This window comes from Heterodontus francisci, chromosome 11, assembly GCF_036365525.1.
Source record: "Heterodontus francisci isolate sHetFra1 chromosome 11, sHetFra1.hap1, whole genome shotgun sequence".
NCBI classification, from domain to species: Eukaryota; Metazoa; Chordata; class Chondrichthyes; order Heterodontiformes; family Heterodontidae; genus Heterodontus; species Heterodontus francisci.
Genome location: NC_090381.1, coordinates 69,453,793 through 69,742,150, shown reverse-complemented (window position 1 = coordinate 69,742,150; position 288,358 = coordinate 69,453,793). Strand labels below are relative to the sequence as shown.

General features: G+C 43.4%; 2 protein-coding genes across 3 annotated transcripts in view; one reads left to right on the top strand and one right to left on the bottom strand.

The window, feature by feature from the left end:
* pex5la (peroxisomal biogenesis factor 5-like a) overlaps positions 1–105,266 on the top strand; it is a 132,112-nt gene extending 26,846 nt beyond the window's left edge. The window contains exons 2-13 of the mRNA XM_068041475.1: positions 6,213–6,324; positions 17,517–17,726; positions 23,773–23,896; positions 32,816–32,915; positions 37,414–37,509; positions 50,610–50,726; positions 51,299–51,442; positions 65,275–65,345; positions 73,382–73,579; positions 73,767–73,932; positions 76,279–76,436; positions 105,068–105,266. Of these exons, the coding sequence (XP_067897576.1) occupies positions 6,213–6,324; positions 17,517–17,726; positions 23,773–23,896; positions 32,816–32,915; positions 37,414–37,509; positions 50,610–50,726; positions 51,299–51,442; positions 65,275–65,345; positions 73,382–73,579; positions 73,767–73,932; positions 76,279–76,436; positions 105,068–105,266 (1,695 nt within the window). The remainder of the gene's footprint in view (positions 1–6,212; positions 6,325–17,516; positions 17,727–23,772; positions 23,897–32,815; positions 32,916–37,413; positions 37,510–50,609; positions 50,727–51,298; positions 51,443–65,274; positions 65,346–73,381; positions 73,580–73,766; positions 73,933–76,278; positions 76,437–105,067) is intronic.
* A 14,862-nt stretch (positions 105,267–120,128) lies between these two features.
* On the bottom strand, positions 120,129–237,762 carry usp13 (ubiquitin specific peptidase 13). Of its 2 annotated transcripts, XM_068041472.1 has the most exons (21): positions 237,651–237,762; positions 229,453–229,578; positions 215,963–216,023; positions 202,330–202,451; positions 182,336–182,478; positions 180,269–180,453; positions 177,615–177,709; positions 174,380–174,567; positions 170,377–170,448; positions 168,072–168,165; positions 158,961–159,086; positions 156,738–156,891; positions 144,317–144,491; positions 140,780–140,868; positions 138,903–139,025; positions 133,966–133,992; positions 129,137–129,280; positions 128,381–128,550; positions 123,099–123,252; positions 120,871–120,955; positions 120,129–120,316 (listed from the first exon to the last, which is right to left on the bottom strand). In XM_068041472.1, exons 1-21 carry the CDS (start codon positions 237,759–237,761, stop codon positions 120,223–120,225), a joined length of 2,538 nt encoding a protein of 845 aa, XP_067897573.1. In that variant the 5' UTR covers position 237,762; the 3' UTR covers positions 120,129–120,222. The 2 variants fall into 2 exon arrangements, with proteins under 2 accessions (XP_067897573.1, XP_067897575.1); XM_068041474.1 differs by lacking the exons at positions 133,966–133,992; positions 229,453–229,578 and having other exon boundaries at positions 174,380–174,563; positions 177,608–177,709; positions 202,318–202,451; positions 215,963–216,010; positions 237,635–237,762.
* Between the last annotated feature and the right edge of the window lie 50,596 nt (positions 237,763–288,358).

The following is a 288,358-nucleotide window of genomic DNA, read 5'->3' as shown; positions in this document are numbered from 1 at the left end:
ATTCTGATTAACTTTACAATGAATAAATATGCATAAGCCAGTATAGCTATAGAAAAGGCTAACTGCTGTTGAACTCTAAAAGGAATATTATATATAATACTAAGACTTGGAAAAACGTAACAGAGAAGAATGGTATTACAAATCATGGTGTCCTCAATCAGAGAATCAGAGATCGTCAGAAAAATAAGGCAAAGTCATGGATTCTTTTGCATAGGTCAATAACCAGAACAGATTTGCTTTTCATTGATTCAACTTTAATTGCCAATCACATATTATATAGAGTTCCATGTACAAGTATATATGTGATTTTAAAAATTCATTTGCCAAACAATTATGCACATAAAAACATTTATTTTTGTAAAGGGACACCATATAAGAAATAGTAAATTTCAACTATAGTTCTTTTTAAAATAAAAGGGGATTGTTTAAAAAGGATGTATACCATGGTGATACCAGTGAAATGTATAGTGTGATATGTATACATACCTATAAATGGTATATATATCTATTTATATATATATATATATATACACAAATGGCATGGACACGATGGGCCGAAGGGCCTGTTTCAGTGCATGACTCTATGACTCTATGACCCGAACAGGCACAGGATTGAAATGTCAAGTCACTGCACTTCAGCAGAAAATTCTGGAACTTAAACACCTCAATACAAATGACCCAGAATTTCTTCAAACTTAGCTTACAATCAAAATGAGATTATATCCAGAATTGTTATATGTCCAACCAGGAAGGATGCAGTCCAAATATGATTCTAAGTAATGAAGCAGGACAAGGAAACTAAAGGTAGGAAAAGTTTAGGAAACAGTGACCATGCCAGTTGGATTCAGTTGGTAGTGTCTGGTTCAAGCCTCACTCCAGGACTTGAGTAAATAGAACAAAGAACAAAGAAAATTACAGCACAGGAACAGGCCCTCCAAGCCTGCGCCGATCCAGATCCTCTATCTAAACATCACGCCTATTTTCTAAGGGTCTGTATCTCTTTACTTCCTGCCCATTCATGTATCTGTCTAGATACATCTTAAAAGACGCTATTGTGCCCGCGTCTACCACCTCCGCTGGCAACGCGTTCCAGGCACCCACCACCCTCTGTGTAAAGAACTTTCCACGCATATCCCCCCTAAACTTTTCCCCTCTCACTTTGAACTCGTGACCCCTAGTAATTGAATCCCCCACTCTGGGAAAAAGCTTCTTGCTATCCAACCTGTCTATACCTCTCATGATTTTGTACACCTCAATCAGGTCCCCCCTCAACCTCCGTTTTTCTAATGAAAATAATCCTAATCTACTCAACCTCTCTTCATAGCTAGCGCCCTCCATACCAGGCAACATCCTGGTGAACCTCCTCTGCACCCTCTCCAAAGCATCCACATCCTTTTGGTAATGTGGCGACCAGAACTGCACGCAGTATTCCAAATGTGGCCGAACCAAAGTCCTATACAACTGTAACATGACCTGCCAACTCTTGTACTCAATACCCCGTCCGATGAAGGAAAGCATGCCGTATGCCTTCTTGACCACTCTATTGACCTGCATTGCCACCTTCAGGGAACAATGGACCTGAACACCCAAATCTCTCTGTACATCAATTTTCCCCAGGACTAGGCTGGAAGTTCAGTGCATTTCTGAGGAAGTGTTGCACTGTTGAAGGTGTCCTTGTGACATTAAATCAAAGCTTTGTCTGTCTCTTCCAGTGGTTCAAGTGGAAATTATAGATCCCATGACACTTTTCAAAGCAGAGCTGTGAATTTAACTGGTGTCAAAGAACAAAGAACAAAGATAATTACAGCACAGGAACAGGCCCTTCGGCCCTCCAAGCCTGCGCCGATCCAGATCCTCTCTCTAAACATGTCGCCTATTTTCTAAGGGTCTGTATCTCTTTGCTTCCTGCCCATTCATGTATCTGTCTAGATACATCTTAAAAGACGCCATCGTGCCCGCATCTACCACCTCCGCTGGCAACGCGTTCCAGGCACCCACCACCCTCTGCGTAAAGAACTTTCCACGCATATCCCCCCTAAACTTTTCCCCTTTCACTTTGAACTCGTGTCCTCTAGTAATTGAATCCCCCACTCTGGGAAAAAGCCTCTTGCTATCCACCCTGTCTATACCTCTCATGATTTTGTACACCTCAATCAGGTCCCCCCTCAACCTCCGTCTTTCTAATGAAAATAATCCTAATCTACTCAACCTCTCTTCATAGCTAGCGCCCTCCATACCAGGCAACATCCTGGTGAACCTCCTCTGCACCCTCTCCAAAGCATCCACATCCTTTTGGTAATGTGGCGACCAGAACTGTACGCAGTATTCCAAATGTGGCCGAACCAAAGTCCTATACAACTGTAACATGACCTGTCAACTCTTGTACTCAATACCCCGTCCGATGAAGGAAAGCATGCCGTATGCCTTCTTGACCACTCTATTTACCTGCGTTGCCACCTTCAGGGAACAGTGGACCTGAACACCCAAATCTCTCTGGACATCAATTTTCCCCAGGACTTTTCCATTTACTGTCTGGTCCAGGCTTTCATTCCTTTTGCAGCCACTGTCACTAAAACAAATTAGCAGTTGTTCAATTCACTAGGTGCTTATAAAATTGACTTTGACATTGCCACTAGGGTTGTAGTGTAAATGCACCCTGAATGGAATAATTTGGGAAAATAAATAATGATTAATAATAGGATAGAAATAGGTTTATTAGTGCAAGGTATTACATGCAAATTGACAACCATTTTGCCTAGGAAACAACAGTGACTACAGTTCAAAAATAACCTATTGGATGTGAAGTGATTTGGACAGGCTGAGGATCTGATCAGGTGCTATACAAATGCAAATTCTTTGTTTCTTCTTTTCACATTTGGTGATACCCTACCCTATAACTGTCACCTTGGTTTCTCGATATAAAAACATCTTACCTTGCCATGGTTAAAAGCCTTTGCTTCATCTTCAAGACTCTTCTCATAGCAATGGCAGTGCAAAAAAAAGCCATTCTGTTGCAGGGACATTTTCATAATCATCAAAGGGATATTTACAGCAGGGAATGGAACACTTTTCCACTTTGGGTACCTACTGCCATCTACAGGTCAAGCAAAAAAATGAGTTGCAGAATAAAGCTTTCTGAATTCTGCTGACCAACAACGTGGTCTAGACTTTCCTCATAATTCCTGCTCATACAACAGCGGAATTGAGGTGGAGTGAAATTAAACGGTGCTAAAAATTGTGAAATTTTAAGCGCAAGTGAATTGTGCCCATAACTACTTTATGCTTGAGTGTCTGCAATCTTTTACACAAGTTTATCTCAATTGCAGAGCAGTGTCTGCTGCAATGTGAATTTTTCAACTTCCTGCATCAGCCACCCTGTAACTTTCTAACCAGTAATGCTATTTTTTGATGAATTATAGACAGTTTTGTGCTGAGAACATAAAGACAAAATGACAATGCACTAACCCGCTATTTAGTTTGTTCTATCCTTTATTCTTCTCATTGGTTACATGTTTTCCATCTTTAGCATAGACTTTCCACATGGAATTGCACAACATGCCTCATAACTTAGAATCATACTGCATAGAAGAAGGCCATTTGGCCCATCATGCCCTGTGCTGGCTCTATGAAAGAGCTATCCAATTCATTCCACTCCCCTGTTCTTTTCCCTTGGCCTGCAATTTTTTTCTTTTTTAACTATATATCTAATTCCTTTTTGAAAGTTACTGTTGAATCTGTTTCCACCATCCTTTCCAGTAATGCAGTCCAGATCCTAACAACTTGCTGAGTAAAGAAAAAGTCTTATTTTCCACTTAGCTTTATTTTTAACCAATTATCTCCGGTTACCCATTTTCAGTTTTCAAGTACCACATGGGTGGAGTGTGCATGCTAGGTGCTAGGCATGGCCTAACCAGTGGTCCTAAAAGGGGCCATTTGCACGCTGTTCAAAAACAGGTGTAAAAGTGTGTCTTGATTTTGAATGTTCTACCAGGTCCCAAAAAACCTTCATATTTCAAAGAAGAACTGGATGTTCAGAAGCGCTATAGGGAGTTAGAGAATGAAGAAGAGAACACAGCTTCTTAGAGAAGAGAAGGTCAAGAGGAGATTTGATAGAGGAAACTAGACAGAGCAGATAGAGAGAAACTGTTCCCATTGGCAGAAGAGTTGAGAACCAGAGGACACAGATTTAAAGTGGTTAACAAATAGGGAAAGCTTTTTACTCAGTGAGTGGTTAGGATCTGGAATTCCCTGCCTGAATGAGTGGTGGAGGTAGATTCAATCGTGATTTTCAAAAGGGAATTTCATAAGCACCCGAAGGGGAAAAAAACTGCAGGGCTATGGGGAAAGTATGGCAGAGTTGGACTAGCTAAATTGCTCTTGCAGAGAGCTGGTACAGGCTCAATGGGCCAAATAGCTTCCTTCTATGCTGTAACCATTCTGTGATTCTATTCTGTGAAGGAGGTATCACCATACCTGTTTGAGGAAATATCTGAAGCCACCCCATCTACCAAGCAAATATTTTATTCCTTTCCCACTGCTGACCATTCCTCCTCTGCTAAGAAAAGTATCACCCTCTCCAACTAACGCAAGAATCAGACATCTGCCATGAAGGCACAAATCACGATCCCCTGCTATTCCAACCCACCCCTGGCAACTCCCCAACTTCTGAGACAAAAATCTGATGCTGCTACCCCCATAGTCCCATGCTGAGGTAAAACTCTCAATGGGTTAACGCCATCCCCTTCCCACCACCACCCCCACCCACAATCTCCATAGATGACACTGAAATCACAGATCCCACCACTGACACAAGTAATCACACTCTCGCAGATAAAATTCGATCACTGGCGTATGTTTGTTTCAAGCTCCTTTCTTCCTCTTTCCTGAACTTCACTCCTTCTCTCTCATATTCTCTCTCTGTTTCCCTATCTCTTACAATGGCCTGAAGCTCCTCACTGGACTCCATCAACATCTTAAACTTCAGCGCACCCTTACCCAATATTTCACTGCCCAGCCTGCCTAGCTAAGGCCTAATAACCTGAAACAAAACACTGCATTGCAAGTCCCCAGAAGCACCACACAGCACAACCTACTTCAAAGAACACAGTGAAGCCAATATAACATAACCAAGCAACCTGACTACAACTCCCAGAAAATACTGCATGGCCTCAAGTCCCACCCTCCTTTTCAACTCTCAGAATCCCTAAGCCACACATTTTGCTACTTGCTTGATCATGACCTGACTGCCACCCATTGACAACCCCACTTTCTTGATTTACAGGCCCCACTCGATCACTCTCACTAATGCCATTTTCCCTCCCAATTTGAATCCTTTACCTCCAGATTCCCTGCTATCCTTTAAGGCACTATCTTTGCCTTAGACCAGGCTGAGCTGGGTTGCAGTCCCAGCAGTGGTCACCACTCCCAGTGGCACTGCTGGGACTAAGAGCTGCCAGCCCGCTGATTGGCCTCCACGGGTATTTTACCCATGGCAAGCGGGTGGGCTGGGGACGTGAAAGGCCGCCCGGTGATAGCTGCTGGCCTTTCCGCGCCCCGGTGGGGGGACATGGCAGTGGGGCACAAGGTGCCCGATCGAGGGCCGCCCCCACCTCCCAACCCATCCACAGGACCCAAAACACCCCACTCCCCCCAAACGACCAGTCCAGCCTCACCAGGGAAGGACTGATCCCCCTGGTGAGGCATGCCCCTACTTACCTTCCCTCCTCGATCCATGGCGTTGGCTGGGCTGCAGTCCCAGCAGTGGCCACCGCTGCCAGCCTGCTGATTGGCCAGCAGCTCACAAAGGCGGGACCTCCTCCCTCAAGTGGGTGGAAGTCCCGCCTCGGGACAATTAAAGCCTGGGACCCGTAAAATATGGGACAGATCCCCAGGCTAGGCGGAAGCGGGTTCACCACCGACTTTCACGTCAGAGTCCAGCTCCCATCCATCCACTGTAAAATTCCGGCCATAGAATCATAAGAACGTTTAAGGCACAGAAAGCGGCAACTTAGCCCATCGTGTTCATGCCAGAAATATAAAACCTATTCCATTTGTAGTTAGACATTTCTAAAGGTAGCACAAACCAGATCCCCAGTTCAAATTGGCTGTCTTGAACTATTGATTTAACATTTTCATTGAAAGCATTTTTTTTATAATTAAGCCCTCCCCTGCATCCTCCTCTGTATGACTGCTTCTGTTATTTCTATTTTTAGCTGGTGAATGAACAACAGGAGAGTCGACCCCTCCTGAGCCCCTCGATTGATGATTTTCTACTTGAAGCAAAAGCCGACAGAGTTTCACGTACACCAACATCAAACACAGCAGGTGACCATTAACCTGAGTATATCCAAAAAAAGAGACTTATCTTAATAATTATTTTAAAATATTCTCCCAGTAACAATCCGGTGATTTATTTGGGATTAATATGCAACAGAATTAGTTGCTATTTATGGAAATTGGAATCAAATTTTATGAAAATTAGGAAGTATCTGTAGTATTATATAACAACTTATTGTGATTTTTATATCATTAATGCTCAATTATTGAAAGTTTGTGTCTTTAATTAGAATGCAATTTGACAGCAGAATAGAATATTTTAAAAATAAAATTATTTAGAAATTGCTAACAGAAACAGGCCATTCAGCCTAATCACCGTCTTGGTATTTATCCTCCACAGGTAAAGCAATCACAATCTCATGTGCCCACTCTGTTCCAATATCCTTTTATTCCTCATTTCTTTCAGTCACTGATCTGACCTATTCTTAACTGTTGGTGCGGTCTCTGCTTCAGTTGTTAATTCTGTTAGTGCATTTCACAGCTTCACCTCCCTCTATGTAAAAACAAAATGTCTCTTACTCTCTGTCCTAAATCTCTCATAATTAATGTTATATTGGTGTCCCTATGAGGTACAATTTCAGCCTTACAACCCACTGTGTGTAAAAAAAGGTTTCTCTGCTGCTTTCTGCCCTTGCATTAAATCTTATATCTCTACCTTCATTCTAAAGCCTTCAATCACTGAAAACAGTCTGGGGGTGAAATTCAACTAGGGCGGGGGCGCAAAACAGGAGTAGTGGATCAGCTGCCCGTTATACGACATGCCCAATTTTTCTTTCCATTTGCTCTGAAAATATAAAGCACATAAACAATATACTCGAAAGCCATTTTTGTGCATTTTACAACTATGTAATAATACATAATGTAAAGATACACACACTTTCTTACATGTGGTCCATATAAACCTTCTGAGCTATGTATTTAAACTGAGATATATTTAATCATGCTGAGCTGTTACAAAAAGGATACAGTTGCATAAACCATGCATGAGTGTCAGAAAGTATGAGAAGTGACATTAATAGGCCATCTACTTTAAACATGAATATCAACATCGGGTTTCTTTCATGAATAATTAAGGTGTTAGCTTCCAGCAGACTTTCTCCATTGGTTTGTTGTTTGCTGTGCAGTTTCCTTTAAGTTTTATGTGAAGCAGTACAGTACAGGTCATTTATTCACTCCATGAACAAAAGTATTGAAGGTTGTATCATCTGGTCTCATTAATGCTTCAATTTCATCAGTAAATTGCTTATTCACTTACATATGCTATAGGCTAGAATGCCTGCCAAAAACACATGAAATGTTGGCTCAGTAACCTCTGCTTTAGTGTTTTCTTTAGATTCGTTCATGGGATGTGAGCATCGCTGGCTAAGCCAGCATTTATTGCCCATCCCTAATTGCCCTTGAGAAGGTGGTGGTGAGCTGCCTTCTCGAACCCCTGCAGTCCTTGGGGTGTAGATACACTAACAGTGCTGTTGGGAAGAGAGTTCCAGGATTTTGCTCCAGCAACAGTGAAGGAACGACGGTATAGTTCCAAATCAGGATGGTGTGTGGCTTGGAGGGGAACTTGCAGGTGACGGTGTTCCCAAGCATGAGCTGCCCTTGTCGTTCTAGTTGGTAGAGGTTGCAGTTTTGGAAGGTGCTGTCGAAGGAGTCTTGGTGAGTTGCTGCAGTGCATCTTGTAGATGGTACACACTGTTGCCACTGTGCGTTGATAGTGAAGGGAGTGAATGTTGCAGTTGGTAGTTGGGGTGCCAATCAAGTGGGCTGCTTTGTCCTGGATGGTGTTGAGCTCCTTGAGTGTTGTTGGAACTGCACCCATCCAGGCAAGTGTAGAGTATTCCATCACACTAGTGCCTTGTAGATGTTGGACAGGCATTAGGGAGACAGGAGGTGATTTACTCGCTGCAGAATTCCAAGTCTCTGACCTGCTCTAGTAGCCACAGTATTTATGTGGCTGGTCCAGTTCAGTTTCTGTTCAATGGTAAGCCCCATGATGTTGATAGTGGGGGATTCAGCGATAGTAATGCCATTGAACATCAAAGGGGGATGGTTAGATTCTCTCTTGTTTGAGATGGTTGTGTGGCATGAATATTACTTGCCACTTATCAGCCCAAGCCTGAATGTTGTCCAGGTCTTGCTGCATATGGACACGGGCTGCTTCAGTATCTGAGGAGTTGCAAATGGTACTGAACATTGTGCAATCATCAGCGAACAGCCCCACTTCTGACCTTATGATAGAGGGAAGGTCATTGATGAAACAGCTGAAGATGGTTGGGCCTAGGACACTACCCTGAGGAACTCCTGCAGTGATGCCCTGGAACTGAGATGATTGACCTCCAACAACCACGACCATATTCTTTTGTGCTAGGTATGACTTCAATCAGTGGAGAGTTTTCCCCTGATTCCCATTGACTCCAGTTTTGATAGGGCTCCTAGATGCCGTAACCAGACAAATGCTGCCTTGATGTCAAGGGCAGTCACTCTCACTTCACCTCTGCAGTTCAGCTCTTTTGTCCATGTTTGGACCAAGGCTGTAATGAGGTCAGGAGCTGAGTGACCCCAAACTGGGCGTCAGTGAGCAGGTTATTGCTGAGAAAATGCCGCTTGATAGCGCTGTCGACGACCCCTTCCAACACTTGATGATTGAGAGGAGACTGATCGGGCGGTAATTGGCTGGTTTGGATTTGTCCTGATTTTTGTGGACAGGCCATACCTGGGCTATTTTGCACATTGCCGGGTAGATGCCAGTTTTGTAGCTGTACTGGAACAGCTTTGTTAGGGGTGCGGCTAGTTCTAGAGCACAAGTCTTCAGTACTATTGCCGAAATGTCATCAGGGCCCATAGCAGTATCCAGTGCCTTCAGCCCTTTCTTGATATCACGTGCAGCGAATCGGATTGGCTGAAGACTGGCATCTGTGATGCTGGGGACCTCAGGAGGAAGCCGAGAGGGATCATCCAATCGGCACTTCTGACTGAAGATGAATGTAACTGCTTCAGCCTTGTCTTTTGCACTAATGTGCTAGTTTCCCTCATCGTTGAGGATGGGGATATTTGTGGAGCCTCCTCCTCCTGTTAGTTGTTTAATTGTTCACCACCATTCATGACTAGATGTGGCAGGACTGCAGAGCTTAGATCTGATCTGTTGGTTGTGAGATCACTTAGCCCTGTCTATCTGAGAAAAAAAAAGAACACCTCTGTTTTACGTAATCATTAAGTAGTTGCAAAAGTCCTTTTAAGTGCCAGTTAGAAATGTGCACTTAACCAGTATAGGTGTCTGGCTGATATAGCAGCGTATGAATGTTTACATGCACATATGGTGAGAAACTGGATCCTATATATGTCTGTTCATGTGTTTCATATGTATTATATATTGTGCATATTTTTAAAACATACATGCACATTATTATTTTATGGCACTGAGCATGTGGAGTTAGAGGATCTGCTGTTTTAAAACATTTCGAGGGTTACCATCAAAGCTTGACAGGGAATCTGTTACAGAAAGTAAATGTGGCAATAAATGCAAAACTTTTAATATATTACTAGCCATCTCCCATTAGGAGGCAAGACCCAGTGTAGTCTTCAAACAAAGCAGGGTTGGAGGGACTGCCTTAATTGGACCAGGACACACAGAGGCCATGTGTTCCCCATTTTAAAGTCAAATAGTCTATCCTTACTTTCATTAATATTCTGATTTTATATGATGATGGCAGCAATTTGGGAAGCAGGGAAGTAGCACAGGAGGTTTTCTACAGTGCACGTTAAGAAGCAGGGAGATTATCCAACAAGTTTACATAGGCAGTTCCTAATATAAATGTGGAAATAGAAATTTATAATAGAAGAAAAGTTGACACAAAATTGTAACAATAACATGACATCAGGAAGTAAAGTTTTGTACACAGGTGATGCACACAATCCTAAGTTTTTAATAAATGATAGTCATACACATGGTATAAACAGATGTGCAAAACAGTGCTCTGAGTAGGTTTCAAATGAAGAAACACCCCATTTTCTTTTTAAGAAAATGAGACAGAGTGGTGCTGGCTTTTTGGCAATCAGAGTGGGAGTAGAAGTAAGGGAAGCTAAAGAAATTGTTAAAAGAGGAACAATATGGGAGTGAACCTGGCCAACCAGAGAGACTTGTCAGGACAGGAGTGGCATCACAGCAATCAAAGAGAGTCTTTAGGACAAGAGGGAGCAGGAGATGCCTGAGACAAAGCTGGATCTGGCAAGTCTTTGAGGTAAACCAAACTAGTACTTTATGAAGCTGTTGCATTTAACTGGATCCATTTACTTTTGAATTTAACATGGTCTATATTCATATAAATAGTGTAAGCACCCACTCTTAAACCAATTTTCAAAACCAGTATGGTTAGCCTTACCATGCCCTATCACTTAGGCTTATTAACCTCTCAGGTCGGCGATGACTAGTTCTGATCAATTTGCATTAAACAATTTGAAATAATTTACTACTTTGGGACAGTGGGCTAAATAAGTGAGAATTTGTGAATGAATGGTGAGCTAATGGGAAAATAATCCAGATTGTTTTAAAAAGTGTGTGTTTAACTGATATGTGCACTTAAATGGGTTTTGCTGTATTACCATAAGCTGAATGGCCCCAAAAACCTTATATGACCATTTATTGAACAATTCATTGCACATTTATGAAATACAGACATCTGTTGGCATTCTAGGTTGCCAAGAAGTTGCCTGAGTGTGTTTTAGGTTTTTGGATGGTGGGACATGTTACGTGATGTGTTCACATTGTTGGGCACCACCACAAAATCTCTTCCACCCCTTCCACCATATCAGAAATTATAACACGAAACTTGTATTGGTCATAAGGCCCTTAGATATTGAACCAATCATATGTGATCCATTGCATCCAAAAGCGAAACTTTTTTTTTGAGGAACATTCAATTACAACCAACCACCTTCCACAAAATGTCATAAAAAAAAGCATGTCAGCTTTAGGAGTTTATGCTGAATGCTACTGTGAAGCAGTTCATGAGTCCAAAGGTGATTAGTTAAACTATGTGACTGACAAGAACACAAAGTGGGTAGTTTTAACTTAACCTATCTGACAGGTAACTGATAGGATCAGACCCACTGCCTGGTTTACACTCAGCCTGATTTTACTTCAATGGAAAGTAGAATCAGGCGGGTGTAAAAGGGAGACCAATTCAATCTCATCAGTTTCTCGTCAGTTAGGTTAGGATAAAATTAACCACTTCTAACAGTTTAAATCTATCAAAGGGCATCAAATATTTACCAGCCTAACCTGAATATTTTGATTGTAAAATTAGGCTTCGTAGGGGGCGATGCTACGGAAGCCAGAGGGCCTCAAAATGGCGGGCGCAGCACTTCTGATATGGCCCTTGCAGCACCCCATGCTTGGAAGGACCCAAGCATTGGTGTGCTGTGCATGCACCGGAAGCATACAGAGTGGGCAGTGATGTCAAACAGCCTCTCAAGTTGATTTGACACAGGTTCTGCAAACCTGGACTGCGTAGGTCCTGTTAACGCCCTCTCCTAATCACTCACAGCCCGACATGCATTCAGCTGCACGAGGGCACCTCCCCCCCACCACATACCCCCCCCCCCCCCACCCTCCCCCCAGTCATCCAACTTTCAGGTGAGGTGCTTTTGACTTATTTCTGCTCTTGCAAGGTTTGTGGAAGTACTGTGGTGTGTTCTTGAAGGAGTTTTGGTGGCTTCCTGGTTTTGGAAAGGATTGTTGCTGCATTCTGATAGGGAGGTCAGAGGGGATTTGTGACCTGTCCACAGAAGGGCTGCTACAGTTAGAAAGGCTGTAGTTAGAATCTCTCTTGGTCTGCAATATGACAGGGAATTCAAGCTGAGGCTATAGAGTGGGAAATGTGTGCAGAGTGAGTAGGAGGAAGAGAGCTCTCCACAGAAGGTTCTACCCACCAAGGGTCTTGAGGAAGCACTTTTCCTATCTTCACCTCAGCCAGGAGCAATGCCTGAGGCGACTGCAATTCACCAAGAAGGTGGTCACTGAACTGTGCCACCACCTTAGCGCCTGCAGCCTCGCAGCAGGGCAAGGAAGGTGCTGCCAGTGGCTGTCAAGGTCACCATCGCTCTCAACTTCTACACAGCCGGATCCTTCCAGGTGGGAGCCTTCTATCCTGGCAGCAGCCACAATGCTTTCATCCTGAGGCAGCCTGCCGTTCCTGTCATCTTCATGCCACCATGAAGAACCAGAGGCTGCTTGCTTGGAGACACAGGATACCCACTACACACATGGCTCATGATTCCCCTCCACTGCCCGAACACACAAGGACAACGTGCTTATGATGAGAGCCGCTTTGCCACCAAGAACATCATAGAGCACACCATCGGTGTTTTCAAGCAAAGGTTCCACTAGGGGGAGCCATACAATACTCACCAAAACAGGTCTCCAAATTCATGGTGGTCTGCTGTGTCCGCCACAATTTCACTATTATGAGGGCACAGCCCTTGCCACCAGGCTTGTGTAGGCCACCTTGGGAGGAGGAAGAGGAGGCACCCGGGATCCTTTTGCTCTGGAAAAGCTGCCCATGAGCGCCGACTGAAACTCCAGTTCCCTTAGGATGTCATTCCATCACCATCATTGTTCAACACTTTGCCACATCACCATATATCTGCTACGTCCCATCATAGTAGCATCCTCTTGGCCAAAATCCTGCATTAAAGACCAATGACAAAAAACCTTTCCATAACAGTTTATCGAATAACACATCCAATAGTATATACAAAACTGAGTTAGTCAGCCTTACTGTCTGTCTTGCCGGTGCTCTTGCTTATTCTAGTGCTCCTACACAATGCTACCCCAGTGACTGAAGCACAACTTTCACTGAGGGAGACTGCAGATAGCCTTTCAGAATGTCCTTGAGCAGCTTTGGGTCTTGAGAGCTCAGTTTTGGACTGCACCCCCTCAGCGTGGGTGGCAACAGTCTGGGCTGGCTGGCTCAGAGGCGATAGTGGAATGGCTGTGGTGGGAGCAGAAATGCTGTCATCCTGAGAGAGGGCAGCAGGTTCGTGCTGCACAGAGCCCAGGCACTTCCTGGAGATGGCACCTCAGCAATCTTCGTCATCATTTGGAGGATAGATTGCTGGGCTGCTGTGTGAGCCTACATGCCTCTTTGAGCACTGAGATCCACAGCCATGATGGCAGCAGTCTGAGTCTGCATGGTAGCAAGCAAGGATCTCATGTCCTCCATCTGAACTTCCATTGAAGTGCTGAGACGTAGGGTGGCTTCCACCTGTACTGCAATGGACGTTGAGACCTCAGCCATCAGACACTACATCATGGAGGCCAGTTTGAAATGTTGTCATGGAGTTGATCACCGCTTCCACGCTGGAAAGGATGGACTCTAAGCTCTTCAGGAAGCGCTGTGCCAAGTTGGAGCCAAACTCCTCCATGCTCCTTGACAGTGACAACAAGCTGTCTGGCAGGTATGCCAATGCACCAAGCATCTCAGTCTGCATTCTCAACAGCATTCTCCTGCATGCTGCTCCTTTGTAGTCCTCCTGGGTCCCTTGTAGCAGAACTCATTTGTGAACCACCCCCCCCCCACCCCGACACCCCACCCGGGGAGCTGACAAATGAGCTGTCCTATGCCCCAGCCTGGCTGCAATGCATTCATACCCGCTGACTCAACACATACAGATCTCAATTCTATACTACCCTGTAAGGTTCATGCACTGCCAGTATCTGAGCTGAAGGGCTGTGAGTGTCAGATGAAGTGATGTTGCTTCTTCCTCGGAGGTGTGGTGCAGCTCTCGCCCTTTCTCGTGAGGTTTCAGTGACTGACCAGGTGGCAATTCATGGGTATCTGAAAGCAGAAATACGGAAGGGGCGGTTCGGGGTGAGGAAAGGACAGGTGGAATGGAAATCAAGAAGTCCATGGTGACACGATCTGTAGCTTGTACTTCATGCTAGATGGCAGGATGAGGGTGAGGTGGGATTTGAGAAGCGCCATAAGGCAGGAAAATACCATCATCTTGAATGTTCCTGGCGGCACCGGATACAACAGCTTCTGTCACCGTTGACTCCTTAATGCTGAGCAGTCTCCTCCAAATGGTAATGCAGATGCACCTGTCTGCCTCTAGTTCTGCCTTGCTCCTTCCAGTTATGTGCCACCTTGTCCTGCAGGAGAGAGGGAAGAATGTCAGTGAGTGTGTTGCAATGTGTTTGAGTGATATGCCTGCCATAGCTGAATAGTTGGAGGTATGTGAAGGCTGCGAGAGGTGGTGTGAGACTGGCATTATTGCTGGGTGTGTGAGGATGAGGTGGAGTATCTGGATGTTAGGCCTGAGCCCTGATTGCTGATGGGTGAGTGATGAAGGTGTGGTGCATTGAGCAGTGTGAAAGGTTGGTGGCATGATGGGAAGGAAATGTCATGTGAAAATGCACTCACTGACCTTGACCACCCGCATAAGTTCATTGAACGTCTCCCGGCACTGTTTTCGGGTCCTCGGGGCCAGAGTGCAGGAATTGACCTCCCTGGCCAAGTGCTTCCATTCCCTTTTGAGGGTGTCCTGGCCCCCTGCGGAAACATAGCCTCTCTCCTGCTGTCGACTTCTTGGACTAAGGCCTCCGACACCACATCTGAGAACCCAGGAGTGCTTTCTTTTGCCCTGTTGCTCCTTTTGATCTCCTTCTCCTTACAGCCACGTGCACTGCAAGCAGTCAGCAGTAGCTTCTGTGTAATGAGTGTAACACCCTTTTAAGAAGGCAGCTAGAACATGTTATAAAAGCAAAATACTGCGGATGCTGGAAATCTGAAATAAAAACAGAACGTGCTGAAGAAGGGTCACTGACCTTTTATTTAGAGATACAGCACTAAAACAGGCCCTTCGGCCCACTGAGTCTGTGCCGACCAACAACCACCCATTTATATTAATCCTACATTAACGAGTCGAAGAGACTTAGCAGTTGGCAGGAAAAAAGACAGAAGCGCAAGGGGAGAGCCAACTGTGTAACAGCCCCAACAAACAATTTTTTCTGCAGCACCTGTGGAAGAGACTGTCACTCTAGAATTGGCCTTTATAGCCACTCCAGGCGCTGCTCCACAAACCACTGACCACCTCCAGGCGCTTACTCATTGTCTCTCGAGACAAGGAGGCCAAAGAGAAGAGAGACATTAACCCCATATTCTCGACCACATTCCCACCATTCTCCTACCACCTACCTACACTAGGGGCAATTTACAATGGCCAATTTACCTATCAACCTGCAAGTCTTTGGCTGTGGGAGGAAACAGTAGCACCCGGCGGAAACCCACGCAGACACAGGGAGAACTTGCAAACTCTGCACAGGCAGTACCCAGAACGGAACCCAGGTCGCTGGAGCTTTGAGGCTGCAGTGCTAACCACTGCGCCACTGTGCCGACCTGAAATGTTAACTCTGCTTCTCTCTCCACAGATGCTGCAAGACCTGCTGAGTTTTTCCAGCACTTTCTGTTTTTATTTCAGCTGGAATATGTGCTAGCCACATGCCATGATGGATGCTGCTCGGCACTCTGATGAGCATTTGCCAGTCAGTACCACGTGTCACGTCTCAGCTGAACATTACATTCATTCAAACAAGGAGGCAGCCCTGAAGTTTGTAGGCTGCATGCCTCATTGGGACCAGGTGCAGGCGAATCATAAATCACAAGCATTGTGCCCAAAAACAGGAGCAATCCAGTTTTTAGCCCTTTGCCTCAAAAAAACAGACAGGACTGGGGGAAAAGGTAAAGAATCAGTCGATAACATGTTACTGGGGATATTTCGATAACCACTATAATTGTATTCTAGATTTGCAATGAATACAAGTTGCAATTGAGGTAAGAACAGTGGATGGAAGTTTACTGGGAGTGAGCTGGGAGGCAGGGGGTGGGGGGTGTGTGTTAAATCGTGTGGGAGGTAGGGGATGCCTTGTCCATCTCCTACCCGCCCCCTCTGCTATTTTACCAGTGGCAGGGAGGTGGCAAACAGTCCACCCTTCCCAGGCCAATTAAGGCTCTTAATTGCCACTTAAGGATCTCCTCCCCCTGCTGGTATTTTACCAGCGGAGGACGGGCAGTTCAGCACCTGAGGAGTCCACCCGGTAATACCTGGCGGCTTCCTTGCGGGCTGGGGGGGATGCCCTCCTGATCAGGCACCTTGTGCCCCACGGAGGGCCCCCCCCCAGCAGCATGGGCCACCTCTGCTAAAACTACCCTCCCGCCCTGCTCTCCGACCCACCACCCCCCTCACCGAGGCCTAGCCAGTTGTTCCCGGTAAGGCCAGATCCCCACTTACCTGCTCCGAGGCCAGCATCCATCATGGCTCCTCTCGCTGGGTGCAGTCCCTCTGGAGGCGGGACTTCCTGCCTCAGGGAGGATGGACGTCCTGACCGAGTGATCAATTGTCGGCCTGGGCCACACAAAATAGCAGCCACCGCCTTAATGTTAAATTCTGGCCAGTGTCGTTGTAGTTAAGACTATATTGCATGATAAAAGCAGAGATTAGTAAGCATGAAATTATATTTTATGCATTCATTCCTGTAACCAATCAGAAGAACAACTTAAAGTAAGACATTTATTTTTTTTAAGATGCATTTTGTTTTCTTATGAGGAGCAATTCTATGATCTGGGAAGTAATTGCAGGAAGCATAGGTTAAGGAATTAAAATTGCAAAGTTGTTGCCTTTTCTCTGTCCCACAACCCTTCTGAGCACAGCTTCCCCACTGGGTGAGTGGTACCATAGAATTACCACTATAATATATTATTGAATCTAATTATGTGTGACCTGCTTATATGCAGAATTTTAAAATAACAGTAATTTATCCTAATTTTTGTATAAGAATCCCTGATAATTGGTACTGTTCCTACTTCGTGCTGCTGTCACAGAGCCTCATCCACAAGCAATTCATATCAGAAAGTCAGATGCAACTGTATACAATTTTCTAGATATTTCAAATAATGGGTGTAAAATTGTGCACAAAATGTGCCTGAAATTATAATATGCCTTGCTGATGGGTAAAGATCCCTACTGGCAGTGCAAAGTCATAAAATTACTCCAAGAAAGTAATCTTTCAGAAAAATTGACTCTAATGCTGTCATCAAAATGTTTCCACAAGAAAACCAATGTAAATCAAGTTTACTAAGGTTACCTTACTGTCCATTTATTTCTAATGACACCATTTAATATTACAGTTCTGTCACCAGCTTTGGATCTCTTGGACCTTACAGAGCCAGCTATGACAAGCAGTAGTAAGACAAAGAAATCTGATGTTGCCTCAAGAAATGAAGCAGCTAAACCTGCCTCCTTTAGACAAGAGCAAGATGACACCGATCTAATCAAAGTTGAAATTGGGCAAAATATTCAGAACGACAAAGCCCCACATAGACCATCCCTGGATGCTGGTATGAACTGAATGAATCCTGAATTATTTGATTTTATTCTGCAGACATTAGCATTATTTTCAGTTTTCCTGCCATTCAGCCCATATAGTGAAATTTTAACAAAATTTGCATTTTAAACAAAGTGAGTAAGCATTAGTAAAAAAAACTTGTCAACCTACAAGGGCACCAAAGTTTTAGTTTCAAATATAGCCCACCTGAAATGTTAACTTCTCTGTTCTCTACAGATGCTGACTGACCTGTTGAGTGTTCCAACATTTTCTGATTTTGTTTCAGATTTCCATTTGCAGGTTTTTAGGCCAGAATTTTTTGTTGGGCAGAGGCCCCATCCATCAGCCGAAAAGTTGGTGGCGAGCCCGTCTCCGCCAATCCTGGGGAGCCAGACTGGGATTTTTCGCTCTTCAGGCCTTTACTTGGTCTTGGGTGAGACATCCACCTCCTTGAGGCAGGACGTCCTGCCTAATGGAACTGCTGGCCAATCAGCGGGCCGGCAGCTCATAGTCCCAGCGGCGCCACCAGGAGCGATGGCCTCTGCTGGGACTACACCTAGCCATCGGAAGAAGATGAAGGATGACCCCAGAAAAAATGGTAAGTTTTTAGGGCCTCACCAGGGACAATAAGTCGGGCCCCGGCAAGGCAAGGGTGTTCGGTTAGGCGGGCAGGGGGAGTGTTGTGTATTGGGGGTGGTTAGGGCTTTGGGGGCAGCCCTCCGTGGAGCACAGTTTGCCCGAGCAGGAGGGTACCCCACCCCGCCGCCCACAAGAAGGCTGCCTGGTTTCATCAGGCGGGCCTTTTGAGGCCTCAGCTGCCCACCAGCCAAGAGTAAAATACCCGTGTTGGTGGGCGGAGGCCCTTAAGTGCCAGTTAATTGGCTACGTAAAGGCCTTGATTGGCCTGGGACGGACGGGTGGTTTCCCCCCACCGCCGCCCACGTAAATTAGCAATGGGTACCGGAGGAGGTCGGGAATGCCCCCTCAACTCCCACTCAATTTTAGGCCCCCCACCCCCGCTCCCGCCACCAGCCTCTCGATTGTGGAGCGTAAAATTCCGGCTTTAGTTTTTGGTATTTTTTAAACCAAGTTTTAATCAATAAATTTAATATTCAAATATAAAGAAAAATATCAAATCATTTTTGTCCATAAAATAAATAGTATTGAGTTTTTTTTTGCATTCATGAGGATATTCATAAGCAGCTTTTATTTTATGATTAATATACCATCACATTTCTGAAATTAACTTAGTAATACAGAAGACAATGTTCTGTATTTCATGCATTCTTGTTTAAATATCCTGACAAAATTACAGCTTTACAATACAAATGATTAATTATATTTAACTCAGGAATTTATTTTTACTGGAACAAATAAATAGTGGAATGAATAAGTGAAATTAGAGTAGAGTAAAAAAGCAAAATACCGGAAATCTGAAATAAAAACAGAAAATGCTGGAAATACGCAACAGGGCAGGCAGCATCTGTGGAAAGAGAAATAGTGTTAATGGTTCAGTTCGATGACGTTTCATCAGAACTGCCAGTTATGATGTAAGCCCATTGACCTGAAATGTTAACTCTGTTTTTCTCTCTACAGATGCTGCCTGACCTGTTGTGTATTTCCAGCATTTTCTGTTTTATTACTAAAATTAGAGTAACTAATTCAAACCATACATACACTGCTGTGTATTTCCTATACATGTAATCATTGCATATTTTATGAGAAGCAATATATTATTGGACAGCAATGAGTAATTGACATCTACAACATTCTGTATAAAATTTATTAGATATTTACAATTTTCTTGCAAAAACTGAATGTGGATTTTTAGACTGCTCCTATCATCATTTCAAACTATATTTTATTATCCCTCGTTATCATTTTGCTTTTCCTAGAAATTCAGTTTCCCCATTTGTGTATGTTCAAAGTTGATATTTGTTCATCCTCATTGAAATTTCTAATGCATTTCTGACCCCAACATTGGTGTCAGCACGGAAAAGAAAGCTCCATGTATGCAATGTATAATGCTTTCAGCTACTTTAAAATATCTGTCTGCCATTCCCCTTCATGATGAATCCTTTTCAATTTGGCAAGATTGATATGGACACCCCTACACCTTACACTACCATGGGAAGTGGGTTCTGTGCAGTGGCGCTGATGGATTGTTAATATTTCCTCATTCCATCGATGTTATTAATTTCACCAACCACAAAATCAATATTTCATGCTATTTTATTATGGAAAATGTGGAAAAGGTCTCAGTAACCTCACATTGAAATGAAATATGTGAGCCACCTCCTGTAAAGCAGATCTGTGGCCACCATCAGTCTGAATTAGATGGGAATTCAAGTCAACATAAAATAGAATAAAAAGAAAGCCAGAGAAATTAGCATTATCTCAAATATCAATGGAAAACCCATTACACATTGTTAGATGTGTGTAAAACCAACCTAGACCAGGTTTAAAATATGCATGTTATGTTGGAATATGAAACATAAGTTGAGTGGAAGGTATTAAATATAAATTATTATTCTCTATTTTCTCAGCTTATTTGAAGACCAGCATTCCAGCAACAGAGTTATACTTATGACCCCTAGTGGAATACCAGTACCCAAATTTGCATAAATGGATTTATTTATAGAGAACAAGCTTTGAGCCTGATTTCAAGAAAAATGGAAGTTCTAGGATAGATAAGCAGGTCATCCATTGATGCAATGGGAAATCATATGAAGATATCAAATGTGTCATTGTATCAGTGAGTGATGTATTATGTGGCATACAATCTAGTAATTGGATAGGTTTTTTTTATTTGTTCGTGAGATGTGGGTGTTGCTCGCTAGGCCAGCATTTATTGCCCATCCCTAATTGCTCTTGAGAAGGTGGTGGTGAGCTGCCTTCTTGAACCGCTGAAGTCCTTGGGGTGCAGGTATACCAACAGTGCTGTGAGGAAGGGAGTTCCTGGATTTTGATCCAGTGATAGTGAAAGAATGGCGATATAGTTCCAAGTCAGGATGGTGTGTGGCTTGGAGGGAAACTTGCAGGTGGTGATGTTCCCATACATCTGCTGTCCTTGTCCTTCTAGGTGGTAGAGGTCACGGGATTGGAAGGTGCTGTGGAAGGAGCCTTGGTGAGTTGCTGCAGTGCATCTTGTAGATGGTACACACTGCTGCCACTGTGCGTCGGTGGTGGAGGGAGTGAACGTTGAAGGTGGTGGATGGGATGCTAATCAAGCGGGCTGCTTTGTCTTGGATGGTGTCGAGCTTCTTGAGGCTGTAATGAGGTCAGGAGCTGACTGGCCTTGGTGGAAACCAAACTGAGCATCAGTAAGCAGGTTATTGCTGAGCAAGTGCCGCTTGATAGCACTGTCGACCACCCCTTTGCTGATGTTCGGGAGTAGACTGATAGGGTGGAAATTGGCTGGGTCGGATTTGTCCTGCTTTTTTGTACAGGACAGACCTGGGCAATTTTCCATATTGCTGGGTAGATGCCAGTGTTGTAGCTATACTGGAACAGGTTGGCTAGGGGTGCGACTAGTTCTGGAGCACAAGTCTTCAGTACTATTGCCGAAATATCATCAGGGCCCATAGCCTTTGCAGTATCCAGTGTCTTCAGCCGTTGGAGTGAATTGGATTGGCTGAAGATTGTCATCTGTGATGCTGGAGACTTCAGGAGGAGGCCAAGAGGGATCATCCACTTGGCAATTCCGGCTGAAGATGAATGCAAATGCTTCAGCCTTCTCTTTTGCACTGATGTGCTGGGCTCCCCCATCTTTGAGAATTGGGATGTTTCTGGAGCCTCTTCCTCCTGTCAATTGTTTAATTGTCCACCACCATTCACGACTGGATGTAGCAGGACTGCAGAACTTACATTTGATTCATTGGTTGTGGGATCACTTAGCGCTGTCTATTGCATGCTGCTTCTACTGTTTGGAATGCAAGTGGTCCTGTGTTGTAGCTTCAGCAGGCTGACACCTCATTTTTAGGTATGCCAGGTGCTGCTCCTGGCATGCCCTCCTGCACTCTTCATTGAACAACATTGACACTGCAGCCTGAGATATTTAATCAGTATATTTCATTTTTCATCTCGCTGAAAGTTAAAAGCCAAAAGATTAACCTTATGAACAAAGAGCTATTTCTGTTGTGGTTTTACTTTGAGGTTAGCTCCTTTTTGAGTCATTCAAGTTTTATATGGGGCTGAATTTTCAGGCTTCCGATCGAAAGGAAACAAGGATATATCAACCTGAAATTGAATTTTAGAACTTAACGTCCTGTTGCCACAGTCATGGTGGTTACCCCCCGTTTTGCTTGGGTCCTCAGAGTAGGCGGGCTGAGTGCCCAGCTGATTAAAATGATCTCTATGACATCAAAACCCCAATCCCATTTCTGGCTGAACTGAGTGTAGAATGTACCATGCCAAAATTAAGCCTTGGGCCTCACTAACATTTATGTGCTAGCTGCTGGAGCCCATCACACCACCACGGGTATCTCACATATTGCATATAGTGAGACACTTGCCTCACTGGCAGGGGACAATGGGGAGGGGATGGGGTGGTTGGTCCCACTGTGTAGTCAGGAAAGGAGGCAAGGGCCGCTGAAGAATTCTGAGTCGGACTGGCTCCTGCTCAGCACATCATACAAAAATATGATAGAGAGCCCCTTCAACAGCCTTAAGGCCCCTAATTAGCATATATATGGCCACTCGGAATGCCTGGAAAGTCACTATACAGCTCTGATTAGGCATAGGGTGTGATGTCCTAAAATTGATCTTTTTCACCCCTGTTTTCTATCTGGAAAACAGGTGTAATAGGACCTGTTTCTACCCCATTACTAATCAATTTGAGTTTGTTTAGACTTTTTAGATAGTTCCATTAAATACCGGCTGTTTCCTTTTCATTTTGTTCTCTAATAAATATTTCACCTTTGTCAGCGTTTGCTTCTTAGTTACACTGCATATGAAGCATTACAACACTGAGAATAACGAAAGGTACAAAGTGACCTTTTCAACATAATCATTAAAAAGTCTTATTCAGTATGAATTGGTGAATGCTCTGCCACATGGATTTTTTTACATAATGGTCTTTTTCTATGAAAATATTATGCTATATTTAAGTTTTTATTAAGAATCTGTAAATGAGGGAGGTGATTAACCTACATTTTGCAGCATTACCCATTCTTACTGCAAGGTTATTTTGATTCTAATTTTTGTGATTTTCTAAACAATTAGTACAATACGCCAGTATTAATAAATTGCTCTTATCTCATGAAAAATGCATTGCAGGACTAACCCTAAATTTAATTAAATTAAGATGATTGGTCAACCATTTGCCTATAAAATGACAGCAGCAACATTTCAAAGGTAATTAATTGGTGGTGAAGCATTTTGAGACATCTTGAGCCTGTGAAAGAATCTCTCAAATAGAGATTTTTGTTGTTCTTTCATTGTTTCTGTACTGCTGTACAATGCATGATCTAGAGGACTAGCCAAGAACAGGGAATACATCTGATGAGGACAACTATGCTGGCATGTTAGGATTATGCTACCAATTTGATGATCTGGTTGTGTAGCCTTTTTATTTACCACAATACTATAAGGCTATCTATTATAATTTTGACAATTTCTACCATAGTAAATTCTAAGCAGTTTTCTATCGAAGAACATATGAATGTAACACAATTAATTGATTATTAACAACATTTATTCTGGTTGCCTAATGAAATGATAGAAAGGAAGTTCCAGAGGTTCTGGACACAACTTTAAAGGGGAAAGAAAATATACCAATTTCAAAAGCCTTATTGATGACTACAATTTCTGACACTAATAACTGTTTGGTAGACAGCAAATAAATTATAATGGTAACTAACCTTTCACCTCATCTGTAATCAGAAGAAAAAGCATTTCTTTTCAAACAGAAAAAGTTTCAACTACTGTACATAAGGTTTAAGATCTGAGTTGCCTACTGTCTGAAGAATTTCTCCTTCATTGGCAACCAGCAGCAGAATAAAAGCTAAATACTTTCTTTTTCCTCAGTAATGACAATATTTCTTCTCAACTGTGTTTAGTCAGTATGCCTCAACAATTAGAGAAATGGGAAGAAGTGAATCTGCAAAGTGCAAAAACTCCTGAGGATCAATGGGTCACAGAAAGGAAACGTTCCAACCGAGCTGCCTCACAGGAGTTCTTATGGTAAATAGGATCTTTTATACTTAACAGTCTTACACTTCAAAAATATAATGCAAGATGGTGTCTCAGTGGTGCTTCATAAACTTTTAAAACACAAGATTTTTTTAACCTGTGTTTATTAAGGCTATTTTAATTTCAACTATAAGCAGGTTTAAGAAAAAAATACATATCTCATCCTGGTATTTTATTTTTGTTCATTTTCATTGGGTAAATTCAGAAACTGGGTTAAGCTGTCCAGAAATGTACTACCTGAAGCTAGGGTGCGTGTTATAATCTGGGCTTTCCCCAACACTTGTTATTGCTTTCATGGAGAAACAGCAGTGTCCAGAACCAGGCTGAACCCACTCTGATCTGAAAGCTTCATTGTTATTCTCTGCTATTTACAAATTAGGGCACACAGGTTTTTAACAAAATGCATGAGTTATTGACCACATTCTCCAAACACATTTGAAGGTAGAAAATAATATGTCACCAAGCCATTACATACTTGGTTAAATGTATTTGCAGGTGAAACAATTTACAGAGGCAAGACAGAGCAAGATATTAAAAAGAGTACTGTGTCCAAACTTACACAATATGGGCTGGATTTTACTGGGCCCCCGATGTCGGTTTTCGTGGCAGAGGGAGGCCGGAAGATCATTCCGGCAGAGGCCCACCACGGAGCCCGACGCTAGAAGGGCCGAGCCCGATCCTCCTAGCAGCAGCGAGGACGACGGGACCTGCATTTAAATATTTAAATGAATACATTTAAATAAACTTGCCTAGGATCTAACAGGCCCGCCGTGATCTTTGGAGTGGCGGCCAGCACTCCTGCACTTTCACTTCCCATCTGGGGAAAGCAGGTGTGACACTGGTGGGGGGTGGGAATGGGGTGGGAGTTAAGATTTCTAGTGCAGGTGGGAGGAACGGGGTCAAATACTCGTCATGAATGTAGGGGATGGTGGGAATGGGTGAACTTTAAACTTTGTACAGATTGGGGGAGGGAAGGTCATATACCAAAGGTAAGTGTTTTGTTGGGGGAAGGGCAAAGACTTAATTTAATTGTTATTGGGGGGTGGGAAAGGGGTGTTAGAATTTTATTCGGTACATTTTGGGGGGGGGTGGTTCTTCAAATATTTAACCAGCAGGGCTGACTGCCCTTTAAAAATGGTGCAAGCGCCTGCACACAAGCAGCTGACGCCATTGCCGGCATTGGACAGCCCGCTCCCTCCACATGATTGGGGGCGGGGGCAAACCGGGTATGCACGGGCCACCATTTTTTTCGCCCGCCGCTGCTCTCTAGACCTTTATGTGAACCGTTATAAAACAAAAAAGGTCTGAAATTTTTGCAGTTCTGTTCAGCAAGTTTTTACCAACAATCTCTGAATGTTAATCACAGGAGAAGATCGTTCCCAGAGTTTCTATTCCATCTAAAGACTAACATAGAATTCTTGGCACCATTATGCTATCCCCATTTCTTTGACAATTGTCCTTAACACAAAACACCATTAATGATCTGAGAAACAAGTCTCATCCCTAAGTTATTTATTCTGTCCTTCCCTCTTGTAATAGTTCTCGATTCCTGGCAGCAGTTGTAAAGCACAATAATGATCGAAATGGAATCAGCATATGAAATATCCCTTACCCTACAATTCGATTAATTTGGAATCACAGGCAGTTTGAACATAAGAACAAGAGGAGACCATTAAGACTCTCAAGCATATTTCACCTCTCAATCAGATAATAGCTGACCGATTCCATTTACCAACCTTTTCTCCATATCCCTTGATACCCTTACCCAATAAAAATCTATCAAAGTCTTGAAAATTGCAATAGACCCAGTATCCACAGCCTTTTGGGAGAGAGTGCCAGATTTCCACTACACTTTGTGGGGGAAAAATGCTTCTTGATTTCACTTTTAAAACGCCTGGCTCTAATTTTAAGTTTGTGTCCTCCTTGTTCTGAATTCCCCAACAGTGGAAATCATTTATCTATCTACCTCGTCGAAGTCTTTTATCATTTTAAATATCACAATTTCATCATCCATCATCCTTCTAAACTCAATGAAATACTACAAGTCAAGTTTATGAAATCTGCCCTCAGAATCCAACCCTTTAAGCTCCATTATCGTTCTGGTGAATCTGCACTGTTATACCTCCAAAGCCAGAGTATTCTTCCTGAAGTGCAGTGCCCAAAACTGAAGGCAGTGCTCCAGATGGGGTCCATCAATGGCTCTGTAGAACTGAAGCATGACTTCCTCCTCTTTGAAATTCACTTTACTTAAGTTTAAATCCATGGTTTGTCACTCTTCCTTCTGCACTTAAATCTAATATCAAATTCAATCATATTGCCCTGACTTATTTTTATTCTTATATGGGATGTGGGCATCGCTGGCAAGGCCAGCATTTATTACCCATCCCTAATTACCCTTGAGAAGGTGGTGGTGAGCCGCCTTCTTGAACCGCTGCAGTCCATCTGGTGCGGGTACACCCACGGTGCTGTTAGGGAGGGAGTTCCAGGATTTTGATCAGCGACGGTGAAGGAAAGGCAATAAACGTCCAAGTGTGTGGCTTGGAGGGGAACTTGCAGGTGATGGTGTTCCCATGCATCTGTTACCCTTGTCCTTCTAGGGGGTAGAGGAGGTTTGGAAGATGCTGTGGAAGGAGCCTTGGTGAGTTGTTGCAGTGTATCTTGTATAGGGTACACACTACTGCAACTGTCCATCAGTGGTGGAAGGAGTGCATGTGTAAGTTGGTGGATGGGGTACCGATCAAGCGGACTGCTTTGTCCTGGGTGGTGTAGAACTTCTTGAGTGTTGTTGGAGCTGCACCCATCCAGGCAAGTGAAGAATATTCCATCACACTCCTGACTTGTGCCTTGTAGATGGTGGACAGGCTTTGGGGAGTCAGGAGGTGAGTTACTCGCCTCAGAATTTTCAGTCTCTGACCTGCTCTTATAGCCACGGTATTTATGTGGCTGGTCCAGTTCAGCTTCTGGTCAATGGTAACACCTCAGGATGTTGATAGTGGGGAATTCAGTGATAGTAATGCCATTGAATATCAAGGGGTGATGGTTAGATTCTCTCCTGTTGGAGATGGTCATTGCCTGGCACTTGTGTGGCACGAATGTTACTTGCCACTTACCAGCCCAAGCTGAAATGTTGTCCAGGTCTTTGTGCATATAGACCTGGATTGCTTCAGTATCTGAGGAGTTGTGAATGGTACTGAATATTGTGCAATTATCAGTGAACATCTGCTGATGATCAAGGGGAGGCTGATGGGGTGATAAAAGTAACTGAGGCTATTAGCGCTCACCATTATTAAACAGCAAATCAGCCACCAACTTCCAAGAACCACACAGATGCAGTTAAATGCGGAAATTAGGAAGTTGCTATTCACATTGGACAGCTCTTCCAGAATTTGCACTATACTGGTATCTTTCCAAGAGACTGCGCATGGAAACAAATTTAAAGGCATGAAGCTGCTGTACTTACGTGATATATAGCCATTAAACACACTAGAAAAAGTTAAGGCTTGTCCATTCCAGTTTAAGTATATTTTTATTGGTGTGATAGATTTTTAATTACTACTAAACAATCTCGCTGGCACTGAAAATTAACTTTTACAAGTGTGGCGTTTCCTTCCTTCAGATTTTATCATTGTTGGAGATTTAATTTTAAAAAGTCAAATAATTTTTCTTAATCTGTTCTCTATCTCTTTTATCTCTCTTCCTCTCTTAATCCCGTCTTTCTTTTCTTCTCTGTTTTGCTTTGCTTACATGATTTGACATTGAATTAAATGTTCTAACTTACATTTCCTGGTTCAGACTCTGCATCGTTCATTGAGAATTATTCAATCTGATTGATTAATGAGTTACACAGCTGATTGCCTTGTGCACACAGCTCCAGATACCCTGCAGATGGTACTAGGCTGTTTTAGTTCTCTAATTACAGTAAATCCAATCCAATGAAGATACGCATAGAATGTATATGGGGTAAGTGTAACTGGAATGAATGGTTGCCTGCTGACTGCAAAATCTGAGCCATTATGGTCACTGTTGGCAAGATGTTAACTAATCCTGATTTGTTACTCCTCAATAAATTCCTTGTTGGTTCTAGAACACAAATAAAAAAAATGTTCTTCCAGAAAACTGTTGAAAATCCATTGTGGAAATTTGTTTCTTTTACTATTTGAGCTGTTCTGCTTCTCCCAGTCGATGTGAAAATTAAAATCCTCCATTATAACCAAATTGTTTCTGTTACATGCTTCCCTGATCTATGTATTATTTATATATATATGTATTAACATTAATACCAGGAGGTCTGTTGATAACTTCCACTAATGTCTTGGTTTTTTTTAATCCTTTCATGGGATGTGGGCATCACTGACAAGGCCAGCATTTGTTGCCCATCCCTAATTGCCCTTGACAACTAAGCGACTTGCTAGGCCATTTCAGAGGGCAGTTAAGAGTCAACCACATTGCTATAGGTCTGGAGTCTCATGTAGGCCAGACTGGGTAAGGATGGCAAATTTCCTTCCCTAAAGGGCATTAGTGAACCAGATGTTTTTTTTTAATGACAATCAGTGATAGTTTCATGGCACCATTCCTGAGACTAGCTTTCAATCCCAAATTTTTTTATTAATTAATTGAATTTAAATTCCACCAGCTGCTGTGGTGAGATTTGAATCCTTGTCTTCAGGGCAACAGCCTCGGCCTCTGCTTTACCTGTTCAGTGACATTACCATTACCAATATGCCACCATCTCCCCATAACTTATGCTGTTTCTCAGTTCTACCTATTGTGTTTCTACTGCCAGATCATCCTTACTGAAATCCTTTCTTTTCACTGTTGTAACTGTGTATTTTATCCATATTGTTGCTCCTCCTCCTTTTCCAATTTTCCTGTCCTTCCAAAAGATCCTATAGCCTGGAACCTTTAGTTCCAAGTCATGCCCAGCTTGAAATTTTAACTTGGCTGTTCTCTGTAAGGATGTTGACTGACCTGTTTAGTTTTTGCAGCATTTTAAATTTTTCTTTTCTTATGAAATTAATTCATTTTCAAAGATTAAAAGAGCATTTTTTTTTGTAGCCCACTAACCTCAGGCTGATTCTCATTTCCAAGGTCAAGAGAAATGGCAAAAGACTAAATTGTTATACATGCTACTAAGAGTAAATTTAATTAAAGTGGAATCCAATCTACCTCTACAATGAAAAAACATTAATTATATTTGTTAGGTGAATGACATTATGTGCAAGAAAATGAAACAGGACGACATAAATATATATAATGCTGATGCATACAAACACACAATCAATGATGGACATGTAAAAACCCTCAGGTACATCCATACTCTCCCATACAATTATGATAACTTGTCTATCACAGTATATACACTCTACACTTCACCTGAAACCATATGATCTCCTGGGGAAGGTGAAAAAACAGATAAAAATCTAGCCCAATTTGGGGGGGTTGGGGGGGGTGGAAATCTGGGAAATTTCTCTTTGACCCATTTAGCCGATCGAAACGAATCCAGGAGCTCACTCTGCCTTGAATTCCCTGAAGACCCTACCTTTTGTAAGAGGTGATGTTCACCTCAACTAGAAACATTTTCTAACTGAATCAACATCCACTACAGGAAATGGCAGCCTGTTTCATAAATTCTCTGGGGAAAGAACCACCTCCTGACATCGAACCTGGACCTGGTCTAACCCCTGGTCCTCCCTAACCTATTTAATTGGGACAAACTGTCAACTGGAACACAATCTATTATTTTCATCATCTAATAAACCTGAATCAAATCACCTCTAAGTCCACACTTCTCTAAAGTATAGAATACAAACTCTATTAGCCTATCTTGATAACTTAGATGCTTTATTCTGAGAATTAGTCTAGTGGCCCTCCTGTGCACCCTTTCCATAGCCTCATTATCACCCATCATGTGAGCAGATAAAAACTGCACACAGTAGGCTGGATTTTACTAGCACGCCGCAAATCGTCTGGGCGCGCTTTGAAGTAGGCGGTCCACCCAAGTGGAGCGGCCACCGCTGATCCCAAGCAATATTTCATGCAGGGGTTCATTTAAGTTGAGGGGGCGGAATGGCCACCCCCAATGATATAGAGGCGGCGGCCGCTCCATACCTGGCAATGGCATCTGGCACCACCGCGCAGGCGCCGGCGCCATTTTTAAAGAGCTGCAAGCCCTTACCAGCAATTTAAATTTTTAAAGGGAGTATTAATTTTAAATAAAAACAGTAAAGTACATATCAAAGCCCCTCTTCCACCTCCCACCCCCCCACAATCATCAACCAGTAAATTTATTTTCCTCTCCCCCAGCATCCCCCCCAAAAAATTATTTTTGCTGGTCCCAACCTTTCACCCACAAGCTTTATGATCTTTGCCCTTCAATTTATTCCCACCATCCCCTCAGACAATGGAATAGGTTTTCTCCATTCCCTCCCACCCCAACCTGAAAATTAAACTCCTCCCCACTCCCCACCAGTGTGTCACCTTGATTCCCCAAACGGGGATTGGAAAGCACAGAACTTCCGGCCACCGGCCGGAATATCGATGTGGGACGGCCACGCAGTCCAGGTGAGTTAATTAACATGTATTTGCATTAATTTTATTAGGCAAATGAAGGCCCCGCTGCCGAGCGATGGGGGGACTGCACCGAGGCCTCGCCGGTAAAATGCGGCCATACCTTCTCGGCATCGAGGGTCGTGGTGGACCTCACCTGGAAGAACTTTCTGGGCCCCCCCGCCACGACCCCCAACACCAGAGGGCTAGTAAAATTCAGCCCAGTATTTCAAGTGAGGCCTGAACAGGATATTGTACAAGCATAAAATTATAGGCCTCGTCTCATAATCAATTGTTTCATGAATGTACCCTTAAAACCCATTTGCTCTGGATATCAGTTCACGACATTGCTCATGTACCTTTAGAGATCGATGCAGTAGAGCACCTAGATTGCTTTTTTCCCCATCTTCTTTAATGCTTCTCCCTGAAGTGTACATGAATATTGAACATTTGCCTTGCCAACAGCTGTCATTACTCCTCTGAAATGAATAGCAACTTCTGGACTCCACACACATGCAGTAAATGTGGAAATCCAGAAGTTGTCAACGATTCATAGGGTGTACAGTTGAAATCCCCCTTAGACTGTAATAAATAGAAAGCAGTGAACTGATGAGAATATGCTATTTTATGCTATTAGTCTCACTGTAAAAACCCTTGGAAAAAGTTGCATCTTCTTGAATCAGATGTAACTGGGATTTTAGTGGTGTATTAAGTTCCTAATTACTACTGAACACCCTCACTGGCCCTGAAAAAACGAAATTTATATTTGTGGAATGTCAAATTTTTCCATTATGATAAAAAAGCACATTTTTTAAAAAAAATTTAAGTTTGTTTCAGCTGCTACCTCAATCCCAATGTCCCAATTATTTATTTTGCTCGGTAAAATTTTATTACAAGTGGAAACTTCAGCTATTTACTTCTTGGTTTGCTGTCTGTGAGAATATATCATTGTGATTGGTTGCTTACCATACTTGATGTCATCACTGTTGCTGGACGCTTGGAAATCCCATTGACTTGGTGCCAGATTCAAGCTGACAATGGGAAAAGGGAAATCTATCCTGCGGGCAGCTTTCTTCGAAATCAACAGAGAGCACTTCTGCTTCGCACTGACAGTGAATTCTGGGGCATTAAGATAAGCCTAAAGCAGTAGAGCATTGTCTGCAGTCTTATTACAGGCTTGGGCAAATAAGTAGCAAGTAACATTCACACCACACAACTGCCAGGCAGTGACTATCGCTAACAAGAGAGTCTAATCACCTCCACTTGACATTAAGTGGCATTGCCATCATCAAATCTCCCACTGCCAACATCTGGGAGCCACCATTGACAAGAAACTTAACTTAACCAGTCACATAAATACTGTGGCTCAGAAGTTGGGTTCTGCAGTGAGTGATTCACCTCCTAACTCCCCAGAGCCTTTCCACCATCTACAAGGCACAAGTCAGGAGTATGATGGAATACTCTCCACTTGCAACTCCAACTACTCTCAAGAAGCTTGACACCATCCAGAACAAAGCAGCCTACTTGTTTGGCACCCCATCCACCACCTTAAACATTCACTCTCCTCAGCACTGGCTGCAGTGAGTACCATATACAAGATGCACTGCAGCAACTCACCAAGCCTCCTTCGACAGCACCTCCAAAACCTGTGATTTCTACCATTGAGAAGAACAAGGGCAGTAAGTGCAAGGGAACAGCAACATTTCCAAATTTTCCTCCAAGTCTCAGAACATCCTGATTTGGAATTTATCACCGTTCCTTCTTCGTCACTGGGTCAAAATCCTGGAAATCCCTCCCGAACAGCACTTTGGATATACCTTCACCAGACAGTCTGCAGTGGTTCAAGAAGGTGGCTCACCACCACCTTCTCAGGGGCAATTAGAGATGAGCAATAAATGCTGGCTTTGCCAGCGATACCCACCTCCCATAAATGAATTTAAAAAACCTCACACAAATCTTAGTATCATCTGTAAATTTGCAAATTATGCCACGAACAGTGGTCCCAACACCGATCTCTGCAAGTTGCCACTGATGACCAGTCTCCAAATAGATCCAAATCCATCTAATAACTGGTTTCTGTCTCAGTCCTTTGTAACCAGTCCTTGAACATCCTTCAGTGGTCCAATACTGTCTTTGACAGTTCTGCCGCTTCACATAACAGAAAGAGCTTTTCCCATTACTTTCACAATTGTCTGTGATCATCTTTTCAATTAGTCTTTTAGCTGATCTAATAGCATCTGTCTGATGGAAAAGCTGAACCAATTTATGATCACAGATAACTTATTGCCTTATTTAATTGTATAATACTGTATGTGCTAAATTATACAATTGTGGATATGAAAATAATATTTTTATCCCATTCAGGTCTACGGAAAATAGGATTCCGTCTGAACTTGCGTCTGGCAAAAATGCTTTGGAACTACATTCAGTGTCAACAGAACTGGAACCAGTGCCAACAGCACAGGTAGAATGTATTACTGTGACTTAAGAGAAGTAAATTACTAAAATACATTACAATGCTGAAATATCTGGTTTGTAAAACAAATTGTACAATGATGCTTTCAGGACTTCTGGTCAGAAGAATATAATGCCTTTGACATTTCCATGTTAAGAAAAAAAAAGGACCAGTTTTAATTCCTAGTGGGAGTCATGCTGGCAGGGATCAAGGTGGGCCATAAACCATTCAACTCCATGCAGCATGAGGCCCGAGAGATTTTAACTGTCCTGTTAGTCCCCTGCATGAACCTATCAGGAAATATTAGCTGATTAGTGGACAGAGGTAGGGTTTGGGGCAACAGGAGAACTAATTGTGAAAAGTACCTTTCGATGTTCCTCTGTCTCTCTTATGAGCTCACAGGACAACAGTCTTGCTTGTACTATGTCTTTATGGAACTGCCTTGTGATAGCTGAGTGCCTCATGGTAGAGGTCACATGACTATGCCAGGACACACATTAGTACACTATTGCATTTCTATCCCAAACATCCCCCTTTTCATACAAAAAATGGTATGAAAGTGCTTCCATTTTTGTTAAATATTTTTTGAGGACTCATATTTAAATGGCGTAAATGGATTCATTTTGGAAGGCTGAAGATTTAATAGATGCTGGACTTTGTTTTTTGTTGAAAGTTCACTGAAAGGACACTGAGAGGTCTTGTTTGAAAACAAAACTTTACTGGATATCACATGCCTTAAGCTCAATAAACAACAGAAACCTTGGTGACTTGGAGAAGATGTTTACAGAGAAATTACATGTCAAGCTTTATGAGGGTCAGGAATTGGTTTCGATTCTGAGATATTGTTTTGGTTCAGTTGGGGTGTGGACAGTGTTGAAAAGATTGGAAAAGAAACCCCCTATCTCTCTAAGATACCCAGAGAAATTCAGTGTGTCAGCTTCTCTTTCTCTACCTCTTTGAAAAAATCCTGCGAATCCAGAGTGTGATAACTGAAACTCCTGATGCCACATTTCTCCTGGAAAGCCTACCAGACTAATTCAGAATGAACTGCTTCTGAAAAGATCCCAGTAACCCGTCTTCATGTACCCGGACACAGAAAGGACAACTGACACCCTTATATATCTTCTCTTTTTCTCTTCAAGAATTAGCAAGTATTTGGCCTAAGTATTCTTTTGTTTTGTCTTTTTTTTTTGTAAAAGGCCACTGCAGAGAGAATTTCTTTATTTTTTTCTGTGTACGTGTATGTGTGTATGAGAGTTTGCATATGGGTTATTCAAAAAGGGAAATTTCATATTTCAATCTGTGTGTTAATGCTTTGCTTCGATACTGGATAAGTTTTGTTTTTGTAATAAACTGATAATTTTGTTGCTTATTAAAGAAACCTGGTTTGTGCATTTTATTCTGGGATAAAGAGTAGAGTATATGATTGACCGTATTGGTAACTGGGTAAACATTTAAAATATATGTTGTGACCAGTGGAGAATTGGAACTAGAAAAGACAGTGCACTCCTCCCGCCTCAGTCGTAATATAAAAAAATTGCATGCATTATCATTTACACTGTGAGTTGTCCAAGTCACCCACGATGCACACAACTGTTCTCATGCATTAGCAGTTCGTTATTCTCATCAGTCTCTGCACATGCATTGTACATATCGTCTTTAAATCGTGCCGGTCTCTTGATGGTGCACAAGCACATTTTCGTTGGCATGATTTTCCTTCTCTGGGGAGTATCATTCCTGTTTCACTTGTTGCTGCCGCGGTAACTGCTGTTGTTCCATTTCCGTTGTTGGGGTGCTGTGGACCTCTGGAACTGATGATTGATTTGCGGTCTGTGCAGATGGTGAGTTCACATCCTCCTGATTGGCCGCCTGCAGTGAAGGAACAGCTTCTCCAGTTGTGCGTATGTGCCTGCGGTTGCCACAGTATATCTAGTCGTTCACTTCCAACGCATACAATCGAGGTGACAGGTCTACACAGATCCCAAGTTGCCGCTTGGGCTGACTCTTGTTGAGAGCGTTGAAGATTTGTACCCTGACTGGCTCTCCAAAGCTCAATTCTGGCAATGGTTTGGCAGTTTTGTCAAAATGAAATTTGGCTTTCTGCCGTTTCACCTTGAATTTATCACTCAAGCCTGTTACTACTTCTGGATTCAGTAGCTTTTCTGCTGTTGGAAGAGTAGTTTAGGTGTGGCGTGACATTAGTCTTTGTACTGGACTACTTTCCATGCATTCAGTAGGTGTTCTTCTTCACTCGAGGATTGACTTGTATACATCTGTGCAGGATTTGGTCGCTTTCTTTATTATTCCTTTGGTGATTTTCACTGCCGCCTCAGCCTTTCCATTTGACTGGGGGTAGTGTGGAGATGATGTATGTTGTTGAATTTCGCAATCCTTTATGTAGTGGCTGAATTCTTCACTCATGAACTGAGGGCCATCGTTGCTCATCGCAATGTCTGGGATGCAATAACAACCGAAGTGTGCTTTCAGGCATTCCACAATAGCACCGGTAGTCATTGAGGTCAGCTGGTCTACCTCCTAGTAGACATAATAGTAGTCTACGGTGACAAGATAATCAGTTCATATGAGAGTGTAGAGGTCTACTCCCAGCTTCATCCATGATCTGTCTGGGATGTCATGTGTTATCAGCGGCTCTTTAGCTTGGTTAGCTTGGTACTCGTTATACGCACTGCACTGGCTGATGTGGTGCTCATGTTTGGCCAGTAGAGCACTTCTCTTACCTGCCTCAGGCTCAACTCAATTACTCGGTGGCTTGCATAGATGCTGTTTAGCATCTCTCCTCTCAAAGAGGAATGCCCCTTACCCGGACAGAGCGAAGCAGGTCATTGAGGCACTTGCGGCACTGGATCCCTGTCCGCCTTACAATGCCATGGCTGCTGACCTCCTCCGCGTCATCCAGACAGGCCCTCTTGGTCACTTGGGAGGGTCGCCTTTTACCATCTGGATTGAAGAGGATCTCACGCCTCACCTCAACTGCCTGAAGGAGGACCTGCAATGAATTATCCAAAAATTGGGGGGCTGAGCGAATGCTTCTCCCCTCCATCACTTCTTGTACTTCTCCTGTACTCTCCCAGTCCTTCTCTCCTTGCAGGTGTCGAGCCTTTTAATCCACCAGACCTAATGCCACTGATGTCTTAATGTCGAGCCAAGTAAGAACTAACTGTTCAATTTCATTGCAGTAAACCTTTTTCAAGGGCTTACATCAGCCTTTTCCGTATGTGGCCCTGCCCCCAATGCTGATTATCATCCCGCCCGCACGCGACCTTTCATTTCACAGATACGCCGTGGGGCCGCTAATTGGCTGCCCCATGCTTGATGCCAGTGGCCAGGAGACGCGGAGCGGGATCGGAGCCCTCATCTGCTTCGGGCGCATCTGCCCCGGAGCCACAGATAATGGTAAAATTCCAGCCAGTGAGTGGGCTAGAACATGGCAAATGGAATATAATGTGGAAAAATGTGAGGTTATCCACTTTGGTCGGAGGAATAGATGTGCAGTGTATTTCTTAAATGGTAAGAGGTTAGAAAGTGCACAAAGGGACCTGGGTGTCCTTGTCAATAAGTCACTGAAAGTTAACATGCAGGTGCAGCAAGCAATTAGGAAGGCTAATGGTATGTTCGCCTTTATCACAAGACGATTTGATTACAGGAGTAGTGAAGTCTTGCTTCAATTGTATAGAACCTTGGTTAGACTGCACCTGGAGTAGTGTGTGCAGTTTTGGTCCCCTTACCTTAGGAAGGATATTATTGCCATAGAGAGAGTGCAACGAAGGTTCACCAGATTTGTTCCCAGGATGGCAGGACTGTCCTATGAAGAGAGATTGGGGAAACTAGGCCTGTATTGTCTAGAGTTTCAAAGAATGAAAGGTAATCGCATTGAAACCTACAAAATACTTAAAGGGATATAAAGGTAGATGCAAGTAAGATGTTTCCCCTGGTTGGGGAATCTAGAACCAGGGGACACAATTTCAAGACAAGGGGCAAGCCACTTCGTGCCGAGATGAGGAGAAATTTATTTACTCAGAGGGTTGTAAATCTTTGGAATTCTCTATCCCAAAGGGCTGTGGAAGCTCAGTCATTGAGTATGTTTAAAGCAGAGATTAACAGATTTCTAAATATCAATGACATAAAGGGATATGGGGATAGTGTGGGAAGAAGACATTGAAGTGGATGATCAGCCAGGATCGTATTAAATGGCAGAGCAGGCTTGATGGGCTGAATGGCCTACTCTGTTCCTATGTTCCTATGTTGAGTCTATTATTGTTCCCAGATCTCTTTGAACTTCATCCCTAGCCAGTTGACACCATTCATCAAGTACGTCCAACACTTTCTTCCAATGCATAAAAATTTGCAATTCTGTATTGAATTTCATCTGACAAAGCAGCAGTCCATTTAAATGGAGGCAATTTGAAAAAAAATAAAATTCTCATAAGTCCTTTTATTTAAGTCATTTTCATTGTAATATAAATGATGTTTCTCTGTTACTTTCCAGACTCGGATGACCAAGGAACAGCGCTGGGGAAGTATGTCACTGACCCGGAACCACTCAACCGAGGAAGAGTTTGAAAGAGCAAAGGCAGCAGTTGAGGTTTCTGCATTTTTTCACTCTCTTTTCCTGAGATTAGAATATGGAACATGACTGGACAGATTTTTCCAGCTTGTACATTAAAAATACTATATCCCTTGCTGTTGGGTTCTACAGAATGTGTTTCGAAACCACAATCCATATAGACTTGCAATGTGCAGTACTCTTTTAAATAATTTCCATTAGATATTGTCCTTACATCTACTTTAACTCTTACTTCTAAGCTCCAAATATGACATCCTGCATATTCTTCCTTCTTCTGAGATCATGATTCATCACAGTCTTTGACATTAACTCAGTCTTTCCCAGAACCTCAAAACTGTAAATACCCTTACCTCATTCTTTTCTTCCTCTTTTTCACTTTATTAACTGCAGATTATGTAATCACCTTATGAATAGAATTTGAATCCATATCATATTCTGATTTACTTGCCAAAGACTTGCAGGTTAGGTTAATTGGCCATTATAAATTGCCCCTAGTATAGTTAGGTGGTAGGGAAATATATAGTGACAGGTGGGGATGTGGTAGGAATATGGGATTAGTGTAGGATTAGTATAAATGGGTGGTTGATGGTCGGCACAGACTCGGTGGGCCGAAGGGCCTGTTTCAGTGCTGTATCTCTAAACTAAACTAAACTTCATCTACCATACTATACCAGAGGTATAGACAGGGTGGATCGCAAGAAGCTTTTTCCCAGAGTGGAGGATTCAATTACTAGGGGTCACGAGTTCAAAGTGAGAGGGGAAAAGTTTAGGGGGGATATGCGTGGAAAGTTCTTTACGCAGAGGGTGGTGGGTGCCTGGAACGCGTTGCCAGCGGAGGTGGTAGACGCGGGCACGATAGCGTCTTTTAGGATGTATCTAGACAGATACATGAATGGGCAGGAAGCAAAGAGATACAGACCCTTAGAAAATAGGCGACAGGTTTAGATAGAGGATCTGGATCGGCGCAGGCTTGGAGGGCCGAAGGGCCTGTTCCTGTGCTGTAATTTTCTTTGTTCTTTGTTCATCTCTTTTATTCTTTGCAACCTCAAAGATGGCCTACAATTACAGGCCTTAGCCTTCACATTTGTTTCTCAATAAACATCTGCATTAGTGTTGATTGAAAAGAGTCTAAACAATGTAGCATAGTTTCCTTTCATACTATAAATGGTAATGAATGGATAAGACTGCTTGGTCTTTTTCAATTGAAAACCATGTCAATAATTAGTTGCCATTCCTGTCACCTTCCCACCGCTGCTGCATCTTTACGAACGACAGAGGTGGTGATAAACTGCCCGCCCGCCCCAGACCAATTAAGGTCCCTAAGTGGCCAATTAACTGTCGCTTGAGGGACTCCATCCACCTTGGGATATTAACAGCGGTGAACGGGCGACTCAGCACCTCAGAAGGCTATCCACTAAAACCTGATGGCCTCTTGCGGGCTGGTGGAGGGCTCTCCTGATCGGACCCCTGCTGGGACACATCCCCACCCCCTCCCCACTACCCCCCCCAACCTGGCCAGGGCCGAGCCGATTGTCCCCGGCGCAGCCCCACACACTGACCTTAATTCTGGGGCTTTCTCCATTGTTGCTCCTCTTGCTGGGTGCAGTTCCAGCAGTGGCCACCGCTCCCAGTGACATTAGATTAGATTAGAGATACAGCACTGAAACAGGCCCTTCGGCCCACCGAGTCTGTGCCGACCATCAACCACCCATTTATACTCATCCTACACTAATCCCATATTCCTACCAAACATCCCCACCTGTCCCTATATTTCCCTACCACCTACCTATACTAGTGACAATTTATAATGGCCAATTTACCTACAGTCCCATTGCTGGGACTGAAGAGCTGCTGGCCCACTGATTGGCTGGCAACACTTGGAGGCGGGACTTTCTGCCTCAGAGGGGCAGAAGTCCCGCCCGAGGCCAGTTAAGGACCTGGGCCACATAACATCACCGCATGGCTTCCAGGCCTGGTGGAGGCAGGCTCACCCCTGACATTTTGACTGGTGGGCAGGGCCTCCGCCCCGACATAAAATTCTGGCCACAGTGTCATCTTGTCACTTACTACAAGCATGCAATTGCTTGGTATTACGTAGAACTATATAGAATTTACGACATGGAACCAGACCATTCAATCCAATGAGTCCAAGTTGAAGCTTACTGTCCACACAAGCACTGGTCCTTATACACGGCCTAGACCACTCTGGAGGAACTCTGCAGAACTCTTCAGAGCATGTCCCATGATTCATTGTGATGTTCTGCATCCTGCACAACCTTGCCATCATGAAGGCACAGCCATTGCCACCAGGTATACAGTGACCAGCTATGGAAGAAGGGAGGAGGCAACCAACACATCAGCTTTCAGCTGAGTTGTTGATGATCGGCTCATCCGATTGCAGTACCAGAGAATACAACCCAATTGCCCAATCAACAACATTCCTACATGTTACCTTCCCTCCCTTAGTGACCATCACACCATCTTCTTGCCACAATGCTGAAATAAAAGCCACCACAAGACAAACATTCCAAAAACATTATAAATAAAACCATCAAATATTCCATACAAAAGTCAACTAACCACACTTGTGCATTCCCTTCGTGCCTGTCTTCCATGTGCCTTTGCCTGCCCTAGCTCTCCTATGCAGTGCTATTCCAATAGCTACAGCATGGCTGGCAGAAGGCTGCTGATTTTCAGTTGAAGAGAATGCAGATGGACTTGCAGGACAAGTTCTGGACCTTGTGGGTCCAGCTTCAGATTGCCCAATCTTGGCATGAGTGGCAGTAGTCTGGGCTGGCTGACTGACAAGCAACAGCAAGGGCACTGGTGGAGTGGCAGTGATGGGAGGACGAATGCTGTCACCTTGAGAAAGGACAGCAGGTTCATGCTTCACGGAGCCATTGCCACAAACCCAGTGCAGTACCTCAGCAAACCTAGCAATGCATTGGAGCAAAGATTGCTGGACTGCTGTGACACCCTGCAAGCCCCTTTGAACACTGGCATCTGCAGCCATGATGGCAGCAGTCTGAACTTGCATGGCAACAAGCTGAGTTTGCAGGAATTCAGTCTGAACTTTCACTGCAGCACTCAAACATTGGGTTGTTTCTGCTTGTGCTGCAATGGAAGCAGAGACATTGGCAATCTATTATCATGGTTGGGTCCACAAGTGTGATCAGGGAGTTGGTCACTTCATGCTGGAAAGGATGGGCTGCAAGCTCTGCACAAAGCCATGTATAAGGTTGGTGCTGGACTCCTTCTTTCTTGACAGTGATCACAGGCTTTCTGGCACACCTCTGACCTCCTGCGGTCTTTCTTTCACTACCGGGTGGGGGGCTACCACCTTCACCCCCGCCAGATCGTTACCTAGGAGCAGGTCAACCCCGTCCACATGCAAACTAGGGACAATGCTTACGGTCACCAGTCCCGAAACTAGGTCGCACTCCAGGTGCACCCGGTGTACAGGTACAGGCATATGCTACCCTCCAATACCATTCACCACCATTTTGGTGTTCACTGCACTCTCTGGGGGAAAGGTCAGGCCTTTTCCCAGTAAAAGGGATCTAGTGGCCCCGGTGTCCCTAAGAATCACTATGGGCATACTTGCCCCACTCGAGGGGTATGGGGTTACTTTCCCTTCAGACACAAAACCCTGTTAACCTTCAGGAATCTTATTAAATGTTCTTGCACTTGCAGTGGTAGACTTCCTGGGTTACACTCTTACTGCAGTTAAAGCCACAGCTTGTTCTGTTGTACTTTCCATCAGGTTCGCTTCTTCCCTGAGCGGGTGTGCCCTGATTAACCCTACAGGTTTTCCCTTTAGTTTCCAGCAGTCAGCTCTTAACTGCCCTGCTTTATTACAATGGAAGCACACAGGTCTCCAGGTCTCACTCTTGCTCACAGCATATTCCTTTTTGGCTATAGGAGGGACCCCTGTGTCTCCTGCTTTCCTTTCACTCCCAGGACTGCTTGGGCTCCTATCACCTTCCCACTCTTTGTCCCTTTCGGATTTGTGGGTATGACTAGGAAAAGTTCTCTCCTGGGAACTGCCTTATAAATTAAAGCAAGCTCATCGGCCAGGACGGCCACTTGTCGGGCTCTTTGGACCCATTGCTCTTCTACATGGGTCTTTATGCAGAGTGGGAGAAAGTGTTTAAATTCCTCTAACAGAATTACTTCTCCGAGATTCTCATAGCTGAACTGTACTTTAAGAGCCCTCAGCCACTGGTCAAAAGCTAGCTGTTTACTTCTTTCAAACTCCAAATAAGTTTGATTAGCTTGCTTCTTGAGGGTTCTCAACTTTTGGCAATAGGCTTTGGGTACTAATTCATATGCCCTGAGGATAGCATTTTTGGTCAGTTCATAATTTGATGAACTCTCATCTGGCGACAGGGAATAAACCTCATGGGCTTTTCCAGTTAGCTTGCTTTGTGGTAAAAGAGGCCAGGTCTCAGCTGGCCATTTTAGCTGCCTTGCCAGTTTCTCAAAGGACACAAAAAATCCTTCTATATCCTCCTCATTGAATTTTGAAATTAGTTGAGCTAGTTTTAACAATTTTGTACCCAGCCCTGAATTATGCTCCTCCGTATTGGCCACTGGGGTTACTCCGTCACCCCCTAGTTAACTCAAGCTGCTTCAACTCTCTCTCTCTTCACATTCCTTCTGGAATATTCTTCCTCTCTCCCTCTCCTCAAATTCAAGCTTCCTCTGTTACAATTGTATCTTTGCTAACAATACCCTATCGGAGTCTGCTTCTAACCTGTTTTTGCTTCTTCCAATTCAAGGGAAAAATGGTTGGCCACTAGCCTTAGGAGTTCAGACTTCCTAGCCTTGCCACATACAGTGATCCCACACTGCTCAGCTATTTTCCTCAACTCCTCCATCGACAGTGCTTTTTCCCAAGTTACATCACCCTGGCTTGGAGAGCTACTAGCTTCAGTTGCAAACATGTTAGTATTCTAGCACACACAACCACAAGAAAACCTGCATTGAAATCTTGCTCTTTTTTGATTGGGAATAATTTGGCATCCCATTTCCAATTTCTCTCATTTGTCTGTGGGTCAAATCCGGATGGTAGCCCCCAAATTTCTGTTACGACCAGGTGAGAAAGAGGTCTCAGGTTCCCTTTCAGCCTTCACCTGGTCTTACTGTAACAGGGTTTAATTTTAAACACATCGTGTTTTTAGCTCCCCCTTGGTGAATCCTTGTTCATCACTTTCCAATTATAAAGCAAAGAAATCAGTACAAACAGGCTTTCTTAGGTTTAAAGATGAAAAGTTGAAATTTATTCAACTTAAACTTAAACTCTAATTCGGTTGACGCTTACATAACACGCCCACACTAGCATGCATACGCGAAACACACATGCAAATAGAGACAGAATAGAACAGAACAAATAAAGTAGAAAAGTTTGAGGCAATATCTAAAGAGGGTTTTTGTTATGGTTCTTCGAGCTCACTGTAGAGTCCTTGCTTGTAGGTAGATCTTGCTTTTCATTGGGGCCAAGTATTCTTCTTAAACCTTGTTTGCTGGAGAACACTTTTCTCTCTTGGGGTTCTGTGTCTTCAGTGGATTCAGAGGCTTGTGAGAAAGAGATGGGAGCAGACAGGAGAGAGATCTTCTCAGTCCAGGAGCAAACAGCTTTCTGCCCAAACTGTTTGTACAAATTCAAAAAACTCAAGTTACCCAGCAGCTAAGTCATGTGACTAGCTGGTTTGACCATGTCCATTTGTGTATTCAGCCATCTTAGCAGTCAACCTGGAATGCAAGCTCCCCCACCTTCAATGTCTGGTGATCAAAAGTCCATTGTTGGTTGAATGTCAGGGAATGGCTACTTTGTCCTTCCAAACACTGTCTGTTAATATGCAAATGTCTTTTCCAGCCACGGCTGATCTGTTTAATAAGGCTTCTTCACTCCACTAACAGTTTATAAGCAATGTTTATGACAAAATTAATGTGCCTCATTCTTGGCATGTGGGGGCCTAGCATGACACGACTTTAAGAAAGCCTTTGACAAAGTAACACATCAAAGGCTGGTTATCGGTGCACGGAATAGGAGGATCAGTGTCCAATTGGATAAAAAAAATTGGCTTAAGGACAGAAAACAGCGAGTCGTGGTAAATGGTTGTTTTTCAGACTGGAGGATGATAGACAGTGTGTTCCCCAAGGGTCAGTACTAGGACTACTGTTTTTTTTTGCTATGTGTGTGTATATATATATATATATATATATACATGACTTGGATCTTGCAAAACAGAGTGGTATTTCAAAATCTGCTGGTATAATAAATCTGGAGGAGTGGCAAACAGTGAGGATGATACGAACCGCCTGCAACAAGACATAGATAGGCTAGCAGAATGGGCAGATGGAATTGAATACAGACAAGTATGATGTATTTTGGCAGAAGGATAGGGTGAGGCAATATAGATTTAATGGCACAGTTCTAAAGAGTGTGCAGTGACAGAGGGACCAGGGAGTGCATGTGCAGCGATCTTTGCAGGTGGAAGGACATATTGAGATAAGGGTTAGTAAAGCATATCGGTTCTTGGGCTTCATAATAGATGCATTGAGTACAAAAGCAGGGAAGTTATGCTGAACCTTTATAAAGCTCTGGTTAGGCCCCAACTAGAGTATTGTGTCCAGATCCAGTCAACACGCTTTAGGAGGATGTGAGGGTCCTTGAGTGGGTGCAGATGAGATTTACCAGAATGGTTCCATGGATGAGGGATTTTCATTACAAGGTTAGGTTGGAAAAGCTAGGTTTGTTCTCCCTGGAGCAAAGGAGATTGAGGGGAGATTTGAAAAGCTTAGATAAGTTAAACAAGGAAAACCTATTCCCATTAACTGATGGTACAAGGACTAGGGTCACAAATAGATGGTTTTGGGCAAGAGATTCAGGGGGATGTGAGAAAGAACTTTATTACGCAGCGAGTGGTAATGACCTAGAACTCGCTGCCCACGTGGGTGGTAGAAGCGGAGACAATCAATGATTTCAAAAGGAAATTGGTTGGAAACTTGAGGGGAATAAACTTGCAAGGCTACAGGGATTGAGCGAGGGAGTGGGACTGGCTGGATTGCACTGCAGAGAGCCGGCATGGACTTGATGGGCCGAATGGCCTCCTGTTATGCCATAAATGACTCTATGACTATGAGAGAGAGAGAGACTGGGGTGTGAAAGGGAGGGAGAGAGAGGGATTGTAGAGGGATTAAGAAAGAGGGCGAGACAGAGAGAGAGAAGGAGGCTGGGGGCCAGAGGGAGAGAGAGAGAGACTGGGGGGGTGAAAGAGACTGAGAGAGAGAGACTGGGCAATAGATAGAGAGATACTGGTGGAGAGAGAGAGATAGTGGGGGAGAAAGAGAAGCTGGGGCAAGAGACAGAGAGACTACAGGGCGAAGAGAGAGAGAGAGACTTGGGGCAGAAAGCGAGGGAGATTGAAAGCTAGAGACTGGGTGAACAGAGAGAGATAGTGGGGGAGAGAGAGAAGCTGAGGTGAGAGACAGAAAGACTACTGGACGGAGAGAGAGAGAGATGGGGCAGAGAGAGAGAGCGCTACAGACCGGGTGAATAGAGAGAGAGACTGGGGAAGGGGAAGGCATAGAGACTGCAGGGTTAGAAAGAGAGACTGGGGAGGAGAGAGAGAGAAAGACTGGGGAGAAAGAGAGACTGGGGGACGGGGAGGCAGAAAGACCAGGGGTAGAGAGAGACTGGGTGGGGGAGAGAGAGAGAGACTGGGGAGAGAGGGAGAGAGACTGGTGGGACAGAGAAAAAGACTTGGGAGAGAGAGAGAGACAGGGACTGGAAGAGACCGTGAGATAGAGACTGGGAGAGAAAGAGAGGGAGCAGGACTGACTGGATTGCTCCACGGAGAGCCGGCATGGACTTGATGGGCCAAATGGCCTCCTTCTATGCCATAAATGACTCAATGACTCTATGGGGGGAATTTTATGGCCCGGCAAGAGCAGCATTGGTGGCGTGTAGGGTGATTTAATCGGACATGAGGTTTTTTCAGATTTCTGACAGCAGGTTTTTTTTATCACAATTAGATCAGTGACGTGTTTGTGGCTGTCCGAGCTTTGCCCTGCACAGTTGCGGATTGCAGCTTTGCATGCATTTCCATACCATGAATACTCATTACCCTACACTTCATTCAAATTAAGTCCTACCTGTCAGATTAAGTTAGTGGCAAGCGGTATTCCTGAGCTACCCAGTTCATATTTGTTTAAATATGGCATACACTAGTCGACTTTGTGCAATTGTATCTAAAATCAATGGTTCCAAGTCTTGCACTCATTGCACAAGGAAAGCCAACATTGGAATGGATGTTTGGCTTCAGGCTTGGCACCAAAAAGGGCAAATTTTCTCAGATGATAGTGGGAAAGGCATTAGGGTGGGGGTGCATGAAGGAGTGGGGAGGGTAGCCAGTGAAGACAGGATGGAGTCTCTGGTAGATGGAGCAGCAGAGAGGGAGGAGGGCAGTGGTCAGGGTATGTAGTGGTTGTTATTGATGCTGAAACTGGCTGTGGGCAGTTACAGGGGGTGGTAGGTTGATGGGTGCCTGACAGGAAACAGATGATCATGAGGGACTTAAAGGGAGAGGTTAGTGCTGTCAATGTCAGGGACCTATGGGGAAAGATCAAGGTACTGGCTGGCAGAGGGAACAGTAACAAGCAAAAAAATATTATGAGGGGGAGGCAGTGCTTGGGTGCAACCTGACAATGGAGGTCAACCAGGAATAAGCTTATTCTGTGGCTGCAATCAGCTTGTGCTCCCGAAGGCTGGGGATTCTTGTGGCTTGTAACACAGAATTATTTATTGGCTTGTGGCTCATGGTATTTCATAGAGTGATGGCGGGTTCCACCAGTGAAAGTCCATCCCTGCTGCATGATTGCATGTGTTTCCCATTCGCATCACCGCACCTTTAATTTGCATGTAAAATTGCATGCGAAATGGGAAAAAAGGGCAGAAGTGGAAGTTCCGCCAACTTCTGGTTCTGCCATCAGAAACGCCACAGTTCTCATAAAATTCAAGCCTATGACTCCTGTTAGCCTCTCAAGATTTTGCACGTTATGTTCAGGCATGCGGCCAATCAACAGTGCGCTTAACGCTAGTTGCATGCGACAATCATGTAAATGAACATGTAGCGTGAAGAGTGTGCTGCCTACATCAGAAGGAACAGACATGGGTTTATCACATTTTGCAACCCCTATGCCTGTTTTCGGGGACTATCTAATTTTGCCTCCTTTGTTTCTACAAACTCTGTTCCATCCCTTCTTCATTCTTAATTTATCTTTATTTAACTACCCCTTAACCTCCTCTGTTCTAACAAAAGTAAACAATATTTTTCGATTTTCTCCTGATATTGTATTTCCTCATATGGCAGCATCCTAATGGATCTTCACTATACCCTCTCTATTGCTTTACCATCTTTCCTATAGTGTGGAGTCCATGTGGCACTGCATTACAAGGTCAGAAATACACATTTCCAACAGAAACCAATGGGGCTGCATCAAGTTATTGCAATGTCGATACATTTGCCCCAGATTGCTCATAAAGTATGGGGTCTTTCAATAAGTCTTTAATTTAGTGCTGATTCTGTAGACAAAATATGAAGGTATTAAAGCCTGCATGAAATTGCTGAATTGAAGCCTTTATCGTCATCTTGATATCAGGTGATTATTTTCTCCTGCAATACTAAAAACCAGGCAAAAATATCAGCAACAAATAAAATAAATAAGCATCAACGGCTATAATTGAAATCAAGTGGCCCTAAAGACTTAATCAATTAATGGTATCATGCACTGTAGCTATATACTGCTGCTTAGGGTTATGAAAAGGACAACTTGAATGCTTAATCAGTACTTGACAAAAGTGAATTATTCAGTATTCAGTTCAACGTGAGTATGCATAGTGGAATGTGTACAATTAACACAAAAAAACTAGCATACATCAGATTGCATTGTCACTCAAAGAAAATCTTTGAAACTAATCTTGAAAAAAGCTTCTAAAGAACCATATATTGTGTGAGCTAAAGTAGGCTTATCCTTTCTATTTCTTCTTAAGCATCCACACTCAAACTCAATCTCATCTGGCAAGTATCTAAATGTGCTGTGACTTATCGAAAACATCAGCTTAATTGGACATTTGACACTTAATGAATTGCTGCCGAGTATATCTGGATAGCTGCCAGATGGCCAAGAAGGTCAGGGCAGGTCGTGCAGGAGTCCCTGGAGGGCATCCCACTTTCTAACCAGTATTCAGTTATGAGTACCGATGGGAAGGAGGGTTCCTCTGTAGAGTGCAGTGAGAGTCATGACATCATGAGTGACTCAGCTGTGCTGCGAGGGAGGAAAAAGGGCAAGACAGCAATAGTGGTATGGGATGGTTAGAGGAACAGAAAGGCGTTTTTGATGTCACAGACACGATTCCAGGATGGTATGTTGCCTCCCTGGTGCAAGGGTCATGGATATCACTGAGCGGCTACAGAGCATTCTGGAGGCTGAGGGTGCACAGCCAGAGGTCGTGGTCCACATTGGTACCACCAATATAGAAAGAAAAAAGGATAAGGTCCTGCAGGCTAGGTTTAGGGAGTTGGGAAAGAGATTAGCAAGCAGGACAACAAGGGTAATAATCTCCAGATTACTCCCAATGCCACGTGCTTGTGAGTTTAGTAATAGATGATACACCAGATGAATGTGTGGCTGGAGAGATGTGCAGGAGGAAGGGCTTCAGATTTCTGGGGCATTGGGACCAGTTCTGGGGTAGGTGGGACCTGTATAAGCTGGATGGACTGCATCTGAACAGGACTGGGACAAATATCCTTGCAGGAAGGTTTGTTAGTGCTGTTGGGGATGGTTTAAACTAGATTGGCAGGAGGTTAGGAACCTGAGTGCAATCTTAGATAGGAAAATTTAAGGGCAGGGAACAGGACGCAGAAAATTAGCAAAATTGGCGAGTGACACGAAAAGACAGAAGAAGAAAAGGTTAAAAAGTGTGCAACACAGGAATTTGGCAGTATTAAAGTGTATTTATTTAAATGCAAGGAGTATAGTAAATAAAGCAGCTGAGTTGAGATCATAGATAGACACATAGCAACACGATATTGTTGCTTTAATGAAAATTTGGCTTAAGGAGGGGCAAGAATGGAAGCTCAACCTCCCTGAATTTAGAGTATTCAGGCGTGATAGAGAGGGAGATAAAAAAGGGGGCGTGTAGCATTATTAGTCACAGAATCAATAACAGCTTTGAGGAGGGATGATATGCTAAGTGAATCATCAAACGAGGCCATATGGGTGGAGCTCAGAAATAAAAAAGGGGCAGACACATTAGTGTACTGTAGACCCCCAAATAGAGAGAGGGAGATAGAGGAACAAATATGTAGGCAAATTTCTGAGTGCAATAACTTTAGGGCAGTGATGGTTGGGGATTTCAACTACCCTAATATCGACTGGGATACAAACAGTGTGAAGGGCACAGAAGAGACAAAATTCTTGAACTGTATTCAAGAGAACTTTTTTAGCCAGCACATAACAAGCCCAACGAGAGGGGGCGCAATTCTAGATTTAGTTTTCGGTAATGAAGCTGGGCAATAAAGCTGGAGGTCTGTGAACGTTGTACCATTGTTTAAAAAGGGTGCGAGGGATAAGCCAGGTAATTATAGGCCAGTCAGCCTGACCTCAGTAGTGGGTAAATTGTTAGAATCTATTCTGAGGGACAGGATAAACTGTCACTTAGAATGGCACGGATTAATCAGGGATAGTCAGGATGGATTTGTTAAGGGAAAGTCATGTCTTACTAACTTGATTGAGTTTCTGGAGGAAGTGACAAGGAGGATCGATGAGGGTAGTGCAGTGGATGTGGTTTACATGGATTTTAGTAAGGCATTTGACAAGGTCCCACATGGCAGGCTGGTCAATACAATGAAAGCCCATGGGTTACAGGGGAAGGTGGCAGGTTGGATCCAGATTTGTCTCAGTAACAGGAAACAAAGGGTAGTTGTTGACGGATGTTTTTGTGAATGGAAAGCAGTTTCCAGTGGTGTTCCACAGGGCTCAGTGTTGGGTCCCTTGCTGTTTGTGGTATATATTAATGATTTGAACTTAAATGTGGGAGGCATGATTGGGAAATTTGCTGATGACACAAAAATTGACCGTGTAGTTAATAGTGAGGAGGAGAGTTGTGGACTCCAGAATGATATCAATGGTTTGGTTGAGTGGGTGGAAAAGTGGCAAATGGAATTCAATCCTGAGAAGTGTGAGATAATAAATTTGGGGAGGGCAGATAAAGCGAGGGAATATACAACAAACGGGAGGATATTTAGAGGGGTAGAAGAAGTGAGACACCTTGGGAGTGCATGTCCACAGGTCCCTGAAGGTGGCAGGACAGGTAGATAGAGTGGTGAAGAAGGCATATGGATTGCTTTCCTTTATTGGCTGAGGTATAGAGTACAAAAGCAGGGATGTAATGCTGGATCTGTATAGAGCAATGGTTAGGCCGTAGCTGGAGTACTACATGCCGTTCTGTTCACCACTTTACAGAAAGGACATAATTGCTCTGGAGAGAGTGCAGAGGAGATTTACAAGAATGTTGCCAGGGCTTGAAGGTTGCAGCTATGAGGAAAGATTGGATAGATTGGGGTTGTTTTCCCTGGAATTGAGGAGGCTGAGGGGTGACTTAATTGAGGTGTACAAAATTATGAGGGGCCTAGATAGAGTGGACAGAAAGGACCTGTTGTCCCTGGCGGGGAGGTTGGTTACCAGGGCACACAGATTTAAGGTGAATGGGAGAAAAATTAGAGGGGACATGAGGAGAAACTTTTTCACCCAGACCGTGTCTGGAATTCACTGCCAGGATCGGTGGTGGAGGCAGAGACCCTCAATTCTTTTAAAAGGTACCTGGACATGTACCTAAGGTGCTGTAACATGCGGGGCTATAGACCAGGTGCTGGAAGATGGGATTAGTTTGGATGGATAGCTTATTCGGCCAGCGTGGACTCGATGGGCTGAATGGACTCCTTCTGTGCTATATTTTGTTCTATGTTCTGTTCTATCCTCTGTGGTTTTTAAATTGGACTTAACTTGCGATTGAAGTACTTTAGCTTTTGTATTTTACTGTTTTCTTCCAGTCGGACACAGAATTCTGGGATAAAATGCAAGATGAATGGGAGGAAATGGCACGGAGGAATTGGATTGCAGGAAGTGAACAGCCACCGACAAATACAACTGTCTCCCCCCATGAGAAGGTAACCTTAAAAATACGTTGCCCTATAATTAAGCTTTGCGACTAGTAAATGCTCGGTTATTTGATTTATCTCATTTATATTCAAAATCTACCCGGAAATGATGACAAAGAATTCGTGTGGTACAACGCTGAGAGTTAATCCATTGTAAAATACAGAAATGAGGAAAATACAGCAGAAAAAGTACAAAATATAATATATTATCTCATTCTTTACACAAGATGAATTCTGACCTTCTACCTCAAATTAAACCAGAACCCAAGTAGTAAATAGCAGATTTGATGTAACTATAGTACTAACCAATTAAAACAGCAAATAAGTGAGAGGTCCACCTCTCAAGTCAAACAAAGTCAAACAAATGTTGAATGGATAATGTTGTTAATTATTAATGAAGCAATTTGATTGCTGTAATCCAATAATGACGAATAGCAAAGGAATAGTGAATAAATTATATGCATTAAAATGTCTTTAAGCAGATAACTGTCAGTAAGCAGAACAATTTAATTCTGGAAAGTTAGATAAACAATACAACTTTTTTACGAGATGTTATTCACTTCAATTGACCTTTGCTACAGGGCTATTATTTTCACACTGACAATCCCTTCAAAGACTGGCCCAATGCATTCGAGGAAGCAATAAAAAAGCACAAAGAAGGAGATCTTCCTAATGCTGTCTTACTGTTGGAATCAGCGATTTTGCAGGACCCCTATGATGCAGAGGTAGGCTGACGATGTTTATCAATCGTAAGTATAGAAAAAAGTAAAATATGTCAATAATCATATTAATTTAAATAAGGTATAACTCACATTGCTTTGTTTTTCCAAGTATGAGATGCATTTTGGTTGTTCTCAGAATAGTATTATATATGCAAACATTATATTTCCTATATATATAGACCTATTATTAACTCATAGTGTTCACTCTATTTCAATGTACTTCTTGTTAATTATGTGTTATATCAATGTGTGTGGAGGGAGAGGGGTCTGTTGGAGAAGTGTTGTTCAATAAAATACACCTCACTTTACTGTTACAAGCAGAAATTAAATAGATTATATGTTAAAGACTGATTATAATTCTACAGCACTTGGGGCTTTTAGATGCAAACCTGAACTCTGAAATATTATCAATGGGGCTATGCCTAATGATGTAAAACAGTTTATAATGCTCTTTCACCACCAATTTTTGGAACCTACCATGAAGTTTGAAATTGATACAGACCTATTACAACAACAACTCGCATTTTTATAGTGTCTTTAACATAATAAAACATCCCAAGGTTCTTGCGTCTAATAATCTAAATACAAAGTCTCTTCACATGGCCGTTCATTAATGGCATTCTAGATCAGAAAGCAGGAAGTGTTTGAGCGTCACCAAGGTACACCTCTTCCTTAGATTTGCCCTGGATTATTCCCTCTCTATCCAAGGAACATTTTTGCTAATTTTAGCACAACGCACTGACAATCATATTTTTGGAGGTATGGTCAGTGTGTCAATGTTTTCTGACAAAAATCAGAATAGAACTATCCTATGAATGTCCTGTTGTTAGTAGGATTCATTCATGCCATGGCATACTGTAGGCTGAAGTTCTCAAAAGTTTCTGCTTACAATATGCAGCACAGTCATGATTTCCATCATTATCCACCCCTCCAGATTCCTCCTGCTCTACAAATTACCAGATGCTACATCCTCACTTACATTATCTCATTTTCCCTTAAGTGAAAGTATCAGAGGTGGTGCATGGAATGAACAAGAAAGTGAGAGAAGTGATGAGACAGAGGGGATTGCAACAGAGGAACGCTGGGCAGGATTTGGGTCCAGGATGGGATTCCTTTCCCACATCTTCATTATTCTCCTCATCTTTGTCATCATCATAGTCAACATGGAAGAAGTCCAATTTCTCCTTCTCTTTATCATATTGCCTTCCTCCTGTTACTATGGTGAATCTACAGAAAAGGAGGGTACAAGCTAAGAGTGGGTAATCATATCCCTTTTAGGATTAGGGAGAGAGAGAAGGTGTTTCACAGAAATGCCACGGTGACTGTGTAGGTATACACAAACCTGCTGCCAGTATTCTGGCCTTAATCTCCTTCCTATCGGCTACATAGCATGCTCCTCACAGGGAGTATCTCTTGATGTTGGGGATGCTCTTTCTGATGCCCTGACTCCCATGGGCATTGCATGCAAGTTTATCCTTTAATTCAATTTGAGTGAATTTGGTCGAGGGTAGCAATTGGAAACTATTTTGCAGCTGTCATTGGACAGCTGATGTATGTAATTGGGTGGTATTACCTTGTTAAAGTAGAGAAAAAAGTTTGAGGATTGTACATGCAGTAATTGTCATTTAGGGAGGTAGTTACATCCGGTAAGATCCCTAGGTAATGCCCTTTTTAGCCAGACTGCGGTGTGAAGGTTTAGTTATGTGGCTCTTAATTTTAGAGGGTAAAGAGTTCCAAAGGAAAAAAGAGGAGACAGGCCAGTGCATTATCTGGCCTGCCCTGGTCTGATCATTGAACTGGTTAAACACTGTAACTTAGGTGCTGAGAATTGTTACCGAATTGCACTCTTCCTCTACATAGAATCATATAATAGAATGTTACAGCAAAGAAGGAGGCCGTTTGGCCCATTGTGTGTGCTGGCTCTTTATAAGAACTATCCAATTAGTCCCAGCCCCCTGCAAATTTTTGCCATACAAGTAGTAAACCAATTCTTTTTCAGAAGTTATCAAATCTGTTTCCACCACCCTTTCAGGCAATGCATTCCAGATCATAACAACTCATTGTGTATATTCTCCTTATGTCACCTCTGCTTCTTTTGCCAATTACCTTTAAATCTGTGCCCTTTGGTTACCAATCCTTCTGCCACTGGACACAGTTTCTCCTTACTTTCTCTTTCAAAACCTTTCCTGATTTTGAACACCTGTATTAAATCTCCTTTTAACCTTCTCTGCTCTAAGGACAACTGCCTGTTTCTCTAGTCGCTCCACTTAACATGGCGCACAATACATTTGTTTGAGTCTTCCTTTAATGCAGATCCACTAGTCTCTCTCTCTCATTCCTGTTTCCATCTTCTTAAGGAAGGCTTGAAGTTTAGTCTCCATAACAACAACTTGCATTTGTATAGTGAAAATAACATAGTAAAACATTACAAGGCACTTCACAAGAGCGTTATCAAATAGATTTTGACACTGAGTCACATAAGGAGATATTAGAACAGATGACCAAAAACATGGTCAAAGAGGTAGGTTTTAAGGAAGAGATACATAGAGGTTCCAGGAAGGAATTCCAAATCTTGGGGCTTAGGAAACCTAAGGCATGGGTACCAATGGTGGAAGCATTTAAAATCGGGGAAATGCAAGAAGTCAGAATAGGTGGAGCTCTTAGATTCGTCTTTGCCTTGCCTTTGCCCCTTTTCTGGCTGTCAGTGCCAGGTACGTCAATGAAAAGTGCGATAAAGTCACATGTGAGGCATCCAGTGCATCTGCCTGACTGAACTTAATAATCCAAATGCCAACCTGCTTATCTGCTGCTGCCCCAGTCAATTGCTGCAATCTGCAGTTAGTCTTGGCTTTTTTAAAGGCTAATTTCCTAGCACCCCAGCATATTACTTCAATTTCACATGAATTTATGCTGGAGATCCTCCACTGGCTATGCAAATAGATTGACACACACAAATCGTGGCAGGCACAGCTCTATAGAACAGAAGCAGGTCCTACCCTAGACACATTGGTCAGGATTTTACCGGCCCCAGGGCAACGAACTAGGAGGCTCCACAACATAGTTATGTTGCAGGGGAACTTTCCCAGCAGGAATGGGTGCAGTTCAGCTGTCTACTGACCAGAGGAGGACAGCCAATTTGAATAATATAGGCCCATTTTCCCAGGCTGCTGGCATTTTGCCGTGGCGGTGCACACCCCTTCCCCGCATCGGCTCTGTGGGGAGGCCACCAGCTGCATGGGGGCAGTCTCCGAGTGGGTTCCCGGGGGGGTGGGGGGGGACTTTGGAGCCGGAAGCTCCATGCCCTGAAGAGGGAGCCGCAGCCAGGAAAGGCTGCCTCTGCGATCCTAAAGGCACATCCGGAGGGATGTCCGCTCTGATTGGTGAAGCCTACTGCCCTCGGTTGCCTAATATTTTCTTTAATTTAAATTACCTTCTTGAGGGAGCCTCCCTGTTAAGGTGCCCTCATATTCTCTGGCCTGCCTCAGCAGTGCCTATCTCTGCCGGTGGGGCTGGTGAGACTCCAGAGCTGCCGGTAGCATCAGCAGCCCACCTGACACCCTTAATTGAACAGTGGGCCCAACAGTGGCCAATCAAGAGGTCGCCTCTAGGAAAATTATCGACATGGTCCTGCTGCCTGCTCGTTCAAGCTTGGGACCCACATATGGTCCCGATGTCAGGATATACTCCCTCTTCCAGTAGAATTCCTCCCATTGGCTCAAATCGAGCACAGCTCACAAAGTGGTATTTCAGGACTTCTGTGTATTTTCAGCAAATGGTAAAAAAAAAATCAGTATTAAATTTTGCATTGCTATTGTATCTGCTGGTTTAACTTTCTTCTGTGTTTATTTCTTTCTTGCAATTAATCAGTCACCACTTTAGTCTGAAACACTTGATTTGTCAGTATAGCTCTTTTCTGCCAATTGGAGAGTACAGGAGTATACAGTGGGCATATCATACTAATTTCCAATGTATTCTAGCCATATAAAAAGTAGATTACTAGTCCAGAAACATGCTACATGCCATTCACTACATGCAAAAGATTAAGTTTTTCTTCATAGGCACCACAATACATTATGGAACAAAAACAGAAAATGCTGGAAATATTCAGCAGGTCTGGCAGCATCTGTGGAGAGAGAAACAGAGTTATTGTTTCAGGTCGATTACCTTTAACCAGGAAGTTGTTTGTTGCAGCAAATAAGAGTAGCAAGTTGGGCAACAGGCCAATTTGGAACAGGTTAGACCTGCTAGGAGCATGGGTTGAAGAATTCGCACTACAGTGTTGAAACTCTGTCTCCAATCCATACTCCTTTAAGATTGTAACTCCCTGTGGAGGACAGGACTAGTGAATTTACTCTGTATAGTCTAAAGACCCACAAAAGAAGTCTCTTCTCCCTGTCAAATGTCATACTGTGAATGTAATTTATTTACATGCCTGCAATTTGCATGGTCCCTTCAGTTAAATCATCTCGAGTTTCTCTCTCTTTTGAGACTAATTTAATTTATTTCATTATATAATATTTGCTTGGCGTTCTGTTCATGTGTAGAATTAATCTTGGCCATTTTCCATCTGTATTTGCATGAATTTCATTCTTCCTGCTTCACTTGCATTTATATAACACCTTTAACTTAGTAAAATATCCCAAGGCACATCACAGGAATAATTCATAGAATCGCAGCACAGGAAGATTTATTCAGTCCATCATGCCTGTGCCAGTTCTTTGAAAAAGAGTTATCTCATTCATTCCACTCTCCCTTTCTTTCCCAATAGTCCTGCAATTTTTTCCCTTTCAAATATTTATCTAATTCCCTTTTGGAAGTTATTATTGAATCTGCTTCCAGCGCTTTCTCAGGCACTGCGTTTCAGATTATAACAACTGTATAAAAATATTTTCCTCATATTGCCTTTGGTTCTTTTCCAATTACCTTAAATCTGTGACCTCTAGTTACTGAACTTTCTGCCACTGGGAAGAGTTTCTCCTTATTTACTTTATCAAAACCCTTCATGATTTTGAACATCTTTCAACTCTTCCTTAACCTTCTTTGCTCAAAGGAGAACAACCCCAGTTTCTTTAGTCTGTCCATGTAATTGCAGTCCCTCGTTCCTGGTACCATTCTGGTTAATCTCTTCAGCACCTCCTCTAAAGCTTTGACAGCGCTCATAAAGTGCGGTGCCCAGAACTGGCCACAATACTCCAGCTGGAACCAAACCAGTATTTTATAAAGTTTAGCAAAATTTTCTGGCTTTTGTACTCTATATATTTCTATTTATTAAATCAAGGGTCCCGTACATCTTTTTAACAGTCTTTGCAACTGGTCCTGTTACCTTCAGAGGTTTTTTGTGCCTGCATCCCCTTTTAAAATTGTACCATTCAGCTTATATTGCCTCTCTTCATTTCTCCTACCAAAATGAATCACTTCATACTTTGTGTTAACTTTCATCTACCATATGCTGTCTATTTCACCAGCCTATGTCTTCCAAAATCTGTTGCTATCCTGCTTACTTTTTAATACATTTCCAAGTTTTGTGTCATCTACAAACTTTTAAATTAAGCTCCATATGCCGAAGTTCAGATCATCAATATTTGTCAAAGGTCCCAACACTGACCCCTGGGGGACACCATTGCACAGTTCCCTGCAGTCAGAAAAACATCCGTTCACCACGCACTCTGCTTTGTGTCTCTGAGCAATTTCTTTTATCCATACAGCCATTGCCCCTTTAAGTCCATGGACTTATTTTTACGAGCATGTCTATTATCAAATGCCTTTGAAAAGTACATATACACAAAGGATTACCAGACAAAATTTGACACCAAACCATATAAGGATATATTGGGACAAGTGACCAAATGCTTAATCAGAGGGCAGTTTTAAGGGGCAAGGAGTCTAGAGATGTGAAGTGATTTCGGGAGGGAATTCTGAGAAATTGGTGCCTAGGCAGCTGAAGGCACAGCTTCCAATGATGGAGCAATTAAAATTGGGATGTGCAGGAGGCCAGAATTGGAGTACAGAGATCTTAGAGTTGTAGTGCTGCAAGAGTTTAGAGGCAGGCAGGGGCAAGACAGGGGAGGGATTTGGAAACAAGGATGAGAATGGATATTATGTAACTATTAAATTACAGACAAAGTAAGAATATGCTGAGAACAATAGGTTTGCCTCATTTGTAAGTAACATTTGCTGGGTATGTGATAAAAGCTGAGCTGTCCATAGTCAAATCCTCATTGCATGCTAAAATCCGAGGCCTGAAATTGCTCGGGAGTTCTAGGAATCTTTCACCATAATTCTAGCAGCAACTGGTGGAAACTCTAGGGCAACAATGGAGATGGTATGCTGTGGCTCTGCCATTTCTGGAATTTCCTGAGTGCCTTGTAAGGGATGGAACTTCCATTTTCCCCTTACAAAGCAGATGACAGGACAGAGACTCCCCAGTTGAGAGTTTCTACACCTGAAACTGAAAAGGGTCTTGATATCATAGTGGTGTCCCTTAAGTCTAGTAAAGGGCAGGCGGTCACGTAGTGGTAATGTCACTGGACTAGTAACCCAGAAACCCAGGGTATTTCTCTGGGGACATGGATTCGAATCCCACCATAGCAGAAGGTGGAACTTGAATTCAATTAATAAATCTGGAATTAAAAGCTAGTCTAATGATGGCCATGAAACCATTGTCGATTGTTGTAAAAACCCATCTGATTCACTAATGTCCTTTAGTGAAGGAAATCTGCTATCCTTACCTGGTTTGGCCTACATCTGACTCCAGACCCACAGCAATGTGGTTGACTCTTAAATGCCCTCTGAAATGGCCTAGCAAGCCACTCAGTTGTATCTAACTGGTACGAAGTCAGTAAAAGAGAATGAAACCAGACGGACCACACCGCATCGACCTAGGCACCGGCAACAACAACGGCAAACCCAGCCCTATCGACCCTGCAAGTCCTCCTTACTAACATCTGGGGGCTTGTGCCAAAGTTGGGAGAGCTGTGTCACAGACTAGTCCAGCAGAACAGACCCAGCAGACATGGCAGTACAGTGGTATACAGTTGGAGGGAGTTGCCCTGGGAGTCCTCAACATCGACTCCAGACCTCATGAAGTCTCATGGCATCAGGTCAAACATGGGCAAGGTAACCTCCTACTGATTACCACCTACTGCCCTTCCTCAGCTGATGAATCAGTACTCCTCCATGTTGATCACCAATTCGAGGAAGCACTGAGAACGGCAAGGGTGCAGAATGTGTTCTGGGTGGGGGACTTCAATGTCCATCACCAAGAGTGGCTCAGTAGCACCACCACTGTCTTAGCAGGCCGAGTCCTAAAGGACATAGGTGCTAGATTGGGTATGCGGCAGGTGTGAGGGAACCAACAAGAGGGAAAAACATACTTGACCTCGTCCTCACCAATCTGCCTGCTGCAGATGCATCTGTCCATGACAGTACTGGTAGGAGTGACCACCGCACAGTCCTTGTAGAGACGAAGTCCCACCTTCACATTGAGGATACCCGCCATTGTATTGTGTGGTACTACCACCGTGCTAAATGGGATAGATTTCAAACAGATCTAGCAATGCAAAACTGGGCATCCTTGAGGCACTGTGGCCCATCAGCAGCAACAGAATTGTACTCAACCACAATCTGTAACCTCATGGAACGGCATATTTCCCACTCTACCATTACCATCAAGCTGGGGGACCAACCCTGGTGCGATGAAGAGTGCAGTAGGGCATGCCAGGAGCAGCACCAGGCATACCTCAAAATGAGGTGTCAACCTGGTGAAGCTACAACACAGGACTACTTGCATGCCAAACTGGGTAAGCAGCATATGATAGACAGAGCTAAGCGATCCCATAACCAACGATCAGATCTAAGCTCTGCAGTCCTGCCACATCCAGCTGTGAATGGTGGTGGACAATTAAACAACTAACTGGAGGAGGTGGCTCCACAAATATCCCCATCCTCAATGATAGGGGAGCCCAGCACACATCAGTGCGAAAGATAAGGCTGAAGCATTTGCAACAATCTTCAGCCAGAAGTGCCGAGTGGATGATCATCTCGGTCTCCTCCTGAAGTCCCCAGCATCACAGATGCTAGACTTCAGCCAAGTCGACTCACTCCGCTTGGTATCAAGAAATGACTGAAGGCACTGGATACTGCAAAGGCTATGGGCCCTGACAACATACCGGCAATAGTACTGAAGACATGTGCTCCAGAACTTGCCGTGCCCCTAGCCAAGCTGTTTCAGTACAGCTACGACACTGGCATCTACCCTGCAATGTGGAAAATTGCCCAGGTATGTCCTGTACACAAAAAGCAGGACAAGTTCAACCCGGCGAATTACCGCCCCATCAGTCTACTCTCAATCATCAGGAAAGTGATGGAAGGTGTCATCGACAGTGTTATCAAGCGGCACTTGCTTAGCAATAACCTGCTTAGTGATGCTCAGTTTGGGTTCCGAAAGGGTCACTCAGCTCCTGACCTCATTACAGCCTTGGTTCAAACATGGACAAAAGAGCTGAACTCAAGAGGTGAGGTGAGAGTGACTGCCCCTGACATGAAGGCAGCATTTGACTAAGTATGACATCAAGGAGCCCTAGCAAACTGATGTTAATGGGAATCAGGGGAAAGCTCCCCACTGGTTGGAGTCATACCTAGCTCAAAGGAAAATAGTTGTGGTTGTTGGAGGTTAATCATCTGAGCTCCAAGACATCACTGCAGGAGTTCCTCAGGATAGTGTCCTCGGCCCAACCATCTTCAGCTTCTTCATCAATGACCTTCCTTCAATTATAAGGACAGAAGTGGGGATGTTCGCTGATGATTGCACAATGTTCAGCACCATTCGCAATTCCTCAGATACTGAAGCAGTCCGTGTAGAAATAGAAATGCAGCAAAACCTGGACAATATCCAGGCATAGGCTGATAAGTGGTAAGTAACACTTGCGCCACACAAGTGCCAGGCAAAGATCATCTCCAACAAGAGAGAATCTAACCATCTCCCCTTGACATTCAATGGCATTACCATTGCTGAATCCTCCACTATCAACATCCTAGGGGTTATCATTGACCAGAAACTGAACTGGAGTAGCCATATAAATACTGTGGCTACAAGAGCAGGTCAGAGGCTAGGAATCCTGCAGCGAGTAACTCACCTCCTGACTCCCCAAAGCCTGTCCACCATGTACAAGGCACAAGTCAGGAGTGTGATGGAATACTCTCCACTTGCCTGGATGGGTGCAGCTCCAACAACACTCAAGAAGCTCAACACCATCCAGGACAAAGCAGCCTGCTTGATTGTCACCCCCATCCACAAGCATTCACTCCCTCCAGCACTGACGCACAGTGGCAGCAGTGTGTACCATTTACAAGATGCACTGTAGCGACACACTATGGCTCCTTAGACAGCACCTTCCAAACCCACAACCTCTACCAACTAGAAGGACAAGGGCAGCAAATGCATGGGAACACCACCACCTGCAAGTTCCTCTCCAAGTCACACACCATCCTGACTTGGAACTATATTGTCGTTCCTTCAATGCCGCTGGGTTAAAATCCTGGAACTCCCTTCATAATAGCACCTACCTCACATGGACTGCAGCGGTTCAAGAAGACAGCTCACCACCACCTTCTTAAAGGCAATTAGTGTTGGGCAATAAATGCTGGCCTAGCCAGCGACGTCCACATCCCATGAATGAATGACACGAAACATGAAGCATACCAGTCTCTACAATGGCACATACGAGCCCCAGCATTGAATGTTAGCCAGGCAATAAGCCTGGACCCCAAAGAATTTGGATCAGCCTCTTCCTCAGGGCCGAATGCAGCACATTCAGGATTGGGAAGACTGTCTGGGCATGAGAAATGTATTCCAAGTGCCACTTGCACCCACCTGCCTTTTGTCAATGCCATGCTTTCCCTCTGACCCAACAGACTTAAGTTAATATCATGCCTTTCACAGCCTTACAATGTCCCCAAGCGCTTTACAGCCCATGAAGTATTTCTGAAGATTAGTCACTGTTGTAATGTAGGGAAATGCAGCAGTCAGTTTGCACATAGCAAGATCACACAAACAGCAATAAAGTAATGACCAGTTTTTTTTTGTGATGTTGGCTGATGGATAGATATTGTCCAGAACACCAGAGAGAACGCCACTGCTCCTTGAATTGTGCAATGAGTTCTTTGATGTCCATCTGAAAGGGCAGATAGGGCCTCAGTTTAACATTGCATCCAATATCTTTGAGACAAAAGTGCTACCACTGAGCCAAGGCTGACAGTAGCTATTGCTATAGAAACTCCACAAGATGGCATATTGACGTGACTCTGAATTCTAATCTACCCATCATGGAGTATTTCTTTGTGGACAGGTGACAAATGTAAATTGGGCACTTCCTCACAGCAAAGGAGATGAAAGGCATCCAAGGTTATTCCTACACACCCCTTTATTGCCATCTATACAGAAGAATTGACAGAGGCTTGAGACCAGACCTCTAGCCTGTCCTCCATCTCAGATACATGAGGACGAGGGAATAAATGTAATCCATTTCTAAAGAGAAGATTTTAGACAAAAGCTTTCAAATATTGCAAATGGTTTTACAGTGTATTTTCTTTATAAGAAGTTCCACCTGCCCGAGATCACAGCAGAATTCTACAATGTGTAACATTTATTTCTTTTTTTTAAACTATAAACAAATGCTGGTGCAGTCTTTAAGATGCACTATATTGGCATTGTTGGCCTGCAGTGAGAACAGGAATAAGAAATGATCAACTACAACCTTATTCTTAGCAAAAAATATTCAATTTTAAAGTCTCTCCTGGTCCCACAATATTTAAAATTAAAAGTTCTTATCCTAGTGATTAAATCACTCCATGGTGTTGAAGAGGCAGGCTGCATTTTATTCTTCCACGGGCAGCATCGGGAACAGCACCCCCTGCCACTTTGCTTGCCCCCGCCCCCCCCCCCCCCCCCCCAACTCCGTGCCCAACTCCAAGGGCAGAAATAAATTTTCCCCAGAGAGTAATGTACCTAAATTTGCTGACTATACAAAGTTAGGTGGAATGTAAGCTGTGAAGAAGACACAAAGAGGCAAAGATATATATATATATATATATATATATATATATATATATATAAAATATAATAATATATTAGGTTGAGTGAGTGGGCAACAAGGTGACAGATGGAGAATAATGTGGGAAAGTATGAGGTTATTCACTTTAGCAATAAGAATAGAAAAGTAGGATATTTGTTTTAAAAGGCATAAAACTTGTAAATGTTAATGTTCAAAGGGACTTGGGTATGTTTTTGGAAGGAAAGCTAGCATGCAGGCACAGCAAGCAATTGGGAAGGCAAATGGCATGTTGGCTTTTATTGCAAGGATATTGGGGTACAAGAATAAGAAAGTCTTGCTATAATATACAAGGCTTTGGTGAGACCATACCTGGAGTACTGTGTGCAGTTTTGGTCTCCATATTCAAGGAAGGATATACTTGTCGTGGAGATGGTACAGCGAAGGTTCACTACATTATTGCCTAGGATGAAAGGGTTGTCCTATGAAGAGAGGCTGAGTAATTTGGCTCTATACTCTCTAAAGTTGTGAAGAGTGAGAGCTGAAACATACAAAATTCTGAAGGAGCTTGATAGGGTAGATGCTGATATTGTTTCCCCTGACTGGGGAATCTAGAGGGGACACAGTCTCAAGGTAAGGAGCCGATCATTTAGGACTGAGATGAGGAGAAATCTCTTCACTCAAAGGGTTGTGAATCTTTGGAATTCTGTACCCCAGAGGGGTATGGATGCTCCATCATCGAATATATTTAAGGCTGAGATAGACAGATTTTTGCTCTCTTGGGGAATCAAGGGATATGGGGAGCGGGCAGGAAAGTGGAGTTGAGGCCAAGGATTAGCCATGAACATATTGAATGGCAGAGCAGGCTCAAGGGGCCGTATGGTCTACTCCTGTTCCTATTTCTTATATTCTTATGTCTCACCCCTTCTTATCACTGTATCCTTATCCAGCTTCACAGCCTCACTCAAACTCTCAATTCCCCTGATTATGGATCTCCTTCCACTTCATGCCACTATTGGCGACCATGCCTTTCATTACCTAGATCTTCCCTAAACCTCTTTGTCTCTACATTTCCCTCACCTCTTTTTCACACCCTCCTTAAGAACACTTCTTTGACCAAGTATATGATCATGGCTACTAATATCTCTTTCTTTGACTCAATATAATTTTCTTCTTTTATCCTATTGTGAAGCACCTTGGGATGCTTTTTCTACAAAGGCCAGGGGATGTACAATATAGATTATTAGTGATTGTCCACCACTGACGCACAGTGGCAGAAGGGTGTACCATAAACAAGATGCACTGCAGCAACTCACCAACATTCCTTCGACAGCACCTTCCAAACCCGTGACCTCTACCACTTAGAAGGACAAGGGCAGCAGATGCATGGGAATACCATCACCTGCAAGTTCCCCTCCAAGCCACACACCACCCTGACTTGGAACTATATCACCATTACTTCACGGACACGGGGTCAAAATCCTAGAACTCCCTTCCTAACAGCACTGTTGGTGTACCTACATCCCAAGGACTGCAGCAGTTCAAGAAGGCACCACCTTCTCAAGTGATGGGCAACAAATGCTGGCCTAGCCAGTGACACCCACATCCCATGAACGAATAAAAAAAAGCACCCATTCCAAATGGTCACTAAGTGGCTATTGCTCAACTGCATAGCAGGGTGGCTGCCTAATCTAAATTAAGATTAGGAGCCTAATAAATCTAATGCACAACTTGCATGTAAACTTCCTGCCCCTTAATGTACTCATCAGCCACAATGGGGTATGCTGGCCTGATAATACATGAAACAGGTGCCTGATGCATTTCACCACATTTACGTGCCTTTCATTGGTTTTTCACCCCAAAATGTCAAAGGCCACGCTTTCCATGAATTGAAACGACCTTTTTGAAGTATCTAAGAATTATAATCCCTTACATTACTGGGATATGCATGAGAAATTTAAGTTTTCTCCAAAACCACACAGACAACCATATTGCTCAGACTAAAACCATTTGTTGTTTGAAGCAACATTTTATACAAGAGCAGGAATAAAACATCAAATTAGATAATAATATATTACTTGACTTTCACCAGTTTTCTCAGCCCATTCAGCATAAAAATTGGTTATTGTGATTTAAAGTGTTTTTTATATCTGTTAGAAATACAGAATCATTGGCATTTAAGGCTCCTTGGGAGTCTTACCTCACTCCAGATTGTTTGGACATGCAATAAAAGAGCCTGATGATTCTAAAGAATCAGCAAAAGCTCAATACTAATGCCTGGATAGGAGCAGTTTCCAGTTATAGACCTGTCAGTCAGAACAAAGGCATAATGGTAGCATGGCATGTTAATGAGTAATGACACCTAGCCTTGTGATACTCAGGAAGTGCTCATGCTGGCACGCTGTGCATTTTCCCCATCATACAAACAGTTTGTTTTAAATCTAATCAATTGCCAAATCAAAACTGCTTTCTTGTGAACAGCTTGGGCCCCATTCTCAGCTGGTGTTTGAGATAAAGGGCAACTTTCATTTTGTCACTTTTTCAGTGGTTTTCAAACAGGCTTGAAAAAAAAATTCACCTACTCCTTATGTAATTAAAGAATAAAAATACATATGAAATTGTGTTATTTGAAACAGGATGGAACTGCCACTGTTGAACAAAAATTGTATTTTATCTATTAAAGATTGTGTTCTTTTTCTGTAAATATTAGGGTTGTATTGTATTTTTTGTGAATATAATTATCATTACTGTTGCTTCTTTGTATTAATATTGTTGGTATGTCCACAGGCCTGGCAATACTTGGGTACCACACAAGCAGATAATGAAAATGAGCAGGCTGCAATTGTCGCTCTCCAGAGGTAAACCCTAACAAGCATAAAGTGTCTATAGTATTTTCTTAATCAGTAAGTGGGAGTGATAATATGTAGTTTCCTCTGCAGCACATAGCTTGGTCCATGGATTAATGTGTTAATTTTTTTTTAGCTATCATACAAAATTCAGATAATGAAAATGGGTTTAGTAGGGAGGAATTTGCTATGAGTATTTATAAGTGCAGGAATATATGCTCCATGAACCACAGGGAAAAATCATGGCCAGAATTGCAACAAACAAGATATTCCCCTCATCAAATTGCTTTAACAAATATTTGCCTTCATTTGGCATCCTTTTCTTAATATAATTAAAGGTAGCTGAAAAATTGTTACACGAGTATGCACATGACATTTTTAGGCCCCATTTTACTATTTTGGGAAAAAAGAATCTAGTTGAAGGTGAGAAAGTGGGGGTGCTTTTGGTTGTTTAATTTATACTATTTTACCCATCTGCTGCTGCCTTTGGATACAATAGCTCTCTCTGGAATCAAACCACAATTCCCCCATCCTTGTCCTCCAATGGATCCTTGCTAAATGATTTAAACCATACACCTCAATATTGCAGCAAGTATAAAACAATGGTTTTGGTACATGACTAGCAATCCAGAGGTGGAAAGTTTAAATCCAACCAACCTGTGAAATTTAATTCAATAAATCTGGTACTTTTGATAGACCAGTACCCAAAGTCCTTCAAGGAGGGGGACCTGCCACTCCTACTCAGTCTGGCTGAAATACGGTTCCAGTCCCAAAATATGTTGCTGATTCTCAATAGCCTAGCTCACTACTCAGTTCTAAAACAGTTGTCACAGAGCATCATCGTATCAGACAAATCTATCCACAATGACCCAGGTGTCATCAGATCAAGACAAGCCTTATACAATCCCAGTCCAGTTGATCATGTGGAGACTTCCTCGGTAGCTTTTGAGGACTGGTGCACAAGTTGGGAGAGCTGCCCGACCACTCTGTCAAGTACAGCATAACATACAACTCCTAGTAATATCTATTGTCAGCATCCCAGATTCTGCCATCACCATCCCTGGGTATATCCCGTCCGACTGACAGTATCCACCATTCAGAGGTTGGAGCACAAAGTATGCTTGCCACTGAATTTGATGCCAGACCACTTGGCTTCAGGTCAAACAAGAATTCTGATCAGCAGCTATCACACCTTAGTACATTTCAAAGTTGAACACCACTTGGAGGAAAGACAGAGGAAATAGGCAACTTTTTGAGCAGGCAGTGGTGTTTGGGTAGGCAGTGGCGTAGTGGTATTATCACTGGACTAGTAACCCAGAGACCCAGGGTATTTCTCTGGGGACATGGGTTCGAATCCCACCACAGCAGAAGGTGGAATTTGAACTTAATTAATAAATCTGGAATTAAAAGCTAGTCTAATGATGGCCATGAAACCATTGTCGATTGTTGCAAAAACCCATCTGGTTCACTAATGTCCTTGAGGGAAGGAAATCTGCTGTCCTTACCTGGTCTGGCCTACATGTGACTGCAGACCCACAGCAATGTGGTTAACTCTTAAATGCCCTCTGAAATGGCCTAGCAAGCCACTCAGTTGTACCTAACCGCTACAAAGTCAATAAAAAGGAATGAAACCAGACGGACCACCCGGCATCGACCTAGACACCAGAAACGACAACGCCAAACCCAGCCCTGTCGACCCTGCAAAGTCCTCCATACTAACATCTGGGGGCTTGTGCTAAAGTTGGGAGAGCTGACCCACAGACTAGTGAAGCAACAGCCTGGCATAGTCATACTCACGGAATCATACCTTACAGACAATGTCCCAGACACTGCCATCACCATCCCTGGATATGTCTCCCACCGGCAGGACAGACCCACCAGTGGTGGTAGCACAGTAGGGAGGGAGTTTATTTTTTTTTTAGAAATTAGAACATTACAGCGCAGTACAGGCCCATCGGCCCTCGATGTTGCGCCGACCTGTGAAACCATCTGACCTACACTATTCCATTTTCATCCATATGTCTATCCAATGACCACTTAAATGCCCTTAAAGTTGGCGAGTCTACTACTGTTGCAGGCAGGGCGTTCCACGCCCCCACTACTCTGAGTAAAGTTGCCCTGGGAGTCCTCAACATTGACTCCAGACCCCATGAAGACTCATGGCATCAGGTCAAACATGGGCAAGGTAACCTCCTACTGATTACCACCTACCGCCCTCCCTCAGCTGATGACTCAGTACTCCTCCAAGTTGAACACCATTTGGAGGAAGCACTCAGGGTGGCAAGGGCACAGAATGTACTCTGGGTGGGGGACTTCAATGTTCATCACCAAGAGTGGCTCGGTAGCACCACTGCTGACCGAGCTGGCCGAGTCCGAAAGGACATAACTGCGAGACTGGGTATGCGGCAGGTGGTGAGGGAACCAACATGAGAGAGAAACATACATGACCTCGTCCTCACCAATCTGCCTGCCGCAGATGCTTCTGTCCATGACAATATTGGTAGGAGTGACCACCGCACAGTCCCTGTGGAGACGAAGTCCCGCCTTCACATTGAGGATACCGTCCATCATGTTGTGTGGCACTATCACCGTGCTAAATGGGATAGATTTCAAACAGATCTAGCAATGCAAAAGTGGGCATCCATGAGGCGCTGTGGGTCATCAGCAGCAGCAGAATTGTACTCAACCACAATCTGTAACCTCATGGCCCGGCATATCCCCACTCTACCATTACCATCAAGCCAGGAGACAAACCCTGGTTCAATGAAGAATGCAGGAGGGCATGCCAGGAGCAGCACCAGGCATACTTCAAAATGGGGTGTCAACCTGGTAAAGCTACAACACAGGACTATCTGCATGCCAAACTGCGTAAGCAGCATGCGATAGACAGAGCTAAGTGATCCCATAACCAACGGATCAGATCCAAGCTCTGCAGTCCTGCCACATCCAGCCGTGACTGGTGGTGGACAATTAAACAGCTAACTGGAGGAGGTGGCTCCACAAATATCCCCATCCTCAATGATGGGGGAGCCCAGCACATTAGTGCGAAAGATAAGGCTGAAGCATTTGCAACAAACTTCAGCCAGAAGTGCCGAGTTGATGATCCATCTCAGCCTCCTCCTGAAGTCCCCAGCATCACAGATGCCAGACTTCAGCCAATTCGATTCACTCCGCATGATATCAAGAAACGACTGAAGGCACTGGATACTGCAAAAGCTATGGGCCCTGACAATATTCCGGCAATAGTACTGAAGACCTGTGCTCCAGAACATGCCGCGTCCCTAGCCAAGCTGTTCCGGTACAGCTACAACACTGGCATCTACCCTGCAATGTGGAAAATTGCCCAGGTATGTCCTGTACACAAAAAGCAGGACAAGTCCAACCCGGCCAATTACTGCCCCATCAGCCTATTCTCAATCATCAGTAAAGTGATGGAAGGTGTCATCAACAGTGCCATCAAGTGGCACTTGCTTAGCAATAACCTGCTGAGTGACACTCAGTTTGGGTTCCGCCAGGGCCACTCAGCTCCTGACCTCATTACAGCCTTGGTTCAAACATGGACAAAAGAGCTGAACTCAAGAGGTGAGGTGAGAGTGACTGCCCTTGACATCAAGGCTGCATTTGACCGAGTATGGCATCAAGGAGCCCGAGCAAAACTGAGGTCAATGGGAATCAGGGGGAAAACCCTCCGCTGGCTGGAGTCATACCTAGCGCAAAGGAAAATAGTTGTGGTTGTTGAACATCAATCATCTGAGCTCCAGGACATCACTGCAGGAGTTCCTCAGGGTAGTGTCCTAGGCCCAACCATCTTCAGCTGCTTCATCAATGACCTTCCTTCAATCATAAGGTCAGAAGTGGGGATGTTCGCTGATGATTGCACAATGTTCAGCACCATTCGTGACTCCTCAGATACTGAAGCAGTCCATGTAGAAATGCAGCAAGACCTGGACAATATCCAGGCTTGGGCTGATAATAATTGGCAAGTAACATTCACGACACACGAGTGCCAGGCAATGACCATCTCCAACAAGAGAGAATCTAACCATCTCCCCTTGACATTCAACAGCATTACCATCACTGAATCCCCCACTATCAACATCCTAGGGACCACCATTGACCAGAAACTGAACTGGAATAGCCATATAAATACCGTGGCTACAAGAGCAGGTCAGAGCCTGGGCGTGGAACTCACCTCCTGACTCCCCAAAGCCTGTCCATCATCTACAAGACACAAGACAGGAGTGTGATGGAATACTCTCCACTTGCCTGGATGGGTGCAGCTCCAACAACACTCAAGAAGCTCGACACCATCCAGGACAAAGCAGCCCGCTTGATTGGCACCCCATCTGCAAACATTCACTCTCTCCACCACTGACGCACAGTGGCAGCAGTATGTACCATCTACAAAATACACTGCAGCAATGCACCAAGGCTCCTTAGACAGCACCTTCCAAACCCACGACCTCTACCAACTAGAAGGACAAAGGCAGCAAATGCATGGGAACACAACCACCTGCAAGTTCCCCTCCAAGTCACACACCATCATGACTTGGAACTATACCGCCGTTCCTTCACTGTCGCTGGGTCAAAATCCTGGAACTCCCTTCCTACCAGCACTGTGGGTGTACCTACCTCACATGGACTGCAGCAGTTCAAGAAGGCAGCTCACCACTACCTTCTCAAGGGCAATTAGTGATGGGAAATAAATGCTGGTGGCATTGAACCCAGATCCTGTGTTACCGTTGCTCCCCAGGACCAACATGCAGGAAATGGTGATGAGTCCTGGTAAATAACAGCTCTGAATCCCCCAATGGAGGGAGAAGGTCTTGTAATGGTTTCACCATGCCTACTGTGACATTCTCACTAACCTTCATGAGTAGGCTTTTGCCAATTCCCTGATCTTTGGGGCTTCTTCATAGTCTTGATCCAGAATGGACACAAGCTGAATGGGCATGAGCTGAATGGCAGAGAAGAGTTGCGAGTAACTGCCCATGACGTAAAGCAACAATCAACTAAGTGTGGCACCAAGGAGGCTTAGAAAAATGTCCTTGGCCAGCTATCTCCACAGCTTCATCAATGATATTCTCACCAACATACGAGTCAGGAGTGAGTCTATTCACTGACAAATCTGGAGTGTTCTCCATGCACAGCTTTTCCAGTAATGAAGTAGCCCATACCATCCTAAAGTGGGGCTTGGGTTGAAAAGTAACAAGTAATATTTGCAGCACTTGATCATCTCCAACAAGAAAAGGTTTAACCACTTCCTTTGACATTCAACAGTAACACCATTGCCAAGTTTCTCACCATCAAGATGCAAAGGGTTATCACTGACTAGAAGCTTAACAGGAACAGCCATATCAACTTTGCTACAAGGAGCGGGCAGAGGCTGTGTAGTCTGCGACGACTGGCTCGGCTTCTGACTCCTCAAATTCTCTCTGCCATCTACAAGGCTCATGACAAGGCTATGATGGAACACTTGTTATTTATTTAGATGGGTTCCACTGCATTCAAGAAGCTAAACACCATCCAGTGCAGAGCAGACCACTTTATCAGCACGCCTGCCACTGGACTCTATCTGCTGCTTGTGCAATGTAGCTACAGGATGCACTGCAGCAACTCCCCAAGCTTAGTTTGGCAGCTCCTTCTACCTTTGGAACCACTACCATCAAGAAGCACGTGAACAGCAAATTCAATGGAAAACCATCACCAGTTGCAATTTCTTCGACCTTTATTGGCTTTCGTAGAATGAAACAGCACAGAAGGCGGCCATTTGACCCATTGTGATTGTGCTAGTTCTTTGAAAGAGCTATCCAATTAGTCCCACTCCCTGCTCTTCTCCACAGCCCTGCAGATTTTTCCACTCTTTGAAAGTTATTATTGATATTGCTCCCATCAAATTTTTAAGCAATGCATTCCAGATCATCATAATTCACTTTAAATTGTTTTCCTCATGAACCTCTGATTCTTAATCTGTGTCCTCTAGTTACCAACCCTTCTGCCACTGGAAATAGTTTCTCCTTATTTACTCTATCAAAACCAGTTATTAAACTATTATTTGTATTGAAGACGATCAACAACAGGCCACATGTCTCCTAAACAGACTGTTGCAATTTGGTGCTGGGTCAGAATCTTGGAATTCCAAACCAATGCCAATGTGTGGTCATCAGTAATGCAAAAGACTGCAGTAATTCAAGAAATGACCCACTAGGGATGGGCAACAAATGTGGTTTTGCCATGTGCAGTATGAAAGGTGAGGAACTGAGAGTAAAAGCAAAAGCACAGGGTCAAAACCAAGGGAAAAAAATGCAAAACAATGCAATACCCTGAAATTGCACCATAGAACTCTAACCTAATAGGAATGCTTACCGCATTCCATTGCGATTCATCTTGCCACTAAGTTAAACTGTCAACATGCTGAACACCCAAATGCTAACATTGCACTGTGTAATTTCACAGCTAATGTAATAGATTAAGTGTGAAGGAAATATAACTGTAAGGAAAAGAACAAAGACAAAAACAAAATTATGGTGAATTAGAACATCCCAGAGTGTTTGAACTAATTGATTGTCATCTTTGCTTCCTAATTTTATCGAAACCAGTGTTGTCCAATAAGTTAGCCAATAGCCACATGTGACTAATTGGGAATCCAGATGTGGATAACTGCATTTCTGCTTAGTAAATAAGAGATGAGTAACACACCCCATTGTTGGGCATGTGATCTCAATACTCCAATTCGCACTGGGTATGCCACATGTACTTTAATTTTTGTGCCCTTGTTTTTACAATGGTAGATGATAAACAGTGTGCAAGTATTTTTTGATCATAATAATTAATTCCTTGGTTACTGATAAGTGGTAGATGTTCCATTTGCCTGTACTTTGTGTTCACAAGGGACTAGATTTTACCAGCTCCCTCGACATGGGGGTGGTGGGGGCGGGGTGGGGGGGGGGGGGGGGGTCACAGCGACGGGAACCTCATTTCAATATAGAAATAAATGATAATGAATGAATTAATACTTACCCCATCGCAACGGCCATCCTGCTCCGATATTCCGGCTGATTGTCCCGCGCCTTCAGATCTCTGTTTGGGGATCCGAGGCAGAACACCGGTGGGGAGGGGAAAGGAGTTAAGTTTTCAGGGCGGGCAGGGGAAAGCGGGGAAATCTCTTGTGATTGGTGGAGGGGATGGTGGGAAGGGGTTGAAGGTGAAAGTGAATAAAGTTCGGCGGGTGAAGGTCGGGATCGGAAGATAAGTTTTTTTCGGGAGAGAGGACAATCAATAAAGTCTGTAGTCATTGAGGGGGAGAGGGGCTTTAATCATTTATTACATTTTTGTAAATCAACTGGAAGGGTTGAAGGCCCTTTAAAAATGACACTGGCGCCTGCGCAGTGGCGCCGTATGCTGTTGCTGGGGACAGAGCGCCTGCCCCCTCCACGTCATTTGGGGTGACTGTTCCATCCCTCCATATAAGTGAGCCACTGCTCTAAATAGCGCAGCGGCTCCACAGAACAAATCCCACTCGTCTGTACCGCCACTTTTGAAGGCGGCGAGTGGGAAAACTTCCGGCCAAGGTGTTTTCTGCAAAAGTAATGCATGTGGCAAGTCAGCAATTTCTTTTTAAGAACTAAACACAACCTTTTCAACTTTGCACCTTCAGTTCTTTAAGGCAATGCTTTAGAGACCGCTTTAAAAAAATTCTAAACACACTATGTTAGACACAATTCACCTAAATTGATCAGTTAACCAACCCAGCTACATCTCCCAGCATATCTTGCAGGCAATTATCTTCTGATACTATATATTGGATTATATGTTGAATGAATAATATCATTTAATGCAGTACATGGTTGGAATTAATATATAATTACCTAAGTTGTTCAAATTGATATTTCCCAAGCTGTTTCAATTTTATCATGGAAATTATGTAACTTTATCTTTCTGGTCTCCTGATCTTAAAGCAATTTTCAAAGCATTGAATATGATGTAGAATGAAAACTTTTGTGCCACACCAGTCTTTAGAACATCTGCCTATCCATTTTTCCTTCTAGATGTCTAGAACTGCAGTCTTGCAACTTGGTTGCTCTTATGGCATTGGCAGTAAGCCTCACCAACACAGGTCTACAACAGGAGGCCAGTGAAGCCCTAAAAAACTGGATTAGACATAACCCCAAATACAAGTATCTAATAAGGGGGAAAACTGGGTCTCCAGCTCTTGGAAAAAGGGAATGCAAAGAAACGGCTGGCAGGTAAATCCAAATCTGTGTTTTAGGCAATGGTGAAGAATTTGTTTTGCAAACATAATTACTGCTATCGCCAAAAGAAAGTAAACTTTCATACAATCTATTTTTAACTGTACTATTTAGTTAATTCATCTACTTGTAAATGGAGAGCTCCCTTAGCTATTTGATACTCAATTACCATAAACCTTTTTAGTTTATTCCTTGCAGAAGTGAAAGATTTGTTTTTGAAAGCAGCCCAGAAGAATTCTGATGCAATAGATCCAGACCTGCAGACTGGACTAGGTGTACTTTTTAACCTCAGTGGAGAATACGATAAAGCTGTTGAAGCATTCAATGCTGCCCTTACAATTAGACCGCAGGTAAAATCTCACTGTTTTGAATGATTGCATATTTTTACTATAAATCATTCTCATAAGATTTCAGTTTTAACTAGGATTTTTCACCACAAAATGAGAGAGAGACTGTGACAATGAAAATTGTATATATTCTGTTAGCAGGATGTGGGAATAATATGTTTAGTATCTTTTTTTTCTTTGTTTGACATTCTATTTTGGCTTCATTTTTTTTTTTTGCCATACAATCCAATATACCTAGATACAAGAATCACATATGAAATGGACAGTAAAAAGTCATTATTATACAGGGACATTTTTATCTGAGATGTCACACAAGGCAAACTTTGGTGCTCAACATTATCTCATTAAACAATAGTGAGATCCAGTGGTCTGACAGGCAACACATGCTGCTCTATTTCAACCCACTAGAATGTTTGTGATTTCATAGACCAGCTTTAAACCAAAAAGCAGTTTATTTAAATATAGAATAGGTAAATGAATAATAGTTAGTGCAAAACAATATTGGGCAGATTTTTTGATCAATAGCAAATGAATGGCACCAGCCATTTGTTATACTTGCCCATAGATGTTCTATAGGCTTTTGCACTGGGAGTTCCTGCTAGCCAACTACCCAAAAAGCGTAGTGCCCTCTAGAGAGCATCTGGGACCTATATGAACAGCAAGCAACTGTGTGCCCCCTTAACAAATCAGACTGAAGAACCATTAATGAGCAGTAAGAGTCTGAACCAGGAAGTGTTAGTTAGATCAGTGAATTCAATGTCAAATCAGGTCCAAAAAGCAAAATAGAGAGTAGATTAGGACAGCAAAAGTTCAATAAATTATTATATTTTCTCCAAAAATAATTAAAATCTGAAATGAAATGCCATACCTGTTTTAAAAAATTAATTTTCAGTGCTAAAGGGGTTCTTTGGCAGTAATTAAGACTTAACACACTAAAACATATATTTTGGAAAGGATAAGCCCTAAAATCTGATACATTTCGTTGTATTTATCAGGCAAGTACAGCAACTTCATGCTGTTCCATGTACTTCAAAGCCAAGTCTCTTGATGAGATACTGTTGTCGTACAGTTTTTGGAGAAGCAAGGCATCTCTGACAGCAACTTTCTGATTTCTATGTTTAACTGTGCATGTGCAGTCACCAGAAATTGCTGTCCAATTTCCATATAAATAATAGTGAGAACTGTTCGCCTCACTAGTATTTCTACTGTAAAAGCAGGCCCAATGTATTCATGCCAGTTTACTAACTTTTCTTGATACATTAAAACAAGAAGGACTTTGTCTAGGCTATCTCTCAATATGCACTAGATCCTGAAAAAGGATGTTCACTTGTATAGCGAAATGTTACCTGAGGCAACATAACACAGTCTGTTTCCTGGTATCGGACTGACTTCTGAGGTAAAACTAGCTAGAGTAATGTTATTTCAAAGCCTTTGAAAGTGTACTGTAACAAGCCTTTTTTTTAAAAAAGTGCATTCCCTTAATCACATTATATGGTCTACCATTCTTGTCAACTACATAGGATATTTGTTCACCAGTTTGAATGATCTGTGATAGCTGAACAGTGGATCATTAAATTATAGTTAAGGATAGTGCTCAACAAATTGACACCACTGACAGGACACTCAACACACACTAACATATTAAACTGCCTTTTGTTCTGTAGGAAGCCGGAGACTTGCTGATAGCTACGTAGGTCGTCTATATAGGTTTTGAGCTGTAGTTTGTTCAAAAGGACAAAGGACTTTCCGTGTGAACTTGTTTGTAAAATTCTTGTGCTTTTGGTAGAAATTAACCTTCCAAATTAATAACGTAACACAAGATAAAAATGTCTCAGGTTTGCCACACTTTTCGTCAAGATAACACATCGCTTTTTTTTAAAAATTGTAATTGTGATGCAGCTCAAATAATTTTTAAAAATCCAATTCCACATCAACGCCTAACATTTAAAACTTAACACTTTCTATTTTAATGTTGCTGGAATGCCACAAAACCAAGAACTATTAGGGTAGAATTTCTGAACAAATAATTTCACAGTCATGTTTCTGTATGCATAATGATGAAGCAGTAGTCACCACATTTTAAAGTTATTGGGTTAACAAACAATAGAAGATAAAACACACAGAAAAGCATTAAATATTCATGCGAATTTTACCAATTGGAATTTCTCTGACATAAATAAAATCAAAATACTGCAGATGCTGTAAATCTGAAATAAAAACAGAAAGTGCTGGAAATACTCAGCGGGTCTGGCAGCATCTGTGGAGAGAGAAACAGTTACTGTTTGAGGTCTGTGACCTTTCATCAGAACTGGCAATAGCTTTAAAAATACATACATATATATTTCCAAGGATTACTTATTGTGGAATCGCCTCGGAGCCACCTTAGCAAATGGAAATCGGAGTGAAGAAGCTGTTGAGGCTTACCAAAGGGCTTTGGAAATTCAGCCTGGCTTCATCCGATCAAGGTACAATCTGGGAATCAGTTGCATAAACCTGGGAGCTTACAGGTAAGGGCTAAATTCAGTCTTTCTTGAAATTTGTATTTATAATTTTGTCTTTGTGTTTTTGAAGAGAGGGGTTCAGTCCGGGGATTTGAGCATTTTTTTTCCTTCTTGAACATCTATTGTTCGCATAAAGCACTCCAAAATGATGCACAGCATTTCTGCTCCAGCTTTAAAACAATGGGACAAGATTTCCTCTGGTTGCTCTGTGTTCACAAAATTGCAATGCAGCAGAAAGATTTCCTGTTATTGCTAATTATAGTGAATTTGTAAACCTGTTCTTTCAGAATGCTTTTATGATTTCAAACATAGGAAATGTTCCCACTATGGTTGCAATGTTGCTAACAGCATGGTGATAGCAAGAAATCTTCTTAAAGTATCTTGATCTGTCTTGCTATATAGATAATGAAAGTATTAGAAAGATTTTTTAAATTTGATTTATTTTAGTTTAGAGATACAGCACTGAAACAGGCCCTTCGGCCCACCGAGTCTGTGCCGACCATCAACCACCCATTTATACTCATCCTACACTAATCCCATATTCCTACCACATCCCCACCTGTCCCTATATTTCCCTACCACCTACCTACACTAGGGGCAATTTATAATGGCCAATTAACCTATCAACCTGCAAGTCTTTGGCATGTGGGAGGAAACCGGAGCACCCGGAGGAAACCCACGCAGACACAGGGAGAACTTGCAAACTCCACACAGGCAGTACCCAGAATTGAACCCGGGTCGCTGGAGCTGTGAGGCTGCGGTGCTAACCACTGCGCCACTGTGCCGCCCCATAATTATGTGGCTGTTCAGACACAAATATCCTTCAATCTATGATAGGAAGTTGCATTTATATAGTACTTTTCATAACCTCAAGTTGTCTCAAAGTGCATTCGGGCTAATAAAGTATTTTTTGAAGTGTAGTCACCGTTGTAATGTAGGAAATGTAGCATCCGCTTTACGCACAAGACCCACAAACAGCAAAGAGCTAATGACCAGATAATCCGTTTTAGAGATTTTAGTTTAGGGATAAATATTGGCCAGAAGATCAGAGAGAACTCCACTGCTTTTCGAACAGTACCATGGGATCTTTTACATCCACCTGAGAAGGCACACTTGGCCTCAGTTTCATGTCTCATTTGAAAGATGGCAACTCCCTCTGTATTGCACTGAAATGCCAGCCTAGATTATGTGCATATGTCTCCAGAGTGGGGCTGGAGTCCCAGAGCTCAATTCCAAGTTGAAAGATCTAGCACTGAGCCAAGAATGAAACCTGATGGTGAACTAAATGACTAGAACTACAAAGAAACAGAAAAACCTATTGCGACCCTGGAGCCAGAACTTTACCCGCCATATTATCTAACCCAGTCATCAGACATTCCCTTTACTGAAATCCTCTGAAGAACTGGATAAGCACCTGAAGAGAAAAATAATTGCAGGGCTATGGAGAAAAGTTGGGGGAATATGAGTTGCTCTTGCAGTGAGCTGGCATGGATGTGATAGCCAAGTGGCTTCTTTCTGTGCTATAACCATTTTATTATTCTATATAACACTCTCAAACTGTGTGCCAGCACACAGTTAGTAATTACAGTAACAACACTTAAAGCAGCTTTGGGTCTGAGACCAAAGCAGACATCTCAGGCTCAGGATGGGGCAAGGTATTGATGGTGGCCAGGGGATGGGGAGTGGAAATCCAATGGCCAGGATTGGTCTGGTCACCTTTCCATGGGCTGCAGCCTGTCACCCACTCATTTATCAGTGATGCCATACACTGGATCCTCTGTGTCCCCACTGACAGACAATACCTTACTAGATTATTGCCAAATCACACACCTGCTCCTCCTAGTAAAGCCAGGTGATCATCTTTTCTAATACTTCAGTGCGGCACCCTCTGCAGCACTGCCATACCCAAAAATACATCTCAAGCTACCAAAGCCCTACAAACTCCATAAATGCTACCCCAACACCACAATTTTCCCTCCCCAAATGCCTGCCTGCTACATATTATCTACTGTTTCTATGGATATTCTAGATTTAACTAAAGGTAAGAGATAAATATTCAATTGCATAAATAAAACAAGATTACTATGATAGTTAAGGCTGCTAATTTGTGGATTTCGCAGATTAATTTGAGTTGCGGAATTGAATCACCAAAATAGTGGTTTTAAGAATTGCAGGATACCATGTAATGAAAATAGAATTTGACTTAAATCACTATAAAATAATTCCCCTGATACTACCTTGAGCATTATGCAGCATAACATCCTATTGTTATAAAACAGCATATCCTGTAACTCATTTATAGCAACACGATGAAAGATGTTAGTCATATTGTAAAAACAGTGCATGTAGCACGCATCTCTTGTCTGTCATATTTATTTATACCACAGCAAAGAAAAATATAAAGGAACTATCGAAAAATGGTCTGAGGATTCTTCATTGGTTTATATTAACTTGAATTTGAAATGTTTACTTCACAGCAATTAGATTTTCTAGCCTTAAAGGAACACACATTTTCTGGGAATATGCAGTTTGCCTTTAAGGCTTGCAAAGGATCAGTATTGCTTTAAGAACCAGCAAGCTTCAGGAGTTATAGGAAGGGACGTTTTCGTTGCCTTAGAAACAGCCATTTGGAGACTGCGATTCAAAGGGTGCATTCTCGTTACCATGGATACAGCCACTGGGAGTGTGTAGCAAGCGATACATTTGTTATAATTCAATTTTGAACTGGCTTTTAGTTGAAGACAGTTTGTTCTAACAGAACACAGACACAGAGAACACAGATAGCTGTGGTCATTCACACACCTGAAAAACAGCTCTCAACCATTTAAACTGAAGGAATAGGAATTTAATCTGTTTAATTATTATCTCTCAAAATTCTAAAGAGTCAAGCCATAACAGAGATCGCTGGTAATTTAAATTGAAGAAAGGGAAGTTAGACTGTGACAATCTTGTATCCCTCAAAAACTCTGAAGTCAGCTTGAATCCATTGAAAGAGTTTGCAAGTCGTTAATTGTTGAAATTTGCTGGAGAAGGAAAGCATCACCTACTGCTGAAGTTAGACTACAGACTGTTCTACTGTGGAAGAACCTTTTTTCCTGCATCGGACGAGTGTGAGGACTTCAAGCAACATTCTGTGAGAACTTCAAGCAACATTCTGTAAAGGACTTCAAGCACCATTGGAATGTAAATTTGCAAGGACTCTAATTTTTTCTATTTTAAATGTTGTTTATATCTTCATAGTGTTTAAGAATTTAGTTCTTCTATTTAAAGAGTTAACTTGTTGATTTAAAGACACCTGCTTTGGTTAGCCTCATTCGGGGGTTAATAGATGGTATAATTTGGCTGGGCATTTCTGTAATTTGGAAAGTTTTAAATGATATGTCAGCCGATCTGTGGAGCGACGGGATTGAATTAACAGTGCATTGGTGCCACCACAATCAGAATCGTATATTTTGATTGGGGCTTTGACAGGAGCGGTTGGTCGTAACAATATTCGCAAAGATGTTAACAGAAATGAGGAATTACTATTATATGAAGAGACACTGAGAACTTGAGGCTTTTTTACAAAAGCAAAGTCAAGGGCTGACCTGATTAAGATCTCTAAAGATTACAAAGGATTATGATTTGGTAAATAGTAGATTATTTCCACTAGTCAGTGTAACAGTCACAATGGGGCACAAAGTCGCAAAAGAAATAAGGGAAAGGTTAGAAAAAAATCCCTTTACATATGTGATTGGAATGTAAAATTCTCTGTCATAGACTGTTGCTGAAGTAGGATCCATAGTTGCTTAAAAAGTAGTGCCTGGCAGAAAAAAAGGAATTTTAAAAGATATCAGAGAAAACAAGGGAGTGGGATTCCTGGGAAGAAAAACATTAGCACAACCATGATAGGCTAAATAGACTGTTTCTTTGCTGTAATATTCTATTTCTAATATTAAGATTTTATGCATACATAACTATCCATTAGAAAAGGGAATAGTGCCAGAACAAGCTAATGTTTCACCTATATTTTTAAAAATAGGATAGAACAAGTCCGCAGAACTAAACAGTTTAACATTGGCAGTAGGATAGATAATGGAATCTTTATTCAAATCTATTATAGAGAAACATATGCCACAAAATTTGAATCCGTAGTGCCCAGTTTTTTGGTGGTATGAGGGCTGTTTTGCCTCCAAAATGGCGTCCACAGCCACAGGCTAGCCATGTTGGATTCCATTCTGGTGAGGGTGTGTAATGCTGATTTGGTGTCAGCGCTGCCACTTTGGAACTTAATGATTCAGCTAACACCCTCCCTGAACCTCGTGCAGCCAAACGTATGTCCACTCGCAAGAAGGACCCACACCCCACCTCCTGCCAGTGCTATTTAAAGGGATCATCAGTTAATTTCAGGTGAGTTACTGATTGACTTATACTGACTCTTGCTGCAATTGTAGAAGTGTTTGGTGGGTTACCTAAAGTTGGTAAAGTCTGAAGGGAGTAATGCGGCACATGTTGAAGGACTTTGTCTTGGCTTCAAGGATTCTACCCAAACCACTTGCTGTCAGACATGGATACAATTTTGCATCACACTTGGCCTACCGCATGACAGGGAGAATGCACAGAGGTGACACAGAGCAGGACAAGTTGCTGGAGGATGGGGAGAAGAGCTCTCAACAGGAGGTCATATCCACCCAGGGTGTTCAGGGAGTAATTTTCCTACATGAACATCAGAAAAGAAGTTTCAGACATCTCAGCTTCACTAAGGACCTCCTTATTGAAATCTGTCACAATTGCAGCATCAGAACAGGGCATTGCCAGTGGCTGTGAACATGATGACTGTGGTCATGAACTTTTATGCTTCTGGCCTCTTCTTGAAGCAGGTGATATTTGCAACATCTCCCAGTTTGCCATCCATTGTTCTATAAGGATGCTTTGTTCCACGACCGTTGAATACATTTCATTCTCTTTTTACCAGAGAGAAAAAAACAGAGTGAGCACATGGCTTCGTGAGGATTGCAGGCTTCTCTATGAGGCAGGGTTCCATTGAATGCACACGTCACTTTGTGGGTGCTGCATATTGACTCTGCAATGTACTGCAATCAAAGAGATTCCATTACCTCATCATCCAGCTGGTATGCGACCAACTGCAGCATATGTTGCAGGTCAATGCCAGGTATCTTGGAAGCAGTCATGATGCTTTCATTCTGCGGCAGTCTGCTGTGCCATCTACTTGACACCTCATCAAACCAAAGGGTGGTTACTGGGCAACAAGGGCTACCCTTCGACAACATGGCTCATGACTGGTGCGCAAACCATGCACATGTGTGCAACATGCATAGAATGAAAGCCATGCTACCGCATAAATTACAGATTAGTGATTACAGCAGACCATTGGGATGCTTAAACAATGTTTCCACTGCCTGAACCCCTCTGGAGGAGCCGTGCAGTACTTGGCAGAATGTGTGTCAAAATTTGTGTTGGTCTGCTGAATGCTGCACAACCTCTCCATCATAAGGGAACAGCCCTTACCACCAGGTAAGGCAACAAACTGAGGGGGAGGAGACAGCCTGGGTTGTCCATGATCAGCCCATCCAACTGCGATACCAGTAAGCACAACCCCAATTCCCTTTTCAGCACCAGCCCCAAACCTTGCCTTATCTATGTTACCGACCATCATATCATCTGCTTGGCCACAACGTGAAAGATGAAAGTCGTCACAAAAATAATCCTCCCGAACAAAATTTATAAATCAAACCATGTCATATTGCATTCCCTTAGTGCATGTCTTCCCTGAGCCTCTGTCTGTCCTATTGCTGTTATGTAGTGCCACCCTGGTGGCTGCACTGCGGCTGGTAGAAGGCTGCTGACTTTCATCAGGGGAGACTGCAGACAGTCATGCAGGATAACCTCAAGCAGCTCTGGGCCTAGAAGGCCCATCTTCAGACTGCACCATTGCAGCATGAGCAGTAGCTGTCTGTGCTGGCAGGCTGATGGGCAACAAAAAGGGCACTGGTGGAGTGACTTTTGTGGCAGAACAAATACTGTCTTCCTGAGTGAGGGCAGCAAGTTCATGTTCGGTAAAGTCACTGCCACTGCCCCAGGCAGCACCTCAGCAATCCTAGTAATGCATGGAGGATAAATTACTAGACTGCTGTGAGACCCTACAAGCTCCTTTGAATACTGGCATCCACAGCCATGATGACAGGAGTCTGAACTTGCATGACAACAAGCTGAACTTGCTTGAATTTAGTCTGGAGGTTGGGTGGCCTGCTTGTGCTGCAATGGAAGTGGAGACATCGACTATCGGACTTGCATCATGGTTGGGTCCACAAATGATGATGGAGTTGGCCACCAGTTAAACACTGAAAAGGATGGGCTCCATGGTCTGTGCAAAGCCCTTTGTCAAGTTAGTGCTGACTCTGCCATGCTCCTTGGCATTTCCCGTAGGCTCTCTGACAGGCCTGCCAATGCACCAAGCATTTCATTTTGTATATCCATCAGCTTTCTGTATGCCCGCCCCATCGAAATGCTCATGAGTCCTCTGCCGCAGAACTCGTCTATGTCCTTGCCCTCTGTCAAGCTGGCACCTATGCTACCATTGTCCCCTGCTCTGGTTGCAGGCCACTCATGCCCAGTGTCTCACCAATGCAGCTCCCATCTCTCAGCTATCCTTGAAAATATGCAGTAACAGTAGCTGAGCTGGTGGCTGCAGGTGTGAGAGCGAGTGACAATGATGCTTCTTCTTCTTCACTGTCTTCCTGCTGTTCCACTGTTGATTGGCCAGTTTGCAGTTTTTGGGTATCTGAAAAGGAGAAAAGGCACACGGGTAAGGTTGTGGTGAGGGTTGGTTGGGGGAGGCAGAGGGATGAATGATGTGTCTGCTTATACCATCTGCAATTTGTAAGTCAAAAGATTGTGTGGGATGTGAGAAGGAGGATTAGGTATGAACATATCATCATCATCAATGGTTTCAGCTCTGTCCCTTCCTAGTTAGGTGTTGCTGCCTCTGGTTATGCGCCACTTTGCCCTGCAAGAGAGAGGGAAGTGTGTCAGTGAATATGCTATATATGTGAGGGTGCAGTGAAGCTGTGAATGTTAGGTATGAGTCATGATTGGTGGAGATTGTTCGTAGGTGAGTAATTGGAGAAGGTCTGGTATATTAGGGTCATAGAGTCAAAGAGGCAGAGAGTCACAGGGTTATACAGCACAGAAACAGGCCCTTCAGCCCATCATGTCTGTGCCAGCCATCAATCACCAAACTATTCTAATACCATTTTTCAGCACCTGGCCCGTAGCCTTGTATGCTACACCGTTTCATCTAAATACTTCTTAAATGTTGTGAGGGTTCCTGCCTCTACCATCTCTTCAGGCAGTGTGTTCCAGATTCCAACCACCCTCTGGGTGAAAAAACTTTTCCTCAAATCAACTCTAAACCTCCTGCATCTTGCCTTAAATCTATACCCCCTGGTTATTGACCCCTTCACTAAGGGAAAAAGTTTCTTCCTATCTAACCTATCAATGCCCTTCATAATTTTGTATACCTCAATCATATCTCCCCTCAGCCTTCTCTGCTCTAAGGAAAACAACCCTAGCCTTTTCAGTCTCTCTTCATAGCTGAAATGCTCCAGCCCAGGCAACATCCTGGTGAATCTTCTCTGCACCCTCTCCAGTGCAATCATATCCTTTCTATAGTGTGGTGCCCAGAACTGGACACAGTACTCCAGCTGTGGCCTAACTAGCGTTTTAGACAGCTCCATCATAACTTCACTGCTCTTATATTCTATGCCTCAGCTAATAAAGGCAGGTATCCCATATGCTTTCCTAACCACCTTATGTACCAGTGCTGCTGCCTTCAGTGATCTATGGACAAGTACACCAAGGTCCCTCTGACACTCGGTACTTTCTAAGGTCCTACCATCCATTGTATATTCCCTTGCCTTGTTGGTCCTCCCAAAATGCATCACTTCACACTTCTCAGGATTAAATTCCATTTGCCACAGCTCCGCCCATCTTACCAGCCCATCTATATCGTCCTGTAATCTAAGACTTTCCTCCTCACTATTTACGACACCACGAATTTTCATGTCATCTGTGAACTTACTGGTCATACCTTCTATATTCACGTCTAAGTCATTACTGTACACTACAAACAGCAAGTGGCCCAGCACCGATCCCTGCGGTGCACCACTGGTTAAAGGCTTCCACTCGCAAAAACAACCCTTGACCATTACCCTCTGCCTCCTGCCACTAAGTCAATTTTGGATCCAATTTGCCAAATTGCCTTGGATCCCATGGGCTCTTATCTTCTTAACCAATCTCCCATGCGGGACCTTATCAAAAGCCTTACTGAAGTCCCTATAGACTACATCAACAGCTTTACCCTCATCTACACATTTCGTCACCGCCTCAAAAAATTCAATCAAGTTAGTCAGACACGATCTCCCCCTGACAAAGCCATGCTGACTATCCCTGATTAATCCCTGCCTCTCCAAGTGGAGATTAATCCTGTCCCTCAGAATTTTTTCCAATAGTTTCTCTACCACTGATGTTAGACTCACAGGCCTGTAATTACCTGGTTTATCCCTGCTCCCTTCTTAAATAATGGTGCCACATTCGCTGTCCCCCAATCCTCTGGTACCTCTCCTGTGGCCAGACAGGATTTGAAAATTTGTGTCAGAGCCCCTGCAATCTCCTCCCTTGCCTCATATAACAGCCTGGGATACATCTCATCTAGGTCTGGTGATTTATCCACTTTTAAGCCCGCTAAAACAGCTAATACTTCCTCCCTTTCAATGCTAATATGTTAAAGTACATCACAATCACCCTCCCTGATCTCTACAACTACATCGTCCTTCTCCACAGTGAACACAGATGAAAAGTAATCGTTTAAAACCTCACCTATGTCCTCCGGCTCCACACACAGTTTGGTCACTTTGGTCCCTGATGGGCCCTACTCTTTCCCTGGTTATCGTCTTGCCCTTAATATACTTATGAAATGCCTTAGGATTTTCCTTTATCTTGCCCGACAATGTTTTTTCATGTTCCCTCTTCACTCTCCTAATTACCTTTTTAAGTACCCCCCCCCCACCCCCCACTACACTTTCTATACTCCTCTAGTGCCTCTACTGTTTTCAGCACTCTGAATCTGCCATAAGCCTCCTTTTTTTACTGATCCAATCCTCTATATCCCTTGACATCCAGGGTTCCCTAGACTTGTTGGTCCTACCCTTCATCTTAATGGGTACATATTGGCTCCGAACTCTCACTATTTCCTCTTTGAATGCCTCCCACTGATCTGATGTTGACCTTCCTACAAGTAGCTGCTCCCAGTCCACTTTGGCCAGATCCTGTTTTATCATCCTAAAATCGGCCTTCCCCAATTCAGTACCTTTATTTTCGGTCCATCTTTGTCCTTTTCCATAACTACCTTAAATCTTACAGAGTTATGGTCACTATCCCCGATATGTACCCCCACTGACACTTCTACCATTTGTCCGGCTTCATTCGCTAGGATTAGGTCCAGTACTGCCCCTTCTCTTGTAGGACTATCTACATACTGGCTCAAAAAGCTCTCCTGTATGCATTTTAAGAATTCCACCCCCTTTAAGTCTTTGGAATAAGACTATCCCAGTTAATATTGGGGAAGTTGTTGTCCCTACTATTATTACCCTATTATTTTTACACCTCTCTGAGATTTGCCTACATATCTGCTCCTCTATCTCTCCCTGACTGTTTGGGGCCTGTAGTACACTCCCAGCCAAGTTTTTGCCCCCTTTTTGTTTTTAAGTTCTACCCATATGGCCTCATTTGAGGAACCTTCTAAGATATCATTCATCCTTACTGCAGTAATTGACTCCTTGATCAACAGTGCAATACCACCTCCTCTTTTACCCCCTCCCCTGTCATGCCTGAAGATTCTATACCCTGGAATATTGAGCTGCCAGTCCTGTCCCTCCTTCAACCATGTCTCTGTGATAGCAATAAAATCATAATGCCATGAGCTAATCAATGCCCTCAATTCATCTGCCTTACCAGTAAGACTCGTTGCATTAAAATAGATGTAATCCAGCTTTGCATTTTTCACTTGTGCCTTAACAGGTCTATATTTGCTCTGCCTTCCAGACTGACTCAGTTTCTCTTCTATATTTGACTGTACATCACCCCCTACCGTACCTCCACTCTGTATCCCATCCCTCTGACATATTGAGCTCGTGCTATATTGAGCTAGTGGTGCAGTTGGTGGAATATGGCATTTGAAGATACTTTGACCACTCATGTGAGGTCTTTGAACTTTTTGCAGCACTGCTGGTCCTCAGGATAAGACATAGCCATCTCGTCCCACTGCCTTCACAAAGTTTGCCTGGAGGGCCTCCTGGTTCCTTGTGGATAGATATCGTCTCTCTTCCTTTCCACCTAATGCAAAACGGCCTCCAGTGCAGTGTCAGAAGAACTCGGAACCTGCTCACTGCCATATTTTGCCATTCCTGTGTCTTTCCTGAGTCAAAATCAGTTGTAGAATTACTTCCAACAGCTGCTCAAGCCAAAATGCATGGTAGCTTTAACTCATGCTAGCCTCTCATGATTTTGTTTCCCCTGCTCAGACATGCAGCAGTGCAGTTAGCACTCACTGCACACTACAATCATTTAAATTAGCAGGCTAAATGAAGTTTGCATGCTGTCTGCATTGGAAGCAATGTGCTTGGGTTAATCACACATCATAGTCCTCCATGTCCGTTTTGCAGGGGTTATCAAATTTCAGGCCATAGAAACCAAAAACAAAGAGTGGTCAGTACATATTTCCAAAGGAAAGATCATGCTTGACCACCCTTTATTGAATTATTTGAAGAAGTAATAAACAGTAGACAAGAGTAATGCAGAGGTAATATTTTTGAATTTTCACAATGAGCTTCCATGAAATACCACATAGGTCACGAGTCTACTAAAATCAGAGTTTGTGGAGTCAGGAGATAGATAGCAAGCTGGCTACTAAACAGCGTAGGAATTAAGAGCAGATACTCAGAGTGGCAAAACCTGGGAAGTTGTGTTGCACAGAAATTGGTGCTGGGACCACTGTTGTTCAGAGTCTACTTTTAACGATTTGGACTCAAGAATCCAAAGTACAATTTCTAAATTTGTGAGTGACAACAAATTGGGTGGTATAGTTTAACACAGAGGAATATTGCAACAAAATACAAGACAACTTGCAGAATGGGTGTTTAACTGGCGATGAATTTCAAAATAGACTAAAGTGAAGAGGTGCATTTTGGTAGGAAGAATAAGGAGGCTGCATAATACTTGGATAATAGTCTAACTGGGGTGGAGAAACAAAGAGATCTAAGGGTAAAGATACACAAATCACTAAAAGTAACAAAGCAACTTAATAAAGCTATTTAAAAAAAAGCAAACTAAGACCTGCGGTATATTTCTAGAGGGTTAGGATTGAAAAGCAGGAAATCTTACTAAACTTGTGTAGAATGTTGTTTAGACCACACTTGGAGTACTGTGCACAATTCTGGTCTGCATATTATAAAATGGATATAGAGGCACTAGAGAAGGTGCAAAAAAGAATCACAAGGATGATACCAGCACTCAGAGATTACACCGGTTAGGAAAGAGTGAGCAGGCTGAAGGTCTATTCCCCAGCAAAGAGAAGGCTGCGTTGTGACCTGATGGCTTCAAAATGATGAATGGGTTCAATAGGATAGTCATAAAGAAGATGTTTCCACTTGGAGGCGATTCAAAACTAGAGTCCATCCATACAAAAGAGAATTCAGGAGAAACTTCTTTACCCAAAGAATGATTATAATGTGAATGCACTATCAGAAGGAGCTGCGGCAAATCAGAAGCTGCGGCAAATCAGAAGCTGCGGCAAATAACATAGATGCATTTAAGGTGTAGCCAGACAAGCATGAGGGAGAAAACAGCAGGGTATGCTGATAGGGTTAGATAATGCAAGGTGGAAGGAGGCTCACGTGGAGCATAACTGGTTGAAATGGGTTGTTTCTGTGCTGTAGACTCAATGGGGGGAGAAGGCCCACCAAATTTAGTGCCAATCAGGCACTTAACTGGACAGCGGCAGGCCTTCCATAGGATTTAGGATCCCATCACCAGAAGTCCCAGCCTTGCAGAGTTGCCGGCCAATCAGAGGCCGGCAGCTGCAGCGCCTCTGTGGTGGCAATGGCTGTTGCTGCTGTAGCTGCAGTGACCAGACACAGTGGAGCGGTGCTGGAACCAGGCTCACGGTAGGTCAGGATGGGAGGAGTCTCGCGGGGTGGGGGTCTCGGGAGATACAGCAAGGGCGGGGGGGGGGGGGGTGGCCCTCATTGGGGACCCCCCTATTTGATGCCATGTCCTTTGTTCAGGCACCAAGTGCCTTTGAACGAGGGAAATCCCCCCCCCACCACCCTCCCCCAGAACTGGAAAGCAGCCTGCGTGGTTTTTCATGCCGTGCTTCCCATTGCAGTGACAGGGTTGCCAACTCATGGGTAATTGCGGCTGCAGCAGGAAAAGACCCTTAATTGGGGGTTAATTACACAGTTAAATGCCTCAATTTGTGGCCTCCAAACCCGCTGCGGGGACAGCATAGAATTCCATCCTTTGAGGAGAATTTTGGCACACGCAAATGGGTGGGTGGAGGCAGGCGGTGTGGTAGTGAAAACTTAAAAAGTATGAATCCTGACTCCAACCCACCCACTTTAGGAGATTATGGAGGTGGGATAAACAGCAGGCAGCCTCTGATTTAACCTGCTTTGCAGGTTGTACAGTGGTTGGCTGAGTTTCCCAGGCCTTAGGAAAGCTGCCAGCTGAAGTGAGGTGAGGACACCTTCAGGATGAAGTTAAGTGTCTTCACAGCACTGCTTGTGGGCCATGAGGAGCAACAGTGCTCCCCTGATCAGATTCCCCAACCTCCTGCCTCCCAATATAGTGACACCCAGGATCAGACAATGACCCCCAGGATTGGACACTCCCCTCTGGGGTTGTAGATTGAATCTATCTGGTCCTGAGGTCTGCTCCAGAGCACTCTGTCCAGCTGGAAGCCAATCAGGCTGACTTCTTGCTGGGAAACATGTCAGAGCCCAAAGATGCAACTCCACCACCCCCTAATCAATGTAATCTGCCCCCGATTAATATACAAGAATTTGTAACTTTGATTCTACACTTTGAGGAACTTGCAGTCACCTTGTGTATTATCATTGATTGACAAGTAGGTAATTAAAAGCTGCAGCAAAATTATTGCTTATTCTGTGAGAAGTGCTGTCAGTTACTGCCAGCTTCTTTGCATGTCTTATCTGTGTCTAACAATTATAATTAACTGCTTTTCCAAATATAATGTTTGTTTAATTTTACTGCTATAATGATGGTTAACCTTTCCTCAATAATCTTCACGCAGATCTTTCCTATGCCACTTGTTCAGGGTGCAATCTAAACTAATTTAAAATATTCACGGTCACGCACGCAAACAGCAATTTGCCTTGAAGGTATTGTGTTTTCAGTAACTGGCATTGTTCTCTGGTAAATCAGTAGCGTAATTGGTGTGATGTTGTCATCACGTGAGTGATCCTTTTTGCCTTTTTTAGAAAAGGTAATGATTGTACTTTCATGTTGGCCAAGTTAAGAAAAGCAAATGTTTAGGCAATTTACTGGCACGTTTATCTGTACTATTACAAAAACAAAATACTGGAGATGCTGGAAATCTGAAATATAAACAAAATGTGCTGGAAATACTCATCAGTTCAGGGTGGTAAAAGAAACTGAGTTAATGGGGGGAGTTTTATGCAGTCCGCCACGGTGGATTGATGGCGTGCGGGGTGATATAATTAGGTGGGAGGTGTTCTTTGGGATTTCCAATGGCAGGATATTTTAGAGGAATTAATTCACCAGCGGGTTTGTGGTGTTCCAGGGTTCATCCAGCACGGCGGATTGCAGCTTTTCATTCTTTTACAGGCCATGAATACGCATTACCCTATGCATAGTTAGGATTTAGTTCTAACTACCAGATTAACTGAACGGCAAGTGATATTCCTGTGCCATCTGGTTCACGAATGTTTCAACATGGTGGGCAGCAGTCGCATTTGTGCAGTTAGGTCTCAGCATTGTGCTCTTCTCTCTGTCATTCAGCCACTAAACTGATGGCAGCATTGATATGGATGTTTACCTCCAGACTCAGCACCAGCAAGGGCGAATCATCTCAGGGGATGATGGCGGCAGTATGGGTGGGAGCAACATGGAGGAGCAGGGGAGGGTAATTGGGTAGGGTGGGGTCTCAGGTGAATGGAAGAGCAGGGGAGGGAGGAGGGCAGCATCTAGGCTGTATAATGACTGATTTTGATGATAAGGCTGTCTGTGTGCGGTTGCAGGGGGTGGTGGGCTTATATGTTCCTGTCAGTAAATTGATGGTCATGAGATGCCTACAAGGAGGGAGGATCGCTGTCGTCATCGGAGTCCTGTGTGTCTATATCAGGGTTCTGATTGACAGAAGGCACGGTCACAGTCACAGGGGGCAATTGTATTTGGTGGGGGGTGGGAGGGGGGGAGGAAAGTCGAGACTTAGGGTTGGATATTCGAACCATCATAAGGAGGCTATTGTGAATTTGTAACTATATCAAGGTGGATCCTTGGAGTTTCAAAGGTGAGAGTTGGCAGTTGGATGGTGAAGGGAGTAGGGATGGATGTATAAATTGATGATGAGCGATCCACGATAATGGGGGGGGGAGGTTTTATGATAGGGGATTTTCTGGAAGAAGAATGCAAACCACATGTCCAATCAAGGAATGCAAGGCGATTGGAAGGAGACAAATGATGGTGGGTGGAATCTCCTGCTCCATGCAAATTTAAGGCACATAACAGCGATCTGCTCATCACTTTCATGGTTCTGCTGAATGACAGAAGAAGGACGGTTTTACAACACTCTTATCTCAACAGTTGAAAAGCTGCAAAGACATGAGTCTCATACATGCAGTTTGTCTTCTTAGACGTGAACAATTACAGAGGGATCTCTCTGGGACCAGCCTGCTGTCTTGGTTAATCGCAAAGGCTTCCACCCTTTAAACGTTCAACTGGTCTGTGACCACGTACGAACATATGAATTAGGAGTAGAAGTAGGCCATTCAGCCTTTTGAGCCTGCTTCGCTATTCAATAAGATCATGGCTGATCTGTTTGTGTTTCAAATTCCACACTCCCATCTACCCCCAAAAGCCCTTGATTCCCTTGCCTAACAAGAATTTATCTACCTCCACCTTAAAAGTATTCAATGACCCGGCCTCCACCACCTTCTGAGGTAGAGAGTTCCAAAGACGCACAACCCTCAGAGAAAAAATTTCTCCTCATCTCTGTCCTAAAAGGGCGACCCATAATTTTAAAACAGTGCCCCCTAGTTCTGGACTCACCCACAAGAGGAAACATCCTCTCCACACCCATCTTGTCTAGATCGTTCAGGGTCTTATAAACTTCAACCTGGTCTCCCCTCACTCTTCTAAACTCCAGTGAAAACAAGCCCAGTCTGTCCAACCTTTCCTCATAAGACAACCCACTCATTCCAGGCATCAATCTAGTAAACCTCCTCTGAACTGCCTCCAGCGCATTTACATCCTTCCTTAAATAAAGAGACCAAAACTGCACACAGTATTCGAGATGTGGTCTCACCAATTCCCTGTATAACTGAAGCATAACATCCTTACTTTTATTTTCAATTCCTCTCAGAATAAAGCATAGCATTCCATTAGCCTTCTTTATTATCTGCATACTAAGTTTTTGTGACTCCTGCACTAGAATAGCTAGATCCCTCTGCACTTTGTTCTCTGTTTAAGTAATACTCTGCTTTTTTATTCTTCTTGCCAAAGTGAACAATTTCCCACATTATACTCCATCTGCCAGAATTTTGCCCACTCATTCAACCTATCTATATAGGTCTGCAACCTCATGTCCTCTTCACAACATACTTTCCTACCTATCTTTTTGTGAGCTGCAAATTTAGCTACCATGCCATCGCTCCCCTCAGCTAAGTCATTGATATAAATTGTAAAAAGTTGAGGCCCCAGCACAGACCCCTGCGGGACTCCACTCGTCACATCCCGCCAATCAGAAAAGGACCCATTTATGCACACACTCTGCTTACTGCCAGCCAATCTTCTATCCATGCTAATATGTTACCCCCTACACATGAGCTTTGCGCAATAACCTTTTATGTGGCACCTTGTCAAATGCATTCTGGAAATTCAAATACAGTACGTCAACAGGCTCCCCTTTATCCACAGCACATGTCACTCCTTCAAAGAACTCCAACAAATTGGTTAAACATGATTTCCCTTTCACAATACCATGCTGACTATTCCCAATTACCTTGAGTTTTTCTAAGTACCCAGCTACAACCTCCTGAATGATCGATTCTACCACCTTCCCCACGATAGACGTCAAGCTAACTGGCCTATAGTTACCTGTTTTTTGCCTCCCCTCCCTTCTTGAATGGAGAGGTTATATTTGCTACTTTCCAGTCTGATGGAACCTTCTCAGGATCTAGTGAATTTTGAAAAATTAACACAAACGTATCTACTACCTCATTAGCCACCTCTTTTAAGACCCTAGAATGAAGTCCATCAGGACCCGGGGACTTGTCAGCATGCAGTTCCATCAGTTTGGCTAGTAAAGCTTCCCTGGTGATTGCAATTTCACTAAATTCCTCTCTTCCTTCCACCTCTTGATTTACAGCTATTATTGCAAAGCTTTATAGATCCTCTATAGTGAAGACAGAAGCAAAATATTTGTTCATTGCATCTGCCATGTCCTTATTATCTGCTAATAACTCCCCATTCTCACTCTCTAGAGGATCAGCACTCATTTTACTTACTCTTTTCCTTTTTAAATACCTGTAGAAACTCTTGCTATCCGTTTTTACATTTCGAGCTGGCTTCCTCTCGTACTCTAATTTCTTTCTCCTGATTAACCTTTTAATCATTCTCTGCCGTTCTTTATATTCATACCAATCATCTGGACGTCCACTCATTTTTGCACAATTATATGCCTTTTCCTTAAGTTTGATACTTTCCTTAACTTCTTGAATGTCACATACCCCTCAATATTTAGGACCCAATCCTTGTCATTCTGCAGCCATGTCTCCGTAATGGCTATCAGATCATATTTATTTACTTCAATATGTGCTATCAGTTCATCTACTTTGTTATGAATGCTACGTGCATTCAAATACAGAGCCTTTAGTTTTGTCTTTTTGTTTTATTTTATTTATTTATTTAGAGATACAGCACTGAAACAGGCCCTTCGGCCCACCGAGTCTGTGCCAATCAACAACCACCCATTTATACTAACCCTACAGGAATCCCATATTCCCTATCACCTACCTCCACGAGGGGCAATTTACGACGGCCAATTTACCTATCACCTGCAAGTCTTTGGCTGTGGGAGGAAACCTGAGCACCCGGGGAAATCCCATGCCATTACATGGAGAACTTGCAAACTCCACACAGGCAGTACCCAGAATCGAACCCGGGTCCTTGGAGCTGTGAGGCAGCGGTGCTAACCACTGTGCCACTGTGCCACCCTTGTTATCTTTGTAACATCTAGTCTCTATTGTTGATATGTTCTTAGCTTTTTTCTCTCTGTCCCTTCCTGCCATTCTCTGACCTTCATTTCCCATATTACTATTCTGCTCTCCTGCCTTGACTCTACCCCTTGATTTGCTACATCTACTCAAGCTTGATCTCTCAACCCCCTTGTTTAGTTTAAAGCCCTCTCTACTTCTCTAGTTATACAGTTTGCTAGGACACTGGTCCCAGCACGATTCAGGTGCAGACCGTCCCAAAGGTACAGCCCCCACTTTTCTCAATACTGGTGCCAGTGCCCCACGAATCGAAACCCACCTCCCACCCCAATCTTTGAGTCACATATTCATTTCACTAATCTTATGTGCCCTCTGTGTATTGGCACGTGGTTTAGATAATAATCTAGAGATTATTACCCTTGAGGCTCTCCTCTTGAATTTGGTGCCTAGCTCCTCATAGTGTCTAAGCAGAATTGCTTTCCTAGTCCTATCTATGTCGTTGATACCTACATGGACCACAAAGACTGGATCCTCCCCCTCCCACTCCAACTTCCTGTCCAGGCCTGAGCAGATGTCCCGAGCCCTTGCACCGGGTAGGCAACACAACCTTCTGGACTCACGCTCTCGGCTGCACAAAACAGTGTCAATCCCCCTCACTATACAATTCCCTAACACCATGACATTCCTTTTTGCTCCCCTCACTTGAATGGCTTCCTGTACCACAGTGCCATGGCCAGTCTGCTCATCAACCTTGCAGACCTCACTTGCGTCCACACAGGTTGAGAGCACCTCAAACTTGTTTGACAATTGCAAAGTCTGAGGCTCCTCCACTACTGTCTGCTCGGTCGCATTACCTGCCTCATTCATGGTCGCATCCTCCTGTCCCTCACTGCTGACCAGAACAGATGACCCTGTTCTAAGAGGTGTGACTGTCTTCCGGAACAAAAAGTGTCCAGGTATTTCTCCCTCCCTCCCTTATATTGTGCAGTGTTTGCAGTTCAGCTTCCAGATCAATAATCTCAATCCGGAATTCCTCTAGCTGCTGACACTTTCTGCAGACGTGTTTGTCCTGGATTGCCTTGGCATCCAAAAGCTCGCACATACCAAAGCTGCAACATAACACCTGTCCTGCCATTGTTACTTATGCTATTAGTCAATTTACTTTAATTACTTAATTAACTTAGAATAATTCCTATGTATAGTAGAATTTTCTGGGCTTATTAAATGCTAGTACCATCTACAACTAAAGTTTTTTTTTATTCATTCATGGGATGTGGGTGTCGCTGGCCATGCCAGCATTTATTACCCATCCCTAATTGCCCTTGAGAAGGTGGTGGTGAGCTGCCTTCTTGAACTGCTGCAGTCCATGTGGGGTAGGTACACCCACAGTGCTGTTAGGAAGGGAGTTCCAGGATCTTGACCCAGCGACAGTGAAGGAACGGCAATATAGTTCCAAGTCGGGATGGTGTGTGACTTGGAGGGGAACTTGCAGGTGGTGGTGTTCCCATGTATTTGCTGCCCTTGTCCTTCTAGTTGGTAGAGGTCACGGGTTTGGAAGGTGCTGTCTGAGGACCCTTGGTGCATTGCTGCAGTGCATCTTGTAGATGGTACACACTGCTGCCACTGTGCATCGGTGGTGGAGAGAGTGAATGTTTGTAGATGGGGTGCCAATCAAACGGGCTGCTTTGTCCTGGATGGTGTCGAGCTTCTTGCGTGTTGTTGGAGCTGCACCCATCCAGGCAAGTGGAGAGTATTCCATCACACTCCTGACTTGTGCTGTTAGGAAGGGAGTTCCAGGATTTTGACCCAGCGACAGTGACGGTGGACAGGCTTTGGGGAGTCAGGAGGTGAGTTACTCGCCTCAGGATTCCTAGCCTCTGACCTGCTCTTGTAGCCATGGTATTTATGTGGCTACTCCAGTTCAGTTTCTGGTCAATGGTAGCCCCTAGGATGTTGATAGTGGGGGATTCAGCGATGGTAATGCTGTTGAATGTCAAGGGGAGATGGTTAGATTCTCTCTTGTTGGAGATGGTCATTGCCTGGCACTTGTGTGGCGCGAATGTTACTTGCCACTTATCAGCCAAGCCTGGATATTGTCCAGGTCTTGCTGCATTTCTACACGGACCGCTTCAGTATCTGAGGAGTCATGAATGGTGCTGAACATTGTGCAATCATCAGCGAACATCCCCACTTCTGACCTTATGATTGAAGGAAGGTCATTGATGAAGCAGCTGAAGATGGTTGGGCCTAGGACACTACCCTGAGGAACTCCTGCAGTGATGTCCTGGAGCTCAGATGATTGACCTCCAACAACCACAACCATCTTCCTTTGTGCTAGGTACGACTCCAGCCAGCGGAGGGTTTTTCCCCTAATTCCCATTGACCTCAGTTTTCTGAGGGCTCCTTGATGCCATACTCGGTCAAATGCTGCCTTGATGTCAAGGGCAGTCACTCTCACCTCACCGCTTGAGTTCAGTTCTTTTATCTATGTTTGAACCAAGGCTGTAATGAGGTCAGGAGCTGAGTGGCCCTGGCAGAACCCAAACTGAGCGTCACTGAGCAGGTTGTTGCTAAACAAGTGCCGCTTGATGGCACTGTTGATGACACCTTCCATCATAAAGTTATACTTTTCTTAATGATACAGATACAGATATGTGTTTTAGGTATTTATTTGAATTATTTTATCTTTTCTTTATTTTATATTTTATTTATTTTATTTTCAAGTGTTAGTTCTTTTTATAGACCTACCCTAACTCTGCTGCCCAGAACTCGCAATTCACACATAGTCGCTTACACAAAGCACATACCGGCCACTCAACTTACTAGTTTCCTGTGATGTCACAGTTGTTTTTTCACACACTTTCTCCAGCAGCTGAAATGGCTCCGGGCCCCGGGCTCCCGACTTCCTCTGCTCCTGGTAGGAAAGGCCGCACTCCGATCACCAGGCTGTATTTATGAGCTCCGGGCTCCCGACTGCCTCTGCTCTGCTCCAGGTAAGTAAGGCCACGTTCCGATCCCCGGGCTGTATTTATGGGCTCCCGGCTCCCTCTGCTCCGCTCCAGGTAGGTAAGGCCGTGTTCCGATCCCCAGGCTGTATTTATAGCTGGCCTAAAGGAACTGCTGATAGCAGAGGGCCTTCGAAAACTCAGGACATTGATGGTTCCATATGCTTATCAGTGCTGTGCATTTATTAGCTGTGATTCCTATCAAGCTGTAAATATTGAAGGCATCAAAAATCAGGAAGCAAGCATTCCTCCATCAGAAAGGACTGGCCAGAGTATTGATGATGAGATTAAAAAAGAAAAGATTCAGCCCATGATGTATTCCATCACCAGGTGCATTCAAACCATGCCAACATTTGCTGGGAAGCTGGATGATTCATCTGACTATGTGGTTCATTTTTCTAGTGGTGCCTATTTTTAATATTCTTGTCATAACAACATTTGTATCATGTGCACCGCTGTCTTCTGCAAAGCTGTTTGTAGATCTAATTGCAGCAGCCAATCTCTTAATGGGAGTATATACTGATACCCTGACTATTCTAGATTCAGCGTCTTGGAGAAAATTTGCTTGATTTGGTGCCAGGTGGGAGACAGGAAGTGGCTGCAAAATTGCTGGACCACAGGAGAAGAATCATGCATGTTTGCACACGTTTCCCAGGGAGCTGTCATAACTCCTATATTTTGAAGAAATCCCAGCTGCCAGCAGTTTTAGAGAAACCAGCGAAATGGACGGATGGATCCTGGGTGACAGGAGTTACCTGCTTTGTACATGGTTGACATCTGTAAGTAATCCCCAAAGCGCTGCTGAAGAGAGGTACAATATCACTCATGCATCCACCAAAGCCATCATTGAACACACTATTTGCATGCTGAAAATGCGATTCCGTTGTCTTGACAGGTCTGGAGAGGCTCTTCATTACACGCCACAGAGGTTGTCACGAATAATCGTTGTCTGCTGTGCCTTGTACAATCTTGCAATTAGATGCAACAACATTCTGCAGGTAGAGGAACAGGAGGAACACCAACTAAAATTCCAATAAGATATGGGCACTGGACATATCCTGAGATGCTCTGCAAAAGTCATTGTGTTCCTGCCATAGGCCTCCAAAAAACGTTTTTGTATCTATCTGTAATCAAGCAAAACATTACTGAGCGTGGATCAAATTTTCCAAGAAATAAATGTTTTAATACATCGTCTATGCCACCTTCCTGCTCAAAACTGTTCCAATTTTCTTTTTCTGCCACTACGGCTAGGTGCTACCCCAACATTAGAGGTGGAGGCAGTCTGCTCAGTGCACTGCCCCATTTCTGTGAATGACTGTGGTGGGTGTCTGCTGGAGGAACGGGGCCTTGATGGCTCCATCCTACTGAGAGTCTGCAGCAAAGATGCTTGAGTATCCCCCATGTGCTCACCTGCTGGAAGTTGGGGGGGGGGGGTCAATATCAGGGGGAGGAGGACAAGATGTTACATCCCCTGGGGGTGTCACGAGAGGAAGGTCCCCGGGCAGCGGGCATGCATTCCTCCTCCATCTGTGTGCACGATGGCACCTGCCTGTCTCCCTGAGGGGAAGAAGCACCTGGAGGGAGGTCCAAGTTCCTCATCCCTCTCTTGCTTAGACTCTGCTGCATGGAGCCCATGGCAACAGAGATAGAGTGCAGGTCAGATAAAAATTGCTTGAGTGGTTAACCAGACTCACCATGGAGCTCGCCAGACTCTTGACTGAGGAAGCCATACACCGGGACATGGCAGATGTCATGGCTTGCATAGACTTCTCCACAGCACACGCAAAGCCACACATGACCTCAGACATCTCCGACATATTTTCCATATAGCTTTGCTGCACATCCAGCAGACTTCACGTAGCAATAAACAGAGGATCATCATGAGCATGGGCTGATCAGGGGCCTGGTCCCCAGCAGTCCTCCGATTGTCAGTAGACCTAGCTGGCACATGCCCCCTCAGCCTCTGGGATATGTCTGTGTCGTGCACACCAGCTTGTGACGCAGATTCTAATCTTAAACCTCCCGCAATCTGGTGGATGTATCTGCACTGGGCGGAGGTGGAAGAAGAGGCACGTGATGGTGCACCCTCTGGGGCATTGCCTTCTTCTTCTTCCGCAGAGGAAGATTCTTGGGCCTCGCGGCGTTCTGCTACTCGAGTGTGGCACCTGCAGTGGAGACACAAATAGAAGCACTTTAAGTATCTGCTTCACATGAGCTCACACAATTTCCCTCAGTTTCCACATATGGCTACAAGAGCAGAGATGACACTTCATCCTTATGGCTCCTGCCTCGCCATCTTCGCTCACCCTGTCTCCCTCCTCTGTCACGATATCAAAGGCTTTCTCCTCAGCCATGATCAGCAACCTGATGTCAGGGACCCCTCCTCCTGTCTTAGCACGCTCACGCTGGTTGTGGTTTTGTTTCTCCTGCAACGGACAGTGCAGATTTAATGACATGCACCACAACCATTGCATACATGCATCAACATCACTCATTCTGCATTAGCTTTTGCACGACACATCCAATCACGTAAACAATGCCAATCTTCATCATTTAGTAGATGGCTGCAAGGCTGCTCACGCATTCGACTGCATCCCTTGTGTACCCTCTGCCTTAAAGACACAGAGCCATGGAAGAAATCAATGGAGAAGCCTCGCCAGGACTACCTATCCTCGCTGATTTGAGCAAGTCATTTATGCACTTGCGGCACTGCACTCATGTTCCAAGAGTTACCCCTCGATTTGAGACCTCCTCTGCTACCTCCATCCAGACTGCCTTGGTGAAGCGGGAGGGTCTTCAGATTCCATCTGCAGAGAAGAGGAACTCCCACCTTTCCCTGACAGCCTGGAGGAGAACCTGCAGGAAGACATCACTGAACTGTGGAGTGGGACACTGCCTGCTGGCTGCCATTTGATTCACTTTAGCTGTAGGGAAAATAAATGATATGAAGTTGGTGGTGAGTTTCACAAAATAAGGGAGGCAAAAACATTTTGATTTAAGTGAAAGCTTCAACCAAGTTATTCTGAAGATATTTACATGAAAGGAAGGCTGCTGATCCTGGAGTCTGCAAACAGAATATTTTATATCTGTGGCGATCATGGTGCTTGGTGCAGTGATGGCGGGTTCCACCAACGAAAGGCCACCCCCACCGCATGGTCCCAGGTATTCCCCGTGTCTGTCACCACATGGCTAACTTAAGTACAAAATCACGTGGGAAACAGGATATGCAGCGGGAGTACAAGTTACAACAACTTCTGGTCCCGCCGTCAGGAATGCCGCAGCACTGATAAGATTCCACCCGATGTTTCAGCTTTGTGACCGTTCTCAGAACTGAGAAGAGTTAGAAATGTATCATGTTTTGAGCAGGTGACAGGGAGAAGGGTGGGAAAAAGAGCAAAAGGGGAGGTCTCTGATGGGGTGGAGGGCAGGTGAAATTAAATGACAAAAGATTTCATGGTGCAAAGCCCAAAGGATTGGCAATGAGACAAGTAAAGAAACAAAAGATGTGTCTAGAGGAGGTGTGAATGGTAAGATAGCAGCCACCTGAATGCGTAGTAAAGGAATTCAGAAAGAAACAAGAGGGGAAAAAAAAGAAAACCAAACCAGCTAAAAAAAATGGGTGAAGAGGCTACGATCTAAAATTGGTGAACTCCGTGTGAATGCAGAAGGCTGCAAAATGCTCAGTCAAAAGAGGGGGTGCTGCTCCTTGAGCTTGCGTTGAGCTTCACTGGAACACTACAGCAGACCAAGGACAGAAACGTCAGAGTGGGAGCAAGATAAGAGAATTAAAATGACAGGCAACTGGAAGCTTGGGGTCACGCTTGTTCCTCAAAACGGTCACCCACTCTGCTTTTGGTCTGCCCAATGTAGACAGGAGACCACATCATAAGCAGCAAAATCAGAATCTCAGAATTGTACAGCACAGAAAGAGGCCATTCAGCCTGTCGTGTCTGTGCTGACTCTTCAAAATAGTAATCTACCTTGTGCCGCTCCCTTGCCTTCTCCCTGTAGCTCTGCACATTTTTCCTTTTCAGATAACAATCCAATTCCATCTTGAATACCTCGATTGAACCTAATTCCAGCACACTCTCAGGCACTCTCACTGTGTGATAAATGTTTTTCTTCGTGTGGCTATTGCTTCTTTTGCCAATTACCTTCAATCTGTGTCCTCTTGCTCTCAATCCTTCCATCAATGGGAACAGTTTTTCCTTATCTACTGTGTCTAGACTCCTCATGACTTTGAACACTTCTATCAAATCACCTCTCAACCTTCTCTTCTCTAAGGAAAACAGTCCCATCATCTGTAATCTATCCATGTAACTGAAGTTCCTCATCCCTGGTACCATTTTCATGTATCTTTTCTGCACTCTCTAATGCCTTTACACTTTCTTGAAGTATCATGTAGTGTACAATACAGTATACTAAATTGAAAGAAGTACAAGTAAATCGCTGTTTCACTTGGAAGGTGGTGTTGGGGGTGTCAGAAGGCTGAAAGGAGAGGAAGGGGAAGATGTGTTTGGTGGTAGCATCACGCTGGATGTGGCGGAAAATGTTCTATTGAATACAGAAGCTGGTGGGATGGAAAGTGAGGACAAGGAGAATCCAATCATGCTTCTGGAAGGAAGGGGAAAGGGTGACAGCAGACATGCGTGAAATATAACAGACATTGTCGAGGGCTGCGTTAACCATGGTGGAAAGGAATCTTTGGTTGAGGAAAATGAAGACATATTGGAAGTGCTAGTATGGAAGGTTGCATCATCTGAACAGATGCGACGAGACGGAGAAATCGGGAGAATGGAAGAGTCCTTGCAGGAAGCAACATATGATAGTGTAGTCAAGGGTGCTGTGGGTGTCAGCGGGCTTAGAGTGAATATTGGTTGATAAACTATCCCCAGAAATAGAGACAGAGAAGTCAAGGAAGGGAAGGGAAGAGTCAGAGATGGACCATGTGAAGGTGAGAGATGGTTGCAAATTGGAAGTAAAGTCAATGAAAATTTCCAATTCAGATGGAGAGTAGGAAACTGCACCAATACAATGGGTGATATTTTATGCTCTCCCCTGCGAGGCTGGGACTTCCAGTGATGGGCTCCTAAATCGTACAGAAGGCCGGTCGCTGTCCAGTTAAGTGCCTGATTGGCACTAAATTTGGTGGGCCTTCCATACAAGAGCCGACACGGAGATCTCGGTGCCTGTTTCCCCTGATGTCTGTACTTTTGTTGTTTTTTGATTTTTGTAGATGTGAATTTCTCAATCAGATATCTTTCACTCTGAGGAGGAGGAGAAATACCTCCTCATTTGTATTTTTTTTTGTTTGTTTGTGGAAAGCAGGTGTCTTCTTTGCATTATCATGATTGGTTTAAAACTAGAAAATTAACCAGTCTCCCCAACATGTACAATATTACTTTACTATCTCAGTAGGAACAGTCTGACCACAGTGTATTGCAGGTGTGTAATTTGGGTACATGATTGAATAACTAACTTGGGAAAAGAATTGTATACAAGTTAAAAAATATAAAAAGGGTACGCTAAATATTTTTGTTTGTAGGAAAAAGCAATTTTTTTCTTTCCCATTATACTGGGATAGCAAGTATTCAGTTAGAGTGGCTCAATTAAGCAGACTGATGACACCTAGTCTGTTATTAGAACCTTAGATGCAGTTGATTTGCTAAATCAACAGATAAGAAATATTAGCTACAGCTTAAAGATACTAAGTGATAATAGTCTGTAAATGTTACATCTTATTTTTGATTATTTTTTAGTTTACAATCTAATTATATTAATATATGTTTGCCCTCATCAAGGCGATAGAAGTCATTGTTGGGGAATGGAACATTTCCCAGTATGGTGTGCAGCGTCAGCAATACTGACTGACAGGAAAAGTTGTAACAGAACAATGGGTTATCTTTAAGGAAGAGATGCTTCAGGTACAGGCCAGGTACATTCCAACAAGGGCAAAAGGTCAGATGATGAGGAATATAATGATTATGATGAAACAAAAAAGAGAGTGTATGATACATGTCAGCTGAATTCTTCAAGTAAGTGAGAACCAGGCCAAATACAATACATTGAGAGGGGAAATGAAAAGGAAAATAAAACTGGCAAAGAGAAAATAATGAGAATAAGAATGGCAGTCAACATAAAAGGGAACCCAAAAATCTTCTACCGGCATGTAAATAATAAACGGGTAGGAAGAAATGAAGTGGGACCTCTAAGGGACAAAGGGGTAATATATGCTTAGAGGCGCAGGGCAAGGCTAATATACTTAATGAGTACTTTGTTTTCACTTAGGAAGAGGAATCAGATAAAATATCGGTAGGAGCGGTGAGAGTAGAGGCAATGGATAGGGTAAAAATTGAGAGGGAGGAAGTGCTGAAAAGGCTGGCTATGCTTAAGGCAGAGAAGTCACTTGGTTTGGATAGCTTGTATCCCAGGTTGCGAAAGGAAGTGGGGATGGAGATAGCAGAAGGGCTTGCCATAATCTTCCAAACTTCCCTAGGTACGGGGAGGATTGGAGAGTGGAAAACACAACACCCTTATTCAAGAAAGGGTGTAAGGACAGTTCTAGCAACAAAAGGCCAATTAAATTAACATCAGTGGTGGTAAGTTTTATAAACAATAGTCAGGAAAAAAAATCAACAGACAGTTGGAGAGATTTGAGTTAATTAAGGATAGCCAGCATGAATTTGTAAAAGGCAGATCATGCTTGACTAATCTAATTGAACTTTTTGATGAAGTAACAGAGAAGGTTGATGAAGGGAATGCAGTGGATGTTGTCTATATTGATTTTAAGAAAACATTTAATAAAGTACTGGTTAACAAATTGAGGCTTGTAGGAGAGTCAGTGTCCAATTGGATTTTAAAAATTGGCTTAATGACAGAAAACAGCAGGTTGTGGTAAATGGTTGTTTTTCAGACTGGAGGTAGACAGTTGTGTTCCTCAAGGGCCAGTGCTGGGACTATTGCTTTTTTTGCTATATATAAATGACTTGGATCTTGGAATACAGAGTAGAATTTCAAAATTTGCCGCTGACACCAAACTTGGAGAAGTGAGGATGATACGAACCACCTGCAACAGGACATAGGCTAGCAGGATGGGCAGACAAGTGGCAGATGGAATTTAGTACAGACAAGTATGAGGTGATTCATTTTGGCAGAAGAAATAGGGTGAGGCAATATAGACTTAATGGCACAGTTCTAAAGAGTGTGCAGGAACAGAGGGACCTGGGGGTGCAGGTGCATCGATCTTTGAAGGTGGCAGGACATATTGAGAGAGTGGTTAGTAAAGCATATGGGATCTTGGGCTTCATAAATAGAGGCATTGAGTGCAAAAGCGGGGAAGTTATGCTGAACCTTTAAAAAGCTCTGTTCTGGTCACCACACTTTAGGAAGGAAGTGAGGGTCCTTGAGAGGATGCAGAGGAGATTTACAGAATGGTACTAGGGAGGGGGAATTTTAGTTACAAGGATAGGTTGGAAAGCTGGGGTTGTTCTCCATGGAGCAAAGGAGATTGAGGGGAGATTTGATAGAGCTGTACAAGATTATGACAGGCTTAGATAAGTTAAACGAGAAAAAACTTTTCCTAGTAACTGATGGTACAAGGACTAGGGGACACAGATTGAAGGTTTTGGGCAAGGGGTGCAGTGGGAATGTGAGGAAGAGCTTTTTTACGCAGCGAGTGGTAATGACTTGGAACTCGCTGCCCACAGGGTGCTGGAAGGGGAGACCATCAATGATTTCAAAAGGAAATTGGACGGCCACTTGAAGATACGAACTTGCAGGGCTATGGGGATTGAGCGGGGCAGTGGGACTGACTGGATTGCTCTGTGAAGAGCTGGCATGGACTCAATGGGCCAAATGGCCTCCTTCTGTGCCGTAGATAATTCTATGACTCATTACAATTCTTCTTTCTTTATTATGACTGTCATTGCAGTGCTGAATCAGAGGTTGTGTAATGCTGTGGATTCATATTTAGCAGAATCACATGCCTAAGTTTTTTTTTAAACTCCGAATTGAATGTGAAGGCACAGATTCAGGTTTAGTATGGTAATGACCTACTAGCATAACATTTACAATTTATTTAACTTCTTTGTATTTCAAACAGAGAAGCTGTCAGCAATTTACTTACAGCCTTGAACTTGCAGAGGAAGAGCCGAAGCACACAATTCTGTCATCAGTTCATTTCAGGCAGCATCTGGACAGCTGTCAGGATAGCTCTTTCCCTGATGGACCAGCCTGAACTCTTTCAAGCAGCACATGTAGGAGACCTTGACACCTTATTGAAAGCCTTTAATATGGACTGATCTGCATTCGATCAAACATTTATGGTTATATATGATATATATGGTAGGAATTTCCATGTAAATGTAAAGTATGCTGTATGTATCAGGATTTTTACAGTTAAGTTTACAGCAGGATTTTCATGGGGAGTACTTGACCCATTTCCTAAATTCTATCCAATGGTTTTGCAGTGATTTTCGTATAATAGACAAGTTGGAAGTCATCAAAATTCAATGAAAATGTATTATTCACAGCTAATTATTATTTTAAGATACAGTATACCTTTTGGGTAGCAGTATTTAAAAGCTCAATAGCAACTGAAACAATGGGCTGGATTTTACAGTGGACGGACGGGAGCCGGCCTCCGACGTAAAAGTCAGTGGCAAACCCGCTTCCGCCTTGCCTAGGGATTTGTTCCGTATTTTACAGGTCCCCAGGCTTTGACTGCTCTGAGGCGGGACTTCCACCTGCTTGAGGTAGGAAGTCCCGCCTAATAGAGCTGCTGGCCAATCAGAGGGTCGACAGCTTTTAGTCCCAGCAGCTCCACCGAGTGTGGACTACAGCCCAGCATGATGCCTGGGAGCCAGAAAATATGGTAAGTTTTGGGTGCCTCGCCGGGGGTAATCGGTCAGGCCCCGGCAAGGCAACGGTGGTCATTTGTGGGGGGAAGGGGGACGTGTTGGGTCTTGCGGGTGGTTGGGGAAGCGGGGACGGCCTCCAACAGGCATCCTGTAAAACCGCGTAAAACGCACGTGGAGGCAGTCGAAGGCCCTTAAAGTGGCCACTTAAGGGCCTTGAATGGCCTGGGGCGGGCCATTCTCCACCCCCCCCCCCCCCCCCCGCCCTACATAAAGGGAGGCGGGAGTGGGTCAGGAAGGCCTCCTGGAGCCTTACACTGCATTTTATGCCACCCCACCACTGCCCCCTCCCCTTCCCCCCCCCCCCCCCCGCCCCATCCCGCCACCATCCGGCTCGTTGGGGCGGCGGAAACTTCCGGCCAATGTTTTCTATGTTGATAAAGTGAAGTAATGTTATATTTTTTCTCATATTTCGAATATCCAAGCTGTGTTTGAGTCATTGCGATCTTGAACACGTACCATTGTAACTTTGCATTTTTCACTTGGAAGCTGGGAAGAAATGCACTTTAGTAAAAAAAAAATAAGTTGAATGTCATCAGAACAGCTCCTCTCATAAATAAAGGCTAAAATTTGTGGTGGGACTCAATCTAACATGGTAATCTGCAGATTAAGAGAACTTTTCCAAACTATTCTAGTTACAGGTACAATTTAGAACATTCTGGTGTTACCTGCATGCAATCTACAGAACAGCAACTCCACAGTTAGACCAGGGTTTGCTACTTCCACAAACCAAAATATCTACACAGTAAATCTGCCCATGCTTTGTTGCAGGAAATAAAATGCCCGGTGGACATGAGCACTTCAGGAGTTTGCATGTCATCCTTGTGCACAGAGCATTTAAATCTTCTTGGAATCATTCCAATTTTAGGATAGGCTCCGTGAAAGAAAACTTGTTTTATTTGCTGACAGCAATAATTAAGGTTGCCTTATATTTCTACACATCTGTGGCTTTTTACTACATTTCCCCTCTCATCAAACGTTCATCTCGTTGCAGTTGTCAGCATGGGTTTTGACAAGCTCGTCTATTTCGTATGATAATTCTGAAGTGGTGAGACTTCTGTGGTAACGGGAAAATAAAAGATGGAAAGTGTTAGAAAACGACACCAAGTAAAGTTAATTACATTCCCGGAAAATATTCTTCTTTACAAATGTAATGTTCTGCAAATGAAGCTAAAAGTAATAAATTTCCTCGAAAAAATAGTTCTGTTAAATTTCTTTAGATCCTTCTCTCATTGAGGAATATGTTTGTTTCTGTCCGAAAGACTGAAAACTGGTATTCAAGTACAGATCTTCTTTTTCCTGTTCTGGTTACTCCTTGTTTAGCTATCCAAAAGAATACTGTATCTTAAAAGGCAACTTTTTAAAGATTAATTTCGTAAAATAAATTTTCTATTTATCCAGTTTAGAATGGGACTAAATATGAAAGCATTTAAACATATTTTATTTCATTTTTAATAATTTTGTGATTGGTTTGTTATCCAGTCTGCATCCATAAAACAACATTGTTTCAATTTATGTATGGTCTTCATATTTTAGTAGTTTTTTCAACAAGCCACTGCAGGTTTTAGATGGTTTTGTGGCAGGATTAAAATGGCCTAGTATTTAAACTCAATAGAAACTGAAACCAACAGAGGACACTTGAAATATGGAATTGTCTGACTTAAGCAGAAGATTGGAGTCACCAGATCTACAATCAAGGGGTTCAAAACTGAATATATCCTAAAGATTTGGATATTATTTTAAAGTAAGCATGCAAAAGGAAAATAATTTAATATCAATATGTTATAAAGCATGTATCTCAAAAACCATGTTCTAGACCAGTAACAACTTTCTTAGGAATACTGGGTTCTATTAGAATTAAAATGCTGCATTGCACTGTACAAATTGGGCCATTAGCAGTATGTATATATGCCTCATCGTTCAGGAAATATATTTCATATAAATATAGGGAGGGAAAAACATTGCTGTGGTTTTGGATAACCTAACTACATTCCTAGCAGACACAAATCTCTCCACATGACTTTGAAAGACAATTCGCCCTTCTTTCATACTCCATACATCTTGATTTTACAGAAGTTTTTCTTCCTTAAATATGATGTGGTTTCTGGCACGTTTATGATGTCTTCTGTCACTGCATGAGGTGAAGGGAAAGCATCAAAATCATAATTGATTAGCATGAAATATATCTTGCAATTTGTACTGAAATAAAATCAATAGTTATTTTACATGACTAGTTAATATTAGCACAAATATTTTAGTAGGCACAATAGTAATCAAATGTGCATTTTCGGTGCTACTAATTGAAAACTTGGCTAAGCTTATAAAAGGATTGTTTCTGGTGGACAACTGTGTTACTATCACATTCCTCACAAATGCTTTCTGCAATACAATCAACTTCAAGAAACGCTGCAACATTCACACACCATATTAACAAAACAGAAAACATTTCAAATATTTAAAATTAAACAATTTTAATAATCCCACTGCATAGTCTGTGGGATAGAATGGAACATGAATGACAGTACATTGTGAACCCTTGGCACACTTGAGCCTCTGCTGCTTATAACACACACATGAAATAACAATAATGGAATTCCAGTATTCAAGCACTATTATTATTGATTTAATTGCACATGAAAATCTACTTTTATCCATAGCAGCAATTATCTAGTGCTTTGAGATTTTCAGAAAACTTAGGTCAAAACTTTGTTTTTTTTTTAAATGTTATTACATTTAGGCACAATGTAATAATTTAATCTTATAGCTGATACATCAATAATACTTCAGATAATGTTATAAACTACCTATGGCTCAATTTGTAAATGTATGAATTTGTCAAAAGCATCAATAGTTTACCTCAAATGCATTAATTATGAAGAAATAATGCTCTACAGAATTGTTAGATACATGAGGGGCAACTATTTCCTAGTTGCACATGGTGTAGCAAAAGGATGAACCTATTTTTTAGTAAAGCTTTTAGATTTACTTCGCTTCAAGCACAACGGAAATCTTATCCGGAATTCTTTGTTGAAAGACAATTCTGGTTGCATTAATAATTCGCTCATCTGGTTGCCTATATTTATAAATGCCTTTTGGTAGTATAAGGAAAATATTTATTCAAACATTTGCTTGTTCTTAAAACCAGGACCATAACCACAGAGTGTTTTTCTCAATGCCCTTGTATTGTTTAATATGAACTTAGGAGCATGACTGTTAGAAGCAATTGTTAACTTTTTTTTTCCAAAACAATTTGTTTCCATTTGGGAACTATTTGTAAGAAATGAACTGTCTAGTTCTGAGGGACTTTGACCCCATTGTACATTGAGTGATGAAATCACCAGGGTATGAAACAATTTGCAGGTAATACAAATGTACAAATACTTCTCGAGGCTTCAAACTGGCATTTGCACAAAATGAAGATTGCCAGTATAGGATTTCTGATATGTACAGAGCATGATAGGTTATTTAAATAAAGTCAAATATGCACAAGTTATTAGCTGTCCAGATTCTCTCCATTCACTTTGAAAGAGGTATCAACTTATATCATGACTTGGCATTCAGTTGGACCAACTGCAAAGCAGGATTATTGCACACAAACTAATGGATATGTTCAAGTAATTCTCTTTCTCCTACCGCCTCTCCTTCACCCTACCCACACACACACGGCCGAAATAAAACGAACTTCATCAGACTGGTAAGTTACAGTGGGTTCAATACTATTCAGGCTTTAGTCACGTCCACAGTACAAATGGCGTGCGTGTCCTGATTACATCAAGCCTTGACTTTGCCATTTAATTTAGGCCCCAGCCTTCTGGGACAGGTAAACTTTCCCATGCCTGAATTCAAGGACGTTAAGAAAGGGCAATGGGAACACATCGGGAATGCAGCACAAGTATCACTCCCTCACGAACCTACACCACATGGACTGCAGCGGTTCAAAAAGGCAGCTCACCACCACATTCTAAAGGGCTATGAGGGATGGGCAACAAATGATGGCCTTGCCAGTGATGTACACATTCCAAGAACAACTAAGAAAAAGGTGAAAAGATCCCTCATTATGGTGAAAGAGTTAGAAAAGGTAATTGAAAACTTGGTCACAAAATAAGCTTTTAAAAACATTTTTCTAGGTGAAGAAATAAGGAGAGATAGAAAAGTTTAGGGAGGAAGTTCCAGAGAGTATGCCAAGTCACTGAAGGTTGCACCAGTAATGGTCGTCAAAGGGAGGAGATTGCACATAGTGCCAAACTCATAACTGTTACAGGCGAAGATGTAAGACGAGAGGAGATTGCAGCCATAACCTGGAGTTGGACTATGTCCATCTCTTCAAATTCCCTGCAAAAGGGTGCATGCGGGGTGATTAAATTCCCTAAAAATGACCGAGTCAGGATCCTAATATCATCTCACCCACTTCTGGGTTTACCCAGGTAGGTTTGCAGGTGAGTGGGGAACCCCCTTAGAGCTGTCAGGTAAGTAATTGTAATACACAAATAAGTAATTAACTCTTGTTTTAACCCAGGATTCTGGCTTCGACAGCCAACACATGAATTTCCTGAGCTGTTAGCTGCGGTCAACCAAGTGAGTGCACCCTCGGGAGTGCTTCTTCATTGAAACTGACAGGCTGGTTTCATTAACGAGTCACAGCAAATCCCACTTCTTTGACTGATGGGTTTCCGACATGTGATGAGCCTCCCCGCTACGTGGTCAGTTGAAATAAAATTCCGCTCAAAGATTTTAAATTCACTACACTAGAAAATAGGAAGCCAGTGTCCAGCTTAATTTAAACCTAAATGAGTAGTGGGAAAGGGGACAGAGTCAATGGCAAAGAAGTGAAGTTTATTGCAGGGCTGAAAACATAGTTTTGATCTTCCTGCTGTTCATTTTGAATTATCTGCAATGTCAAATAACCAGAGATGCACTGGTAGGATGGAAGTCACAAAGGCAATGTCATAAGCCCAGCAACAGAGCCGGGACAATGGAGGAGGACGGCATAGTTGACCAAGTCAAACACCAAAGAGATGGCAAAGTGGACAAGGAGATATAACGGCCTTGTGAAGTTAAAACTGGGTTCGCAGCCCCAGTTCACCTCGTACACACTGTTTTCGTTTGCACAGCAGTAGGTTTTGCGTTGAGTGTTCTGTTGCCGAGATGCTTGGGATACCCAGCAATAAAAGGGAGGCTGGAGCTCCGGCTCAAGAAGGTACGTGGCTTTAGTAGCACTCCTTGTGGGCATGGAGGAACTGGTATGCAGCACCACCAGGAAACCTTCAGCTTCCCATCTGCCAAATATGGCCTCTCACTCCCTCCCACAATGGCCTCTCCCTCACACCCCCCCATACCTCCCCCATGCCCCGATTTGTCACTTTCCCCACAGTCTCCAATTCTCTTCCCCTGCAAAATCCTTGCTCCCTTGTTCCCCTAAAAAGAGAAAGTCAACTTCCCAGTTATTACTGAAAGAATTACGCCACAAGATTTCACGTTTTAAACAAAAACTTTACTGTACAAGAATTAAACAAAGCAAAACACTACTAATTAATACTACAATTTTTAAACACATATTTTAAACTTAAAATCTTAACAGAACATGAAGATGAATACATGAAACTCTAAATCGCAACAGAACATCCTTGTTATACTTTTACCTCCACCCCAATTCCCTACAGGTTACAGGATCTTGGTGGTGGGATCAATCCAAAGTGTACCACAACTCTTAGGAATTCACGTCAATTTCCTTAATTTCTCAGCTGTCTTCTGAGATTTGAGATTTCCAGGGAATTCTCCCTCTAGCTTTGGCTAGGCAAATCCTCCAGTTCACCTTCAACACCTCGCAAATCTGGATTTCCCAGCTTGAGTATGGGCCTGCCTCAAAACAGAAACACCCCTGATTCCTGATAGCCTCTCTGTTCCGGAGTCCAACGCTTTCAAAGCCAACAGCTTTCCAAAAGCCAACGTGCTTGTCTGAAGCCAACAGCTTTCCAAAAGCCAACTGACTGACTCTGAAGGCCAACTCCCTAGCAACAGGTACATGTGGGATGTTCCAGATAGCAATTTAAACTAATTACTTCTTCAACTCCCAGAACATCTCTTTGATCTCTGATATCCACATGAATACTTAATATTGCTAGCAATGACAAAACAAATTCTCCTAGATTTATTGGATCCAACTACCTAACTAAACAAGGCCACCTGTGGTGTTATGGTTCTCCCCTCTGAAAGCACTCATGGAGCGATTTTCAAACGTTGTTCTTGGAAATCACACGAATAATTTAAACCCCTGACAGAGGTAGCTGCAGACACACTGTCTCCATCAACAAGAGGGGTTCCCATTGTGTAGCATCTTTACATTTCCCAATATGACCTTACTAAATAAACATGGGTTACCCTTTGATTTGTAACCACCCGAGGTTTGTTTGCTAGCTTTTCAAACCAGATGTTTTCATTTGTCTTGCATTAAAAAAATTCAATTCCCAAATTAAAAGTTAGCTGTAGAAAATTGATACAAACCATGAACCAGGTGATTGTGACACCTTCCCACTTCAGATTGCCAGGGACCATCCCTAAGGATTCTCGCTGCAGGCTCCTGCCATTTGGCAGGACCTCTGCATCCCCAGTCATGCCGAGTTTCCCCATGCTCCTTAATACCCTGTAAACATCGGGGGCAATGTACTACAGCTGCAGTCACATAAGATGCCATTTTTGGGGGGAAGGCAATCCTTGTCCTGTGCACAGAATGGAAGCTGGATTCAAGCAATTCAAAGAGTTTTGGGAGACTGGAAGGTGATGACCTGAGGCTTATCCCTCCACCCTCCCGTATTGCCAGATCCCATTATAATCACTTCCAGTACTGCCAGATCCTTTTGACTATCAGCTGTGCTGACAGAAATCATCATCCTTGTTCCCTCCCTGCTTTTGAATAAGTCAGGAGCTTCCTCCCAGGGAATTACCACCCCAATTCTGCTAGACCTGGAACCCACTCCACTCAGCACATCCTATTCTCCAGTAGCCAGATACTGCTCCCCTGTGTTACCATCAACCAGGCATAAACCTCCCCACTAAGAAATGCCTGATCCCTCTTTGTAGTGCTGAGATAAAATAAGGACCCATCCAAGTGTTACAGAACCCCAGGAATACCCTCTGCCCACCATACATCAGACCCCTAGTTCTAGCAAAAGCCATATTTCCCCCATTAAAATGCTATTAAGCTCCATGAGCTCTCAGGGGCCTCTCCCTTGTGCTATCAAACTACAGAACATCCACTCCAGTGTTACAAAACCTCAAGAATACTCCCAAAAGTACCAAATTCAAAAGCCTTCCTCTAAACCCCATAGATCCCCAGTGTTGCAAAATTGCAAGACCCACATCCTGTACAGATAAATGCTAGGTACCTACCTCCAACCTGGCGTATACTGTCTCCCATCTTGCTGTGTATCCTGTGTTTTAAAAAAGTGGAGTTAAAAATTGAGTTTACAAATAAAGGAGCTGGTATATCCTCCAACTCGAAATAATGCCAAGGGAGATTTATTAATATTTAATGATACATCCATCCATCATTAAAAAAGGTGATACATCTTTATCCTTATTGAAAGCACAACTGTACTAGTTTAGCATAATCTGATCTCAAAACAGTTTACAAATTTAATTAGCTTCGAAATGTGCTGGTACATTGACAGCAGAGGAAGAGCAACTGTTCTAATATGTCATTACTCCTTTTTGCTTTTGAGTTCCAATAATAGTCGCCCATCAACCCTACGATATATGTCTATGTATAGAGATGAGTAAGAGAAAGATGCAGAAAGAGAAACTGGAGGAACAGCAGTTCAAGAACATATTTATGAAGATTTAGCATGTTGTTGAATTGATTACTGATTATTTTAATTAACGTATACCAATGTTGTTAGTCTTCAATATAGCATTCTTCACTTAACTCCTGCACTTCCAAAGTACTATGTGCTTATTAGCAAAATTAGAGATGAGAACATGTTGCCTCATTGTTCAGCTTTCCTATCAGCTGGTGTATTCTACTTTTCTTTGTGCAGCATGTAACAGTGCCTCAGGCTATACTTTTTATATTCTTCTATAACCCTAAGGGCAAGATGACCACTTTATATTTCCCATTAAGCAGTCAATAATTAATAAATTTAAATGAAAACTCAGCGAAACAAGTTTTCAACAAAAATTTTATTGAATTACTCCAATGTTGGAACTGTGCAGCAACAAAGATTGTGTGCCAATGTTTTCCAGCATTTTCCAGTTACATTAATACTGACGACAAGAGTAGTTTCTGCAAATAGCAAGAGTTGAGGATGAGATGCAACCATCCAGAGACACTCTGCCTCACTCTGGCATATAAGTTACCTCTAAGAAAAACTCAATGGTGCTACAGTTATACAGTGGTGAAAAATACCAGTACTGCCTTCATACAAATTTAAAAATAGATGTGAGTGTAAAAGAGAAAACTAAACAGTAGAAGACGATGGCTTCAGTATTCACATCAGTCAAACTGCATAGATCTGTAATCCTCACCAAAGCTGTAAAATGGCAGCCACAATGGATTAGAGAAAGAATATAGGAAGGCAAAGGCTACAACATCCATCGAAAAAAGTTTCACAAGTAATTCAATTTGAATGCTGGCACTCCCAAATGTGAAAAACTATCTTTCTAATAAGAAATCGGAATTCCTGCTACTTTCAGCAGTGGCCTTTCCCCACTAGGCCACAGCCATCCTACATCACTGCCTCCCCTTCTTGCTGGCTGGAAGCAGTCTTTAGAGTCAAGCTGATGGGGTGAGGAAAGGATTAGGGTTAGAGTGGATGGGGGAAGGCAGTGACAAGGGATGAGGCAAAACAGGAAGGGCGGGGAGTATACAGGAGATGAGAAGCAGGAGGGAATGGGTGAAGTGGAAAGAGCAGATGGAGGAGGAAGGGATGGAATGGGGAGGTGATGAAGGAGATCAAGTTTTTTTAATGCATAAAAGGATCAATTTCACTTTTTAAATGTTTCTGAAATATTTAAAAATCACAAAAATGGGAGCTTCCAAATGTGCAAAACATTTTCTCAGTTCCTACTGTGAGGCGTTTTTTCTGTCATGCCAGTAATAGTAATAAAGTGAAATAAAGGGCAAGATAAAAATTCTAAATTGATGTGGCTTAGGGTTTCATGACCAATTGCTAGGAAAATGACACATTGAAAGTTATCTAAATCACTGACATCTACGGCTTGAGAGACTAATGAAGGTCTCTTTGGTCTGGTGGTTGTTCAGGGACATAAAATAAAACAAGTGCAAGTTTGTTAAAAGTGCCAAGCCCTTAATATCAATATTACCTACATACTGACACATTAGCCACCTTCATAAAGTTTCTACTATGCAACAACCATGGATATGAATACTTTTTATTTTAAATGGTTCCCTCAGCAAATGGAGATTCTGTAAAGTACTTTCATTACAATCCTACTCGACAACTATCAAGTACAGTATTATATTATAAATGGAAATTTCTTCAATAATGATTTCTTTTTGAACCTATTGTGTCATACAGGTATGCCCAGAAAATGTCAATAATGGTTTTGAAAAGCATAAAAGCACTTATTTCAACTTTGGCGCATACACAGAAGGACTGATAACTTTAATGCAGATAAAATGACTTCTCAGTTAGAAAGGTATTGTATAATATGCTCACAAGCTATTAAAATCTACAGTAATATACTATCTCTAAAATCTCAATCTAATGGTGAGCAGGAGCTGATGTTACAAAAAACTAACTGGAAGTCCTGTGCTGAAAGAATTTGAGTTTTTTTTGGCATTGTGGTATCAGTGGCCCAAGCTGAATTTGGCTTTCAGATTAAAATTAGTTCAATAGCAATCAAGTTTTAAAGAAATTCCATTAACTTAATGTATTGATTTAATTAAAAATATGAAAACAGTCCCACGTTTTAGAATTTTCAGTCATCCAAATAGTATTGCTGATTTCTGATTTAGACTAACTTAACAGATTTCTGTCAAAATAAAGTTTTCTTAATTATATACCATGTGAGCAGAAGTATGGTGTGCTAAAACAGGATTTGGAGCCAGCCAGCAACTAAAGTACTTCACAGTAATATTGCAGTGTTTTTTTTTTCAGGTTCATTTTAGAGGTCCTAAACTTTCCTTTCATTTTAAACATGATATTCAGAAGAAAATGCAGAGATGCAAAAAAAAATTACCCAAAACAAATTTTACTGATACTACATTAAGTGAAAAATTATTATAATGGTTTGTAAAGTTATGAATGGCAACATGATTACAGCCTGGAATTTACATTACTAATTCATTAGTCTCTATATAAATAATTTTAAGGAAAACCATTCATAAAACTGCCTACTTTCTTGAGAGCCTCCACCTCCTGTCATAGTTACCTGCACTTCCTTTTCTCCAAACAATGGTACCAATCACTGTACACTACTTTGATCAATAAGTGAGAAGCCTTAGGAATTCTGTCAATGTTGCAATCCTGAACTAGTAAGGGCACAGACTGATTTCTTCAGCATAACTTAATTTAGTGCATGTCTAACCCTGGTGATATAATTTCTGATAAATTTAGGAAAGCCATGATTCGTCTCAATAATTTTATCTGGTGTCAACCAATCGAGACTACACACCAGTTAGTTTTATTGCCATCAGTTGTAGGAGTACTTTAAAGAAGGAATGACCCACTATGAAATCTAGAAGACAAGAAACCAAGGTCTTGAGTTTTGCCAACCTTTCCCCATTCCCCAGCACTGATACCTCTCACCTTGATGGGCAAACAAAATTTTAAAAACCTTCCAAGATAAGAGAACTATTATTCTCACAAGAAACAATTTTGCTTTCTCTTTTCATCTGATGCTGTCCTATCAAACATTTTCAAGCAGTAAGCATACCCTTAAACTTTAACATACCAAGGTTAACAAGTCATGACGTTCTTTCCACTTTCTTTGTTAGCGTCCAAATTTGCTCTGGGTTTAAACACCTTTGCATTTATTTGCCAGCTACTCTTTCACTTTTATGTGACTCTTTTCCATCTAACCTGGTGCAAGATCTCAAGTCTAATAACTGAGGAGTTGTCTATTCCTAAAGACATGGTGATAGTCATTTAGGACTCCATATTTGGACAGCATGTAAATTTCTGCAACAAAGGGCGCTAGAATAATTTGAGGGGTCAGTGGTGTCAGTAGCAGAACTACAAATGATCATTTAATCTATGAACCCGTGATATCACAACACTCTTCACAGGTGATAAATAAACAAAATATACTAAAATTGGCACAAAACTCAAAAAAATCTAATTGCCAGTAGGAAAGTAATTAAGAATCGCTAAAAATGCCTCAAATACACCTACTTTAACATTATATATCCTTGCCATGATCGTCTGTATATTTACCCCTACCTAGGAACCATCAGTGCCTATTAGATCTGATATCCTATACCAGTGCAGCAGGAAATGGCATACAGAACATAATTTATAATGAAACACCAGCCTTATTGTTAGGTGGGATTTTTCCATTGCAAATGATCCCTCCCCTCGAAGCTATTTTGGGGCACAAATCGGGTGGAGCTTCAGTAAGAACTACCAGTTGCTCAGTTTATTCTGCAGCAGGCACCCAGCGGTGGAAAATTCAAATCTAGAGGTCTTACCATGATACCTTAAATCAATGGCCTCATCTGACAAGAAGTGAAAAGTGGGAGTCTACATAATGTGAAACAAAAATTCTTGAGACAGGTATCCTTTGATTTGTCAGTTAAACAGCTTATTTTATCATGTGGCAAATGGAGGCTACATTCATTTGAAGGAGAAGAAGAACTAGTTTGCCAAATAAAGAAACATACCTTTTAGAGATGTTAGTTTGTAATGAGCCATTAATCTACTTAAATGGAAGACATGCTGTAAATTGCATCACTAAATAAGTGGATCTCAGTATCAACCTTAAATTTTTAAAACTAAAGTCAGTTATATGGTATTGACAGAATTTCTCTGGCAGTTATTAGAATCATTGGGCAGAAGCTTGTCCCCATTAAAAATAACCACAGGGCTGGGCCTTTTCCGGGTCGCGACCCTGCACATGCCAGCAACACACCCACCAGTGTGGTCTCCTAATTGGCTGCCTCTACGTCCGCAGTCCAATTAAGGATGGCAGGCAGGTTCCTGAGGCTACATGCCCAATCAGAGGGCCTGCAGCCTTGGAAGGACGACAGCCCCACCGGCAGGGTTGGGCGCTGCTGCTGTAGAAGGGGGACTGCAAGGACGCCTCCATCTTGAGGCTCCCTCTGAAGAGCTTTGTAATTTTTTTAAATAAACTGTGGCCACAGCTGCCAGGCCACTCCTGTAGAGGGAAATCACCTCCACAGGATGGCATGCAGCCACAGCTATGGCCCGTTGATCCATTCAGCTCCAGTGGAAGGGGAACTGAAAGAGGCCTCGTGGGCAACCCCCTTACTCTGCCAGCAGTTGGCAAGTTGCCTCCAGGTACCTGCTGGGCTTTGCCCTCAGCGGGGGGCCCATCCATCACCGGGAAAATCCTGGGAGCATCCCCAATATGCCTACAATTGGGCATTTAATTATGCAAAGTGACTACCTGTCACTGCCGGGCAATTGCCCTTAATGCTTCCACCCTACCTCCAACAGGATTAGCAGGAGGCGGAAATTCACTGGCCCGCCGACCCAACACCCTCCCCTCATACTTTCCTCCCAGTCCCGGCATTAAAGCCACCTCAGTGGGACTGGTAAGATTCCACCCATTGATTTGCTAATACTAAGCATCCTCATCTTTAAATAACAGAACAGTCTGATTCTATGTGAGAGATTAAATAAAATTATGACCAATGAATGACGGAGTAGGGTTCTCGAGATTTAGGGCTGAATTTTATCATCCCCTCGACGCTGTGGGTCATGGCAGAGGGGCCTATAAAATGCTAGCGGGAGCAGCCCACCACCATCTGCAATGCCAAGAAGGCCCCACCAGATATTAGCGGCAGCGAAGCCTCGGTGCGGCCACCACCCCCCTACCCCCTGCTGCCAAGTGGCGGGGCCTTCATTACAATATTGAAATTTGCTAAATTAAAATGCAAATGAACTTACCTGCCGCTGACGGCCATCCCACACCGATTTTTGGCTAACCGGCCGCCACTCACGCGCTTCGGAGGCGAGTTACTGGTGGTGGGGGCGGGGGGGGGGTGTTGAAAGCATGAAAAACTATTCCTATTGGTTGTGGGGATGGTGGGAAGGAATTGACGGTCAAAGATGCTGAAGTTCGGAGGGTGGGGGAGGTCCGAATTTCAATAAGTGTATTTTTGCGTGATATGTCAATTTATGTGTTGAGGACTCAGTGAGGGGTAGAAGAGGGGATGCAATGTTGAAATAAACGTTTTTTTGAATCTTTTCATCACTCCGGCACATTTAAATATATAAATCTATCCTGAAGGGCTTGAAGCCCTTTAAAAATGACTCCTGCGCCTGCACAGTGGCGCCAGACGCTGTTGCCAGGGATGCAGTGGCTGCCCTCTCTACGTCATTGGGGGCGGCCTCTCTGCCCCCTCTATTTAAATGTGGCGGCCAACTTCACAGCGCGTCACCACGCTGATAAAATTCAGCCCTTAGCTTCTGGTCAAGCCTTTTACTTGGCTGGGTGAGAATGGTCATGCTGAAGGTCATATATGCTCGCATGAAGATTGACCATGTAAAATATTTTAAGGTTCTAGATTTAATCATCACATGTATCATGTGCCTTACATATGACTCTGTAAATGTCGGCTTTAATATGAATCCATGGATTTGTTCAAGCTTGTAAATTGATCAGTAACTGTGAGGCACATCTATAGGTCTAAATCTCTGGTTAGTGCTAAACACAATAACTCTCCCTTTTATAAACTGCTATTTAGAGGGGAGAAGCCCAAAGGAAGGGATTTGCTGTGGAGTGTCAATGCATTCTATAAGGCAGCCATGTTTTTATGGAGTGCCAGTTCAAAAAATGGGGAACAATTACTCTAAAAAATGAACTAAAATAAGAGGGAAAGAGGGTGATGGAAGAAATCATGAAGATGTTCTGATACATTAAAAAACTTGCTAAAAAGTAAACTGATTGCACACACCTCTGATATGCTTCTTCAGCTTCTCCAGATGCAGTTTTAAAATAAAAACAAAAAAGCTGTCAATATATTAAACAATAAAAATCTTCCCTCTTATATCAAACACATTATTGCATTATAATTTTGTTTTCTATAAATAAGGTATTTGCACAGCAATGACAGAATCCAGTTTTCCCCAAACCTTTGACAGTTTGTAGCTTTTTCATCTTTGGAAAGAAGAAAGGTTTTCATACATAGATCTCTAGCTTAGTAGGGCATCCGCTGATAAAAGTAAATGTATCCCAGGTCTTTCGGGGGTTTCTCTGAAGCACAGACTTTATGGTCATTGTAGATTATCCACCTGAATAGAAGAAATGGAAAAGCAATGAACTAATGCAAAAATCAAACAGATTAATTATTCAGAGCAATTAAATAAAATAGTATAAAACACTCAAATATTTCACAGTGATCATAAAAAAGTACATACCATATTATTTTGTTGCATCTTTCATAAATATTCTTTTCTCAAACAAAACGTTTTTCCATAGTTTTCCTACTCACTAATAAGTAAAACACATAGCACCACTAACTCGAGTATTCCTATTCTTCTTTTGGGCCTCCTTATCTCGAGAGACAATGGATACGCGCCTGGAGGTGGTCAGTGGTTTGTGAAGCAGCGCCTGGAGTGGCTATAAAGGCCAATTCTGGAGTGACAGGCTCTTCCACAGGTGCTGCAGAGAAATTTGTTTGTTGGGGCTGTTGCAGATTCATATTACAGATTCATCAATAGAAACAAGCTGGGACTGCCCTAATTATCTGTTCAAAATTGAACTGGTGCCAATATGGAATAAAGTTATAAAAGCCTAAATAAGTTTAATAGTTTAAAAAATCCTTTTCAAAGAAACCAGTGCTTACCTTCCCTCCTTTCTGATATGGCAGACATAATGACCAGACATTGTAGATGGTCCCATATGGCTAATAAAGGCAAACAGCTCGTATCCTGCAGATAAAACAAACCATTGATTATTAAATTACATTTTATATCAAAGCAGCATAAAATAGAGGAAATATCCTGATCAAAATCCTTTCCCCAGTATCACTTAGAATTTATATTTGTTAGAAGATCAGTTAAACTCAAAATAATTTTAAGAAATTCTACATTACTGAGACAATGACCTACAATAAAAGCATTCATTGTGAAAAACAGAGATTTAGTCAGTTGTGTATCATTTGAAAACCATAGATTATGAAAATATTGAACAATTTCTAAGTAATTTAGCAGCAATATGCGAATAGTCACATGATTTATACTTTTTAAAGTCTTTTATTATACATATATTACTCAAGAATTGGATTGGCAATAAATACAGCCTTGTCAGAATTGCTCACATCACAAGAACAAATTAGATATCTTTCTTACTTGTTTTTCTAAGTGCTAGAGACATCGTATAAATTTGGTGCTCATGGAAGATTTGAAGTCTTCTACTTTGGTATCAGGAGGCTTTAAAGGTGTCTTATGTTTTTAGATTTTCCCACGAGACATTATTCACCGCGTTCAAAATTACAGAACACCCCATAAGAGAACCTGTGCTCACAAGATCCAAAATGTGTCGTTACTTGCACAATATCTAGGAAAATGCAGTGATCTCAGAGGTAGAACAGTGAACCATCATCATTGTATTCTGGTTTCTTGGAGAGACCATGGTTAGAAATTGGCCCTCCCCCATTTTTGGGTGAGTGTGGGGGGTCGGGGGTGGGGGGTGTTGTGGACATAGCTTGTGCCCCCCATGCCTGAAGGATATCGCTAGAACTATATTGCCATTCCTTCACTGTCACTGGGTCAAAATCCTGGAACTTCCTTCCTATCAGCACTGTTGGCGTACCTACACCCCAAGGACTGCAGCGGTTCAAGAAGGCAGCTCACCACCAGCTTCTCAAGGGCAATTAGGGATGTACAATAAATGCTGTCCTAGCCAGTGATGGCCACATCCCTGAACGAATAAAAAAAAAGAATGAGGGTCTCCAGCTATCGAGCCTCGGGCCACATTTCAATGCTGCCGGCCAAGAATGAAGAACCCGCCGGTGAAAAGGAATCCAAGTTTGGGCCGCCACGAGTATTGTGGTGGCTCTCAGGCAAGTATTGTTGGGGACTATATCAATTTGTATATTAAAAGGAGCCTACCATCTGAAACAGGCAGGCTCTTTGAATGCCTAGCAGTAGGCCATATCATCAGGGTTACAGAAATATAGCTACTGACCCAATTTTAAGGCTGCTGCTACCCTGTTAACACCAGGTGAAGCAAGTTAAAACTGTCCCAAATGAAAGACACAATGCTGGCCTGATAAAGAATTAACTGACACTTAGAGAGTATGAATAGCTGATGACATATAAAGCAATAAGATTCATGACAGGTTCAGTCCTAAGAGTAGTGTGGGAGTACCGAAACCACATGGACCACAGCGGTTCAAGAAGGCCGCTTCTCAAGTGCAATAAATGCTGGCCTTGCCATCGACACTCACATCCCATAAACTAATAAAGCAAATTACAGTTTACATGTCAACCACATGATCCCTGGACCAATAAGATTAGGTGGTGTGTGTAAAATAAAGAATGAAGAAGAATGCTTATTTTAAACGAATTAGTTCCTCTGTAAAAGTAGCAGAAAAAGACATTACAAACAAATGTATTCAGCCCGGCCTCAGATACTAATTTGAAAAACCCAGATTCAATGAAAGTGACTGAAACTGACTGAATGTTATTATTCTTCATTCAATAATTCTATAAAATGTAGGAAAAACTATACTGTGATAGGCTGATCGGCAGTTCTCAATGTAATCAAATGTTCTGCATTACATAGGGAATCAAAGAACAAAGGTTCTTTGTTTTAGGTGGGAAACTCATCTCACAACTAAATGCATACACAAATGTTACCTTTCATATTAGGGAAACACTACAATCGAGAGAAAATCCTCTAAAGTCAAATAGATAATTAATGCAAGTAATCAGCTTTTTAAAAAATAAATATTACACATTTTAATGGTAATTGTATATTCTAGCTAAATTCATTACCTTTTTTTGCTTAAGTTTGTAAACTTATGTTTGTTAATTGGTAACATGTGTTAGCCCACTTCACTTGACTTACTTCCAGGTCCATCCTTGATTCTGGGCCCTGCTGGCTCTGCTTCTGTATTTGTATTGATGTATGATTGTGCATCAACATCCGATGCCGTCTCGCTCTCATCCTCACTGTCTGCATGTGTGAAGATCCAGTCCAGTGCTCTCTCCAGGTTGTTATTCTGCAAAAACAGCCATGCTCAAATGAAATTTACTTTCATAATTAAATCTAGAGTCCAACTAAAAGCATCAGTATCACAACATCAGGTTGAAAAGGCACCGGAATATCACTAATCAAGATACAGTTCCCAACATTTACACTGTTCACGCTTAGCTCAGGCAGCCAATGAAGTGGGACCAGTAGGGCAATACTAGTAGATTATTTAGCATTAGGATACGTTAACAGTCTTAAAAGGAAGATGAAACAGTAGTTGTGGGGAACCAGGGCATGATGGGATGCGTGGCAATGTTCCTGGAAAGTTGTAAAACCCAGAGCCTAATTGCCTCCACATCTCTGTAAACATGCTGTCAATCAAAGAGATAAGAGTGGGACTGCAGGAGGCACAGGGTGCCATAAACTATGAGAAATACCAAGCCTCAGGGATGCGGAGGATACAGCAGGGGAATAATTAGTGGGGCAATACAATCCAGTTTATTGATCAAGCTGCAACTTTGGAATGTCAGGGGTAGTGTGGACAAATGAGTAATGGTGATTGTATCCTATAAATGTGAGTTTTAAATTCTATTTCGCTGAGAAGCTGTTTGGCTGACCAGAGAGCTTCTCCCTTGCACCATGTTTGAAATAAACCTTAATTTACTTTAATCCCGTGGACTCGAGACAATTTATTTTCTCCACAACACCACCTATATTGGATACCATCGGATTCAAAGAAGTTGTTTATTATTTATTAAGCAGGCTGACTTTTTCAAGTCGCTCAATAAATACTTACCCTGAACTTACCCATTTAATAACCTCTGCTATCAGCTAAACTTGAATTTTGAAGCAGTTTCAATCAACTATAAAAACAGAAAATGCTGGAAATATGCAGTTCTGATGGAAGATCATCAACCTGAAACATTAACTCTGTTTCTCTCTCCACAGTTGCTGCCAGACTTGCTGAGTGTTTCCAGCACTTTGTTTTTATTTCAGAATTCCAGCCTCTGCATTATTTTGCAACAGTTCCAATCTCTGTTCACACCTTGTTAATCACCTGTATTATATTCAATGATTTAAAAGGCTATGCTGATTTCAGGCAAAGTCAGGTCTTCAAGCAGTTTCAATTAGTTGTTCACATCTCATTAAGTGCAATTACCTACTGATGAGATTCTGGATACAACTACAACAATAACTTATAATTATATAGCACCTTTAACATAATAAAATGTCCCAAGGTGCTTCACAGCAGCATTATATAACAAAATATAACTACTAACAATTAAGAGAGGCAGTTGCTAAATGGAGGTTTCCTGTTTATTGTAAATGTGTTGGTGACCATGTACAGCAGACAAATCACTTTATCAAAGTGTCTGCTATAAACAGTGGGGACTGTACCTCGATTTTATGCCTCTCAATACTGCAATTAAGTTGTACGGAATGCACATGGCAAAATTTTCAGTAATGAGTAGATAAAACATGTGCGAGTGAACAACTGAAGCAAGCAAGCTCCCAAATTTATTTTGTCAATATTATGCTAAAAATCTGAATGCTGAAGTATGTGTGACATACAGAACATATTATCTATTTATTAAGCATTAAAAACACTAAGTGAGTGGCATCCTGTTGCAAAGTGTATTGAAAACTCTTGTGTTAGGCTCTATCTTTGGCAAAATCCATTTTAAAATGGATAAGAGTTAGATGCAGTTCTAGTTACATCTATAGAAGGTGCTTTAATAGGGATTAATGGTGCATGACAGAATCGAGTGAAATAGGCGTTGACTCAATAATGCTGAATTGGAGCCTGATTCACCCATGCACCACAGAATTTCCATTGACTAGCACTCTGATCTTCCTACTGTACCTCCCACCCAGAATAGAGAAATTCATTTGCAAAAATGATTTCCACACACTCCCACATTGAAAGTAACAGCAATATTTCACACCTCCTCTGATGTAAACAGAGGAATCAATTCACAGGTCACACACTCAGAAGAAATGCAAAGATTAAGAGGAATGATAGCTTAACATAGCACAGCAGAACTTGTCCCCTGTCCCCACCCTCAAACGAGAAGATTTGGGGTGGGGGGAATGGGTCCATCTAGTTTTCAAATCACCACCCACTCCCTTCTCTACAATGAATTTCATGAATTGGGGTAAGGGAAAGTTCTGCTCATCAGCTTCCCTCTCCTCCCCCACTGAGAAGAACTGCAGAAATTCAGGAGAGGGAAGGTGCAGCACACCATCACATCAGGCCAATGGGACTCTGCTAATGTGAGGCCTGTTCTTGGGACCATTTTTTCTCTAGGGCCACACAGTAAGAGAGACAAAAATTCAAGGATTAAACAAAGAGACCTTATCGGGAGAGAGAGAAAATTGGGGGAGAGGGAGAAAATTGGGGAAGAAATAGAAATTCCAAACACAGAGAGGCAGAGATTGGAGCAGACTGAGTTAAAGAGAAATTGTGAGGATAAAGGGAGAGTGCCAGCACAGAGACACATATAGGACAAAAAGAACAGAAAAAGATCAGGGAAGCAGAGCTAGAGAGAAAAACTGAAGCATGAGAGATTACAGATAGCAAGAGAGTAGGGAGTAAAGACAGAAATTGGAGACAGAGAGAAATTAGGGCCACAGAAAAAGAGATATTGTGGCCTAGAGGGACAGATTCAAAGGATATAAAGATAGTGAGACAGAGGTAGCATTAGGGGAACAAAGATAGTCACTATGGGGACTGATAAAGAGTTTGAGTTACAGAAAGACTGATTGGGTAAGAGAAAGAAATTAGGGGAGAGGCAGATTGATAGCCAAGAGACACAAACAGAAAAAGAGAATGTGTTCAGACAGAAAGAAACATTTGGGAAGAAAAGCAGAAAGATTATGACAAAAGGTAAACAGATCAAAAGATAGAATGAAAGATCAGGACACAGAGGCAAATATCCAGGAGGCACATAAAAAACTTAGGAGGACAGTGGAATCAGGAGACAGAGATACAGCATAGCAGTAAGAGGGACACAGAGGCAAATATCCAGAAGATGTGGAGAGACACAGAGAACTAACAGCAACAGAATTTAGAAGACCAAAACAGGTGAGCAGAGAATTCACCATGAGCAATGACATGCGCAATCTACTAACAATAAATACAAATTATTGCATAGTGTTACAGTCAAGTGAGGAAGTATTGAAGGGCTTCCCTCTTTTTCCTTTCCTTGTTTTTTTCATTCGCTCATGGGATGTGGGCTAGTTTTTATTGCCCATCCCTAATCAGCCTTGAGAAGGTGGTGATGAGCTGCCTTCTTGAACTGCTGCAGTCCATGAGGGGTAGGTACACTCACAGTGCTGTTAGGAAGGGAGTTCCAGGATTTTGTCCCAGCGACAGTGAATGAATGGCGATGTAGTTCCAAGTCAGGATGGTGTGTGGCTTGGATGGGAACTTGCAAGTGGTGGTGTTCCCATGCATCTGCTGTGCTTGTCCTTCTAGGTGGTAGAGGTCGTGGGTTTGGAAGGTGTTGTCTAATGAGCCTTGATGCATTGCTGCAGTGCATCTTGTAGATGGTACACACTGCTGCCACCGTGCGTCAGTGGTGGAGGGAGTGAATGTTTGTGGATAGGGTGCCAATCCCATCTGACCACAACAGGTTTAATTCTTTCTTAAAGTGGATGTACTAGCCAATTCAGTAGATGTTTGATTACTTACTTGCCATGATCATAACAAGAACCAATCAGACAGGTTTTCTTGAGTTTAACAAAGAAAGAGGTTAACTTTATTGTACTTAAACCGAACTAAAGAAAATAATAAACCAAGCGCCAACTTACACACACACACACACACACACACACACACACACACACACACACACACACACACACACACACACACACACACACACACACGTTACAGAGTGGAGAAAGGTAGATTGGTTGAGTTAGAGTCCATAGAAAAAAAGGGGTAAACAGTCTGTGGGGTTTGGTGATTCGGCTGGCTTCCAGCTGATATCAGTGGTCCTGAGGCTTTCAGTTTGAAGAGGTAGATGACTGGTTCGATGGATCTCTGGAGACAGTGATGCGGATGATTTCCTCCAAAGAGGTTTCTGATTGTAGCTGGAGTATGCAAAGGTGGTCAGTCAACAAGCAGAGTTCGAAGCTTGTTAGCTGAAATGGAGAGGGGGGGGGTCCCCCACTTGGGTCTGCATGTGTCAGAGTCCAGTTGCTTCTCTTTTCGGCAGCAGAGAAACACGAGCTTAAAACCATAGATGGGGAGGGGCTTGTCACATGACAGTCACCCAGTGATTCAAATATGGTAGCAGTGTTTCTTTTCTTGCTAAAAAGAACAGGTAGTTCCCTTAAACTTCCTGAGTCTTGGTTCTTGCTGGGATGAACAGCCATTTTGTCTCCACCTCACAGGCCTTGCAATGTAGGATGCAGTGTTGCAAATTAGGTGGCCATCCTAAGCTGCCAACAAAGTCATCCTTCATCTGTTCTCTTGTAAATTTCTTCAAAAATATAAACTCAGATCTCCCGTCAATGGATTAAAGAAAATTATCATTCAACAAAGCAAGTTGGCGTGACAATAGGTTAGACATTCCGTTGCAAATGTGAAATGAGAAAAAAATCTGATATCTTCCCCAAGTGGTCAATCTTAACATGCAAGCCTAAATGGCAGGTCAGCTGGCTATTTGACTGTGAAAAACCCACATAATAGTCAAATCCAAATATCTCTATTTGAATATACATGTACTTACCAGCAGGGATCTGTGGATAGCAAGTGGTAGAAGGAATGAGGGCTGATTTCGTACCCAACCCAAGGACAAGGAGGCAACTGGAGAGCCCAAGTGATGCTCCATATAAAGTTACCTAAATCAACATGGGCCACCGATGGAACCAGAACTCTTCCTGATTTACACGGCTAAGTATCACATCAGCTCCTATTTACCCATTGACCCATCTACTTAAAACACAAATGTTTACACAAATGAATTATGAATTGCTCCGTTAACTCAATTGCCATTTTTCACAGGCAGATGACTTTGTTTTACAGGATTACTGAACATTTAGTAGTTTAGGCACATCAGCAATCTCACATTACACATTAACAAAAGGATTGACACCAATTGTGTTAAATAGTTTACCATAAAAATATGATGGGAGATCAGACTTACAGTTGCTTTCAATGCATGGATGGCCTGGTTCCTGGGAAATCCCATTGATGCAATAATAGCAACAATCTCTTCCGGTGGCTGGTTTTCCATTGAGGAGGCCCCTCCTGCTAGACCAACCTCATTATGGCTAACCTCACTATATCCTGATAGTAATAGTGGTTCAGCAAAATCTAATGGAGAGAGGGAAATTTCATTGGAAAATTGAAACATAAACAAACATATTTATTAATTAAGGCACCTATCCTCACCTGAGGAGATCTACAATTTTAGTAGTGTACAGTCAATCTGCCAAATTAATGATAGCATTGCAACAAGTACAAGCCACTGAGCCATCCTCTGTAACTGCAAAGGGTGTTTTTTGGTCCTCACATTACAACTTAATGTTGTTTCAAAACAATCCTTTCATAAATTACACAACTGTAATTTAAAATATGGAGCAAGATCCAAACTGTATGAACTCTGGAGGAGCAGTGATCAACTACATAACATAGCTGTGGGCAGCAGCTTTTTCCTACAACCAGCAAAATGAGATATTTAAACTAACAATGCCTCATTCAGAGGAGACATCTACATATTTTGGAACAGCCAGTCTTAGTTTTCATCTTGGTAGCTGTGAATACTGCCTGAATATACTGGTTCATCAGTAACATGGAGCATCTCACTGAAAAGTGTAAATTGAATTCACCGTTACATGTTTTGTCAGAAAACCCAGAAGAATTTACGCTCACATATTGGTTACCTGGCCTCTAAGCTTACCAGGTTCTTCCATGTGTGCTATGATCCAGTTAAAGGCCAACTCAGCCCCAAGGTTTCCTGTGTAGTACACTGCTTTCCGACATGCCTCCAGGGGAAAACCCATCTCAGCCAGCTGCATCACTGCTGACTCATCAATTTCAGGAGCTGCAGAAAAAGGGACAAAAATGGAAAATGTCTATAATATAATGGTAAACTTGGTCACTTCAGGGAGTGCACACTATTGTAAGAATCCTGGATAATCCCTACTTCAGGCTTTCTTGCCAATTAACAAGAACTGACTTAAATACTATGACTGACAGTACACTTCTTAGTTTCATTGTTATACTTAATCTTACACTGAACTATTTTATTCCTGCTTGTGATACACTTTGGGTAAAAGTGGCTGAGAGGGTACTTGATGGGGAATTGTGATTTGAGCCTTCACTGACCAAATGATAAAAAGGTAAACTTCAGCAGAAATCTAGCAGAGTGTGCAAACAGGCAGTCTACTGTGTGAGCTAGATAATAAACACCTTAGCAGAATTCCAGAGACCCAGATAGAGGGCAAAAAAAACAATGGTGCCTTGAATATTAGACAAGACACCTGAGTGCCGAAGCCACCATGTTTTCAAGCTTAGCATTGAAATGTTTATGAGCTGATAAGAGTCTAAGCATGGGAAGCCCAAGATCTTGCGAGTTTGACCTGGCTTGGGAGGGCAGATGGTTCAATGAAATCTTTTGTAATTTGGCTGTTCATAGGGAGTGAGGTAATGATTGGATTAAATCTAGCTCTCCTGGCTTTGCTGTGTAAAGAAAATCTATGAAAGTCCCCAAGCACAGAAATTGCAGAGATTTTACGTGTTGCATTGACTGATGCAATGGTACCTGGGGCACAGCCAGGGAGTATATACACAGAGATCGCACTTCTACCCAGAGTGCAATAGCAATGCTGTTGCGCTTTGATATTACTGCTCAGACATTAGCATGTGTCAGGTCTTACTTACACTGTATATATAAATATAACTGTCAACAATAAGGATTATTACTTCGTATCATTTTGGAACTTGAGAATAAGGGGTTAAAGGGTTAATCAACTCTGATACCCTAAATTCCAACAGCATATCAATATAGCAAATGACAAGAAGGCCAAATGACTGCCTATTCAAGTAAGAATTTCTTTACACATGATTAGTGATTGAAGCATATTGAGTGATAGATCTGTGCTGATTATTTGTACAGCATGAGCATTTATAAACCAAACAATGTCCGCAATTATGATCAAATAATATACAAATTATACTGGACTAGAATTACATTCACAGGAAAAATGGTTAGGTTTTACGCATTCCTCATTATTGTAAGGAAAGGGTTAATCAAACTGGCAGCATAGTTCGTCAAACTGACTTGATGTAATAGCACGCTTTAAGATTTGAAGCATAAAAAATATCACATGTCTACAGAAGTTATTTTCTAAATAGAAACATGAGGGCAATTTTTGTGAAAATTGAAATGATAGGGTTGAAGCATAGAACAGTCCTTTAATAGGACAAAATAAAATCATAAGTATATTTTCTAAAACAGAAAAATGAAACTGATACATACACTCCATGAAATGGTTCAGCAGACTGCCTGGAAAATAAAAACAAAATTATTTTACCTCCTTTTTCCATCAGTTTTAATTCCCTTTTAACTCCCCTTAGGACACTGACTGATTTTTGAGTCCACAGGCATGGGGTGCTCCACAACACCTCACACAAGAGGCTATATCTTCATGTATGAGTCCAGAAAATGTCAGCAGGCTAGCTGATCATAAACACTGTATCTCCTGATGCCACCCTGAAGGCGTCTTTGTGCATACACACATTTGTACATACGCATTGCGGCTGCCTGAGCATGTGCTGTTTTCCCCGTTGGTCGTGTATATATTAGTGTCGAAGGGAGGTCACATTTACCTCAGTGGTTTTAAGCAGCCCCGGGCAGAAAGTAAATTGTGAGACAATCAAGCAGTAATCAGATGCCAAATTTTATCAATTATTAGGGATTAACCAATTACAATACCACAAATCGCACAGAAATTGCCATTAAATAGCGGGATACGGGTTTCTTACCAGCGTAGCCAAAAGCATCGTCGGGGCTTAAATTTATAAGCAGACTTTTAAATGAGAAGGAGAGGTAGCAAAGTGGAGTGGTTTAGGGAGAGAGTTCCAGCTCCACCTCACCACCACCTCTCCCAACCCCTCCACTGTCTCTAAATTGTCAAACTGCTTGTCCAACATCTAGTAGTGGATGAACAGAAATTTCCTCCAACTAAACATTGGGAAGACAGAAGCCATTGGTCTTTGGTTCCTACCACAAATTCCATTCCCTCACCAACAACTCCATCCCTCTCCCTGGCAATCTCCTGAGGCAGATCCAGACCAGTTACAACCTTGGTGTCATATTTGACCACGAGATCAGCTTCCACCCACATAGCCAAGCCATTATTAATGTAATATTCTGATGCTGTAAGGCTTGGAACAGAATATCTAAGAAATTGACGGTTATAAAAACAGGAGGTTTTTTTAGCATTCGTCTAACATCTATGGCTTCCACTTACACTCTGCATGAGATTCATTGCAAGTTCTGTTACATCACTTCCTGTGATGACACTCACAGACTCTTTACATATTCTGTTCAGTAACAACCCTACATTACATTATACTACAACTAAGACTGGCTATTTCCACCTCCATAACATCAACTAACTTTTCCCCTGCTTGAGTTCATGTGCTGCAGAAACCCTTATCCATTCCTATTGACTATTCTAATGCACTCCTGGATGCCTCTACCCTCTGTAAACTTGGTCATCCAAAACTCTGCTGCCTGTGAACTTGCACCAGTTCCCATGCTCGCTGGCCTACATTGGCTCCAGGTTAAGCAACACCTCAATTTTAAAACTCTCATTCTTGTTTTAAATACCTCTCTCACCTCAACCCTCCCTATCTCTATAATCTCCTCCAGCCCCACAACCTCCGAGACATCTATGTTCCTCTAATTCTGACTTCTTGACTATCCCTGATTTTAATCTCTCCACCATTGGTGACTGTCCCTTCCGCTGCCCAAGACCTAAGCTCTGGAATTCCCTCCCTAACCTCTTTGCCTCGCTACCCATCTCTCTCTTCCTTTTAAAATATTTCTTAAAACCTATTGCTTTGACCAAGCTTTTGGTCATCTGCTGTAACATCTCTTTATGTGGCTCCTGTGAAATGCCTTGGTGCTATGTAAAGACAAGTTGTTGTTATTTGTAAAACTGCTGCTGTCCTGTCCGATGTCAAGTCATAGATGAGCCAGAACATTTTGTAGCTTAATATTGGCAAGACTGAAGCTACTGTTTTTAGTTTTTAGAGATACAGCACTGAAACAGGCCCTTCGGCCCACCGAGTCTGTGCCGACCATCAACCACCCATTTATACTAATCCTACACTAATCCCATATTCCTACCACATCCCCACCTGTCCCTACATATTTCCCTACCACCTACCTATACTAGGGGCAATTTATAATGGCCAATTTGCCTACCAACATGCAAGTCTTTCGGCTTGTGGGAGGAAACCGGAGCACCCGGAGAAAACCCACGCAGACACAGGGAGAACTTGCAAACTCCACACAGGCAGTACCCAGAATTGAACCTGGGTCACTGGAGCTGTGAGGCTGCGGTGCTAACCACTGCGCCACTGTGTTCAGCCTTCTCCAGAAGCTCCATACCTCAGCACCCGATATCATCCCGCTTCCTGGACACTTGCTCAAGCTTAATCCAACAATGCAGAACCTCAGTATTCAGGATGGCCCTAGCTAAGCTGCAACCCTCATATTCAATCCATACTGAAACATTTTACTTTTATTTTTGAAATATTGCCCTTCTCCAGCTCTATTGCCATGGAAACCCTCATTCATGCCTTTGTCGCCTCTAGACTCAACTTGTCCACCATTCTCTTTGGCAGCCTTCATTAACTCCAATTCATCTAGAACTCTGCCACCTACACCTCATTCCACACAAAATTCCACTGACCTATCAACTCTGTCCTTGATCATTTCCATTGGCTTCTCATTGATAATTTCCACTGGCTTAGGAGAGGTGATGGCGTAGCAGTAATGTCACTGGACTAGCAATTCAGCAGCCCAGGCAAGTGCTCTGGGACATAGGTTCAAATCCTACCATGGCAGCTGGTGGAATTTAAATTCAATTAATAAAAAATCTGGAATTAAAAAGTTAGTCTCAGTAATGGTGACCGGGAAACCATTGTTGATTGTTGTAAAAACCCATCTGGTTCACTAATGTCCTTTAGGGAAGGAAATGTGCCATCCTTACCGGTCTGGGCTACATGTGACTCCAGATTCACAGAAATGTGGTTGACTCTTAAATGCCCTCTTAACTGGCCTAGCAAGCCACTCAGTTGTGCCAAACTGCTAGAGAAAAGTCTAAAGGGAATGAAACTGAATGGGCCACTCGGCATCAATCTGGGAACTGGAAACGGCAACAGCACACCCAGCCCTATCTACCCTGCAAAGTCCTCCTTACAAACATCTGCGAGCTTGTGCCAAAATTGGGAGAGCTGTCCCACAGGCTGGTCAAGCAACAGCCTGGCATAGTCATACTCAAGGAATCATACCTTACAGACAATGCCCCAGACACTGCCATCACAATTCCTGGGCTTGTCCTGTCCCACCAGAGGTGGCAGCACAGTGGTATACAGTTGGAAGAGAGTTGCCCTGGGAGTCCTCAACATTGATTCTGGACCTGAAGCAGACATGAAGTCTCATGGCATCAGGTCAAACATGGGCAAGGAAACGTCCTGATTACCACTTACCACCATCCCTCAGCTGGTGAATCAGTACTCCTCCACGTTGAACACCATTTGGAAGAAGCACGAAGGGTAGCAAGGGCACAGTATGTACTCTGGGTGGGGGACTTCAATGTCCATCACCAAGAGTGGCTCGGTAGCACCACTACAGACAGAGCTGGCCATGTCCTAAAGGACATAGCTGCTAGACTGGGTCTGCGGCAGGTGGTGAGGGAACCAACAAGAGGGAAAAACCTACTTGAGCTCAGGCTCACCAATCTACCTGTCGCAGATGCACCTGTTCATGACAGTATTGGTAGGAGTGACCACCGCACAGTCCCTGTGCAGACAAATTCCCCTGTTCACATTGAGGATACCCTCCACCATATTGTGTGGCACTACCACTGTGCTAAATAGGATAAAATTCAAACATATCTAACAACTCAAAACCGGGCATCCATGTGGCGCTGTGGGTCATCAGCAGCAGCAGAATTGATTTCAACCACAATCAGTAACTTCATGGCCTGGCATATTCCCCTCTCTACCGTTACCATCAAGCAAAGGGATCCACCCTAGTTCAACGAAGAGTGCAGGAGGGCATGCCTAAAAATGAGGTGTCAACCTGGTGAAGCTACGACACAGGACTATATGCATGCCAAACAGCAGAAGAAGCATGCGATAGACAGTGCTAAGCGATCCTACAACCAACAGATCAGATCTAAGCTCTGCAGTCCTGCCACATCCAGCTGTGACACATCCAGTTGTGAATGGTGGTGGACAATTAAACTAACAGAGGAGGCAGTTCCACAAATATCCCCATTCTCAATGATGGGGGAGCCCAGCACGTCAGTGCAAAAGACAAGGCTGAAGCATTTGGAACCATCTTCAGCCAGAAATGCTGAGTGGATGATCCATCTCTGCCTCCTCCTGAGATCCCCAGCATCACAGATGCCAGACTTCAGCAAATTCGATTCACTCCACTTGATATCAAGAAACGGCTGAAGGCACTGGATACTGCAAAGGCTCTGGGCCCTGACAACATTCCAGCGATATTACTGAAGACTTGTGCTCCAGAACTGGTTGCGCCCCAAGCCAAGCTGTTCAAGTACAGCTACAACTCAAGCATCTACCCAACAATGTGAAAAATTGCCCAGGTATGTTCTATCCACAAAAAGCAGGACAAATCTAACCTGGCCAATTACAATCCCATCAGTATACCCTTAAAGATCAGCATGGAAGGTGTCATCAAAGCGGCACTTACTCAGCAATAACCTGCTCACTGATGCTCAGTTTGGGTTCTGCCAGGGCCACTCAGCTCCTGACCGTGTTACAGCCTTGGTCCAAACACGGACCAAACAGCTGAACCCAAAAGGTGAGGTGCCCTTGACATCTAGGCAGTATTTGACTGAGTGTGGCATCAAGGAACCCTAGCAAAAGTGGAGTCAATGGGAATGGATGGAAAACTCTCCATTGGTTGGAGTCATACCTAGCACAAAGGAAGATGCTTGTGGCTGTTGGAGGTCAATCATGTCAGGCCCAGGACATCACTGCAGGAGTTCCTCAGGGTAGTGTCCTAGGCCCAACTATCTTCAACTGCTCCATCATAAGGTCAAAAATGGGGATGTTCGTTGATGATTGCACAGTGCTCAACACCATTCACAGACTGTTTCAGTATCTGAGGAGTCAAGTCCATATGCAGCAAGATCTGGACAACATTCAAGCTTGGGCTGATAACTGCCAAGTTGCATTCGTGCCACACAAGTGCCAGGCAATGATGATCTCCAACAAGAGAGAATCCAACCATCTCCCCTTTCATTCAATGGCATTACCATCGCTGAATCCCCCACTATTAACATCTTGGGGGGGGGGGGGGGGGCGGGGTGGTACGAATGACCAGAAACTGAACTGGAGTAACCTTATAAGTACTGTGGCTACAAGAGCAGGTCAGAGTCTGGGAATTCTGCAGCGAGTCACTCATCTACTGTCTCCCCAAAGCTTGTTCACCATTTACAAGGCACAAGTCAGGAGTGTAATGGAATATTCTCCACTTGCCTGAATGAATGCAGCTCCAACAACAGTCAAGAAGCTCGACACCATCCAGGACAAAGCACCCCATCCACCACCTTCAACATTCACTTCCTCCACCACCAATGCACAGTGGCAGCAGTATGTACCATCTACAAGTTGTACTGTAGCAACTCAACAAGGCTCCTGCGACAGCACTTTCACAACGCGCAACCTCTACCACCTAGAAGCACAAGATGCATGGGAACACCACCACTTGCAAGTTCCCATTCAAGCCTCACACCATCCTGACTTGGAACTATATCACTGTTCCTTCACCGTCACTGAGTCAAAATCCTGGAACTTCCTTCCTAACAGCACTGTAGGCGTACCTACACCACATGGGCTGCAGCGGTTCAAGAAGGCGGCTCATGACCACCTTCTCAAGGACAATTAGGGATGGGCAATAAATGCTGGCCTAGCCAGTGATGCTCACATCCCATGAAAGAAAAAAAAAATCACCCTTCAGTGCAATGACTTCAGATTCCTCGTTTATACATCCCTCCCCGTGTAACTTTCCAATTCTGGTCTCCAATGCATATCCACTCCTCTCTGCTTGACCATCAGGGGTACAGCTTTCAATTGATTTAGATCTCTGAATCCCCGTGCCTTACTACATCTCTCCTCCCCTTTCTTAAAATCTGCCTCTGCAACTTTGCCATCAGCCACATCTTCTGGATTCTCTCCTACACTTGTTCAGGTCTCATCCCCAACTATGAAACAACTTGGGATGTTTTCTTCTGTGAAAGGTGCTATAGAAATGCAAGGATATCTTTTGGTAATAAATATCAAGGGGTAGAGTTTCCACTCAGTTGCATTGGTTTTATCGGAGTAATTCACCTGAAATCGGCATAATCCCCACAATGAGCATGGAATTTTATGCACAAATTATGTTCAGTGCAAATAGAGCTTCTGTGACTTTTTTGTGCTAGTTTTAAAAACATTGCATTAGAAGCCGGCTTCCCCTACAAAACTGCCCACAACCCCAGGATAACTTAATCACCAATGGGGGTTCTCGCTAATTGTGGTTGTTTGCTGGCCTTTCAGGAGGCTCTAAAAATTAAGCTGGTTCTTTTGAGTGTAATGACATTAATAGGAATGTTTAAAAACTTTTGAATTTTTTTTAATTTACTAAGAATCTGACTACTTTACCCCAATGTAACTAGCAAATGGCTCTGTATATTTTTTTAAAGTAATTTTCATGAATTTAAAATATGGTTCCTCAAGAGGTGGTGGGTTGACACGGTGATTGAAAATGTTTATTTAAGAGTACAAGAAAATAGAACAGGATCAGGCCATGCGGCCCCTCGAGCCTGTTCTATCATTCAATAAGGTTATGGCTGATCTACATCAACTCCACTTTCCTGCCTGCCCTATTTCCATATCCCTTGATTCAATTGATTCCCTTAGCGTCCCGGAATCTATCCATCTCTGTCTTGAAAGTAACTGCAGCAACTGATTATCTACAGCCCTTTGAGGTAGAGAATTCCAAAGATTCACAACCCACTGAGTGAAGAAATTTCTCCTCATCTCAGTCCTAAATGGCTGACCCCTTATCCTGAGACTATGATCATAGTTCTAGACTCTCCAGTCAGGGGAACAGCCTCGCAGCATCTACACTGCCAAGCCCTCAAAGAAATTTGTACTTTTCAATGAGATCACCTCTCACTCTTCTAAACTCCAGAAAATATTGGCAATATTTTTTGTGATAAACCCATTTTCAGCCGTAATAGTCAAACTGCACCAAGCTACCACTCTTAAATATATCAAGAAATACTTTTTAAAGCAAACTATTTTTAAAATTATGTTTTAAAGCACAGGTTCATTGGGAATTTTGCATTCGCAATATGAAAATAAGTTTGAGCAGAAACTCGAGGAAAAAAAAACTCTTCTCAAAACAGGCCACCTTCTCAAGGGTAATTAGGGATGGGCAATAAATGCTGTCCTTGGCAGCAACGCCCACATCCCATGAACGAATAAAAATAACAGGCACAATTTTGGCCACAATTTGTGTCCGGATTGTCTGTAGTGCCCAAAGCAGGAACTCTACCCTCAACTGTTGCACAGGCTGTGTTCTCCAAGAATTGGTGTATTTTTTAGACAGAGAGCCAGGGGTTTGGCTGGTGAGTAGATGAGGAAAGCCAAAGCACCAGAATTCAGGCTGCGAACTACTCCAAGCTTCCATTAGAAGATGTTTTGTTAATATAAAGTGACTAGCAGCACTGTATCTCTAAATATTAGTGATCACTGAAAGCAAATTCCATTGTACTTAAAAAAAAAAATCTGTCATTGCTTGATATCAGGTTAATTCCTTTGCTGCTGCAAAAATCTTGGAAAAAAATAAAAGTGTCTGTAGAATGAGTTTTAATACTGGTTAAAACAGATTTCCTAAATATCAGCATCAGTTTTCTTAGCCCTAAATGATCAGGATCATCATACATTTTGTTGATACCTACTGTATAGTTCCACATCTGGTTTTGATGTTTCTGTTGTCTTTTCTGTATTCTTTAGGAGACTCTTCCTAAAAAACTGAACTCAAATCCATGGGAATGGTCTCATGGTACATTTAGTTTTCATTCATTTCCTGACATGCAGTTCCAAAAATAGTTTTATATTATAAAAACCCCTCTCAAAGCTGCTCTTGGGATTAAGGATTTATTGCAGTTTTTAATGCGATGAAATTGAATTTAAACCTTGACTGTCAAGACTCTTCTATATTACAAGAGTAAAGAGAAACATTACATCAATTTGTAATGGTCAGTGCTGTATTTTGTCCAAGATAATATTAATCCTTACTGCAAAAATGCATTTCAATCTCTTTCACAGAGAAGTAAATATCATAAAAAAGGAGCAAACATTTGCTATTAGAAGAATAAAAAAGGTGTTATTATAGAACGAGTTACCTTTGGGTCGATCAGGCATGATGATGGGTGGGGAAATATCAGGCAGTTCCTCCTCTCCAGGCTGTAAACCTGTAGCTCTTAGGTGGGAGATATCTAGGAGATCTGGCATATCTATGGAGATATCTGAAGTACAATGCAGAGAGCTACTGTAGAGGCGTTATATGCATTTTGGGATAAGTAATTTGAAAGAACCAAGTCATTTCTTTCAAGTTCAAGAGAACTGAACAGCACTGACAAACCAATAGTCGGCAGTTAAAACTAGAATATTTCACATTTTTTCCTTAACCAATTCCTGGTTGTAACATGTGAAGGGCAGCACAGTCATAAGCAGTGATTGCTGTGGTTATGATCTTCTAAATAGATGTTAAAAGGACTAATTTCCTGATTCCTTATATAATTTGGTATGCATTTTATATGTGGGTGTCAGAGATAGCAAGCACATATATATGAATATGATCACAAGTCAAGGCAGTAAAACTTGAATTCTACAATCTTAATTTACTATGCTTTAAGTTAGTCTCAGTAATGATGACCATGAAAATATCGGATTGTCGCAAAAACCCATCTGGTTCATCAATGTCCTTTCGGGAAGGAAATCTGCCACGCTTACCTCGTCTGGCCTACGTGTGACTACAGACCCATAGAAATATGGTTGACTCTTAACTGCCCTCTGTGTAGACCCAGTAAAAACACATACAGTAAAAACATATAAGAACTTAGTTGAAACAAAGGGGCTAGTCACACAACAATGAACAGTGTGTTAACGCATAGGGGGGCTGGGTAGAAAGGGGCCACAACACACAGATGGGCGAGGAATTGTAGACAGTATAGAAAAGACATATTGATGATCCCAGACACTGTCCTTGCACATAGCAAATAAAGGAGTTGTCATGGACACCAGATATGATTAGACACATAGTAGACAATGGGAAACTGTAAAGTGTTGAACAGGTTCTCACTGAGCCAAATAAGGAATTATACCAGATCCCTATGAGTAAGAGAGGAGGGTCTTGTAAACGAGATTTAACCTCTGATTGAAACTGGGGAACGCACGAGAACCCCGGGGAAGAACACTCGAGAAGATACCCCTGAGCCAAGGGTTCAGAGAACAGAAGAGCAGCTGCAAGTCCAAGACGGATCACCTCATGCCTTGATGGGTAGTATACTGTGCAAGTAGTGAGTGCTTGTACTTGATTTAGTGTGTGAATAAAATATATACCTTTCACCAATCAGCTTCTGTTGGATTCTTTAAGAGTAAGTGCGTATTGGGCACAACATCTGAATGGCCCAGCAAGCCACTCATCTCCATGGAAGGGAGACAGTGAAAGCAATTGCAATGGTCTTTCTGTTCATATGACAGAGATCACCAAACTTAGCACAAACCTATATTGAGCATGGGACCTTCCAGTACTATACCCTGCAGTGTGTTCACCCACTTAGCTCCACTGTGATATTCTTTTAAGTACATTATGAGTATCGGTGGCGCAGTGGTTAGCACCGCAGCCTCACAGCTCCAGCGACCGTGGTTCAATTCTGGGTACTGTCTGTGTGGAATTTGCAAGTTCTCCCTGTGTCTGCGTGGGTTTTCGCCGGGTACTCCGGTTTCCTCCCACCACCAAAAGACTTGCAGGTTGGTAGGTAAATTGGCCATTATAAATTGCCCCTAGTATAGGTAAGTGGTAGGAGAATATAGGGACAGGTGGGGATGTGGTAGGAATATGGGATTAGTGTAGGATTAGTATAAATGGGTGGTTGATGGTCGGCACAGACTCGGTGGGCTGAAGGGCCTGTTTCAGTGCTGTATCTCTAAACAAAAACAAAATTAAACACCTAAAGAACTGAACAATCCTAAATACGACAGATTTCTGGGAGCTTACCTAACTTCTTTGGTACCCAGTCTATACCGAAGGTAAATTTCTTTACTTGAATAACCAAATATTCAGGAAATGAAGCAAAGTGGATTGTTCTGTGAATAAAAAATGTGACTTTAAGTTTTAAATCTCAGCACATTAATGTATTTTTAGTTACATATCACGATTAAATTATTTTATAACATCTGCTACAGAAATTTGGATGTCATATGTTTACCCAAATTTCCCATTTTGTACAGACCATGAATGTGATGCAGTGAAACTCCAATCTTAATCCAAATTTAAAACAGAATAAATGAAATAACATACAGAACATCTGACTAAAGTCAACTGTTGAAGACTTATACTGTAGTACAGTCTATAATAATTTATTTTGGTTTTACACACACTCACAACAACAGAGTCTGTTTTATGCAGTTTATCCACTTTAATGAGACAAAGGATATTGACAGAGTTCACCATGATTACCCATTTGAAACTGACTGCAACTTCAGGATTTAGCGCATAGGCAGATTAATGCAGAAAGCCTAAGTTGATGTAGAAATGTTCCTGGTCTGTGTAGCTGAAAGCCCACTAGCTAAATATGCTCAATTATCAGAAGAGCCCTAATGAAATCCTTCAGAGTAAAGCTGGTGGAAGTTTCAACATTTCAATGACCCAGATCTTGCAGACCCAATAGTGGTTAACGGCAAGACATTTGTCACTATTGAGGGCTGCAATGGCACCACAACTTCCGGCGATCACACCTGTGCCAAAAACCAGAGGTTGCGGTGTGCTTCAATGGACTTCGGTGGAGCGCACGCTGATGGTTTCTAAAGGGCAGGGCCCTGTAATTCAGGAATTTGGACTGATTTCCCTGAAGTTACACTTGTTTTTATGCAGATTCTTTGAGGGCTGATACTAGCAGGCGCAGAGCCTGCTCAGGAGCGCATCCCTTTAAACCCAAACCAAGAAGAGTGTTAAAACACTCCCGCTCCTCTGGCTACCCTGGATCCTCTGATGCTTCCCCCCCCGACCACTCCAGCACCCTTGGCTCGCCCCACCGACAGCCCCGGTTCACCCTGCTCCCCCACCCCTACAGGCTCCTTGCCAGCACTCCCTCTCCAGCTCCCTGGCTCAATCCCAACCTTCGTATGCCACAAATATGATGGACCTTCAAATTCAGTTGGCTCTATCTAGGTCATACCATCCAAAAGCACTAATCTGGTCGAAAAACCATTTACCAAATTAAAATAATCAAGAATAACATGAAATAAATATCATGTACCTAAACAACTTTTATTTGCTTTAAAATAATTTGCTGAATGCACTTTTGGATATGTTAAGGTTATTGAGAGTTTAATTACTTAAAATGCTGATTTGTTAAAAGGGCTCAGCCATTTTAGTATGTGGGGTGTATCATCACTATTGGTTATAACATTTCCTCTTTTTATATTAGATGACCATAGAGATCATGTCTTTGCAGTTATGTCAATCAGGCAAAAATATTAGCGATTAATTTATTTCAGGATTAGTTTGACACCAGTTACATGTATTTTTCAAAATTATAATGGATCAGCTTTTAATTTTAATCACAGTTTTAAAATCCAGGTTATTGCTACACAAATTTTCACTGGTTAAAAACACAGGATAAATGCCGAAACATAATGGATGACTAAATTATTATTACTATATAAAGGTCTTGCCTCACTTAATGTTATGTCTCTCCTATGTTTACAGTCAGCTACTGCCCGTCTCGCATTTTCGGAAATCTGTGCCCATACATTTATAATCAGAGTAATCGTCAATGACCTTGCCTATTATATTCAGTATCTTCCAGTTTAGAGATGCAGGTTTATCCACTTGTGATTTTACAATATTCTACAGGTGTCATTTAAAAGTCGCACACTGCATTTTGTGACAATTGTTTTGAGTTTGTTCACATACATTGTATTTCTTTTCGGTAACTGAATTAAAATAAAACTGAAGCACTTCAGCAGCTCTCTTTTCTTCTGATTGTTATACCAAACCTCACTTGGTAATCAGTTATGAAATGACCAGTGAACTGGGATTTTATGCTGGGGACGAGGGTCTTGACGTCTGGAAAAAGGGACACTGAGAACCCCTCATCGCCTCTTAGGCGGAAGGCCCACTGAATCTAGTGTCAATTAGGCACTTAAATGGACAGCAGCAAGCTTTCCATGGGATCAAGGACCTCGGTGACGGAAGTCCCGTCCTCGGATAGGTGCCGGCTAATCAGAGGCTGGCAGCTCTCCCACTGAGCAGTGCCACTGAGGAGGTGGTGGCTGCTGCCGGTGGAGCACCTACCAGAGGTCCAGGAGTGTCAATGGACCCTGACCACAGGTAGGACAGGGTGGGAGGGGTCTCGTGGGGTGGGGGTCATGGGCGGCGAGTGTTGTAGGGGGAGGGGGGTTAGCAAAGGCAGGGGGATGGCTCTCAGCAGGCCACCCCCTTCCTGATGCCAGGTCCCTTGTTCAGGCATGAAGTGAAAGAAGAAACTCACTATTCCATAATAGACAGAAAGGCCTTGATATTTAAGGGGAGATAGGTGAGGGAAAAGTTTAGTGATTGGTTTGCTGAATTTAATGGTGAAACTGGACTGCCATTTTTGGAATCCGTTTCTGGGGCACAGAATACAGGAAATGCAAAAATAATAGAGATATTCTGTATATAAAAAATTGTTGGCATTCTACAAAAATTGTGTAGTGGTTATATATAAATAATTACTTTTATAGTTACAGAGGGGCTGTGGAATAGATCCCGGTGTGGGGGGGTTGGGGGTGGTTGGGGAGACGATCACAGGGCGTGGAGACGTGGAGAACAGTGGACCATAGGGGTGGGGGCCTTGGGATCCGATCGTTGGAGAGATCAACAAGGTAGCTTGGGAGGTGGGGGAAGGGGGGAAGGGGGCAGCATTCCTTCTCCTCCTGGCCCACAAACATTTCTGGAAAGGCACTTATCTGTTCCATGCAGGAGACCACGCCTCCCTTCAGGTGCTGGATTCCCAAGGCCAGGGAAACCTGATCAGTCAGTTTTAAAGCTGAACCCCAGATGAAATTTTAGGCGCACAGTCTCATTAAAACATTTAAATGAGGGGTCTGGACAGCAGGTTAGTTTCCTATCCCTGTCCTGCCTCTGTTAAAACTGGAGGTGGATGGATTGGGTTTGACATTTTTGCACTGGGGTCCCATCTGACCCAAACCCAACCTTTGTTGGGAGTGAAAATTACTTTCAAAGTCTTAGTTCTCCTATTTTTCTGGAAGAAACATTTCTTCTGGATAAAGAATGATTTTTTTCAGCTAGTAATTACACTGTAAAGGGGAACAATACCTACAAACTTCATTAATACTGTGTTACATTCAGACCAAACTGCGGGAACTACTTGATAGAGTAACTGTCTATTGGACAAGAACTGGAAGACATATTTAGATTGTTCACATACAAGTATAATCAGTGAATGGCTCATTTTACAGCCTTAGGCACAGCAGATATGCTGCTTCATAAATGAGTATTGATCACAGAACCTGCCAACAGCCCACTTACTTTATTGCTGCCGACTTAGCTTGGAGTGCACTGCTCCAGAAGTCAGTGACGTTTTCTGGCTCTTGAAAGGCTTGAAGACAGGCACTGAATGGAATCTTGGCACGGACAACCTCTCGTAAAGGCCTCTTTGCTATCTCAGCCTCTCTCCTCCTCATTTCATACGCTAAAAGTTCCTCTGGGAAATAGCATTAAGACTTTTTTAAAAACTGTACTGAAAAATTACATAGTATAAAACATTCGCAAATATTGTTACATAATGTTTATATCATAATCAGCAGTATTCCACTTAGATATAAGAATGCAGTCTGAAGGTACGCCTAATATCATCCAATTCCATAAGCACAAATGAGTCTCAAAATCGGCTGCCCTCCTGGACTCTTGGGCATCATCTCTTCTTTCCACAAGAACATGCACAGTTTTGTCGGTTACAATGGAGCAACATCAGATGTTTTCAAGATCAGCAGTGCAGGGTAAAGCAGAACTGCGTCCTGGCACCAACTCTCTTTGGCATATTCTTCTCCATGTTGCTATTGTGCGCTTTCGGTGACTCAAATGAGGGTGTCCACCTGCATACCAGAGCTGACAGCAAACTGTTCAACATGACAAGATTGCGCACCAAGACTAAAGTCCTAGTCTGAGAGTTGTTGTTTGCTGATGACACTATGCTGACATCCCATAATGAAGTTCACTTGTAGCAGCTTATAGATCAGTTCTAAAGGGCCTGCAAGGAGTTTGGACTTACAATCATCATCAAGAAGACCAAGGTTATGGGCCAGGACGTAGAGACTACACCTTCCATCAACATGGAGAACCTCACTTTGGAGGTCATCGACAGTCTCACATACCTTGGATCAACAATCACCAGCAACCTGTCCCTTGATGCCGAAATCAGCGCCAGGATCGCCAAGGCTGCAGCTGTCATGTCAAAGTTGAGAAGACGAGTGTGGAACAACAGCAAAGCAACCGAAAATGCAAAGCAGCAACTCTGTTGGCTGGGTTATGTGCACTGAATGGAAGATAGCCACAACCTCAAAGACATGCTCAATGGCGAGCTTGCTATGGACACAAGACCAACAGGTCGCCCACATCTGTGATACAAGGATGTCAGCAAGCAAGACCTCAAGCTGACTGGGATCAGAGTCGATACATGGGAAGTCCTTGCTGCTGACCTGAGTTCCTGGAGAATGGCAGTCAGGAAGGGCATGGAAAAAGCAGAGGACAAAAGAAATGACCAGATGGCATATAAGAGAGCCTGGCGGAAGGAAAAAACCTCAGTCGACCTCAGGCCAACAACATTCATCTGTGCCCGCTGTGGAAGGGATTGCTATTCACGAGTCGGCCTCAACAGCCACAACAGGTGATGTTCAACTCAGAAATGACTAACACCCCAGGCATAGTCCAGCTTCTTCTGAGACGGATGAATGCCTACTCATGAATTCTCCCACCAAGACTGGATTTTTGTAGTATAAAGTTATGCCCGGAAATGGCCAGGTTTGTTAAGGTAGCTTTTTAAATCACAGAAAGAGCATGACAATTATCGTGTTCATGTTCCTCCACATTGTGTTCCAGATGTCAGTTGGGTCCTCAGAGGTGGGGCCCAGATGCTGCCCACAGGGAAACAAAATAAATGTACTGGTGTAAAGGACAATATTATGCACTGTTTTTGCACTTCTCTTGGTGGTCAATTACGGAATTGCATGAATTCAGGTTATGAAGCAAATAGACATTATTAATCCCACATCACCATCAGTTTACAACAAGTGGGAGAGATCATCGCGTCTCATTGGACAGCTACTGCCTGCCCCAAGCTGGGCAGCCCCGTCTGTTTGGAGCTTAGAGAGTCATTTCTCGACAAGCAACTCGATAATCTATGGCCCAGGCAAGACAAACTCACCAAAAAAGACATCAGGCCTTCGCTTCGCAAGCTGGAATGCAAGGACCACGCGTCCTGGCCTTACCAATGACCTTCTGCAGGTTGATGATGCACGCAAGACAGCTGTGAATGACAAACAACTTACAATGCTCAATGTGGACATTGATCCGCTGCTAGAAACTGGGCTCGCTTACAATGGTTCCCTTATAGAGAAATGCTATACACTTTTCTGGCAGGGGAAAGCCCAAGTGGCAACACATGAGCATGGACTGGCTTTCACAGTAAAAAAAACACACTACTTGCGAGGATTGAACCCCCCCCAGGAGGCTTATAGACACATTTTCCTCTTCGCTTGTCAACAAGTGCGGGTCGAGTTAATCTCGTACATCTATGCCCCGACACTCACCTCCACCCCAGATGTCAAAGATCAATTCTATGAGACACTTGACGCTACCATCAGTAGAATTCCCAGCACCAAGGGACTGTACCTTCCAGTGGACTTCAATGCAAAGGTGGGTACCGACTACACAGCTTGGTCAACATGCATAGGGCACCAGGGGATTGGCAAGATGAACAAAAATAGGCAGAGGTTGTTAGAGCTATGCTGTCACCATGGACTCTGCATGATGAACAGCTACTTCCAGATCAAGCCGTGCCACAAGGTGGCCTGGCGACATCTGCGATCATGCCACTGGAACCAGCTAGACCTTTATCACCTGATGCCCCACCATCAACAGTGTCCTCATCACTCATAGGAACATAGGAGCAGGAGTAGGCCATTCAGCCCATTGAGCTTGCTCCACCATTCAATTAGACCATGGCTGATCATCTATCTCAACACCACTTTCCTGTGTTACCCCATATCCCTTCATATCAATAGTATCTAGATATCTATCAAATTCTGTCTTGGACATGCTCAGTGACTGAGCTCCCACAGCCATCTGGGGTAGAGAATTCCAAAGAGTCACCACCCTCTGAGTGAAGAAATTCCTCCTCATCAGTCTTAAATGACCTACCCCTTATTCTGAGATTATGTCCCCAGTTCTAGACTCACCAGCCAGGGGAAATATCCTATCTACATCCACCCTGTCAAGCCCTGTAACAATTTTGTAAGTTTCAATGAGAAACCTCATTCTTTGAAACTCTAGAGAATATAGGCCCAGTTTTCTCAATCTCTCCTCATAAGACAATCCTGCCATCCCAGGGATTAGTCTGGCGAACCTCCGTTGCACTCCCTCTATGGCAAGTATATCCTTCCATAGATGAGGAGACCAAAACTGCACACAATCCTCCAGTTGCAGTTTCACCAAGGCTCTATACAATTGCAGCAAGACTTCTTTACTCCTGTACTCAAAACCCTTTACAATGAAGGCCAACATGCCATTTGCCTTCCTAATTGCTTGTTGCACTTGCATGCTAACTTTTAATGACTCATGAACAAGGACACCCTGGTCCCTTTGGACATCAACACTTCCCAACCTCTCACCATTTAAGAAATACTCTGCCTTTCTGTTTTTCTACCAAAGTGGATCACTTCACACTTATTCACATTATATTCCATCTGCCATGTTCTTGTCCATTCAAGCAGCCTGTCCAAGTCCTCTTGAAGCCTCCTTGCATCATCCTCACAACCTACATTCCCATTTCGTTTTGTGTCATCAGCAAATTTGGAAATATTACATTTGGTCCCCACATGCAAATCATTTATATAGATTATGAACAGCTGTGGTCCCAGCACTGATCCTTACGGTGCCCCACTAGTGACAGCCTGCCATCCTGAGAATGACCGGTTTATTCCTACTTTCTGTTTTCTGACTGTTAACCAATTCTCAATCCATACCAGATATTACCCCCAATCGCACGTGCTCTAATTTTGTTTAACCTCCTGTGTGGGACCTTATCAAAAAGCCTTCTGAAAATCCAATTACACCACATCCACTGGTTCTCCTTTAACTATGCTACAAGTAACATCCTCAAAAAACTCTAACAGGTTTGTCAAACATGATTTCTCTTTCATAAATCCATGTTGACTCTGCACAAGCATATCATTATTTTCTAGGTGTCCAGTTATCACATCTTTTATAATAGATTCTAACATTTTCCCTACTAGTGACATCAAACAGAAATCTGTAGTTCCCTGTTTTCTTTCTCCCTCCTTTCTTAAATAGTGGGGTTACATTTGCTACTTTCCAGTCTGCAGGAACCTTTCCAGAATCTATACAATTTTGAAATATAACCACCAATACATCCACTATCTCTATAGCCACCTCCTTCATCACTCTCAGCTCATTTGCAGCTGCCACAGTGCTGACTGTGACACTGACTACTCCCTGGTGTAGCAAGGTCAGGCTTCAGCTAAGGAAGCTACATCACTCCAAAAAGAAAGGTTGTCCTTGGATCAACACTTGCCGTACTACTGACCCAAAAAGCACCCGGGAGTTCCTCAACTTCCTTGATCAGGTTCTTTCAGACAACAATGCCCAAGACCAGAGTACAGTGTCAAAATGGGATCATCTGCGCGTCACCATCTATAACTCTACTCACTGTGCATGGGAAAGGAGATCGAAGGAATGCTGACTGGTTAGAGACTTATTGGACTGAAACGGAGCCAGTTACTGCAACTAAGAGGAGAGCCCTCATGAACTACAAGCGAGTCCCAAGCAAACAAAACAAAGACGCTCTCATAGCATCCAGAAACAACTCTCAGCAGATTGCTCGGCATTGCGCCAATCAATACTGGTTGAAACTCTGCAACAGTATACAATCTGCTGTTGAATCCGAGGATGCTAGAGGGATGTATGAAGGAATTAAGAAAGCAATGGGCCCTGGAGGATCTAAATCAGCTCCCTTGAAGACAAAGACAGCGTGATCATCATTGAACATAGCAAGCAAGGTGGGTGGAGCATTACCTCAAACTCTACACAGTACCATTACAGACTTCCCTGCCGTGGAGGATGGATAGCGACCCCACCATAGTAGCTCAACAAGGCCACTGACCATCTTGCTAGTGGTAAAGGCTGGGGAAATGATGGTATTCCAACTGAAATTATCAAAAGTGCAAAAACCGACACTGCTGCAGCATCTCCATGAACTCTTGTTGTGTTTATTCGTTCGTGGGATATGGGTGTCGCTGGCTAGGCCAGCATTTATTGCCCATCCATAATTGCCCTCGAGAAGGTGGCGGTGAGCTGCCTTCTTGAACTACTGCACAGTGAATGAACAGCGATGTAGTTCCAAGTCAGGATGGTGTGCAGCGGAGAGCTTTCCCCAATTCCCATTGACTTCAGTTTTGCTAGCGCTCCTTGATGCCATACTTGGTCAAATGCTGCCTTGGTGTCAAGGGCATCTTGTGTCTCTGTTGGAAGGAAAGATCTGTGCCTCAAGACACATGTGATGCAAACATCGTTACCTTGTACAAAAATAAGGGGTATCGCAGTGACTGCAACAATTACTGAGGCATCTCCTTGCTAAATATTGTGGGCAAGGTCTTTGCTCGTGTTGCTCTGACCAGATTGCAGACCCTGGCATCATGCATCTATCCTGAGTCTCAGTACGCCCTCAGAACTGGCAGATTGACAGTCAACATGAATTTCTCACTTCAGCAATTACAGGAAAAGTGCCGAACAGTGGAGACCACTCTACATTATCTTTACAGACCTCAGCAAGGCCTTCAATCTTGTCAGCAGAGACAGACTCTTCAAAATCCTATAGAAAATAGGCTGCCCTCCTAGACTCTTGGGGATAATCTCTTATTTCCACGAGAACATGCACAATTCTGTCAGTTACAATGGAGCAACATCAGATGTTTTCAAGATCAGCAGTGCAGGGTAAAGCAAAGCTGTGTCCTGGCACGAATTCTCTTTGGCATATTCTTCTCCATGCTGTTATTGTACACTTTCGGTAACTCAAATTAGGGTGTCCACCTCCCAACCAGAGCTGACAACAAGCTGTTCAATTTGCAAAGACTGCGCACTAAGACTAAAGTGCATAAAGTCCTAGTCTGTAAGCTGCTGTTTGCTGATGACACTCTGCTGACTTCTGTCATGCTAGGCCCCCACCTGCCAAGAATGTGGCACATTAATTTTGTCACGAACATTGATTGTAAATTGTAGTAAAGAAAGGACTTATTAAACAGATCAACCGCGGCTGGAAAAGACATTTGCATATTAACAGACAGTATCTGGAAGGACAACACAGCCATTCCCTGACACATTCAACCGACGATGGACTTTTGAACACCAGATTTTGAAGGTGGGGGAGCTCGCATTCCAGGTTGACTGCTTAGGTGGCCGAATACACAAATAGACGTGGTCAAACCAGCTAGTCACATGACTAACCTGCTGGGCAACTGGAGTTTTTTGAATTTGCACAGTTTAGGCAGAAAGTCTGTTCGCTCCTGAAGATCTCTCTTCTGTCTGCTCCTATCTCTTTCTCACAAGCCTCTGAATCCACTGAAGACACATGAACCCCAAGAGTGAAAAGTTTCCTCCAGCGAACAAGGTTTAAGAAGAATATCGGGCCCCAATGAAAAGCAAGATCTACCTACAATCAAGGACTCCACAGTGAGCTCAAAAAACCATAACAACAACTCTTCAGATATTGGCTCAAACCTTTCCACTTTATTTCTTCTGTTCTCTTTCTGTCTCTATCTGCATGTGCGTATCGTGTATGCATGCTAGCGTGGGCGCATCATGTATCGGTAGGCATCAACCGAATTAGAGTTTAAGTTTAAGTTTAATAAATTTCAACTTTTCTTCTTTAAACCTAAGAAAGCCTGTTTGTGCTGGTTTCTTTGCCTTATAATTGGAAAGCGGTGAACAAGGATTCACCAAATGGGGAGCTAAAAACAGTGTTTAAAACTTTAACCCTGTTACAGTAAGACCAGGTGAAGGCTGAGAGGGAACCCTTGACCTCTTTCCCACCTGCTCGTAACACTTCCCACAATGAAGTTCACTTGCAGCAGCTTGTAGATCAGTTCTATCAGGCCTGCAAAGAGTTTGGACTGACAATCAGCAACAAGAAGACGGGATTTTCGTTTGTCTCTTTTACCTTGTTCACCTTCATTGCTTTCTATTTCCCTCCTGGTGTTTGATAAGGTATCTACCAAAACTCGTTTTCACAGCCACATCTCCTTCCTCAGTGACTGTCTCCGGCTCCGACTTATTCCACGTGGATTCCAACTGCAGTTTCACCCATCATGCTTTGAAACCACCCAGGATCACAGGTATCTCCAAGAAATACAACGTTCCTCAGACTGCTACTCTTGCCGCATCCTGAGATCCACACTCAGTGCTATGCGCCACCACATGCACACACTGGACCTCTCTCTCCAGCAGCACCGTCTCACCTTATCTCAAAGCTGTTCTACTCTGCAGTTTCATCTCATTTTACGTCTCATCCGACGCATTAACAAAAAACTTTTTTTCTTCCTTTCAGGTGTTAAGGAACGCAAGCTCCAGCAGGTGATGGGGACTAATGCCCCTCCAGATCCTCCTTCCGCTTCACTTCCCTCTGACCCCACCCCTTCTGATCTGACCCCTTGCCGTGTATTCACTATACCCTCTGACCTCCCCCTCTCTGATGCTGAGCGTTCTGTGCTCAGCAAAGGTCTCAGTTTTATCCCCTTACGCCCCCACCTCAATGAATTTCGCGCTCGGCATGACGTTGAGCTCTTCTTCCGTCGCCTCCGCCTCCGGGCTCACTTCTTCGACCAGGAGTCCTCCCCCCGACCAGCAGACCCATTCACCCGCCTCCAGCATTCTCCCTCTACCTGGACCCCTCCCCCTGGCCTCTTACCCGCTCTTGATCTCTTCATTGAAAACTGTCGGCGAGACATTGGTCGTCTCAATTTCTCTGCCCCCCTCACTCACTCTAACCTGTCCCCCTCTGAACTTGAGGCACTCCGTTCTCTCAGGTCTAACCCCGACATGGTCATCAAACCTGCAGACAAGGGTGGTGCTGTTGTTGTATGGCGTACCGACCTCTACCTTGCAGAAGCTCAACGCCAACTCACAGACACCTCTTCCTACCTCCCTCTGGACCATGACCCCCACCACCGAACATCAAGCCACCGTCCAAAGGACTGTCACTGACCTCATCTCCTCTGGAGATCTTCCCTCTACGGCTTCCAACCTCATAGTCCCACAAACCCGGACAGCTCGCTTCTACCTCCTTCCCAAAATCCACAAACGGGACTGTCCCGGCAGACCCATTGTGTCATCCTGCTCCTGCCCCACTGAACTTATTTCTTCCTATCTAGACTCTATCTTTTCTCCGCTGGTCCAGTCTCTTCCCACCTACATCCGTGACTCTTCTGACGCCCTACGTCATTTTGACAATTTCCAGTTTCCTGGTCCCAACTGCCTCCTCTTTACTATGGACGTCCAATCGCTCCACACCTCCATCCCTCACCAGGATGGTTTGAGGGCTCTCCGCTTCTTCCTGGAACAGAGGCCCAACCAGTCCCCATCCACCACCACCCTCCTCCGCCTGGCTGAACTTGTTCTCACATTGAACAACTTCTCCTTCAACTCCACGCACTTCCTTCAAGGAAAAGGTGTCGCTATGGGTACCCACATGGGTCATAGTTATGCCTGTCTTTTTGTGGGATATGTCGAGCATTCTTTGTTCCAGTCCTACTCAGGCCCCCTCCCCCAACTCTTTTTCCGGTACATTGATGACTGTATCGGTGCCGTTTCCTGCTCCCGCCCCGAACTAGAAAACTTTATCAACTTTGCTTCCAATTTCCACCCTTCTCTCACCTTTACATGGTCCATCTCTGACACTTCCCTTCCCTTCCTCGACTTCTCTGTCTCCATCTCTGGGGATAGGTTGTCTACCAATATCCATTATAAGCCCACCGACTCCCACAGCTACCTCGACTACACTTCTTCACACCCTACCTCCTGTAAGGACTCCATTCCATTCTCCCAGTTTCTCCGTCTCTGACGCATCTGCTCTGATGATGCTACCTTCCATGACGGTGCTTCTGATATGACCTCCTTTTTCCTCAACCGAGGATTTCCCCCCACTGTGGTTGACAGGGCCCTCAACCGTGTCCGACCCATTCCCCGCACCTCTACCCTCACCCCTTCCCCTCCCTCCCAGAACCGTGACAGGGTTCCCCTTGTCCTCACTTTTCATCCCACCAGCCTCTATATCCAAAGGATCATCCTCCGCCATTTTCGCCACCTCCAGCGTGATGCCACTACCAGTCGCATCTTCCCCTCCCTTCCCCTGTCAGCATTCCGAAGGGATCGTTCCCTCAGCGACACCCTGGTCCACTCCTACATTACCCCCACCACCTCGTCCCCGTCCCAGGGCACCTTCCCCTGCAATCGCAGGAGGTGTAATACCTGCCCATTTACCTCCTCTCTCCTCACTATCCCAGGCCCCAAACACTCCTTTCAGGTGAAGCAGCGATTTACTTGTACTTCTTTCAATGTAGTATACTGTATTCGCTGCTCACAGTGTGGTCTCCTCTACATTGGGGAGACCAAGCGCAGACTGGGTGACCGCTTTGCGGAACATCTCCGCTCAGTCCGCAAGCAGGACCCTGAGCTTCCGGTTGCTTGCCATTTCAACACTCCCCCCTGCTCTCATGCTCACATCTCTGTCCTGGGATTGCTGCAGTGTTCCAGTGAACATCAACGCAAGCTCGAGGAACAGCATCTCATCTACCGATTAGGCACACTTCAGCCTGCCGGACTGAACATTGAGTTCAATAATTTCAGAGCATGACAGCCCCCCATTTTACTTTCATTTTTAGTTGTTTTTTCTTCCTTTTTTTACATTTTTTTTACATTTTTTACAATCTTTCTTTTGCATTTATTTCATTTCATCTTAGTTTGTTCAGTTTGCTTACCCACTGTTTTTTTCAGGTTTTTTTTCAGGTTTGCACTTGCTGCTGTTCAATATTCAGTGTATTTACACCTAATCTGTACTAATGCTTTGTCTTTCAACACACCATTAACATATTGTTTGCCTTTGCTCCATGACTTTTTGGTCAGCTATGTGGCCTGGTCCAATCTGCACCTTCTCCTTTGTTATCTCTTGCCCCACCCCCACCTCACTTGCTTATAATCTGTGACTTTTCTAATATTTGTCAGTTCCGAAGAAGGGTCACTGACCTGAAACGTTAACTCTGCTTCTCTTTCCACAGATGCTGCCAGACCTGCTGAGTGATTCCAGCATTTCTTGTTTTTGTTTCAGATTTCCAGCATCCGCAGTATTTTGCTTTTATTTTAATTAAGAAGACCAAGGTTATGGGCCAGGAAGCAGAGACTACACCTTCCATCAACATCAACAATGTCCCTTTGGAGGCCGTCAACAGCTTCACATACCTTGGATTAACAATCACCAGCAACCTGTCCCTTGATTCCAAAATCTGCAGAAGGATTGTCAAGGCTGCAGTTGTCATGTCAAAGTTGAGAAGACGAGTGTGGACCAACAGCAAAGTAATTGAAAATATAAAGCTTCGTGTGTACCAGACTTGTGTTCTCAGCACACTCCTTTATAGTGGCAAAGCATGGACAACTTATGGAAGGCAAGAAAACGGCTGAACAGCTTCCACCTCCGCTGCCCCTCAAATGGATATCGAGCATCTCCTGGCAGGACAGAGAGTCGAATACGGAAGCACACCAGCATGCAGGGATCCCCAACATGTTTGCCCTCTTGAGTCAGCAGCGACTCTGTTGGCTGGGTCATGTGCACTGAATGGATGATGACCACGTCCTCAAAGACATACTCAATGGCGAGCTTGCTATCGACAAACAGGTTTCCCACATCTGCAATACAAGGATGTCAGCAAGAAAGACCTCAAGCTGACTGAGATCAGAGTCGAAGCATGGGAAGTCTTGCTAGAGACTGGCAGTCAGGAATGGCTTGGGTAAAGCAAAGGACAAAAGAAACAACCAGATGGCAGATAAGAGAGCCCAGTGGAAGGAAAAAACATCAGTCAACCTCGGGCCAACGATATTCATCTGTACCCGCTGTGGAAGGGATTGCTACTCACAAGTCGGCCTCAACAGCCACAACAGATGCTGTTCAACTCAGAAATGACAAACACCCCAAACACAGTCCATCGTCTTCCGAGATGGATGGATGCCTACTCATGAATTCTCCCACCATAACTGGATTTTTGTAATATAAAGTTATGCCCGGAAATGGCCAGGTTTGTTAAGGTAGCCTTTTAAATCACAGAAAGGGCATGGCAATTGTCGTGATCATGTTCCTCCACATTGTGTTCCAGATGTCAGTTGGGTCCTCAGAGGAGGGACCCAGATGCTGCCCACAGGGAAACAAAATAAATGTACTGGTGTAAAGGACAGTATTATGCACTGTTTTTGCACTTCACTTGGTGGTCAATTACGGAATTGTGTGAATTCAGGTTATGGAGCATATAAACATTATTAATCCCACCACCACCATCCTACACCACAACAAACAGTATTCTTCAGTTTTGTTTCAGCTGGGACAGGTTATTGCACTCATATGGAAGAAATAAAGCAATTCTTCTGATTCATCCAAAAACAGTTATTACTATGGTACTCAGAAAACATATCTATGTTGAACAAGAGTTATAATTCAAGGAAATCTATTAAAAGGGCTGCATTTTGTTTTCCTGCTGCCGGGAGCAGTGGCGGGCATAAAAAATGGTGGCTGTCATGATATTGAGCCCGATGGCTCAATAGAATATACAGGGCAGCCGCCCCCACCGCACCCCACCCCCCACCCCAATCATGTGGTGAGGGCGGCCTCTCAGCAAAGCTATGAATGGTGTCAACTGCCTCTGCACAGGCACCGGCACCATTTTTCAAGGGCTGCCAGCCCTGCTCAGGGAATGCAGAGTTGCTCCTGTTCCTCCCCCCAACTACACTGAAAATAAATGCTTGCCCCATCTCTTCCCCCACCGACTTTACCAACATTGCAGCATTCACCCCCTCTCCCCACAACTACACAAAGTGCAGACTTCACCCCATTTCCCCCCGCCCCAACTACACCTCAAATGATGAGATTCCCCCCTTCCCCACCTCAATGGCGCCAGCTTTCACTGGACAGGAAAGTGAAGGCGCGTGAGTGTTGCCCGTCGCACTGAAGATCTGGAACTGCAGGTAAGATCGCTGCAGGTTAGATTTTAATTCATGCAAACTCCTCATTCAAATATTCAAAGTTGTGACGTGTCACAGAGTGGCAGAGGGCCGGTCACGGAGCTTCCCTGTTGCCGGGAAGATTGGGCCTGGGAATCCTGGTGTCGGGTTCTGTGCTGGCCCGCTGCCGCTCCGATCTACTGGTCCCCCAGCCACAGACGTCGGGAGGAGAACCAAGTTCAGCCCAAAGTGTGATTTCAAATTTATTTCAGTTTTAAGTTATTAAATGTTGTTCTAAAAATAATTTTGTTCTAGATCTTTTCAAAAACAAAATGCAACAGTTAACAAGCTCTTGAGCACCATGTGAGATTTGTGAGTAGACAATCCTGCAATCAGTTACAGTCTCTCTAGTTTTCCCCATGTGTTCCCCCAAGCCCAATAAGCACCATGATATATATACCTTTGTTACTAGCAGCCTCTAGAACAGCAGGAAGTTGCATGATATAGTCAACTCTCTGTTTGTACTTGACTTTCCTGGACTGGCAACACTGGACACGGTCTTCTACCATAAAACGAAAGACTTCACTGGGATCATCTGAGCCATTGTTGTTTCTCTGGGATGCAAAGGGAGTTCATAACAGCATTGAATTAAAAAGGCTATTTTCACAAGGGTCAGCAGCATACCTAGATGGAGGAAGATTCTTGATCCAAGCATTTCAGACATTTTTAAAAGGTAGAATCTTACAGCACAGATGGAAGCCATTCGGTCCATCATGCTTGTATCAGCTCTTTAAAAGAGCTGCTCAATTTCATCCTACACCTCAGTTTTCTCCCCATGATGCTGCAAATTAGTCCTCTTGAAGTACATGTTCAATTGCCTTTTGAACTTTCCTATGGAATCTGTTTCCGCTACTTCTTCAGGTATTGTGTTCCAGATTTTAACAGGCCTCTGTAAAAAAAAAAATTCTCTTAACTTCCCCTCTAGCTCTTTTGCCAATTACTTGAAGTTTATGACCTCTGTTTCCTCAGGCAAGTGGCTGGGTAACCAGTTTCTTCCTATTTGCTCTATCAAAACACCTCATAATTTTCAATATCTCTATTGGGTCTCCCCTTAACCTTCTCTGCTCTAAGGAGAACAATCCCAGCTTCTCCAATCTCTGCACATAACTGAAGTCAATCCTCTCTGGTAAAAGCACTTCTGTAACCTCTCCAAGGCCTTGGCATCCTTCCTAAAGCCCAAAATCTACACATTAATCCAGCTGAGGCCTAACCCTTGATTTACAAATGTCACGACTTCCTTGTTTCTGTATTCAATGCCCCTATTCAAAAAGCCAATTATCTCATGCTTTCTTAATTACATTATCAACTTGCTACCTTCAAAGACTTATGAACATGCACTCCCAAGTCCCTCTGTTCTTGCCTCCAATTCAAAATAGCACCATTCAGAATATACTGCCTCTCCATGTTGTTCCTCCCAAAGTGCTTCACCACACTTATCCGCATTGCATTTGCCATGTCTCTTCCCATTTCACCAGTCTGTATACATCCTCCTGAAGTCTGCTACTATCTTCTTCACTGTTGACTACATTGCAAAGATCTGTATCATCTCTAAAGTTTGAAACTGTGCCAATATCCAAGTTCAGGTCATTTATCTAAAACAAGAAAAGCAATGGTCCCAATACCGATCCCTAGGGGATACTTCTCTCCAGCCAGAAAAAAATCCATTCACCACTACTCTGTCTCCTATCCCTTAGACAGTTATGTACCCAAGTTACCACCACATTCCTTTAATCCCATGTGCTTCTATTTTATAGATTAGACTGTTATGTGGTACTTTATCAAATCCCTTTTGAAAGTTCATTTATGCAACAACATGACATTTTTTTTCATCAATCCTCTCTGTTACTTCAAAGAACTCAATCAGATTAATCAGACACAATTTCCTTAAACAAATCTGTGTTGGTTGCCCTAATTAGCCCATGCTTCTCCAAGTAAATTGATCAGCAATTATTTAAATTCACTTCTTTAAAAACGGTTTAGATTAATATTTTGGAGAGCAACATTTTCATTATTTTACCTGCCAAACAGAAAACAGAATGTTAGCACTGAAAAACCAGCAATGCAATGGTATGTAGTTATTCCCAGATGGTAGCCAGACAGGCAGGTTAGGTTTTTGAAAGATGACCCTCGGATGGCAGGAAAATAGTACTGTTCATTCCTGGAAATAGTTTACACCTTATCTAAGTGCATTGTTCCATTTCAATTATACGTTGTGTCAAAGATCAAGAGGCATGCTTTGAACATTAATTTTAAATAAATGTTTTCTCATTTGCATGTTTTTCCAAGAAATGTTGTAACATCACAATAAGGAAATAAAAGCCCGAGTGTGGAACAGATGAACCACACTTCATATGAGACTGGAAGTTTATTTGAACTATAGTTTTCAGAAGATTGCATGGATTAGAGCTTCAAGATTGAATTATCGTATCAAAACTGAACTAAATACAGTACTGCAATACAGATAAAGTAGCATTATATGTTACCCAGTAACAGATCCATTTCTTTCTTTGTTTAATAGAGCTATCCATTAGCAAAAGAGCTTGGAACGTAGAGACCTACCCTATTGGAACCAATGTTTGAAACTGAGGAAAGGACAAACGTTTGTTGCAATTTAGTGACTTACATTTACAAGGTTGATCAAGTGCAAAAAGAATTCTAGTGCATCCTGCTGCCGATTTGATGAAAATTCTGGATGTCCTTTTCCAACTAAAGCTTTAAACATTCTGGGCACCATTCCTTGTGGGTGAGGCTGCAATTAACAAAACAGAGTCAAAAACTTGTCATTGTGTCAAATCTCTGCAGTATGAAACAAAGGAAGGTAAATGAAGTGGAGATACAGATCCGCCATGATCTAACTGAACAGTATAACAGGATCAGGTGATTGAATGGCTTACTCCTGTTCCTCTGGCTGGAATTTTATGTTGTGACAGTGGCCTCGCCCACCAGCTAAAAAGTTGGGAGTGAGCCCACTTCTGCCAGGCCTGGAAGCCACACAATGCTTTTACACGGTCCAGACACTTAATTGGTCTTGGTCGGAGCTTCTGCCCCTCTGAGGCAGGATGTCCCGCCTCTGAGTGGTCGGCCAATTAGAGGGCCGGCAGCTCTGAAGTCCCAGCAGCGCCACTGGGAGGGGTGGCCATTGCTGGGGCTGCCCCCAGCCAGGACCAGCAAGATGGAGCAGGCCCCGGAACCCAGGTAAGTGTGTGGGTCCTTGCCGGGGATTATCAGCTGTCCCTGGCGAGGCAGTTGGGGGGGGGTGGGGTGAGGAGGGGGTGGGGTGGGTGAGGGCTGTCAATAGAGAGGGCAGGGGGAGGTGTTCCAAAGGGGGTGGTTTGTGCCGCGGGGTGGGCCTCCGTGGAGTACAGGGTGTCCGATCAGGAGGGCCACCCCCCAGCCCACAAGGAGGCCTCCAGGTATTACTGGGTTTTAGTTTAGAGATACAGCACTGAAACAGGCCCTTCGGCCCACCGAGTCTGTGCTGACCATCAACCACCCATTTTATACTAATCCTACACTAATTCCATATTCCTACCACATCCCCACCTGTCCCTATATTTCCCTACCACCTACCTATACTAGGGGCAATTTATAATGGCCAATTAACCTATCAACCAGCAAGTCTTTGGCATGTGGGAGGAAACCGGAGCACCCGGAGGAAACCCACGCAGACACAGGGAGAACTTATAAACTCCACACAGGCAGTACCCAGAATTGAACCCGGGTCGCTGGAGCTGTGAGGCTGCGGTGCTAACCACTGCGCCACTGTGCCGCCCTCTTGACCTCCTCAAGTGGCGAAGTGCCCATCCGCCACTGGGAGTATACCAGAGGCGGCAGGAGAAGGCACTTAAGTGGCCACTTATGAGCCTTAATTGGTCTGGGGTGGACAGGCTGTCTGCCATCTCCCCCGCTGCTGGTAAAATAGATGCAGGGGTGGGTAGGCGACAGGAACAGCAACTCCACCTCCCACGTGATTTTACGCCCCCTTCACTTCCCAGCCCGCTCCGGGGGGGGGTGGGCGGTAGGTATAAAATTCCAGCCTAGGTTGCTGTAAAATGTCAATATTTCAATGCAGTAGATTGTGACTCAAGCACCTAAATTAGCTTTAAAATTTACCTCCACATAAGTAATGCAAAAAACATTTTTGCAAACATTATTTTTGATACTTTGTCCCTCAATGCCAAGGTCTCATCATGCTATATGTAGCATTCCTTATGCAAGAGGGCCACCTGCTTTCAGGCCTCTGCCACTGTCAATTCAAATCTGACTACTAAAAGATGTAAGGAGATGTGATTCGCTGAATTTCTGCCCTGCATTCAGCACTTCCTCCTGATTAGAACCTCACTCATTGTTGAACTGTAGTCATAAACCTGCAGCCTTTCACCTAAAGAAATGGTGAAACATGTTAAAGCTCTATATGTTCAGAATGGAGTAAAGTACAAATTTAAATCAGTAATGCAGTATCAGAGAAAGCATTAAGTCGAGCACCAACAACTGTTAATGAGATATCACAACAGTGCAGCAACCTGGCAAAGATACAACCAAAGATTCTGTGACTGAAGATATAGACACAGGAATTAGCACAAGGTACAGCCAAAAGATGAGGAGTTAAAAATGGAAATAAGATAAAGAATAAAACAATTATTCAATAAAAAGTAAAATCAGGAGAAAAAAACAAGACAGCAAGAGAAAATAGGAGCAGAGTGAATGGGGTGATTTTCAACTGCGGCACATGAGTGGGCAATGGCAGGGTCTACACTACACATGCCCGATGGCTTCAGCAACAGGTCCAGACCATCTAAATATTTTGGGCAAGCTGCCAGTAGATCGCAGGGGGAAAGAGGTCTGCGAATCTAGTAACTTGTCCATGGAGAAGAACCAGAATTCATATATTGGGGGTGGGTGCAGCCATTGAGTAGCTAGCAGAGGCCTGAGGGCATTTGTGAAGATAGCAGGAACAGTTGTTATCCTTTTGGTTCCATAAAACTCACTGTAAAAATTATGGGGCATTTTGCTGAGCGGCCTCAAACTTGCCCTTCAAAGACTGCTAGTTATGCTGCTCAACATCTGGTCCTAATAGGCGGAGCTTGCGCAGAGCATGTCTGACCATTGATAAACTTAAATGACACTGGGGTCATACAACTAGCATAGGACCCTAATTTAAATATTTTAATAAGGTGCCTGTTTGTTTTGGGCAGGAACACTGGCTGCCCATTTCAAGGCTAGCCTGAAAATCACATTGGGTGGACCTCAGGCAGCGAATAGGCAGTTGATTTATTTTTCAATTTTCAACTACCTACTGCCGCATTTTCCACTATTAATGGACCAGATTAGAAAAAGCTGTCAATCACCTGTATATGATGTGTTTTGTAGGCAGTGATATGCAGCCAATGTCACCTGTAACAGCCTGAAATGATCCAGTGGCAAGAAACTTGTGTACTTTGAGAGCCAATGACAAAGCACGACCCTTCTATTCCACCCCCTGGTCCAACAAGCAGCAGGTCTCGTTCCAAGAGGGCTGCAGTGATCTGGAGAAGCAAAACTTCACTCTGCTGCTCCTCAGATCGATTCAAAAGGATTACTCTGGCCTATAAACCCTCTACACAGAGGTCAGCTTCCCCATCACCTGCTGTCTTCTAAGAGACCCAGCTGCTGAGGCTGCTCCACCTCCAAATGTTCCTCCAATCCAGAATACAGAAGAAAGAATCGTCCCTAGAATAAGCAGCTAATGCTTATTAAGGGTGATAAGGACAGGAATTTGTGAAAAAAGCAATCTTTAAGTTGGAAAATCTTCCAGCAAACCAAACAGCAAAATGATCCTCTGATCCCAGGGAGCTGCAGCTGAGAGCTCCTTTTTATACACTGTCAGAAGCTCCTACATATCAATCCCGCCAGGTCCAGGACTGGGCGGGAATTCGATTTTAGATTAAAATGGCATGCAGGTCTGGACAATGGACATGACTTTTACATCTGACTTAGGCTGAATGGAAAAATGTTTGTATTAAAATGGCAACTGGTGTGAATGTTGCTCTAAAGTAACCAAATGTGATTTTAAATGCCCAAACCTGCAGTTCCCTGGGTCAGGCAGAGTTAAAAAAGGCTTAAGATTCTAAACAGAATGGAGCCTACATGCAATATAAAAAGGAAAATCAAACACAAAACTTCTACAAGAAATTAAAAAATGATTAACTATCCAGTGTTTGAATAGATATGTGAAGTATTAAAATTTATGGATCATTTACAAGTCAAATTCATTCAAATTGGAACCATCTGGCTAACTTGAGTGTTTACACATTTAATAGGCCTCATTTCCATAAATATACCAGTTTATATTTGTGCCTACATTAGTACTGGGAAAATAGCCTCAGCATTTCTTGGACATTTTTGGTGTCCAACTTAGAACTACAGGAGTTAATTCAACAGAATGAAATCATTAATGTCGATATTTTGAAACATTACTGAAATAATCAGAACAGTTATCCAATCATTACATTGAACTTTAACTCCCAAAAACAAGTGGGTTGGAGTCCTGTCAGAGATTAAAATGAAAGAAAAACTGAAACAGAAAACCAGCATGCCTAAAACCCTCCCAATTTTAAAGGAAGCAGGACAAGGGATGTGCGACCACATTGCTTGTGGAAAGCGGGTTGGTCATATTTTTAACACTTTGGAGGTCATTGATTATGATGTGAACCTGTTGCTGAATGCACATTTGATAAAATTTGATCAACTATTATAATGATAGACTATATATAATCACATTTGTTAAATTATTATAATGAGGCGGAGTGTCTTCACTTGAACAGTCATTCTATTTTTAACAGTCATTCTATTTTTAACCATATCAGCTGTGTTTCCTGGGCCTCAGGAAATCTGGCAACTGAAAGGAGGTGAGAGGAGCTGAATCCATGAGCTTAGTGCATTTACAACACTGCTTGTGGGCCAGGAGTGTTTTCTCCAGACCCAACAAGCTAGTTAGTTAACTACCTTCCGCAATCTGTCTGCTCCTGCAGACAGCATCGGAACCCCCAACCACCAATTGCTCCCCTGACCGCCATCCGACCTGCCACCCCAGTGACTATCTGCTCCTCCCAAGCAGCCATCAGACCCCTTTCCACCCCACAATCCAGCCTTCCCATGATCTGGATCTCCCCTCCCCCACAATTCAAACATCCCCCCACGATCTCTCTCATTCCCTAACCCTGCTCTTGTAGGTTTCAGCCTTGTGAAGCAGACTTCCCACCCAAAAGGGCTCCAGCCTTTCAATCAGGCTGGCTGTGGGTGGGAAGCCCATTTAAAGGCATCCTGCAGTTAAATTCTGCAAGACATTCAGGAAATCCATTCCTCTAGATTTCCTGGCCTCAACAGCCCCACTACACCAAACTCACCTCCAGGTTAAAATCCAGGCACTTGTGTCATACCTGAATTAGGAACAAAAATAAACACCCAACCCATTATAGAGGGATAATATTTGTGGGCTTAATGGCCTTCCTCATGTTCATAAAGCTGTTAATGTTAACAAGTTAAATCCAGCACGCAGTCACCCTCTTCAAATTTAGCATCGATGTGCAGCAGAAACCATCTTGCATCAATGATTAGAACATTACAGCGCAGTACAGGCCCTTCGGCCCTCGATGTTGCGCCGACCTGTGAAACCATCTGACCTACACTATTCCATTTTCATCCATATGTCTATCCAATGACCACTTAAATGCCCTTAAAGTTGGCGAGTCTACTACTGTTGCAGGCAGGGCGTTCCACGCCCCTACTACTCACTGAGTAAAGAAACTACCTCTAACATCTGTCCTATATCTATCACCCCTCAACTTAAAGCTATGTCCCCTCGTGTTTGCCATCACCATCCGAGGAAAAAGTCTCTCACTATCCACCCTATCTAACCCTCTGATTATCTTATATGTCTCTATTAAGTCATCTCTCCTCCTCCTTCTCTCCAACGAAAACAACCTCAAGTCCCTCAGCCTTTCCTCGTAAGACCTTCCCTCCATACCAGGCAACATCCTAGTAAATCTCCTCTGCACCCTTTCCAAAGCTTCCACATCCTTCCTATAATGCGGTGACCAGAACTGCACGCAATACTCCAGGTGCGGCATCACCAGAGTTTTGTACAGCTGCAGCGTGACCTCATGGCTCCGAAACTCGATCCTCCTACTAATAAAAGCTAACACACCATATGCCTTCTTAACAGCCCTATTAACCTGGGTAGCAACTTTCAGGGATTTATGTACCTGGACACCAAGATCTCTCTGTTCATCTACACTACCAAGAATCTTCCCATTAGCCCAGTACTCTGCATTCCTGTTACTCCTTCCAAAGTGAATCACCTCGCACTTTTCCGCATTAAACTCCATTTGCCATCTCTCAGCCCAGCTCTGCAGCCTATCTATGTCCCTCTGTACCCTACAACATCCTTCGGCACTATCCACAATTCCACCGACCTTAGTGTCATCCGCAAATTTACTAACCCACCCTTCTACACCCTCATCCAGGTCATTTATAAAAATGACAAACAGCAGTGGCCCCAAAACAGATCCTTGCGGTACACCACTAGTAACTAAACTCCAGTATGAACATTTGCCATCAACCACCACCCTCTGTCTTCTTTCAGCTAGCCAATTTCTGATCCAAAGCTCTAAATCACCTTCAACCCCATACTTCCGTATTTTCTGCAATAGCCTACCGTGGGGAACCTTATCAAACGCTTTACTGAAATCCATATACACCACATCCACTGCTTTACCCTCATCCACCTGTTTGGTCACCTTCTCGAAAAACTCAATAAGGTTTGTGAGGCACAACCTACCCTTCACAAAACCGTACTGTCTATCGCTAATGAACTTATTCTTTTCAAGATTATTATAAATCCTATCTCTTATAACCTTTTCCAACATTTTACCCACAACCGAAGTAAGGCTCACAGGTCTATAATTACCAGGGCTGTCTCTACTCCCCTTCTCGAACAAGGGGACAACATTTGCTATCCTCCAGTCTTCCGGCACTATTCCTGTCGACAATGACGACATAAAGATCAAGGACAAAGGCTCTGCAATCTCCTCCCTGGCTTCCCAGAGAATCCTAGGATAAATCCCATCTGGCCCAGGGGACTTATCTATTTTCACACTTTCCAAAATTGCTAACACCTCCTCCTTGTGAACCTCAATCCCATCTAGCCTAGTAGTCTGAATCTCAGTATTCTCCTCAACAACATTTTCTTTCTCTACTGTAAATACTGACGAAAAATATTCATTTAACGCTTCCCTTATCTCCTCTGATTCCACACACAACATCCCACTACTATCCTTGATTGGCCCTAATCTAACTCTAGTCATTCTTTTATTCCTGATATACCTATAGAAAGCCTTAGGGTTTTCCTTGATCCTATCCGCCAATGACTTCTCGTGTCCTCTCCTTGCTCTTCTTAGCTCTCCCTTTAGATCCTTGCTGGCTAGCTTGTAACTCTCAAGCGCCCTAACTGAGCCTTCATGTCTCATCCTAACATAAGCCTTCTTCTTCCTCTTGACAAGCGCTTCAACAACTTTAGTAAACCATGGCTCCCTCGCTCGACAACTTCCTCCCTGCCTGACAGGTACATACCTATCAAGGATACGCAGTAGCTGCTCCTTGAATAAGCTCCACATTTCGATTGTGCCCATCCCCTGCAGTTTCCTTCCCCATCCTACGCATCCTAAATCTTGCCTAATCGCATCATAATTTCCTTTCCCCCAGCTATAATTCTTGCCCTGCGGTATATACCTGTCCCTGCCCATCGCTAAGGTAAACCTAACTGAATTGTGATCACTATCACCTAAGTGCTCACCTACATCTAAATCTAACACCTGGCCGGGTTCATTACCCAGTACCAAATCCAATGTGGCATCGCCCCTGGTTGGCCTGTCCACATACTGTGTCAGAAAACCCTCCTGCACACACTGGACAAAAACTGACCCATCTAAAGTCCTCGAACTATAGTATTTCCAGTCAATATTTGGAAAGTTAAAGTCCCCCATAACAACTACCCTGTTACTCTCGCTCCTGTCGAGAATCATCTTTGCTATCCTTTCCTCTACATCTCTGGAACTATTCGGAGGTCTATAGAAAACTCCCAACAGGGTGACCTCTCCTCTCCTGTTTCTAACCTCGGCCTATACTACCTCAGTAGACGAGTCCTCAAACGTACTTTCTGCCGCTGTAATACTCTCCTTGATTAACAATGCCACCCCCCCCCCCCCTCTTTTACCATCCTCTCTGTTCTTACTGAAACATCTAAATCCCGGAACCTGCAACATCCATTCCTGCCCCTGCTCTACCCATGTCTCCGAAATGGCCACAACATCGAGATCCCAGGTACCAACCCATGCTGCAAGCTCACCCACCTTATTCCGGATGCTCCTGGCGTTGAAGTAGACACACTTTAAACCAAGTTCTTGCTTGCCAGTGCCCTCTTGCGTCCTTGTAACCTTATCCCTGACCTCACTACTCTCAACATCCTGATAAACTTGAAAAGTAAATCAGATGGCAAGGTCCAAATTAACTCCAAAGTAAAGCAGAGCAAGATTATTTTCTCAAGATTCCCAACATAAAGTGCTTAAATAAAAGTCATATTCAACTCAAGCACAAAAATAGCCACTAACTGAAATTTTCTTACTGTTTTAAACAAAATTTGATACACCAATTTAAAGCACCTCAAAGTTGCAATGCAATGCTCGTAGTCAAGGAAGTATTTCTATTCACTGTGCCTGACAACAATATAACTAAATAAATTCTATCACAATTCAGCATACATTGCCAGTTTCTCCCTTCAACTATTGCTGGCCACCCTACAATTTATATTCCAAAAAACTATACAAACTTACATTGCTAAATTATCACTCACTGACACTTAACATTTCTTAACATTTCTATAAATCTTCATTAGTTCAGTTCAGATAGGTTAAAACAACCAGAGATTAACAAACACAGAACCATAAAACTGATGGGAACAGCCATTGATTAAACTATACATCTCTGCACAAGGGAGTGAGTGTCATTTCAATCAATCAAAAACTTCCAAATGGTCTGGTTCACAGCAAGCACGATACCTCAGCATGTTCAGCATGGAAAGATATTCAGAACAATAAAAACTCAAATGGCACTGTGACATAAAATTAACCAATTAAAATGTTCATGAAAGTAATCAGTTTGCAATTGAAGGGAGAAGGATTACAGTGCTAGAATACTGTCAGATATCAAATCTACTTTTGTTAACCTCCATAATGCTAAGAAACCTAAAAAATCTGTGGAAAAGTGACCCCAGTAATTATGTCTGGATCCCACTTTAAGACCCTCTACCCCAGTGGCCTTTCCTGAGTCAGGGGAAGGTTCCCGATTTCACATTCTAAAGGCATGTGCCCTCACCTCGTGGGTGCATCTTGGGTACCTGCCAGCAGTATATTTGGCACCAAGTTCCTTACAGAAATCTTTAAAATAAATTCTAGAGACTTTATTAACTGCTCGGTATGGGATGCCATCATTATCTGGAGTACTGAAAGTATAATTGCTTGCACTAAGCTCAGCATGCCTTGATATGCCTAAAGCTGTGTGAATGCCACACAATGGCCACACAACACTCTCTATTCGGATTACTACCACGTAATACATCATGGTGTGAAATCAGTTACTGTTCTTTGCACATCCTCCGTGACATACCTACGTATCAACTAGCACACAGGCAATCAAATACCTTGTATTCTTCTTTCATCACCTGTTCAATAACCTCAGATTTCATTGGAGGTTTGGAGTACTGGCCTGACAGAAGTGCATGTCCCAGCTTGGCCCTGTACAAAATCAGAGTGTTCAATTCAATTATCTACAAGAAGCACATGTTTTCATATCTTGCTGTGTTCTTTACAGTGCTGTTTTCAAATGCTGGTTCCAATGCAAAATGGTCATACCCAATTTTTATTCTATGTCAATGCATTGTTACAATATTCTGAGGCAACCACTAATGCAGTGCATCAACAGGCTGCATCAACCATTAGTAGAGGAAAAAGGTAATTTTTCAGATTCACAAAGACCTAAACAAGTTTTGTGGAGATGCTAAACAGAAGTGAGAGTGGAAGAAAAAAAGTCGAACAAATCTTGGTGTGGTTTTGGTGAAAGTATGAAGTAGGTCAGGTGGTCAGGTGTCGGCCTCTGCTATCTCTCTATAAGGAAATAAATAGTACATGGCACATTAGGATGACAAGAGACAGAAGCTGTGGAACGACATGGAAATATCAATGACACTCTGTGACTGGAGGAGAAAGCATTAAGTCATGCAAGCTGGTCTAGATCTGCTCTGAGATGTGCTCCATCCAGTGGTCTAATTGTGACTAGACAAAATGAAACAAACAAATGGGTAAATTTCAGTGTTAGGCTTGCGACCAAAACGTATGATCTTGTCATTAGGAAACAATCACATCACTTTGACCACTACCAGCTTTACATAAAGCTGTATTCCCAACAATTATTTTTAGGATTTATTGCTGGTGTTTTCATCAAAAGTAAAAGAAAAATAAAGTTTTGTACACTGAACTTTTTAAAGTGCATTTTATGGTAAATGTCAATTGACCACAGCTGCACTGACTATCTGTAATAAAAGATTATCTTGATCCCTATTATATCATGAGAGAGCTGACAAAGACAAATGGGGATATTTTCCTAAATCATTATCAAAACAATTATGCCCATGATGAAAAACAGTCAGAATTTACCTTCAACAATCATTATTTATTCAGCATTCTTACTGTACAACATTTTCAAAACTAAACTTTGTATAAAACACCCATGGTGAGTTGGCACTTCAATAAATGCAAGCTTTTTATAATTCTCATTCATTTTTTTTTAATTGCATAAAATGATTTTCCCACTTCAGAAGCTGAATATTAAATTATTACTTTAGTGGTAAACCAGATGGCTAAAAGATAATTCCACAGGGTGTTCTTCTGTAACTTCTGCTGAGACACTAGCCCAACCACTCAGAATTCTGGAGTTTGAGAATTTCCTGCTTAGCTTGCAAGGGGCAGAGCCTTCATCTGCCCCTTACAAGGCATACGATGAATAGGGGGCAGAGGGAGTAGTGGGCATTCCCTATGCCTTGAGTTCCCACTCCTCAGGCTCAGCTTAAACTGGCATATCAGTGGAAGATGGTACATCAAATGAGATAAGGCACACCAGCATGCACAAGGGAGGAGGTAGGGCCCCCAGCAAAGTGACCTGAACCCCTGAAGAAAATAATTTGTTTTTGTAGATGGTGATAGGTCTGGGGCCTTGAACAATCCCACCCCATCAGGAATGTGCCCAAAGCAGTGCCCTCCTGTACTATGGTAATGAGGTGCCTTCCCACTGGCTGCACAAATTCTAGCACTGGAGGGCACTGACAGGTATGGTCCTAATGTAAATGTCAGGTTTACAAACTGAATTTTCATCAGCCATGACAGCCTTTGCACCCTCTTACCTGCCGTTCAATTCTCATACTGTGACTCAACCCTCTTAATAAGTCAATGAACTAATCTCTAGACCATCCTCTTTCACAACACCATAAAATCACCATTTTACCTCATGCATATCCAATATTATAAATTCACAGTTAATCATTCAGTAACATTTCTAGCCAAGAACACTATAAAAGTGTGATAACCTAATAGATGGGTAACTCAAATTGCTCTATCATCTCAAAGTAATTTTACTGCAGGATATAGCAAGAACAGTTATGTATTAGTAGTTACCATTGAAAAAGATTTTAAAATTTCTGAAGTTCACAGTGCAAACTGAACTGGCTATCAATCAGCAAAACCTTCGTAAAAGGTGGAAGTCTTATACACAATAATTTGAAAATATTTCTACTGACCTATGTGCTTATAAATTGCTCTGTGATTTTTTTTATGTGAGCAAAACGCGATCAATTACAAAGATGCAAAGCCTTGTTTTGAATAAGTTATTGATAGTTAACAAATGCATATGGACACAGCTAGACAATTAGTGTTGTTACAAAATCTAATACTTACATCTGTGTTTCAAAATCGTGTGTTGGATCTAGAGGGGAGTAATCAAATATTCTTTGGAGATTTCCTACGTATCTGTAAAGCAAGTGTATAGTATTTATGCCTTTTACATTATAATGGCTTGGATTGTGCATACATAATGAGAATAACAGAACTCACCATTATAACAGAGAAAGTCTGACAGCAATTTGGGCATCTGCACATGCACAGATAAACACGGAAATCTGCAAGTTGCTGTCGGAAATACACTACTCCTCCACAGGGTGTACTGTGACAGTCCTCGTCAATAAACTTGGCATTGAAATCACCGTAATGATGTGAACTTGGGTGCACTTACCGACCAGTTTCCCACTATAGAAACCAGAAAAAGTTAGGGCTGGTGTAATCAAGGTAGGTGACGTTTTAACAGCATGATAAGTGATTATTACTGCCAAACAACCTCTCTGAACCTGAGAATTTAATTTTACAGCCCCCTGCATGAGTGCGTTGGTGGCGGGGGGGCAGGGGGGGCATAAAATTGAGTGGAAGATGGGGGTGGGTGCTGCTCCCAAAGCCTTCCTGCATCCACTGCAATTTTACATGGGGTGGCGGCAGTGAGAAACGTCCTGCCAGCCCCAGGCCAATCATTTTCATTTCATTTCATTTAGAGATACAGCACTGAAACAGGCCCTTCGGCCCACCGAGTCTGTGCCGACCATCAACCACCCATTTATACTAATCCCATATTCCTACCACATCCCCACCTGTCCCTATATTCCCCTACCACCTACCTATACTAGGGGCAATTTATAATGGCCAATTTACCTATCAACCTGCAAGTCTTTGGCTGCGGGAGGAAACCGGAGCACCCGGCGAAAACCCACATGGTCACAGGGAGAACTTGCAAACTCCTCGCAGGCAGTACCCAGAATCGAACCCGGGTCCCTGGAGCTGTGAGGCTGCAGTGCTAACCACTGCGCCACTGTCCCACCCTTTCTCAATCTTTATTTCACTTTCTGTACATGATTTACATCTAATTTACACTTCCTGCTTTAGACTGTGTGTAGCGCAGTGAGGATTTTTCAATGTATTAGTTGAAGAGATTCACTGTTCCTTTACCTGTTAATCCACAGCACAGATGTCCTGTAGAGGGCACCACATTGTATCAGAAGCTGGATTATGGCAAATCTCCACTCAAAAGCCTGAGAAAACCCTATGGGCAGCTGTTAGCGAGGTGAATGGTGAGCACCGTTCCTTCACCGCTGACCAGAAAACCCAGGCCAATATGTTTGCTTTATTTCAAGTTCTTCTTTCAAAATATTTTGTACAATTCTACTTTTCAAATTGAATGATAAAAATTGCAGGGAATTGACCAGTTTTTTCTTTACAACTAGGAACAACTTCAAACACTTCCATTTCTAGGTAAAAGTATGGCAAATAGTGGTTAAATTTGGGTCAGTTCATGGTTCAGAGTTCAGAATACCCACCAAAGTTCAAGAGAGTTACCTTTTAGCATGATGTATTCAATTTGCATTGTATATATCCTTGTTCCCCTTAAATATGTTCAAATAGACATTAATAATGTAGACCAATTATGAAGGTTGCCTGTGCAATACTACATTACCAGACAGGGTGCATATAATCACACTCTGGTTAACATGGGCCCAAGGACTCACTTACTGGAATGGCAAACAGCAAGTGAAATATTTAGCTAAAGCCTAAATATATGCTGACATTATCATTGGACATTTGTACTGCCTACCATCTATAGGCTGTTGCCATTGAGGATCAAAATACGCAGCCTTATGTCCTCACCTATGCTAGTAAATGTAATAAACTAATGACCAATATGGATACAATCTTTTATATGTTTATGAACACATTACAGTTTTTACTTTAAAAGGCAACAAATTGTTTTTAAAAATATGATCATTGAGGATGGCTAGAAAATGCATAGAAAAATTTCATGACAAATAACCTTGTTAAAAGATTGCTCTAAAATTTTGTCTGTCTAGGACAGCATAGTGGTAGATAATGTTATAGAACTGATGCTAAGTGCCATGAACTAGGGGAAATGTAGATTTGATACCTATAAAAGACTAAAGCATCTCCTTGCAGAGGAAAACAAAGAAAAAAAAGGGTAATTCACACTTAGCCAGTAGCAAGCACCTTTTGGTTGTTTCTCTTGGAGCAGACTACATCTGTCCTATTTAAAGTAGAGGGATAATGGCCTGGTAGGTATACAACAACTTACACTTATATCATGCCTTTAATTAACAAGCTTCACAGAAGCATTAACAAAGTTGGACACCAAGCCACATAAGCAGATATTAAGACAGATGACCAAAAGCTTGGTCAAAGAGGTAGGTTTTAAGGAGCATCTTAAAGGACGAAAGAGAGGAAGAGGGTCGTAGAGTTTTTGGGAAGGAATTCTAGAGCTTAGACACAAAGCAATGGTGTAGCAATTAAAATAGAGGATGTGCAAGATGCCAGACATGAGTTCAAATCCCACCATGGCAACTGGGGAAATTTAAAGTCAATTAATTAATAAGTCTGGAATGAAATGTTAGTCTCATTAATAGTTATGAAACTACTGGATTATCATTAAAAACCCATCTGATTCACTAATGTCCTTCGGGAGAGGAAATCTGCCATTCTTAACTGGTCTGGCCTACATATGACTCAAGGCCCACAGCAATGTGGTTGACTCAAATAGCCCAGTAAGCCACTCAGTTTAAGGACAATTAGGGATGGGTAATAAATGAAAGCCTTGCCAGTGATGTTCACATCCCATGAATGAATTTTAAAAAGGCAAGAATTGGAGGAGTGCAGAGATCTTTTGGGGGGGGGGGGGGGGGGGGTGGGTTGTAAGTCTGGAGGAGGTTACAGAAATAGCAAAGGCGCAAGGCCATGAAGAGACTTGAAAACAAGGATAAGAATTTTTTAACTGAAACATTGCCAGAATAGGAGCCAGTGTAGGTCAGTGAGCACAAGGACTTGGTATGAGTGAGATACACGCAGCAAAATTTTGGATTAGTTCAAGTTTATGGAGAGTGGTAGACCGACCAGGAGAGTGTTGAATAGTTAACTCTAGAGGTAACGAAGACATGGATGCAGATTTCAGCAGAAGATAAGCTGAGGCAGGGAGTGTGTCTGGCGATGTTGTGGAGGTGGTCTTGTGATGGCACTGATGTGTAGTTGGAAGCTCATCTCAGGATCAAGTACAACTCCAAGGTTATCAACAGTCTGGTTCAGCCTCAGACAGGTGCCAGAGAGAATGAAGAAGACAGTGACTAGGGATCAGAGTTTGTGGTGGGGATTGAAGACAATGGCTTTGGTCTTTCCAATATTTAGTTAGATGAAATTTCTGCTTGTCAGACAAGCAGTGTGATAAATTAGAGACACTGGCAGTGTTGAGAGGGACTGTGGTGTGGTAGAGCTGGGTGTCATCAGCATACAGATAGAACATCGCACTGTTTTTGATTGATGTCACCAAGGGGCAGCATGTAGATGAGAAATAGGAGGGGCCAAGGATTGATCCTTGGCGGGACTCCAGAGGTAATGTTATGGGAATAGGAATAGAAGCCATTGCAGGTATTCTCTCGCTACAACTGGTTAGATAAGAATGGAAGCAGGTGAGTGCAGCCCCACCCAGTTGAACAACAGAGGAGAGGCATTGGAGGAGGATGGTGTGGTCAACCAGGTCAAAGGTTGCAGACAGGTCGAGGAGGTCTAGTTTACCATGGTTACAGTCACATAGGATATCATTTGTGACTTTGATAAGAGTTGCTCAGTACTGTGGCAGGACAGAAACCCGATTGGACGGACCCAAACATGGAGTTCTGGGAAAGATAAGTATGGATTTGGGAGGCAACATGTTCAAGGACTTTGGCAGAGAAAAGGAAAGTTGGAGATGGAGCAACAGGGAATATCTTACAATGAACAAATGACATAAAATGAAAGCTCAAAAATATGTCTATCTAAATAGAATGGTCTTACACAAGAACACAAACTATGTAAAACACACCTTCTCTGAAAGTCGGGGATGCTGAAGATTATCTGCATAACAGAGCTGAGGTAGCAGCTGTTTCCAAGATTCTTGATGCCAGTGTATCCAGAGCCATATATTGGTTTCAATTTCATACCGGATTCTTGGACCACCTCCCACTCACTGATTCGTGGCTTTATATTATCAACAGGATTAATATTTTCTGACTGTCAAACAGATGTAATAAACAATCATCTGATAATACACATTCACAAATCCTTATCCAATCCACTTACATTAATTGCATTAACCATTACACAGCTTATGTTTTACGGATGCATTTTTCTTAACGATGAATGATTAATACCTTGCTTGTCCTATGCAGCTATATTCTAAAGCAACTCTATCTGCTCCAAATTTCCCACTCTGCTGATGAAATCACTGTGCTTATATTGCTTGGTAGGTTCACCAACAAGAGTAAAAGAAAATTGTCAGTGGCTAACAAGAACAATATGCTTACCACCAGCCTTATGCCCTCTTTCTAATTTTACAATCAAAGCAGTTTTATTATCTAATAGATATAGTATATATGTAATAAAAGCAAACTGGAAATCTGAAATAAAAACAAGAAATGCTGGAAATACTCAGCAAGTCTGGCAGCATCTGTGGAGAGAGAAGCAGAGTTAACGTTTCAGGTCAGTGACACTTCATCAGAACTGAAGACGGGTCACTGACCTGAAACGTTAGCTCTGCTTCTCTCTCCACAGATGCTGCCAGACTTGCTGAGTATTTCCAGCATTTTAGATTAGATTTTTTTAGATTAGAGATACAGCACTGAAACAGGCCCTTCGGCCCAACGAGTCTGTGCCGACCATCAACCACCCATTTATACTAATCCTACACTAATCCCATATTCCTACCAAACATCCCCACCTTTCCCTATATTTCCCTACCACCTACCTATACTAGTGACAATTTATAATGGCCAATTTACCTATCAACCTGCAAGTCTTTTGGCTTGTGGGAGGAAACCGGAGCACCCGGAGAAAACCCACGCAGACACAGGGAGAACTTGCAAATTCCACACAGGCAGTACCCAGAATCGACATGTAGCTGAAGAGATTTTTTAAAAAACAGAAAATGCTGTAAATACACAGGTGTAGATGAGCACAATGAAAGGTCATCGACCTGAAATATTGGGCTGAATATTTGGCCCCCATCAGGACTGGGATGGGAGATGGATGGGGCCAAAAATTAACCCCGCCGGCCGGCATGCCAGTTCCCTGGCTCCATCCCACCTCCAGGCTATTTTTGCAGAGGTGGGATCAGGGCCAGCAGGGTGGACAGCTCATCAGACTCATTAAGATCCTTAAGTCCGATTAAAGGAGGCGGACTGGAATTCTCGTCAACCTCCACTTTCCTACATTGTCAAGGGCCAATTTAGGTGATTTCTGCAGCAACCTGGGGGTCCAGCACTTCAGGTAGGCAGAGCGGCCCTTCCTGCCTGCCTGGTTGCATGAGTAGGCACAGGCAGCCCTGTAGAAAGATTCTGACCCACCACCACCCTACAGTGGTGGCCTGGCTGCAGAATCTATGTTTTTTAGTTAACGATGCAAAAAGGTTGGAGAGAGGGCACATCAAAGATGAAGCACCCTCTGTGTTCCTTACCTGCCATCACAGCCTGCTGCACTTCCCAAGCTGGAATGTCTTTGTTTGGCCCTCCAGGTTTGAGAGCCCACCCACCACATTTAATTGGACGGAGAACCTGTCTCCATACCAATTACTGGGAAATCTGAAGTTAAAAAGAAAATGCTGGAAATATTCAGGAGATCAGGTATCATCTGTGGAGAGAGAAACAGGGCTGGATTTTCTCTCTGGGGGTGGGAAGTTGAAGTTGGGACTTTGTGGGTTCTGAACCTGCACCTGGAGGGGGAAAAACAGTCACCCATTGGGATTTTCACAGAGGTTCTTGTTTTTATTAATATATAATATATATGTAAAAAGTTTAAAATACTCCTGCGCCAACGTGCTGTGCTCCCGTGCAATATATCGGTGCATGTGTAAGTTTTTTTTGTAAAGTTCTTGTCAATGAACAGAAAATCTAGCCAGAGGTTCCCTTTAATGATCAGATACCAGTGCCAAGTAGGTCACTTTGACTGTAATCAGAATGAAAGATGAAGGGAAACAGCTGATTTGGTGACAGTCATGCCTTTTTGTTATCTCAACCTTTCCTTTTACTCCAACATAGGGTGGTGGGAATATGACTGTGTCATCTCCTAATCAATATTTAAACACTCACCAAAAAGTGACTTTAATTTAGTGCAATTTTCTTTGGCTGAATTTTCCACCCCCCCCCCCCCACCCCCACCCCCACCCCCTCCCCCAAAAGAGCAGGCATGGTTGTGGGGGGAGGGGGATGGTGGGGAGTGTAAAATGGAGTGGGAGGCTCGGGGGCCCTACCCGACCTGCTCCTGCCTCCAACCCCATTTTACGTGTGGCGGCAGAGGCGAGAAACGGTCCACCCGCCCCAGACCAATCAAAGCCCTTAAGTGGCCACTTACGGGCCTCTGCTCGCTGCCATGTGGATTTTACCCCCATTGGCAGGTGGGCGGTCCAGGTCTGAGAAAAGCCGCCTGATAAAAACAGGCAGCATTCAGGGGAGGGTGCCTCCTGATCAGACACCTCTGTCTGTCCGAGGGCCGCCCCCGATGCCCCAATCACCTCCAATGCCCAACATGCCCCCCCATCCGCCCAATTGACACCCCATACCTTGCCGGGGCCCCTTGCCAACTGTCCCCAAAACTGACCTCTTTTCCAGGGCTGTCCTTCCTTTTCATTTTGAAGCTGGATTGCAGTCCCTGCAGTGGCCACTGCTCCAGGTGGCACTACTGGGAACAGGAGCAGCCGGCCTGCTGATTGGCCTGCAGCTCCATTAAGCGAGACTTCCTACCTCAATGAGATGGAAGTCCCGCCTAAGACCATTAAAGGCCTGAGGACTGTAAAATCCGGTCTGGATCCCCAAACCCGGTGGAGGCAGGATCAGCACCAACTTTTCGGCCAGTGGACGGCTCCCGTCCAGCAAGCATAAAATTCCAGCCTTTGTTCAATATCTTTATTCCAGTAAATAAGACCTAATTTATCTGATTTTATTCCACTGTCTCAATTTCTATCAGCTGCTGTAAATAAGATAATGACCGGTCAGTTATTTTGACCCTGATCAGAAGCATCACTTTTTCTTCCTTGTGAAGACTGAGTGGTAAGATTTACTACGCACCATTTGCATTTTCAGCATGTCGATACCAAAGTGCATCAAGTGTTCGGCAATATTTGCATCTAGTACTGCTTCCTCTTCATCAAATGAGTATATATCTGCATTGTAAACAAAAGATAAATGATATAAGACTAGATTTTTTTTAAATTACACTTGTGCAGGCTATTAAAAGTAAAAGTGCACTAAAGGAAAATAGAACCTAAAAAAAAATTCTCCTATTGCTGCTCTGATGTTTATTGTCACTTGTCATCAACCTGATATTCACATCTGCATCTGTCCTGATGAAAGTTTGAAACATTTGTTACAAACTTTATTTCTGTTAGGCTCAGGCAGGTAGATCAAAATATAGACAAACATCTCCATGACCATCTGCAGTAATAATCCTAGACTTGACAACAGGACGTACAAATCAAGCAGAATGGACTGGACAAGACCAGGTGCTCCCACTGTGTGAAGATATGGAGCTAAACATTGACAAACTAGGTTACGGCACTCAGAGTAGTAATAGTTGTAAATTGCCCCTAGTGTAGGTAGGTGATAGGGAATATGGGATTACTGTAGGGTTAGTATAAATGGATGGTTGTTGGTCGGCACAGACTCGGTGGGCCGAAGGACCTGTTTCAGTGCTGTATCTCTAAATAAAAAATAAGAAAGTCGTGTCATGTGTGGAGACAGAGAGATAGGACAGAATGGGAGTAAGAAAGCATCATCGTCATTTGTATTAACCAAGGAACATAGGAACAGGAGTAGGCCATCGAATCTCTCAAGCTTGTTTCGTCATTCAGTGAGATCATGACTGATCTGTATCTTAACGGTTATATATTTGTTTTTATATGCTGCCACTGTATAGAATCTAGCCAGAGAGATTCTTACACTGTATTGTTTAAACATTAATCTTTATTGTACAGTAACTATATACACTCCACACTAGCCTGTGTGTCTCGTTCAAAAACCACACTGTAACTGCTCTCAAGGCTCTCCCTTACATTATCTTTACATTCTCTCAAGATTAACCCTTTGATACCCTTATACTACATTAACCTCATCCACTTAGCTTGGCTACATTCCTTTTATACTTCTGTCGATAAAGCAAAACTTTATCGATCTCAGACTTAAAATTATAAATTGAACTTGTTGCGGAGGAGAGTTCCACACTTCTACCATCCTGTGCATGAAGGCGTTTCCTAATCTCTCTCCTAAATGGCTTGGCTTTGATTTTAAGGTTATATCTTTTCATCCTAGACTCCCCCACCAACAGATAAAGTTTCTCTCCATCTCTCTGAAAAAGATCATGGGCTGGATTTTACCAGCTCCCGATGGAGTTCGTGGCAGTGGGGAGCGGGCGTGGGGGGAGGAGGCCTTGAAAATGCCTCTGGGAGAGGCCTGCCACAGACTTCGACGCCGGGAAGGCCCTGCCCAATATTACTGTAGGCAGCAAGGCCTCGTGGCAGCTCCCCCCCACGCCCCCGCCACTCGGCGACAGGACCATCATTAAAATATCTTCATTTATGAAAATCAAGGAATAATTACTTACCTCATTGCACTGGCTGCCCCGCTTCCATATTCTTTCAGTGGCCGGCACTCCTGTGTCGTCCGATCTCTCAACGGAGATCCGATGCGGGACACTGGTGGGGAGCGGGGAGGAGGTAATTTTTCAGGGTGGGGGGCTGGGGAAGCAGTGAAAACCATTGCAATTGGTGGAGGGGATGGTGGGAAGGGGGGAAAGGTGAAAATTAATAAAGTTCAGCAGGAGGAAGGTCAGGATTGAAAGGTCAGTTTTTTTGGGGGGGGGTAAGAGGGCAATTAATAAATTGTTTAGTCATGGGGGGGATGGGAGAGGGGCTTGATTCCTTCATTACATTATAACTTTTATTGTAAGCGCCTGCCCCCTGCACGTCATCAGGGGTTGGGGGGGGTGGGGAGGCAGTCGGTCCACACCAGCCATTTAAATGAACTGCCACGGTAATATCATGGAGGCTTTGTGGCGTACATCTCACAAGTACACCGCACTGTTTTTGAAGCTCGCTGCTGGAAAATTCAGCACCATTGATCTGAAACATTAACTCTGTTTCTCTCTCCCCAGATGCTGCACGACCTGCTGAGTATTTCCAGCATTTTCTGTTTTTTACTTTACAAATCCATGTTGGCTTTCTCTAATCAGCTCAAATTTCTCTAAGTGCTCAGTCACTCTGCTCTTAATTATAGATTTCAATAACTTTCACACAACGGATAATTTTAAACAATTTTATCCTGAAGCCTGTTATTTACATAAAATACAGAATTAAGAAAATACACAATGTAGCAATTTCACGATGAAAATCCTGAACGCTTATCACAACTTCATCAATTAATGTTTTCTCATTCAAAAAATAAACTGGCTATTACTCTGTTCTTAATTTTGTTTCTTGGAGCTTTTTTTCAGAAATTAAAATCCTTTGTACACTTTACATTATTCTGCATTCTTGGATGGTCAGTTTGTGCAATTTCAATTTTGCATCCATCAAAAAAGAATGAAAAACAAAACTTGCATTTTCGAGATATATAGTTCCGAGAACTCAAAAGACTACATTTTAAAATCAGTATCAGAAGATATGAGATTATCATTTAATAGATTAGGTCATCAAATTACATCTTATTTTTCAAAAGAATGAACTAACCTGCACCGTCTGGAGTAATGGTTCCTAATTTAACTGCCAAAGGGTAATGTGTCTCTCGGTAATGTTCCAGAGCATGTCCATTTCCACCACTGCCATCAAAGAACCATTTTCCACATAATATAAGGCCATCCGTCAGGTTTAGCCAAAGATTCTCTCTCAGGTCACACCACGCACACTTCCAGCCACTGTAAGAAATCATGGGAAAGGACAGGAGCTGACAAGACACTGCTATAAGTAACACTGAAGGTTCTTGCTTCAGAAATTATCTCAGTGATTACAAAAACGTCCTTGAAATATGTTCAACAATCTGACAGTGCTTATTTGTGCAACACATAAGCAATCAATCACTTTGGAACATCAAGGGCTAATATCATTTAACGAAAATATATCATATACAAAGTTGAATACCATAATGTTATTACTCATGAATGATAAAATTGTGACTAGTTATATTATTCTCTTTCACAATCAAAAAATATTAATAACTTAAAATACAGTAAGGCCCTACCTCAGTAACAGTTCAGCAGTGGTCATGAGCAACTGTCAAGTCTCAAGGAAAGGCTACTGAAGAAATAGCAGGCCGGTAGAACCACAGCTCATCAATGTTGTGCAAAGTTGTATTTAGACAATGATGGAATATTGCAACATTGTTTGGCAGACAATAGTTTGGAGCCAAAAGGCCGGGGACTCAAGCTGCACTTCATGGACTTGAGCGCAAAACCTAGGTTTGCTGCATTGTCAGAGATGCCATCATTTGGATCAGACATTAAGCCAAGGCCCCTTCTGCCCTCTCAGGTGGATGTAAAAGATCCCATGACATTTTTCAAAGAATGGAAGGAAAGTTCTCCTGGCCAATCTTTATTCCTCAACCAACATCATTATAAAATAGATTATGTGGTTTTACCTCACTGACATTTGTACGATCTTGCTGTGCTCAAATTGGTTATTACATTTCCCTATAAATTAACAGTGACTATACTTCATAAGCACTTAATTGACTGTGAAGCACTTTGGGGCGTTCTGTGGTCATAAAGGCACTATATAAATGCAAGTTCTTACGTCAGGCAATTCGGTGATAAAACAATGTGAGGAAACTCTACCGAAACAGTGGGCTGGATTTCATGGCGCCAGCAGGGCTCCCGATGCCAGGCCAAAAAGGCGGAGAGAGTCCCGTCTCAGTCTCTCCAAGTTCCCCTGGCACAATCTTGCGTTGTTCCAGCACTTAAGTGGCCAGCACCGGGATCTCCATCGCTTTAAAGACAGGGATCCCACCTCCAAGAGCTGCCGACCAATTACAGGGCCGGCAGCTCAGCAGTATCGGCAGCGCCATCTGGAGAAATGGCCACTGCCGGTACTGCAGAGGCCTTGGACCCAGGCCCAGTGCTGGAGAGCTGGACCTCAGGTAGGTGAGGCAGGGTCGCAGGGGCCAGTCCAGAAGGCCCTGGCGAGGGGAGGGGGTTGTGTAGTGCCAGGGTGTGGGGGGCAGGGGTCCAGGGAGTTGGGGTTTTTGCCGGTCGGGAACCTCCATGGGCCACAGATTGCCCATGGAGGAGGGACCCCCTGCCCCCCTCCAACCTAAGTCTTCAGGGACGACGCCTCTTATTACCGGGCAACTTCCCCGCGTGGCAGAGGCCTCCCCACCACTGGTTAAATCCCAGCAAGGGTGAGAAAGAGACCCTTAAGCGGCCATTAATAGGCCACTGAAAGGCCTCAATTGGCCTCTGGGTGGGAAGGCAGTCATCAGCCTATACTGCCCCCAACAAAATCACTTGGTGATGGGGAGGCAACGAGCCCTCTGCCCGCACCACCCCCCCCCCCCCCCCACCCCCCCACCCCACCACAATTCTAATGACCCTCTGCCTCCAACCCTGCCTCAGGGGGCCCATAAATTCCAGGCCAGCAGAGAAGGATAATCAATTTTAAATGGCATCTTATTTTATCATATCATTTCACTAAGAGGCCCTTATAAATAAATATGATTTTCTATCTCAATAATATTCAGAACAAAGGAAAATGAAGACTGGTTGAGTCACAGCTATGCATGTGGTGTAGGGAAGGTTTGCTGACCTGGGTGGGATTCGGACTCCATTGTCCAGTTGTTGAAGATTGTTCTCATGTTTTGAATCCTTAAGTTCTTCTTCCCATGAATCAGAATCCTGTTTTCTGTACGGAGATCTTGCAGCAAGAACAGCATCACATGCTATTGTCACCTGGTGGGGTGGAATGAGAAAGAGGAACATACTTTAAAGTGGTGTGAAATACAAAATTAAAATAATGACTCAATGAAGCTGTACTCAAAATAAAATCAGCAGCCTTTCATGAGAAACTTAAATCAAAAGTGTTTTGGAACTCTACCAGAAACTGCTCTCTAAGATAATATATCAAGATAACTTTACAAAAGAGTTTCTTTTTAACAATGCACCTCCATACAAAAACACCATTTTAACAATGCTGAACTGTCATATCCACTGAGACCATCTGCACAGTAGTGTTCAGCACCCATTTGATATTCAGTCAATTGCTGGTTAATTTTAAATACGACAGTTTTCAAAGATACCAAAACTAGTTAAAATAATACCATACATACAGGATGGTCCCAGATCTGTGCTGCGTTTGTAGAACTGAATAGTTAGTGTAGTATAATGTAATATAGAGTTGTTACTGGGCAGAATATGTAAATAGTCTGTGAATGTCGTCACAGGGAATGATGGGACAGAATTTGTACAGAAGCTCGTGTTAAGGTAAGTGGAAGCCATTGTTGCCAGATGTATGTAAATAAACTCCTGCTCCTGTAAAGGTCGTTCTCTTAGATATTCTGTTCTAAACCTTAATAGTATCGGAATATTACATGGTGGCAATGGTAAACTGATGGAAGAAAATGGAAAAATCACTGCCCTTACCAGAGAACTTTGAAAAAGTAGCTGGACAGAACCAAGCAGAAGCGTGGGTTTGCTAGATACTGTACTGCATCAGGTCTTGCACAGAAGCCAGACAAGGAGATCAGTATATTATTACATGTAATGCGGGAGTATGCAGATGACATCCTCATTACATAAGGCACAAAGAGAAAGCTGCATATGAAGAAGTCATTAAGGCACTTGAGACATTTTAACGTCAGGAAAAACATAATGGTTGAGCGCGCCAAATTCAATAAGCATTCTCAGCAGAGAGGGGAGAGTATTGATTCATTTATCAACGACTTATATAAACTTGTTGAAGACTGCGAATAAGACAGCTTACAGGAAGAGCTGATTAGAGACAAGATTGTGGTCGGAGTAGCACACAATACTCTCTCAGATCCTCTGCAGTCGAGGGATGATCTTGCATTAACCAAGGTGATTTAGTTAAGCAGGCAAGCAGAGGTTACAAAATGTAACCGTATTGTCATTCGAGGGGACCCGGAGAGGCCGATCTTGAAAGTAGCAGACTCCATTGAATACTTAAAGAAAGCAAAAGCGAAAAATGGCAGTTAAAGACAGGAAAGGCAGGAAAAGCATCTAGAGGCAGCAGCATCTAATTGCAGTAGGTGTGACCAAGTGAGGCACAGGCATGAAAACTGCCCAGTCAGAGAAGCGGAGTGTTTCGTACGTAGAAAGAGGGGACACTTCTATTTGGTATGCCACAGCAAGAAATCAGGGCTGCAAAATATAAAAGGGAAATCCAAAGAAAATAGAAAAGTTAACGAAGTACAAGATGTATAATGTGTTGAATTACCATTTCTAGGATAAATCCAAGGAGCAAGTGAAGTTTCCTGGACAGCAAAGATTCTTGTAGGAGGCAATCAGACAAGATTCAAACTGGACACTGGAGCATCAGTGTCAGTAATGTCAGATACAGAACTGTGGCTGAAGATAAGCCTTAAACTTTACAAGTAAAAAACTATATCGGCCTGGAGGCATCAGATTGAAGGTAATAGGAGAGTTGAAAATGATTCTGAGTTACTGGGGAAAAGGAATTCCTGAGACATTATATATTATCATTGAATCAGAGTTATTTACTCCTAAGCACAAAGGCTTGCCTAGACCTACAGCTAATATGTAGAGTAGAAGAGCATAAAGGTACAGAGGAACAGCCAAGAAATTTTAGGGCTGAATTCCCTAAATTATTCAAAGGATTGAGAAAACCAAAATAGCATTCCACATCACTTTAAGAATGCAGAACCATTGGGCTGGATTTTACCAAGCCCATGATGTCAGGCTCTGTGATGGGGGAGACCAGAAGATGGTTGAGGCAGAGGCCTGCCATGGAACTCAACACTGGGACAGCCCAGCCCAATCCTCCCGGAGGCGGTGAGGCTCCGTGGCATCCCTCCTGCCACTGGGCAACGGGACCTGCATCTGCATATTTAAATCAATGAAATGAATACATTTAAATTAACTTACCCACAATCTTCCAGGCCCACCACGATCCTCCGCGCAGTGGCCAGCACTCCTGCGCCTACAATCCCCCATCTGGGGAAAACCGGTGTGACACTGGTGGGGAGAGGGAAGGAGTTAAGATTTCTAGCGTAGGGGTTGTTGGGGAGGGAATGGGTCAAATAAATGTAACAAGTTTAGGGAATGATGGGAAGGGGTGAACTTTAAACATTGTGCAGTCTGGGAGAGGGGGTCAGATTTAAAGGTAAGTGTTTTGGGGGATGGGGAGTGGGGGGAGGGCAAATAGTTAATGTAGTTGCTACTGGGGATGGTGGGAAAGGGGTGTTCAAATTTTATTTGATAAATTTTGGAAGCGGGTGCATCTTTAAAAATGTAAATATGCCGGCAGGGCTGGCTGCCCTTTCAAAATGGCGCCAGCGCCTGCGCACAAGCAGCTAATGCCTTTGCTGGCTTTGACCAGCCCGCCCCCTCCATGTGTTTTGGGGGGCGGGGGGGTGGAGAACGCTCTGGCTATTTAAATGAGCTGCCGCGTAGACAATCGCGGCAGCTCTTTGGCGTGCAGCCCACACTTTGTGCTTGCGGCTGGGAATGATGGCGGACTCTTAAAATCCAGCCTATTGTGTTTATATACGCCGAGAAAAGTTCCGCATCCACCCCTAGAGAAATTTAACAAAGAAATGGAGTGAATGAACAAACAGGGAGTCATTTCACCTGTTATAAAACCTACAGGATGGTGCTCAGGTATGGTTCCAGTGAAGAAACCTAATGCATCCGTTCGAATTTGTGTAGACATCACACAACTGAATAAGGCAGTGGACAGGGAAATACAAATACATCCAAAGTCATCAGTAGATGACAGTTTGGCACAGCTGGAGAAAAGCACAATTTTCACTAAATTAGATGCTAACAGTAGATTTTGGCAATTACCTTTGGATGCAAAATCTAAATTATTGACGGTTTTCATAACATAATTTTGGAGCTTGAGCAGCAGCTGGCAGCACTGCGGTGCATTCATGAGGATGAGAGCTATACGGATAGCATGTTTGTTGATGTAGTCACCCCACAGCTTAAGAGTAGGCAGGGAGAGAGGGAATGGGTGCCACCAGGCAGTCAAAAAGAATCAGGCAGGTAGTGCAGGAGACCCCTGAGTGCATCTCACACTCCAACAGGTATTCAGTTCTGAATACGGAGGAAAGTGATGCTTCACCTGGGGAGTGCAGCCAGCACCAAGTCCATGGCACCATGGGTGGCTCAGCTGCACAGGGGGGTACAGGGAAGACTTGAAGAGCCATAGTGATAGATGATTCAATAGTCAGGGGAACATCAGGCGTTTCTGTGGCCGCAGACGTGAATCTAGGATGGTGTGTTGCCTCCCTGGTGCCAGGGTTAAGGATGTCATTGAACAGCTGCAGAGCATCCTGAAGGGGGAGGGTGAACAGTCAGCAGTTGTGGTCCACATCGGAACCAATGATATAGGTAGAAAGAGGGATGTGGTCCTGCAGTCAGAATTTAGGGAGCTAGGGAAGAAATTAGCAAGCAGTAATCTCAAAAGTAGTAATCTCCGGATTACTCCCAATGCCACACACAAGGTAAGTATAGAAATAGAAGAGTAAGACAGATGAATGCGTTGCGGAAAAGATGGTGCAGGAGGGAGGGCTTCAGATTCCTGGGACATTGGAACTGGCTCTGGGGGAGAAGGAACCTGTGCAGGCCGGATGGGTTGCACCTGAACAGAGCTGGGTCTGAGTTCCTTGCGGGATGTTTTGCTAGTGCTGTTGGGGAAGGTTTAAACTAGTTTGGCAGGGGGATGGGGACCTGAGGGTGGACTCAGCTGGGACTTAGCGAAAGTGGACTGGAAGCAGCTACTTGAAGGTAAATCAGTGTCAGAACAGCGGGAGGCATTCAAAGGGGAGATACAAGGGGCTCAGAGTAAACATGTTCCCACTAAGAAAAAGGGTGAGACGGCCAAATCTAAAGCCCCATGGATGTCAAGGAGCCTACAGGGTAAGATAGGGCAGAAAAGGAAAGCTTATGTCTGACACAAGAACTCAATACTACAGAAAGCAGAGAGTAGTATAGAAAGTGGAGGGGTGAAATCAAAAAGGAAATTAGGAAAACAGAGAGAGGGCATTAAAGAATATTGGCAAGCAAAATCAAGGTGAACCCAAAGATGTGTTACCAATACATTAAGAGTAAGAGGATAACTAAGGAGAGAGTAGGGCCCATAAAAGACCAAAAAGGTAACCTATGTGTAGGGGCGGTATGGTTCTTAATGAATACTTTGCGTCTGTCTTCACAAAAGAGGGGGACGATGCAGATATTGTAGTTGAGGAAGAGTGTGAAGTATTGGATATGATAAACAGAGAGAGGGAGGAAGTATTAATGGGATTAGCATCCTTGAAAGTTGATATAAATCACCAGAGCCAGATGAAATGTACTCTAGGCTGTTAAAAGAAGCAAGAGAGGAAATAGCAGAGGGTCTGGCCATCATTTTCCAGCCCTCACTATATACAGGTGTGGTGCCGGAGGATTGGAGAACTGCAAACGTTGTATCTCTCTTTAAAAAGGGAGTGAAGGATAGACCCAATAATTACAGGCCAGTCAGTCTTACCTCAGTAGTGGGAAAATTATTGGAATCTGTTCTGAGAGACAGGATAAACTGTCACTTAGAAATGCACAGGTTAATCAAGGATAGTCAGCATGGATTTGTTAAGGGAAGATCTTGTTCGACTAACTTGATCAAATTTTTTGAAGAGGTAACAAGGAAGATAGATGAGGGTAGTGAAGTTGATGTGGTCTACATGGATTTTAACAAGGCTTTTGACAAGGTCCCACATGGCAGACTGGTTAAAAAATAAAATCCCATGGGATCCAGGGAAATGCAGCAAGGTGGATACAAAATTGGCTCAGTGGCAGGAAACAAAGGGTAATTGTTGACAGGTGTTTTAGTGACTGGATGGCTGTTTCCAGTGGTGTTCTGCAGGGCTCAGTACTGGGTCCCCTGCTTTTTGTGGTATATATTAATGATTTGGACATAAATGTAGGGGGCATGATCAAGAAGTTTGCAAACGACACAATGATTGGCCATGTGGTAGATAGCGAGGAAGATAGTTGTAAGCTGCAGGAAGATATTGATGGTCTAGTCAGATGGGCAGAAAAATGGCAAATGGAATTCAACTTGGAGAAGTGTGAGGTGATGCATTTGGGGAGGTCAAACAAGGCAAAGGAATACACGATTAATGGGAAAATACTGAGAAGTGTAGAGGAAGTGAGGGACCTTGGGACCACAGATCCCTGAAGGTAGCAGGACAGGTCAATAAGGTGGTTAAGAAGGCATATGGAATCCTTTCCTTTATTAGCCGAGGTACAGAATACAAGAGCAGGGAGGTTATGCTGGAACTGTATAACTCAATGGTTAGGCCACAACTTGAGTACTGTGTGCAGTTCTGGTCACCTCATTACAGAAAGGATGTAATTGCACTAGAGAGGGTACAGAGGAGATTTACGAGGATGTTGGCACGACTGGAAAAATGCAGCTATGAGGAAAGATTGGATAAGCTGGGATTGTTCTCCTTGGAACAAGAGAAGGCTGAGGGGAGATCTGGTTGAAATGTACAAAATTTTGAGGGGCCTGGATAGAGTGGAGGTGAAGGGCCTATTCACCTTAGCAGAGAGGTCAGTGACTAGGCAGCATAGATTTAAAGTGATTGGTAGAAAAACTAGAGGGGAGATGAGGAAAAGCTTTTTCACCCAGAGGGTGGTGGGGGTCTGGAACTCACTGTCCGAAAGGGTAGTTGAGGCAGAAACTCTCAACTCATTCAAAAGGAGTCTGGATATGCACCTCAAGTGCCATAAGCTGCAGGTCTACGGACCAATTGCTGAAAGGTGGGATTAGAATAGGTGGATCGTTTTTTGGCCGGCACAGACACGATAAGCCAATTGGCCTCTTTCTGTGCCTGAAACTTTCTATGATTCTATGATTTGGAAGATTCTTTTTCAACAGATTGCCATTCAGAATTATGTCAGCACCTGAGATCTTTCAAAGAACGATGTCAAGAATCCTGGAAGGATTGGATGGGATCATGTGCCATGTGGACGACGTGTTGATCCAGGGTGCCAATCAGCAAGAACACAATGCAAGAGTGCGAGCAGTGTTGCACAGATTGGAGGAAGCAGGTCTCACATTAAATGAGAAATATGTCTTCTCTCAACAAATGGTGAGCTTTCTAGGACATATTATTGATGGGTCAGGCATCAGAGCAGTTCTTCAAAAGTCATTAAAGGCTTTCCAGAGCCTAAAAACATGTTACAGTTGCGAACGTTTATGGGCACAGTCAATCAGGTGGAAAGTTTCTTCCGAATCTAGCCATGATAAATGAACCATTACAATAGTTGTTAAAAAATGACAAGGTCTGACATTGGAGCGAAGTCCAACAAGAATCTTTTGAGAAAATCAAGAAGATGCTAGTTTCTTCAGAAATATTGGCACATTATGACCCAAAATTATTAACCATCATAGCAGCAGATCCATCAGCAACAGGACTAGGAGCAGTCTTATTTCAGGTGCAGAGAAATGGGAGACACTGACATGTACATTTTGCATCTCGTTCATTAACAGAAACAGAGCAAAGACACGCAGTCATAGAAAAGGAAGTGTTGGCAGCTACTTGGGCATGCGAGAAATATTCTGACTATGTACTAGGTCGTCAATTTAAGATTAAAAGTTCACAAACCATGAGTTACTCTATTAAATACAAAAGAACAAGCAAAGTTACCTCCAAGAGTACAGAGCTTAGATTAAGATTGAGACTCAACGCTAAAACTGAAAACATTCCAGGGCAACAGCAAATCACAGCAGATGCGTTATCACATATTTCATCAACAGGACCTGAAGGCAGCAACATTTTATTTCTTGATGAAGTAGAAGTGTTTGCTCTCCCTCTGACAATGACAGTGACTTTACCTGCGACAGCTCAGAAATTGAGTGAAATCGGAATGCTCAAAAGGATGATGAAGTAGGTGCAGCAATCCGAGAATATGTTTGCATGGTTGGACAGCGTACATGAAAAAATCTAGTGTTAAGGCAATATTATGAACAAAGGGGTCATCTGAGTATTGTCGATAATTTATTGATCTATGATGAGAGATTAGTTATCCCTAGGATACTAAGATTAGAGATCTTGGAAAGATTACACCAAGGACATTTGGGAATAACAAAGTGCAGAGCCAGGGCATGACAGTCAGTATGGTGGCCTGGTATATCTAAAGAAATTGAAGAGATGATATCGAGGTGCATTACGGGTGCCAGCAATTGTCAAGGGATGAAAGAATCACTCATGTCATCATCTTTTCCATCTAGAGCATGGGAGCATCAAGGTATGGATCTTTTCGAGCATAAGAAATTCTTAATCATTGGTTTTTTTCATCTGTTCAGGGGATGTGGGTGTCTCTCTGGCTAGGCCAGCATTTATTGCCCATCGCTAATTGCCCTGGAGAAGGTGGTGGTGAGCTGCCTTCTTGAACTGCTACAGTCCTTGGGATGTAGGTACACCAACAATGCTGTTAGGGAGTTCCAGGATTTTGACCATGTGACAGTAAACCAATGACAATAAAGTTGCAAGTCAGGATGGTTTGTGGCTTGGAGGGGAACTTGCAGGTGGTGGTGTTCCCATGCATCTGCTGTTCTTGTCCTTTTAGGTGGTAGAGGTCACGGGTTTGGAAGGTGCTGTTGAAGGAGCCTTGCTGAGTTGCTGCAGTGCATCTTGCAGACGATACACACTGCTGCCACTGTGCGTCGGTGGTGGAGGGAGTGAATGTTGAAGGTGGTGGATGGGGTGCCAATCAAGTGGGCTGCTTTGTCTTGGATGGTGTTGAGCTTTGTGAGTGTTGTTGGAGCTGCACCCATCCAAGCAAGTGGAGAGTATTCCATCACATTCCTGATTTGTGCCTTGTAGATGGTGGACAGGCTTTGGGGAGACAAGAAGCGAGTTACCCACTGCAGAATTCCCAGCCTCTGACCTGCTCTTGTAGCCACAGTATTTACGTGGCTGGTCCAGTTCTGTTTCTGGACCTCCAGGATGTTTATAGTGGGGGATTCAGTGATCCTAATGCCATTGAATATCAAGGGGAGATGGTTAGATTCTCTCTTGTTTGAGATAGTCATTGCCTGCCACTTGTGTGGCACGAATGTTACTTGCCACTTATCAGCCCAAGCCTGGATGTTGTCCAGGTCTTGCTGCATTTCTACACAGACTGCTTCAGTATATGAGGAGTCGTGAATGGTACTGAACATTGTGCAATCATCAGCGAACATCCCCACTTCTGACCTTATGATGGAGGGAAGGTCATTGATGAAGCAGCTGAAGGTGGTTGGGCCTAGGACACTACCCTGAGGAACTCCTGCAGTGATGTCCTGAGACTGAGATGATTGACCTCCAACAACCACAGCCATGTTCCTTTGTGCAATGTATGACTCTAACCAACAGAGAGTTTTCCCCGTTCCCATTGACTCCAGTTTTGCTAGGGCTCCTTGATGCCATACTTTGTCAAATGCAGCCTTGATGTCTATTCAATTACTCTTCAAGGTGGATTGAAGTAAAGCAACTACAAGGTCAGAGTTCAGAAGCTGTAATCACAACCTTGAGAGAAATCTTTGTGACGCACAAATTTCAGATATTGTGACATCTGACAATGGGGCACAATTTGTGAATGAATGCTTCAGAGAGTTCAATATGGCTTTATTCACATCATTAGCTCACCAAGGAATCCGCAGGCAAAGCAGAGAGGTGAAAGCGTTATTAAAAAAGAATGAAGATCTTCAATGAGCACTTCTAAATTATCAATTGACACCACTTCAGAATGGTTTAGATACATGTGAATTGTTGATGGGAAGAAGGCTGAAGACCCAACTTCCAATACTCCCAAGAACACTCAATCCACAAATAAGTGCAGAAGACTTGGAAAACGTAAGGGAGAGAGAGGATTGAGAAAGAGCTAATCAATCAGAGAATTATGATGGATGTCGCAGAACCAGAAACTTGAAAGACATACAATCTGGAGAATCAGTTTGGGTTCGAGACCAGAGAAGGTATGGAGAAGTGATGGAACAGTCACCATATCCATGATCATACATTGTCCAAACTGACCAAGGGATGATCAGAAGAAACACAAGGTCATTCGTGGTGATACCAAAGGAGCAGCAAATACAAGAGAACCAATCATCTCAAGAAGTTGAACCAATGATGCTGCAATCAGCCATCAACTCAGAGGACAACCCGAGTGAAGAACGTGAATCATCAAATAGTTCTACTGAAATACAAAAGACTCAGAAGGAGGAACAAGAAGACTCAAAACCTCAAACCCCTTCAAAAGAAAGACAAATGCTTTATTGCAGACATGTAAAAACATCACAGCTGCTAACAATCTGAGAAGTCAGAGACTTGTGGTGGGTGTGGGGGGGTGGGGGGAAGAGACATAGTATAATGTAATATAGGACTGTTAGAAAGGGCATGTGTGGACAGGATTGGGTTCAGCTTTTATGCTTTATAATGTCAAATGGCCTGCTGATACTCAGTTCCTACAATAAAGTATTTGAGGAACTTGTACCCCAGAATGAGCCACAACCTTCAGGAAATGTTGGGAGGAAAAGGAAGAAAAAAAGCTGTTTTGATTCCGAACAAGGCTTTATTTCATTTAGTGCTTAAGTTTTACAGCATTGCTTTAATGTTTCCTTTTTTTGTGAGGGAGAGGATGGTATAAATAGCAGCAAGTATCCGAAGAATATAAGACCCCATGAACTATGAGAAAAGTAACAGCGTAGGAGATGTGCTATGCCAGCACAATCATCCATCCTCATGCTAGGATTACAAAATCAGAGATCAGACGGTCTCTGGGACTCAGCATAATATGTGCCTCTGAAGGGAACAGTGTATTATTTTAGTGCAGTCCACTCCAAACAGCCTTTGGCTCACACTTAGAAAATAATACAATTATTACTTTGTTCTGTAGTCAGGTGATAGACAGGGCTAAGCAATCCCACAAACGACGGATCAGATCCTAGCTCTGCAGTCCTGCTACATCCAGTCGTGAATGATGGTGGACAATTAAACAATTAACTGGAGGAGGTGCTCCACAAATATCCCCATCCTCAATGATGGGGGAATCCAGCTCATCAGTGCAAAAGATAAGGCTGAAGCATTTGCAACAAACTTCAGCCAGAAGTGCCGAGTCGTTGATCCATCTCGGCCTCCTCCTGACGTCCCCAGCATCACAGATGCCAGACTTCAGCCAATTCGATTCACTCCGCGTGATATCATGAAATGACTGAAGGCACTAGATACTGCAAAGGATATGGGCCCTGACAACATTCCGGCAATAGTACTGAAGACCTGTGCTCCACAACTTGCTGCACCCCTAGCCAAGCTGTTCCAGTACAGCTACAACACTGGCATCTACCCGGCAATGTGGAAAATTGCCCAGGTATGTCCTGTACACAAAAAGCAGGCCAATTACCGTTGCATCAGTCAACTCTCGATCATTAGTAAAGTGATGGAAGGGGTTGTCGACAGTGCGATCAAGCTTAGCAATAACCTGCTCAGTGACGCTCAGTTTGGGTTCCGCCAGACAATCCAGCTCCTGACCTTATTACAGCCTTGGTTCAAACAGGGACAAAAAGAGCTGATCTTAAGAAGTGAGGTGAGAGTGACTGCCCTTGACATCAAGGCGGCATTTGACAGAGTATGGCATCAAGGAGCCCCAGCAAAACTGGAATCAATGGGAATCGGGGGAAAATGCTCTGCTGGTCAGAGTCGTATATAGCACAAAGGAAGACGGCTGTGGTTGTTGGAGGTCAATCATCTCAGCCCGATGACATCACTGCAGGAGTTCCTTAGGGAAGTGTCCTCGGCCCCACCATCTTCAGCTGTTTCATCAACGACCTTCCGTCCATCATAAGTCAGAAGTGGGGATGTTCGCTGATGATTGCACAATGTTCAGCACCATTCACGACTCCTCATATACTGAAGCAGTCCACGTAGAAATGTACAAGACCCTCACAATATCCAGGCTTGGGCTGAAAAGTGGCAAGTAACATTCGTGCCACACAAGTGCCGGGCAATGACCCTCTCCAACAAGAGAGAATCTAACCATCTCCCTTTGACATTCAATGGCATTATCATTGCTGAATTCCCCCACTATCAACGTCTTGGGGGTTACCATTAACCAGAAATTGAACTGGAGTATTCATATAAATACCGTGGCTACAAGAGCAGGTCAGAGGCTAGGAATCCTGTGTAACTCACCGCCTGACTCCCTAAAGCCTATCCACCATCTACAAGGCACAAGTCAGGAGTGTGATGGAGTACTCTCCACTTGCCTGGACGGGTGCAGCTCCAACAACACTCAAGAAGCTCGACACCACCCAGAACAAAGCAATTGCTTGATTGGCACCCCATCCACAAACATTCACTCCCTCCACCACCACCACACAGTGGCAGCAGTGTGTACCATCTACAAGGTGCACTGCAGCAATGCACCAATCCTCCTTAGACAGTACCTTCCAAACCTACAACCTCTACCACCTAGAAGGACAAGGGCAGCAGATGCGTGGGAATACCACCCCCTGCAAGTTCCCCTCCATGCCACAAACCATCCTGACTTGGAACTATATCGCTATTCCTTCACTGTCGCTGGATTAAAATCCTGGAACTCCCTTCCTAACAGCACTGTGGGTGTACCTAACCCACATGGACTGCAGTGGTTCAAGAAGGCAGCTCACCACCATCTTCTCAGGGCAATTAGCGATGGGCAATAAATGCTGGCCTATCCAGCAATGCCCACATCCCTTGAACGAATAAAAAAAAGTTATTTTGCAAATGCCAAACTGGTAATGGGCCAGAAATGATGACAATGGTGGGTTAGGTGGTGAATGACATTAATTGGATTTTTATGCTCCCAATTTACATCACATGTAGGTCCCAAAGTGCTGGAACATCAATCCGATAACTACACAGTGATATTGTTATGAAAGTGCTTCTATTTTTTTTTTGAAGACTTGTGATTAAAGATTGTAGAAATGGATTCCTTTGAAGTGATTCTATAGATGCTGGACTTTTTTTTTAAGGGTTACTGGAAGGACTTTCTTTAAAAACACTTACTGGAAGTCATATGTCTTCAGCTAAGTAAGCAGCAGAGGCCTTCTGACTATGGGTGTTTTTTTTTTACAGAGAAGTGACATTCAAGATTTATGCTGGTCAAGAATTAGTTTAATTGTTGAATGCGGTTTTCACTATACCCATACCTTTGGATCGGGTGCACCTGGAGTGTGACCTAATGTCTGGAACAGTAACTGTAGGAGATGTCCATAGTTTGCCTGTAGACGGAATTGACCTACTCCTAGGGAATGATTTGGCCGGAGTGAAGATAGTAGCTTCTCCAGTAGTCACGGAAAGACCAAGTGAAGTCAAAGAAACAGAACAGTTACAGGAAAAGGTTCCAGTAATTTTTCCTTCCTGTGTAGTAACCCGAGCAATGGCTAAACAAGTTCCATTGTCAGAGGTCAAATTGGCAAAACAGACAGATAGCTGAATATCTGAAATTTTCTTTGGGGATTTGGATCAAGGCTCAGCAAGATCAATCACAATTAAGTAAAGTGGCACAATCAGCTCTAACTGAAGCTGAAGCAAAGGGAGTTCCAGAAGGCTACTATATTAAAAATGGGATTCTGATGAGGAAGTGAAGACCTCCACACAGATCTGAGGACGAAGAATGAACGGTAGTCACCAGATAGTGGTACCGCCCAAGTATTGCTGGAAAATAGTAAGGATAGCCCATGAAATTCCAATTGCGGGACATGTAGGGATCCGGAAGACCCAATCAGGTATAAGTCGACATTTTTACTGGCCAGGTTGTTACAAGGACTTGGTGCAGTTTTGTAAAATGTGGCATACGTGCCAGATTGTGGGAAACTGCTACCTGCCATAAAACCGGCACCTCTAATTCCCATACCAGTTTTTGGGGAACCATTTAATTGGTAGACTGTGTAGGATCTTTACCAAAAACAAAAGCGGAACACCAACATATACTCACTATTATGGATATGGCTACTCAGTTCCCAGAGGCCATTCCCTTACGAACAATTTTTGCTCAGGTAGTGGTAGAAAAGTTAACCCAGTTTTTCACTCGTATGGATTACCAATTGAGATTCAGTCGGATCAAGATTCCAATTTTATGTCTAAAATTTTCTAGGAAGTTATGAATAATTTGGGAATAACACAGTTAAAGTCTTCAGCATACCACCCACAGACACAGGGGGCTTTAGAGCAGAACCATCAGACCCTCAAAAGGATAATCAGGGTGTACTGTCATGAATATCCCCATGATTGGGGCAAAGGGTTGGAATTTCTTTTGTTTGCCACTAGGGATTCATCTAATGAGTCTACCAGTTTTAGTCCTTTTGAATTAGTTTATGGACATGAGATAAGAGGTCCTCTAAAGCTAATCAAAAAAAAGTTTTTAAGAGCAGTGGGACAAATCTTCTGTGTTAGATTATGTTCCAGGAGTAGCTCGCTAGAGCCTTCAAAGAGGCTCTGGAACACCTAAAAGCTTCCCAAATAACCATGAAGAGATGGTTAGACAAGCATGCCAGGACCCGAACATTTCAACCATGGGGTGCAGCGTTCGTATTATTGCCTTTCCAGGGTGAACCACTGAAAGCACAGTTCAGTGAACCATATAGAGTAGTCAAAAGAATTGGTAAAGTAAATTATTTGATTGACACCCCAGATCGCCGGAAAAAGTATCAGCTGTATCACATCAATATGTTGAAACAATATCACCGTGGGGAGGAGGATAAGCCAGCACAGGTATGTCAGGTAGTAGGGATAGTGAAGGATGAAAGGGATAGTGAGGATGAGGCAGAAAGAGGCCTAGATAATTCTCAAATTGAACCTCCTACTATCCGGTTAGCTAACACATTGTTAGGGAGACTAGACACAACGCTTTCATATTTAGATGCAGAACAACAAGAAGACCTAACAAGGTTATTCACAGCATTTAAAAGGAGTCTGTAGTGATAAAATAGGATGTGTAACCTTAGGCATACATGATGTGGATGTAGGAGAATTCTCTCCTACAAAACAGCATCCTTATCACTTAAGTCCAGAGAAACAAGCCCAGATGAAAGCAGAAATCTAATACATGTTGGAAAGCTGCCTAATTGAACCCAGTCAAAGCAGCTGGAGTTTACCACTCATTTAGTGCCTAAGCCTGATGGTTCAACTAGATTTTCCATAGATACTGAAAGGTTAATGCAGTAACAAAGGCAGACTCCAACCCAGTTTCTCGCTTGGAAGACTGTATTGATAGAGTTGGCAGTGCCACGTTTCTTACCAAAATAGATTTGTTAAAGGGATACTGGCAGGTTACTTTAACACCCCAAGCTAAAGATACATCAGCCTTTATCACACCAGATGGTCTTTTACATCGAAACATAAAAAATAGGAGCAGGAGTAGGCCATTCGGCCCTTCGGGCCTGCTCGTCATTCAAAAAAAGATCACGGCTGATCATCTAATTCAGTACCCTGTTCCCGCTTTCTCCCCATATCCCTTGATCTCTTTGGCATTAAGAAATATATCTATCTCCTTCTTGAATATATTTAATGACTTGGCCTCCACTGCCTTCTGTGGTAGAGAATTCCACAGGTTCACCACCCTCTGAGTGAAGACATTTCTTCTCATCTCGGTTCTAAATGGCACACCCCGTATCCTGAGACTATGACCCCTGGTTCTGGACTCCCCAGCTGTCGGGAACATCCTCCCTGCATCGTGCCTGTCTAGCCTTGTTAGAATTTCATAGGTTTCTATGAGATCCCCTCTCATTCTTCTAAACTCTAGTGAATATAGGTCTAGTCGACCCAATCTCTCCTCATACGTCAATCCTGCCATCCCAGGAATCAGCCTAGTAAATCTTTTTTGCACTCCCTCCAAGGCAAGAACATCTTTCCTAAGATAATGAGACCAAAACTGCACACAATACTCCAGATGTGGTCTCACCAAGGCCCTGTATAACTGCAGTAAAACATCCTTGCTCCTGCACTCAAATCCTCTTGCAATGAAGGCCAACATACCATTCGCCTTTCTAACTGCTTGCTGCACCTGAATGCTTGCTTTCAGCAACTGGTGTACAAGGACACCCAGGTCTTGTTGCACCTTCCCCTTTCCCAATCTATCACCATTCAAATAATAATATGCCTTTCTGTTTTTGCAACCGAAGTGGATAGCCTCACATTTATCTACATTATACTGCATCTGCCATCCATTTGCCCACTCACCCAATTTGTCCAAATCACATTGGAGCCTCTTTGCATCCTCCTCGCAGCTCACATTCCCCCCCAGCTTTGCGTCGTCTGAAAATTTGGAAATGTTACATTTAGTTCCCTCACCCAAGTCATTAATATATATTGTGAATAACTGATGCCTGCGGTACCCACTAGTCACTGCCTGCCACCCAGAAAAAGACTGTTTATTCCTACTCTCTGTTTCCTGTCTGTCAACCGGTTCTCAATCCATGTAAGTATATTACCCCCAATCCTATGTGCTTTAATTTTGCACACTAACCTCTTATGCGGGACCTTATCAAAAGCCTTCTGAAAATCCAAATACACCACATCCACTGGTTCTCCCTTATCTATTCTACTAGTTACATCCTCAAAAAACTCCAGTAGATTTGTTAAGCATGACTTCCCTTTCGTAAACCCATGCTGACTTTGCCCAATACCGTTTATGCTTTCTAGGTGTTCTACTATCATATCCTTTATAATAGACTCTAGCATTTTCCCCACTACTGATGTAAGGCTAACTTGTCTGTAGTTCCCTGTTTTTTCTCTCTCCCTCCTTTTTTAAATAGTGGGGTTACATTTGCCACCCTCCAATCTGTAGGAACTGCTCCAGAGTCTATAGAATTTTGGAAGATGACTACCAATGCATCCACTATTTCCAGGGTCACTTCCTTTTGTACTCTGGAATGTAGATTATCAGGCCCTGGGGATTTGTCAGCCTTTAACCCCATTAATTTCCCTAGCACTATTTTTTTTTACTAATACTAATTTCATACAGTTCCTCCATCTCATTAGACCCTTGGTTCCCTAACATTTCTGGCAGCTTATTTGTATCCTCCTTTGTGAAGACAGAACCAAAGTATGTGTTTAATTGTTCCGCCATTTCGTTGTTCCCCATTATAATTTCCCCCATTTCTGACTGTAAGGGACCTACATTTGTCTTCACTAATCTTTTTCTCTTCACATGTTTATAGAAGCTTTTACAGTCAGTTTTTATGTTCCCCACAAGTTTACTCTCATACTCTATTTTCCCCTGCTTAATCAACTTCTTTGTCCTCCTTTGATGAATTCTAAACTGCTCCCAATCCTCAGACTTGCTGTTTTTTCTGCAAATTTTATATGCCTCCTCTTTGGATCTAAGACTATCCCTAATTTCTTTCGTAATCCACGATTGAGCCACCTTTCTGGTTTTATTTTTGTGCCAGACAGGATGAATAATTGTTGTAATTCATGCCCACGTTATTTAAATATTATCCATTGCCTATCCACCGTCAACCCTTTTAGTACAGTTCCCCAATCTATCTCAACCAACTCACGCCTCATATCTTCGTAGTTTCCTTTATTTAGATTCAGGACACTAGTTTCGGATTCAACTACTTCACTCTCCATCTTAATGAAGAATTCTATCATGTTATGGTCCCTCCTCCCCAAGGAATCCTGCACAACACGATTGCTAATTAATCCTTTCTCATTGCATAATACCCAGTCTAAGATAGCCTGTTCTCTAGTTGGTTCCTCAACGTATTGGTCTAAAAAACCGTCATGTTTACACTCCAGGAAATCCTCCTCCACGGTATTATTGCTAATTTGGTTTGACCAATCTATATGTAGATTAACATCACCCATGACTACAGTTGTATCCTTATTGCATGCATCTCCAATTTCCTGTTTAATGCCATCTCTTACATCTCCACTACTGTTTAGGGGCCTATAGCCAACCCCTACCAACGTTTTCTGCCCCTTGGTGATTCTTAGCTCCACCCGTACAGATTCCACATCATGATTTTCCGAGCCAATATCCTTCCTCACTATTGCATTGATTTCCTCCTTTACGAACAATGCTACTCCTCCTCCTTTCCCCTTTTGCTTGTCCTTCCTAAATATTGAATACCCTGGATGTTCAGTTCCCATCTTTGGTCACCTTGCAGCCATGTCTCCGTAATCGCTACTATATCATAACCGTTTATATCTATTTGCGCTGTTAATTCATCTACCTTATTGTGAATGCTCCACGCATTAAGACACAATGCCTTTAGACTTGTCTTTTTAACATTGTTAGTTATCTTAGCTTTATTTTGCACTCCGGCCCCATTTGTTTCTTGCCCTTGTTTTCTTTGTCTTTTACTTTTGCTTCTTACCTGTCTGTCTTTCATTTCTATCCTCGTTTCCTTCTCCTCTGTTTCCCTCAGATTCCCATCCCCTGCCATTCCAGTTTAAACCCTCCCCGACAGCACTAGCAAACACCCCCCTGAGGAAATTGGTTCCAGTCCTGCCCAGATGCAACCCGTTCAGCTTGTACTGGTCCCACCTTCCCCAGAACCCTGCCAAGTGATCCCATTTGGACTAAAAAAAATGCCCCAGCAACTTTCCAGAGACTAATGAACCAAGTGATAGCCAGTGTTCCTAACTGTGTGGTTAACCTTGATGATGTGCTGGTATACAGCCACACTTGGAAGGACCACTTAAAACAACTGGAAGCTCGATTTAGAAAATTATGGTCGGCTGATTTGGTGGCAAACCTTGCCAAAAATGAATTCACAAAAGCACAGGTAACCTACCTAGGGCATATAGTAGGGCAAGGACAGGTGTTGCCAAGAAAAGCAAAAGTACAAGCATTGATGGAGTTCCCTAACCCTAAGACTAAATGAGTCTTTAACCTGTATATATATATATAGATATGTGTGTGTGTGTGTCTAATTTTAAAAGGGAACTTTCATATTTCAATCTGCATGTTAATGCTTTGCATCTTTATTGAATAAGTCTTGTTTTATAATAATTTAATAATTTTCTTGTATATGAAAGAAACCTAGTAAGTGGATTTTATTCTGAAATAAAAAGAGTATATAATGGGCCATATCGGTAACTGGGTAAATATTTAACTATATGTTGTGACCTATGGAAAAATCGAACTAGAGAAAGACAGTGCACTCCTCCCGCCTTGGTCGTAACAATATCAATGTCGCATCTACGATTTGTGAAGATCATGCCTAATGGCTTATCTCCCCGAGAGCTCTGCAACTTCTGAAAAGCCTTAAATTAACCTTAAAAGCTTATTAAAAACCTTTTTAGGGGCTCTGGCAGCTATAATCATCCAATTACATGAGCCATCAGCAACTTTCTAGCCACCCTACCTACTGTGGTGTGCCTTCCTCAGGGTCGGTGAGGTTGGAGGGAGAAGTTGTCCCCACCCATGGCCAGTAGACATCTGGATCAGGATTCTACATCTCATCTGTCAGATTAAAGGCAACCCTTCCTGTAGGGCAAAATTGTGTTGTATGCAGCAGACCACCACAACCTTTGCCAATTGGTAGACAAATAATGTAAAACAATCCTTTGCCACCTCGCCTAACGCTCTGTCCAGGCTCCAGAAGCAAGATTTGAGCATGCTTGTCCTCTCCACCACTTGTCATATGCACACATGTACGCAGTTATACCTTCCTTGTGCTGCGTTGTTGCTAATGCAGAAGGTTGTCATCAGCAATGGCTACAGTGGGTACACTTTGTCCCCTACAGTCCATCGATCTCCTTGTTCTTTTGCACAGAACAAGTCATCAATATTAGAGTGACAAAGAATGAAGGCATCATGAGCACTTCCCCGATGCTTTGCATTAACATTCAGGATGTGCAGCTGGACATTGCAGACTATCATAACATTCAATTGTAATCTTTGTTTTTTTTAATGAACTTGATAGGTTCTGCAAGTGTCGCCTAGGGTGGCACTTGGGTTCCACTGAAGACCCCTTGCTCTCTAGGGAAGCCAGCAATCCTATGGAAGCCGATAATTTCTATGCATGTGGTTCCTTTCAGACAGGCACTTGTGATCTTTGCATGTTAACAAAGGTGTCATAAGGACCTGCAATTGACAGGTCATGGATTTCCTATTCCTTAAGACATCCACTTGATCAAGTATGGTATGTCCCCATTTTTCTATGGATGAACTTGCTCTATTGCATTTTAAATCAAAGCTGTATAATTTCTGATTTGACAATTTGTTCTGAATTATTTACATACTTCCCAGAATAACGAGGTCTCGCACATATTGACATCAATTTAAAACCTTTAAAACTACTTCACAATCTACAATTCTACAGATACTTGATTAAGACCATACAAAGATCATAAACAGAAACTTGGTGAACTTTGCCTTGAGTATTAAAAATTGTTTCCTTAAATTATACACCACATTTTTTGGTTAGTTGATTGTTCTAACTCTTATAGAACAGGAATAGCATGTTCAGGCTAAAAAGGCTTGTACTTCTTCCCTCAACATCCTTCCTCCACCCCTAATGCAAAGGATCTTCAGCATATCAGAGGTGAATAATAATATATGCTGCTGCACACACTCACTGACCAGTGCTGGCAATTCTTCTATGTTCGGCAAAGGAATTTCATAGTGGTCAGGAAATATAACAAGTTTAGCTTCATCTTCATATTCATAATCTTCATTATTGAAGTCTTCATTCCGCTCCAGGTCTGAGAGAGAAAAAAAAAAAGCAAGATTAAAATAAAAACAGAATAATGCTGAAGATGTTTACCTGACGATTAATCTATTCAAAGCCAATTTTTGAGAGGAGTATTCCCCCATACACTTCAAGCAATATAAAGAAGCTGTAACAGGAACTGAAAAATTACATTAAAAAACTATCTTGCACACAATGTACATGGTTATAAAATGTGTGCATAATTTTATGTCAATTACAAGCTGATACAAAATTCAATTATGGCTTTCATTAAATTTTAAACTTAACATGGATGTCATTTTAGTAAAGGAAAAATGTAACAATACAGGAACAGAATATTTTCTTAGTTATCTCATCAGCTTTTATTACCTAAAATATGTCATCTTTGACTAGAATCACAACTGCTCTATAAAAGTAACAAAACTTGAATGTGCCTCAGAAAATAAACACTATGCAATTTTTAAACACATGACTATGAAAGATCAGCTATATGTAGGCCTTTCAATACACCATTGATGGCAAATTATATTACAAGTAGAGACATATACAGAACCAGAAACCATAGCTTCCACCATCCTGACTTTAATTTGTAATGAAAATACTGCACCAGTTCAATCTACACAACTCTTTTCCATTTTCCAAGTTACAACAATTATTTTCCACAGGGTGGTGACAAATCCACAAGTGGTGAAAGTTAGCATTTGCTTCTGTCTGCAATGACTCGCAAATATTAATATTCAACATTTGCTGACTTGTAATTGGTCTCATGGTTTACACAGGGAGTATTTTTTTATGCTGCTTTAACATCTCACACTGAAGAGTGTCTGCAGAGTCTCATCGACAGGTTCACGGCTGCCTGCAACTAATTTGGCCTAACCATCAGCCTCAAGAAAACGAACATCATGGGACAGGATGTCAGAAATGCTCCATCCATCAATATCGGCGACCACACTCTGTAAGTGGTTCAAGAGTTCACCTACCTAGGCTCAACTATCACCAGTAACCTGTCTCTAGATGCAGAAATCAACAAGCACATGGGAAAGGCTTCCACTGCTATGTCCAGACTGGCCAAGAGAGTGTGGGAAAATGGCGCACTGACACGGAACACAAAAGTCCGAGTGTATCAAGCCTGTGTCCTCAGTACCTTGCTCTATGGCAGCGAGGCCTGGACAACGTACGTCAGCCAAAAGCAATGTCTCAATTCATTCCATTTTCGCTGCCTCCAGAGAATACTTGGCATCAGGTGGCAGGACCGTATCTCCAACACAGAAGTCCTCAAGGCGGCCAACATCCCCAGCTTATACACACTACTGAGTCAGCGGCGCTTGAGATGGCTTGGCCATGTGAGCCGCATGGAAGATGGCAGGATCCCCAAAGACACATTGTACAGCGAGCTCGCCACTGGTATCAGACCCACCGGCCGTCCATGTCTCCGCTCTAAAGACATCTGCAAACGCGACATGAAGTCCTGTGACATTGATCACAAGTCGTGGGAGTCAGTTGCCAGCGATCGCCAGAGCTGGCGGGCAGCCATAAAGGCGGGCTAAAGTGTGGCGAGTCGAAGAGACTTAGCAGTTGGCAGGAAAAAAGACAGAAGCGCAAGGAGAGAGCTAACTGTGTAACAGCCCCGACAAACAAATTTTTCTGCAGCACCTGTGGAAGAGTCTGTCACTCTAGAATTGGTCTTTATAGCCACTCCAGGCGCTGCGCCACAAACCACTGACCACCTCCAGGCGCTTACCCATTGTCTCTCGAGACAAGGAGGCCAAAGAAGAAGAGAAGATTTTTTAATGCCATTTTGTCAAATTATCAAGATATACCTCAATTCAATACTACCAAGATCAGGGCTCCAGACCTTAATTAGTTCAGGTATCATGAAAACTGATGTATCTTCCCATTTTAATGAAAGAAAAATTCTGATGAAGGGTCACTGACCTGAAACGTTAACTCTGCTGCTCTCTCCACAGATGCTGCCAGACCTGCTGAGTATTTCCAGCACTTTTTGTTTTTATATCTTCTCATTTTTCCTGCCTTACTAACTGTGCTGTCACTATCAAACTTGAAAAGGGAAGTAATAGAGGACCGAATGGGATATTGGGTTGGCACTCCACTTCAACATTGGGTCCTTGACTCAGAACCAGTCCAGGGCAAAGATTTGACATGAAATGAGTCAGACAAGCCCAATGCTACTTCTGATTCACAACAGTCCACAACAGAAAACTGCTCATGATTCAAAATTAAATTAACTAGGGTTGATCTTTATATGAAGTATATATCGGATGAGCAAAGCATCCATTTCACATCCCATCCCACCCCGGCAATACAGTCAGCCTGAAGCCTGAGCTGTTTTCATGATCGGAATCACTTACATGTATATGCCGACCTGCCAGCACTAATCATGCTCCTATAGGCAGTTTATAGAGAAAGCAGGAAATCCAGTGGACATGGCGCTACTTAAAAGTAGCCTGCAGCCCATTAAAGGGGTGGTGCATTTAGCAATAGTGGTTAGTGGAAACCAATTTTCTGAAGCGGCAGACAGCATGACTTCATCCAGGATCCAGCATTGTTCCCAGGACCTGACTGCACTGCAGGAAGAAACTTAATGATTTCACCAGGACTGAAAATGTAAAGCTCTCCTTCACATCCTTCTTACTCTCTGCACTGTCCTCCACCACCCCTACTTTAGGCCCAGCACCATCAATGCTTCCCATTCCACTTTCTGTACCACTAATCTTACCACAAAGAGACACTTCTGTGAACCTTCTTCTGCTTGCCCTTACAACTACTTCCCCCTATTGGCCATACTTGCTGATGCATCTTCGCATCATGTGCAATATTCTATGCTGTCTCAGACCTATTCGACAATCACATTCCCATCAGATGGAAGCCTGAAAATCGGCCCCATGCTATCAACTGAAACTGTTTTGGTTATAATTATTCCTGCAGTCAATTCGCAACGGATCTAAATCTATACTAGATGTGATCCTTTTTTGTGCCAGCGATGGATTTGTTTACAGCACAATGCTCATTCAACCAAACAGCTGCCGTTTTTTGTCAGGCTCAGCCAACAAACACACTTTTACTGTCATCTGATGACGCACATATGTTTCAGTCGATGGTAATTAAGCTAAATTAGCCTGCTGACTGCATATCGGAATTATGAACTATCCCTTCTTCATTTCAAAGGGAAGATCCTTTGCAGTCCAGCCCCTAAATTTGAAATGGTAGGCAACAGACAGTTACTAAATGACAACACACTATTTTTATAAAAGTGACATGTTCATAAGAAAGTTCGACCCCCATAAAAGGGAACATTACTATAGCAATCAAAAAATAATTAGGAATCAGCTGTGGAATACACTAAGGTTTATAGATGACATGTCAGCCTGGGCATTACAACAATTATTTTTTTACTTTAAAGCTTCTTCCAATTCCAAAAACATTATTCTTATTTGCAGAAGTACTTAAGGGAATAATAGCTACAGTACGGGTGGCACAGTGGTTAGCACCGCAGCCTCACTGCTCCAGCGACCCAGGTTCGGTTCTGGGTACTGCCTGTGTGGAGTTTGCAAGTTCTCTCTGTGAACGCATGGGTTTCTGCCAGGTGCTCCGATTTCCTCCCACACCCAAAGACTTGCAGGTTGATAGATAAATTGGCCATTGTAAATTGCCCCTAGTGTAGGTAGGTGGTAGGAGAATGGTGGGGATGTAGTAGGGAATATGGGATTAATGTAGGAGGGGATGTAGTAGGGAATATGGGATTAATGTAGGATTAGTATAAATGGGTGGTTGTTGGTCAGCACAGACTCGGTGGGCCAAAGGGCCTGTTTCAGTGCTGTATCTCTCCATAAGAGGGCTCCTAAACGAATAAACCTGAGTTTTTTTTTTAATAACTTTTATTTTGATAACAATTTTGACAAGTGGAAATATGATGTTGTGGCTATGAGAGGCATGGCTCAAAGAAGGTCAGGACTGGGTGTTTAATATTCCTGGATACAAGGTGTTCAGGAAAGATAGAAAAAGGAGAAAAGGGGGAAGAATGGCAGTATTGATAAAGTAGAGAGTTGCAGTGCTGGAGAGGATATACCTGAGGTGTCAAGGACGGAATCTATTTGACTAGAGCTAAGGAACAAAAAATGCGATTACATTGCTCAGTGTCACCTATAGGCCACTAACTAGTGGAAAGGATGAAGAGGAACAAATCTGCAAGGAAATTACAGTGAGATGCAAGAATTATAGAGTAGTTATAATGGGAGACTTTAATTATCCAAATATAGACTGGAATAGTATTAGTGTAAAGGGCAGGGAGGGGCAAGAGTTCCAAGAGCATGTTAAGGAGATATTCAATTCCTCACAACTAAAATATATTCCAGAGAGGTAGAAAGAGTGTAAGAGGGGGAAAAAACATCCATGGCTAAACAAGGAAGTTAAGGATAACATAAAGACAAAAACTAAGGCATGCCATATTGCAAAGGCCAGTAGCAGGCTGGAAGATAGGGAAACATTTAAAGATCAACAAAGGGTTACTAAAAAAGTAATAAAAAGTACAAAGATAAATTAGGAAAGAAAAATAGCACAAAATATAAAAACAGATAGCAAAAGCTTCTATATGTATATAAAAGGGAAGAGAGTAGCTAAAGTGAATGTTGGTCACTTGGAGGATGAGACTGGGGAGTTAATAGAGGGGAACACAGAAATGGCAGAGACACTAAATCAGTATTTTCCTCAGTTTTCACGGTGGAGGACACTAGTACCATCCCAATAGTAACAGTTAATGCAGCAGTTATAGAAAGGGAGGAACTTAGAACAATCATCATCACTAGGGGAAAAGTACTGAGCAAACTATTGGGATTGAAGGCAGACAAGTCCCCAGGGCCTGATGACCTACATCCTAGGGTCTTAAAGGAAGTGACAGCGGAGAAAGTGAATCCATTGGTTATAATATTCCAAAATTCCCTGGATGCGGTAAAGGTTCCAGTGGATTGTAAAAAAGCTAATATTCAAAAAGGGAGGGAGGCAGAAAGTAGGAAACTATAGACCAGTTAAGTTTAACATCTGTTGTTTGGAAATTGTTAGAATCCATTATTAAGGAAGTAATAACAGGACATTTAGAAAGTCAAAACGCAATCCATCGTGTCAGCATGGTTTGATGAAGGGTAAATCGTGTTTGACTAATTTGCTGGAGTTCTTTGAAGACGTAACAAGCAGTGGATAATGGGGATCCTGTAGATGTAGTATATCTGGACTTCCAGAAGGCATTTGATAAGGTTCTGCACAAAAGGTTAATATACAAGGTGCAATCACATGGGGTTAGGGGCAATTTATTAGCTTGGATAGAGAATTGGCTAACCAACAGAAAACAGAGAGTCGGGATAAATGGGTGTTTTTCTGGTTGACAAGATGTAACTATGGGGTGCCACAGGGTTTGGTCCTCGGGCCCCAAATATTTACAATCTATATTAACAGGGACAGAAGGTACTACAGCCAAATTTGCAGATGACACTAAAATAGGTGGGTTAGTAAGTTGCAATAAAGAAATAAGAAATTTACAGATGAATATGGATAGGTTAGGTGAATGGGCCAAAATTTGGCAGATGGAGTTTAACGTGGATATGTGTGAGGTTATCCATTTTGGTCGGAAGAATAGAAAGGCAAATTATTATCTAAATGGAGAGAAACTTCAGAGTGCTTCGGTGCAGAGGGATCTGGGTGTCCTTTTGCATGAATCGCAGAAAACTAGTATGCAGGTGCAGTAGGTTATAAGGAAGGAAAATGGAATTTTGGCATTTATTGCTAATGGAATAGAGTATAAAATTAGGGACGTGTTGCTGCAACTGTATAAGGCATTAGTGAGACCGCATCTGGAGCACTGTGTACAGTTTTGGTCCCCTTACTCGAGGAGGGATGTAGTTGCATTGGAAGCAGTTCAGAGGAGGTTCACTAGATTAATTCTGGAGATGAGGGGTTTGTCTTATGAAGAGAGATTGAGCAATTTGGGCCTTTACACTCTTGAGTTTAGAAGAATGAGAGGAGATCTAAATGAGGTATATAAGATGATTAAGGGGATTGACAAAGTAGATGTAGAAAGGATGTTTCCTCTTGTGGGGCAATCTAGAATGGGAGGTAATAGTTTTAGGATAAGGGGTAGCAGATTTAAAACAGAGATGAGGAGAAATTATTTCTCTCAAAGAGTCGTGAGTCTGTGGAATTCACTACCCCAGAGTGCGGTAGATGCCGGGCCATTGAGTAAGTTTAAGGAGGAGATAGACAGATTTTTAATTAGAAATGGGTTGAAGGGTTATGAAGAATGGGCAGGAAAGTGGAATTGAGGCAGGGATGAGATCAGCCATGAACATATTGAATGACGGAGCAGGCTCGAGGGGCTGAATTGTCTACTCCTGCTCCTAGTTCTTATGTTCTTATGTGTTCAGGAAAATTTTCTACAGCAGTATGTCCAATGAGAGGGGAGGCACTGCTAGACCTGGTTCTTGGAATTGTGATGGGCCTAGTGGATCAAATATCAGTAGGAGAACATTTAGAGGACAGGGATCATTGTATCATAAGGTTTAGGCTGGTTTTGGAAAAGGACAAAGAACAATCTAGAGTAAGAATAATTAACTGGAGGAAAGGAAAGTTCAATGGAGTAAGAATGGATCTGGGCCGAATAAATTGGTATCGAAGGTTGGAAGGCAAAATGGTAGCTGAACAACGGGCTACCTTCAAAGAAGAGATAGTTCGGGCACAGTCAAGGTATGTTTCCTTGAAGGGGAAAGGTAGGGAAAATAAATCCAGAGTTCTCTGGATGACAAAAGTGATAGAGATAAAGAAGAAAAAAATGTACTTATGACGGATGTCTGGTAGCTAATACACTGCAGAACCAGGCTGAATATAAAAGATTCAGAGGGGAAGTGAAAAGGCAAATAAGAGAAGTAGAGAGAGAATATGAAAAGAGACTGGCAGCTAATGTAAAATGTGAATCCCAAAGTCTTCTATAGGCATATAAATAGTAAAAGGTGGAGTAAGGCCGATTAAGGACCAAAAAGGGGATTTACACATGGAGGCAGGGGGAATAGCTGAGGTATTAACTGAATACTTTGCATCTGTCTTTACCAAGGAAGAAGATGCTACCCAGGCCACAGTGAAACAGGAGGTACATAATACACAACAGGGATTTAAAATTAATAAGGAGGAGGTATTAGATAGGCTGTCTATACTTAAGTTTGATAAAGCACCAGGGCCAAAGGAGATGGATCCAAAAATACTGAGGGAAGGGAGAGTGGAAATTGCGGAGGCACTGGCCATAATTTTCCAGTCTTCCTTAGACTCAGGGTTGGTGCCAGAGGACTGGAGAATTGCAAATGTTACATCCTTGTTCAAAACAGGATGCAAAGATAAGCCCAGCAACTAACAGGGCAGTCAGCTCAACGTCAGTGATAGGAAATCTTCTAGAAATAATAATTCCGGACCAAATGAATAGTCACATGAACAAATGCGGGCTAATTAAGGAAAGCCAGCATGGATTCATTTAGGGAAAATCATGTTTATCTAACTTGGAGTTTTTTGAAAAGTTAACAGTGAGGGTTGATGAGGGCAATGCTGTTGACGTGGTGTACATGGACTTCCAAAAGGTATTTGATACAGTGCTGCACAACAGACTTGTGAGCAAAATTATAGCTCATGGAATAAAAGGGACAGTAACAACGTGGATACGAAATTGGCTGAGTGACAGTAAACAGAGGGTAATGGTTAATGGATGTTCTTCGGGCTGGAGGAAGGTTTGTAGTGGAGTTCCCCAGGGGTCAGTGTTGGGACCCTTACACTTCCTGATCTATATTAATGACCTAAACCTTGGTGTACAGGGCACAATTTCAAAATTTGCAGACGATACAAAACTTGGAATACTTGTGAACTGTGAGGAGGATAGTGTAGTATTTAAAAAGGACATAGACAAGTTGGTGGAATGGGCAGACAAGTGGCAGGTGAAGTTCAATGCAGAGAAATGTGAAGTCAATCATTTTGGTAGGAAGAACATGGAGAAACAATATAAAATAAAGGATACAATTCTAACGGGGGTGCAGGAGCAGAGAGGTATATGTGCATAAATCAATGAAGGTGGCAGGACAGATTGAGAGTGCGGTTAATAAAGCATACAGTATCCTGGGCTTTATGAATAGGGGTATGGAGTACAACAGCAAGGATAGAAAGTGCTGGAAATACTCAGCAGGTCAGGCAGTCTCTGTGGAGAAAGAAGCAGAGCGAACGTTTCAGGTCTGTGACCTTTCATCAGAACTGGTAAAGGTTAGAAAAGAATTAGGTTTTAAGCAAGTGAAGGGGGTGGGTGGGGTAGTGGGGAAGAGAACAAAAGGGAAGGTGTGTGATAGGGCAGCGGGTAGGAGAGGTTAAATAACAAAGCTGTCTTGGACAAAGGCAAAGAGTATGTTAATGCTTGTGGTGAAAAACAAAGCATTAGCCCAGAGAGAGTGTTAATAGCGGAATAATGAGCAGCTCTGTCTATGTGAATAACAGGCACATGGTTAAAAAATAAAATAAAATATATAAAAATATTTTTAAAAAGGCCCGTCATGCTCTGAAGATTAAACTCAATGTTCAGTCTGCAAGGCTGTAGAGAGCCTAATCGAAAGATCAGGTGCTGCTCCTCGAGCTTGTGTTGATGTTCACTAGAACACTGGAGGAGGCCAAAGACAGAAATGTTGGCATGAGAGCAGGGGAGAGTGTTGAAATGGCAAGTGACCGGAAGCTCGGGGTCATGCTTTCGGACTGAGTGGAGGTGTTCTGCAAAGTGGTCATCCAATCTGCGTTTGGTCGCCCCAATATAGAGGCGACCACATTATGAACAGTGAATACAGTATACTAAATTGAAGGAAGTACAAGTAAATCGCTGCTTCACCTGGAAGGAGTGTTTGGGGCCTTGGATGGTGAGGATAGAGGAGGTAAAAGGACGAGGTGTGGGTCTCCTTCCCATGCAATTGCAGGAGGTGTAATACCTGCCCTGTGAATGCTTAAGGTGGTGGATGGGGTGCTGACCAAGCAGGCTGCTTTGTTCTAGATGGTGTTGAACCTCTTGAGTGTTGTCAGAGCTGTACTCATCCGGACAAGTAGGGAGTGTTCCATTACACTCCTGACTTATGCTTTGGGGACTCAGGAGGCGAATTACTCGCCACAGAATTCCCAGTGTCTAACCCGCTCTTGTGGACACAGTGTTTGAGTGGCTGGTCCAGCTAAGTTCCTGGTCAACGATGACGGGCAGGAAGCAGATGGTGGGGAATTCAGTGATAGCACAGGGATTTGCCCTGTTTTTGGTGGACAGGACATACCTGGGCAATTTTCCACATTGTCAGGTGGAGGATAGCAAATGTTGTCCCCTTGTTCAAGAAGGGGAGTAGAGACAGCCCTGGTAATTATAGACCTGTGAGCCTTACTTAGGTTGTGGGTAAAATGTTGGAAAAGGTTATAAGAGACAGGATTTATAATCATCTTGAAAAGAATAAGTTCATTAGCGATAGTCAGCACGGTTTTGTGACGGGTAGGTCGTGCCTCACAAACCTTATTGGGTTTTTCGAGAAGGTGACCAAACAGGTGGATGAGGGTAAAGCAGTGGATGCGGTGTATATGGATTTCAGTAAGGCGTTTGATAAGGTTCCCCACGGTAGGCTATTGCAGAAAATACGGAAGTATGGGGTTGAAGGTGATTTAGAGCTTTGGATCAGAAATTGGCTAGCTGAAAGAAGACAGAGGGTGGTGGTTGATGGCAAATGTTCATACTGGAGTTTAGTTACTAGTGGTGTACCGCAAGGATCTGTTTTGGGGCCACTGCTGTTTGTCATTTTTATAAATGACCTGGATGAGGGTGTAGAAGGGTGGGTTAGTAAATTTGCGGATGACACTAAGGTCGGTGGAGTTGTGGATAGTGCCGAAGGATGTTGTAGGGTACAGAGGGACATAGATAGGCTGCAGAGCTGGGCTGAGAGATGGCAAATGGAGTTTAATGCGGAAAAGTGTGAGGTGATTCACTTTGGAAGGAGTAACAAGGAATGCAGAGTACTGGGCTAATGGGAAGATTCTTGGTAGTGTAGATGAACAGAGAGATCTTGGTGTCCAGGTGCATAAATCCCTGAAGGTTGCTACCCAGGTTAATAGGGCTGTTAAGAAGGCATATGATGTGTTAGCTTTTATTAGTAGGGGGATCGAGTTTCGGAGCCACGAGGTCATGCTGCAGCTATACAAAACTCTGGTGAGACCGCACCTGGAGTATTGTGTGCAGTTCTGGTCACCGCATTATAGGAAGGATGTGGAAACTATGGAAATGGTGCAGAGGAGATTTATTAGGATGTTGCCTGGTATGGAGGGAAGGTCTTACGAGGAAAGGCTGAGGGACTCGAGGTTGTTTTCGTTGGAGAGAAGGAGGAGGAGAGGTGACTTAATAGAGACATATAAGATAATCAGACGGTTAGATAGGGTGGATAGTGAGAGTCTTTTTCCTCGGATGATGATGGCAAACACTAGGGGACATAGCTTTAAGTTGAGGGGTGATAGATATAGGACAGATGTCAGAGGTAGTTTCTTTACTCAGAGAGTAGTAGGGGCGTGGAACGCCCTGCCTGCAACAGTAGTAGACTCGCCAACTTTAAGGGCATTTAACTGGTCATTGGATAGACATATGGATGAAAATGGAATAGTGTAGATCAGATGGTTTCACAGGTCGGCGCAACATCGAGGGCCGAAGGGCCTGTACTGCGCTGTAATGTTCTAATTCTAATTCTAATTCTAATGTCAGTGTTGCAGCTATACTGGCACAGCTTGGCTAGGAGTGCAGCTAAATCTTGAGCACAAATCTTCAGCACGACAGCCGGGATCTTACTCGGGACCATAGCCTTTGCTATATCCAGTGTGCTCAGCCGTTTCTTGATATCAAGTGGACTGAATCAATGTGGCTGAAGACTGGCATATGTGATGGAGGAGGCCAAGATGGATCATCCACTCAGCACTTCTGACTGAAGATGGTTGCAAATGTTTGAGCCTTTTCTTTTTCACTGATGTGATGGGCTCACCCATCATTGAAGATGGGGATGTTTGTGGACCCTCCTCTTGTTAGTTGTTTAATTGTATGCCACCATTCACGACTGAATGCAGCAGGACTGCAAAGCTTTGATCTGATCCATTGGTTGTGGGTTTGCTTAGCTCTGTCTATAGCATGCCGCTTCTGCCGTTTAGTAAGAATGTAGCCCTGTGACGTAGCTTCACCAGGCTGACACCTCAATTTTAGGTATGCCTGGTGCTGCTCCTAGCATGCCCTCCTACGCTCTTCATTGAACCAGCATTGGTCCCCTGACTTGATGGTAATGGGAGAGTGAGGGATATGCCAGGCCATGAGGTTACAGATTGTGTTTGAATACAATTCTACTGCTGCTGATGGCTCACTGCATGCCTCATGGATGCCCAGTTTTGTGCTTCTAGGTCTGTTCTGAATCTCTCTCAATTAGCAGAATGGTGGTGCCACGCAACATGATGGTGTTCTCAGTGTGAAATTGGGATTTCATTTCCACAAGGACTGTACGGTGGTTACTCCCACCAATACTGTCATGGATAGATGCATCTGCGACAGGCAGACTGGTGAGGACAAGATCAAGTAGGATTTTGCCTCATGTTGGTTCTCTCACAACCTGCCACAGGCCCAGTCTGGCAGCTATGTCCTTCATGCCTTGGCCAGCTCGGTCACCAAGCCACTCTTGATGATGGACAACTGAAGTTCCTCATTCAGAGCATGTTCTGTGCCCTTGCTACCCTTCGTGCTTCATTGTGCAGTTAAGAGGATTCTGGCAATGCATTCATACAGTGAGCAGTAAAATTCCCATACTGCATTTCTTCTCACCTTTTTTATGATGGGCTGAATCTCCAATGAGCAGCATGTAGATGAGGAAGAGGAAAGGGGCCTAGATAGATAGTTACAGGGTGTGGGTGGGAGGTTCCTGCATTTCTGATTTGGGAGCGGGGTGAGAAGCCATTACCAGATATGCTCTGACTACAATCAGATAGACAAAGGCATTCCCACTGAGCTGAACAACAAAGGAATGGCACTGGGGTAGGATGAAGTGTTGAAGACTGCTGAGTGGTCAAGGAGGATGAGGGGAGTAAATGCATCACATTCACTGCCATGGGAGATGTCATTTATGACTTAGAGATTTCTTTCAGTCTTGTGGCAGGGTCGGAAACCTGATTGGAGATCCTGAAACATAGATTGCAGGGTAGACAAGGACAGATTTGGGAGGCAACAATATATTCAATACTTTAGAGAGAAAAGGGGGGTTGGAGATGCAACGAAAGTTTGCAAGTCAGAAGTTGCATGGCAAGCAGTTTACTGGGAATGTAGTAAAGGAAGCGAGAGGTGGACCTTACGAGAAACTAGGGAAAGATGTTGGGTCAGGGCTAGGGCAGGGAGGAGCCTAAGGCCAGGTTTGACTTGGTGGAAAGGGGAAGGGGGAGAAGTAGCATAGCGGATTGTCTCAAACTTAACAACAAAAAAATCTATGAGCCCCTCACATTTGCTGTTGGAAGTGAGGGTGGTGGGGCAAGAGGAGAGAGGTCTAAAGTGGTGGTCAGTAATGTTCTCCAGGATAATCTTGGGGTAAAGGGCAGTTTTGGAAGAGAAGTGCCTGAAAGCGCTTGATGATGTGGTCCAACCAGATCTGGTGATGGATGGCTAATCCAGTTTTACACCAAATATGCTCAGATCTGTGCCCCTTGGGCTTGAGGAAGCAAGGATGGAACCCATACCACAAATCTTGACTGGGATGAGAAAGTGTGATAGTTTTTGGTAGGGATAGAGGATCAAAGGTACATGTAGTCATATGCTTTTGCCTGTTATCTTAAAAATTTCCCTTATGAGGAACAAAGTTGATCAACGATTTGCCAAGACATTATCTTTTGTTTATGACACAATTACATAAATCTCGTGAGAATATATCATCTCCTTTTGCTGTGTAAAGTCTATAATGATGTCTCTTCTTTCCCACTAAAGCGAACAAATGCTTTTCACATGGAGACACTGCCCCTTTAAGATGCTATCAAAAGTTTGTATTTTGTGCCATTTATTTTAGCTCATCTGTGGTCATTATTGAAATATGTGCAATCACCACAGTGGATATTTTTAGTACTAAAAAGAAAAATCAACTTGCTTAGGCTCTGCAATGGGTTTGTGGCTGTGAATATGCTAAACTGAGGCCAATCACTTCCTTACTGAGAGATGAAAGAAGAAAAAAAAATTGCTGACCACCTGACCTTCCCTTCTTACAGGACAATTTAAAGAGCAGCATGAACAGAGGCATGGGAACAGTATGCATGGCATGGGGAGAATCTAAAAGATTGGCAGGGGTGTAAAGAAAGATAGAACTCAAATTCAAAATAAAAATTACAAAACCTGCTCATGTTAAATTGCTATTCAGAACAGTAATCTGAAAGACTGTGACTATGCATCAATCAATGGAGTTATTTTCAGTTGCAACTTACCAAAAATAATCCGAGGTGATCTTCTCTTGGGCAGCCCTCCACCAGAAGCTCCTGTGGCCTTCTGTAATTTTGAAATCAAGTAAAAAGCTGGTTAGATTCAAGTCAACGTTCACAAAGGTGATTGTTACTTTTTTTTCCTTTTCAATACTTAACATTACAGTTACGTCAAAAGGCAGTCAAAACTGAATGTGACTAGTTTAAGTATTCAATAAGGTTCTAATATTTCTTGAGTATCCTTCTAAACTGCGGCAACGCTAACAGCTGAGATTACAGTGGTGATGTGAGATACATTTTTGGAATTGTGTAGCACTGTAGAACTTCATATGTCTGTTTATTCTGCTGAGGGTTTGTCACAAAGAGAATCTTTATATCATTGAAGTAGGAAACTGCACAAATATATGTACACTAATGTACACCATAATTGCATATGAAGTAACAAACAGAGAAGGAGTATAAGAATCAAGTACAAGGAAATCAAGCTGATAAACTGTCGAGGAACTCTTAAGGACAAAAGAACATAAGAAAACATCATAAAAGCACAAGTACAAGCAGTTAACTTTTGAGTGCTCAAAATAGCTTCAGGAATACTTCTGTTAAGAGGCTTATTATCCATGTGTTAGGAGCCTTGAGCAATGAGTTCATGGGGTTTTGCAGACAGAGGGCATGGTAGTGTAGTTATTATGTTACTGGACTAGTAATCCAGAGGTCTTGACTAAGAACCCAGCAGAACATGAGTACAAAATCCTACCATGGCAGTTTGAGAATCTGACTCAGTTTTTAAAAATTTGGGGAAAAAGCAGGTATTAGCAAAAGTGGCCATGAAGCTCAGATTGTCGTAAAAATCAAACGGATTCATAAATGTCCTTTAAAAAGGAAACTTTCTGCCCTTACCCATTCTGGCCTATATGACTCCAATCCAATAACAAAGTGGTTGACACTTAACTGCCCCCTCAAGTGACCTAGCAAGCCAGTTGTATCAAACTACTGTGGATTTAGTCACTTAGTCAGGGCAACGAGAGATGGACTTATAAGAATGTATTCTAGATTTGAACAGGGCAATGTATGAGAAGGCAACAGAAAGCACTAATAGAGATAAATAATGTTAGTATCACTAATAAAAGTTCACACATGATCTGCTTGTCGAATCTCAGACTCTGACAATACAGGAGGAGGTCATTCAGTCCATCACACATGTAGTTGTTCCCTGAAAGGGTCCTATTCCTTAACCCGTTCTAATTTTTCTGATTCAAATAGTCACCTTCCTTCCCTTTTAAAGGTGATTACTAATTCTGCTATGACCATTGTTTCTGGTAGGGCATAGCACATCCTAGAAACACTGATTGGACAGATAGATGTTAGTCAATCAACCTATCTGTACCTTCCTTAAGTCATTGAAAATCCTCTTCACAATTAATCACATATATATTGTGCACACTTCTTGTTTATTCCATTCAAATGTTGCATTTAAATCAAACATTGTGTCAGCTTTTTTCCATTATGATTTCCCATGGCCACATTGATAATGGGATTCTCCTATGTCAACTTGTCACTTGGTAATTGTCCAATTTTGCCACTAGGTGGCTCTGAGACAACATTCCAGAAAGTTCTTCGAAGGCCCCAAACAACAACAGCAAAAACAAAACGATTCATTTATTTTATTGTTGATTGTAGGACTTTGCTATTGTGCAAATTGACTGTCATTTCACCTGTTGACTACAATTGATTTTAACTCCTGATGTGTAATGGCACGTGAGATTGACTAGTATCTATGGTAAATGGAAAGTATAAAATTGAACTTCTGCTGTGAAACAGAATTCATTCCAGCGGTGAGGTTTGAAGCAATGATGAAATTTTAGGGGCACTTGCGTGTTTTGAGTGGGACGTCACACTCATAAGATGCACAGGTTAGTGCAGGAGGAGAAGGGAGAATGGAAGAAGGAGAAAGGAGGATGGAGGAACAACAACAATTTATATTTTTATAACATCTTTAACATAATAAAACATCCCAAGGCACTTTACAGGAGTATTACAAAACAAGATATGACACCAACCCACATAAGGAGATATTAAGTCAGATGACCAAAAGTGTGGTCAAAGAGGTAGGTTTTAAGGAGTGTCTTAAAGGAGAAAAGCAAGGTAGAGAGGTGGAGAGGTGTGGTGGGGTGGTGGGGGTGGGGTGTATTCCAGAGCACAGACCCTAGGCAATTGAAGGCACCAATGGTGGAACGATTAAAATCAGGGATGCACAAGCAGCCAGAATTAGAGGAGCACAGATATCGCAGATGGTTGTGGGCCTGCAAGAGATTACAGAGATAAGAAGGGATGAGGCTATGAAGGGATTTGAAAACAAGGATCAGAATTTTAAAATCAAGATGTTGCCTGACCAGGAGCCAACATAGGTCAGCGAGCACAAGGATGATAAGTGAACAGGACAATGTGATATGGGGATGATAGCATAGTGGTAATGTTACTTCACTAGTAATCCAGAGTGCTGTACTAATGCTCTGGAGACATGAGTTCAAAATCCACCATAGCAGCTGAGGGAAATTAAATTCAAGTAAAATGCTAGTCTCATAATAATAATGATCCTGAAACTACCAGATTGTCGTCAAAATGCCTTGACATTCAATGGAAGTACGATAGCTGAATCCCTGACTATCAACATCCTGGGGGTTACCATCGACCAAAAACTGAATCGGAGTAGACATATAAATGTCATGGCTACAAGTGCGGGTCAGAGGCTAGGAATCCTGCGGCGAGTAACTCACCTCCTGACTCCCCAAAGCCTGTCCACCATCTACAAGGCACAAGTGATGGAATACTCTCCACATGCCTGGATGGATGCAGCTCCAACAACACTCAAGAAGCTCGACACTATCCAGGACAAAGCAGCCTACTTGATTGGCACCCCATCCACCACCTTCAACATTCACTCCCTCCACCACCGACGCACAGTGGCAGCAGTGTGTACCATCTACAAGATGCACTGCAGCAACACAAGGCTCCTTAGACAGCACCTTCCAACCTGCGACCTCTACCACCTAGAAGGACAAGGGCAACAGATGCATGGGAACACCACCACCTGCAAATTCCCCTCCAAGCCACACGCCATCCTGACTTGGAACTATATCACCATTCCTTCACTGTCATGGAGTCAAAATCCTGGAACTCCCTTCCTAACAGCACTGTGGGTGTACCTGCCCAAACAGACTGCAGCGGTTCAAGAAGGTGGGTCATGACCAATAAATGCTGTCCTAGCCAGCGATGCCCACATCCCAAGAATGAATTTTTTAAAAACCATTTGGTACACGAATGTCCTTCAGGGAAGGAAATTTGCTGTCCTTACCTGGTCTGGCCGACATGTGACTCCAGATCCAGTCAGCAATGTGGTTGACTCTTAACTGCCCTCTGAAATAGCCTAGCAAGCCACTCAGTTGCATCAAACTGCTACAGAAAAGTCATATATGAATAAAACCAGATGGGCAACCTGGCATCGAACTAGGCACCAGAAATGACAAAACACACCCAGCCCAGTCAACCTACAAAGTCCTCCTCGCAAACATCCGGGGGCTTGTGCCAAAATTGGGAGAGCTGTCCCACAGTATAGTCAAGCAACAGCCTGACATAGCCATACTCACTGAATCATATCTTACAGCCAATATTCCAGACTCCTCTATCACCATCCCTGGGTATGTTCTGTCCCACTGGCAGGACAGACCACCAGAGGTACTGGCACAGTGGTAAACAGTTGGGAGGGAGTGACTCTGGGAGTCTTCAACATTGACTCCAGACCGCACAATGTTTCATGGCATCAGGTCAAACATGTGCAAGGAAACCTCCTGCTGATTACCACCTACTGCCTCCCTCAGCTGATGAATCAGTGCTCCTCCATGTTGAACACCACTTGGAAGAAGCACTGAAGGCATCAAGAGAACACAATGTATTCTGGGTGGGGTCTTCAATGTCCATCACCAAAAGTGGCTCAGTAGCACCACTGCTGACCGAGCTGGCTGAGTCCTGAAGGACATATCTGCCAGATTGGGCCTGCAGCAGGTGGTGAGAGAAGCACCGAGTGAAAAATCTACTTGACCTTGGCCTCACCAACTGACTTGTCACAGATGCATCTGTTCATGACAGTATTAGTAAGGGTGACCACTGCACAGTCCTTGTGGAGACAAAGATCCACATTCACACTGGGGACAATCTCTATCCTATTGTGTGGCACTACAACAGTGCTAAATGGCATAGAACAAACACAGCAGTTTAAAACTGGGCATCCATGAAGTGCTGTGAGCCATCAGCAGCCACCAATTTACACACAGCAAGCTGCCACAAACAGTAATGTGATAATGGCCTGATAATCAGTTTTTTGTGATGTTGATTGAGGGATAAATATTGACGAATACACTGGGTAATTCCCCAGCTCTTCTTCAAAATAGTGCCATGAGATCTTTTACATCCACCTGATAAGGGCAGATAGGGCCCCAATTTAATGCCTCATCCGAATGACGGCACCTCAGACAGTGCAGCACTCCCCCAGTACTGCACTACAGTGTCAGTCTTCATTTCTGTGCTCAAACCCTGGAGCAGGATTTGCACCCAGAAACATGTGAGCTACAGCTGGCACATAGTGACGCAAGGTGTCATCAGCAGTGCTATCAAGCTGCACTTACTCAACAACAAACTGCTCAGCAATGCTCAGTTTGGGTTCTACCAGGGCCACTCAGCTCCAAACCTCATTATAATCCTGGCCCAAACATGGACAAAAGAGCTGAATTCCAGAACTGAGGCAAGAGTGACTTCCTTTGACATCAAGGCAGCATTTGATTGAGTATGGCATCAAGGAACCCTCATAAAATTGAAGTCAACGGAAATCAGGAGGAAATGTCTCGAATGGATGGAATCATACCTCGTGCAAAGGAAGATGGTTGTGGTTGTTGGAGGTCAATCATCTGAGCTCCAGGACATCACTGCAGGAGTTCCTCAGGGTAGTGTCCTAGGCCTAACTATCTTCAGCTGCTTCATCAATGACCTTCCTTCAATCATAAGGTCAGAAGTGGAGATGTTCGCTGATGATTGCACAATGTTCAGCACCATTCGTGACTCCTCAGATACTGAAGCAGTCCATGTAGAAATGCAGCAAGACCTGGACAATATCCAGGCTTGGGCTGATAAGTGGCAAGTAACATTCACGCCACACAAGTGCCAGGCAATGACCATCTCCAACAAGAGAGAATCTAACCATCTCCCCTTGATATTCAACGGCATTACCATCGCTTAATCCCCCACTATCAACATCCTAGGGGCTACCAGTGACCAGAAACTGAACTGGAGTAGCCATATAAATACCGTGACTACAAGAGCAGGTCAGAGGCTAGGAATCCTGAGGCGAGTAACTCACCTCCTGACTCCCCAAAGCCTGTCCACCATCTACAAGACACAAGTCAGGAGTGTGATGGAATACTCTTCACTTGCCTGGATGGGTGCAGCTCCAACAACACTCACAAAGCTCGACACCATCCAGGACAAAGCAGCCTACTTGATTGGCACCCCATCCACAAACATTCACTCCCTCCACCACCGACGCACAGTGGCAGCAGTGTGTACCATCTGCAAGATGCACTGCAGCAACGCACCAAGGCTCCTTAGATGTACCTTCCAAACCCGCTACCTCTAACAACTAGAAGGACAAGGGCAGCAAATGCATGGGAACACCACCACCTGCAAGTTCCCCTCCAAGTCACATACCATCCTGGCCTGGAACTATATCGCCGTTCCTTCACTGTCGCTGGGTCAAAATCCTGGAACTCCCTTCCTAACAGTACTGTGGATGTACCTACCTCCCATGGACTGCAGCGGTTCAAGAAGCCAGCTCACCACCACCTTCTCAAGGGCAATTAGGGATGGGCAATAAATGCTGGCCTAGCCAGCAACACCCACATCCCAGGAATGAATTAAAAAAGAAAGAGCAGGTCAGAAGCTGGGAATTCTCTAACGAGTAACTCAACTCCCGACACCCCAAAGCCTGTCTGCCAATACAAGGCACAAGTCAGGAGTGTAATGGAAAACTTCCCACTTGCCTGGATGAGTGCAGCACCAACAACAGTCAAGATGCTCCACACCATCCAAGACAAAGCAGCCCACTTAATTGGCACTCCATTCACCACCTTCAACATCCACCGGCACACAGTGGCAGCAGTGTGTACCATCTACAAGATGCACTGCAGCAACTTGCCAAGCTTCCATCGACAGCACTTTCCAAACCCACAACCTCTATCATCTAGAAGAACAAGGGCAGCAGGCGCATGGGAGCACCACCAACTGCAAGTTGCGCACCAAGCCACACATCATCCTGACGTGGAACTATATCACCATTCCTTCGTTATTGCTGGGTCAAAATCCTGGAACTCCCTCCCTAACAGCACTGTGGGTGTACCTACACAAGGACTGCAGCAGTTCAAGAAGGTGGCTCTCCACCATCTTCTCAAGGGCAATTAGGGGTGGGCAATAAAAGCTGCCCTTACCAGCAATGTGCAGGTCCCAAGAATGAATTTTTAAAAATTCTCTGACCTGCGTTACTTGAAACCACCATTGCCTGCTGTAAGCCTAGAATTATGCCTTTTATCTCCAGAACTGAATTTAATGATCTACAGCAACCCTGTCCCACCATCTTTCCCGCCCCCACCCCCCACTTCAGCTTCTCTTCTCAATTCTCCATGTTCTTGCATCTTCTTTCATAACCTAATCCTCATCAGGGCTCTCATTTCTCAATTTACAATGTTGTGATTTTTAGTGGCCTGACCTGCTGTTCCTCCCTCCACCAGAAAAGTTTTCTAAATCTAGTTGATACATGCCATCATGACTAACTTCATATCTGTTCAGCAATCCTCACTAATGGTCTATAATGATATATCATTACCCAATCATGCTGTGTGAGGTCAAAAAATGCTCTTCCTCCACAAGAACATGAATGCTCTGGTCACAAATTTTGTATTCAAAACTCTAAGAATAAGCTCACTTCACACTTAGCTAACAATAACAAATTTCAAACGGTAGTCAGGCTGCCCTGATGGTCTAATGGCAAAGGCACCACCCTATAGAACTAGGTCATATGGACTAGGAGGTCCTAGCTATGATTGCCAGCCTGTGCTGGATTAGCTTACAATAGCTAACCTTAACATTCTTTGACCAAAGGATAGAATTATTATCTGGAGCATTTCCAAAACGGTAGTAACAGGAGAGGGTGGCCCAGTTAGGGACCAAGTTGGGGATCTATGCATAGAGGCAGAGAGCATGGCTGAGGTACTAAATGAGCACTTTGCATCTGTCTTTACCAAGGAAGAAGATGTCCTCAAGTCACAGTGAAAGAGGAAGTAGTTAGAGTCATAGAGTCATAGAGAGATACAGCACCGAAACAGGCCCTTCGGCCCAACGAGTTCGCGCCGACCATCAACGACCCATTTATACTAATCCTACATTAATCCCATTTTCCCTCTCACATACCCACCTTCCCTCAATTCTCCTACTACCTACCTACACTAGGGGCAATTTTTACATTGGCCAATTTACCTATCAACCCGCAAGTCTTTGGCATGTGGAAGGAAACCGGAGCATCCGCAGAAAACCCACGTGGTCACAGGGAGAACTTGCAAACTCCACACAGGCAGTACTCAGAACCAAACCTGGGTCACTGGAGCTGTGAGGCTGGAGTTGAGATACTGTCTGACCTAAAATTGATAAAGAGGAGGTACGAGAAAGGCTGACTGTGCTTAGACGACTAGATGGATGCATCCGAAGAAGCTGAGGGAAGTAAGGGAGGAAATTGCAGGGGCACTGGCCATAATCTTTCAATTCTCCTTAGATACAAGGGTGGTGTCAGAGGGCTGGAAAATTGCAAATGTTACACCCTTGTTCAAAAAAGGGTGCAAGGATAAACTTAGCAACTACAGGCCAGTCAGTTTAACCTCTGTGATGGGAAAGTTTTACAGACAATAATCCTGAACAAAATTAACAGTCACTTGGATAAATGCAGATTATTTAGGGAAAGCCAGCATGGATTTGCTAAAGACAAATCTTGTTTAACTAACTTGATTGAGTTTTTTGATGAGGTAACAAGAGATGGTTGATAAGGGTAATGCGGTTGATGTGGTGTATAAGGATTTCCAAAAGGCATTTGATAAAGCACCACATAATAGATTTGCCAGCAAAGTTGAAGCTCATGGAATAAAAGAGATGGTGGCAGAATGGATACGAAGCTGGCTGAGTGACAAGAAACAGAGTAGTGGTGAATGGTTGTTTTTCAGACTGGAGGAAGGTCGCCCAGGGGCCAGTACCAGGACCACTGCTCTTCTTGATATATATTCATGACCTAAACTTGGGTGTACAGGGCACAATTTCAAATTTTGCAGATGACACAAAACTTGCTAGTATTGTGAACTGTGAGGAGGATATTGATAGCTTTCAAGAGGACATAGGCAGGCTGGTGGAATGGGCAGACCTAGCAGAGAGCCAGCATGAACACAATGGGTAATCTTTTCCATTCAGGAGCTTATCCAATTTCCTTATGAAAGTCACAATTTAACATGCCTCCACCACCCTCTCAGCTGTGCATCCCAGATCGTAATCACTCGCTGCGTAAAAAGGTTTATCATGTCAGTGTTGGTTCTTTTTCCAATCACGTTAAATCCGTGTCCTCTGTTTCCCACCAGTTTCTCTCAATCTACTCTACCTAGACCCTTCATGATTTCAAACACCTCTATCAAATCTCCTCTCAACCTTGTCTTCTCTAAGGAGAAGGACCCCAGCTTCTCCAATCTATCATCGTAACTGAAGTCCCTCATCCCTGGAACCATTCTTGTAAATTTTTCCTACACCCTCTCTAAAGCCTTCGCATCCTTTCTGAAGTGCAGTGTCCAGAATTGGACACAATAATCCAGTTAAGGCTGAACCTGTGTACTATAAAGGTTCATCATAACTTCCTTGCTTTTGTAATCTAAGCCTCTATTTATAAAGCCCAGGATCCTATATGCTTGTTAACCACTTGCTCAACCTGCTCTGCAACCTTCAGCAATTTGTGCACATATAGATTATAGAGAGATACAGCACTGAAACAGGCCCTTCGGCCCACCGAGTCCGTGCTGACCAACAACCACCCATTTATACGAATCCTACATTAATTCCATATTCCCTACCACATCCCCTCCTCCATTAATCCCATATTCCCTACCATTCTCCTACCTACATTAAGGGCAATTTACAATGGTCAATTTACCTATCAACCTGCAAGTCTTTGGCTGTGGGAGGAAACCGGGGCACCCGGCAGAAACCCACACGGTCACAGGGAGAACTTACCAGAATTGGCAGTACCCAGAATTGAACCCGGGTCGCTGGAGCTGAGGCTGCGGTGCTAACCACTGCACCACCCCAAATTAATTAACTGAAATTAAATTCATGCAGCTGCCATGATGGGATTTGAACCCATGTTCTCTGGATATTGCCTGGGTCTCTGGATTGTTAGTCCAGTGACATTACCACTACACCATCATCTCCCTTTATCACTACACCATCATCTCCCTTTATACCCCTGGATCTCTTTGTTCCTGCACCCTCTAGTTTATAGTGCTTCTCCTCATTCTTCCTATCAAAATGTATCACTTTACACTTTTATTTATTTAGAGATACAGCACTGAAACAGGCCCTTCGGCCCACCGAGTCTGTGCCGACCATCAACCACCCATTTATACTAATCCTACACTAATTCCATATTCCTACCACATCCCCACCTGTCCCTATATTTCCCTACCACCTATCTATACTAGGGGCAATTTATAATGGCCAATTTACCTATCAACCTGCAAGTCTTTGGCATGTGGAAGGAAACCGGAGCACCCGGAGGAAACCCACGCAGACACAGGGAGAACTTGCAAACTCCACACAGGCAGTACCCAGAATTGAACCCGGGTCGCTGGAGCTGTGAGGCCGCGGTGCTAACCACTGCGCCACTGTGCCGCAATACATTTCATCTGCCGTGTACGCCCATTCCACCAGCCTGTCTATGTCCTCTTAAAGTCCACCATTATCGTCTTCGCAATTCACAGTATTTCCAAGTTTTGTGTCATCTGCAAATATTGATTTAGAGAATAGTACAAAGCCAATCACACCAGAAAGAGTAATTGCCATAAATCAGCACTTTAATAAGCAGGAAACAAAAAAGGCAGATTTTATTGATATTAATGGTGATTTAGAGCTTTGGATCAGAAATTGGCTAGCTAAAAGAAGACAGAGGGTGGTGGTTGATGGCAAATGTTCATCCTGGAGTTTAGTTACTAGTGGTGTACCGCGAGGATCTGTTTTGGGGCCACTGCTGTTTGTCATTTTTATAAATGACCTGGAAGAGGGTGTAGAAGGGTGGGTTAGTAAATTTGCGGATGACACTAAGGTCGGTGGAGTTGTGGATAGTGCCGAAGGATGTTGTAGGGTACAGAGGGACATAGATAGGCTGCAGAGCTGGGCTGAGAGATGGCAAATGGAGTTTAATGCGGAAAAGTGCGAGGTGATTCACTTTGGAAGGAGTAACAGGAATGCAGAGTACTGGGCTAATGGGAAGATTCTTGGTAGTGTAGATGAACAGAGAGATCTTGGTGTCCAGGTACATAAATCCCTGAAGGTTGCTACCCAGGTTAATAGGGCTGTTAAGAAGGCATATGGTGTGTTAGCTTTTATTAGTAGGGGGATCGAGTTTCGGAGCCACGAGGTCATGCTGCAGCTGTACAAAACTCTGGTGAGACCGCACCTGGAGTATTGCGTGCAGTTCTGGTCACCGCATTATAGGAAGGATGTGGAAGCTTTGGAAAGGGAGCAGAGGAGATTTACTAGGATGTTGCCTGGTATGGAGGTAAGGTCTTACGAGGAAAGGCTGAGGGACTTGAGGTTGTTTTCGTTGGAGAGAAGGAGGAGGAGAGGTGACTTAATAGAGACATATAAGATAATCAGAGGGTTAGATAGGGTGGATAGTGAGAGTCTTTTTCCTCGGATGGTGATGGCAAACACGAGGGGACATAGCTTTAAGTTGAGGGGTGATAGATATAGGACAGATGTCAGAGGTAGTTTCTTTACTCAGAGAGTAGTAGGGGCGTGGAACGCCCTGCTTGCAGCAGTAGTAGACTCGCCAACTTTAAGGGCATTTAAGTGGTCATTGGATAGACATATGGATGAAAATGGAATAGTGTAGGTCAGATGGTTTCACAGGTCGGCGCAACATCGAGGGCCGAAGGGCCTGTACTGCGCTGTAATGTTCTAATTCTAATTCTAATTCTAACACCAATTTGTTTGGAGAAGAGGTACTGGACAGGAAAACAACAAAATTCAGTTCTGGCACATTCAAGCATCTTGTCTCCCCAAAACACAGACAAGAAAACAAGCCTACAATGATCATTAGCTCTGTACTGTCAATTCACCAACCAAAAAATCAGGCAAGTGGCCAGCAAAAAGATCTGATCAACACTGAAGCATTGCTTTGATAACATATGAACTGACTCTATGGCTGACTTACAGTTCATTCAAGAAGGTTTATGACAGGTCTCGTTAACTTTGGAGAATGAGTACAGTCAACCATAAAGGAGGGTTCTGTTCATTTTATAGTAGTATTGATGACAGCCATGAGAAGACGCCCACCACTAGTTACCCAAACAAGCCATTGCAGACACAGGAGATCATATATACAACCTAATTCAAAACTCTGAGTTAATATGTTTGTACATATTCATTCATCTACACATAGATAAGTTTTCAGTTTATAATTTCTGCTAGCTAATGTTTACAAGATAGCCCTCTCACATACACTCCTGGTACCCACCACTGGACTTGTACATTGCCACTTGACATCTCAGTACTGTGCCACTTCCTCCAACCCCTCCAGTTATTTCTTCATTTATTCTTCTACACTTTTGCTCGTCTCAATCCATTATCTGCTCAGTTTCCAATGCAATTTATTCTTTTCCTACTGTGGACTGCATTCTCTCAAAATTAGTTTACCACCATTTTTCAGCCTCCCCATATTAATTTTTCTTTCACAGGTTGTGTTCCAATAGTCCATGATTCTTTTCCCCTCCCGATATTACTGTTCACTTTCCCTAATACTTTTTAGTTCTTTTCCCCAAGTTTGTCCTTTACACCACCTTCCCGTAATAAGTTATCAAATCTTTGGTAGCCTTATTTTTCCCAACCACTCTGCTTCTATTCTTGTCTTCAACGCTTGGCTTTCAATCTTTCTTGTGCTTTTCCATACCTTTAACCTCTCAGTTAAACAATCCTGTTAACAATCCTATCCCTTCAGATATCTTCTCATTCCAGAAACACTTCATACACTCTTAATGCTTTCTCCCAAGCTGAGTGCATCTGCTTTGTATCATGACATCATCTGAACGCCTCATAATCCCAGATTAATACATGTTAGCATAACTCAAATGCTGCAGTATATTACCTTAACATTTAGCAGAATGTATGGCATTTGTTTACTGGTACCTTCTGAAAGTCAGAATTCATGATTCTAGCAGCTTTCTTTCTTACTGTCCCATCATAATTTTTATGTTAAAAGAAACTCAGTTGTGTTACACAGCAGGAATGAGTGTCAGAACCATGAAACTTTAAATGATGCCACTGATCACGGCCAAAGAAAAAAACATTTAAATAATGTATAAATCTATTAAAAGATATAGAAATTAGTGATAAGGAAACAGAAGTACTAGCAGCTTCAATCAAATAAACCAACTCAATGGCAAACTCTTCTGAAAATTTATGCATTGGAAAATAATCATGGTTGACTTTTTAAAAAACAATTATGTTGATTTCTTTCAAGATTTTTGTTTAAGCAGCAAATCATGGACAACTGTTGCAATTAGTGATCAGAAAGATGCTGGAACACAATTATGGGTGATTAACCAAGGGTGCTTCAGCAGTCTTATATCAGCTGTCTATTATATCCAACAATTCATGCATAATGTACTAAAGGACCATAGGCATCTCTCTCCATTAGAGAGAGACAGTTAGTTATGTATAGCTTGAGGGGCACCATTCCCCTCATGGAGCAAGGCAAGGAAGCAGGCTGCACGAAATACCACAGCCAATATGGAGACTGAACCCGCACTGTCGGCGTCTTTCTGTAAGACAGGCTTTCCGTCTCGCCAACGGAGCTAACCGACACCCACACAATACAGTATTACACAAAATAAACTATTCAACCTAATTTAAGGGACACGATCATTGTTTTGTGAAGTTTGGATTACCAGAGATCCTAGAACATCCTACTCCTAACATGCAATGAAAACATAATCACACTGATCATCACTAGATCAGTCTCAGCACTAAATTTTCAATAAGCACTTTTTTACCATAGTTTAAAGACAATTATGAAAGGTAGCCATGAGAATGACTTTTAAACCTATATTGTGTTTAAAATAAACTTTCTGTACTGTTGCTGATTCCATTCTTACCTCCTTTATGGTTCGTTTCAGATGCATGTAGACACATTGCCCTGTTTTGCGATAATGTCTCTCTACATGTTCCCTTCCAAACCCGAGAAAAGTACTCATACACACATAAAGGCCACCTTCAGATTCCTGCAATTTAAACAAAAGAGACAACTGGTTTAATCTTGAAAACAGCAGGGAATAAATGAAAAAATTAAAGTTTGGAGCAGTAAGGTAAATAACCTCAGTATCATATGCATGCTTAACTTCAAGTTAGAATTTAACCGACATAGCACTTTGCACAACTGTCACAAAAAGTGCATAAAAAGACAGAACCTCTCAGTTACCCCATTGGTTAAAAGCATACGTTCCTCCAAACTATCATTAATACCTTTCTGTTCACAGCATATGAAACAATGACATTTAGTGATGAGATGCTTTATTACACAATGTCAGTATTACAAGGTTGGGTTAACCAGCACATTTCTAAAAGAGTTTGCATATGTAGCATTATTAAAAGGACTGACAATGCAACTAATCTTTTTGCAGACTGTAGATACTCAAAAGATTAATTTTAAAGGTACTCCTAATTAGCATGTATCTTCAGGAAACACTCTCACTATCGTCACTCAGTAACTTAGGTTCTCTGAATAAATGGTTACAAGTCAGAAAGAAAAGCAAGCATGTAGGGTCTTATGTACTAACTGGCATGCTAGAGACCTCCTACACATCACTGGGTCACCCTCCAGAATTGCCTGAATCACAGTGTTGCAATATGTTTTCTGTCTTTCTGTTGATGTGAATCACCTGTGGGCTCCATTTAAATCTTGCTCTCATATATAAATAATCTATATATAGTTATATAAAAATGGTACCTTTTGTTGCAGTTCAGAGATCACAAGCTGCAAAATGCAAATTATATGTGACATTTTACTTTTTAAAGAGTAGAAGGAAATGAACGCTCACTTGGCATGTAGAGAAAAGAACTCCTGTAACAAATATTACCAGAGACACAATGTCTGCAGCCTCATAATTAGTCTGTCCGACTTAACTGTTTGTCCAAAATCCAGTACCAGATGAGCAGAAAATTCCTCCAATTAAATCTGGGAAGACCGAAGCCATTGTCTTCAGTGCCCCTAGAAACATCGTTCTGTAGCCTCTGACTTTGCCCCTCTCCCTGGCAACTGCTTAAGGCTGAACCAATTTGATTGTAACCTTGGTGTCACGCTTGATCCAAGCTGAGATTCTGACCACATATCCACTCCACCACTAAGACCGTCTATCTCTACCTCAGTAACATCACCCCACTCTGCCCCTGCCTCAGCTCATTTTCTGCTGAAACCCTCATCCATGCCTTTGTTATCTCTTGTCTTGACTGTTCCATTACACTCCTGTCTGGCCTCCTACATTCTACACTCTGTAAACTTGAGGTCATTCAAAACTCTGTTTCCTGCGTCCTTACTCGTACCAAGTCCTGTTCATCCATCACGCCTTGGCTCGCTGACCTACACTGCCTCCCAGTTAAGCAACACCTCAATTTTAAAATTCTTATCCTTATTTTCAAATCCCTCCATAGTCTTGCCCCTCCCTATCTCTAATCTCCTCCAACTCCACAATCATCTGAGATATCTATGCTCCTCCAATTCTGGCCTTGAGCATCCCAATTGTATTTGCTCCATCATTGGTGGCTGCACCTTCAGTTGCCTAGGCCCCTAGCTCTAGAATTCCCTCCCTAAACTTCTCCACCTCTCTACCTCTTTTCTTCCTTTAAGATGCTCCTTACAACCTGTCTCTTTGGCCAAGCATTTGATCATCTGCTGTAATATGTCCTTCTGTGGCTTGGTGTCAAATTTGGCTTTGTAACGCTGCTGTGAAGTGCCTTGGGGTGTTTTATTGCATGAAAGGCACTATATAAATTCAAGTTGTTGTTGTTGCTCCCACAAACATAGCCAGTATCTACCCTACATTAGCAATCACTCTTTTAATGAACTTACCCAGTGGTTAGTGTCATTAGATTTTGCAGTCTTTGAAAGATTCAGTTCCATTTTTCAGCAGAATAATACATTGTGTATAACATTCCTCCTTATAAAAGATATAATTCAACTGTAAGCAATGTCAGGGAAGATATATGTTTAGCATACGCAGATGTCACACGTTTTGTCCAAATTTTATTTTTTACCTCGAAACACGGAAATGATTTTACGGCACATATACTATTTAATATCAATATGACTTACTTTTGATTTGACTGTGAAAATTCCTATTTTTGAGTCTGTTTGTTCAGTTGTTTGTAGTGTGTTCTGCTCAGTGAAATCACTTCAGTAGCAAATAAAAATGGTTTCTAAATCATATTTGACTGACTTCCATGTCATAGTTTATTCTATCCTCAAAACATTCATTCCAGCTGGCACACTTTTGTGCTCACATTTTCCATTATAAGTTCCTATGCCCACATTTATAATAGAAACTGTGTAAACTTGTCACACTGCCAGTGGTGGCAATATAGAGCCTCAGTCCTGCATCTTCTAGTTCCTTGGTCTACACTGCAGAGACACTCCTACACTCCAACTAACTCGACATCCCAAATTGCCCTCAGTTTTCCTATAGAGTATTAAATCAAAAATAAAAAAGAACAGAATATAGACTTTTAAATGGGACTGAGCTACACCTGAATGCAATGGTCCAATTATCCTTATACTCTAACTATGCTTCAGCTGAAGACTACACTTTGGCAAGGAACAATCTAAAGTAGAGCTTCTAAATTGAAAGAGGGCTAACAATGGGTGAATTTTAAGGAGGAGATGTTTCAAGTAAAAGCTGGGTACAGTCCAACAAGGGCAAAAGGTAAGGGAACCAAAGTCAGGGCTTCTCGGATGATGAAGGAGATAGAGAATATGTTGAAACAAAAAAAGTGTATATGATGCATTTCAGGTGAATTCTTTAAGCAAGGACCAGGCCAAATGCAATAAGTTGACAGGGAAGTGAAGAGGAAAATAAGACTGGCAAAGAGAGAATATGAGAATAGAATAGCAGTCAACATAAAAGGGAACCTGATAGTCTTTGATTGGCATAGAAATAGTAAGCAGGAAGTAAAAGGCGGGGTGGGTCCTAATAGGGACAAAGAGGGTGATATATGCTTAGAAGTGCAGGGCAAGGCTTGAATACTTATTGAATACTTTGAATCAGTGTTCACAAAGAAAGAGGATGTGGACAAAATATCAACTGAGGCGGAGATGGTAGAGGTAATGGGTCAGGTGAAAATTGTTAGGCAGGATGTACTGGAAGGGCTGGCTATGCTTAGAGTGAATAAATCACCTGGTCCAGATGGTTTGCATCCCAGGTTTCTAAAGGAAGAGGAAGTGAAGATAGTGGAAGGGCTTGCCATATTCTTCCAATCTTCCCTGTATATGGGTTAGGTGCCAGAGGATTGGAGAATGGTAAATATGACACTCTTATTCAAGAAAGGGTGTAAGGCCATTCCTAGTAACTACAGGCCAGTCAATTTAACATCAGCGATAATCAGGGAATAAATCAACAGGCACTTGAAGAGATTTGAGTTCATTAAGGACAGCTGGCACATATTTGTAAAAGGCAGATCATGCCTGACTAATCTAATTGAATTTTTTGATAAAGTAACAGAGAAGGTTGATGAAGAGAAAGCAATGGATGTTGTTTATATGGATTTTAAGAAAGCTTTTGATAAAGTACCACATAAAAGGCTATTTAATAAAATTGAGGCTCATGGAATAGAAGGGTCAGTGTCAGCTTGGATAAAAAAAAATTGGCTTAAGGACAGAAAACTGCAAGTTGTGGTAAATGGTTGTTTTCAGTCTGGAGAATAGTAGACAGTGCTGTTCCCCAAGGTTCAGTGCTAGGACCACTGCTTTTTTGATCTATGTCGGTGACTTGGATCTTGGATTACAGAGTAAAATTTCAAAATTTGCTGATGACACCAAACTTGGAGGTGTGGCATACAGTGAGGATGATACCAATAGACTGCAACAGGACATAGATAGGCTAGCAGAATGGGCAGACAAATGGCAGATGGAATTTAATACAGAGAAGTGTGAGGTGATGCATTTTGATAGAAAAGATAGGGAGAGACAATATAGACTAAATGGCACGGATCTAAAGAGTGTGCAGGGACAGAGGGACCTGGGAGCTTATGTCCTACCATCTTCAAAGTTCTATATACATATTGAGAGAGTAGTCAGCAAAACATATGGGATTGTGAGCTTCATAAATAGAGGTATTGAGTACAAAAGCAGGAAAGTTATGCTGAACCTGTATAGAGCTCGGGTTGGGCTACAGTTCGGGTCACCACACTTTAGGAAGGATGGGAGATCGTTGAGAAGGTGCAGAGGAGATTTACCAGAATGTTTCCAGGGATCAGGGATTATAGCAACAAGGTTAGGTTGAAGAAGCTGGGGTTGTTGTCCTTGTAGCATGGGAAGATGAGGGGAGATTTGATAGAGGTCTACAAGATTTAGATCAAGGAATATAACGGTCAGTGTTTAGATAAGGTAGACAAAGAAAAGCTGTTCCCATTAGCTAATGGTACAAGGACTAGGGGACACAGATTTAAGGTTTTGGACAAGAGATACAGGGGACTGTGAGGAAGAACTCTTTTACGCAGTGAGTGGTAATGACCTGGAACTCGCTGCCTACGAGGATGATGGAAGCAGAGATAATGAATGATTTCAAAAGCAAATTGGATGGGCACTTAAGGGAAATAACTTGCAGGGCTACAGGGATAGATCGGGGGAATGGGAATTGGATTGCTCTACAGAAAGCTGACATCAGCTTGTTGGGCCAAATGGCTTCCTTCTGTGCCATAAGTGGTCAGAGTTGTACTGGAAATTTCCTGGTGACACTAGCCCTGGTGATAATACACGGGACCAATATTGATAAAGAGAATTGATTGCAAAAGCTTAACTACAAACCTTAAGTATTAAAATGAAGCATTTTTCTATCACCTTTAACAGTTTAAATGTGCTGTGATGCATTTCAAGAACCTCTGCCACTACAGATTGTAACTTTAAAATAAGAAACTATAACTCTAATAATTTAAAACTAAAACCTGAACTATTATTCTTTTCTGCTGAGCATTTCATCCAAAAAAACAGTCAGAAATAACTTTTATGTTTCAGCTTAAATTTCCTTGTGTTTACCAAGAGTTCTTTTGGGCCTCCTTATCTCGAGAGACAATGGATACGCGCCTGGAGGTGGTCAGTGGTTTGTGAAGCAGCGCCTGGAGTGGCTATAAAGGCCAATTCTGGAGTGACAGGCTCTTCCACAGGTGCTGCAGAGAAATTTGTTTGTTGGGGCTGTTGCACAGTTGGCTCTCCCCTTGCGCCTCTGTCTTTTTTCCTGCCAACTACTAAGTCTCTTCGACTCGCCACAATTTAGCCCTGTCTTTATGGCTGCCCGCCAGCTCTGGCGAATGCTGGCAACTGACTCCCACGACTTGTGATCAATGTCACACGATTTCATGTCGCGTTTGCAGACGTCTTTATAACGGAGACATGGACGGCCGGTGGGTCTGATACCAGTGGCGAGCTCGCTGTACAATGTGTCTTTGGGGATCCTGCCATCTTCCATGCGGCTCACATGGCCAAGCCATCTCAAGCGCCGCTGACTCAGTAGTGTGTATAAGCTGGGGATGTTGGCCGCTTCAAGGACTTCTGTGTTGGAGATATAGTCCTGCCACCTGATGCCAAGTATTCTCCGAAGGCAGCGAAGATGGAATGAATTGAGACGTCGCTCTTGGCTGGCATACGTTGTCCAGGCCTCGCTGCCGTAGAGCAAGGTACTGAGGACACAGGCCTGATACACTCGGACTTTTGTGTTCCGTGTCAGTGCGCCATTTTCCCACACTCTCTTGGCCAGTCTGAACATAGCAGTGGAAGCCTTACCCATGCGCTTGTTGATTTCTGCATCTAGAGACAGGTTACTGGTGATAGTTGAGCCACTTCCAGAGCGTGGTCGCCAATATTGATGGATGGAGCATTTCTGACATTTCTGTTTACCAAGAGTACCACATGCAAATATATAGAACTTCACAGCAGAGAAACAGGCCATTTGGTGCAACAGGTCTATACCGGTGGTATGATTGTCAGTTCTGGCTCTCTTAGTATGTATCAAAGTTGCATTTGACATTTGTGTCAATTAATTTATAAGCAGGGAAAATATATTCTGCTTATGATATTGAATGTGAGAATTGGCACTTAGTAATGGAAGGTTTCAAATGCTGATTGTCGACTCAATCCATACTTTGCGTTGGTGCAAGAATATTGTAGGTCCAATTAATTTTGTACAAATAAAAACATATTTGAGAATATTTGTTATCTGTGCTACAAGGCTTTTGAAACATTTAACAAAAAAATAACAGTGGACTTTTTAAAATCCTCCCACTATAAAGACACAGGAATGTAAATTAAGTTCTTCCAGTTTTCTCTCAGTTCCTTGGTACAACAAGAAATTACATGTTCAATGATTTTCTTTTCCCTATTGATTGAAGTTCTGATTTATGCAAATAAGGCTAGTGGATTTATAATGTACAACCCTCCGTCATCTCTGCATTCCTCCAATCCTGGCCTCTTGCACATCTCTGATTTCCATTGCCCTACTATTGGCAACTGTGCCTTCAGTGGCCTAGGCCCCAAGTTCTAGCATTCCCTCCACAAACCTCTTTGTCTCTCTATCTCTTTCCTCCTTTAAGAGGCTCTTTAAAACCCAATTCGATGGCTAAGCTTCTAGTTATTTATCCCAATATCTCCCTATGTGGCTCAGCATCAAATTTGGTTGATAATGCTTCTGTGAAGCGCCTTCGGACATTTTACTATGTTAAAGGCAATATATGAATTCAAGTTGTTGTTGATGCTCCATATGAGCATCATTCTAGCTTAAGTTCATCTAGCCTTATCGACATATCCTTCTATTCCTTTATCCTTAATGTTATTATCTAGATTCCCTTTAAATACATCTACACTATTTGCTTAAACTACTCCTTGTGGTAGTAAGCTCCACATTCTAACCACTCTCTGGTAAAGAAGTTTCTCCTGAATTACTTATTGGATCTGTTAGTCACTATTTTATTTATGGACCCTAGTTTTGGACTCCCCCACAAGTGGAAACATCCTCTTTATATAGGCAAATAGTGAAGGAAAGTTACTATGCCATTTGCAAAATGTGCCCATTTATCCCACTAGAAACAGCAAGGAAAACGTTCAGTTTGTATTATAAGGAAAACCATTACAGGTTCTGGATTGGATTTTACAGACATGTGAATACTTTACATATACTTTATCGCCACTTGATGGAGTACAACACACGTTCTATTTTCACTGTCATCATATTACATCTCAAATAAAAGAAACACGACATATCAACTAAAAATACCACATTCAAAGTTATTACTTCAAACTAAATTATTAAATCAATCTGTCTCCTTTTTTTAATCTAATTGGTATACACAAAATCAGTTCAGGGCAAAAAAAACGAAATGCGACACCCGAGCCCCAAACTCTCTGGATATAAATAACTTGTCCAGGCACTGTTGATGAACGCCAAACAGCTGAGTCACCTTTTACCACATTTTAACACTTAAATTTTATCAAAATTGATAAAGTAGTATTGCCTTCCATGCCATCCTTCTGAATTTATATAAGAGTTTAAAAATTCTGAAACTTATTTCCCTTCACCGTTGGCTTTTGTTCTCTTTCTTTCCAGATGTAATTTTAACATCTTTCAGTATTTCGTTACTTTTCAATTGCCCTTCAGCTCCCCTTTAACTTGAAGATTACTCGTTTAAATGTAACTGACAGATTAGAATACTAGTTGCCTACCCACGTACCGTTTTACTATATAACACTTTCCTCCTTACTTCGGTTTAAATTATCGGGTTCACACCCCCACTGATATAAATGTCAAGCCCCTACACTTGGTTTTTTTTTTCGGTTATATTCTAATCCCATTAGATTACTGAGCTGGTGGCCCCGCAGTTATTTACTGCGGCGTCTCTCATTCATTCTCCACTGCTTTATCTAACACTATCTACAGAAGCAACGCGGTCCAACGTCTCTCACTATCAGCAAGTTCCCAAATCCAGATGAGCATCGCCAGTTTGTGCAGTCATTCACGTGTCAATGGAAAACTTCCAGCTCTTTAAACAAGAAAGCCCCATGTGCGCCCCACCCACAAGGGCCAGGCTGCCTACTTACTGGGTAGTCAAAGGAGAAGGCGCATTCGTTCTTGTAAACCCTGTCCCCTGATCTAGGGACTCGGATGGTTGGCATGTACGGGACCAGCAGTTCTCCGATGTCTGCAGCCATGTTGACATTCCTAACCCAGAATGCTGTTCAGGGCAGACATTGATTGTGAAGTGAGCTGGAGCTGGACGAGCAGAGACTGCAGGACGACAGTCTATTTTTAAACCAGTGCAAACTCGCAGCCCTCCCTCCTGCCATCGGACCTGCTGACGCTTCTACTCTTGAAAAAACGCGAAACTGGAGGAGAGATTAGTGAGACCTTGTACAAAGATACACGACTGTAAAAGCCTAACTACTAACAATGGTCAGTGTTTCAACAGATCTCCCTGTGCCCCCAATGTGCTCTTCACCAATTAGTCATTCCAGGATCAACAAGGATGTCAATACTGAAAATGTTAATAATGAGGTTTACTTCCTTACAAAGAAATGAGATCCAGGATGTTATCGCTCGAAGATAGCACAGCTGAACTGATATCAGACACTCCTTTCTATATTCTGTGCCGAGAAGCTGATGGCTCCATGACCCACTAAGTCAGACTCACCATGGATAAGGAGAATACAACGAAGGCACAATTTTAGGAAGGTGGTTTTTGTGACAATAAGGAAGCAGTTAATGGAGGTAGACTGGAATAGACTGTTAGAGGGGCGAAGCATAGAGAAGTGGCACAATGCAGAAATATAAAGTAAATCTATACCCTTGATAAGAAGCAGAATAGGAATGTGAGGAAACAGAAGAGATAATACAAAGGTGATTTGTTTTCCTCAAATATAGACCTTCCAGTTCAGTGGTAAACAGAAAAAAATTGATAGCATGAAGACTTCAAAAACTGGTTCAATTGGCAATTAGATTGCAGGGAACATAAAAATACATTAAAACTTTCTGTAAGTACATTTGGATAAATGGAGTAAAGGAGGAATTACAGTACTATCTTTAACCAGTGGGATTGTGGCATCAGGCAACCAGGAAATGGGAGATATCTTGAACAATTTATATGTATTGTTCACAGAAGAAGTTGCTAAATCCTTTGGAAGAGATGGTTGATTTTTCTGGGAAAAGAAGAAGACATTTTAAAGACAATGGTAAATACTAATAAGAAAGTGATAGAAACATTGACAGCACTCAAGGGCAGTAAGACCTGGGGCTAGATGACCTGCACAGAACAGTGCTTAAGGAATGGACAACAAAATTAGTCACATTCTGGCAAGGATGTATAGGAAAATGTTTGAATTGGGAACTGCACCAGAGGATGAAGAAAGCATCAGTGTTTATAAAAAGTGTATAAGAGCTATATGTAAAGGGAACCTTTTTTATCTAGACTTCAGCAAGGTTTTCAATGCATAGATGAAGAGGAGAAAGGAAATAAGGTAGAAAGACATGCAATAGGTGGACAGCTATTGGAATTGATTAGTAATTGTTATGGGATCATTTAAGAGACTGTAAGTGAAGAGTCACCAAAGGAAAATAATGTCATGTCACACATGACCAGAGAGTTGTGGGTATAGCTTGACAGAGTCAGATGTGTGTACGTGTGCTACTGTAGTAGCTGTGTGTATATATGTTTGAGTTCTAAGTTAGAATAAAAACCCATGTATTCTTTGGATGTTACTTGTATTCCTGTGAATCCTACAGTAATTCACACACCAAAGGAACAGGTAATATTATATGGCAGCAGCGGAGGGATGTTTTTGAAGAACACCAAATATTACATCACAGCAATAAACAGGATAAACTATCACTTAGAAAGGCACAGGTTAATCAAGGATAGTCAGCATGGATTTGTTCAGTGAAGACCTTGTTTGACCAACTTGATGGAATTTTTTGAAGACGTAACAAGGAAGATAGGTGAGGGTAGTGCAGTTGATGTGATTGGCATGGATTTTGGCAAGGCTTTTGACAGGGTCCCACATGGCAGACTGGTTACAAAAATAAGATCCCATGGGAAGCAGGGAAAAGCAGCAAGGAGGATGCAAAATTGGCCCAGTGGCAGGAAACAAAGGGTAATTGTTGGGTGTTTTAGCGACTGGAGAGCTGTTTCCAATGGCATTGTGCAGGGCTCAGTACTAGGTCCCCTGCTTTTTGTGGTATATGTTAATGATTTGGATGTAAATGTAGGGGGCATGATCAAGACGTTTGCAGACGTCACAAAGATTGGCCATGTGGTAGATAGTGAGGAGGATAACTGTAGGCTGCAGGAAGATATTGATGGTCTGGTCAGATGGGCAGAAATGTGGCAAATGGAATTCAACCTGGAGGAGTGTGAGGTGATGCATTTGGGGAGGTCAAACAAGGCAAAGGAATACACGATAAATGGGAAAATACTGAGAATGTAGAGGTAGTGAGGGACCTTGGAGTGAATGTCCACAGAACCCTGAAGGTAGCAGGACGGGTTGATAAGGTGCTTAAAAAGGCATGTGGAATCCTTTCCTTTATTAGCCGTGGTATAGAATATAAGAGCAGGGAGGTTATGTTGGAACTGTATAACTCATTGATTAGGCCACAACTTGAGTACTTTGTGCAGTTCTGGCCACCTCATTACAGAAAGGACGTAATTGCACTCGAGAGGGTACAGAGGAGATTTTTGAGGACGTTGCCAGGGCAGAAAAACGCAACTATGAGGAAAGATTGGATAAGCTGGGATTGTTCTCCTTGGAACAGAGAAGACTGAGGGGAGATCTGATTGAAATGTACAAAATTTTGAGGGGCCTGGATAGAGTGAAGGTGAAGGATCTATCCACCTTAGCAGAGGTCAGTGACGAGGGGGCATAGATTTAAAGTGATTGGTAGAAAAATTAGAGGGAGATGAGGAAAAGCTTTTTCACCCAGAGGGTGGTGGCGGTCTGGAACTCACTACCTGAAAGGGTAGTTGAAGCAGAGATCCTCAACTCATTCAAAAGGAATCTGGATATGTGCCGTAACCTGCAGGGCTTCAGACCAAATGCCGGAAGGTGGGATTAGAATAGGTGGATTTTTTTGGGGCTGGCACAGACACGATGGGCCAAGTGGCCTCTTTCTGTGCCTTAAACTTTCTATGATTCTAACACATTAAGTACAGTACAGTGGCAACCTTTGGAACCTCTGAAACACACCAAGAGAGAACAAGTAACAATTGATTGCTTACCTGGTGTGGCTGAAGATCCTGAAGGAGTGTAGTTGGCAGAAGACTCCACAACAGTGCAGTGAGCTAGGTCTGCAGACAGGATCACAGGAGGTGTTGAAACTCTGTGAGTACAGTAGGCAAGTTGCCAGGGGATCGGAGCTTTTAACTAATCTGGCAGTGAGTCGAAGAATTTGAAAAGAAGTAGCTACAGCCATAACTGCTTTAGTTTTCCTGGGCTTTTGCTTCATGCATGAGGCCTTAGCCAAAAGAGCAGGAACAGTGCTACTGGAGGCCACAGCACAGTGAAAAAGGCTGCTTGTGGCATCTTCCGGTACTGCAGGCTGCACTGCTCACCGCAGAGAAAAAAATGACTCCCTCAGTTTTTAAAAAATGATCCTGTGTAAACAAAGAAAGCTGTCATCTCTGTGTAAACAAAAAGGCTGCATTTGCTGACAACGCTACCGCTAGGTGGCGCTGCTGTGGCACATGCGCAAATGCAACATGTGCCACTAAAATGTCACAGTCTGTGACTTTAGGCAGCTGCCAGGACTAAAGATGGCGCTGCTCAAATAATCACACGGAGGGAACCTAACAAACACATGGCAGCACACAATGGCCGGAGTGAGAGAGCGAGCGGGCCAGGGCCAGGGCCAGGGCCGTGGTGGGGGGCGGGGGGAGCAGAGCGGGCCGGGGAGTGGGGGGGAGCGGAGCTGGCTGGGGAGGGGAGGTGGGGGGGGAGTGGAGTGGAGCGGGTGGGGGTGTGGAGCGGGCCGGGGATGGGGGAGAGCGGAGCGGCCGGAGAGAGCAGCGAGTGGGGGTGGGGGGTGGGGGGGAGCGGAGCAGCCGGAGAGTGGGGGGGGAGGGAGGTGGAGTGCATTTTACTGCGCATGCGTCATAAACTTGCAACATCAAAAGAGGTACCGGCCGGTCCCCGCACCCGGCGACACCAAGGTCTTCGGCCGCTCGCTTCCCGCGGCTCTATACGGCCTCTCGCTTCTGGCCCTCTCCATCCAGATGTTCCCTCCAGCTGCAGATCCCCCATCCAGCCGCTTTCTCCCCTACTTCTCAACTGTACTTCAGGCATTGCAGCTATCTGGTCCCTGCCTTTTGCATCCCCCGCTTCAGGAACTTCTGAATTTAACTCCCTCCCACTACACCCCCACACCCCCTCACCCCCACCCCCTCTCTACCTCCCACCCCCTACCTCCCTCTCTCCCTCCCCCCTCTCCCCAACCCCCCCTTCCCCCCACCCCCTCTCTACCTCCCACCCCCTACCTCCCTCTCTCCCTCCCCCCTCTACCCCCATCCTCCTCTACCCCCCACCCCCCTCTAGGACCACACCACAGTTGAATATCTGAAGTGCAGTGGCAAAGTCGGGAAAATAGCATCAAAAACCTGGGCAGCACAGTGGCGCAGTGGTTAGCACCACAGCCTCACAGCTCCAGTGACCCGGGTTCAATTCTGGGTACTGCCTGTGTGGAGTTTGCAAGTTCTCCCTGTGTTTGCGTGGGTTTCCTCCGGGTGCTCCGGTTTCCTCCCACATGCCAAAGACTTGCAGGTTGATAGGTAAATTGGCCATTAGCAATTGCCCCTAGTGTAGGTAGGTGGTAGGAAAATATCGGGACAGGTGGGGATGTGGTAGGAATATGGGATTAGTGTAGCATTAGTAAAAAAAATGGGTGGTTGATGGTCGGCACAGACTCGGTGGGCCGAAGGGCCTGTTTCAGTGCTGTATCTCTAAACTAAACTAAACTTAACCTCAACAATTCTGGGTTTGATTATTGAGAAATTTTATTAAGTACATGAAGCATTCGAGGAACTGCTGTGCATGTGTTGTGTCGCCAGCATTCCCGTGAGACAGACAGGCCGAGTCTCTGCTATGCACAACTAAAGAGATTGTTCCTGGAGAGCCTTGTGGTGAATGAACGCTTGGCTCTCTATTCCACTACTGTATTGTCCATGTGAAGAAGGCAAAATCACAAGAGTCTGAGCTCAGTCTATTCTTGGTGAATGTTCCCCAAGCGCATCCCAATGTGCACTCCCACTTCATCCATAAATGAAAGGTTTCTTTCCTCATCATGACAAGCTCCGCAGCATGATCCAGTTGCCTTCGTTGCTTGAATGCTGACCTTAAGTCTCAAGGATTGTTTTCTCGACGGCATGTTTTACATGAAAAGAAATAAAGCAAATCAGTGTCAGAGCTTCCCATCTCCATCCACTGAAATTACTGTTGTGTGCACCTTTTTAAGTTCTGCAGTGAAGGCACCAATTGATAACATCGCCAATGAAGCACATCCTTGCATCCTCCCCTGCACTGCCTCCCTTGCTTGAATGCCGTCCTTAAGTCTCAAGGATTGTTTTCTCAAGGGCATGTTTTACATAAAAAGAAATAAGGAAAGAACATCAGTGTCAGAGCTTCCCTCCCTCCAATGAAATTACTGTTGAGCATGCTTTATGTTCTGCAGTAAAGGCATGTACTGATAACACTGCCAATGAATCACTTAGTACCCACCTCAGCTGTAGGAGTCAGGATGATGTAACTGCCCCTATCTCGTGATGGCTCAATGCTGCTCTCAGGGAAAACATGAATGATGTGAGGGTGCTGGAAAAAGAAGCACATTTCTTTTGGACCCTGCTAGTGGTTATGCTACTCCTGCGCCTTCCCATCCGCCCCCATTTAATCCTGCCTACTACTATCAGCATCACCTTCCATTTCTTTCGCTCTTATCTACCTTTGCCTTAAAGCAACATTGAGGATGGAGAACAGTGTGGCTGCACTCCCACCTCACCAGTTGTGTACGCAGCAAGAGCATTCACATTCGGGCTACCACTGGACACGGCATGCTTGTTTTTTTTAGTGCTTGACCCCTTTGGATGCCTTCTCTGCTTGACAGGCAGCAGCTGGCAATTGCGGAGTCTCACAAGGTTCTGCATGGTTGTTTCAAGGGTGGATGGGGAAACAGGTGGCTGTGTGTCCATGTGCACTGCTCTGATGGGTGCAGGAACAGAGCAACTTACAACAGGGACTGGAGCACATGTGCTGCCTGCACACAGCCCCAGACAATGGAAAGGATTTTAGTGCAGTGCAGTGGACTGGAGCACATGCAGTGCCCCAGACAATGGAAATGTTTTCAGAGCAACTTACCTTGGAGCAATCTCCTCTTTCTAATAAAAATGAAGCAGACTGAAATCTCCGAATCGACTAAATAACTGCGAGAAAATGCCCGACAATACCTCTCCTCCTTCCACTTTCAGAAACTCACGCTGAAGCTGGATGCATGCGTGAATACACGTTGGTTTTGCATAAAGCGCATGCGCAGAGGCCGACCAGGCGCGTTGCCCGAAGATGCAGATGTCATGTGATGATGTCATCGGCGCATGCGCTAACCAGTCCTGGCAAGCCGGAACGCAGCGCATGCCAGAGAGCAGGAGACCGTCTGCGCATGTGCGCACTGCGGCGCAGCCTGATGACGTCAGTGGCAGCCAGCGTTGTCAGGAATCACTTTGAAACAAAAATGCAGCTGCTGTCTCTCACTCTTAAAGGGGCAGGCCTGCAAAAACGAGCCTGTCTAAAAAAGGAAACAAAAAGTTAAGCTTGTGAAACAGTAGACCTGTAAAGCAGAGCGCCTGTAAAGAAATTGTGCCTGGTAAAAATAAAATCTGTAAAAAGTCCTATATTTGTAGAGAAGCAAGATCATTAAGAAAATGGCATTCAAGTGTCCATACGTATTCGAAATCTTCAGACATAGCGTCTGAGTTTAAACTGTTTCAATAGCGGATGGAACTGTATTTCCTGGATAAAGAAGTGAGTGAACCAGAGAAACAAGCTGTAAAAATCAAGATTACACTGGGCAACAAGGACTTGAAAGAAATCAACGCATCAGGATTGTCAGCTGAGGATCAGAAGGACCGCAGCAAGCTATGGGCATTCCTGAAAGATCAAATTAAGGCAAAGTTCAATTTATGAGTACATAGGCTTGAGCTTATGACCAACCGGCAAAGGCAAGATGGTCCATTGACCAGTTTGTTGCAAGGTGTAGAGAAAAAGCTCATGAATGCAACGTCACGGATATTGAATTGTCAGAACGGGTTATAGAGCTAGTAATCGTGTCGACCTGCTAGAAAAGAAGAAAGGGCACTCAATGATGGAAGGAAATTTGAAGCCATCATTGGGGACGACTATGACAATTGGTATAATAATCAAGACTCAGGAGACTGCTAAGCCTTGTGGCAAATGTGGCCTGACTCACCAAATTTGCAGTTGTCCAGCGTACCAGGACCAGTGCAAAGCTTGTGGCATGTGAGGACATTGGGCAAGGCTGAGCTCAGAGACTGCACACAGGAATGGTGGCAGATCACATGCAGAGAGAACGTCTGCAAGACAGGATGGCAAATGCAACAAGAGGTAAGCCAACACAAAACAAAATCCCAAGCAGATACACGAGGTCAGCAAGTCAACAGATTGCCTGGAGGACACGGATGAAGAATGCATGCATCTGAACAGTGAGCAAGCATTTCACATGGTTAATTTGGATCAATGCATCAATGCTATTACACAATCTGAGGCATTCGCCATGATCAAGATTATATGCCTGCAGAAAAGTGGCAAGCATAAGCTCAGAGTGAAAATTGACACTGGAGCAAGTGCAAACATTCTGTCCATCCATATATTGAAGGACATGTACTTAAATAAATGGGAATCTATGGTGCAACCCATCACAGCTAGGCTGACTTCCTACAATGGTTCTCCAATCAAGTGCATTGGAATGATAACCTTGCAGTGCAGCTATGGAAGCTCCGAATGGCTACCACAAATTTTTTTATATTGTGGACACGACTGGACCAGCCATCCCAGGACTTCCAGTATGCCAAGATTTACGATTTATCTCAATACATGAGGTCAGCACTGCACTGAATGGTACAGAAGGTTGCAAACAAAGTGCATTGAGTTGGTTAGAGACCTGAAACTACTTGACCCAGGCAGGTTTGATGCAATCAGTGATTTCAAGGGTAATGCCATATTGCACGTGAGGGAGGGTGCAGTTCCTACTATCGCCGTGGCAAGGAAATGCAGTGTGAACATTCAAGAGAAGCTTAAAATGGAGCTGGATGAGATGGAGCACAATGGAGTCATCCACCGAGTGCACCAGCATTCTGATTGGTGCAGCTGCAACTCCTGCATGCTAAAGAAAAATGGCCATGTCAGGATTTGCTTAGACCCACAATGATTGGATTTAGCCCTCGAGATGCCCGCATAAAATCCCGACCCTGAAGGAGCTGAACCTTAAGTTTTTTGGTGCTAATTATTTTTAAAAGCTCGACGTGAAACATGACTACAGGTCTCTCTACTTAGCCAAGACATCCCAGCTGCTCACAACATTTAGAATGCCATTCGGGAGATACTGCGTCAGACGGTTAACATTTGCTCTGTACATCAGCCAGGACATTTTCCAACGATACACAGACAGAACAATAGGAAATGTCCTGGGTTGTATCTGTATAGCCAACGATACTGCAGCGATGGGCTGGACCAAGGCAGAGCATGACCAGAACTTGCATTTGCTAATATTGGCTGCTCATCATGACAGCCTTGTGTTTAATAGCAAAAAGTGCCAGGACAACGTTGGGCAAATCAATTTCTTTGGGTTGATATATTCTGCCACAGGAATATGTCCAGACCCAGGCAAGATCGAAGATGTCAGAGCCATGCTAACTCCTCAGGACTGGGAGGACGTACAATGTTTCAAGGGGACTTAGACAGGCTAAATCAGTGGGCAAGAACATGACAAATGGAATGTAATGTGAAAAAATGTGTAGTTATCCACTTTGTAGGAAAAACAGAAATACAAAGTATTTCTGAAATGATGAGAGATTGGGAAGTGTTGATGTACAAAGGGACTGAGGTGTCCTTGTTCATGCAGGTGCAGCAAGCAATTAGGAAGGCAAATGGTATGTTGGCCTTTATTGCAAGAGGATTTGATTGCAGGAGTAAAGAAGTCTTGCTGCAATTGTATAGAACTTTGATGAGACCGCACTTGGAGTATTATGTAAAGTTTTAGTCTCTTTACCTAAGAAAGGATATACTTGCCATAAAGGGAGTGCAACGAATGTTCATCAGATTGATCCCTGGGATGATGGGATTTTCCTATGAGGAGAGATTGAGAAGACTGCGTCTATATTCTCTAGAGTTTAGAAAAATGAGAGGTATTTCATTGAAGCACACAAAATTCTTACAGGGCTCAACAGGTAGATGCAGGAAAGATATTTCCCCTAGCTCAGAGGGTCTAGAACCAGGGGACACAATCTCAGACTAAGAGGTAGATCATTTAGGATTGAGATGAAGAGGAATTTCTTCATTCAGAGGGTGGTCAATCTTTGGAATTCTCCACCCCTGAGGGCTGTGGAGGCTCAGTCATTGACTTTATTCAAAACAGGGATTGATAGATTTCTAGACATTAAAGATGTGCGGGAAAATGGCATTGAGGTAGAAGATCAGCCATGAGTTGAACGGCAGAGCAGGCTTGAGGGGCTGAATGGCCTACTTCTGTTCTTATTTCCTGTTTCTGAAACGTTTTACCGTGGAGAGTGACCACAAGCCACTTGCAACCATATGGTGCAAACCGCTGACAAGTGCTCCTTAGCAGTTGCAGAGGCTTTTGGTGAAGGTCCAGGGCTAAGATTGTGACATAAACCAGGCTTCAAAATGGTCACATCGGACACCCTCAGCAGTTGCCTAACCCGAATAAGGATGTAGATGTTTTGCTAGATTTACATGAACGCGGTGTGGATACTGTGATTGAAGATGTCTTAAAGATCAATCTCATGAGTTTTGAACCCCGCAAATGTGAGCAACTAAGAGATGTGATGGCACATGACCTACCGTATCGTTGTTGTGGTAGGTGATAGTGAAAGGATGGCCTGACACCATACAGGAAAGTACCGAATGTCTACACTGTTTCTGGCCGCATCGAGACAAGCTCGGTATATCACAAGGGGTGATTTTCAAGGGGAAACAAGTCCTGATACCCGAAGCTCTGCATTCTGATATTTTAATCCAACTGCACCTAGGGCATTTAGGAATAGAACATACCAGACGCCTTGCCAGAGGGATGGTCTACTGGCCAGGAATCAACAGTGATGTTGAGACAATGGTGAAATCCTGTGAGGTATATCAAAGTTATCAGCTGAATCACCAGAAGGAACCCCTGATTTTGCATGTAAAAGGTGATGATTTCCTCCATGTAACGGATTACTTCACCAAGTTTCCGATCATCAGGTGGCTACGAAATATGTCAAGTACAATGGTTGCTGATATGATCAGTATTCTCTTCAGCCTATTTGACGTGCCGGAAGAAATTATCTCCCATAATGGGCTGCAATATGTAGGAAGATCATTCTAAGACATGTGTGCCAGGTGGGGAGTCCATCATGTAACATCATCACTGCAATATCCAAAGTCCAATGGTATGACTGAACACATGATGCACACCATCAAATCATTAATTTTGAAGCGTAGGCAGACAAGGAAAGATCTCAAGGTTGCAATGCTGCACCTCCGGGCTACTCCAGTGGACATGGGCTTACTGTCGCCTGCTGGGTTGATGTTTGGAAGGCAGGTAAGAACTGCCCTGCCCAGTCACCAACTACGTTTTCCACAGTAAAGGATATACTTCTGACTAAACATGGGAAGATGAAGGCATCGTATGGCAGGCAAGCAGGGCTAGAATTAGCTCGTTTGCAAGTAGGACAGAAGGTCAGAGTCCTCAATCATGTGTCAGAAACTAGGTATCCTGGAGAGGTTGCTAGGATATGTGACCAGCCCAGATCGTATGAGGTCCAGACACCCCATGGTGTGATTCCCAGATGGAACCGAAGTCAACTCGGAGAGCTATACAACAAAACTAAGTGTGACAACCCTGTGGCATCGTAGACACGTTCAAAGACTAAGTCTGAAGATGAATGTACAGAGGCTACGAGCACAGAGTAAGAGCATGATAACCAGAGTTCCGAGTTACCAGAGTTGCAGAGGAGTCTTTAGGACAAGCTCAGCTCTGGGACGAGGTTCATGATAACCAGATCAGGACGAATAAGTAAACCTCCGCCACGTTTTATAGAGTGTTAAACTTACTTACTTGTAAATTATGTTTTGTTTTATTCCTGCATAGTTAGTCTGAACTGCAACATCACTGTATATTGTAAATATGTTTTTACCTTTGGAAAAAAGGATATTGTTGGATCACCTTAAGAGACTGTAGTGCAGAGCCGCCGAAGAGAATTGTGAGTGTAGCCCAACAGAGTAAGATGTGTGTAGGTATGCGCCTATAGTAGCTGTGTGCATATATGTTCCAGTTTTAAGTTATAATAAAAACCCATGCATTCTTTGGATATTATTTGTATTCCTGTATTTGGGATCCAAAATGGACCGGGTCCGGAGGGACACGATGTTCAAACCTCTGGATAAGGGCGGGAAAAATGTACCCAACGTGGCCCTCATCCTGATGACTACCTTCGTGTGCGGCTGCATCAAGCTGTGTGTAAACCTCCAGTACGCAAACTCCAAGTCTCACTACGTGCTGAGGTTCTATCTGTCCCTGGTGTTGCGAAGGATGGGCCTGGTCACATTGCCGCGGAATGCTCCATCCAGTTGCACTGTGCCGTATCACCTATCCTTCGTGGAGCAGTTTCTGCGGGAAAACACCTTTGACCACCGATCCATCGGGCAGTGGTCTGCACAGAATGTCCTCAAGGCCCTACGGGAAAAGGAGACGGTGGATCCTGTTGGATGGTTCCCCGAGCAGACCGCCAAATGGCGGAATGCCTCATCACCAGAACTTTCAAACAAGCACCAAGATGTAGCTTGGCTGGTGGTGAGAAGAGCCCTCCCCGTCAGATCCTTCCTGCACGCCTGAAGTCTCACCCCCTCTGCACAATGCCCTCGCGGTGGCTGTGGTGGGGAAGAGATGGTTGCCCACCTCCTTCTGGAATGTGTCTTTGCAAAGCAGGTGTGGAAAGAGATGCAGTGGTTTTTGTGAAGGTTCATCCCAAGCAGCTCGGTAACACAGGAGTCTGTGCTCTACGGGCTGTTCCCAGGGATGCACACTGAGACAAACATCAACTGCTGCTGGAGGACTATCAATTCGGTGAAAGATGCCCTTTGGTCTGCCTGAAACTTGCTGGTCTTCCAGCGCAAAGAATTGTCCACGACCAAATGTTGCAGACTGGCACATTCCAAGATCCAGGACTACGTGCTGAGGGACGTACTGAAGCTTAGGGCAGCCGCAGCAAAGGCTCAATGAGGAAAGACCACTGTGTAAGGTCCTCCCACCAAGCTGAACTGAGGGGCTGGATCCATGGGAAACCCCTCGAACTGTATCGGGAAAATTTTGTGTGCTGTAAAATGTAAAAATGTATCTGGCATGACAAATGAAATGGAAGGGTTGTGAGGCAACTCATGATTGTATTGAAGGAAACAGACCTCCTTTGCACTGTTTGTATTTTTTGACTTGGTGCTGTTTGAAACTGTTTGGTAATGTATTTTTTACAGATTTTTATGAATAAAGTATATTTTGGAAATAAAAAAAAATTATTTGTATTCCTGTGAATCTTAGAATGGTTCACACACCAAAGGAACAGATAATATTACATTAACTGGCTGCTTCAAAGAAAATAAGTTGGTGCTATATGGAGTTGCATCAGTAACAGGCAGTGACGAGTGGAATGTTTTTCTATTCACATTGTACATTAATAATTTGCAAGTGGGAATAGAGAACAAAAAAATTGCCAATGACACATAAGGTAGGTGAGGCTGCAAGCAAAGAGATGAAGATAAATTGGGATGTTGGGCTGAGAAATGGCAAAGAACTTCACTGTCAGCAATGCAAAGTGTTGAGACTAGAAAAGGAATACGCATTGGAACTATAAACTAAATGTTATTCGTGTGTAGGAGACAGCACAGAAGATGATCTTGCTAGTGTAAATCGACAAATTATTGAAACCATCTGCACTGTCTTAAGTGATAGGATTTTCCCTGCGGGCTTCTGAACCCCACTGTCAGGCTAAAATGTGGGTCAGATGCCCGCACTGTGTGGCAAACAATCACTCGTTGTGATTTTCCCCCCCGCGATGGCCAATTAGTGGCCAGAGGGTGGGCTTGCCATCCAATTAAGGATGGTAGGCGGGCTCTCGAAGCTGGAGAGCCAGTCAGAGGCATTCCAGCTTGAAAGGAGTTGCAGGCTGCAATGGAAGGTAAGTAAGGGAGAGGGTGCTTTAAAATAGAGGCCCCCTCCAAGTCTTTTAAACTTTAAATTAAAAAATGTTTTTTGCAGCCGGGCCACCACTGTGGTGGGGGAACCCGTCTAGAGGGTGGCCTGTGGTTGCTGCAGCACCCAGGCAGGCAGGGAGGTCCTCTAGGCCTGTGTGGAGCACTGCCCCACCCCTATCTGCTGCCAGGAGGCGGCCTCCAAGCACTTAAACTGCCCCCCCCCACCCCCCGCCCGCAGTCGGCTTCCTTTAATTGGCCTTATGTGGCTGTTAACAAGTTGGATCAGCTACCAATTGCGTGCAGGTGGGTAGCCCTGACACGGCCTCATCCCTCCTTGGCATAAATGGCCTGGCGGTGGGATGGAACCAGCATGCAGGCCTGCGGGACTATTTTTAGCACATGTCCGCCCCTGATCCCAGCATCGGCAGGGGCTAAAAATTAAGCCCAAGTTCATTTAAACTGAAGAGAAAATTGAATGGGCATCTTATTGCAGTACTCAAGATCCACAATGGTATTTGCACACTTGAACCCTGAGAACAATATATGGGTGTTGTGATAGTTCTTGAAATAGGTTTCTGTCCTCTTTCGAAACGTATTCTGCTTTTTGAAGATTCTAATAGCACTGCTGCTGCAAATTTAAAAGTACAACGTTCTGGTTTATATTTAAGAGAGTGCATGAATTTTTGTCCATTTTTATTATTTATTTCTACAACCTAGGTAATCTGGAACACTACTTCGTAAGTACATTGTGGTTTTTCATTCGGAGTTTCCTAGGCATTAACTTCCTGATCTTTGTTGCTTTTGCAAAAAGGCAGTTTAGTTGTGCATTTCCTCTCAAATGTCAAAGGCTCTCGCATACCTTCCAATACCTAATTTCAGAATTCATGGACAATAGCCTGAGAGCAAGTTTATCTGCCTGGTCTCCTGTCTGGGAAAGTGTGCATGGCATAGGGAGACCAAAAAGCAAAACATCTATTTTGTAGATTATACATAAAAGATTGGTAAGTATTACATACTTACAGATCTTTTGGTGGAATAGCAGGATGTTACCAACCAATAGAAAAGAAAATGGTGATTCTAAATATAACCAAATGTGGTTATTCCAAAATATTACTTTTTTTTATTTTTGACCATCACTGACATGGCAAGCATTTATTGCCCATCCCTAATTGCCCTTGAGACGGTGGTGGTGAGCTGCCTTCTTGAACTGCTGCAGTCCATGTGAGGTAGGTACACGCACAGTGCTGTTAGGAAGGGAGTTCCAGGATTTTGACCCAGCGACAGTGAAGGAACGGCGATATAGTTCCAAGTCAGGATGGTGTGTGACTTGGACGGGAACTTGCAGGTGGTGATGTTCCCATGCGTCTGCTGCTCTTGTCCTTCGAGTTGGTAGAGGTCGCAGGTTTGGAAGGTGCTGTCTCAGGAGCCTTGGTGCGTTGCTGCAGTGCATCTTGTAGATGGTACACACTGCTGCCACTGTGCGTCAATGGTGGAGGGAGTGAATGTTTGCGGCTGGTATGCCAATCAAGTGGGCTGCTTTGTTCTGGATGGTGTCGAGCTTCTTGAGTGTTGTTGGAGCTGCACCCATCCAAGCAAGTGGAGAGTATTCCATCACACTCCTGACTTGTGCCTTGTAGATGGTGGACAGACTTTGGGGAGTCAGGAGATGAATTACTCGCCTCAGCATTCCTAGCCTCTGACTTGCTCTTGTAGCCACGGTATTTATATGGCTACTCCAGTTCAGTTACTGGTCAATGGTAGCCCCTAGGATGTTGATAGTGGGGGATTCAGTGATGGTTAAGCCGTTGAATGTCATGGGGAGATAGTTAGATTCTCTCTTATTGGAGATGGTCATTGCCTGGCACTTGTGTGGCGTGAATGTTACTTGCCACTTATCAGCCCAAGCCTGGAAATTGTCCAGGTCTTGCTGCATTTCTACACGGACTGGTTCAGTATTTGAGGAATCGCGGATGGTGCTGAATATTGTGCAATCATCAGCGAACATCCCCACTTCTGACCTTATGATTGAAGAAAGGTCATTGATGAAGCAGCTGAAGATGGTTGGGCCGAGGACACTACCCTGAGGAACTCCTGCAGTGATGTCCTGGAGCTCAGATGATTGACCTCCAACAACCATAACCATCTTCCTTTGCGCTAGGTATGATTCCAACCAGCAGAGTTTTCCCCCGATTCCCATTGACTCCAGTTTTGCTAGGGCTCCTTGATGCCATACTCGGTCAAATGCTGCCTTGATGTCAAGGGCAGTCACTCTCACCTCACCTCTTGAGTTCAGCTCTTTTGTCCATGTTTGAACCAAGACTGTAATGAGGTCAGGAGCTGAGTGACCCTGACGGAACCCAAACTGAGCATCACTGAGCAGGTTATTACTAAGCAAGTGCTGCTTGATGGCACTGTAGATGACACCTTCCATCACTTTACTGATGATTGAGAGTAGACTGATGGGGCGGTAATTGGCCGGGTTGGACTTGTCCTGCTTTTTGTATACAGGACATACCTGGGCAATTTTCCACATTGCCGGGTAGATGCCAGTGTTGTAGCTATACTGGATCAGCTTGGCTGGGGGTGCGGCAGGTTCTGGAGCACAGGTCTTCAGTACTGTTGCCGGAATATTGTCAGGACCCATAGCCTTTGCAGTAGACAGTGCCTTCAGTCGTTTCTTGATATCATGCAGAGTGAATCGAATTGGCTGAAGGCTGGTATTGTAATGCTGGGGTCTTCAGGAGGGGGCCGAGATGGATCCTTAACTCGGCACTTCTGGCTGAAGATTGTTGCAAACGCTTCTGCCTTACGTTTCGCACTGATGTGCTGGGCTTCCCCATCATTGAGGATGGGGATATTTGTGGAGCCACCTCCTCCAGCTAGTTGTTTAATTGTCCACCATCATTCATGACTGGATGTGACAGGACTGCAGAGCTTCGATCTGATCCGTTGGTTATGGGATCACTTAGCTCTGTCTATCGCATGCTGCTTATGCAATTTGGCACGCAAGTAGTCCTGGGTTGTAGCTTCACCAGGTTGACACCTCATTTTGAGGAATGCCTGGTGCTGCTCCTGGCATGCCCTCCTGCACTCTTCATTGAACCAGGGTTGGTCTCCTGGCTTGATAGTAATGGTAGAGTGGGTGATATGCCGGGCCATGAGGTTACAGATTATGGTACAATTCTGCTGCTGCTGATGGCCCACAGGGCCTCATGGATGCCCAGTTTTGCATTGCCAGATCTGTTCGAAATCTATCCCATTTAGCACGGTGATTGTGCCACACAACATGATGGATGGTATCCTCAATGTGAAGGTGGGACTTTGTCTCCACAGGGACTGTGCGGTGGTCACTCCTACCAATACAGTCATGGACAGAAGCATCTGCAGCAGGCAGATTGGTGAGGACAAGGTCAAGTATGTTTTTCCCTCGTGTTGGTTCCCCCACCACCTGCCGCAGACCCTGTCTAGCAGCTATGTCCTTTAGTACTCGGCCAGCTCGGTCAGTAGTGGTGCTACTGAGCCACTTTTGGTGATGGACATTGAAGTCCCCCACCCAGAGTACATTTTGTGCCCTCGCCACCCTCAGTGCTTCCTCCAAGTGGTGTTCAACTTGGAGGAATACTGACTCATCAGCTGAGGGAGGGCGGTAGGTGGTAATCAGTAGGAGGTTACCTTGCCCACGTTTGACCTGATGCCATGAAACTTCATGGCGTCCGGAGTCATAATTGAGGACTCCCAGGGCAACTCCCTCACTACTGTAGACCACTGTCCCGCCACCTCTGCTGGGTCTGTCCTGCCAGTGGGACAGGACATACCGAGGGATAGTGATTGCAGTGTCTGGGACATTGTCTGTCAGGTATGATTCCGTGAGTATGACTATGTCAGATTGTTGCTTGACTAGTCTGTGGGACAGCTCTCCCAACTTTGGCACAAGCCCCCAGATGTTAGTAAGGAGGTCTTTGCAGGGTCGACAGGGCTGGGTTTGCCGTTGTCATTTCCGGTGCCTAGGTCGATGCCGGGTGGTCCATCCGGTTTCATTCCTTTTTATTGACTTCGTAGCAGTTAGGTACAACTGAGTGGCTTGCTAGGCCATTTCAGAAGGCAGTTATGATTCAACCACATTGCTATGGGTCTGGAGTCACATGTAGGCCAGACCAGGTAAGGACAGCAGATTTCCTTCCCTAAAGTACATTAGTGAGCCATATGAGTTCTTACAACAATTGATAGTTTCATGGCACCATTACTGAGACAAGGGCCGGGAATTCACGTTGGGCAGACGGGAGCGGGCCACCGACTGAAAAGTTGGTGGCGAACCCGCTTCTGCCTCGCCTGGGGATCCAACCCACATTTTACGGGTTCCCAGGCTTTAATTGTTCCAAGGCGGGACTTCCACCCACTTGAGGGCTGCCGACCAATCAACGGGCAGGTAGCGGTGGCCACTGCCGGGACTGCAGCCCAGCTGAAGACATGAAGCCGGGAAGACAGGTAGGTTTTGGCTGTCTCGCCAGGGGTAATCGGTCGGGCCCCAGCGAGGCAAGGGTGGTCGGTTGGGGGAAAGGGGGACGCTTTGGGTGGTTGGGGTAACGGGGACGGCTCTCCATTGGGCTTTTCCCGCCTCCAGGACGCCCGCTTGCCACGCGTAAAATCCGCGTGGAGGCGGGTGAAGGCCCTTAAGTGGAGCCTCCCACTCCATTTGACGCCACCCCCCGCCGCCACCATCCAGCTCACTGGGGTGGCGTAAAATTCCGGCCAAGCTTTCAATTCCAGATTTTTATTAATTAACTGAATTTTTTATTAATTAATTGAATTTAAATTCCACCAGCTGCCCTGGTGGGATTTGAACTCGTGACCACTGGGTATTAGCCTGGGCCTCTGGATTACTAGTTCAGTGACATTTTCACTACACCATTGTCTCACTGAGATGGTAGATGGTGGACAGGCTTTGGGGAGTCAGGAGGTGAGTTATTCACTGCAGAATTCCCAGGCTCTGACCTGCTCTTGTAACCACAGTATTTATGTAGCCGGTCCAGTTCAGTTTCTGGTAAATGGTAACCCCCAAGATCTAGATGGTGGGAGATTCTGCAATGGTAATGCAGTTGAACATCAAGGGGGTGATGGGTTAGATTCTCCATTATGGGAGCTGGTCATTGCCTGGCACTTGTGTGGTGTAAATGTTGCGTGCCACTTCTCAGCCCAAGCCAAATGTTGTCCAGTTCTTGCTGCATCTGCACATGCACTGCTTCAGTATCAGTCAAGTTACAAATGGGACTGAATTCTGTGCAAACCCCATTTCTGGCCTTATAATGGAGGAAAGATCATTGATGAAGCAGCTGAAGATGGTTGGGCCTAGGACACTATACTGAGGAACTCATGCAGCAATGTCCTGGGGCTGAAATGACTGGCCTCTAACAGCCACACCATCTTCCTTTGTGCTAGGTAAGATGCCAGCCAGTGGAGAGTTTTCTCCCTCCTTCCCATTGACTTCAATTTTGCTCAGGCTCCTTGATGCCACATTTGGTCAAATGCTGCCTTGATGTCAAGGACAGTCAGTTTCACTCTCACCTCTGAAGTTCAATTCTTTCATCCATGTTTGGACCAATGCTATAATGGGGTCTGGAGCCGAATGGTCCTGGCGGAATCCAAACTGAGCACCGGTGAGCAGATTATTGCTGAGCAAGTGCTGCTTGATAGCACTGACGTGCTGGGCTTCACTATCATTCTGGACGGGGATGTTTGTGGAACTTCCACCTCCTGTTAGTTGTCCAATTGTTCAATTAGACTTTGCTGATGATTGAAAGTAGACTGATGGGGCGATAATTGGCCAGATTGTATTTGTTCTGCTTTTTGTGGACAGGACACACCCAGGTAATTTTCCACATTGTCAGGGAGATGCTAGTGTTGCAGCTGTACTGGAACAATTTGGCTAGGGGTGTGGCTAGTTCTGGAGCACAAGACTTCAGCACTACAGCCGGATGTTGTTCGGGCCCATAGCCTTTGCTGTGTTCAGTGCACAGCTGTTTCTTGATATCACATGGGGTGAATAGAATTGGCTGATGCCGGGGACCTGAAGAGGAGGCTGAGATGGATCATCCATTCAGCACTTCTGGTTGAAGATGATTGCAAACACTTCAGCCTTGTCTATAATTCAGGATGGGAATGTTCGTGGAGCCTGCTTATTGTTTAATTGTCCAATTGTTTAATTATTTTCATGAACTTCTAAATGTATCGTTATTTCAAGTAATTTACATGTGAAATCTATTCAACTATCTGTACTGATTCATCTGTTTGTAATTTTTGTATTTAATCTTATGAAACGTATCAGATATCACGTGAGGCCTGGATCACAAAAGAGATTCAGTAGCTGAAGTAATTTTACTGCAAAGAGCAAGTAGTTATTTCTGATTGTTTTGATGATATTATCATATACTAAATACATTTAATACCTACAAAGGAGACAACATTGAATCAAAACTGTTTCTGTAGGATTCTACCACCAAGGGTGGTATTTAATGCAAGAGGGAGACGAGGCATCTGGAAATCCATCCAGGTGCCTCTTTCCCTCAGGGAGACCACCAGGTGCCATTGTGCACCCAGGTGGAGAAGGAGCGCGTGCCAGCTATCCTGGGGCCTTCCTCTGAGGACCCTCCCCGAGTAAGCGGTGTCTCCTCATCCCCTCTAGTATTAACCTCATTAACTCCAGCAGGTGAGCCCAAAGGGGATGCTCCATTCCTCCAGAGGACACCCGCCACAGTCATCCAGCGCAATGGGCCAGAACAACGATCAGACTGCCTCCACCTCAACTGCTAATGTTGGGGTTACACCAAGACGTAATGGCTAGAATAGAAAATTTTAAGAATTATGAGTGCAAACGTGGCACGGGTGGTCAAAGTAAAATTGTTACACATGTAAGTAATTATCAATACATTTACTTACTTTATGATTTGATACACTAGTGTCATTCATTGAGACACAATTTCAAAGTTTGGGGATGATACGAAACTTGTTAACTGTGAGAAGGATAGTGTAGAACTTCAAAGGGACATAGACAATTTGGTGGAATGGGCAGACAAGTGGCAGATGAAGCTCAATGCAGAGAAATGTGAAGTGATTCATTTTGGTAGGAAGAACATGGAGAGACAATATAAAATAAAGGCTAAAATTCTAAAGTGGGTGCAGGAGCAGAGGGACCTGTGTGTATATGTGCATAAGTCATTGAAAGTGGCAGGACAGGTTGAGAGAGTGGCTAATAAAGCATATGATATCCTGGGCTTTATTAATAGGTACATAGAGTACAAAAGCAAGGAAGTTATGTTGAACTTATATAAGACACTAGTTTGGCTTCAGCTGGAGTATTGTGTTCAGTTCTGGGTGCTGCACTTTAGGAAAGATGTGAGGACATTGGAGGGAGCACAAAAAAATTTCACGAGAATGGTTCCAGGGATAAGGAACTTCAGTTATGAAGATAGATTGGAGAAGTTAGGACTGTTTTCCTTGGAGAAGAGACGACTGAGAGGTGATTCTTTAGAGGTATTCAAAATCATGAGGGGTCCAGACAGAGTAGATAGAGAGAAATTGTTTCCACTCATGAAAGGGGGAACTAACATCCTTGCTGGCGGGTTTGATAGTGCTGTTGGGAAGAGTTTAAACTAATTTGGCAGGAGGAGGGGATGCAGACTTCTAGCAGAATAGGGACACGGCTAAACACAGGAAAGCGAACAAGTCAGAGGGAATACAGCGGAAGTAAGTTTCAAGGGAGTAAGACCAGGATGGAAGGCCTCTACTTTAATGCCAGGAGTATTACAGGTAAAATATTGGCGACCACGCTCTGGAAGTGGTTCAAGAGTTCACCTACCTAGGCTCAACTATCACCAGTAACCTGTCTCTAGATGCAGAAATCAACAAGCGCATGGGTAAGGCTTCCACTGCTATGTCCAGACTGGCCAAGAGAGTGTGGGAAAATGGCGCACTGACACGGAACACAAAAGTCCGAGTGTATCAGGCCTGTGTCCTCAGTACCTTGCTCTACGGCAGCGAGGCCTGGACAACGTATGCCAGCCAAGAGCGACGTCTCAATTCATTCCATCTTCGCTGCCTTCGGAGAATACTTGGCATCAGGTGGCAGGACTATATCTCCAACACAGAAGTCCTTGAAGCGGCCAACACCCCCAGCTTATACACACTACTGAGTCAGCGGCGCTTGAGATGGCTTGGCCATGTGAGCCGCATGGAAGATGGCAGGATCCCCAAAGACACATTGTACAGCGAGCTCGCCACTGGTATCAGACCCACCGGCCGTCCATGTCTCCGTTATAAAGACGTCTGCAAACGCGACATGAAATCGTGTGACATTGATCACAAGTCGTGGGAGTCAGTTGCCAGCATTCGCCAGAGCTGGCGGGCAGCCATAAAGACAGGGCTAAATTGTGGCGAGTCGAAGAGACTTAGTAGTTGGCAGGAAAAAAGACAGAGGCGCAAGGGGAGAGCCAACTGTGCAACAGCCCCAACAAACAAATTTCTCTGCAGCACCTGTGGAAGAGCCTGTCACTCCAGAATTGGCCTTTATAGCCACTCCAGGCGCTGCTTCACAAACCACTGACCACCTCCAGGCGCGTATCCATTGTCTCTCGAGATAAGGAGGCCCAAAAGAAGCCATCACGGAGACATGGTTGAGGAAGGGGCAGGATTGGCAGCTCAATATCCCGGGGTATAGAATCTTCAGGCGAGACAGAAGAGGGGGTAAAAGAGGAGGGGGCATTGCAATATTAGTTAAGGAGTCAGTTACTGCAGTAAGGAGAGATGATATCTTGGAGGGGGCATCAAATGAAGCTTTATGGGTAGAGTTTAGGAATAAAAAAAGGACAGCCACATTGCTAGATGTTTATTATAGACCCCCAGATAGTCAGCAGGAAATTGAGGAGCAAATATGTGCGCAATTTGCAGAGGTGTGTAAAAATAATAGGGTAATTATATTAGGTGATTTCAACTTTCCCAACATTAATTGGGATAGTCATCATGTTAAGGGCTTAGATGGAGTGGAGTTCTTAAAATGTATACAGGAGAACTTTTTAGCTCAATATGTAGAGGATCCAACAAGGGAGGGTGCAGTGCTGGACCTAATTCTGGGGAATGAAGCCGGACAGGTGGTTGATGTGTTGGTGGGGGATAATTTTGGTGATAGCGACCACAACATGGTACAATTTAAGCTTATTATGGAGAAAGAAATAGACAAGTTCCAAAAAAAGGTTTTGGAGTGGGGGAGAGTGAATTTTAGTAAAATAAGGCAGGATCTGGCCAAGGTAGACTGGAAAGGGTTACTTGTCGGGAAATCTACAGAGGACCAGTGGGGGGCATTCAAAAAGGAAATGGGGAGGGTACAGGCCCAACATGTTCCCTCTAGGGTAATTGGTAGGAGCAACAAGCCCAGAGAACCATGGATGACCGGAAACATTCAGGGTACGATGAGAAGGAAAAGAGAGGCTTTTAGCAAATACAAGGAGAGCAAATCAATGGAAGCATTAGTGGAGTACAGAAAGTGTAGGATGGAGCTTAAGAAAGCCATTAGGAGAGCAAAGAGGGGATATGAGAAAGCACTGGCTGGTAAAAGTAGGGAAAATCCCAAGATATTCTATAAGTATATCAATGGGAAGAGGATAACCAGGGAAAGAGTAGGACCCATTAGGGACCAAGGGGGAAATTTGTGGGTGGAGCCAGAGGACATTGGTAGGGTGTTGAACGAATACTTCATATCTGTCCACCCAAGAGAATGAGGATGTAGATATGGAACTTAGAGAGAGAGACTGTGAGATTCTTGAGCAAATTGTCATAGGGAGTGACAAGGTATTGGAGGTTTTGGAAGGCTTAAAAGTGGACAAACCTCCAGGTCCAGACGATTTGTGTCCCAGGATGCTGTGGGAGGCGAGGGTGGAGATTGCAGGGGCGCTGACCCTAATTTTAATTCCTCTCTGGCCACGGGGGAGGTGCCAGAGGACTGGAGAACAGCGAATGTGGTCCCACTATTTAAGAAAGGTTGTAAAGATAAGCCAGGGAACTACAGACCAGTGAGTCTCACATCAACAGTAGGGAAACTATTGGTGAAAATTCTGAAGGAGAGAATCTATCTCCACTTGGAGAGGCAAAATTGGATTAGGAATAGTCACCATGGCTTTGTCAGAGGGAGGTCATGCCTAACAAATTTGATTGAATTTTTTGAGCATGTGACCAGGTGTGGAGATGAGGGTAGTGCAGTTGATGTAGTTTACATGGATTTTAGCAAAGCCTTTGACAAGGTCCCACATGGGAGACTTATCAAGAAAGCAAATGCACATGGGAAACAAGGTAACTTGATAAGGTGGATTCAAAATTGGCTTAGCTGTAGGAGACAGAGAGTGATGACAGACGGCTGTTTTAGTGACTGGAAGCCATTGTCCAGTGGCGTACCACAGGGATAAGTGCTGGGTCCCCTATTGTTTGTCATTTATATAAACGACATAGATGACTATGTGGGGGGTAGGATCAGTAATTTCGCGGATGACACAAAGATTGGCCGAGTGGTTAACAGTGAGGTGGACGGGATGGTCAAATGGGCAGAAAGGTGGCAGATGGAGCTTAACGCTGAAAAGTGTGAGGTGATACACTTTGGAAGGAGTAATGTGAGACGGAAGTATTCAATGAATGGCCTGACACTGGGAAGTTCCGAGGAACAAAGGGACCTTGGTGTGTTTGTCCATAGATCTCTGAAGGCAGAAGGGCAGGTTAAAGGGTGGTGAAAAAGGCATATGGGACACTTGCCTTTATCAATCGAGGCATAGATTACAAAAGCAGGGAGGTCATGTTGGAGTTGCATCGAACTTACTTTGGTAAGGCCACAGCTGGAGTACTGTGTGCAATTCTGATCGCCACATTATAGGAAGGATGTGATTGCATTGGAGGGGATGCAGAGGCGATTCATCAGGATGTTGCCTGGGATGGAACATTTATGCTATGAAGAGAGGTTAGATAGGCTTGGGTTGTTTTCGCTGGAGCAGAGAAGATTGAGGGGTGACCTGATCGAGGTGTACAAGATTATGAGGAGCATGGACAGGGTGGATAGGGAGCAGCTGTTCCCCTTAGTTGAAGGGTCAGTTATGAGGGGACACAAGTTTAAGGTGAGGGGTGGGAGGTTTAAGGGGGATTTGAGGAAGAACTTTTTTACCCAGTGGGTGGTGACGGTCTGGAAAGCCCTGCCTGGGAGGGTGGTAGAGGCGGGTTGCCTCACATCCTTTAAGAAGTACCTGGATGAGCACTTGGCATGTCATCACAATCAAGGCTATGGGCTAAGTGCTGGCAAATGGGATTAGGTGTCTTTAATGCATCGGTGCAGACTCGATGGGCCGAAGGGCCTCTTCTGCACTGTATTATTCTGTGCTTCTGTGAAACAGATTTAAAGTATTTGTTAAGAGAAGCAAAAGTGACATGAGGAAAAACTTTTTCACGCAGCGAGTGGTTAAGGTCTGGAATGCACTGCCTGAGAGTGTGGTGGAGGGAGGTTCAATTGAAGAATTCAAAGGAAGAATGTGCAGGGTTACGGGGAGAAGGAGGGGTAATGGCACTAAGTGAATTGCTATTTTGGAGAGATGGTGCAGACACGATGGGCTGAATGGCCTCCTTCTCTGATGTAATAATTCTGTGATTCTGTAAAGAAACAAAATGTAATGGCACGCCTCATGGCTAGCATGCTTTGATGCTTATAAAGGAATGATGGGCATGGGGTTATTCTTTTAACTTTGAGGTTTGATCCTTCAGTCTTCATTGACTGTTAGTTGTTGTTTGCAGTTTTGTAATAGTCATTGTGACAATCCTTCATATGTAGGCTCAGCGGGCCCTCCCTTTTATGCCTTGCAAAGGAGTTTGTCCGAGTTCAGTCACAACTCGGAGACGTTAGAAGGTGCAGCTGCACACAAAGTGATATTATGGTGTAGCTGGTTCTGATTGAGTGAGTGGTCAAGGCTAGATGGTAGATGTTCAAGTGTGCCACAGGTTTCTTCTGATTCAGTATTCAACAGCGAGTCAGTTCAGCAAAGCTCCACTCCATGTGCAATTATAGATGGCAGAGGAAGCCTGCTTTTCGGTTAGGTTGACAGGAGTAGGTCAACATCCCAGGATGGCAGTGTAGTTCCTGCCTCACTCTTGGCTGAAATGTCCAAATGTAAGGTTGTCCATGATGTCCCGTGCACCTTTCTCAATAGCTCTGGCATCCATTAAAGGCTCATTCACATTAATAGGCACCTCCTCAGGATGATCCAATTCATCCTCCTCTGAGGAGGAGTGGCGCTGCTCCTGTTCCTTCTCCACCTGCAAAATATGCCTGCTTTGCATTGCCAGGTTGTGTAGTGCACCGCAGCATATGACTATTCATGTAATCCTCTGTAGTGAGTATTGCTGGTGAGTACTTCAGAGCCCCTCCTGACTGGTCAAGTCAATGGAAGTGCATTTTCAGCAAGCCAATGGTGTGGTCAATTATGGCGCTGGTGGAGATGTGAGCTGCTTTGTATGGCTCTTCAGTTGCGCTTTGGGGATGCCTCACTGGTGTCAACAACCATGTCCAAAGTGGGTAACCCTTGTCACCCAGGATCCAGCCGTCAACTTGGTCTGGCGCTTCAACAATTCCTGTTAGTTGAGAGTTTCACAAAATGTATGCATCGTGACACCTCCCTGGGAAACAAGGACAGACAAGCATTATTTTTCACCTGTGGTTGAAAACCAGTTGAATGTTCAAAGATTGAAAACATTTGTGATTCACAAGTGCAGCTGGCTGGTCCCAGGGAGTCTAATAGCCACATGAGTGCAGCCGATCACCCCTTGCACTCTCGGGAAACGGGTGATGGTGCCGTGGGCAGCTGACCTTGCTGCCGGGCTGTCTTCATCTATTGGGAAATAGATGAAATCATTGGCACGATGGTATAGGGCATTGGCCACCTCTTCTATGCACCTGTGAGTGGCAGCCTGTGAGCTGCAACACATGTCGCCCTTTGAGCCCTGGAAAGCACCGCCTACAAAAAAGTAAGTGCCATGGTCACCTTGAAGGAAACTGGCATGGGATTCCCACCAAAATCACATGGTTGCAGGTCCTGCTGAATTATCCCACAAATCTCAGTGACCATTTCACGTGACATCCTGAGACATCTCTGGCATTGCCTCTCTGACATCTGAAGGTAATTTGTCCTTGGCCTGAAGGGGAAATGACATGCCAGCACCTGTTTTCTGTGAGGCCTTCCCTGGAGGGCTTCATTCTGAGCAGCCTCCCCCTCTTGTGCTGCCTGCTGCTGTCATTGCGGCATCAGCTGCTGAGCAGCAGGAGCCTCCTCAGTCGCATCCTCTGCTCTTGTCCCCGAGGTAGCAAGAATATTGGGTGTATGAGACCTATGTCAATGAAGCTTTGCAACTGTTTGAATTGGAAAAGCCCACGATGCGGAACCATTGAAGTCATGAGCAGATAGGTTGTATGCACCTACCATTGTGCATCTCTGCAAGTCCACGCACCCAGCTCTGGCCTCCTCCCACTATGATCTGCAATCCTTGCATGTCCATGTGATTTATTGTCTTATTTTGAAAAATGGTATGCATCAGATTCAAGGTAAATTCCTCCAGCTTCCACCCTCCATCTCCCACCCTCCAGTCTGCACCCATCACCCTTGACCCAACAAATATTACTTTGAACCTTCCCTCTGTGACCCTTGAACCTCCCCCCATTATCTGGACCGCATCATTATTGCCTATACCTGTCACCATTAAGATGCCCACTCTCACTCTAGATCCTCCGGTTATCCACCTTAATGTGGTCACCAATGCTGTGCCCCAGCCTACAATACCTTCCAATATGCAACCTTGACTTCTGGACCTGCCTCCTCTACTGAATTGCACTGCCCCCTGTGACTGTGACCGTTCCCTCCATCAGCCAGCATCCTGAGTTCACCGCACAGGAACCCAACATGGACAGGATACCCTCCCGTTAGGCCCATCATGCACCTCACATTATCTGCTCCAACCGCACCCTCCCCAAAACCACCACAAGCAGCACCGACTCCACACCCTGAACGCTTGACCATTGCCTCCTCGCACCTCCAGGCACCTGAAACCCCACCCTCTGCCCTACCTGGCATCCCTTCTCCGCACCTCCAGGCACCTGATACCCCACCCTCTGCAACTGCCCCCCCAAAAGAATCACCTTTTCTGGTCCCAAGCCTGGCACCAAGCATCCATTCCAATGTTGCTCTCCCTTGTGCCGAAGAGTTCAAGAAAGAAAACCATTGACTTCAGACACAAGTGCACAAAGACAACTGGTGAACACTACCTTTAACTAAACATGAAACGGGTGCCATGAGACTCCCAGGCACTGCCAATTTAATCTGGCAGGTAAGACTTAATTTCAAATAATTATAAGATACTGAGTATTCGTGATATGCAAATGTATAAAAAGTTGGAACCAGCCACAGGATGGTGTGAGGCCTGATCTGCCATAAACCCGTCGCTGACTTAACCTCTAAAATTGAACTCGCCGTCAGGAAATTGAAATATCACCTCCTGCCCAATTAAGTCACCCACCCGCCACAAAAGCCGCATTTACAAGCCCCATAAAATTCCCCGCTAAATATGCAACAACAAAAATCTATGTAATTCTTTTGATGTAGTAAAGCGTTCCAAAGTGCTTCACAGGAGTGATTATCAAAGAAAATTTGACACCGAGCCACATATTAGGACAGATGACCAAAAGCTTGGTCAAAGAGGTAGGTTTTAAGGTGCGCCTTAAAAGAGAAAGAGAGGCAAAATGGTTTAGGGAGGAACTTCAGAGCTTAGGCCCTAGGCAGCTGAAGGCACTGCCACCAATGGCAGAGCTATTAAAATCGGAGATGAGCAAAAGGCCAGAATTGGAGGAGTGCAGAGATCTCAGTCATTGTGGATGAAGTTACAGAGATAGAGAAGGGCAAGACAACGCAGGGATTTGAAAACAGAATTAGAATTTTAAAACTACAGCGTTGCCAGACCAGATGTCAATGTAGGTCAGTGAGCACAGGTGTAATGGTTGAACAGAACTTGGTGTGAGTTAGGGTACAGGCAGCAGAAGTTTAGTTGGCCTCAAGTTTATGGAGGGTGCAAGATGGGAGGCTAGTCAGGAGATTAATGGAATAGTCAAGTCTAGAGGTAACAAAGGCATGGGTGAGGGTTTCAGCATCAGGTGAACTGAGGCATTTAACAGAGGTGGAAGTAGGCAGTTTTGGTGATGCAGCGGATATGTTGTCGGAAGTTTATCTCGGGGTCACGTATGACACTAAGGCGATGAGCAGCAGTCTGGTTCAGCCACAGAAAGCAAGATGGATGGATTTTGTAACACTCATGAGAAGTGCAGCGATGAAAATACAGAAGCAAACTGAAGAGTTATTAAAAAATTGACTTTTCCTTTAAAAAGTGGACAATGTGCTGCAAAATGGCCACTGTAGGTCAGCTGTCTTGGCCTGTATGGTCAAACTTTCTCACTGTCTGGTAAGGACAAAAGAATACATTCAAAGCTAGGAGTTGTCAATTACAGCCATCCTGAAACCATTAAGAGACATTCCTGAATTGAATGAGTTCTTCTGAAACAAAGAGGGTGAAAGTAGTTACATTCGGTCTATTGTGTGGTCACAACAGGGAGGGGGCCATGCATCTCCTAACAGAGGCTAGTGTGAGAGATTTTTACCTTAAAAGGTAGTTCTCTGGCGAGAGAGGGAGAGAGATCATCAAGAACATCACAGAAAAGTAGTCCAACCAAAGGCTGTGAAAAGAAGCCCAGCAAAAACAAGCACGGAGACCTGCTATGAATTCTACACCAACCTGGTGCAGCAGTGAACTGAAAGTGACCACTGCCTCCAATCTGAACTCTTAACCACCAGAAAACTACAAACACCTAAGCCTGCAACCTTAAAAGAAAAACTGTCCTCTGAGAATATTCAACAGGTTTACCATGAACCCCGAACACTTCAAACCATTTACTCTTTGCCTCTCTATCTATTCTTGTGTGTGTGTGTGAATGCGTGCATGGGTGTGGTTGCAACCATTTCGGGAATTGTACGAAAATACTTAACTTTTGTTTAACCTACGAGAAAACCTGTCATTGCCTGTTTATTTGGCAAGTAAAACACTCAGGGGTTAACTCATCACTTTTTAACAAAACACGATTGCCGTCAGTTGGGAGGTAAAAACACCCCTTATCACCTGGCCAAAACAACTTGGGGGCAAGCACCAAAGACAATAGTTTCAGTATTCCCAATATTTAGTTGGAGGAAATTTATGCTCTTCCAATATTGGATGTCAGACAAGCAGTGAGCCAAATTAGAGACAGTGGAGGGGTTAAAGAGGAGGTATGTGATAGAGCTGGGTGTTGTCAGCATTCGTGTGGAACCTAACTTTATTTCGGATGATGTCACCAAGGGGCAGCATGTAGGTAAGAAAAATATTGACTGATTCTTTATCATTTAGATTCAGATACAGTCTACTGTCATATCCAGTAAAGGCATGTCCTATTCATAACTTTAAACATGAACTGTATTCTTTTCTTTTTTAAATGAATCACAATGGACATTAAAATGCTGATGGCTGCTGAGAACCAGGTGACGTTTGCAATTGTATGACCATGGGTCAGAGTGCCTCCTTTGAATAGGCGGAGTTGATAAAACCATTTATGGAATTCACACCTCCTATTGTTTGTGGTCATACCCAAAAGACACTATCTATGAACTCCGAGACTCACTGTCTCCAAGCTCAAAACTTAACAAAGAGAGCTGTAAGAAGCCAGTTAAATCATAAGTAGGTGTGAATGGCCACCATCCATTCCCCATTGTGTTGCCATGGCTTCAAACTTCCAATCATTTTGGGTGGACAATAGAAGTATTGATCATGTGGTCACATGACGGAAACTAAAAACAGATAACAGATCTTATTACACCAAGCACCAGGGAGAAAACTGGTCAGTCTGCAAACCACCATCTGCAGAGAAAGCAGAAAAAGGCAGTACCATCATGCCGTAAAAGAACTGGAGGCTGTAACATCATAAGTCTCCAAGCCTGTTCCTTTTCAAGTCCACCAGTACCAAAAACAGACCTCCTGGTAATGATACTACAACCAACTAACTTCGTGACCTGCTGAAAATCCACCTCTTCCGAGAGAATCCTGCACCGACTTTGATAAACGACTCTGGCTATCAAGCCCACCTAGTTACACTTCAGCAGTGAAAATGCCTCGTTCACCAGGCCCGCAACACATGCCTTTTCCCAAGGACAAGCCAAATCACGTGACATACAAACTACTTCTTTGCTTGTAATTGTAAAAGTGCACTGTCCTTTTTCATGGCTTTCTTTCTCAAGTGTGTGTTTGTGTATGTGTGGGCAGGGGTGCTGGATTTTCTTCCCCTGCCACCGGAAGTGGCAGCGGGCAAAAAAAATGGCGGGCCGCACGCCAGCTTGCCGCCGCGATCTTCCTCACGGCAGCCCAGGATAATGAGCCGGTCGGGCCGTCCCGCAATCACGTGAAGGAGGCAGGCTCTGCGATGCCGGCAATGGTGCCAGCTGCCTATGCACAGGCGCTGGTGCCATTTTTAAAGGGCAGCCAGCCCTGCCAGCTTATTTAAATTTTTAAAATGCGACTTCCTCCAATGTACCACTGAAAAATCTATTGACGCTTCTCCCCACCATAACAATTAAATTCAATATTTTCCCTCTCCCCCCTCAAAACACTTATCTTCAACACTTGATGTCCCCCCCCCACCCCCGAATCTGATCAAAGTGCAGAGGTCACCCCTTCCCACCCTCCCCTGCACCAGTAATTTACATTTGACCCCAATCTCCCACCCCACTGCGCTAAAAATCATAAGTTTCCCCCTTCACCATCACGGTGGCGCCTGCTTTCCCTGGACAGGAAAGTGAAGGCGCATCAGTGCTGGCCGCAACACAGAAGATATTGGGAAGAATGTAAGATCACGGTGAATAGCATTTAAATTTATTCATTTCCTTTATTTAAATATATGAAGCTAGGTCCTGTTGCCCAGCGGCAGGGGACTGCCATGGAGCCTCGCCGCCAGCGGAAAGATTGGGCCCGACACTCCCAGCGTTGGGCTCCAAGGCAGACCGCTGCCGGAACGATCATCTGGCCCCCACCCTCCGTCACGGGGCCCAACGTCGGGAGCTCAGTAAAATTCTGGCCCGTGTGTGTGAGTGATGAGTGAGTGATGTAGCATTCGACTTTGGGGGTGAACGTGTAATAAAATAATCCTCTTTATTTAAACCCACGAAAAACATGCTGCTGGTTATTCAATTTGGCCTCAGGGGTTAAGAATCACACACATCTTCTTCGTCAAAAATACTCTGATTACAGATAGCAAAGGGAAAGGGAACTGATGTTTCAGTTCTCTCTCAATTCTGTCTGTAACACTACTGATAATTCAAAGTAATTTCTTGTACTATAACAATTGAATTATCCTTATCATTTGAATTAAAAGAGTAAACAATTAATCTGTTCTGAGTCAGAAAATGATAACAATGAGCTTAAGATTGATTGATAATGTAGCAAACTGATATTATTTTGATTGTCTCCATTGTGTTAACAAATCTCTAGAACATTTACAATTTCATTGCACAGCAGTGTTATTGACACAATTGTCTTACATTAGCCAACACCGATGATGATGTGGACATCCGATTTTGCTTGACATAACGGAGGCAAAAAACCTTCAACTGCCATTCTAATCAATAAGTAGTATACAATTGCATATTGCAGCTATTACAAGATAACTGAACTTCAGACTCATAAGCAAAATAAATTATGGCTGCTTAAAAACAAATCTGTTCACTTCATCATAAACCGCACCTGGGAAAGTCATTATCAGTTGTTTTTTTAAACCACTACACTGAAAGGATAATTTGGTACTATATGGTGATGGCTAGTGTGCCATACCAAGCTTGAGTGCTGTGCACTGTAAAATCAAGTTTTCATAAGGATAGTTGATTTCACTGTTGCCTCAATCTGGAAGTAACAGCACCAAAAATGAAAAATTGAGAACTGGATGACAATAAAGTACATTTTCAAAAAGTCTATGGCTGGAATTTTTCATTGGGTGGGGGGTCCCATCCACCAGCTGAAAAGTTGGTGGCAAGCCCGCCTCTGCCAGGCCTGGGGAGCCTGATCAGGATTTTACACTCCCCAGGCCTTTAACCGTCTTGGGCGGGACTTCCACCACCTTGAGGCAGGAAGTCCCGCCTAATGGAGCTGCCGGCCAATCACTGGGCCTGCAGCTTTTAGTCCCAGCAGTGCCACCGGGAGCAGTGCCCACTGCTGGGACTACATCCCAGCCATCGGAGAAAAGGTGAGTTTTTAGGACCTCACCAGGGACAATCAGTCAGACCCCGGTGAGGCAAGGGGGTTGGTTAGGGGGGCAGGGGGAGTGGTGTGCATTGGGGGCGGTTGGGGCTTCGGGGGCAGCCCACTGTGTGGCACAGGGTCAGGAGGGCCCCGCACCAGCCCACAAGAAGGTCACCTGGTTTCACCAGTGGGCTTTTTGAGGCTTCAGCCGCCCACCAGCCAAGGGTAAAATAACCGCGGCGGCGGGCGGAGGCCTTTAAGTGCCAGTTAATTGGCCACTTAAGGGCCATGAGTGGCTTGGGTGAGCGGGCCGTTTCTGCTGCCGCCCCGTGTAAATTTGCAACAGGAGCGGGAGAGATCGGGAACGGACACCCTCCCCCCCCGCCCCCCCAACCTGCCTCCCACTCAATTCTACATCCCCCTTTCCTCCCACCTCCCACTTAATTTTACGTCCCCTCCCCGCCACCAGTCAGCTCATTTGTGGGGCATAAAATTCCTGCCTATATATTTGCATTAAAATCATGCTGGGGAAAGCTATCCAGTGAATTTGCCGAAATGATCTAAGCTACAAACATCACAAAGTGACAATCAAGAGTGCTGAAAAGTCCATTGACCATAAATGAAGTCTTTCACACCTTTTTAAATGACTGGGAATGAACAGCAACCAAAAAACAAATAAGAATACAAAAATAATTACTTATGAAGGATGCCATTTTGTCCATGTAGTTCATCCTTCTATTGAAACTAACAATTGCAAACTCTAGAATAATTCCAGAATTTTTCTCTGCTTTTTGTAGTCTGAACTGGATTAAATAAAATACAGATTAAGATCCATTTTATACTAAAAATTTGAAATAATCTTAAGAGTTTTCCACTTTTAGTCAACCTAGTAGCTCAGCACATTGGTACATCAATACATTGTTTTATGGCTTGGTATCCAATGTCACGAGAGGCACTAAGGCAAAGTGAGATGTTTCCTTACTTCGAGGAAGGGAAAGCCTGACTGGGTGAATTAAGTCAATTCTCAGATTATTAAACTACACAGTTAATGTGCAGGTTCTCCAGCAAAGCTCCAATTTTAATTTCTTATTAGACTGAGAAGTTTTCTTGTGAACGCAAATGGTTGTTCATTAATTTTGTTTCCCATTTGCAAAAACCAAACAAGATGAATCATTAAGAAACAAATCTTGACGTCCTTAAAAATGCTGTCTTACGGAATAGACTAACAACCATTTGATTGTGAGGGGAATTATAACTGGCAAAACTGTAAAATTCACTAAAATTCACTGGTTGAGAAAACATATGTATTTAAGAACAAATTGCATAAATCACAATTACGTTGTACCAAATGTTATCTAATTCTTTTAGTTTGTGCTTACAGCTGTTCTGGGTCATACTCAAGCCATCATTGGGTGATAGTGTCAAGAACATCGTGTCATAGAACCATAGAATTTTACAGCACAGGAGACTATTTAACTTATCACGTCTTGCCAGCTCTCTGAAATAACTATCCATTCAATGCCATAATAAGGGGAGACTAGAGAAACTGGAGCTCTACAATCAGAACAAAGAAAATTATGAGATCTGATAGTGTTCAGAATTATGGGAGGCTTTAACAAAGTAGATCAGGAAAAACAGTTTCCAATGGATGGTGAATTAGTAACTAAAAGGCTGACGATAGGTCATCGGCCTGAAACATGATCTCTGTTTCTCTCTCCACAGATACTGCCTGAGCTGCTGAGTATTTCCAGCATTTTTTCTTTTACATTTAGTCCCATTTCCTTGCTCTTTCCCTATATGATTTAATTTTTTTCTTTTTCAAATAGTTACCGACTTTTTTTTTCCTGGGAGAGCATTCCATAACCTAACAGCCCTACATGTTTAAAAATAAACAAATCTCTCCTTTTTTTTGGTGATGATCTTAAATTTATTCCCTTTAGTTACCAACTCACCAACCATTGGAAATAACTTTTCCTGATCTGCTTTATCAAAGCCTCTCGTAATTTTGAACATTATCGGATACACCATTTTCTTTGTTCTGATAAATAGAGCTCTAGTTTCTCTAGTCTCCCATTATAATTGAAGTCTCCCATCCTCATTATCATCTTTATGAATCTCTTGTGCACCCTTTCCATGACCTTGACATTTTTCTGAAGTAAGAATATTCTAACTACAATGATTTGTCAAGGTTTGACATTAGTTCTGATTTTGTACTCTGTGCCCCTAATAATAAAACTTAGGTTACCATGAGATTTTCTGAAAAGCCTTTTCCATCATTAAGGCCTTCATGTATTGCTTTTTTAAATCTGTGCCCTTGCTGAGTGAAATGCACAAATGAATACCAGTTAATACCAATCTTGATACGCTGTCCTGCGGATTCTATTGACAGGGAAATGGTTTTGAGAGCTCCAAGCTCACCTTTCTCAATCAAAAACATGGGACCATCATCATCAACATTTGGTCTTAATTGAAACTGAGGTCCCTGTTTTAGGATTCTTTTTTAAGATCTTTCCACAGAAAACATTTGAAAAAGAATTGCATATAATTTTTTTTTAAAAAGAAAGCCAAGGGTACTCACATGGCTTTTTTTAAAAAGCACTGACAGGAAATATAGTTAAAATGCTAATGGTTAGGGTTTGAAGTACCTATGCCTGGCAACTGTCTAAGGTTGAATCAGACTGTTCACAACCTCCACGTCATATTTGACCCCAAGGTGAGCTTCCGACCATATCTACACTCCATCACGAAGGCCACTTATTTCCACCTCCGTAACATCATCTGCTTCCACCCCGTCCCTGCTAATCTGCTATTGAAACAATCATCCATGCCTTTGTTTTCTCTAGACTTGACTATTCCAAAGCACTCTTGACCGATCTTCTACATTCTAACCTCTGTAAACTTGAGATAATCCAAAACTCTGCTACTCAAGTTCTTTGCCGCACCAAGTCCTATTCACCTGTCACTCCACTGCTTGCTGACCTACATAGGCACCCAGGTAAGCAACAGCTTGATTTTAAAATTCTCGTCCTCATTTTCAAATACCTCCAAAGTCTTGCCCCTCCCTATCTCTGTAATCTTGTCCAGTGCCAAAGTCCTCCAAGCTATCTGCACTCCTCTAATTCTGGCTTCTTGAGCATCCCCAAATTTAATTGCTCCACCATTGGTGGCCATGCCTTCAGCTGACGAGGCACTAAGCTCTGGAATTCCCTCCCTAAATCTCTCTACCTCTTTCCTCCTTTGAGATACTCCTTAAAACCTATCTGTTTGACCATCCCCACTAATATTTTCTTCTGTTGCTCTGTGTCTAATTTTGCTTGATAACACTCCTGTGAATTTATGGTGTGTGAATGGGCTAGATATTCGATTCATAACTCAATGGATGGAAAATCCAGCACCATAATGAATCTATCCTTCCATCAAAAAATGAGAATACCATCACCTAATGGTCAGCAATCCCCCTTAAATCCTCATTCAGTTACACCATAGGTATCTCTCAGAGTTGAGTCTTACAGGCAGGAAAGACAAGCTATTTATGAAACCCAGAACAGAAGAAGAGACTGATTTGTAAGTCTTTTTTGCAGTTAAGTAAAGGCAGTACCTCTTACTGAAAGTGTGTGCGCTATTCCAGATTATTCTCTTGAACGTTTGTCTATATTTTGGAATTATTGTTTGTCTTAAATTATTCAATCTTTTGATGTATGATACAGATGCCCCTGTCAATATGGCATAGAGATCCTTTACTATAGGAAATAGCCTTGTTTTAGAGGCGAGTGACCAAAGGATTAAACAGATAGTTCAGTTCTCATACTGCAGCTACAATTTTAATTTGGTAATTGGCTTTTCTCAGCCCCTTTCATGGACCAAGAGATCATGGAGTATTCTATAAAGAACACCACTCACGAATATATGAAAGACCGCAATACTCGTTTATACATCCTGATGGAGCTAGGCTGTCAGTAGGTGCTGCAAGTAGTAAATATTTGGCTATCTTATGTGTGATTGGATGAAGTATGATAATACAGAATCATAGAAAGATTAAGGCACAGAAAGAGGCCATTTGGCCCATCATGTCTGTGCCAGCTGAAAAACGATCCACCTATTCTCATCCCACTTTCCAGCATTTGGTCCGTAGTCCTGCAGATTATGGCACATGAGGTGCATATCCAGACTCCTTTTGAATGAGTCGAGGTCACTGCCTCAACTACCCTTTCAGACAGTGAGTTCCAGACCATCACCACCCTCTGGGTGAAAAAGTTTTTAGTCATCTCCCCTCTAATTTTTCTACCAATCACTTTAAATCTATGCTCCCTCGTCACTGATCTCTTTGCTAAGGTGAATAGACCGTTCACCTCCACTCTATCCAGGCCCCTCAACATTTTGTACTTTTCAATCAGATCTCCTCTCAGCCTTTTTTGTTTCAAAGAGAACAATCCCAGCCTATCCAATTTTTCCTCAAAGCTGCATTTTTCCGGTCCTGGCAATATCCGCGTAAATCTCCTCTGTACCCTCTCTAGTGCAATTACATCCTTTCTATAATGAGGTAACCAGATCTGCACACAGTACTCAAGTTGTGGCCAAACCAATGAGTTATACAGTTCCAGCATAACCTCCCTGCTCTTATATTCTATACCTCAGCTAATAAAGGAAAGGGTTCCATATGCCTTCTTAATCACATTATCAACCTGTCCTGCTACCTTCAGGGATCTGTGGACATTCACTCCAAGGTCCCTCACTTCCTCTACACTTCTCAGTATTTTCCCATTAATCGTGTATTCCTCTCCAAATGCATCACCTCACACTCCTCCAGGTTGAATTCCATTTGCCACATTTCTGCCCATCCGACTAGGCCATCAATATCTTCCTGCAGCCTACAGCTATCCTCCTCACTATCTACCACATGGCCAATCTTTGTGTTGTCTGAAAACTTCTTGATCACGCCCCCTACATTTATGTACAAATCGTTAATATATACCACAAAAAGCAGGGGACCCAGTACTGAGCCCTGCGGAACGCCACTGGAAACAGCCCTCCAGTCACTAAAGCACCCGTCAACAATTACCCTTTGTTTCCTGCCTTGAGCCAATTTTGTGTCCACCTTGCTGCATTTCCCTGGATCCCATGGGATTTTATTTTTTTAACCAGTCTGCCATGTGGGACCTTGTCAAAAGCCTTGCTAAAATCCATGTAGACCACATCAACTGCACTACCCTCATCCATCTTTCTTGTTACTTCTTCAAAAAATTTGATTAAGTTAGTCAAACAAGATATTTCCTTAACAAATCCATGCTGACGATCCTTGATTAACCTGTGCCCTTCTAAGTGACAGTTTATCCTGTCTCTCAGAATAGATTCCAATAATTTGCCCACTACTGAGGTTAGACTGACTGGCCTGTAATTATTCGGTCTATCCCTTGCTCCCTTTTTAAACAAAGGTACAACGTTTGCAGTTCTCCAATTCTCCGGCACTTGTAATTGTATATTTAAATCAAATATTTGTGAAATGCCAAGAATATTTTGATAGCTGACTAGTAGCTTTTGGGAGGCCAGTCTGAACCTTTTAATAGCTGAGTTATCAGTTAAACTTCAGCTAGTGCTAGCTCTCAACATTCAAGTGCTTTTTAGGATAGCAAGCTCAAGAAGAACATCATTTAAAAACAATCCCCTGTGAACATTCCATTTGTGATTCTGTATCATGCTCTTGCCCACCACGTTCTGCACCAACAATTGTTATGTTTTTCTGCTGTCTGCAACCAGGCACTGCAATCCTAGATTTTAATGGTCTTGAAATTGTGAGATTCAGTTTTAAAATACTGGGGTTTTGGTTTTATGGAAGAGATCTGCACTGCAAAATGAACTTTACCACGCAATAACAGCAGCAGTTCAAAATTGTCAAACTTCTTCATGTGATGCAGTGTCAATCTCTGTGTGGGATTTTTCTGCTTATGCGGAAAGTTGCATATTGAAAATTGAAGAAACAGAGAAGTTGGTCTAGATGATTAAAATATTGTTGATGCCTTGCCTGTTTCACAAAAAAATCAAGTCAGAAGATGCATGGCATTTCATTTTTACAAGAACTGTTAACCTTATACAAGGTGTGCAAAGAAACAATGTGCCAACAAATGGTGACGCTAACTGGCAGTTCTATTGAAGCTTTACACATACTTCCAAAGGCAAAGCACATCATTGAACTAAGGAATAGAACAGCAAAGCAATCACCACCTTCTCTAAGTCCACTGGTGACTCTAGAGGCCCTTCTTTCTCCTGCTGCTACCACATAAGTGTAGTAGTTTGTAGTTCTTTGTTTGGCACTGATAAAAATAGTCCAAGCAATGCATGATGTCAGAATATTCAATTCTTTATCTGACTGGTGAGAGGCATTATAAGAAAAATAATTAATTTGCCGAATTCAGCAAATGAAATAGAGAAATTAGTGATGGATCATGGCAGACAGTAAGATCTTTTGCAATTGCACTTTGTACTGAGGATGTTTAACAAAGTTTGAAGTGGTGCTCATGGAGAAAAGTACAATGTTCAACCTATTGTTAGATGACTGCACTTCAACATGAAAGAAAGAAAAGAACTTGCATTTATTTAGTACCGCATATGTCCTCAGGATGTCCCAAAGCACTTCTTATCTAACTATAGCCAGAAAATCACCTGCAATGACTTTTCTTCCCACTCCTGCACTGTTAACTCTGGTAGCCTCCAAGGATCTATCCTTTGTCCCCTTCAATTTCATATCTACATGCTGCCACTCAGCGACATCATCCAAAAGCATGGCATTAGTTTCCATTTGGACCCTGACAACACCCAGCTCTACCTCACCACCGCCTCTCTCAACCCTAAGTTGTCAGACTGCTTGTCTGAGATCCAGTACATTTTAAAATTATTTCTTCATGGGATGTGAACATCATTGGCAAGGCCGGCATTTATTGCCCATCCCTAATTGCCCTGGAGAAGGTGGTGGTGAGCCATCTTCTTGAACCTCTGCAGTCTATGTGGTGTCTGAATGTCCACAGTGCTGTTAAGGAGGGAGTTTCATGATTTTCACCCACTGCAGTAATGAAATGACATTATATTTCCAAGTCAGGATGGTGTGTGACTTGGAGGGGAACTTGCAGATGTTGGTGTTCCTGTGTGCCTCCTGCCCCACTGAGCAGATATTTTGTACAATAAATATTAAGAAGAGCAAAGCCATCGTCCTTGGTCTGTGTGACAAACTCCATTCCCTAGCTACTAACTCCATCCATCTCCCTGACAACTGTCTTGAGGCTGAGCCAGACTGTTTACAACCTTGGTGTCATATTTGACCCCAAGATGAGTGTCCAACCACATATCCACTCTATCTCTAAGACCACTTATTTCCATCTAAGTAACATCGTCTGACTCTGTCGCTGCCTCAGCTCATCTGCTACTGAAACACTCACCAATGCATTTGTTACCTCTAGTCTTGACTATTCAAACGCACTGCTGACCAGCCTCCCACATTCTACCTTTTGTAAACTTGTGATCATCCAAAACACTGCTGCCTATGTCGTAACTCAAACCAAGGGCTGGATTTTATGGGCCCTCTGAGGCGGGGCCAGTGGTAGGGGTGCATGGAGAATCGCGACAGGTGGCAGGTGGGGTGGAGGGCCCACCTCCCCGCTGTCAAGCAATCTTAACGAGGGTGGGATAAGTCGATGACAGCCTTCTCCCCAGAGGCCAATTGAGGCCCTTAAGTGACCTATTGACAGCTAATTAAGGGCCTCTTCCCACTGCCATTGGGATCTTACCAGCGGCAGGGGGTGCCTCCGCCATGAGGGGAGGGCGCCTTGTAAAATGAGGCACCCTCTCCGCGGGCTTGTGGGAGGGGGCGTCCCTCCTCAGTGGGCAATCTGTGACCCACAGAGGACCCCCGCCGGGCACCACTTCACCCCCTGGGAGCCTGCTTCCCCTGGACTGCACGATCACCCCCTTGCCCTCCTTGCTAGGGCCTTCCGGACTGGCCCTGGTGACCCTGCCTCACCTACCTCTGGTCAGGGGTTCCAGTGCTGGGACTCGGTCCAAGGCCTCTGCAGTACCAGCAGTAACCAGCCACTCTCGGTGGCGCTGCAGATACTGCTGAGCTGCCGGCCCTCCGATTGGTCAGCAGCTCATGGAGGCCTATCCTTGTGTTTAAAGGGATGGGGATCCCGGCTCATGAAACTTTGATGTAAAAAGACTGGAGGATTGCTCTGGAGGGGGCAGGAAAAGGCCAAAGCGGTGTTTCCACCCTCCTTCCCCCTTTTCGGACCAGTGCCAGGAGCCCTGCCTCCTACACAAAATCCAGCCCCAAGTCCTATTCACCCATCATTACTGTGTTTACTGGCCTACACTGGCTCATAGTTAATTAGTACCCTGATCTTAAAGTTCTCGTACTTGTTTTCAAATCCCTCAATGGCCTGGCCCCCTCCGCATCTTTGTAATCTCCTCCAGCCCCACAACCCTCTGAGATATCTGCAGTCCTCTAATTCTAGCTTCTTGAGCATATCCAGTTTTAATCAGTCCACCACTGGTGGCCGTGCCTTCAGCTGCCAAGGCCAGAAGCTCTATATTCCGACCCTAAACCTCTGCTCCCTTTCTTCCTTTCAAACGCTCCTTAAAATCTACCTCTTTGACCAAGCTTTTGGTCATCTGCCCTAATATCTCCTCATGTGGCTCAATGTCAAATGTGGCTTTACAAACTCCTGTGAAGTACATGTCTTACATTGTTATTATCATCTACTTTCATGGTTTATATCAATTTTCAACAGGAAACTTTTAATTTGGGAATTTAATTTTTTTAATGCAAGGCAAATGATTTGAGAAGCTGGCAAACAAACCTAGGGTGGTTACAAATCAAAGGGTGGCCCGTGTTTATTTAGTAAGGTCATAATGGGACGTGTGAAGACCCTAAACAATGGGAACTCTCTGAGCAAGGTGTGTCTGCAACTGCCTCAATCAGGGCTTTAAGTTATTCATATGACTTCCCAGAACAAAGAGAAGATTTGGAGTTGGAAATAATTAGTTTAAATTGTTATCTGGGACATTCCATATGTACCACTGGGTTATGGAGATAGAAGATGCAGGGGTGCCTGTTGGTTTTTTGACCGGTGCACTTGCTGACAGACAAGCATTTGGCTTTTGGAAAAGCAGTAGGCTTTTGGAAAGCTGTTGGCTTCAGACTGGCTGTTGGTCACAGAGAAAGCAATTGGCTTTTGGAAGTCAGTTGGACTCAGGAACAGGCCATTGGGAACCAGGGGTATTTCTGTTTTGAGGCAGGTCCATGCTCAAGCTGAGAAGTCCAGCTTTGGGAAGAGTTGTAAGAGAACTGGAGGATTGCCTAGTGGATGCTAACGGGAGAATTCCTAGGGGATCTCAAATGTTGGAAGATACCTGAGAGATTATGGAAAATTGAAGTGAATTCCTATGAGAAATGGTACACTTTGGATTGGTCCCAGGAAAGTGAACACCAAACCACCAAAATCCTGTAAACTATAGGAGAACTCTTGGGGTGAAAGTAAAGGTAAAATGGGGGTGTTCTTTTTTTTATTCATTCATGGAATGTGGGCATTGGTGGCTAGGCCACGATTTATTGCCCATCCTTAATTGCCCTTGAGAAGGTGGTGGTGGGCTGCATTCTTGAACCGCTGCAGTCTATGTGAGGTAGGTACACCCACAGCTGTTAGGAAGGGAGTTCCAGGATTTTGACCCAGCGACAGTGAAGGAACGGCGATATAGTTCCAAGTCAGGATGATGTGTGACTTGAAGGAGAACTTGCAGGTGGTGTTCCCATGCATTTGCTGCCCTTGTCCTTCTAGTTGGTAGAGGTCGCAGGTTTGGAAGGTGCTGTCTAAGGAGCCTTGGTGCATTGCTGCAGTGCATCTTGTAGATGGTACACACTGCTGCCACTTTGTGTCAGTGGTGGAGGGACTGAATGCTTGTGGATGGGATGCCAATCAAGTGGGCTGCTTTGTCCTGGATGGTGCCGAGCTTCTTGAGTGTTGTTGGAGCTGCACCCATCCAGGCAAGTGGAGAGTATTCCATCACACTCCTGACTTGTGCTTTGCAGATGGTGGACAGGCTTTGAGGAGTCAGGAGATGAATTACTCGCCACAGGATTCCCAACCACTGACCTGCTCTTGTAGTCACGGTATTTATATGGCTACTGTAGTTCAGTTTCTGGTCAATGGTAACCCCTAGGATGTTGATAGTGGGGGATTCAGTGATGGTAATGCCATTGAATGTCAAGGGGAGATGGTTAGTTTCTCTGTTGTTGGAGATGGTCAATGCCTGGCACTTGTGTGGCGCAAATGTTACTTGCCACTTATCAGCCCAAGCCTCGATATTGTTCAGGTCTTGCTGCATTTCTACACGGACTGCTTCAGTATCTGAGGAGTCGCGAATGGTGCTGAACATTGTGCAATCATCAGTGAACATCCCCACGTCTGACCTAATGATTGAAGGTAGGTCATTGATGAAGCAGCAGAAGATATTTGGGCCTAAGACACTACCCTGAGGAACTCCTGCAATGATATCCTGGAGCTCAGAAGATTGCCTCCAACAACCATAACCATCTTCCTTTGTGCTGGGTATGACTCCAACCAGCAGAGAGTTTTCCCCCTGATTTCCATTGACTCCAGTTTTGCTTGGGCTCCTTGATGCCATACTCGGTCAAATGCTGCCTTGATGTCAAGGGCAGTCACTCTCACCTCACCTCTTGTGTTCAGCTCTTTTGTCCATGGCTGTAATAAGGTCAGGAGCTGAATGGGCCTGGTGGAACCCAAACTGAGCATCACTGAGCAGGTTATTGCTAAGCAAGTGCTTCTTGATGGCACTGTTGATGACACCTTCCATCACTTTACTGATGATTGAGAGTAGACTGATGGGGCGATAATTGGCCGGGTTGGACTTGTCTGCTTTTTGTGTACAGGACATACCTGGGCAATTTTCCACATTGCCGGGTAGATGCCAGTGTTGTAGCTGTATTGGAACAGCTTGGCTAGGGGCATGGCAGTTTCTGGAGCACAGGTCTTCAGTACTATTGCCAGAATATTGTCAGGACCCATAGCTTTTGCAGTATCCAGTGCCTTCAGTCGTTTCTTAATATCACGTGGAGTGAATCGAATTGGCTGAAGTCTGGCAACTATGATGCTGGGAACTTCAGGAGGAGGCCGAGATGGATCATCAACTCGGCACTTCTGGCTGAAGATTGTTGCAAATGCTTCTGCCTTATCTTTCGCACTGATGTGCTGGGCTTCCCCATCATTGCGGATGGGATTATTTGTGGAGCCACCTCCTCCAGTTAGTTGTTTAATTGTCCAGCGCCATTCATGGCTAGATGTGGCAGGACTACAGAGGTTCGATCTGATCCATTGGTTATGGGATTGCTTAGCTCTGTCTATCGCGTGCTGCTTACACAGTTTGGCACGCAAGCAGTCCTCTGTTGTAGCTTCACCAGGTTGACACCTCATTGTGAGGTATGCCTGGTGCGGCTCTTGGCATGCCCTCCTGCACTCTTCAATAAATCAGGGTTGGTCTCCTGGTTTGATAGTAATGGTAGAGTAGGGGACATGCCGGGCATTGAGGTTACAGATTGTAGCTGAGTACAATGCTGCTGCTGCTGATGGCCCACAGTGCCTCATGGATGCCCAGTCTTGCATTGCTAGATCTGTTCGAAATCTATCCCATTTAGAACGGTGTTAGTGCCACACAGCACAATGGACGGTATCCTCAATGTGAAGGCAGGGCTTCGTCTCCACATGGACTGTGTGGTGGTCACTCCTACCAATACTGTCATGGACAGATGCATCTGTGGCAGGCAGATTGGTGAGGATGAGGTCAAGTATGTTTTTCTCTCATGTTAGTTCCCTCACCACCTGCCGCAGACCCAGTCTAGGAGCCAGGTCCTTTCGTATTCGGCCAGCTCGGTCAGTAACGGAGCTACCGAGCCACTCTTGGTGTTGGACATTGAATTTCCCCATCCAGAGTACATTCTGCACACTTGCCACCCTCAATGCTTCCTCCAAGTGGTGTTCAACATGGAGGAGTACTGATTCATCAGCTGAGGGAGGACGGTAGGTGGTAATCAGCAGGAGGTTTCCTTGCCCACATTTGACCTGATGCCATGAGTCTTCATGGGGTCTGGACTCGATGTTGAGGACTCCCAGGGCAACTCCCTCCCTACTGTATACCACTGTGCCGCCACCTCTGCTGGGTCTGCCCTGCCGGTGGGACAGAACATATCCGGGGATAATGATGGCAGGGTCTGGGACATTGTCTGTAAAGTATGATTCTGTGAGTGTGACTGTGTCAGGCTGTTGCTGGACTAGTCTGTGCGACTGCTTTGGCACAAGCCCCCAGATGTTAGTAAGGAGGACTTTGCAGGGTCAACAGGGCTGGGTTTGCCGTTGTCGTTTCCGGTGCCTAGGTCGATGCCGGGTGATCCGTCCGGTTTCATTCCTTTTTATTGACTTCATAGCGGTTAGATACAACTGAGTGGTTTGCTAGGCCATTTCAGAGGGCATTTAAGAGTCAACCACATTGCTGACTGGGTAAGGATGGCAGCTTTCCTTCCCTGAAGGGCATTAGTATATCAGACAGCTTTTGCGACAATCCAGTAGTTTCATGGTCAGCATTACTGATCTTTTTATTCCAGATTTATTAATTAAATTTAAATTCCACCAGCTTCCATGGTGGGATTTAAACTCATATCTCCAAAGCATTAGTTCAGCTCTCTGGATTACCAGTTTAGTAGCATTACCACTATGCTACCGTTCACTTAGTCATACCATTTGCACTGTCTTGGGTTGAATGAAATGGTGTACATCGCAACTGATACTTTGAGTATGATGGTAAAAACTGAAATTTTAAAATAAATAGATTAAATGCACACAACACACTTTCTCAGGTACACTGCTGAATGTAAAGTACAATAACAAAAATACTTGGCATGCTCCTCAGCCCAGTCCTAAGTTTCCAAAATGGTCCCATTTTGAAGGTGGCGATGATAAAGTTGACGGCAACGGTGGTTTCAGCAATGATGATAAATGCAATGAAAATCACAATGCTAGTAATAAAAATTGACTCAAAAAACACTTCTGTTTCCAATTCTGACAAGGTACAGTACATGTGATGTGTATTGTCTGATTGAAAGGTTACAAATAGCCTTCAAATGATCCACAAGTTTCCTGTTAAAAAAAAAATGCATGCTTCACAGATGTCAAGGACAAAAGTGAACAAAAATACAGCAAAATTCCACATTTTAGGACATGGTGAGCAGCCTGCTATCTGTGCTGGAATTCATACTAGTTTTAAAGATCTTCATTCAGAAGGATGTTATTGGTCTGAAATTCCCATCTGACATGGTTCTCCAGAAGAGTTTGGACAGAGTACATAAATAGTGACTGCACTTCAATCAATCAAATTGACTACAGAGATTTTTTGTCATGGAAGTGTTAACATTATCAAAGCTGGGTCATGGGAATGTTTTCTTATTTTAAGATACTAAACATGATACTGAACACAGGATATGCATGGTTCAATGCTGAAATCGTGGGATCACAACAGGCATCTAGGATTGCAAATTATATCTACATCGATGTATTATTTCTAGATGCAATCCTACTAGATTTTTGTCTCAATGACCTACAGAATTATCTACTAACATTGTGTTTATGTTTCTGTCTGGTTGGAAATTTGGCAAAGAAATAAAAAATCTGTAATGGGTTTGCTGTGCAGTAAATGTTACAGTAGAGGGCAGTAAAACACAGACATCTACAGGAAAAGTAGCAACTATCCATACTGATGCATATTCTAGCCCTTGTTATTTTTAATCTTTTGAAACAAATATTCAAACAGGCACCTAAAAAATGAAATTGTTTACTTGGCAATTTATTAGAATGCATGTTAGAGGGCTCACAATAGATCTTGATCAACTGAAAAGAAGGTAATAGAAAAGCAAAATACTGCAGATGATGGAAATCTGAAATTAAAATCAGAAAATGCTGGTAATGCTTAGGTAAGGCAGCAACGGTGGAGGGAGAAACAGTTCTGATAGAAGGTCATCGACCTGAAACATTAACTGTTTCTTTCTCCAGAGATGCTGCCTGACCTGCTGAGTATCTCCAACATTTTCTGGTTTTTTCCTTCAACTGAAAATATGACACGGAAAATATGCCCATTAAAAAAATCATTATTGTGAAAATGTTTTTAAAAACTGGGAATAGCTGAACTATACAGCTATTCCAATTTTTTTCTTTAAAATGTATTTTTATATTTGATCTTGACCCTTACTTAAGAAATTAAGACTAGTTGGTAAAACCCCATTACTAACAAAGGAATCAAATTTAATTTGCCATTGCCTGATCATGTCCCCACACAACAGGGACCACTGAATGATAATCATGATTGAAAATCCCAGCCAATTTTTCCCTCCAAAATCTGTTGTACTGTGACTCACCCCAGCTTCAACACAACTACCTCAAGAGATCAGGATTTCAGCACATACCAGTACTAAGCACACAACCTCTCATCATCCATTTTATAAATTTTCTTCTCTATCCTTATGTTCCTCATTTTTCAAAAAAGTTCATTCTTGAGACGTGGGTGTCACTGGCAAGACCAGCATTTAATGCCCATTTCTGGTCGCCATAGTGATTTGATACAACTAATTGGTTGCTGGACCATTTCAGATGCAATTAAAAGTCAACCACATTGGCATGGAACTGGAGTCAGACACCAAACCAGACAAGAATGCCAGGTTTTCTTTCCTGAAAGAACATCAGTAAACCAGTTGGGATTTTACAACAATCCAACAGCATCATGGCCACTTTTACTGATATCAGCTTTTTATTCCAGATGTTTACATAGTTACATACTATTTACAGCACAGAAACAGGCCATTTGTTCCAACAGGTTCATGCCCATGTTTACACTCCACACAAGCCTCCTCCTAACCTTCTTCATCTAACCGCATAAACATAGCTTTCTATTCCTTTTCTTGGGTTTTTCTAGCTTCCCCTTAAATGCATCTTTGCTATTGGCCTCAAGCCTTCCATGTGGTAGCGAGTTCCACATTCTAACCACTCCCCGGGTAAAAACATTCCCCTGAATTTCCTATTGGAATTATTAGTGACCATCTTACATTTATGGCCCCAAATTTTGGTCTTGTCTATAAGTAGAAACATCTCTTCTCTACCCTATGAAACCCTTTCATACTCTTGATCTCTATCAGGCCAACCCTTACTCTTCTCTTTACTAAAGAGTCATAGCCTGTTCAATCTTTCCTGTTAGGTATTGTGAGATTTGTTACGATCAGGTGAGAAAGGTGTCCAGGTGTCTTTTACTGTCTTCACCTGGTCTTATTGTAATAGGATTAAATTTTTAAACACTGTGCTTTGAGCTCCTTCCTTTTGTGAATCCTTGTTCAAAGCTTCCCAATTGTAAGGCAAAGAAATGAGCACACCAGGTTTTCTTTAAGTTTAAAGAAGAAAAGTGAAATTTATTGAACCTTAAACTTAAATTCTAATACAGTTAATGCCTATGGATATGCGATGCACCCACGCTAGCATGCACACGCAGTACATACCTGCAAATAGGGACAGAAAAGACCTGAAGAAAAATAAAATGGAGAGGGTTGAGGCAGTCTCTGAAAGGGGGTTTCTTGTTACGGTGTTTCCAGCTTGCTGCAGAGTCCTTGATTGTACACAGCTCTTACTTTTCGTTGGGGCCCAGTATTCTTCTTAAACCTTGTTCACTGTAGGAGACATTTCTCCCTTGGTGTTCATATGTCTTCAATGGTTTGCGAAGCTGGTGAGAGCGAGAGGAGAGCGGACGAGAGAGAGGTGTTCTCCGTCCAAGAGCTAACAGCCTTCTGAGTTTAAAATTCTACTGGAAGCTCAAATTCAAAAAAACACCAACAGTCAGTCATGTGACCAAACTGGCCCGACTACGTCTGTTTGTGTATTCGGCCATCTTAGTAGTTAACCTGGAATGCTTCAACGTCCGGTAATCAAACGTCCATTGTGCATTAAACTGGAGCAGGGAATAGCTCAATTGTCGTTTGAAGTACTTGTCTGTTGATATGCTAATGTCTCTCTCCAGCCAAAGTCTCCAATTGTTTTTTAAAACAAATTCTTTCTTCACCATCCGCAGTTTAAAATCAATGTTCATGTGGTGAAATTAATTTTCCTCATTTTTGGCAGGTGGGGGGCTTGCCTGACACCTGCATACTCAGGGAATGAAATGTGATTTGAAGAAAAATGGCACATTTCATTACAGGGTTTGAGAGAAATATAAGATACAGAAAGAAAAACCATGCATATCTCTCATTCATTTCCATTCATTCACCAATCTTAAAGCTTATTGAAACTGTTTTTTTCCGGGTGCCAGGGCTGTTTTAATTTCCCCCTTTCTTTTCTCAGGAGAGTTATTAGTGGGCAGGTCTATCCTGAACCCGCTGAGTCATGTAAAGACTTTTGACTTCAGGGGATGGGTGGTTCCCTTTTCCTCTGACTGCGGGGGAGGAGTCTTTGTCACTCTCCCCTTTGTCCTCTGGGACACTCCCACCTGCAGGTATTTGTGCAGACTTGACTGCATTCTCCTATGACACTCCGACTAGGTGAGGCATCACCCTCATGGTTTCTCTGCCCCCTACAGGTCTGTCTTTGACTCTGTAGGTTCCTGTAAATGCTGTTAGCAACTCTGGTGGGGTGCTTCTACAGTCTGCATTTACATAGGAGGATGTGGGGTCTAACTTTTCACATTTTTCGGGGTTGTTTGACCGGATGGTAAGAGTTTTCATCCAGGATTCTTCCGGACTTCCTTTAACCTGCCCTCTTGGTCATTTTTTCCCATTCTCTTTCTAAACTTTTGCCAGCCCCGTGCCTGCCTGTCCCCTTTTGTTCTCGGTGGGGGTCCCTTACAGTTCACCAGCGCTCTGCTGGAGGGTCTCCTAACACTGGTACAGGACTTCAGGGTGCTAGTTTCACTGTAGGTTGGAGTTTCCCCTCAACCTGGCACATGTGGCACTCCTACAGTACTCCACCACATCTTTGTGGCGTTTTAGCCAATCAAACAGCTGTTTTATGCAGGCTTTGGTCTTTTGTATACCGGTGTGTACTGCTACGATAGTCTCATGGGCCCTTCTTAATATTTCTCACCTCTGTGGCACCACTAACTGGTGAACGATTGTCCACTCCTTGCTCTCAGGTCTGTGAGGAGAACTCCATTTCCTCATCAATACCTCATTCTTTAAATAGTAGCAATCAGGGACTCCCCCTGCTTCACTTTGCTAACTCTCGCAATACTGGGTCGGCTCGCTGAGCCTCAGCTAGGGAAAATTTATTTAATTAATTCCCTGGATCTCCTAAGTTTCCTAAGAAAGTCTCAGACAGGCAGACCTCATGGTCATTTGCCTGCAGTGCCAATCCAGTCTCCTCTGGGGGAGCTGGTTTGATCATGGCCTGACCCACTACACATTCAGGGACGCTGCAGGGGACCATCTCCTGCCACTGCCCTGTCTCTCTGACCTCCTGCAGTCTTTCTTTCACTACTGGGGGGCTACCACCTTCAACCCCACCAGATCATTATCTAGGAATGGATCAACCCCATCCACAGGCAAACTAAGGACAATCCCTGCAGTCACTGGTTCCGAAAATAGATCACACTCCAGGTGCACCCAGTGTACTGGTACAGGCATACACTACCCTCCAGTGCCATTCACCACCATTTTCGTGTTCACTGCACTCTCTGGGAGAAAGGTCAGGCCTTTTCCCAGTAAAAGGGATCTGGTGGCCCCTGTGTCCCTGAGAATCACTATGGGCTTGCTTGTCCCACTCAAGGGGTATGGGGTTACTTTACCTTCAAACACAAAACCCTGATAACCTTCAGGAATCCTATTAACATTTCCTGCACTGGCCGTAGTAAGCTTCTTG

Coding starts and splice junctions, on each gene's coding strand:
- usp13 (XM_068041472.1), bottom strand. CDS start 237,761: ATGGCTGCAGACATCGGAGAACTGCTGGTCCCGTACATGCCAACCATC. Junction 180,454..182,335: donor GGAGTCCGAATCCCACCCAG/GTCAGCAAACCT, acceptor GATTTCTTACAG/TGGCTGGAAGTGTGCGTGGT. Junction 128,551..129,136: donor AGCACACATGGAAGAACCTG/GTAAGCTTAGAG, acceptor TCTCTCCATTAG/ATTTTGCTGAACCACTATTA.